Source organism: Perna viridis, chromosome 8 (genome assembly GCF_037379345.1).
Source record: "Perna viridis isolate PV_CMFRI_1.1 ecotype Kerala chromosome 8, ASM3737934v1, whole genome shotgun sequence".
Classification (NCBI taxonomy): domain Eukaryota; kingdom Metazoa; phylum Mollusca; class Bivalvia; order Mytilida; family Mytilidae; genus Perna; species Perna viridis.
The window spans coordinates 225,078-513,435 of NC_142452.1; the positions used below are offsets into that span (position 1 = coordinate 225,078).

Below are 288,358 nucleotides of genomic sequence, written 5' to 3' on the forward strand. Positions count from 1 at the left end.
TATCCGTGTTTCCCACTAAAGCAAAGAGAGTCTCTTGACAATTTGTTCCGCGCATACACCCCTTTAAATACGTGTCTGGTGACCGGGTGATTTTTCAGTATGGCGTCAATGTCTGTCGTGTTCATTATGCACTGTAGTCAAACATCACTTGTCTGTTTCTATCTATTTTGATGACGTTGGCAAATTCGGCATACAATGCGACGTTGCTGGTGGAGTGGAGGGCTTCCGAAAAATGAATCTAGTCTCAGGTTGCCTTGTTTTATCAGCTGAAATGCTCCCACTTACGACATGTCCGGTGTCGAATCAAAGGCGAATAATATGTATCCTTTGGCGTAGTCTTTTCTCGTGATTGCGGTTCCTTCGTCCTGGTACATTTTGTGAGTGACAGCAGAACGACGACTCCAGTCACGTTCACGATATCAAAATGAAAATCATAGTTTCTGCATAATGAGCTTACACAGGATCTTAGACTGCGGTCCATTTGACTTGTAGTATAAATATGCACCGTGACTTCAATTGTTTTTCTTTGTATAGTCGCTTTCTAGTGTTTTGATTGGTCACTTTTTTGCGTTGCGCTTCGACGAGTCCTCTTTGTTTAAAAGAATCGAACTCCTTATCTTGGAGATTGGTTTGGTACAAGTTCAGTATTCTATCCGCGTGTTAGGGGTAATGTTCACTGCCTATTTTTGCGAGGCAGAAAAAAACACTATCACTTGTTCCCGGTTGATTATACCATCGTTAAAAAAGTAGACATTATCGTTTCGTACGTGTTGACGTCCATTTTTTAGTGTTTTTATTATGTGCTCATTTTTATACCCTGTTCATCACTTGATGTTTAGATTGATTTTCTGTTGATCTATTTTTATCGTGTACATTTATAATTTAATTATCTCATTAACCTATACTCTATTGCCATACCTCAAATTGTTTTAAGTGTTTGTGTAGCTTGTTTTTTTTATAAGTGTGTCTCTTTGTTTATTATTTGGTCTATCTTCTTTGTTTTTATCGCCATTTTTTACGCCTGTATCACTGTTTAAGTGCTAGTGCGTCTCTTTGTTCTCATTTGGTCTATTTCCATTAGAATATCCATTATTTTTACAACTGGCTTGCTTATTTAGTATTATATTTATTGTTCTAAGTGTTACCCTTTTTTAAGAGGGTCCAACTGTTCATTTGTATTTTTCTCCATTGTTTTTTAAGTGTTTGTGTAGTGGGTCAGATTCTATTTTTATGTTTCTCTTTGTTTTCATTAGGTCTATCTCCATTGTAATAAGTGTTTAGCGTGTCTTACTCTATAATTGCGTCTCTTGTTTTCATTTGGTGTATTTCCATTATAATATTCATTAGAATATCCTCCTTTTTTTGGCTTGTTTTGGTATTTACCTCAATTGTGTTTTTTTAGTGGGTCTATTTTTTACAACTCTTTGGTTTCAATAGGTCCATCTCCATCGTTCACAAAAAAAAGAACAAAGTCAAATACAATTTTATTCATATTTATATACAAAACAAGTCATATGCGAACGATTATCAAGTACATATATTTCATTGTGGTACATGTATAGAATAAATTTATATAACATATTCAATAAAATCGTAAGATATTTGGAACATTGATCAATTCCACCATCACTTAGTATTAACAAACTGTTTAAAATCACACTCAAAAATATAGAGCTAGTATAAAATTAACTACCAATTTACAGAAGAAAAACCACCGAGGACAATTTAATATTATCGAGCAACCGGGTCATTTAAATTAGAGACAATTGGAGTCAAAATCATTAAAAAAAAATACAGAAATAACAAGTAAAAATCATTAAATATACAACTTTTCAAACTATTATAAAATTTTAACTCACGTCACCCGTAAAACCACCGAGGAGAGGTAATAAATACGTAAAAAAGATAAATGTTTGAGGAAGTAAACCGAAAAATGACAAATACAAAGAGTAAAATATACAAACTAATATAATGAAGACCGACGCCACCCATTGAACCACCGAAGTATTATCAAACCACTGGGATATTTAAATCATTGAATCTATGACGAAAATTTGAGTAAAAATCATTCAAAAATGTACATCGATTAAGACGATAAATGACGACAAGAAAATAATTAAATATTCTAACTATTATCAAATATTAAGGCCACCGAGGATCATTTTGTATAAGTAATGCGTATGTAAAAAGGACAAACTATTGAGGAAGTAAGCCAGAAAAATGACAAGTAAAATAGTACTATTCAAACTATTATTATGAAGACCTACGCTACCCATTTAACCACCGAGGACAACTTTCTATAAGTATAAAAAAAATGACAAAAATTTTGAGGAAGACAGGCAATGAGTAAACAAATAAGACCACTTTAAAATTATTGATATTTCCAAATAACTGACATTCAATAAGTATTGAGAAAATAGTTCAAATAAACCATTTATAAACATCCACTAAAAATAGAGGTTCCGTGGACAAAACTTTTCGTTTAGGGTAAAAATAGGAAAACCCGGCCCTTTCTTGTAAATATGTATACATTTTGTTGTAATGGTAAATCTAAATTAATTGCCTTTTTAGACATTTCTATTTCAAAGGTATTATCATTCAGTTGATTACATTTGAGAGGCATTGGTACACCCTGGAAGTTTTACAAACTATGACTTCCGTGTGATTTTCTTTATTTGTCACTGTTTTGTCGTAGGATGAATTTCCGTCAAGTTTATTCGTGTCCGCAATGATTATTTTGCTGGGATCCGCGTTCTCCTCTCGTCTAGCTTTGCTTATTGCATCTCCAGAGGAACAAAGACATTTAGACGGTGTGTATTCCAGGACTTAATGTGTTTTGGTAACCACTAGTCCTTGAACTATGTATCACCTTAACAACTGAGTAATTATCATGAATTTTTCGCTAAACATGCTACCGATCAACGATTTTCTCGGATGTGCTATGACGTCTCGGTCGACAGCATATTGACGCATGTGGTTGCCGATGACGTTCCTTGAAATGTCTGTATTTTGAAAAAATGGATGGCGTCTCTGCACATTTCTGCTTTAAATAGTCCGGCACTTTAATATCCACTTCCAGGGCTCTAAATGATTTGTCATTCTATATATGAACTGTTCTTATAAAGTCAGGTTTCAAATTTGGCAGTTAATATTATGCAAGGGACCTCTTTTCAAGTAGTCATATTTCGTACCTTAAACTTTTACGCACAATTAACGACTTAGTTTTCAAAATATTGGTTAGGTTACCATCAAGTTTCTAGATGTGTATCGTTCCCCCAAAATCAGGATCCCCCAACAAATTAATTTTCTCATTCTAGTTACGAATACACTGTTTATACAAATGCTTTCTCGAGGAGGAGTGAAATCCATCAGAGGTGGGTCATAATTTGTGTTTAAGAAAAGGTGATTTAATTCATTTTTGTGTCTATATGGAAGGGGAATTTGTTTTTAGCATTATTCCGTCTTTGTGTAACTGAATTGAGTTGTATAATTAAACTTGACAGTGTTATCGATGTCAGATTGTCAGATCCAGAAACACAATATTGTCAAAACTTTTATCACGAAATTATCCATTGCTGTATATATAATATGAAATACAATGACATTGTCCGTTGTGGATTTGTGATGTTTTATGGTTTTTAGATATTGGAGTTTTCCCGCACTTTAATTTTGTGCGCTGCCTTATTATTCGCCAGCTTGATCCTTTTATTGTTTGCTGGCTTATTGCTCGCTAGCTTGAGCTTGGTCAATATATATTAAGTACACCATTATTCTGTTTCATAGACCCGCAATATAAATGGTGCATTTAGTGTTAATTGTGGCTGTCACCATCGCAAAATTTATTTATGTTTCTTGACATTTTAATGCATTGATTCATATAAAAAAGTCAACCACGTCTTCCCGAAATTTTACGAAAGTGCAATATATATGACGCAAATTATTCACACAGCAAACTTTGTTTGCTTTTCTAGAAATAAAAATATACAACACCAATGAATAAAGATATGCACAGTTGCGATCACTTCTAACCTCTTTTCGATTCTGTCAGGGGTTGCTGTCATAGAACAGTTCTAAACTGTCAGAAACTTAAGTGTTCACATTCATACATTTTACATGAATATGATATTTCTGAAGAATTTTGACTGAAATATATGTGTCGCACTCCCTCATTTGATAGTTATATTGAAAAATGTAGTATTTTAGTAAATACTTTTAGACCCTTATGGAAAATAAAAGTGCTCGCACTCATACATCTTGCTAGAATATGAAATTTTTAAGTAATTTTGACTCATATTTATATGTTGCGGCCACCCACATGATAGTTATATTGAAAAATTTAGCATTTTAGTAAATGAATTCAGACCCTTATGGAAATCAAGCGTTTGCACTCATAAATGTTGCGAACATATGCCAATTTTAAGAATTTTGATTGAAATTATCTGTCACAGTTACCAGTATAACACTTGAACTTACAATTTTTACATTTCATACAGTAAGTTTAGACTGTTTAAATTTTAATTTTAAAGAATTTTGAGCAAAATATAAAGGTAGCAGTTTACCATTTAATGCCGAAATTATCAATTTTAACATTTCATAGAATGATGTGAGACCCTCATGCTTTTTAAATGTACTTTCACTGAAAAATTACTTTTTCAATCTTGAAGTTTGTGGGAATTACCTTACATCTGAAAATTATCGGCTACCGTTTTTTAAACTTAGAACAGAATCACAGACGTTTGATTATTTTTTTATGAATAAATTAAAGTTGATTACAGGTCTATAACTGAATGTAAAAAATAAACGATGATATTTTTGACCGATGATCGGTGAGTGACTGGGTCTTGAACGACGAAAATGAACCACCGAGTGATTGTGCTTTCTTTGTCGCGATCCAGGGAAGTTTTTATCAGGATCTGCCAGGAACTAGGAAAAAATGTGTTCTGACCCAAAACAGCCTCTGTCAGACCCTGTTAGGATTTCTGTTCTATCTGCTGCCGTAGAACAGTTTTCCTTACAGATTCTGACAGAATTGAAGAGAAGTTAGAAATGATCACAACCGTAAATGGAATGGAATACGAGGTCGTTCCAGAATGTGCAGCCCCTTTTGTTTTTGGAAAACACCACTTTATTGTACTGGAAAATGCTTTCTCTAGTCTGCATTTATTTAAAATAACGACACATACTTGACTGGAATTACAGGCAAGGGGTTACAGAAACGGAATGCCTAAATAATGTTGCTCAATAAAGGTTAATCCGGGAAAAAGAATCGTGTGTCAGACAGAGTGGACAAATGATGGCATTAAAGTACGGCGACAGAAAATCTGTGACTTTCCTTTTAACAATTCAACCACCAAAGTAAGTTGGTCTTGTATACATGTATACATGTAATTGTAGGAATTTATCAGAGAATAAATATAGTGTAGAAAAGCTTACATCAGAGAGCAGTGGTAATGACAAGTATCCCGCGCATTTGTAAAAAGTTGCATTTTATTATTGTTATCGGAATAATGACGGGCTTAGGTAATAAACAATTTTCAATTTAAAAGTTATCTGTAAGTTTTTTTCTGCAAATAGAAAAGAGTAATTAAGGGAACCAAGATTCTAGCAGAAATCAAAAGAATGTAATGCAGAGACAAAGACCAGGAATGGAAAACAGAAACGCACATCAAAGAACATAAAGTAACCAAAATAATACATACAAAGTGACAAAAGTAAATGAGCAACTAAATGCTGGGAGCCTGGATCATGTAGGGTAAGCGTCGAAATGCTATTATATTTACCTTCATACTTATCAGATTAAAGATGGTGTTCTCCTCTGCACAGTTTTAACAGCTCCTTTTGTGTTTGGAAAGTTAACAACTTTATAGAACCCATCTTTAATAAGGCGAAGTTGTTTGTCTGTTAATAGAAGTTTTATGTTATTGATTCTTTCACAAATGGATGTTTAATAACTCACTGAGATTTCTGTATAAACATCCATAGAGTTTACTCCAGTTTTCCTAAAAATCCTTATCATTTATACACAGAAAACTACCTATTACCAGTAACCACTGCTTTGAGGAACTATTCTCAATAATTCGACATTTTTAGCACCTCGGCAGATGTTACCAGAAACAGCAAACTGGGTTTCACTATTTGTGCATCTAGCCCAGGTTTCCTGTCTTATTGGAGTCCGTGTCGTTCTTTTTCGCGTGTTCATTTTGGTTCTTTTGATCGTTTTATATATTCAGTGTGTCTATTCCCTTTGACTATCATTTATCCCTAGATTGTGCGTGTTTTTTTATTACTGTTTGTATCCTGAAGGAACATTTGATTACCATTCGCAACATTTTCCATAGGTCCTCGGAAGTCTGAGTAACCATAGCCCGGGTGTCAAAAGAATAGGCCTGCAGTAGCGCTATGCTTGTCGTAAAAGGCGACTAAATAGTGCTCAGAACCCTAGCCGGGGGCTACGGCGCTCTATCCACAGAGCAACTGGAATGTGTGCCCCGGGTGGTGGAATGAGGTACCTGCTGGGGTTGTCAGGCTAAACTACGGAAAACCTGACCGCAGACCATAGTGGTGCACCGTGTTGGGAAAGATGCCACGTTCCTCGCACGTTAAAAAACCCTACTATGGTATTCTCCCGGCGTATGAACCATAGGGCTCCACCACAGGAGGCTAAATTGCCTGACCCTACCCACCTCTCCCTGTTTCCAGTGGCAATCAAAATTTGTCGGCCCTATTGTCCTTGTGTCCCATTCCATTTTTTATTTCATCATCATTTCATGTTCATTTTATCATCCATTTCATGTTCATCGCCTGAATATAGCTGAAATATTGCTGCTCAGACTTTAAACTTTAACAAACCAAGAAAAAAAACGGACGTAATTTTATGCATAAATTCTTTTGAAAAATATACTAAAGCTAATTCCCCCTCCCCCTCTTCCCCCTGTCGGCATATGTTATGCTAGTGGTCTTTTAATTCGTTTGAAATATACTCGTTTTTAAACATTTTGTTCATGTAAGTATTTTTTTGTTGGGAGAGAAACATGATGGAAGAACTGTATGTGACACCAATTTTAATGCTGTATAGTGAATTTAATTTTTGACGTGTTGCAAAGTGGCGACATGAACTAAATATTGTAACTTCCGTTTCTATTTCTTAGCAGATGCTCATCCGGGTTTAAGAAATAATTTGTCCATTGCGATACTTTTGCAATTGCAAGTCTCTCGTCGTCCTAATGCTACAATGATAGCAAACACATAATTTGTACCTATAACATGTAGTACATGGACAGCACAATCATAACGAGAATAAGTATGGTGAATATATTAAAGAGTCAACAACCCCACCGAGATAGAAATGGCAGCCCATGGCCAATCATTGGTCTTCAATTAACGACGAGGAAACCCTGACACCACATGGCAGGCTGCAGCTTTCCAATAACACAGGTGCAGCATAATAGTTGGATTTAAAGTGTTCAATGAAAACTTTAGATATATAGGTAATGTCTGTAATGGTCAATCGAAGTAATCTATATCCTTTGCTCGTTTGGTTATGATAGTTTTTGTCGTACGATTTTTGAAGAAATACCTTTTATGAAACCCAAAACAATCTTACGGATTCAGTCATACGTGCTGGCCTGTTTTTGTTTGTTTGTTTTTGTTTGTTTTTTTTTTTGTGGAGGTTTATATTGTAAGTACATCATGTCTTGTTTTGGTTTTTCTTATTTTCATTTTTTTCTTACATTTTTATTATATATTCTATTTTGTGTATGTATATTATCCTTCCAGTTTTGATATTCCTATATGTTTTTCCCGATTTTTGTTCAGTAGACCCACGGGACCATGTGAGCTATTGAGATAAATATTTCTCAGATATCATGCACAAAATGACCTGGTTGTTGAGGCGTAAAAAAATATGGTTGCCAATAATGAATAAAAAACACACGTAACAAGGATGTGCAATGTTTTTGTGTCGGGATTTTAACTGAGTATGGGGAATAGAAGTATAATGAGTTGAAAAATTGTAGGTTTTAATGTTATTTTATTTTGAAAATAATCTTTTTCTCCGAAAACAAAATTGACTGGAGGTTGGCATGATTTTTCCTTAGAGCTTTCTGCGCAGAATCGCTATTGATATTTTTGACTTGTAAATAAACATGGCCGCCTTAGGTAAAGAATATACCATTAGTTCAAATTACAGAATTTTGCCAATATCTAAAAAAAAACGGTTTGGTTTAGTTGACATCTGAGATATTTTTGGAAAAATCGGTTGACGGATGTTTGAGTTATGGTTCTTGAAATGGATCTTGTCCCCAATTGTACATTTCCACATTTGGAAATCTTCTCCATTGAATTCTTCATTGATTGTCATAAAACTTAGTGTAGCTGTTTCTTACAATGTCTTTGATAATCTGTATGTGGGGACTTTAGATTGGGCGAAAAACATGGCAGATGTTGCTAAAGATATACCATAGGGGTCAAATTACAGAATTTTGTAAATTTCTCAAAAACACATCTAGGTTTGGATTAAATCTGACTGGGAGTAAAATTTGTTCAGCATGATGAGATGGGCCTATGCCGTAACCTTTCAGAAAGATCCATTTACATTTCCCAATTAAAACTCTTCTTCTCTGGATCTGCTGGAAGGATTGTGATCTGCATTTGTTTGGATTTTTGATCTGACAAAAACCATAGACATTGTTACTAAAAATGAACTACAGGAGTCAAATTGAAGATTTTCGAAAATTGGTGAAGCTAAATTCTGTCAAAGTAAAATTAATCAGCATTGACATATGCCAAAATTTTCATAAGGATCTGTTTACCATGTCGGAGTTATTGCCCTTGATGAGCTAAACAATCACTATATATAGTTAGATGTATTTTAAAATTTGATAATCGATTTGAAAACTAAGATGATGGCTATTAACCAGATAATTCTTGTAACAAGGTAGAGGAAGTCCAATTTTGAGTTACTGCTTTGGAAGGCTGAAAAGACTGTTATGACCAGGGGAGCGATTCAGATTTTTTAGAACTTCAAGTTTACACTGCAATGGTAATAATATTTCTTTTACTGTGCGATTATAGTTTCACCTCATCTATTATTTTTTTAATTTTTTTTCATTTTGTATTTTTTTATTGAGTTGCCGGAAGAGGCTGTCTTTGAGAAAACCATGCAAAAACTTTTTTTTTCCAAAAGTCGTTTTTGCATTGACTGAAAATTTATTTGACGTTTGAAGGTAGTAAGTTAAGATTCCCAAAAATAATTATCATTTTTGTCAAATGTTGATTGTTCTATTCATAGTAACAGTCATTTTTAAGTATTTACATATTTTTTTGTTTTGTTTTTGTTTTTTTTTTTTGTTGTTTTTTTTTTATTTTACGCCATTTTTCTTCATTAAATTTGGACTATTATCTTTGTTCAAAAATGGAAGTGTTAAAATGTTTAATACAAAGTAATCTTTAAAACAGTGTAAGAACAAAACTCCGTTAAGTTTAAGAAAGTCATTTTGTTTTAAAGTTTATTTTGAAATTTTGCACGCTGCACAGTAAATGATTATTGGTGAGGTTTTTCTTCTGTTTTGATATGGGTAATCGGAAGCATGTCATAGCCGAAGTAACGCTTAAAATTAACTATAGTGACTCTCAAAGTATCAGTGTTACTTTCAATTACCTATCTGTAAAATGTCGACCTGGGATTTTTACATTTTCATAACTTACTTATGTACTTGAAAAAGAGGTATTTTTCGTAAAAATTCGAAATTTGTTGAGCATTTTTTCATTTATTAAATATGCCATACGCCAATCTCAATACAACTATACATTGAAGGGAGTCATTTAAAAGATTGAAATAAGAATAGCTGTAAAAAGCAATTAAATACAAGTTGGAAAATAATATTTTATATAAAAGCAATATTTGGGACAAAATTACTATGGTCCGATTTGGCCAATTGGAAAATTAAATGTTCAAATCCCCTCCATTCTGTTCCTTCTATGTGTGTTTTGGAAAATGTTCAAATTGTTCGTTTTAATAAAACTTTCACAGCTTAAGAAAGAAAGAATGTCGTTTGGCTAGATCCTTTAATCTCAGTTTCCGCTATAAAGATGACATATTTTCTTTATACAATCCTAATTTCGGTGATTTGATACATTGCATCTACCCCAAAGAACTAGAGATAAAGGATACTACAAACACTCTGAAGTCAGCTTCATATCTTGACCTACACTTTAAAATCGATGGTAAAGGAGAACTATTGACCAAATTTTACGACAAACGTGATGACTTTTCATTCAAAATAATCAACTTTCCTTTCATCTATAGCAACATCCCTTCAGCACCTGCGTATGGAGTGTTCATACGTTCTGCCAGAGCTTGCCTAAACTACGCAGACTTTTTGTATCGCGCTAGAACTGTAACAAATAGGCTTCTGGAACAGGGTTATGTTGCTACAAGATTGAAGTCATCACTACGGAAGTTTTATGGTCGTCATCATGAACTAGATCGTTATGGTGTATCCATCTTTCACCATGAAAACTGATTTATTCAACGGGTCATACTTTTCTTGTCCTGGTTTGTCTACCCCGGACTTAATTTTTTATGAACAATTGGGCCGGTGTTTCTAGAAAAGCAGAGGACTCTTACACTACCGGTGCACCTGGGCCATGCTCCCAGTTTTTAATGGATTCCGAGTTGCTCATTTGCTTTTATTACTTTGTATGTATGATTTTAGTTACTTTATGTTCTTTGTTGTGTATGTCTGTTTTCCATGCCTGGTCTTTGTCCCTGGATTGCATTCTTTTGATTACCGCTATAAACGTTGACAAACGGTAGTGGAAGAAGTGATCGTTTTTCTTCATCTCGAGGTTCTGCAATAGCCTTTTATAATTGAAAAGTTTGGATGCAATGGGTGAAGTATAGGAATATGAAATAATTGGATTTGTCTTTGAAATATGGCGGAGTTTGTTGGTGACGTTTTTGTGATGGAGGATGTTAGCCAAATTAATTGCATATTTACCTTTGTTGACAAAAGGTAGTGGAAGAAGTGATCGTTTTTCTTCATCTTGACTTTTCACACAAACTGGTTTAAAGAGTCTTTGGAAACCAATATTCAAAATGATGGGAACAAGTCTGTATAATGATGAGGTAGGGTCAGAAACAGGAGTGTTAAGACTTGTTTTGTAAAGGGAGTGTAGTAGAGTGAGAGGTATAGAATAAAGTTTGGTTCTAATGTGATGAAGTCCAAGAGGTTTTTGTATGAAAGGAAGGAGACCATCTATGGAGACATCATGTAACTTAGATAACGTATAGTGGCGATGGCCATGACTCCTTTGCCGTCTTGGAGTTTTGTCATTTAAATTCATCACATTTATGCTACTTTTATATTGGCTTGAAAGGTTTCCTATACTTTTGATGTTGTAATTGCATCCTTAAGGTATTGCAGTACCTAGTCTGCGTATCCAGTACTCCTCTTTACCCATACGATAGTTTTTACTTAGAACGGGACTGTTCGTAGGATGGTAATTTTTTTCTAAAACACGAACTTTCATGGGGAGGATTGAATGATCTTGTTGATTAAAGTGTTCCCGATAAACTTTTGGGAATTTGGTGGTGTTAATTCCCGGACGATGACCGCACATTCTTTTGTTTAATCGTTCTTGCGTTTCTTTGACATATACTAAACCATATAAGTTGCATTCTAATCCATATATTAAGTTTGTTGATTTGCAACTTAAGTCATCCTGACTTCTTGTATGGAAGGCTTTGTTTGTAAGGGAACTGGAGAAGTAAGGATCGGTTATAAGAATGTTGCATGTTTTGCAATTTTTAATACCATATTTTTGATATGGCACAATGTGATTCGTCATCGTTGTAGTCAAATATATCATTTAAAGTGATGGAACATGATTTGATAATTTTGAAATAGTCAGATTGTTTGTACTGGAATAGATGGTCTGCAGACTGAACGTGTGATTGGGTACATTTAGTTGAATTGGTCGGGGAAATTTCCATACCAGATGTGAGTGTGCTAAAATTCCCATCTGGGGTTACCACATACTTATAAGACAACAGAGTGTCCGATCTGCTGTCAGGTTCGGACTTTTTTATACTGGGCGACGTCCGAGCCAGTTTTTCTTTCATTCCTCTTGTTAAAACCATTAATTAAAAAAAATTGTATTACTGGGTTGACGATACCCTCGGGGACAAAATCCACCAGCAGAGGTATCGACCCAGTGGTGTGAAAGAGTAATCAAGGGAACCAAGGTTATAGCGGTAATCAAAAGAATGTAATTCATGGACAAAGATCCGACATGGAATACAGACATACACAACAAAGAACATACAGTAACTAAAATCATACATACAAAGTAACAAAAGCAAATGAGCAACTCGTGCTCCACTAAAAACTGGGAGCATGGACCAGGTGCATCTTTAGGGTAAGCGTCCTCTGCTTTTCTAGAAAAACCCGCCGAGTTGCTCATAAAAAGTCAAGTCCGGGGTAGACAAACTTGAGATGTAGCACTTCTAAAAAACAAATATCTACCCATCACCACATGGACATGCAACGAAGTGCGAGCCAAGATTTATTTACAGATAAAGTCTAGACTTTAAATCACCGATGTGTATATATAAATTACAATAATTAGTATTATTATATATCAGAGGAAACAATATCTATTCTTCAAATTTTGAATGTTATGAATAAATCTGTGTAAGGAAATTTTCAATAATATATGGCTTTGTATAAAATAAATAAACGTAAATGACACCCTTATAAAATAAAATGGAACGATTTTAATGACGTTTTGGCATAATTTGAATTGATCCTTTAAAGATAATTCGCGTGTAAAGACCATTATAAATTGTTTAAATATAGCTTACCTCCAAAGTTTATTCCAATAATTTCTCATGGTACAATCTACATTGTAACTTAATCTTTATACTTCAAAAATTGCTTATTGAATATTAATAGTTCTCGCGTGACATTAATAAAATAACCCAAAACCGGAAGACTCTTGGCTTGTAGGCGAACCTTTGGAAACATTTGTAGTAGGTTTGAAATTTGGCTGGATAAGGAATTGTTTGATTATGCATTTAAATTAATTTACAAAAAATGAACATACTTTAAAATTTGTATTTATATGCGCGTACGTTACAATGACGTGTATGGAATCGTTTCGTGAACAAAATCATTCATGCAAATTTAACTTTAATGAAAATATAGATACAATGAGGCAATTAAACTTACAATAATGTTCGAGTCGTTTACACACAAACTATTTTTGTGTCATAAAAAACTAAAATTAATACTTTGTCTTATAAGTGGTATTTCTTTCTTATATTTTTCAATTAGTACATTTGACAAAATAATCAATGTTGTCTTACAAAAACGTACGATGATGATTTACAGAGGCAATGAAAGCATTTACATACACAGAAACTCCCAAACAGCAAAAGAATTTGTACTAAATTTTGGTAAAAAAAACAATTCGATATAATACATTTGAATGGCTGACACCTTCAACGTTTAATGTTGTTTATGCAAGTGAAGCAACAATATTGTTTCCAAGTGGACTTGTGTTCAATGGGTCACATACCTTTCATTTTGGAAAATGGTACTGGACTAACGTGAAAAAGACGAATCAAATAAAACAGATTTATCATGACGATTTTGTTTTTACATTCATTCAAATATGGAACAACTTTTTTCAGCATATATTTTTCGATACTTTACCAAAAACACGTCTTGTTTGTAAATGGCTACAGATAAATAAAAGGATAAACATATTAGTGTACAACACACTGCAAAGGGAACTTATTCAAGTTGTGTGCAGCCTCCCTAATAGAAGGTTTAAGAATCTAAACTCAAATGCACAGTTTAGGGGCATTTATTTGTCTTTTTTCGGTGATTCTGTTTACAAAATGGGAATAGTACCACCTGGTTGTTTACAATCTCTCGGCTCACATAATAAAGCAGGGTATGATGTATTATACCTACCTCGAACAAAAGGAAAACCAAGATCAGTGAGAAATGAACATAACGGATTAGTTTTATTAAGGAAGTTTTGGCCTAATCTTAAAATTGTCAATTTAACAAACAACTGGAAACAAGACCGGAAACATTTTTCGTCAGCACGTATTATTATTGGCCCACATGGAGGAGGTATGTCTAATATGATATTTGCTCCCATCAATACAACAGTTGTTGAATTTTTACCTATTGAACGATTGAAACGAAATGAGAGTTTCCTTAAAACAGCTTGAATTTGTTGTAAAACGCATTCAATGAAAAGAAGAGGTTTAAAATTGCGATTTATACCAAAAAGGTATCATTGTGATTCTGACAATCTCTCATTTAACCCTTTTATAAGATAAACTATTTTTGAAAATCCATCCAATGGGTTGGTTATTACGAAATATATCTGAATGTATAATTATATGCAGAATCGCAAATTATTAAGACAATAAACTTTATTATATTACAAAATGTTTACACTGTAATCGCCTTTGCCTGTATGTTTAACCCCAATTACCTTTACAAATAGAACTCTACGTCAAATATGACGACTTGTTTCCCCCAATATTAACTATTCACAGGCTAAGGAATTTTCATCTCATAGTTCACACCTTTTGAAAGAAATTATTGTCCAAATGCCACTTTTCCTCTCACAAAAAAGAACGGAATCAATTGTTACATCGTAACTTTGGCTTGGTTAATCGTTATAGATTATCTATTTACAGAATTACTGACGGACTACATTTGTCAATCTCCAATCCAAGGCTTCATGAGGCAGCAGGGCGGTTGACTTGCAAGAAGCAGGGCATTCTAGATAAGCTGCAAAATTTCAATTACAATCACACTACTACAGTGTCAACATTACACAGAGATAAACTTCATTTACTTTGATATTTTTCAAGTATATATTTGGCGAGATGTTGGTTTTTTCGAATGATTTATTACTATGTTAAATCAAGTTCAAAATTAAATTCCAGCATTTCTGAACATGAAATTGGTTTTACTCTATTTTTATGGTGTTTATTTAATAGTAATTTGATTTATCGACTTCGAATACTATCTTCCATTTTCGCATTACTTACTTTATTTACACCATGAAAGCTTGTTGAATTAATTGATATCACCCAGATGTGAACATATTTTTGACGAGATACATTTGTGATTCTTGTGAGGTGCTGTATTATTGTAGCTAGACTTTTGCCGAATTATAATCATTTGCATCATGACGGGTGTGGCTAGCAGATTTGGATAAGCTCACCCTGATGCACATGATGTAAATCTCCGTATTTTATGGAATTCATATTGAAAAAAAAATCAGTTTCTTCTAAAATAATGAGTAATGATTGCTTTTTGTAAATTGTTATTTGTGCTGATGTGACCGCAAATTTACCAATTATGACGCCAAAGCATGCATATGCTATTTAATCACCACTAGTATATTCACGCCGTAAAGAAAGACGGTGTTTAGCGCTGTAAAACCTATATTTAACCCACCATTTTGTTTGAAATGCCTGTTCAGGACCATTGCAGTACCAGCTGCTACGGTGGTGTAATATATATTTAACAAGATCTGTTTTAGAGTAATCAAAGGAACCAAAGTTATAGCGGTAATCAATATAATATAATCCAGGGACAAAGACCAGACATGGAAAACAGACAAAAAAGAACATAAATCAACCACAATCATACACACAGAGTAACAAAAGCAAAGAAGCAAATCGGACTTCACTAAAAACTGGGAGCATGGACCAGGTGCACCTGTAGGGTAAGCGTCCTCTGCTTTTCTAGAAACACCCGCCGAGTTGCTCATAAAAAGTCAAGTCCGGGGTAGACAAACGAGGAAAGGAATACCATGACCCGTTGAACAAATAAGCCCCCACGGTGCAGACGGACACACAACCTCCGTAGCGATGACTCCAATCCTGCAGCAACATAACCCTGTGAAGTATAGGAATATGAAATAATTGGTATGATTTGTCTATGAAATATGAGGGAATTTTGTTAGCCAAATTAATCGCATATATACCTTTGTTGACAAATGGTATCGGTAGAAACGATCGTTTTTCTTCATCTTGACTTTTCACACAAACTGGTTTGAAGAGTCGGTCGAAACCAATATCTAAAATGATGGCAACAAGTCTGCATAATGATGAGGTAGGGTCAGGAACAGGAGTTTCAAGACTTGTTTTGTAAAGGGAATGTAGTAGATTGAGAGATATAGAATAGAGTTTGGTTCTAATGTGATGAAGTCCAAGAGATTTTTGTATGAGAGGAAGGAGAGTATCTATTGAAAAATCATGTAACTAAGGTGACGTATAGTGGCGATGGCCGTGACTCCTTCCCCGTCTTGGAGCTTTGTCAAATAAATTCATCACATTTATGCTAATGTTATACTGACTTGAAAGGTTTCCTATACTTTTGATGTTGTCATTGCATCCTTAAGGTATTGCAGTACCTAATCTGCGTATCCAGTGCTCCTATCTTTCCCCACAATAGTTTTAACTTAGAACGGGACTGTTCGTAGGATGGTAATTTTTGTTCTAAAATACGAACTTTCATAGAGATGATTGAATGATCTTGTTGATTAAAATGTTGATAAACTGCAGGGAATTTGATGGTATTTATTCCCGAATGATGACCGCACATTCTTTTGTTTAATTGTTCTTGTGTTCCACGACATATATAAGACCGCATAAGTTGCATTCTAATCCATATATTAAGTTTGTTAATTTACAACTTAATTTACAAATTTTCATCGTTATAGTCAAATATATCATTTAAAGTGATGGAACATGGTTTGATTATTTTAGTTGGAATTGTCGGGGCACTATCCACACTAGATGTGAGAGTGCTAAGGTTCCCATCTGGAGACCAAAGGTAGACCAGAAAACAACCGGACACAATTCTATTAACACCTATCACGATCTTGGACAGGACAGGACAGGAGATGACAGTACATGTTCGGTGAAGAGAAGTTACTGTGAACTCTTGTCAACACCTGTCTTAATTCATGATAGCATTTCATCGTTTTTCCACAGTCATTTATCAGAAACTTACAGTAGACAACAAGTCTACAATCACTGTCCCTTTGACAGACAGTATTTTTGCTTCATGTTAAAACCATACTGAAATAAATAGCATTAAAGAACTAATGGATTCAACCATTAAAATGAATTGATATGACAAAAAAAACCTTGAAGAGGATATGAGATTTTATAATAATATATACCAAAGATAGACCAGAAATCAAAAGACTGCCAAACAAATATTCAGTTTTATGTCAATGAACCTGCGAGAATGGGCCTCAAACTCACATACATACATGGATTGCATTCCAAAGGACGATAAAGTGAAGGGAGACAAGATGAACATTTTAGGCTTGACATGGACAATAACTGATGATTATTTAACAGTGAGTAAAATTAACAGAGAAAACAAGATGGTTCCAATTACTACAAGAGAGTTACCTCAGAGATTATCTTCCATCTTCCATTTTTGATCCACTTGGATTTTTCACACCTGTGAGTTTGAAGGCTAAGTTATTCATCAAGATGTTATGGAATAAAATATTGGTCTAGGATGATCAACTGGAGAATGGTGATGCTTTGAGATTGAAAGAGTTATCTGGTGATTTAATCATGGTGTCAGGTTGTCGTATTCCTAAATTTATTATGATTGGTGGCAACATAAAGTACATATTGTGCTTCCTCTGAACGAAAACTTTCAGGCAGTGCTCAAACTTCAATCAGTTCAATGCCATGATTTCAAGCTGGGAGGGAAAAATGTTCTTGTGTTGCTTGTAGCGACTGTTAATCCATAAGTGTAGCAGCGACCCCGAAACCATATGTTAGTTGATATTATTTTGTTTTGTTGACTGTCTGTTTTGCTTTTCGTTCCATTGCTTGATTTGCTCTTTTAAAAATTGCTATCTATGTGGTTACGCTGTATGTGTCTGTCTTATTATAAGTGTTTGTCTTATTGCTTTGTGAATGTATATTACATGTAGGCATGAACTGTATAGCTATTTATGCACCTTATGTCGGTTATAAAAGTTCTCTAGAGCTTATTTTGTATTCTTGTAATGAACTTGTCCACTTAAAATAAAGCTTATTTGATTTGTAACAATTTAGGGCAGGCTAAGACAACCGAATACAATTTTATTAACATTTATCACGACCTTGGACAGGAAATGACAGTATTTTTGGTTCATATTAAACCATACTGAATAAAATATCATTAAAGAAGTAATGGATTCAACCATAAAAATGAATTGAAATGACAAAAAAACCTTGAAGAGGATATGAGATTTATATAATAATATATACCAAAGATAGACCACAATTAGCAAATGATATCGAAATAATACAAAATAATAATGAATAACAAGCAAGCCACAAAAGGTAACTACCCTATCGGTGTACCTGGTCCATGCTCCCAGTTGTTAGTGGAGTCCGAGTTGCCCATTTGCATTTGATACTTTGTATGTATTATTTTAGTTACTTATTGTTCTTTGGTGTGTATGTCTGTTTCCCATGTTTGGTCTTTTCCCTGGATTACTTTCTTTTGATTTCCGCTTGAACCTTGGTTTCATGTTTACTCTTTCATATTCATGGCAAGAAATGAAAACACGAAAACCCACCTTAAAAAAATTACAAATAAATAAAATTAAAAAAATAAATGTATAACATTGTGTGTTGCAGATAATAAATATGTTCTCATATTTCCAAATAACGATGACAACGATAATGCACAGTGCTAATGCAAAACATAACCTGCATGAGCAAGCAATTAACACCTTTTGTAAATCATCTACTTTCATTATCTTATATGAACTCCTTTTGTTTGATTTAGTATCATTATAATTTCGGATGGATGTTTGTCGTACTTTTTGTTGCTTCTCCTTTTTTTTTTTTTTTTGATATTTAGTTTGTTTCGTTATTGATACATGTTAGCAGCTAAAGTAACCCTTTCTATTCTTTTTAAATAAGTGTTTATATTCATTCATAAATGCCCTTGTGTGATTTCATCTCTTCATTTCTTTGTGAATCCAATATATTCTATACAATTTCAACTCGCTGCCGAAATGCTTTACAGACCTGTCCAACATTTGCTCAGTTTAATGTTGCATTTATGTTGATTATTATATCAATAACATTCTGTAATTAAGTATCATTTTCTTTTTTTCTTAATTTTAAATTTTTAAATAGTATACAATTCTTGAACCTTGCATTTCCGAATCTACAATCGGTAGTTTATGTCGTAACAATCTATGAAACACCCCTTAGTATTACTATTATCCGATTTTGCCTTTTGGATAATTTTGATATCATGTTTAAGATAAGAAGGGGGCATTTATTTGAGTCTTCTTTTATTCCTTGGAAAAATATATATATTTACAACGTCTCAGAATGTGACAGCGGTACGAGTTTGAGTCCCGCGGAGGGAACGACCAAAAATGTACTTTGCAAATTTGACAGTTCTAACATCGTTGGGAATTTTTCAGACCCTTCTATAAGTTAACGTTATCTTCCCTGTATCATTTAATTATAGATACACACATACACTTTTGTATCTTAAGGTATCGACAATTACCACATCCCGATCTATACATATCTTCCCTGTATCAATTTGATCTGATGGAGCAGTGTAGCAAATAGAGTTGTCACATTTTGAGACGTTGTATAATATTGATTTTTTGTGACATGCATCATTAATTTGATCTTCTATCGTACATAATGACATCTACATGAACTGTCCCGTATGTACTACCATACATCGAGTACTAAGTAACACCTCTAGATTAATCTTACGGGGAGGAATGATCCGGCCAGCGAAAGCTATATTTTTATATAGCCGAGCTGGCCAAGTGGCCTAGAGCGCTGGAATTAGTACATGCCTTTAGCACCTGATTTATAAGTGTTTTTGTTTTTTGTTTGTATTTTTTGTTTGTTTTTTTGTTTGTTTTTTTGTTTTTTTGTTTGTTTTGTTTTTGTTTTTGTTTTGTTTGTTTGTTTGTTTTGCAATGATTACAATTTCTCTTCTTTCTAAATGAGGTTTACTGATATTTACTGTATTTCTTTTTTTTTTGTGTGTGTATAGTTCATTGAACTCAATATATATTTGCGTAACTTCATCTTGTTACCAACTATACTTAAAAGGCATTCAATTATTCCTGTGTATGACATGGTTAATTTTATCAATACCAGTTAGTTTTATGGATTATGTAAAGTATATATTATTATAGTCTGTGTATGAAATGTGCTTTCAGTGAATCATTTCGTCAATACCATTTGATAGCGTAATCAAGAGAACCAAGGTTATAGCGGTAATCAAAAGAATGTGATCTAGGGACAAAGACCAGACATGGACAACAGACATACAAAACAAAGAACTCAGAGTAACTAAAATCATACATACAAAATAACAAAAGCAAATGAGCAACTCGGATTTCACTTAAAACTGGGAGCATGAACCAGGTGGACCGGTATGATAAGCGTCCTCCTCTTTTCTAGAAACACCGGCCGAGTTGCTTATAAAAAGCCGGGGTAGACAAACGAGGAAAGGAAAACTATGACCCTTTGAACAAATCAGTTGTCATGGTGCTTATGGATATACCATAACGATCCACGAGTTCATGGTGATGACCATAAAACTTCTGTAGTGATGACTTCAATCTTGTAACAACATAACCCTGTTCCAGAAGCCTATTGTATTAGACAGTTCTAGTGCGATACAAAAAAAATGCGTAGTTTCGGCAAGCTCTGGCAAAACGTATGAGTTGTGATATGAACACTCCATACGCTGGTGCCGAAGGGACGTTGCCACAAATGAAAGGAAGGAAAGTTGACAATTGGGAATGAAAAGTCATCACGTTTGTCGTAAAGTTTGGTCAATTGTTTTCCTTTACCATCGATTTCTAAGTGTATGTCAATATTAAAATTACTTCAACGAGAACAGTTGTATACATCTACAAACTTTACAGACTTATATTCAAGCAATTAGAGTAATTTTGCAATCAAATATCAAGTAATGTCGAAAACTCGAATCAATGTATATAACTACTAAAGTAGTTTTTCACCGCAAAAATAACTTTAATTTACGCTTCATTGATTTGGTTTATGGAAAGTAAAATCAAAAGAGTTAGAGAAAAAAGTATTGATATTTGATTTTTATCTTCATCAAAATGAGAAGAAACATGAATTTATTTATTTTTTTTTTTTTTTTTTGAAATTCTAAAACAAATAAATAAAAATGTTAAGTAGAGAAAAAAAAATGAAATTAAAAACTTACTCTTTCTTTTAAATTTGATGAGTTCAATTTACCTTACCTAATTCTCGTCGCTAAGTCTTGCAAATATACGATATATTTTTAAAATTCATCATGCGTTAGATTTCGTCATAAAATGATTTGGCTTATATTATTTTTCAAGTTCCAGTTCGAGCACTTTTTTTTTAATTTTTGTGAAAATTTCAGAAATTTTCGACTTTTCAAAAGCTTATGTTTGTTTTTTTAGCCATAAACAGGAACGCGTCTAAGTCTGATTATATGAAATTACCACACGGGATAAATTGTGCTGTCCCTTGATTTAATCCACAAATTACCTACTGAGCTTTTTTCTCCATGTTACAGTTTCTCTGTATCTACTTTTTAGCTGGTACACTGTAATGTACATGTTTATTGAAATTATTTGATGCGTTCAATCACTGTATAAAAAGTATATGTCTAAAATCAAAATAAGGTGTGGTTTTAAGGGATTTGTTCAGATGGAATTTTTTGTCGCTGTTTTGTTGTTTATTACTTGTTTTCATCTATTGGTTTAATTGAAAATAAAAGGTAAGATTTCTTGTTAGTCTTACTGTTTCCTGACATTTAAACTTTGTAATCCAGCACTTAAAACCAATTAATTTTATCAGACGTGTAATTTGTGGGATATACATGATCGGTACGTTTTTTAAAGTGTTCTATATCATATAGATCAAAATACTAAACGTCGTATTTATCATGATCCAGACGCAATAATAATAGGTTAATTAATTGGAAAAAGTGAATAAACAAAATATGACCTCGATTCCCGGAGAACGCCTATATGTAATGTGGGTGCAGAATTGTTCTTTTCACGAGTCGCCATATTTCGATTATTTACGATTACCAATCGAATATTCTATTTATTATATAGATATATAGAGTTAGTAAATCACTGCTATCTGTATGATAATACTTCAGTGTATTAGCCCCTGTTGTCACGTTCGTTTGTTTGTTTTTTCTTTTGTAGGAGTTCATAGATTTGTATGGTCTGGTTTTGACTTGTATGATTTTAGACTTTGTGTATGATGGGCGGACCTCATCCGTTGCATCGCAAGCTTTTTATGACTTGGTAACATACATTGTAGGAGCACGAAAACATGTAGGTGCGAGTGTACTAAATAACAATATAATACAAAGTCCAGACTGTCTTAGATTATCTCTTGTTTTCGACATCAATCTGCTTTAAAAATACAATTTATTTTGGATCATGAAATAAAGGATAATGTGTTTCTACGGACGTCGTTTGAGACATTTTGAATTGATCAACATGTACTTGTAAATCATTTCATAATTGCCTTTGAGGGTCTATTAGTGTAGTATAAATGTAGATGTTATCTGAAGTGACAAAGTTTGAGAATTAAGACCATTGCATGATTATTTGCAATATCCTACAGATTGTTCGAAGAAATCTTATTGCAAATTATTTCTTAATACATAGAAACAAATGTTTTGATGACCTGATTAATAGCCTAGATTTACCTCGTATAATACAGCCCAAAATGTAAGGGAAAGTACGTGTATATGGAGAAACATTTACGGAGTGTACTCGCCTTTTTATATTAATTTTAACAGAAGCTATATCTTACTAATCTACCGAGACCTGCTACAGAGGAAAGTAAAGCGCTGTATAAAATCCGGAAGCTATTTAATTACATCGAATGCAGAACATTTTTGACCAGTGGATGCTCATTGGAGTAGGGCATTTTAGCCTAAGATATTTCGGGATCGGGAAGCGGTGGTCTGAGGAAGGGAAGTGTGGATTAAATATCCCCCTGTCCAACCCCTCGATACTGAATAAACTTTTTTTCTGCAAAGGCTAGCAATTGAGTGCTAAATTTATATATTATCAGTCGGAACGTCATTCTGTCACACTCTTAGATTTCAACATCCTCAGCTGAAATGCACGGAAAAGTTAGCATGTCTGACTCATCGGGAAGACGTACTGATTTTTTTAGGAAAGATTCCTTTTGATAAAATTGGATATGTAATACGCTGAACTAGATATTTTTGTGGTATTAACGTTGATACATCATTTCTTGATAAATATAATAATTTGTATTGCATAATTGCTCAGAAATGGATGGATTTGACATTATCGAGTTCGATCCACTGCATTCAAGAACTGCTGGATCCTATGTGGAATCTATTCTAATACATAGTAACCAGGTTGTGAATAAAGCTATAGTGCATGATAAGACCAATATAAACAAAACTATAAGTACGAACATTAATGGTACTGTAAGCCAGAAAAGATCATTAGAATCTGATACAGATGCAGATACTCCCACAAAACTCAAACCTAATGACAATAGATCAAATAGCTTTCTGAACTCTGTGATTCAAATACAGAGATGAGTGAGCTCAAAGTGATGGTTCTTGGTCAAACAAATAGTACATGTATAAACAATATGCGTATTTCCTAAACAGAACGTATAAATACATTGGAAAATAACATATCAAAAGTATTAGCAGTAGTGCTCATAGAGCGAAAAGTGAAACATGAAGTCGATCAAATGAAACGGGAGTTTAACTCACAATGAAATGATTTTAAAGACCAAATTCCACGCTGGAAGCAAAAGTCAAAGGTGTTAAATAAACGTACCCGTAAATCAAAACCGTCCAACATTAAAGTTGTAAAGGTGCGATTCAAAATCTGGGCCAGTAAGTGTTAGCATGCAATCTGTCGAGAATAAAAAAGGTTTTGAAAGCAATGTCGAAGCTGATGGGAAATAAGACTTTTGGCTCCACTAACATTGAAAATGTTATTCCTTATGAAATTATATCTCAGCAAAATAATACCTGCACGATACCGAAGAAGCTTGGGAAAAGTGACAAGTATAGGGTAATTGGATCGAGAATTGTTCCTAACCGCCGAGATGGAAACCAGGGAAAATCAAAACCGTCCAACATTAAAGTTGTAAAGGTGCGATTCAAAATCTGGGCCAGTAAGTGTTAGCATGCAATCTGTCGAGAATAAAACAAACGTTTTGAAAGCAACGTCGAAGCTGATATGAAATAAATCTTTCCCAAATAAATGGGAAAGTACGACAACATATTTGTCATGTATTGTAGACAATGTTTTTGCTACAACAGGGTCCTTGAAAACTGATGTAGCATTGGCACTCATTGACCTACTTGAAACTTTCACCAGTTTTAAAATTAAAGATCTCACGGCCTTTAACCACTTTGACAGAATCAATGTCTTCTTCTTCTCGTTTTATCCATTTTCTTGCGTAGTCCTCCACGGCATCCTGAAGATGTAGATATTGCTCTAAGTTGTACCGTTCTCGATACAACTGAAAATCATTTAGGAGATTTATTCTTAGACTTTTTAGTAGACGTAAATTTTTGTGTCTTCAATGGTCGCCGTGGGATCCATGATAATTTCACATGTGTGTCAAAGAAAAGAAACTCAGTCGTTGACTACGTTTTAGTTCCATACGTTTCCATACGAATGTTTGCCAATAGTATTGGAATTTAAAATAAATACAATGTCATATTGGATTGAGAAACATAGGATGTGTGTGCCTGGCAAGCGTCCAGACCATTCTCTACTTGGATAAAAATTATTCTTCCCGATGAAGCGGCTGTCATTGAAAATGATGGACGTGTTTGAGTTGATACTTCAAAATTATCAGCGGAGGTTTTGAATTCTTACATTAAGAGACTTCAATATACTATACATCGCATTGAAAATGCACTCTTAATAAATAAAAGTGTAAATAAAGCGTATGATACATTTGTTAACTTTCTAATGAATGAACAGTGAAAAGTTCAAACACTTCTCATACCATGAACAGTAAAACCAAATTTATGAATAAGCCTTGGAATGACGTGTTACAAGATAAATGGAATGCTGCCAATAGTAAAGAAAAAAACTGTTGTTTAAATGTACTCAGCACACAAACATTAAGCGTAAACTGAAACAAGAATACTGCCTTGCGCGTGATGATTTTGATAAACATTTACGAAAATTTAAACGATAGTATCAAATTAATTTCCAGGATATTTTATTTGATGAACTGGAAAAACCTAATTCTAGAGACTTTTGGAGACATATTGGTAAAATTTGAATTTCTTATGACAGAAAATATACAATACTATTAGAAGTAATAGACGATAACGGTGAAATTATAACAGACCGCGATAGTGCATTAAAACGATTTAAATCAGACTATCATAAATTGTAGAATGAAGTATCCGACGATTCACTGTATGACGACTGTAATTTTGAAATCATCAAGATACAAAGTATACAGGATTCTGCAAATGAGGACACAATATAGGATTTTGCATGTCTGAATGAACCTATTTCACGCTATAAAGTTGAAGAAGCCGTGAAACATTTGACGTTGCGTTAAGCCGCTGGTATTGACAATATTCCGTCAGAAGTCCTGACGAAAATTACCAGTCTTGATATGTTACATAAAATATAAACATTTTGTATTGATAATAGTGTGTCGCCTCTTCAATGGAAACAAGGAATTATTAATCATATTGTTAAACCAATTTGTACTGATATTCGTTTACCGCTTACTTACCGCGGTATAATTTTAATATCAGTGTCATGTAAAACGTATTGTGATCATAGATTTGTGTAATGGATAAAAGATTCGGAGTCATTGGTTGATGAACAATGCGGATTTCGTAGTAAACGAAGCTGTTTGGATCATATCTATAGTTTATACACAATATTAAATGATCGCTACATGTAACTGTCACGTCTTTCTACTTTCGCCTGTTTTATTGATTTAAGAAAGGCGTTCGAAAATGTTACCAATAATTGTTTATGGTTCAAATTACCAAAATATGGTATGAATGGTGGGATAAAATTAAGCAATCAAAATATTATTTGTTTATGTTAAATAATTATCAACCAAAATTTAGAAGGACCTCAACACGATGCCAAGAGAGAAGTTTATAGATCCTTCACTTTGAAAGATTAATGAAGGAAACAAGATTATAGCGGTAATCAAAAGAATGCAATCCAGGGACAAAGACCAGACATAGTAAACAGACACACACTACAAAGAACATAACGTAACTAAAATCATATATACAAAATGAAGTATGCATTTGACTTATATGGAAAATATAACACATATCAATAAATGTGTCCATATTCCCTATGAAAAAGAAGGAATACGGTAAAAAATAATATATAGAATTATGTATAAAAAATACAAAAGTTTGAGAAAATCCCCGTTTATTATTCATATCAAAAATGAAAATAACTAGAGTTTTATGTGCAAGTGTATGTGTTCTAGGTCTTGAGTTTGTAAGAACCTTAAAATTGTTTGAAAATAAAACCTTTTAATTGATTCGAATATAATTACCAATAACTTGATGGTCTCTTTTATTTATCATTTGAAATCAATTAAAAACTGATTGTACTACATTGCGCATGGACAGATGTTTGGCAAAATTAAAGAGGCCTAATACCTTTGACAGATATTTGAGTTATTTACTATGGTCATCACAATTGATTTTTAAAATGGAAGCCTATTGCTATAGCAAACGAGACATCCAAATGATTTCATTTTTTTATTTAAGAAAAGAAAAATATTATACATAGTTCTGAATAAGGTGACTGTAAGAGATGTATGGTTTCATATTTTATTTTTAATCAAATTCACTGAAAAAAATCGAAAAAAAAATGGATTTCCCGGTATAAAATGTGTCATGGAAATTTTATTTTTGTTAAAATTCGTAGGCATAGCAGTTTTCTGATGGGCAAAATATCAGAGATTTTAGAAATATAAAGGACGAGAACATCCATTTGGATTATCATGCTGGGTTTCTAGCTTTTATGCATCTTGTTGGCTGACATTTGTCCCATCACATTTTGCAAATACTTTTTGATAAATTTTGAATATCGGGTCTCGAATCGGTATGATATGGGACAAATGTGCATATCCGGCGATATAACGATATTTTAAATAAATCTATAATTTTTGAAAGGTTTATTAATAAGGATAAAGAATCTATATTTTTCAAGCAGATGTATTTTGTGTTGACATTCCTTAAAAAATAAATATACATAGTTTATTTCGATTTAAATATATAAAGCCTATTCATTTTATTATACGGAAAAAAAAGAAAATTTAATGAAAATAATATAGAAAAAAAGTGGAAATGTAATAATTTAATTGATCATAACAATTATGAGAAATATGTAAAGCGTGATTAAGACTCATTTAAACAGGATAAATTGTACGATTGTTAGAAAACTAATTCATGCAAGAACAAGAAAAAAGTATAATCATATTATTTGACAAATCGACAATAGATCAAGAAGTACCAAGTTATGTGTTTAAAGACATCACAATCAATATGGAATGTACTTTGTCTTCATTCTCGAAGTGACAAGGCGGACAGAATCTCCGATTTAACACGATTGCTGGTGAACCAAATGTGTTCTTGAATAATTTTTTTTTTTATCTTGATTGAATTATTTTTCAGGTCGTTCTTTCTAGCATATTCCCAACTCTTCAATAAGTGTATAATTGTCGTCTTCATATACCTTAAAAGAATTTCAAAATCGGTATTAGACTTGTCAAAAATTGTTGTGTTATTGTCGCAATATAAAGATAACAAAGCTCTCCTAAAAAAGCCATTTTGAAAAGATAAAAAGAAACACTACATGTACATACAAATAAAATATGAATAAAATGTAAACAAGTTAAAGAATTTGTGCCAAATTTGGGCCTTACAGTCTTCGTCATATGTAATGCAGGACATATACCATGACCATCCAATGTATCCCGAAGGCTGGTTCTATCCACAATTGTTAATGTACCTACTTTTATTAGTTACAGACTTACAGCTACCAATATCCCTGTAAGGGTCTGTTGTGTGAGATACCTTAGTCATACATGCATGTACGTGCACGTAAATGTATGATTAACCACTGTATACGTACGATTTTTATTTTTTTTCATTTTCCATCTAGCTATAAAATGTCAAATTATTGTGGATCATCAAATATATTTCCTTCAATAAGACTTATCACACAGCTTTCGCTGGCCGGGTCATTCCTCGCAGGATTAATCTTGGGCTTTAACTTAGTACACGATGTATGGTAGATCGAAACAGTTCATCTAGGTGTTATTAGGTGGGATAGAGGATCAAGTTAATGATGCATGTCACAACAAATCAATATTATACAAACGTCTCAGAATATGACGACTCTATTCGTTGCACTGCTCTATGGAATAAAACGGATCCGATATCAACTTATAGATGGGTCTTAAAAATTCCCAACGATGTTAGAACTGTCAACTTTATACACTCTTTAGTAATTATACAGATAGCAGTGATTTACTGATTCTATATATCTATATAATAAAAAGAATAATCGATTGGTAATCGTAAATAACTGAAGTATGGCGACTAGTGCCAAGAACAATTCTGCACGAACATTACATATAGGTGTTCTCCGGCACTCGTGATCATATTTTGTTTATTCACTCTTTACAATTAATTATCCTATTATTAATGCGTCTGGATCATGATAAATAGAACTTTGAGTATTTTGTCATATATAATATGGAATACTTTAAAATCGTACCGATCATGTATATCCTACAAGTTACACGTCTGACAAAATAATTGGTTTTATGTGCTGGATTACAAAGTTTAAATGATAGGAAACTGTCAAACTAACAATAAATCTTACCTTTTATTTTCAAATAAACCAATAGATGAAAACAATTAATAAACAACAAAATAGCGACATAAATTACATCTAAACAAATCCCTTAAAACCACACCTTATTTTGATTTTAGACATATTCTTTTATACAGTAATTGAACGCATCAACTAATTTCAATAAACATGTACACTACAGTGTACTAGCCGAAACATACATACAGAGAAACTGTAACATGGGTAAAAAAGCTCAATAGGTTACTTGTTGATTAATCACAATTTATCCCGTGAGGTAATTCAATTTAACAAGACTTAGACGCTCCCCTGTTTATAGTTAAAAAAAAAACAAACATAAGCTTCTGAAAAGTCGAAAATTTCTGAATTTTTCACAAAAATTAAAAAAAAGTGCACAAACTGTAACATTGAAAAATAATATTAGCCTAATAATTTTTATTACGACATTTAACGCATGATGAATTTTAAAAACATAATATATTTGCAAGACTTAGTGACGAGAATCAGATAAAGTAAATTGAACTCATGAAATTTAAAGGAAATAGTAAGTTTTTAATTTCAAATTTTTTTCTCTATTTAGCATTTTTATTTGTTTGTTTTAGAATTTCAAAAATCTTCATGTTTCTTTTCATTTTGATGAAGAAAAACATCAAATGTCAATACTTTTTTTCTCTACCTCTTTTGATTTTACTTGCCATAAACCAAATCAATGAGGCGTAAATTAAAAATATTTTTGCGGTTAAAAAGTACTATAATGTTGAAATAATTGTTTTCTTTGATATCACTTTCTTACCCGTGTACAAAATGTTGGGAAAAGTGACAAGTAGTTATCTACATTGATTCGAGTTATGTAGTATTCGATTCTTAAACATTTACTTCATATTTGATTGCAAAATTAGACATTAACTTTTTAACAAGATGTGCTTGTGTTTTCTGAAAGAAAGTTATTGTGCTTGCAGTGATCAACAAATCAGTACAAATTGAGATATAAAATAAGCACATTATGTTATGGATATTTAGTCCTAGTAAGTTTCAGTCTTCTTTAGTATTGTTTAATTCTGGAGTTGATACTCATACATGTACTAACTTATATCAAATGCTATAATGCTGCCATGAAATATATGTGTATTGAATAATGATTTTTAAAAGGCATACGGAGAATTTTTTTTTCCATTTGCTTCGATTACAGAATCAACAGGTTTTTCTTTTTTAATTTTATATTACTTAAAACTAAAACATACACATATGAATCATATGTAGATGTATACAACTATTCTCGTTGAAGTGATTTCATTAACTCGATAAGGCAGTAAGGATAGATATTTTGCCGTCTCAGTAAAATCAATTTAATAAATACTTTAGCTTACCGTAATATCTTCATAGTGTAACAGTATTTGTAATGAATAATATTATTATCTGTCGTTTGTTAAAATAAGCAATACATTAGTGAAGTTAACAATTTATATTCACCTGAAACATAGTATGTTACAAATGTGTTTATGCCACTTTAACACCTGGTACTTACAAAAAAGGTGCCTTAGTAAAATAAATACCAGCTCTAAGAAAAACTCGTGTTCTTACATGCATCTAGTGCCTTCCTTTGTCAACGAGATATTACTTATATAACTTTGATTTCTTGACCATGTTTTCTCCTGTTCTTCAATTATGGTTAAGGATTACACTAAAGAAAAACGTAAGCTTTATATAAGTACATGCTTTGTGTAATTCGACAGGTGTAATTATGTAGCAACGCAAGAACTTCGAAAGGTATTAACATGATATAAAAAAACAAATATAATATAAAGATCTTCCAAGAAAAAAAATATCGGAAAAATATAAAGTTTTATGATCTCATTTAGACCTTTTACTTTCTTATATTTGAAGCATAACCTAGGAGATATATTACAATAAGGAATGAACATATGCTATATATTTTCCTATTGAATAAATTTCACCATGGGAATTTTAAACAGGACTAGGGCCAGACTTCGTCATTACTCTTAGATACATCATTTTTGTCATGATGGTTACCCCGTTTTTTCGGGGGATTGGGGATTTGAGCGTGCTAACAACATCAGGGGTAATGATCTCATCAAGTAAAACCAAACAAAAAGAACAAAAGGGTTCCTTTTGTGATTACTTACCATCCAGCGTTTGGAAAACTCTCGCATCTACTTCATTCGAATTGGAAAGCTATTCAAAAACATCCTAAGCCCTCCATGTAAGACTTGTACCCAGATACTGCACACCAAAACGTGTAAAAGCTACTGCACTGGAAAGGGATTTGCCATCTTTTAAAAACCGAAAACAACATATATCTTCTCAAGTGCCAATTTGGTATGCAGTGGGTAGGCGAAACAGAACAACTATTCAACAGGCGCATGCATGGTCATCGCAATGACTACAAATGTAAACCAGACCTCCCTCTAAGTCGCCATCTTACATCTGCCGGACACACCCAGAAGGATCTCCACAACATTGTTTTTACGACCATAAAACATAATAACAACTGGTCAAAGTGTAATAGAGTGTCTCGAGATAGCTTTTGGAACAGATTACAAACAATTTCTCCGCATGGAATAAACGAGAAAAAAAAATAATTCATTTTTTGGCCTTGGTCTAAAGCTGATACAGTAGTACATGCTATACAACAATACGCCGTACTACTATAATTTGACTTTTCCACTGTGACTGTTTTCAACTGTTAATTCATTTCTATCTTTTGATAAAAACACTTTCGTTATCGTTTTCATTCAGATCCCTTATTTGCTTATGCGTGCCTTTGTTAAGGGTACAATCACCAACAGCGTGATTCAGCTTCAGAATCTATGTTTTGATCTTGAACTATTTTGAGGAAGGATATCGGTATCTATAAAAAAAAAAGTTACCATCATTCGGTGATTTTATATATATGCAAAACATTGTATTCAACACCTTCGTCGCAAAAGACTCCAACTTAAAATTGAATTACATAAAAGGTAAATGAAATGAAAAAAAAACACACCTTTTAATTACTACCATATAGCACGAGATAAATATTTATGTAACAGAAGACACAAAAATAAGTACTGTGAACATCACCAAAAATTGGAACAACTACATGACATCAAAAATCTTAAAATGAAATTAAAATGTACAATGATATGTATATACATCACACAGGCAGATATTATTCACGTGAAATTCATGTCAATCGAGCTTCACATGAAATTCACTTGAACTTCACATGAAAATAACGTGATTCCCAAGTGAAATTCACTGAACATGAATTGCATGCTAACAAATCATGTGAATTTCACGTGAAGGCTTGATTCACACGAATTTCACGTGAACTCTGTCACAAAGTTTATTTGCTCAGCTCAAATAAAAATCATGTGAAATTCGTGTGAAATATTTTTTCCTGTGTAGCCGAAATAATAAAATAATATCGATATAATATACAAACGACGGAAGCAAATTATTAAGAGCAAATATTGAAATGACATCGTAGTTCAATTTGCAGGCTTGTTGTAAGAAGTTTCATATGTGTACAATAAATAGAAATTACATTACCATGAACATATGCACGCACGGAAATCTATGAATTAAAGATAAGATTCATTTTTATGAAAGGAACAACTGGTTAACAAATATATAAACAGATGTTAATTATAAATAAACAACTATTCTACTAAGAAATAGAAAATGACTTGATAAATATCCTCATTGTTAAGCCCGATATAAAATTATCCAAAAAAAAGTATAATTATAATAATAAAAAGTGGCCTTTTATAGAATGTTATATTCAACTGTTACGGCAGCAACTCCAAATGAATTACCGATTATAGATTCTAAAATGCAAGGTTTAAAGAATGCATACCATTTACACATCCAAAACTGGTACATTGGACCTTCACTAAGAATATTGGTAAGAACAGCCAGGTGATTAAACTTTAAAGTTCCTTAATTTAGAAGTCATGCGATAGACTTCTATAATTGAAAATTTTGGATGCAATAATAGAAGTAAAGTAATATAAAATAATTGGTATTGATTTGTCTGTGAAGGATGGGGGAATTCGGTAGTGACGTTTTCTGTATAGTGATTAGGTTGGTTCAGAAACAGAAGTGTCAAGACTTGTTTTGTAAATTGAGAGTAGTAGAGTAAATGGCATAAAAAAAGTTTAGTTCAAATGTATTGAAGTCCAAAATGTTTTTGTATGACACCATGTATCTTAGATGATGTATAATGGCGATGGCCATTACTCCATATCCGTCTTGGATTTTATCAAATAAATTCATCAGATTTATGTTATTGTTATATTGGCTTGAAAGGTTTCCTATACTTTTGATGTTGTCATTGCACCTGTAAGGTATTGCAGTACCTAATCTGCATATCCAGTATTCCTTTCTTTCCCTACAATAATTTTTACTTAGGACTCTTTAGATGGTATACTTCAAGAGTACGATATTTGTAGGGACAACTGAATGCAACTGTTGATCGAAATGTTTAACCACTGCCGAGGATTTGGTGGTATTAAATCCCAAACGATGATTGCATACTTTTATTGTTTAATCGTTCTTGTGTTTCACCGACATATATTAGACTGCATAAGTTGAATACGATTTTGAATCTGTTTATTCGGTTTAGAAATATATTGAGGTTTCCCAGAAGAAAGTCTCAATCATTCTTGTTACCGAGTAAGTTTTCACCCAAAGCAACATTGCTGTGAACCATAAACAAAGGATGAGGTGGGTCCTTCATTTAGGCATAGCCTAAAATCAAAATCAGCACACAGAAATCTACAAACTCCTACAAAAAAAAAACAAAAACAAACAAATAAATAAACGTGATAACATGTGTTCATACACTTAAATATTATTTCATAGATAGCAGTGACTTACTGCATGTTCCCAGTGTAAACATTTTTGTAATTTAAAATATGAAATAAATTAGGTCATTTCACTCTCAGACTTCCTCCCGAAAAATGTCACAAGACGCCATCGCCCGAATATCAATCCGCCGCTCACAAAATTCCAAATTAATGTTGAATATTGCAACGAACAATGGAGATAAGCTATAGAATAAATAGGGTAATCAAATTGTTAACGAAAATAATCAAAATATGGTAAATCATTAGGTGTTCTTCGGCACTATTGATCATATTTTGGTTATTTACTCTTCCCAATTAATTATCCTATTATTATTGCGTCTGGATCATGATAGATACGACGTCCAGTAGTTTACACCGATCATAAATACATGCACCATGTACAACACACAAATTACTCGTGTGACAAATAATTTGGTTTAATGCGCTTTATTACATAGTAAATGATAGGAAACAATACGATTTACATTAAATCTTACCTTTTATTTTTATTAAACCAATGAATAAAAAATGAATAAACGAACAAAACAGCGACGTAAATTACATCTAAACAAATCTTTGATAATAACTTTACAAAAAACTTATATAAATTTTAGACAAATATTCTTAAGAGTGATTGAACGCATCAAACAATTTGAATAAACACGTATATTACAGTGCACCAACTGAAACGTACATATAGAGGCACTGTAACATGGGCAAAAAGCTAAATAAGTTGTTTTTTGGATTAAATCAACGAAAAGGACAATATATCCCGTGTAATTTTCATTTAACTTCATTTAACCACACTTAGACTCTTCCTTGTATATGGATTAAAATAAAACAAACATAAGTATTTGAAAAATTGAAAACATCTGAATTTTTCACAAAAATAAAAAAGTGCACAAACTGGAACATTGAAAAAAATATAGCCAAATTATTTTGATTACGAAATTAAATACACGATGTATTTTGAAAAATAAATATTTTAGTTTTGTAAGACTTAGCGACAAGAAGTAGATAATATAAATTGGACTAATCAAATTTTAAAGGAAAAGTAAGGTTTTAGTTTTTTCAGTATTTTCCCTGTATATAACATTTCATTTCTTTGTTTTGGAATTTCAAAAATCTTCATGTTTCTTCTCATTTTGATGATTAAAAAACAGTAAATGTTAATACTTTTTTCTTCTCAATTTTTTATTTTTGTTGCCATAAACCAAATCAATGAGGCGTAATTTAATATATATTTGCGGTTAACAAATACTGTAATGTTTAAATAATTGCTTCCTCTAATATTACTTTGTTACCCTTGTATAAAATGTTGGGAACAGTGACAAGTAGTTATCTACATTGATTCGAGTTATGTAGTATTCGATATATTTACTTGATATTTGATTGCAAAATTATTCTAATTGCTTGAATGTAAGTCTAGCGACATTTATTTTTATAAACAGTTGTTCTTTGTATTTTCTGAATGGAAGTAATTGTGCTTGCAATGATAAATAAATCAGTACAAATTGAGATATAATGCTAGCCCAATATGTTAATAGATTTTAAGTTCTAGTAGGTTTCAGTCTTTTAAGTATTTTCAATTCTGGAGTTAATAGTCATACATGTACTAATTTATATCAAATGACATAATGCTGCCACGAGATATATTGAATAATGATTTTTTAAGGTATTCAGAGACTTTTTTTTTCATTTCTTTTGATTACAGAATCAACAGGTTGTTCTTTTACATCTCTTAAAACTAAAACATACACATATATATTATTCGAAATTGATTACCTGTGTGCTTTTCAAAATGTTATGGGACAAATTTCAGCCAACAAGATGTATAAAAGCTAAAAATCCAGCGTGATAAGCCCAATGGATGTTTTCGTCCTTTATGCTGCTATGCCCACGAATTTTAACCACAAATAAAATTTCCAGGACACAGTTTCTACCGGGAAATCCATTTTTTCTCGATTTTTTCCGTGAATTGAATTAAAAATAAAATATGAAACCTTACCTCTTATAGGAAAACAGACGTTCACTTTATTCAGAAATATGTATAATATTTGAATTTTCTTAAATAAAAACAAATGAAAACATTTGGATGTCTCGTTTGCTATAGAAATGTCAATAGGCTTCCATTTTAAAATCAATTGTGATGACCATAGTAAATAACTCAAATATCTGTCAAAGGTATTAGGCCTCTTTAGTTTTGCCAAACCTTTGTCCATGCGCAACGTAGTACAATCAGTTTTTAATTGATTTCAAATGTTACATAAAAGAGACCAATAAATTATTGGTAATTCTATTCAAATCAAGTAAAAGGTTTTATTTTCAAACTATTTTAAGGTTCTGTCAAAGTCAAACTCAAGGTCTAGAACACACACTTGCACATAAAACTCTAATTATTTTCATTTTCATTTTTTTACATGAATAATCAACGGGGATTTCTCAAACTTTTGTATTTTAATACATAATTCTATATATTAATTTTTAACGTATTCCTTCTTTTTCATGGAATAGATGGACACATTTATTGATATGTGTTACTTCAACTATAACATTGGTTCCCTTGATTACTCTTTAAAAGTAAAGGATTTATAAACTTCTCTCTTGGCATCGTGTTGAGAACCTTCTAAATTTTGGTTGATAATTATTTTACATAAACAAGTAATATTTTGATTGCTCTGATTTATCCGTGTCGTGGGTATGTACTCTCTCCACAAAAACTCATTTATTATACTTTAAATATTTTGGTTCAATTCTATTAACTGTCCCAAGAACGTTTAATAACATTTTTAATTAAATACTTTTGTACTTGCCATTGTATTTTTTAGGCCAATTCTATAATTACAAAAATATGATGTGCATAATAAATTACAAATTATTTCAGATAAGTACAGAAATACATTTTGAAGTATAAAAATATAAATCTTTCCAGATGTTCCAGATTAAACTTTATTTCTATTTGTGTATGTGGGCGTCCTATATCTTGTTTTTGGAAATCCTTATAAGATTCCACGACGTATTGGATGAGCTATCCTGTACTATCATACATATATCGTATATTAATATGGTAGAGTCTGGTACGAATTAATAATTCCAAGACGAATAAGTACTGAGTGTAACTTTTATTATGATAGTATAAGCGAGGATCTCAGAATATACAACATGTTCAAATATATACTGTTCAATTATATAAGATACATCCTTAAATCAATGTGAGTCTGGACATTCTATGTGTCCAGTTTACTGGCCTTGCGTTTGATGTACTGACCCATTTTATTATTTGAGTACAAGTATTTTTGTCCTCCAGGTATCAATACATTTTGTTTATTACTTGTTTTTCACCGAGATATTTTTTATCCATGTGCATTTACTGACACATCCATTGTTTAGTCTTAGGTATTTTTGCTATTGCATATTCTTAAAGTCATTAACAAATTCTTCTCTTTCTCAAAAATAACAATTTAATCAATAATGTGTTACCACTGTTCTATCACATTAAGTTACAACCCTAGATTTAACCTGCGAAGAGTAAAAACCTGGCCAGCAAAAGCAATATATTCAAATAGCCCAGCTTGCCGAGTGTTCTAGCGCGTTGAACTCAGTACATGAGGTGTTGCCATAGATGTCATAGCGGTACGAGTTCGAACCCCGCGGAGTGATCAACCAAAAAAAATGCTTTGAAAAATAGAAAATTCTAATATCGTTTGAGTTTTTATTTCAGATCCTTAAATGCTTATGTTATCTTCCCTGTATCAGTTAAAATCCGATGGAAGCGTAGTGAATAGAGTAGTCACACTCTAAGACGTACGTATGATATTGATTTGTTGTGACATGTGTCGTTAATTGATCCTCTTCCTTACAGTATGAAACACTATATGAGGTGTCCTGTACTGCCATACTTTGTGTATTAAGTTACAACCCTAGATTTATCCTAAGAGGAGAAATGGCCCGGCCAATGAAAGCTATGCTTTCATATAGCCTAGCTGGCCCAGTGGTCTAGGGCGCTGGAATTTATGCAGGCGGTGTTGCCATAAATATGACATCAGTACGAGTTCGAGTCCTGCGGTCTGAACGGCTAATATTGACAGTTTTGACATTGTTGGAAAATGTGTAGACATATTTATGTATTTATATTTCCATATGTTATTTCATGATGAAGAAGCAACATAAACATAACATAAACGTATTGCTTTAAGATTTATTTTCAAGTTTTCTATACATATTTTGATTTGCATCCACTGAAAATATTGTTAATATTGAGTCGAAAGTCAAGTACATTATAACACATTTAATTATATTTGTATATATTTCAGTACCATAGAAATTTTAGAATCAAGAGAGCTTGGATGCATGAATGGGGAATATTCGTCATTTTAATCAATTAATGGAAATATGATGGAAAACTTTCTTTTTTTTAACTTTTTTGAAGTATGTATATTCTAAAGATTTATAGAAGTGTCCTTTGAAGTTTGTATTGAATATTCGCTTTGTTTTAGAGTATTTTCAATAACACTTGCGTCATCCGTAAGAGATCGTTTTCACTAAATTCTGTCATGAAAGGAAGTGGTCTAGAACTTCAAGTTAAGAAAATAATGTAGTTGGTGCCGTTGTGATTTTCAGATTTGGGTCTTAATGATGTTATATTGTATATTCAACGATTCAATGAATACTTTGTTCACACAAATCACCATTAGCTCGCGGATTTTCTAGTGTAATAAACAGAGATAGGCCAACATACTTTTAATAGCAGGTCAACTAGTTCAATAATGTTTGATTCATTATTAGCTGGTAAACGACAAACGTGATGACTTTTCATTCAGAATTGTCAACTGTCCTTTCATCTGTGGCAACATCCCTTTGGCTACTGCGTATGGAGTGTCCATATCACAACTCATACGTTATGCCAGAACTTGCCGAAACTACGCAGACTTTTTGTATCGCGCTAGAATTCTAAAAATAGGCTTCTGGAACAGGGTCATGTTGCTACCAGATTGAAGTCATCACTACAGAAGTTTTATGGTCGTCTATAGAAAAGCAGAGAACGCTTACCCTACCGGTGCACCTGGTCCATGCTCCCAGTTTTTAGTGGAATCCGAGTTGCTCATTTACTTTTGTTACTATGTATGTATGATTTTAGTTACTTTATGTTCTTTGTTGTGTATGTCTGTTTTCCATGTCTGGTCTTTGTCCCTGGATTACATTCTTTTGATTACCGCTATAACCTTGATTCCCTTGATTACTCTTTGACCATTTTTGCATCTGTTCTTTAGTTATGATTAGGAATTTAGCTTAAAAAAAGGGAAGTATTATATTAGTACATGCTTGGTGTAATTTGACAGAATATAAAGATCTTCAAAGAGAAAAATAATAACGGAAACTATATCGTTTTTATTATCTCATCAGACCTTTTACATTTTTATATTTGTAGCATCACTTAGGAGTTGCAACTTCTTACAAGAGAATATGGTCAAAGGACGAGATACATATCCAAATACATAGAAAAAAGTGTATATTTGGTTTACTTGTGATTTAGTTTCTATAGTGTCATTATCTTTCACGCGTGTGTATTCCGTATAAATCCATTTTAATTTAATTCGGTCAATAGAGGAAGAGAAGTGAAATTTTAGTCTTGAGTACAAAATTCCAAAGTACTTTGGTGGTAAACGTTTTAGTTTATAAATGCGATTATTTATTATGGGATTATGACAAGTGTGATGTATTCTGTTCTTTTAGGAAACAACATAGCAACCGTTCATGTTCATCATTATGTGATTGTAACAAATCTAGAAAGTCAATGACTAAAGGTAAAACACGTTATAAGAATTACTATATCACAAAACATATATAGAAAGATCTGAACAATTCCCAACGATGCAAATTTTTGGTCGTTCCTTCCACGGGACTCGAACTCGTACCGCTGTGACATCTATGGCAACACCGCCTGCACAAAGTCCAGCGCCCTAGACCACTCGGCCAGCTGGGCTATATAAAAATATAGTTTTCACTGACCGGATCTTTCCTCTTCGTAGGATTGATCTAGGGCTGTAACTTAGTATACGATATATGGTAGTAAGGGACAGTTCATTTAGATGTTATTATGTAGGATAGATGATCAAATTAATGATGCATATCACAACAAATCAATATTATACAAACGTCTCAGAATGTGACGATTCTATTCACTACACTGCTCCATCGGATCAAATTGATACAGGGAAGATATGTATAGATCGGGATGTGGTAATTGTCGATGCCTTTAGATACAAATGTGTATGTGTGTATCTATAATTAAATGATATGGCAAAATATTCAAACAAAATACAAATCGGTCGATTTAATATTACATTTGAAAATGTGTTTATAAAGATGCAGTGCAATGCAGATATATCGATACTCTTTGTATTATACTATTCTTAAATGTTGCTACTACTTAATACTGGTCAACAATAATTGCAGACTCTTCCTATTCCAGGCGTAAAATACGGAACAAATAAATCAGCGATGTGGAAAGATATATTTTTGAGTAATATATTTACAGTAATACATTTAACAATAAGCTGGTTCATTTTTGTGTTTTACATCAGGTAGATTGTAATCGTTATGCAGATGAATTCAAATATGCTTTTTTTAATTTTCCAAAGAAATATTATCTTTTCATCATAATAATAGTTTACATGATATTTGCACATAATTGTGGCAGATTAAACTATCTCTTAAAGATCTAATTTGAATATACTCTGCATACACGAACTTTTTTTAAATAAAAAAAATGATGAAAAAGAATTGGAATGTAAGTAAATGGTCAGAGAAATTAAAGTCGTTAACTGTTGATTGATTGGTATGGATACGGCCTCATTGACGTGTATTGGCTTGTGCCGTTATTCCTTTTCAGAAAAAAATTACACAATTGTGTGTATTGAAACCTTGTCGAATATTTCAGGAACATTTAGATATAACCAATTGAAACTTAAGAATAATTGAGCAATTTGGACTGTATTGAATATAAGTGTACCAATAAAATGATCTTTCCTTGTTTTACTAAGAAATCTCCCGATTTGTTCTTATGATGTCAAATCCAAATTTAAAGATTAATCAATTTATGAAATAATGGAAACAATCATGCTAAATTGCAAACAAAAAAATAAGAATTAAGACGAGACGGTTAAACACTCATGCAATACAAGTTTCGAGACAGAAAAATAATAATAATAATAATAATAAAACAACTTTAAAATTCAAAACACAACGGAAGCTGAATGTAAATATATGGAATGGAAACAAGAATTTGTGCATTAAAATTAACAATAACCATTGAAAAGGAGATAAATATATAGTTATTCCATAGGGTAAACTGTCCACTTTTCCCAACGCCCTTTGCCACATTCCGCATTCTAATGCTCCAGACCCGATCCTGCATTGCCCGAAATGATATTCCCAATATCTCATTATCTATCTAAATTCAACATAGACCCATAAATCATAAACAGGAATCATGAATGCTTCGAATTTGTCTGATTTTTTACAATCATTTCACCGGTAATACATTTTTCCATTTTTAATTGACGTAAAAATGTTTTTGTATCAATGCCTTTCTGATAAATATCACGCTCCATGTTCAATGCTCCCTCATTGCCCCAGGTCCCATGCCAAAGACTTCTTTACCCAATACTTTATTAACTGTTTTGAAAGTTTGCCCCATGAATGTACTATAAATTCACATAAAATGGGATAAAATCAAACGAACTTTAACCTGAAATAAAATACAATTACTTGACGAACCACTTAATTATAAGTTACGAATATCTTTTCCAGATTGCTTCAAAAGAATGTGCACCAATCCTTAAAGAGAGAAGAATAAAAAAGAATACTGTTTTGCCTACAAGTAATAAAAGAAATTAGTATAAGTAGAGTAAAAAGGGAAGCTACAGTTAGAACAATAATCATTACAAGGTGCAAAAAGGAAAACTCCAGTATATATAACACATCAAATAATACAAATCGAAAAGACCAAAAAAAGCAAAACGAATAACATACAATCACCGTCAACAACAATAAATGACAATTAATAAATATTCATTAAAAATGTTTCGTTGAAAACAAGAAAGAGAAACCTGGAAAATGAGATTTGAATACACATAATACATAAACCTTTATTACTCAATACTATAGTAGGGCTGAGCAATCGTAAAAAAAGAAAACACGATATGAAGGGCGACGATTTAGATTTGAAAATAATATAAGAACAAATTTTAAATTGTATTTAATATAGAGATCACATGAACGGAAACCTTTAAAAAAATGATTGATTAGATCTGAATAATCACTTATGGCTGAAAATACATGTCCATTTTAAGCAAGCATCAAATATGGAATATACTTTAGTTCGGACAATTAAAACGACCCTTCTATGTTTACGTTCCCAGTATCAATTTGAGCAGTATAGGGTCGTCACACTCCGAGACGAACGTATATATATATATATATATATATATATATATATATGTATGTATATATATATATATATATATACATATATATATATATATATATATATACATATATATATATATATATATATATATATATATATATATATATAAAGAGAAAGGTACAAGAAATACATTCAATAATCTTACAATACCAATACCAAAGAGTATAGGAAAAACATGTTTCTCGACAGGACACAAATGTGAAACAAAATATGAAAATCAAGAAAAAATTTTGATGATAAAAAATGAAATGTTGTATGGTTGCCAATGAGACATTCATCAATCACAAACTACGAAACAGCAATTAAATTTTGACGGGTCACCCTGTGGTCTTCAATAATTGGCAAATACCATATCAAAAAGCAAGCTGTAAAAGCCCAAAACAAATGATGTGAATTTTTCCATAAAAGGCGAAAATCGACATAATCTATATATTTAACACGTAAGAGAGAAATCAAGGGAACCAAGGTTATGCAAACATCTTATCTTATATGGCAAAAGTCACAAGCTGTACAAACCTCGAAAGAGTACTCGTTTTTCTGTAATGTATTTTAAAAAAGATGAAAAAGAACATAAACAGAAAAATTGCAACCACTTGAATACAGGTTCCCGGCATGGGGCAGGCAAGTATGTTACTGGGTTAAACGTCTGTAAGCGCTGAACCCCCCTAACTTGGACACTGGCAAGACAGTACAACAATAAAACAAACAATAAAAACTGAATGCACTTATCTTCTACGACAAAGATCACAAGCTGTACAAACCTCGAAAGAGTACTCGATTTTTCTGTAATGTATTAAAAACAATAGACACACCCAGTTCACTAAAACCATAATACCAAAAAATTAAACGAAAAATAGGACTTATAGATAATCCAGTTACAAAGAACAAACATGGAAAACAGACAAACACAACAAAGACACTACTAAGTTATATTAGTCCAGTAGGGTACATTGTGTTCTAACTTTTGGTAACTCTGTCTTAACTTTTCTGAATATGACTGAAAAATACTTGGATTACCTTGACCGAGTCACACCTTGTCCATACTAGTCTCAACTAGTCTCGACCATGTCTCGACTTGTATTGACACAGTCTTGACCTGTCTCGACCAAGTTTTCACAAGTCTTAACTTGTCTCGACCAGTCTCAAATAGTCTCGACTTACTCTCAACCAGTCTCGAATAAGTTTTAAACTGTCTCAACAATTTAATTCAAAGCTCTGAACAACCTTATTAGTCTCGACATGAGTTTTTCATCCATTATAGCATTAGAATGTTTGGAAATTGTCTTAATTTATTTTAAAGTGGGAAAGTATATTGTATTTTAAGTATAATTTTTCTGAATAAAGGTACTTTTTAATATCTAAATATTAGATATACCTTCCAATTTTGTACCTTTAATTTATATTTTTTAATGTAGTTCATTTTTACCTTTTAAAAGAGGCTATTGTTCACTTATTGTCATAAACATTTTATTCGAGCCACTTCAAACATATGATATTCTTAATTTTCTTACCCGGGATATATCTAAAAAGTTATGGACCCTGAAATATTGCGTTTTACTTGGGCCTGTAATTTATGAATTAATGAAAATAAAAATGTACTTCATTTTTAAAAGTTACTTAAAATTACACAAATATTCCCACTTTTTAACAAATTGCATGCATGTATTTAGATATATATACATATGAATGCCTACGTGTATACCTATCTGTTAATTGCAAGCCCACACCCACACAACAGATTCTCGAACCGCGAAAAGATAAAAGAAGCTGCCCACGCTATCTTTAATTGAGGGAAAATCGCCCCTACAAATGACGTCCGATACATAATGTATTTGCAATTAAGTTATAAGTATATATACCATCGTGGATTTATCCCAGGGAATCCGATTAACTGAAATAAATCGCCGACAACAGGGTTGTGGCACAATGGACATAAACCGTCATTTTTTAAAGAATTAATTTTTAATATAGAAATACTAGTTTCAAGCTCCTAGTCTAATATTACATGTAAACATATTTTTAATTAATGATCTCAAATTTGGTTGCACCGTTGAGGTTGGTTAATCGCTGAAATACATAAAGTTCTATTTTTATATTTATTCCAATGAGGCATCTCTAAAAATTGCATTGTTGTTTTCTCGCTAATTCCGCTTTATTTTTCACTCAATATAAACACAAATTCTGTATACACATGTATACATAGCCCATGTAACTTATCGAAAACAGAGAGTACTTCAATTATAATTGGTATTACTCTGTGCCTGATCTATCTGCTGCATATTTCAAATCCACAGCGCGCAAATTAATTCGGTTGTGCGGTATATTGTATATTGTCTGAATAGCGTAAATACTAGTAGACAATTTTCACTAGTATAATGATGAACGTCACATAAAGATTTTTATTTTTATTTGGTCCTGTGTGTACCGAGGACTCCTGAGTGCACCGAAAAGCGATTCAGATTCTTCAAAAAAAAAAAAACTTCGGGGACGAAAAGGAGTCTTTAAAAAGACGGGCTTCAGAGGTAACCACGAACGAGTTTCAAGCTATAATCTGCACAATCAATTTTGGCCGAAATTTTTACATTTTTCAGTTGTTACTGATTCAATTTCTCAACACAATATCGTTGTTTAAATCTAAGAGTATGTAGAATTTGTTATCTACTGAAAATGTTTGTATGCATGCATTGATTTAAATTAGGCAGAGTAAATTGTATTTAATATATTTTTTTATTTCACAGGCAGCGGTGAAACATCCAATTTTTCAATTAAACTATTTTTATTTGAATTTCTTTTCAAATTCTTCCATCCAAACTTTGATGTTTTCCATATCATAGTATCACTATGAATGTTCTTTCCTATAACCTGAATAATGAAGTAATAGTCTCCATAAAAATTATGCAAAATGCAATTCATGCATAAAAGAGATACAGTGGTTTTATCATTGAAGTCTTAAATTAGGACTGTTTTCAGTCCTAAATTGTTAAATATATGTTATCGAGACAGTTTGCGATTCATTGGAGACTGGTCGAGACTTCTTTAAGACTATTCAAGACTGGTACCACTGTTCATGACTCTTGGAGACATGTTGAGACTGGTGAAAACTTAGTCGATACTGGTCCAGACAAGATAAGACAAGTCGAGACACAGTCAAAAACTTTTTGAGACTTGATTGGACATGGTGAGACTCAGTCGAGACAATCAAAATATTTTGCAGACATACTTAGAGAAGTTAAGACAGAGCTAGCACAAGTTAGAACAAAATGTACATTATTCAAACTTATATAACTTAGTAGAGAGAATAATAGTACATACACAGCAACAAAAGCAAATGAGGAACTTGGACACTTAGAAACTGGGAGCATGAACAAGATGCACAGGTAGGGTAACATGATTTAAGGATCTTGAGAAACGATGTTCTTTCTTGTGAATTCCAAGATAAAATGCATTGTTCAAACTGAATCGTATTGAACAAAGGAAAGATAATATATAGCAACTACTAAATAGCCATTGTAGGTCAGGAATCTTAAATAAATATCAGTATGGTAAAAAAAGTAATAAAAATATATGGTTCAATTAAAACAGAACTTTTAAAAGAAACCACTGGGTGCATATAACTCATTTCGAAAGACTCAGAAAGGGAAGTCGTGGCTGAAAACACGTTATTAAAAAAGAGACTAAGTTTTGGCAATGAAAAATAACTAATATCTCGGATGAATACCCCCGTCTTCAAAACACACCGGAACCTCCCAACCAATTTAAAAGTCTAAAGGATTGTACAACGATACCGACAAATATTTTAATACACCATAATAAAATATATAATGACCAAAATTTTCAGTTAACAAATGACCTTCTTCGGTGCCTTAAATAAACTGAGTGTGTATGAAAGTAAATGGTCTGTGAACACAACTCATCGTCTAATCAGGTGAATACCTGTGACGTATAAACTTTATTGACGGTTAAAAAGATGTTGAACATTGTGTTATAGACACACGTTGTGTTTTAATTGTGATAGGACAGTGCTTAGACATTATTTATTAAATTCTTATTTTGAGAAAAAAAGGAATGTGTTAATGACTTTAAGAATTAGTATTGTTCATGTTAATTGTAAATAGCATTATATGTACTTAAGGGTATAAAATAACCAAGAAGGGGAATTAAAAGAACATATAAAAAAAAACAAGTAACTACACAATAGCAAAAATACATAAGGCTAAACAATGAAAGTGTCAGCAACTGCACATATATACAAAAAATACCTCGGTGAAAAACAAGTAATAAACAAGTCAAAAGAAATGTATTGTTACCTGGAGGACAATAAATACTTGTACACAAATAATAAAATGGGTCAGTACATCATACGCAAGGCGGGTAAACTGGACACATAAAATGTTTATGTCCAGTGTGATGGACATGTTTTTCAACAAACGGTTGGCATTCCAATTGGAACAAATTGTTCTCCTTTACTCGCTGACCTATCACTCTTATGAGGCTGACTTTGTAGCTGATCTGATCCGAAAGAAAGAATATCATTTGGCTAGATCCTTTAATCTCAGTTTCCGCTATATAGATGACGTGTTATCTTTAAACAATCCTAATTTCGGGGATTTGATAAATCGCATCTACCTCAAAGAGATAATGGATACTACAGACGCTGTGAAGTCAGCCTCATATCTTGACCTACAGTTTGAAATCGATGGTACAGGAAAACTGTTACCCAAACTTTACGACAAACGTGATGACTTTTCATTCAAAATTGGCAACTTTCCTTTCACCTGTGGCAACATCCCTTCAGAAATAATTGAATGGTTTTTTTTTAAGTATAATTGGAAACAAGAAGAAGTTACATAAATATATTTAATGAACATAAACACACACACTTATCAATTATTAGCAAAAAGCACGAGAGAAATAATTATTTTGGCCAAGAAATAAGAATTTTCATCTTTTATATTAAACATTGACCCTTAAACACGAAATGAATCAGTTACGGGGACAACTTTTGAACTGGTACATACTTTAGCTAGAACAATCAAAAAGGCATGATGTTTAATAAAAACATCGACCCTATAAAACAATATTATATATCACCACCAATATAAGGATCTGAAAATTCCCAAAGATGTGAGAACTGTCCAATTTGCGAAGCAGTTTAGCGAATAGAGTTGTCACGTTCTAAAACGTTTATATATATATTTTTACTCGTTTATATTCTCTCATAACATCTATAACATCTATTTCGGTATCGTTTTACAATCTTATATATATATAAGATTGTAAAACGATACCGAAATAGATGTTATGAGGGAATATAAACGAGTAAATTTTTCAGTCAACTTTAGACCTTCTTCATTGCCAGGCATAAACTGAGTATTTGTATATGTATTAAAAGAGCAAGATGCAAGAAATAGATTTAATAATTTTAAAGAGTGGCGGCAAATAAATGTAACTCTACAGGACACAAATGTGAAACAAAATGTGAAAATCAAGAAGAAATATTGATAATAAAACATGAAATGTTGTATGATTGCCAGTGTGAAAGTCATCCACCAAAAACCAAGCAACAAGGAATTAAACTTCTACAGTTCACCTTACGGTCTTCTATGATGGGCAAATCCCATATCATAAAGTCAGCTGTAAAAACTCTCAAGAAATGAAGTGATATTATTCATAAAAGACGAACATCAACCATATAATAAACACGTACAACGGATAAGAATGAACATAAAAAAAATAAAAACGACAACCACTTGATCATAAGGTTCCTAACATGGGACAGGCACATACAATATGTGGCGGGGTTAAACGTGCTTCTGAGCGCTCAAACGATCGTAACATATAGGGCAAACAAAAGTCACAAGCTGTACCAACCTCGACAGAGTTCTCATTTTTTTGTGTAAGGTATTTTATAATCCAAAAACAACAGCTAGGAACACTTGATCCTTTAAACAATAATATAAAAAATGAACGTAAAATAGGTCTGATCAAAAATATATATAAAATGACTTAGTAAAACAAGTCTTCGTGGAAATGGCAAGAAAAATTGCATTGTTCTTATTAAAATAAGATCAAAGGAAACAAAATAACCTGAGCAATCGAACAGAAAATAATAACATATATTTCATATAAACTACAGTAACAAGATTTTGAATTTTACTGAACAAACAAAAGAAAACAAAAATAAATAACAACTTTTGAACGAAAACTGTAGGTCAGGGTTCTTAAATGAAAATTAGTATTGTAAAGAAGTAACGAAATATGTATGTTTCAATGAAAACTTTTAAATGAAACCACCTACTTTGCATTCAACTCAATTTGAAAAGCCCTGAAGGAGACGTCATTGTTGAAAACGTTAAAAAAAGAATAGCATAAAAGAAACACAGCTTTAGTCATGAAAAATGACTTAAATATATATATAAACGCATTGTATTCAACACCTTGGTTGCAAAAAACTCCCACTAAAATTGATTACAATGCAAGATTTAAGAAATTAATTTCTTTATCAAAACATCCTTTTTCACAAAATTAAACGGTACAGATCGGGAACACTACTTTACCTCTTTCGAGGTAGATAATGCTTGTTGTCGTTTGTCCTATTTGTTAAAGTGTTTGTATTCTATATCGATATCAAAATTTAAATCTAATTCAAAAGATAGATATAGATGGTTTGATTTTTTTAATGTTCCAACTACGTTACCAGGTTAAGTAGATAGTTGATCGCTACCAAACATGTTTATTCCTTTCACATACTCTATGTGCCTGCCCCCATCCAAGAACTTGTGGTCCAGCCGTTGTCGTTGTTCGTTATGTTTATTGCTTTTCGGTTTACATTTTGTTTCTATAAATGAGGTAGTTTTCGTTTATTATGAATAGTTTCAATGAGTTTTCTTTAGGGCCTTTTACAACTTGTTTTAAGGTATGGGCTTTGCAAATAGTTGAAGACCATGTGTTAACCTGTAGAAGTTAAATTAGTAATTGAATGTTGGTGGATGACAGTCTAATTGAAAACCATACCACGTCTCTTATTAAAAGGAAACCAACATAAACAAGTAATGGAATCAACACCAATACAACATATTAACAATGTTGAATTCATTCAAACACAAAACTAAATTTGAATGAAGCAAATGAATTCTGACCTGTACCTTAAAAGAAAAATAAGAGTCTGTAGTAATATATACGTAAACCATGATAAACAAATGATATCAATGAAATGAACCACAGAAAGTAAATTTCATAAACAGAAATAATGTTTTCGAAACATTTTGGACGAGCATTTTGGAAACATCGTCTTCGGAATATTTGATGGATGATTTGGAATTATTTTGAACTATAAAGAATCTCTAGCAAGAACTACATATTTATTTCTGGGTGTTCTCTCCTTTTGATATTTTATCCAACTTCATCTCGCATCTAAAATCATTTACAAACATCTCCAAGAGTATCCATTTAGTGTTTGCTCTTTTTAATGTTGCCTTTTTGTTGTTTATCACACCAATAACATTCGGTAATTAAATAACATTTTCTTTTTTCAGTTTTTTTTATTTTTTAATTTGTAAATGGTACACATTTCTTGAACCTTGCATTTTTAAATTTATAAGCGGTAGTTTATCTGGAGTTTCTGTCGTAACCTTTGAGTATAACATTTTATTAAAGCCACTTATCTTTATTATTTTCTTTCTTGGTTTTTAGATAATTTTAATATCGTGTTTAAAAGTGAAGATATTTATTGAAGTCGTTTTTTAATGCTAGGTAAAATAATTGTTTGATTACAATTAACCTATTCGTTTGCATTATTGATAACCAGTTCTGCTTTTAATAAAATAAATTTTATCTTTAATTCATAGATGTGTGTTCATATTTACATGGGAATGAATGTATATTTTATCAAAGAATAAAGCGAAATTATGTACCAGTTCAAAAGTTGTCCCCGTAACTGATTCATTTCGTGTTTAAGGGTCAATGTTTAATATAAAAGATGAAAATTCTTATTTCTTGGCCAAAATAATTATTTCTCTCGTGCTTTTTGCTAATAATTGATAAGTGTGTGTGTTTATGTTCATTAAATATATTTATGTAACTTCTTCTTGTTTCCAATTATACTTAAAAAAAACCATTCAATTATTTCTGTTTATGAAATTTACTTTCTGTGGTTCATTTCATTGATATCATTTGTTTATCATGGTTTACGTATATATTACTACAGACTGTTATTTTTCTTTTAAGGTACAGGTCAGAATTCATTTGCTTCATTCAAATTTAGTTTTGTGTTTGAATGAATTCAACATTGTTAATATGTTGTATTGGTGTTGATTCCATTACTTGTTTATGTTGGTTTCCTTTTAATAAGAGACGTGGTATGGTTTTCAATTAGACTGTCATCCACCAACATTCAATTACTAATTTAACTTCTACAGGTTAACACATGGTCTTCAACTATTTGCAAAGCCCATACCTTAAAACAAGTTGTAAAAGGCCCTAAAGAAAACTCATTGAAACTATTCATAATAAACGAAAACTACCTCATTTATAGAAACAAAATGTAAACCGAAAAGCAATAAACATAACGAACAACGACAACGGCTGGACCACAAGTTCTTGGATGGGGGCAGGCACATAGAGTATGTGAAAGGAATAAACATGTTTGGTAGCGATCAACTATCTACTTAACCTGGTAACGTAGTTGGAACATTAAAAAAATCAAACCATCTATATCTATCTTTTGAATTAGATTTAAATTTTGATATCGATATAGAATACAAACACTTTAACAAATAGGACAAACGACAACAAGCATTATCTACCTCGAAAGAGGTAAAGTAGTGTTCCCGATCTGTACCGTTTATTTTGTGAAAAAGGATGTTTTGATAAAGAAATTAATTTCTTAAATCTTGCATTGTAATCAATTTTAGTGGGAGTTTTTTGCAACCAAGGTGTTGAATACAATGCGTTTATATATATATTTAAGTCATTTTTCATGACTAAAGCTGTGTTTCTTTTATGCTATTCTTTTTTTAACGTTTTCAACAATGACGTCTCCTTCAGGGCTTTTCAAATTGAGTTGAATGCAAAGTAGGTGGTTTCATTTAAAAGTTTTCATTGAAACATACATATTTCGTTACTTCTTTACAATACTAATTTTCATTTAAGAACCCTGACCTACAGTTTTCGTTCAAAAGTTGTTATTTATTTTTGTTTTCTTTTGTTTGTTCAGTAAAATTCAAAATCTTGTTACTGTAGTTTATATGAAATATATGTTATTATTTTCTGTTCGATTGCTCAGGTTATTTTGTTTCCTTTGATCTTATTTTAATAAGAACAATGCAATTTTTCTTGCCATTTCCACGAAGACTTGTTTTACTAAGTCATTTTATATATATTTTTGATCAGACCTATTTTACGTTCATTTTTTATATTATTGTTTAAAGGATCAAGTGTTCCTAGCTGTTGTTTTTGGATTATAAAATACCTTACACAAAAAAATGAGAACTCTGTCGAGGTTGGTACAGCTTGTGACTTTTGTTTGCCCTATATGTTACGATCGTTTGAGCGCTCAGAAGCACGTTTAACCCCGCCACATATTGTATGTGCCTGTCCCATGTTAGGAACCTTATGATCAAGTGGTTGTCGTTTTTATTTTTTTTATGTTCATTCTTATCCGTTGTACGTGTTTACTATATGGTTGATGTTCGTCTTTTATGAATAATATCACTTCATTTCTTGAGAGTTTTTACAGCTGACTTTATGATATGGGATTTGCCCATCATAGAAGACCGTAAGGTGAACTGTAGAAGTTTAATTCCTTGTTGCTTGGTTTTTGGTGGATGACTTTCACACTGGCAATCATACAACATTTCATGTTTTATTATCAATATTTCTTCTTGATTTTCACATTTTGTTTCACATTTGTGTCCTGTAGAGTTACATTTATTTGCCGCCACTCTTTAAAATTATTAAATCTATTTCTTGCATCTTGCTCTTTTAATACATATACAAATACTCAGTTTATGCCTGGCAATGAAGAAGGTCTAAAGTTGACTGAAAAATTTACTCGTTTATATTCCCTCATAACATCTATTTCGGTATCGTTTTACAATCTTATATATATATAAGATTGTAAAACGATACCGAAATAGATGTTATAGATGTTATGAGAGAATATAAACGAGTAAATATATATATATAAACGTTTTAGAACGTGACAACTCTATTCGCTAAACTGCTTCGCAAATTGGACAGTTCTCACATCTTTGGGAATTTTCAGATCCTTATATTGGTGGTGATATATAATATTGTTTTATAGGGTCGATGTTTTTATTAAACATCATGCCTTTTTGATTGTTCTAGCTAAAGTATGATTCATGTTTGTTGGTTGCTTGAAATGGGCATGTATTTTCAACCTTAAGTACTTTATTTGATGAGTTTAGTTCTCAACAATAGCATTGAGTATTCAAGGTTTATGTATTATGTGTATTCTAATCCATAAATATTTTTAAGGTTCTCCATAAATGTTTTGAAGGAGACACTTTTTAATGAATATTTATCGATTGCCAGTTGTTGTTGTTGTTGTTATTGATGATTAATTTGTTTTCTTCTTGTTTGTGGTCTTCATGTTACATTCGACTGTTCTTTTTATTTTCGATTTGTATAATTTAATGTGTTGAATTTACTAGAATTTTCTTTTTCTGACTTTGCGATGATTATTGTTCTAACCGTAGCTTCCCTTTTTGCTCTACTTATACTAATTTCTTTTATTATTCAAATAATTTTTTTTTAAATCTTGATCTTTCTTTCTTTCAGGAGGGATGCACATTACGTTAAGTCCACCTGAAAAAGATATTCGTAACGTTTAATTTAGTTATTTATCAGGATATTGCATTTTATTTTATTTTTAAATTTGTTTGGCTATATCTAATTTTTTATGCGAATTTACATTACTTGCATGGCGTAAATTTTCTAGATAGTAAATAAAGTATTGAATGAAAGGATCTATGACATGAGGGCACACGCAGAGCATGGAACATTGAGCATTTTTTTACTTCAACGGGCGGGATAATAAGTATGCGGAATGTGGCAAAGGGCGTTAGGGTGAATTGAAAGTTTACCATTTAGAATACCTGTATATGTATTATATGCAAATTATTTAGTAAAATTGTTTCCATTATTTCATAAATTGATATGCTAACGACGTTGTCATTTCCATTGTTTGTTTAAACATGGATTTAACATCATATGAGTAAATCATCAGTTGTCTTATTAAAGCAGGGAACGATCGCTTTTTGTGCACTTATGCGTATTCAATACAGTCCAAATTGCTCAATTATTCTGAAAATTTAGTAAATTATATCTAGATATTCCAGAAAATATTCGATAAGGTTTCCATACACACAATTGTGTTGCAAGTAACTTATAAATGTTTGATATAACTTACAATATTTAAAATAGGTTATTACTTCTTGGCAATCTTTTTTTTCATAGAAAAGAACAACAACAAAATGTGCCACAAAACAGTGCATGTCAGTGAGAACGTATCCATCTAAATCCATGCCAATCAACAGTTTCCGACTTTCATTTTTCTGAACATTTACTTTCGTTCAAATTCTATATCATCATCTTTTTTTTTCATTTTCTTTTCCCTTTTTTGGATTTGGATGGATACGCTCTCACTAACCATTTTGCCATGTCATAAAATAGCATAATTAAATTGGAAAATCAAAAAATTACAATTAAATTCATTAATACCTTATCAAAGATATTACAAACTACATGTAAGAAGTACAATATACCTGATGTAAAATGCAAAAAGGACCAGCATGTTGTGAAATGTATTACTGTAAATATATTACTTATCTTAAAATATAATTTTGCACGTCACTGGTTATTTGCTTCGAATTTTTGCGTCTGAAAAAGAAAGAGTCTGCAATTATTGGTAACCAGTAGCACATTTCAGCAACATTTGAGAATAATGTGATGCAAAAATTATCAGTATATTTGCATTGCATGACATCTTTATATATTAATTTCCAAATATAAAATTACATTAAATTGGCCGTTGTGCTGTATTTGAAGTCACATAAAAATTTTGCCATGTCATATAATCATACATACACTTTTGTATTATTCTGCCGAAGTTAAATTGATACTTGATACATATAAAAAAAAACAATACTATGATATCGACACAAGATATTGTGTTATCGTATACATAGTGTGCTGATTTTCAGAAAAATTCTGTTAAAATAAAATGGGATAACTATTAAAATAACTGCTGTGACTAAGAATATCTAATATCTAATAATATATTAACCATACCGTTATATAACGTGTTATAGCGTGTTTAACTTTCAGTCATTGACTTTCTGGATTTGTTACAATCACATACAGATGAATATGAACGGTTGTCATGTTGTTTCCTACACGAACAGGATACATCACTCTATTCATAATCCAGGAATAAATTATTGCATTTGTAAACTAGAACGTTTACCACCAAAATATTTGTTTTTGTATTCAAGACTATAATTTCACTTCTCTTCCTTTATAGACCGAATTGAATTAAAATGTACTGGTATAGGATACACACGCGTGGGAAATAATGACACCATAGAGACTAAATCACAACCAGCCAAATATACACTTTTCTCATATATTTTGAATGCAAACATCTCCATTGACCATATTCATTTGTAGTAAATTTATAAGGCAAATATGCTGCATGGATACCTAAAGGTATTTCACATTTCACAAGAATTATTTTCTCCTCCATTTCCTTTCATTGAGTGAATGAAAATAAATGAATACGACAAAACATGCGAAAGAGAACTTAAAAAAACTAAAAATACCAAGTTAAAACAAAACTGTCCGTATAATATATATATTTTTTTTTGGTAAACCTTCCTATGATGAACTTTATTCAAACAAAAAATATGTAACATATATTCCTTCTGGCTTTCATTATTGTGACGGAACTCCTAGGTTATCCTACAAATATTAAAAAGGTAAAAGGACTAACGAGCATGTAAAAACTTTATACATTTATTGTTATTAAAATTTATTTCCTACAAGATTTTTATGTTTTGTTTGTGTTAGGTTTTTTTGTATACTGTTAATACCGTCCGTGATTCTTGCCTTGCCACATAATTCACACACCTGTCAAATTACATAAAGCATTATTGATATAAAGCTTCCTTTTTAGCTTAATCCTTAATTATGATTAAAGAACAGAAGCTACGCATTGTCAAGAAGTTAAAAAAGGTACATCTCGTTGGCAAAGAAGAGCACTAGATGCATCAAGAACACGAGTTTTTTTTTTTTTTTTTTGTTGTTTTTTTTTTTTTTTTTTTTTTTTTGTGCTTATACACTTTTTTCTTCGCTTAATATATGACTTATCTTGGATTGTGTTGCCTTCCACTTCAAGGAATTTTTCATTCCGATCATCATTTGTTAAACTGAAAGAGAAAAATGTATCAGAGTGAAAATTTATAAGGAAAGACTGGTTTGATACTTAAATTGTATTCGAAATCTATAGTTTTAAAGATAATATTTTATCAGAACTTGTGTTCAGAGTTTTTTAGCCCTAGCAATATGAAAGAAACATGATTTGAAATTCTTTGTTTCTGTAATGCATGGCTTTGATGTAAAGCAGTCGCGAGTTGAATACCATTAGCTTAGTCTATCATAAACACTAATAGCATCGTTACAAATATATCATATGTTGATTAATATAAAATGGTGATTTTTAAATTAAATTTTCCGAGTCACAAGGTTTACACTGCTTGAAGTTTTATCATGCAATAATCTTTACCAGCTGATGGTGAATCTACCTTTTTTGACCTGCTATCAAATGTATGGTGGCCTATTTCTTTCCATTACACAAGATACATTACATAATCCCCGAGTAGATGGTGAAATGTGTAATCTAGGTATTTATTGGCTTGTTGCTTTTACACTAAAACATTATTAATGTTCAAAATTGATCGAAAACTAAACCAAGTACATCCTTTTCTTACTATTAAATTCAAGACCAATTCTTTTCTTGATAGAAATAAGTAAAAACTATTTCTTACGGATGACGCAAGTGTTAGAACAAAAAATTAAAAAAAAAAAAATACTCCATACAAACTTCAAAGGACACTTCTGTAAGTCTATGTAAATATAGAACATCTAAACTTCACTTTTAAGTAAGCTTCATATCTTGACCAGCATTTAGTGATCGGTTGTAAAGGAAAACCATTCTTGCATGAACTTCGTCAGATCGTTCATACATGCATGAACGCCAGTCAACTGAAAACCAGTATTGAGTTTGTGAGCTCCGAGATCTGTTTATACAAGCGTGAACGATCGAAAATAGCTGTTTAATCCTGTAACCAAAATTGAAAAGGACCTCTGCACGATGCCAAGAGAGAAATTTATAGAAACTTATAGTTGAAGTATGCATTTGACTTATGTGGAAAATATAACACATATCAATACATGTGTTTATCCCTGGAATACATTCTTTTGATTACCGCTATAACCTTGGTTCCCTTGATTACTCTTTCATCAATTCAATATGAAAAAGAAGGAATATATTAAGAAGTATATATTGTATTGTTTTATGAAATCCCCTTTCATTATTCATTCATATATAAGTTTTATGTGCACGTGTTTGTGTTCTAGATCTTCAGTGTGAAAGAACCTAAAAATAGTATGAAAATGAAGCGTTTTAATAGATCCAAATATTATTATATTTGATGGTCTCTTTGATGTATCTCTCGAAAACATTGTACTGCATTGTATAAAAACAGATTTTCGGTAATACTAAAGAGGCCGTATACAGTTGTCAAATATTTGAATTAGTTACTATAGTCATCACAAATGTCTCGTTGACATTAAAATGAAAGTCTATTGACTTTTCAACAGCAGATATCAAAATGATTTTATTGAGAAATGATAATATGTTAATGTAAGTCTAATAATTTTTACTCATCAATTATTTGAGTAATTTCATTTAGTTTTCAACAAAAATCGTGTTGTTTTACTCTTTTTTCCAGAGTGTTTTAGTAATCGTTATTACAGAATATCTTTGCAATAAAAAACGACTATATCAAAAATCATTTAAAAATAAATTTAAATTTAATTTAATTTAAACTTTCAATAAGACATTTTTAAGTGAACTATTCCTATGGAATTTGTTTTAAAACAACATGTTTTTTTCCAATTACGAAAAATATTTGGTAGTCATTTAAATGAAAAATAGCATAACAATGGTTTTGTGCTTGATGTTAAAACGTGCAATCGTAAAATGTAAGATCTAGTAGGTCCAATCACCGTAAATGGTATGGAAATTGCATTTACAAGATCATATATTTTACTATCGAAGGATTTGAGGATATTCTTCTTTTTTGTTTTTTTTCTTTATTTTTTTTTTCTTTTTTTTTTTTTTTTTTTTTTTTTTTTTTTGTTACTACCATAATTGTTCGTCTTTTAATGTCTTAGATCACGGTTTAAATGTATACTTATTTTTGCTTAGTACTGGTCCTCGTCACAATTAATATTGTTGTCAAGGTTAGATATTCTGACGTCAAATGCTCTTTCAAGTCCACCGTCAGTCAGCCTACCAATACAAAGCACAGAAACCAGGTCCAAAACTGATAGTTATTTCTGCTGATGTCAGGTTGAAAATGTTTATGGTGTGACAATGCTGTATTTTACGGTCTTTAGAAAACAATAAACACTATCTCAGGTTCTAATAGGTTCTTTATTCATTCAAGGAAAGTATGGTTATAAAACCCTGAAATAACAATAAAGATATTTTAACTATCTATTCAACAATTACTATAAAATACCTTATAAATCTAGTAATTATATATGATACAGGAAAAGTACAATATTCCCATAATTACCAAATATGAATATATTAAAACTGTATACGGTAATATCGGATCTGTTCAAAATGAGTATGATGCATTCTGATTGTAATCTATATTTGTTTTACATAGTTAAATGCACATCTTAAAGAATGCATCTGCACATCACAGTAAATAATATATAGATATTCAAGGCCCATGTGGGAAAAATACTGTGGAAGACTTTGTTAGGTCTCAAATTTGGACCGAGTATTTGAAAAGTAAGCCAGGAGAAGGTCATTTTGGATTTCTTTTGCTATGCAGTGGTAGGAATTATTGTTCCTTCATTTGTGTTTAATATAGTGCTTACATACAGACCTTCCACCAAAAAGAGGCCAATGTGAGGAAAGTTATGTTGAAGACTGAGTTCAAATTTGAACCAACTGTATGAAAGATAAGGTCGGACTAGGTCATATTTGGCTTCTTTCGCTATGTAATGCTAGGGATTTGGGATCCTAGACTAGGACCTAATCTCGTCCTCATTCATAGATATTTTCACTTTATAAAGGTTCATGTTGGAAATTTATCTAAACATAAATACGACGTTTTGAATTCAATAGGTTATTTAAAGTTCTTTTTTCAAGACCGCATATATTTACGTAACACAAAAATATTGTTTCCCTTCTTTGTCATCATATATCAAAGCAGTGTCAGAATTGAAGTTGAGGAATATATTCAAAATTGATCGATGTAGAATTTTTGGCATTTTCATGAGTAACTAGGATATAATATGACTAGGATTTATCATCTTTCTATAAAATGTATATGAAGATGACAATATAATATGGTCCAAAACATGATATTTCAGAGTACATACAACTCTTATTGAGTTCTAAAATATGAAATCTGAAAAAAGTTTTTTTTTTCATATGAATTATCATGAATATTATATCGGAGTAATTTGAAGGGGAGACCACGCAAACCCCAGTAAGTGGGTGGCACACGACAAAATTTGTTTTAAAAAAGCATCTATTCAATATCGGTAGGGTAAGCGCCCAGTGCTTTTCTAGAAACACCCTCGAGGTTCTGCAATAGTTTTTTTTTATAATTGAATTTTTTTTATGCAATAGGTGAAGTATAGGAATATGAAATAATCGGAAATATCAAAGAGCAGAAATATCTGGCATCTGTTTGTATTAATTCATTTTCACTTTTAGTTTATGTTAATGTTTCTTGGGTGTATAGTGGAAACTCTTTCGCTGCATCTGTTTATAATGATGTTGTTGGACCAACTACACCTGCCCTGTAGTGTGATGGTTCCCTGGTCGTTCATTGAAGACAAACTTGTAGCCTAGGGCTGACATTTACATCCCAATCTTTCGCAAATTCACCAGAACTATTCTGAGTATTGTAAAAAAACTACAAACATATTCAAAATTAGAGTCTTTTCTTCATTCGATTGAATAACCAGTGTTGAACAGGATATATATATATATATATATATATTGGGACTAGAATGATCCCAAGTCCAGGATCCAAAATCTCTAGTAACACATTGCAAAATAGTCCAAAATTGATTTATATCTGCCTATTTTCAAATATTTGGTCCGATTTTCAGTACCCACTCAGTCTTTCACAGCAATTTCACAACATGAACCATGATAAGGTGAAAAGGTCAATGTATAAGGACAAAATTTGGCCCAAGTCTGGAATATCAACTCCCTAGCCACACATTACGAACGAATACAAATATGACCTACTCCGAGATCTTTCGTATACTTTGTCCAATTTTGAGACACCACTTAGTCTTCCACAGGTTTTTCCTCACACTGGCCTCTGTTTGGTGAAAATGTTTATATATAAACACTAGACAGAACCCAAATTAAGGAACCATAATTCCTACCACTGCATTGCAAAAGAGTTTCCAAGTCACTACAAGTTTACCTTTCAAATACTTGCTCCAAATTTGAGACCTCACTCAGTGTTCCACAGTTTAGTTTTTTTTTCCAACATGGGCCTTGATTTCGTAAAATATGTATATAGAACGACTAGAATGAGTCAAGGTCCAGGGTCTCAAATCTATAGTAACACATTGCGGAAGAGTTCATATTTGACCTATCCCTTCTTATATTTCAAACACATGATTCAGATTAGAGACGCTATTCAGTCTTTCTCATGATTTTCCCAACATGGGCCTTGATATGGTAAAAAAGTTTATATATATGGACTAGAATTAGCGCAAGTCAAGGATCCAAAATCCTAACCTACATGCCGAAGGAGTCCTAAATTACTTCCCTTGCTTATTTTTCATATACCTGGTCTTAATTTGAAACCGACTCAGATTTTCACAGAATTTTATTTTTCACATGGACCTTGATATGGTAAAATATCTATATATAATGATCAAAAGTGAGCCCAGGTTCAGGATCCCAATTGTCAATTCCATGCAATATAATGCAAAAGAGATCTAGATTTCTTACACCAGTTTATTTTTAATTTAACTTTGTCCAAATTTGAGTTCCCACTCAGTCTTTTTTTCGAATGGACCATTATTTGGTGAAAAGATCTTAATAAAAGGACTGAAATAAGCCCATGTCCATGATCCTCAATTCCTTGCTATACATTGCAAGTGTTCCAAAATGTCCTACTCAGCTTATTATTTCAAAAATGTTGGTCCAAATTTAATTTCCCACTCCGCTCAGTCGTTCACAGGATTTTCTCATATGGCCTTAATGTGATGACAATTCTGTATGTAACCATTCGAATAAGCTCCGGTTCAGAATCCCAAATCCCCGGCAACATATTGCAAAAGAGTCCCAGAGTGATCTATCAAAGTGTATTATTCATATACATTATCCAAATTTGAGATCCCATTCAATGTCCACATGATTTTTCCAAAATGAACCTTTATACGATGAAAGGTCTTATATGAAGACTAGAATGAAACCAGATCCAGGATCGAAATTCCAAGCAACACATTGCAAAAAATTGCCAAAGAGACCTATCCTAGCTCATTTTTCATAAATTGGTCCAAATTTGAGACCCCACTTAGTCTTCATTGGGTTTTTCTCCACTTCCGTCTTTTTCATATACGTTTTTTTTCAATTTACATCCTACATGACAGAAAAAGATAACAATGGAAAGAAGAAAAAACTACAATTTATATAGGTTAGTTGTTTTTAAAACACTCAGGCAAACAAACTATTTTTTTACAATACGATATAATTTTTGACATTACCTTGCAAAATTATCACTATTCAGATGTTCTTACATTTGGTGTAGAGATGCTAAACGTGGAGCTATTTGAATGCCTACGAGATAATATACATAACCATATTATATTACTCAAAACATCTGTCAAAGGCATAAGGCATCGTTAGTATTGCCGAAGAAATGTTTATGTACAATGCAGCCCAATCTGTATTTATTAGATTACGAATGATAACTCAAATAAACAAAACTAATTTCAATTGTACTTAACAATTCAAGGAGTCGTATGTTTCAAGTAAAAGTAATCAAGGGAACCAAGTTATACTTACCTTTTCAAAATTCTAGTTTGTTCTTCATTATATTGTTGTCTATTTCTGTCCTATATGATGTTAATCGACCAATTCTCTGCAATTGAAGGAAGAGGGATAGTTTTTTTTTTCGTATTTCAGGACACATTATCTGATACAGGAATTTTCAAATGTTTTACTTCGTTGACATGTCTTACATTTCTTATGACTCATTTTAACTAAATCGAAATCGTGTATTTCCCCCAATATTTTTTTGATCAAGGGTTCATTTGTTGCTATAATTTTCTGTAAATCAACAAATTCTCTGGAAATGAGAGAACGGGTAATGTTTTACACTGCACATGAGACTATCTGTTATAGGAATTTACAAATGTGTTACCTCGTCGATGTGTCTTCAATTTGTATTTATGACTTTTCTGTCGAATTACTTGATGACTCATCTTATCTAAATCGTGTACTTTTGATCGACAATCCTAGATATGCCTAATGTCTTTGACAGATGTTTTGAGTTACAGAATATGAGTATGAATATTATCTCGCAGACATTTAAACAGTTTTATTTTTTAACGTTTAGCATTTCTATAGGACATGTAACAACATCTGAATAGTGATATTTTACCAAGGAAGGGCCCAATTATATATTTCTGGAAAAAAACTGTAAGATTTATTTGCCTGAGTATTGTAAGGGCCTACTTTCCTATTTAAAAGTCTAGTCTTTTCTTCATTCGTCTGTTTTCCTATCTATATGTAAGTCTCTTCCTTCAAATCAGAGAAGAAAATAAAGTTGTATACTTAAGGAGAGAATATTTTTATTTTGATATACATATGTGATACTTTGTCCAAATGTCTTACCATTTGTATAACCTTGGCTCCCTTGATTACTCTTACATTTTTATTCATAATCTTTCTTTTCAGTTACTCGATGACTTATTTTAACTGTAGTGCAGCGGACGACTAAAGCTTTGTCGAAATTCAATAGGCCTAGAGGTTATACGGCTATATTATATGTCAAAGGAAAGATTAATTAATGTAGTTTTTGAGTATCATTCTTTTCTAACTGAAATGTGATAAAGTTTTCTGCAATTTTGCATTAATTAAGGGAGGGGTCAAAGATCAATCGACCCTAATACAGTTTGATAAGCTATTTAAGTAAAATCGTTCACTGCAGGCATAAAAAAACAAGTATTATGTAAAGACCACATGTATAGAATTTTAAAAATGAAAAAAAAGAACTTTTTTCGGACAAACTTAATCACTGAAGAAAAATTCCCATAAAATTGGTCGCAATACAGTGCATTTTAAATTATTAAGAAATAATAAGATACCGTAGAATATTATTGTGTATATTTAAATATTCTGTACTGGATAACAAATAAAATAAACACAACATTCTCAATTCGATCTGCAACACGAGCTTTGTAAAATAAGTTTGAAGTTGCAAATTTTCACATATTTTGACTACTAATTATATCAAAATCGTAAAATACGAAATCGATTGCCGGACAACCTGTTCTGTTTCCGAATTGCTGGTACAACAGAAAAGCATGAGTACTATCCAAAGTAACTTTTTTTTTACATGATCAATATTTTAAGTTCTTTTTAAGCAGATAGATAAAAGTTTGACATATCTTTTTTTCTGTTATTCAATAACTGAGCGCACAACAATGTTCGTTTTTTTTTAGGAAATTAGAACGAAGAGCTACTTATCAACAGTAAAGACAAAGCACCAAACAAAATACAAAAATAGTCATAAAAATAACATATATAAATTTAAAGAATTATTGAGCAGCCCAGGCTCGATAAAACAAACTGGGGGTTCGGACCAGGTTTATTTATAGGATATTAATTTTGACGCCTTTTCTCTGTTTTTCCACAAGTGCCCATAGATCTGTTCGTATATAAATGATGTCATTCCGGATATAATGAAGGAGGGGAAAATCCGGCATTGCTTTAGTCATCTAGTATGCGACTGTGGAAAAAGGATTACAAAGATTTTGTTTTTTTTTGTAAATGGATTATTTCAAGTAAAATCGGCCTTTACTACCATATAGACCGATCAAAGGTTCATAGCTTTTACATCCTCTTCGCTTGGCAAAGGCTACGGTCCTGCCCCTGTCATTGGTAGGGGACAAGACCGTAACCCTTGGGTAGCGAAGCTGCTTTTACAGTTGTGATAAATCTTAATTTCAGTTTAACTTATTCATGCTTTACGTGAAACAGACAGACGTGATTGGCTGCCCGAAAATTAAAACTATGACATTGTAAACGTTCAAATAATCTGTCATTCCTTTTCAAAATATGACAACAGAAGTAACGATATTTTCTTATACCAATCAATTCAATGCACAAACCACTTACTACAACTTCCCTGTACATGTATGTTTACGCCGCAAAAAAGTAAGTTTATAACAACTTATACACAGTAAATAGCAAATGATTTACAAACCTCTTTATCAAAGCCCCTCCCTTTTTCTAAGATTCTTAATCCTCCCCTGCCCTGGAAAATGATGTTTCCTTCGAACTAATATTCTATACATGTAACAACTATGTTACCATTGTAGGTCAATTCGTACGGCTACTTAACTGATGTCTTTTTGAGAGGTAAAAAATGATTATGCGTCTGAAGTCCTTTCTTCTTTTTGAGTTGGAATTTTGAATTGGTTTGTTTTTATCAACTCGTTTAATTCATTCTGAGCAGCGGCAGATCCAGAGGGAATGGAGGGATTGGCACCCCCTTTTTATTGGATAAATATGTCATTTTTATGTGTAAAATTGATAAAAATGGTAAATAATGTCCGCGCACACACACACACACACACACACACATCCTTTTTCTGAGGAACCCTGGACGGCACCACCCTTTCAAAGTGTGGATCCGCCCCTGCAGAGGATATTGCAGTACAAGCATCAGCCTGGCGCACAGTTAAACATAAGAAAATAAATATTGTGATAACATGCATGTACATGTACACGAATGCTTCCATGCAAAGTTCACAGTCCATGTCTTGTCAAATTTATTACGAAATCCAACCTTGTCATCAACCCCCGAGTCGCATTTATTTTGTTTGAGAATCCCTGATTCATGGTTAAATCTTAAACATTTTATTTGAAGTCCAAACAAATAAAGACAAATGAAAAAGAAAGATGTATGATTTTAGTATGTACAAAAATAAATCTCAAAACCTTAAGTCTTTTCGTCAAAACGTAAGGTGGACTGTGTACTTTACTTGTGTCTTTGTTCATAAAACGCCCTGGTAACTAGGCAAATTGTCGGGAAACGATTCCATGTTATACAATTTTAGTACAATTAATAGTTTAAATATGTGAAAATTTGCAACTTCAAACTCATTTTGCATAGCCCATGTAGCAGATCGAATCGAGAACGTTGTGTTTATTTTATTTGTTATTCAATACAGAATATTTAGATATACATTTTAATATTCTACGGTGCCTCATTATCTCTTAATCATTGAAAATTCAACCAATTTTAGAGGTATTTTTGTTCTGTAATAAAATAGTCAACTTTTGTCGGAAAAATCTTATTTTCTATACTTTTGAATTTTATATAAGTGATCTTTTCATGATACCCGTTTCCCAATACCTACAATAAACGATTTCATTTAAATTACTTATCAAAGTGTAGGGGTCGACTGATCTTTGACCCCTTCTCTTACTAATGCAAAATATCAGAAAACTCTACGTTTTTCACTTTGATAAGTACGATATTCAGAGACTACATTAATTTATCTTTTCATTGATTTCTATTATAGCCGTATACCCTCTAGGCCCATTAAAATTCGAAAAATCCTTAGCCGTCCGCAGCATTATTAAGATATATTGCTAAGAAATTGTTTAATGCTGCACTATCAATTATGGTCAATCATAGATTTATCTCCCTTAGTTTTGATATGTATTTTCCCTTTTTAGATAGAGCCGTAGAAGTCAATTGAATAATGAAGATTTTATTATAATTACTTGGTTTTCAGAAGCTTTAAGGGAGAAATGAGTTCATGTACTTGTGCTTGATTTATATTTTCCTTTCTTATTAAAAGATATAGTAGTCCGTGATAAAACTCGCTTAAGATGCGTTCAGGCTAGATCATTCAAAATTGCTGCGAATGTATATATGTGGAGAGAGAGAGAGAGAGAGAGAGAGAGAGAGAGAGAGAGAGAGAGAGAGAGGTCTGAAAAATTCCCAACGATGTTAGAACTGTCAAATTTGCGATGCAACTGATTGGTCCTTCGCTCATCGGGCCTCGAATTCCTACAGCCCTGACATCTATGGCAACACTGCCTGCACCAAGTCCTAGACCACTCGGCCAGCAAGGCTATATAAAAAATATAACTTTAGACTTTTTAGTGTATGACCGGCTCCAAAAAATAAGTGTTTTTCGTCAACTCAGTTTAAGTGGCACATATATTCAAAATATATGTAAAAGAATGGGAAATCATGGTTGTTTTTACAGTTTTCAGACATTTCCCTCCCATAATCCAGAATTTCATACCAATGCAGTGCAAGAGAGTATTCCAAAAGGTTGAGACAATTGACTAACACTGTGTGTGTGCAAAAAACTCAAAATGACACAATAATTAGCTCATTTGCTCAACTTTACCCTGATGCCATAAGCAATTATGAGTTTTACATTGAAAATCCAATAGAAACCCATTTTGGACTAAAATGCAAAAAAAATGAGAAAAGAAATAGGGGTTTTTTACCACATTGCATGTTTATTCCATGAATTCGGAGAAATAAACCCCCAAAACATAAAAATAGCATGTTTTACAAAAATGTGACCTCTCTTATGTTAGATCGGCTTATTTTGAAACTCAAGTAAAGGCTTCATCTGTGAAAAGCCTATTCATTTCTAAGGCCAACTGCAAAGTTTTACAGAGATTTGTTGAAAAATAAATGATTTGTGACAAATTTTATATCAATGGTCTATGTGGCGACTTCAACTTTTTCCATATTGAGTGAAGAAGTGTCCTCTAAATAGCCTCAATTCAAATATTTGACAGATTTTCTCATTTGTTTTTCTTTCTTTCCATTGCATTGCATGTTTCTGAAGTAGAAAATACCAGGTAGTCAGCTTTCCATAAGACAGAAATATGTGTTTTAATACATGACACTGCAGTATTAGAGCATTTTCACATAGTGCAGGGGTACTTATATAATAACTCATTTTTAGAAGCTAAAAAAGAATGAATCAACCCAAACTTACTTCCTAAGTGCTATAGACACATTAAATGTACTATTAAAACAACCAGAGGCAGTGTTTTAGAGTAAACTATCTGATGGGGTAATTAAAATCAAGCCAGGACCAGAGTTGTGAAACTGCAGGTTTTGGTATGACATTTATAGTAATATTTTACCCCTACAGCCACAAAATAGTGAAAAGATATTTTAAAATGCATGTTTTGATGCTTATGTGGTACATATGAACTCATCTGAATGTTTCCTGTTTATATCAAGTCAGGTTTTTTTTCTGATTTTAGGCTTTTTAGTGTATGACTGGCTCAAAAAAAAGTGTTTCTCGTCAACTCAGTAGGGGTTTAATTGGCACATTTATTCAAAATATATGTAAAGGAATGGGAAATCATGGCTGTTTTTACAGTTTTCACACATTTCCCTCCCATAATCCAGAATTTCATACCAATGCAGTGCAAGGGGGTATTCCTAGAGCTTGAGACAATTGACTAACATTATTATTCTGCCAAATGACCTCTGCCGCAGGTTAAAAACTAATTCTTAATGTTAAAATGTTTACCTTTACCCTGTCCACTGCTTATCAATAGTGTTTATTTGCTGTTATTATGACACTGTGTATGTGCAAAAAAACTCAAAATGAGACAATAATTAGCTCATTTGCTCAACTTTACCGTGATGCCATAAGCAATTATGAGTTTTACATTGAAAATCCAATAGACACCATTTTTGGACTAAAATGCAAAAAAAAATGAGAAAAGAAATAGGGTTTTTTACCACATTGCATGTTTATTCCATGAATTCGGAGAAATTTACCACAAAAAATATAAAAATAGCATGTTTTACAAAAATGTGACCTCTCTTATATTAGATCGGCTTATTTTGAAACTCAAGTAAAGGTTCCATCTGTGAAAAGCCTATTCATTTCTAACTCTAACTGCAAAGTTCTACAGAGATGTGTTGAAAAATAAATGATTGATGGCAAATTTTATATCAATGGTATATGTGGCGACTTCAACTTTTTGCAGATTGAGTGAAGAAGTGTCCTGTAAATAGCCTCAATTCAAATATTTGACAGATTTTCTCTTTTTTTTTTTTCTTTATTTCCATGCATTCCATGTTTCTGAAGTAGAAAACACCAGCTAGTCAGCATTCAATCTGATTTAAGACGGAAATATGTGTTTTAATACATGACACTGCAGTATTAGAGCATTTTCACATTGTGCAGGGGTACTTATATAAAAACTCATTTTTAGGAGATAAAAAGAATAAATCAACACAAACTGACTTCCAAAGTGCTATAGACACATTAAATGTACTTTGAAAACAACCAGAGGCAGTGTTTTAGAGTAAACTATCAGATGGGGTAATTAAAATCAAGCCAGGACCAGGGTTGTGAAACTGCGGGTTTTGGTAAATATGCCATTTATACTAAAATTTTACCCCTACAGCCACTAAATAGTGAAAAGATATTTTAAAATGCATGTTATGAATTCATCTGAATGCTTCCTTTTCATATCAAGTCAGGTTTTTTCTGCTTTTAGGCTTTTTAGTGTACGCCCGGCTCCAAAATAAGTGTTTTTCATCAACTCAGTAGGGGTTTCAGTGGCACATTTATTCAAAATATATGTAAAGGAATGGGAAATCATGTCTGTTTGTACAGTTTTCAGACATTTCCCTCCCATAATCCAGAATTTCATACCAATGCAGTGCATGGGAGTATTCCAAGAGCTTGAGACAATTGACTAACACTGTAATTTTGCCAAATGACCTCTGCTGCAGGTTAGAAACAGATTCTAAATGTTAAATTTTTACCTTTACCCTGTCCACTGCTTATCAATAGTGTTTATTTGCTGTTATTATGACACTGTGTGAGCAAAAAACTCAAAATGAGACAATAATTAGCTCATTTGCTCAACTTTATCCTGATGCCATAAGCAATTATGAGTTTTACATTGAAAATCCCATAGAAACCCATTTTTGGACTAAAATGCAATAAAATGAGAAAAGAAATAGGGTTCTTTGCCACATTGCATGTTTATTCCATGAATTCGGAGAAATTATCCCCAAAAACATATAAAAATAGCATGTTTTACAAAAATCATCTGGATGTTTCCTTTTCATATCAAGTTAGGTTTTTTCTGCTTTTAGGCTTTTTAGTGTACGCCCGGCTCCAAAATAAGTGTTTTTCATCAACTCAGTAGGGGTTTCAGTGGCACATTTATTCAAAATATATGTAAAGGAATGGGAAATCATGTCTGTTTGTACAGTTTTCAGACATTTCCCTCCCATAATCCAGAATTTCATACCAATGCAGTGCATGGGAGTATTCCAAGAGCTTGAGACAATTGACTAACACTGTAATTTTGCCAAATGACCTCTGCTGCAGGTTAAAAACAAATTCTAAATGTTAAAATTTTTACCTTTACCCTGTCCACTGCTTATCAATAGTGTTTATTTGCTGTTATTATGACACTGTGTGAGCAAAAAACTCAAAATGAGACAATAATTAGCTCATTTGCTCAACTTTACCCTGATGCCATAAGCAATTATGAGTTTTACATTGAAAATCCCACAGAAACCCATTTTTGGACTAAAATGCAAAAAATGAGAAAAGAAATAGGGTTTTTTACCACATTGCATGTTTATTCCATGAATTCAGAGATATGTACCCCCAAAACGTATGAAAAAAAACATGTTTTACAAAAATGTGACCTCTCTTATATTAGATCGGCTTATTTTGAAACTCAAGTAAAGGCTTCATCTGTGAAAAGCCTATTCATTTCTAAGTCTAACTGCAAGTTATACAGAGATATGTTGAAAAATAAATGATTGATGGCAAATTTTATATCAATGGTATATGTGGCGACTTCAACTTTTGGCAGATTGAATGAAGAAGTGTCCTCTAAATAGCCTCAATTCATATATTTGACAGATTTTCACTTTTTTTTTCTTTATTTCCATTGCATTGCATGTTTCTGAAGTAGAAAACGTCAGACAGTCAGATTTCATTCCTGATTTAAGACGGAAATATGTGTTTTAATACATGACACTGCAGTATTAGAGCATTTTCACATAGTGCAAGGGTACTTATATAAAAACTCATTTTTAGAAGATAAAAAAGAATAAATCAACCCAAACTGACTTCCAGAGTGCTATAGATACATTAAATGTACTTTAAAAACAACCAGAGGCAGTGTTTTAGAGTAAACTATCAGATGGGGTAATTAAAATCAAGCCAGGACCAGGGTTGTAAAACTGCGGGTTTTGGTAAATATGCCATTTATACTAAGATTTTACACCTACAGCCACAAAATAGTGAAAAGATATTTTAAAATGCATGTTTTGATGCTTATGTGGTACATATGAACTCATCTGAATGTTTCCTTTTCATATCAAGTCTGGTTTTTTCTGCTTTTAGGCTTTTTAGTGTATGACAGGCTCCAAAATAAGTGTTTTTCGTCAACTCAGTAGGGGTTTAAGTGGCACATTTATTCAAAATATATGTAAAGGAATGGGAAATCATGTCTGTTTGTACACTTTTCAGACATTTCCCTCCCATAATCCAGAATTTCATACCAATGCAGTGCATGGGAGTATTCCAAGAGCTTGAGACAATTGACTAACACTGTAATTTTGCCAAATGACCTCTGCTGCAGGTTAGAAACAGATTCTAAATGTTAAAATTTTTACCTTTACCCTGTCCACTGCTTATCAATAGTGTTTATTTGCTGTTATTATGACACTGTGTGAGCAAAAAACTCAAAATGAGACAATAATTAGCTCATTTGCTCAACTTTATCCTGATGCCATAAGCAATTATGAGTTTTACATTGAAAATCCCATAGAAACCCATTTTTGGACTAAAATGGAATAAAATGAGAAAAGAAATAGGGTTCCTTGCCACATTGCATGTTTATTCCATGAATTCGGAGAAATAATCCCCAAAAACATATAAAAATAGCATGTTTTACAAAAATCATCTGGATGTTTCCTTTTCATATCAAGTTAGGTTTTTTCTGCTTTTAGGCTTTTTATTGTATGACCGGCTCCAACATAAGTGTTTTTCGTCAACTCAGTAGGGGTTTAAGTGGCACATTTATTCAAAATATATGTAAAGGAATGGGAAATCATGGCTGTTTTTATAGTTTTCACACATTTCCCTCCCATAATCCAGAATTTCATACCAATGCAGTGCAAGGGAGTATTCCAAGAGCTTGAGACAATTGACTAACACTGTAATTTTGCCAAATGACCTCTGCTGCAGGTTAGAAACAGATTCTAAATGTTAAAATTTTTACCTTTACCCTGTCCACTGCTTATCAATAGTGTTTATTTGCTGTTATTATGACACTGTGTGAGCAAAAAACTCAAAATGAGACAATAATTAGCTCATTTGCCCAACTTTACCTTGATGCCATAAGCAATTATGAGTTTTACATTGAAAATCCCATAGAAACCCATTTCTGGACTAAAATGCAAAAAAATGAGAAAAGAAATAGGGTTTTTTGCCACATTTCATGTTCATTCCATGAATTCAGAGAAATTAATCCTCAAAACATATAAAAGTAGAATGTTTACAAAAATGTGACCTCTCTTATATTGGATCGGCTTATTATGAAACTCAAGTAAAGGCTTCATCTATGAAAAGCCTACTCATTTCTAAGTCTAACTGCAAAGTTATACAGAGATTTGTTGAAAAATAAATGATTGATGGCAAATTTTATATCAGTGGTATATTTGGTGACTTCACCTTTTGGCAGATTGAGTGAAGAAGTCTCCTCTAAATAGCCTCAATTCATATATTTGACAGATTTTCTCTTTTTTTTTTCCTTATTTCCATTGCATTGCATGTTTCTGAAGTAGAAAACGTCAGCCAGTCAGATTTCATTCCTGATTAAAGACGGAAATATGTGTTTTAATACATGACACTGCAGTATTAGAGCATTTTCACATAGTGCAAGGGTACTTATATATAAACTCATTTTTAGAAGCTAAAAAAGAATAAATCAACCCAAACTGACTTCCAGAGTGCTGTAGACACATTACATGTGCTTTGAAAACAACCAGAGGCAGTGTTTTAGAATAAACTATCAGATGGGGTAATTAAAATCAAGCCAGGACCAGGGTTGTAAAACTTCGGGTTTTGGTAAATATGCCATTTATACTAAGATTTTACCCCTACAGCCACAAAATAGTGAAAAGATATTTTAAAATGCATGTTTTGATGCTTATGTGGTACATATGAACTCATCTGAATGTTTCCTTTTCATATCAAGTCAGGTTTTTTCTGCTTTTAGGCTTTTTAGTGTATGACAGGCTCCAAAATAAGTGTTTTTCGTCAACTCAGTAGGGGTTTAAGTGGCACATTTATTCAAAATATATGTAAAAGAATGGGAAATCATGGTTGTTTGTACACTTTTCAGACATTTCCCTCCCATAATCCAGAATTTCATACCAATGCAGTGCAAGGGAATATTCCAAGAGCTTGAGACAATTGACTAACACTGTAATTTTGCCAAATGACCTTTGCTGTAGGTTAGAAACAGATAATAAATGTTAAAATTTTTACCTTTACCCTGTCCACTGCTTATCAATAGTGTTTATTTGCTGTTATTATGACACTGTGTGAGCAAAAAACTCAAAATGAGACAATAATTAGCTCATTTGCTCAACTTTACCCTGATGCCATAAGCAATTATGAGTTTTACATTGAAAATCACATAGAAACCCATTTTTGGACTAATATACAAAAAAATGAGAAAAAAAATAGGGTTTTTTGCCACATTTCATGTTTATTCCATGAATTCAGAGAAACAAATCCTCAAAACATATAAAAATAGAACGTTTTACAAAAATGTGACCTCTCTTATATTAGATCGGCTTATTATGAAACTCAAGTAAAGGCTTCATCTATGAAAAGCCTATTCATTTCTAAGTCTAACTGCAAAGTTATACAGAGATTTGTTGAAAAATAAATGATTGATGGCAAATTTTATATCAATGGTATATTTGGCAACTTCAACTTTTGGCAGATTGAGTGAAGAAGTGTCCTCTAAATAGCCTCAATTCATATATTTGACAGATTTTCACTTTTTTTTTTCTTTATTTCCATTGCATTGCATGTTTCTGAAGTAGAAAACGTCAGCCAGTCAGATTTCATTCCTGATTTAAGACGGAAATATGTGTTTTAATACATGACACTGCAGTATTAGAGCATTTTCACATAGTGCAGGGGTACTTATATAAAAACTCATATTTAGAAGCTAAAAAAGAATGAATTTACCCAAACTGACCTCCAAAGTGCTATAGACACATTAAATGTACTTTGAAAACAACCAGAGGCAGTGTTTTAGAGTAAACTATCAGATGGGGTAATTAAAATCAAGCCAGGACCAGGGTTGTAAAACTGCAGATTTTGGTAAATATGCCATTTATACTAAGATTTTACCCCTACAGCCACAAAATAGTGAAAAGATATTTTAAAATGCATGTTTTGATGCTTATGTGGTACATATGAACTCATCTGAATGTTTCCTTTTCATATCAAGTCTGGTTTTTTCTGCTTTTAGGCTTTTTAGTGTATGACTGGCTCCAAAATAAGTGTTTTTCGTCAACTCAGTAGGGGTTTAAGTGGCACATTTATTCAAATATATGTAAAGGAATGGGAAATCCTTGCTGTTTTTACAGTTTTCAGACATTTCCCTCCCATAATCCAGAATTTCATACCAATGCAGTGCATGGGAGTATTCCCAGAGCTTGAGACAATTGACTAACACTGTAATTTTGCCATATGACCTTTGCTGCAGGTTAGAAACAGATTCTTAATGTTAAAATTTTTACCTTTACCCTGTCCACTGCTTATCAACAGTGTTTATTTGCTGTTATTATGACACTGTGTGAGCAAAAAACTCAATATGAGACAATAACTAGCTTATTTGCCCAATTTTACCCTGATGCCATAAAGCAATTATGAGTTTTACATTGAAAATCACATAGAAACCCATTTTTGGACTAAAATACAAAAAAATGAGAAAAGAAATAGGGTTTTTTGCCACATTGCATGTTTATTCCATGAATTCAGAGAAATAAACCCCCAAAACATATAAAAATAGCATGTTTTACAAAAATGTGACCTCTCTTATATTAGATCGGCTTATTTTGAAACTCAAGTAAAGGCTTCATCTGTGAAAAGCCTATTCATTTCTAAGTCTAACTGCAAAGTTATACAGAGATTTGTTGAAAAATAAATGATTGATGGCAAATTTTATATCAATGGTATATGTGGTGACTTCAACTTTTGGCAGATTGAGTGAAGAAGTATCCTCTAAATAGCCTCAATTCAAATATTTGACAGATTTTCTCTTTTTTTTTTTTTCTTTATTTCCATGCATTCCATGTTTCTGAAGTAGAAAACACCAGCTAGTCAGCATTCAATCTGATTTAAGACGGAAATATGTGTTTTAATACATGACACTGCAGTATTAGAGCATTTTTACATAGTGCAGGGGTACTTATATAAAAACTCATTTTTAGAAGATAAAAAAGAATAAATCAACCCAAACTGACTTCCAAAGTGCTATAGACACATTAAATGTACTTTGAAAACAACCAGAGGCAGTGTTTTAGAGTAAACTATCAGATGGGGTAATTAAAATCAAGCCAGGACCAGGGTTGTAAAACTTCGGGTTTTGGTAAATATGCCATTTATACTAAGATTTTACCCCTACAGCCACAAAATAGTGAAAAGATATTTTAAAATGCATGTTTTGATGCTTATGTGGTACATATGAACTCATCTGAATGTTTCCTTTTCATATCAAGTCAGGTTTTTTCTGCTTTTAGGCTTTTTAGTGTACGCCCGGCTCCAAAATAAGTGTTTTTCATCAACTCAGTAGGGGTTTCAGTGGCACATTTATTCAAAATATATGTAAAGGAATGGGAAATCATGTCTGTTTGTACAGTTTTCAGACATTTCCCTCCCATAATCCAGAATTTCATACCAATGCAGTGCATGGGAGTATTCCAAGAGCTTGAGACAATTGACTAACACTGTAATTTTGCCAAATGACCTCTGCTGCAGGTTAAAAACAAATTCTAAATGTTAAAATTTTTACCTTTACCCTGTCCACTGCTTATCAATAGTGTTTATTTGCTGTTATTATGACACTGTGTGAGCAAAAAACTCAAAATGAGACAATAATTAGCTCATTTGCTCAACTTTACCCTGATGCCATAAGCAATTATGAGTTTTACATTGAAAATCCCACAGAAACCCATTTTTGGACTAAAATGCAAAAAATGAGAAAAGAAATAGGGTTTTCTACCACATTGCATGTTTATTCCATGAATTCAGAGATATGTACCCCCAAAACGTATAAAAAAAAACATGTTTTACAAAAATGTGACCTCTCTTATATTAGATCGGCTTATTTTGAAACTCAAGTAAAGGCTTCATCTGTGAAAAGCCTATTCATTTCTAAGTCTAACTGCAAGTTATACAGAGATATGTTGAAAAATAAATGATTGGTGGCAAATTTTATATCAATGGTATATGTGGCGACTTCAACTTTTGGCAGATTGAATGAAGAAGTGTCCTCTAAATAGCCTCAATTCATATATTTGACAGATTTTCACTTTTTTTTTCTTTATTTCCATTGCATTGCATGTTTCTGAAGTAGAAAACGTCAGCCAGTCAGATTTCATTCCTGATTTAAGATGGAAATATGTGTTTTAATACATGACACTGCAGTATTAGAGCATTTTCACATAGTGCATGGGTACTTATATAAAAACTCATTTTTAGAAGATAAAAAAGAATAAATCAACCCAAGCTGACTTCCAAAGTGCTATAGATACATTAAATGTACTTTAAAAACAACCAGAGGCAGTGTTTTAGAGTAAACTATCAGATGGGGTAATTAAAATCAAGCCAGGACCAGGGTTGTAAAACTGCGGGTTTTGGTAAATATGCCATTTATACTAAGATTTTACACCTACAGCCACAAAATAGTGAAAAGATATTTTAAAATGCATGTTTTGATGCTTATGTGGTACATATGAACTCATCTGAATGTTTCCTTTTCATATCAAGTCAGGTTTTTTCTGCTTTTAGGCTTTTTAGTGTATGACAGGCTCCAAAATAAGTGTTTTTCGTCAACTCAGTAGGGGTTTAAGTGGCACATTTATTCAAAATATATGTAAAGGAATGGGAAATCATGTCTGTTTGTACAGTTTTCAGACATTTCCCTCCCATAATCCAGAATTTCATACCAATGCAGTGCAAGGGAATATTCCAAGAGCTTGAGACAATTGACTAACACTGTAATTTTGCCAAATGACCTCTGCTGCAGGTTAGAAACAGATTCTAAATGTTAAAATTTTTACCTTTACCCTGTCCACTGCTTATCAATAGTGTTTATTTGCTGTTATTATGACACTGTGTGAGCAAAAAACTCAAAATGAGACAATAATTAGCTCATTTGCTCAACTTTATCCTGATGCCATAAGCAATTATGAGTTTTACCTTGAAAATCCCATAGAAACCCATTTTTGGACTAAAATGCAATAAAATGAGAAAAGAAATAGGGTTCTTTGCCACATTGCATGTTTATTCCATGAATTCGGAGAAATAATCCCCAAAAACATATAAAAATAGCATGTTTTACAAAAATCATCTGGATGTTTCCTTTTCATATCAAGTTAGGTTTTTTCTGCTTTTAGGCTTTTTATTGTATGACCAGCTCCAACATAAGTGTTTTTCGTCAACTCAGTAGGGGTTTAAGTGGCACATTTATTCAAAATATATGTAAAGGAATGGGAAATCATGGCTGTTTTTATAGTTTTCACACATTTCCCTCCCATAATCCAGAATTTCATACCAATGCAGTGCAAGGGAGTATTCCAAGAGCTTGAGACAATTGACTAACACTGTAATTTTGCCAAATGACCTCTGCTGCAGGTTAAAAACAGATTCTAAATGTTAAATTTTTTACCTTTACCCTGTCCACTGCTTATCAATAGTGTTTATTTCCTGTTATTATGACACTGTGTGAGCAAAAAACTCAAAATGAGACAATAATTAGCTCATTTGCCCAACTTTACCTTGATGCCATAAGCAATTATGAGTTTTACATTGAAAATCCCATAGAAACCCATTTTTGGACTAAAATGCAAAAAAATGAGAAAAGAAATAGGGTTTTTTGCCACATTTCATGTTCATTCCATGAATTCAGAGAAATAAATCCTCAAAACATATAAAAGTAGAATGTTTACAAAAATGTGACCTCTCTTATATTGGATCGGCTTATTATGAAACTCAAGTAAAGGCTTCATCTATGAAAAGCCTACTCATTTCTAAGTCTAACTGCAAAGTTATACAGAGATTTGTTGAAAAATAAATGATTGATGGCAAATTTTATATCAATGGTATATTTGGTGACTTCACCTTTTGGCAGATTGAGTGAAGAAGTGTCCTCTAAATAGCCTCAATTCATATATTTGACAGATTTTCACTTTTTTTTCCTTATTTCCATTGCATTGCATGTTTCTGAAGTAGAAAACGTCAGCCAGTCAGATTTCATTCCTGATTTAAGACGGAAATATGTGTTTTAATACATGACACTGCAGTATTAGAGCATTTTCACATAGTGCAGGGGTACTTATATATAAACTCATTTTTAGAAGCTAAAAAAGAATAAATCAACCCAAACTGACTTCCAGAGTGCTGTAGACACATTACATGTGCTTTGAAAACAACCAGAGGCAGTGTTTTAGAATAAACTATCAGATGGGGTAATTAAAATCAAGCCAGGACCAGGGTTGTAAAACTTCGGGTTTTGGTAAATATGCCATTTATACTAAGATTTTACCCCTACAGCTACAAAATAGTGAAAAGATATTTTAAAATGCATGTTTTGATGCTTATGTGGTACATATGAACTCATCTGAATGTTTCCTTTTCATATCAAGTCAGGTTTTTTCTGCTTTTAGGCTTTTTAGTGTATGACCGGCTCCAAAATAAGTGTTTTTCGTCAACTCAGTAAGGGTTTAAGTGGCACATTTATTCAAAATATATGTAAAAGAATGGGAAATCATGGTTGTTTGTACACTTTTCAGACATTTCCCTCCCATAATCCAGAATTTCATACCAATGCAGTGCAAGGGAATATTCCAAGAGCTTGAGACAATTGACTAACACTGTAATTTTGCCAAATGACCTTTGCTGTAGGTTAGAAACAGATTCTTAATGTTAAAATTTTTACCTTTACCCTGTCCACTGCTTGTCAATAGTGTTTATTTGCTGTTATTATGACACTGTGTGAGCAAAAAACTCAAAATGAGACAATAATTAGCTCATTTGCTCAACTTTACCCTGATGCCATAAGCAATTATGAGTTTTACATTGAAAATCACATAGAAACCCATTTTTGGACTAATATACAAAAAAATGAGAAAAGAAATAGGGTTTTTTGCCACATTTCATGTTTATTCCATGAATTCAGAGAAACAAATCCTCAAAACATATAAAAGTAGAACGTTTTACAAAAATGTGACCTCTCTTATATTAGATCGGCTTATTATGAAACTCAAGTAAAGGCTTCATCTATGAAAAGCCTATTCATTTCTAAGTCTAACTGCAAAGTTATACAGAGATTTGTTGAAAAATAAATGATTGATGGCAAATTTTATATCAATGGTATATTTGGCAACTTCAATTTTTGGCAGATTGAGTGAAGAAGTGTCCTCTAAATAGCCTCAATTCATATATTTGACAGATTTTCACTTTTTTTTTCTTTATTTCCATTGCATTGCATGTTTCTGAAGAAGAAAACGTCAGCCAGTCAGATTTCATTCCTGATTTAAGACGGAAATATGTGTTTTAATACATGACACTGCAGTATTAGAGCATTTTCACATAGTGCAGGGGTACTTATATAAAAACTCATATTTAGAAGCTAAAAAAGAATAAATCAACCCAAACTGACTTCCAAAGTGCTATAGACACATTAAATGTACTTTGAAAACAACCAGAGACAGTGTTTTAGAGTAAACTATCAGATGGGGTAATTAAACTCAAGTCAGGACCAGGGTTGTGAAACTGTCAGTTTTGGTAAATATGCCATTTATACTAAGATTTTACTCCTACAGCAACTAAATAGTGAAAAGATATTTTAAAATGCATGTTATGAATTCATCTGAATGTTTCCTTTTCATATCAAGTCAGGTTTTTTCTGCTTTTAGGCTTTTTAGTGTATGACCGGCTCCAAAATAATTGTTTTTCATCAACTCAGTAAGGGTTTAAGTAGCACATTTATTCAAAATATATGTCAAAGAATGGGAAATCATGGTTGTTTATACAGTTTTCAGACATTTCCCTCCCATAATCCTGTAAACACTGTAATTTTGCCATATGACCTTTGCCGCAGGTCAAAAACAGATTCTCAATGTTAAAATTTTTACCTTTACCCTGTCCACTGCTTATCAATAGTGTTTATTGGCTGTTATTATGACACTGTGTGAGCAAAAAACTCAAAATGAGACAATAATTAGCTCATTTGCCAAACTTTACCCTGATGCCATAAGCAATTATGAGTTTTACATTGAAAATCCCTTAGAAACCCATTTTTGAAATTCTGGATTATGGGAGGGAAATGTCTGAAAACTGTACAAACAACCATGATTTCCCATTCTTTTACATATATTTTGAATAAATGTGCTACTTAAACCCTTACTGAGTTGACGAAAAACACTTTTGTTGGAGCCGGTCATACACTAAAAAGCCTAAAAGCAGAAAAAACCTGACTTGATATGAACAGGAAACATTCAGATGAGTTCATATAAACCACATAAGCATCAAAACATGCATTTTAAAATATCTTTTCACTATTTTGTGGCTGTAGGGGTAAAATCTTAGTATAAATGGCATATTTACCAAAATCCGCAGTTTTACAACCCTGGTCCTGGCTTGATTTTAATTACCCCATCTGATAGTTTACTCTAAAACACTGCCTCTGGTTGTTTTCAAAGTACATTTAATGTGTCTATAGCACTTTGGAAGTCAGTTTGGGTAAATTCATTCTTTTTTAGCTTCTAAAAATGAGTTTTTATATAAGTACCCCTGCACTATGTGAAAATGCTCTAATACTGCAGTGTCATGTATTAAAACACATATTTCCGTCTTAAATCAGGAATGAAATCTGACTGGCTGACGTTTTCTACTTCAGAAACATGCAATGCAATGGAAATAAAGAAAAAAAAGTGAAAATCTGTCAAATATTTGAATTGAGGCTATTTAGAGGACACTTCTTCACTCAAACTGCCAAAAGTTGAAGTTGCCAAATATACCATTGATATAAAATTTGCCATCAATCATTTATTTTTCAACAAATCTCTGTATAACTTTGCAGTTAGACTTAGAAATGAATAGGCTTTTCATAGATGAAGCGTTTACTTGAGTTTCATAATAAGCCGATCTAATATAAGAGAGGTCACATTTTTGTAAAACGTTCTACTTTTATATGTTTTGAGGATTTGTTTCTCTGAATTCATGGAATAAACATGAAATGTGGCAAAAAACCCTATTTCTTTTCTCATTTTTTGTATATTAGTCCAAAAATGGGTTTCTATGTGATTTTCAATGTAAAACTCATAATTGCTTATGGCATCAGGGTAAAGTTGAGCAAATGAGCTAATTATTGTCTCATTTTGAGTATAAATGGCATATTTACCAAAACCCGCAGTTTTACAACTCTGGTCCTAGCTTGATTTTAATTACCCCATCTGATAGTTTACTCTAAAACACTGCCTCTGGTTGTTTTCAAAGTACATTTAATGTGTCTATAGCACTCAGGAAGTAAGTTTGGGTTGATTCATTCTTTTTTAGCTTCTAAAAATGAGTTTTTATATAAGTACCCCTGCACTATGTGAAAATGCTCTAATACTGCAGTGTCATGTATTAAAACACATATTTCCGTCTTAAATCATATGGAAAGCTGACTAGCTGGTGTTTTCTACTTCAAAAACATGCAATGCAATGGAAATAAAGAAAAAAAAGAGAAAATCTGTCAAATATTTGAATTGAGGCTATTTAGAGGACACTTCTTCACTCAATCTGCCAAAAGTTGAAGTCGCCAGAAAAAGATAACAATAGAAAGAAGAAAAAACTACAATTTTAAATAGGTTAGTTGTTTTTAAAACATTCAGGCAAACAAACTATTTTTTTACAATACGATATAATTTTTGACATTACCTTGCAAAATTATCACTATTCAGATGTTCTTACATTTGGTGTAGAGATGCTAAACGTGGAGCTATTTGAATGCCTACGAGATAATATACATAACCATATTATATTACTCAAAACATCTGTCAAAGGCATAAGGCATCTTTAGTATTGCCGAAGAAATGTTTATGTACAATGCAGCCCAATCTGTATTTATTAGATTACGAATGATACCTCAAATAAACAAAACTAATTTCAATTGTACTTAACAATTCAAGGAGTCGTATGTTTCAAGTAAAAGTAATCAAGGGAACCAAGTTATACTTACCTTTTCAAAATTCTAGTTTGTTCTTCATTATATTGTTGTCTATTTCTGTCCTATATGATGTTAATCGACCAATTCTCTGCAACTGAAGGAAGAGGGATAGTTTTTTTTTCGTATTTCAGGACACATTATCTGATACAGGAATTTACAAATGTTTTACTTCGTTGACATGTCTTACATTTCTTATGACTCATTTTAACTAAATCGAAATCATGTATTTCCCCCAATATTTTTTTGATCAAGGATTCATTTGTTGCTATAATTTTCTGTAAATCAACAAATTCTCTGGAAATGAGAGAACGGGTAATGTTTTACACTGCACATGAGACTATCTGTCGAATTATTTGATGACTCATCTTATCTAAATCATGTACTTTTTTCACAATATTTCTTTTCAAAGATCCATTTTAGCAATTTTTCATAAATAACTTTACAATAAAAAATGACCATATCATTCAGTTTTAGTCTGCATAATGATAATATCTAAATCATGTTTTTAAGATACACTTTCTTCATTTAAATAATAGAGATTCTTTTTCTAAACATAAATTATATCATACATTTGTTAAACATTCGTTTTCAGCGATATTCCTGTGAAAAACAATAGGAATAAAATCCTTCAATTTATCTGAATATGATTACCTTGATTGCTTAGAATAAATTAGGGAAATTTTTATAACCTTTTTATGACCTCTTAAACATTATCAGCACAAATAATGTTGGCGTTACCTCCCCTTGACTGTGGGCATCATTAAAATAACCTGCAGTCAATTTTATATAAACTTTCAATTTGACGTCTTGAAATAAATAAGTTCATAATAGTTCTCCTTTAAAACAGACAAAATTATTCTGTATCAAAAATATATTGTTCTCCTTCATTATTATCATATATAAGGACAGTGTAACACCTGAAATTGATCCATTCATTAAGAATTGATCTAAATAGCATTTTGGCATTTTGACAGAACTTTGAGACATGACATACTTAGATATTTACCCAATAAGTTAACTAAACCATTGAATAGGCTCATTCGTAACAGATGTAGTCATGATATTGTCAAATCGTTAGTTGGTAGTATTTAAGTGGTATTAACATTGCTTCGCTAATGGGTGCCTTAAATAGACATTAAAACACTAAATTTAAAAGCAGTGTTTTGGGATGATATAGGTTGTGTCCTCATTGTTTCACTTTTGATTAACTGTGGTTCTTAACCCCGCATGGAAAGAATTGGGATTTATTCAACATACGATGGAGACATAACTTTTTGAAGATTTAAACTGGTCTGGAGCTGACATTTCAATAACTGCTCATTAAAAATAGTTTGTACATTTGTGAAATTTATATTCAGTTTATTTCCGTTGTAGCCAAGGACTCAGATCTTTTAAGACTGATTTTCAGGTGTGTTTAATTGTTTAATATTTTTCACAGTGGCAAAACTTTTAATGGGTAGGGTTGTAATCACGCCAAAATACTTTAACCCCGCTGCATTGTTTGCGTCTGTCCTAAGTCAGGAATGTCTTACCTCAGTATTTCTTGTTTCTTTAATTTAGTTTTTATGTTACTTCAGCATAGAGGGGCAACTCTTTCGCTGTACCTATGTATATATATTGATCTTGTGGGGCCAACTGCAGCCTGCCCTGTGGTGTGCGAGTTTCCTCGTTGGTTATTGAAGACCAATGGGTGGCCTTTGACTGTCATTTTCATCCCGATGGCTTTGTTGTCCACTTTGACATATCACCATACCTATCCTCGTTATATCAGGCTTGATCCTTTCACTATGATATGTAACAAAAGAAGACCAAATTCAAATTCAATAGCCCTAACAATATGAAAAATATTTGAAAAATGACACGTTTGTGTATTCTGATTTTTTAGATTACGAATGTCACCTCATATTGTTCACATGAGGTATCATTCGTAATCTCATAAATACAGATTGTGTTAGATTGTATATAAATATATATTCAGCAATCCTAGATATGCCTTTTGTCTTTGACAGATGTTTTGAGTTATAGAATATAATCATTCAAATTTTACCGCAGACATTCAATCAGTTTCTCGTCTAGCATTTCTACAGCATATGTAACAACATTTGAACAGTGACATTTTTGCAGGAAAAGGTAAATAAAATAAATATTTTTGTAAAAAACTATAATTTGTGTTTGCCTGAGTGTTGTAAAACTACTAACCTATTCAAAATTCCAGTCTGTTCTTCCCTTCTAATGTTATCCTTTTCTGTCCCGTTGGATCTAAGTCGACCAATTCACTGCAGATTAGAAAAGTGGGTTAAGTTGTATACTTAATGTGTCCGACAATACTAAATATGTATCATGCCTTTGATAGATGTTTTGAGTTATAGAATATGATCATGTAAACCATCTCACAGACATTCATATAGTTTCACGTTTAGCATTTTTACAGCACATTTAACAACATTTAAATATTGATAATTTACAATGAAATGTCAAAATATACATATTTTTAAAGACTATAATATTTGTTTCCCTGAGTGTTGAAAAAACTACTTACCTTTTCAAAATTCTAGTTTGTTCTTCATTCTATTGTTGTCTCTTTCTGTCCCCCATGGTGTAAATCGACCAATTCTCTGCAAATGAAGGAAGGGGGGTAGTTTTTTTTATACTTCAGGACACACTATCTGATACAACAATTTACAAATGTTTTACTTCGTTGATATGTCTTACTTTTCTGATGACTTATTTTAACTAAATCGTGTATTTTCCCCCAATATTTGTTTGATCAAGGGTTCATTTGTTGCTATAATTTTCTGTAAATCAACAAATTCTCTGGAAATGAGAGAACGGGTAATGTTTTACACTGCACATGAGACTATCTGTTATAGGAATTTACAAATGTGTTACTTCGTCGATGTGTCTTCAATTTGTATTTATGACTTTTCTGTCGAATTACTTGATGACTCATCTTATCTAAATCGTGTACTTTTGATCGACAATCCTAGATATGCCTAATGTCTTTGACAGATGTTTTGAGTTACAGAATATGAGTATGAATATTATCTCGCAGACATTTAAACAGTTTTATTTTTTAACGTTTAGCATTTCTATAGGACATGTAACAACATCTGAATAGTGATATTTTACCAAGGAAGGGCCCAATTATATATTTCTGGAAAAAAACTGTAAGATTTATTTGCCTGAGTATTGTAAGGGCCTACTTTCCTATTTAAAAGTCTAGTCTTTTCTTCATTCGTCTGTTTTCCTATTTATATGTAAGTCTCTTCCTTCAAATCAGAGAAGAAAATAAAGTTGTATACTTAAGGAGAGAATATTTTTATTTTGATATACATATGTGATACTTTGTCCAAATGTCTTACCATTTGAATAACCTTGGTTCCCTTGATTACTCTTACATTTGTATTCATAATCTTTCTTTTCAGTTACTCGATGACTTATTTTAACTGTAGTGCAGCGGACGACTAAAGCTTTGTCGAAATTCAATAGGCCTAGAGGGTATACGGCTATATTATATGTCAAAGGAAAGATTAATTAATGTAGTTTTTGAATATCATTCTTTTCTAACTGAAATGTGATAAAGTTTTCTGCAATTTTGCATTAATTAAGGGAGGGGTCAAAGATCAATCGACCCTAATACATTTTGATAAGCTATTTGAGTAAAATCGTTCACTGCAGGCATAAAAAACAAGTATTATGTAAAGACCACATGTATAGAATTTTAAAAATGAAAAAAAGAACTTTTTTCGGACAAACTTAATCACTGAAGAAAAATTCCCATAAAATTGGTCGCAATACAGTGCATTTTAAATTATTAAGAAATAATAAGATACCGTAGAATATTATTGTGTATATCTAAATATTCTGTACTGGATAACAAATAAAATAAACACAACATTCTCGATTCGATCTGCAACACGAGCTTTGTAAAATAAGTTTGAAGTTGCAAATTTTCACATATTTTGACTACTAATTATATCAAAATCGTAAAATACGAAATCGATTGCCGGACAACCTGTTCTGTTTCCGAATTGCTGGTACAACAGAAAAGCATGAGTACTATCCAAAGTAACTTTTTTTTTTTACATGATCAATATTTTAAGTTCTTTTTAAGCAGATAGATAAAAGTTTGACATATCTTTTTTTCTGTTATTCAATAACTGAGCGCACAACAATGTTCGTTTTTTTTTAGGAAATTAGAACGAAGAGCTACTTATCAACAGTAAAGACAAAGCACAAAAAAAAATACAAAAATAGTCATAAACATAACATATATAAATTTAAAGAATTATTGAGCAGCCCAGGCTCGATAAAAAAACTGGGAGTTCGGACCAGGTTCATTTATAGGATATTAATTTTGACGCCTTTTCTCTGTTTTTCCACAAGTGCCCATAGATCTGTTCGTATATAAATGATGTCATTCCGGATATAATGAAGGAGGGGAAAATCCGGCATTGCTTTAGTCATCTAGTATGCGACTGTGGAAAAAGGATTACAAAGATTTTTTTTTTTTTTTGTAAATGGATTATTTCAAGTAAAATCGGCCTTTACTATCATATAGACCGATCAAAAGTTCATAGCTTTTACATCCTCTTCGCATGGCAAAGGTTACGGTCCTGCCCCTGTCATTGGTAGGGGACAAGACCGTAACCCTTGGGTAGCGAAGCTGCTTTTACAGTTGTGATAAATCCCAGTTTCAGTTTAACTTATTCATGCTTTACGTGAAACAGACAGACGTGATTGGCTGCCCGAAAATTAAAACTATGACATTGTAAACGTTCAAATAATCTTTCATTTCTTGTCAAAATATGACAACAGAAGTAACGATATTTTCTTATACCAATCAATTCAATGCACAAACCACTTACTACAACTGCCCTGTGCATGTATGTTTACGCCGCAAAAAAGTAAGTTTATAACAACTTATACACAGTAAATAGCAAATGATTTATAAACCTCTTTATCAAATCCCCTCCCTTTTTCTAAGATTCTTGATCCTCCCCTGCCCTGGAAAATGATGTTTCCTTCGAACTAATATTCTATACATGTAACAACTATGTTACCATTGTAGGTCAATTCGTACGGCTACTTAACTGATGTCTTTTTGAGAGGTAAACAATTATTATGCGTCTGAAGTCCTTTCTTCTTTTTGAGTTGGAATGTTGAATTAGTTTGTTTTTATCAACTTGTTTAATTCATTCTGAGCAGCGGCAGATCCAGAGGGAATGGAGGGATTGGCACCCCCTTTTTATTGGATAAATATGTCATTTTTATGTGTAAAATTGATAAAAATGGTAAATAATGTCCGCGCACACACACACACACACACACACACACATCCTTTTTCTGAGGAACCCTGGACGGCACCACCCTTTCAAAGTGTGGATCCGCCCCTGCAGAGGATATTGCAGTACAAGCATCAGCCTGGCGCACAGTTAAACATAAGAAAATAAATATTGTGATAACATGCATGTACATGTACACGAATGCTTCCATGCAAAGTTCACAGTCCATGTCTTGTCAAATTTATTACGAAATCCAACCTTGTCATCAACCCCCGAGTCGCATTTATTTTGTTTGAGAATCCCTGATTCATGGTTAAATCTTAAACATTTTATTTGAAGTCCAAACAAATAAAGACAAATGAAAAAGAAAGATGTATGATTTTAGTATGTACAAAAATAAATCTCAAAACCTTAAGTCTTTTCGTCAAAACGTAAGGTGGACTGTGTACTTTACTTGTGTCTTTGTTCATAAAACGCCCTGGTAACTAGGCAAATTGTCGGGAAACGATTCCATGTTATACAATTTTAGTACAATTAATAGTTTAAATATGTGAAAATTTGCAACTTCAAACTCATTTTGCATAGCCCATGTAGCAGATCGAATCGAGAACGTTGTGTTTATTTTATTTGTTATTCAATACAGAATATTTAGATATACATTTTAATATTCTACGGTGCCTCATTATCTCTTAATCATTGAAAATTCAACCAATTTTAGAGGTATTTTTGTTCTGTAATAAAATAGTCAACTTTTGTCGGAAAAATCTTATTTTCTATACTTTTGAATTTTATATAAGTGATCTTTTCATGATACCCGTTTCCCAATACCTACAATAAACGATTTCATTTAAATTACTTATCAAAGTGTAGGGGTCGACTGATCTTTGACCCCTTCTCTTACTAATGCAAAATATCAGAAAACTCTACGTTTTTCACTTTGATAAGTACGATATTCAGAGACTACATTAATTTATCTTTTCATTGATTTCTATTATAGCCGTATACCCTCTAGGCCCATTAAAATTCGAAAAATCCTTAGCCATCCGCAGCATTAGATACTGCTGTACTACGGAAGTTTTATTATATAAGAACGCACAGTAATAAATGTGATCGTCTCTGTTGTCAAATGTGTACATCATTTGATGCGCATTGTATTCGTTCTTTTTAAAGTCTTGAGTTTGGTTATTTCATATTGTGTCGAGCAATATTATCTATTTTCCTGATAAAATCTGATGCATTTTTAGTATTATATAGTTTTGTTTTTGTGGAATAAAACAAAACAATATACACTTTCTTTTAAATATCTGGAAATAGTTAAGTTAAAAAAAAAGAACTAACCTCAAAGTAAATAAGTTCCAGAATTTCACAATACTTTAAACGTCTTACAACCTTATTTTACAAGTGATTTGGTCTTGTTTGCAAAACGTTTTATCTTACAAAAACATTGTATTAGGTTGAATGTCATTGGTCGCTCTACTCATGTGTATACGCCTTCATAATGAAAAATTTATTGGTAAAAACTCGTTGTAAATGTCATAACTGGCAGGTTTGAGGCAGATTAGACAAACTATTTCATTGCCTAACATATTTAAACTTACAATCAAAAAGCTTCACCTATAAGTAGAATTTAAAAAAAAACAAAGATAAAGTTTAATTAATAAACGTTCTTTTGTTACATTACAATCAACCAGAGTTTTATGTTGTATATTTTCATTTGTTTAAATGGTAAATTGTTACTATTAAAATACTAACAAATTACCACAGTACATTCCAATTTTCGTTACTTCACTCAGCATTTTACTTCCCTTAAAGGTAGACAAGTGGCTTTCCATCTACAAAAATAGTACTGCCTAAATAATTACATAGTGCTATAAACGAGGAGAATATCTGTCATTAATTTACATATATATATATGTATATATGTGGGGAGAGAGAGAGAGAGAGGTCTGAAAAATTCCCAACGATGTTAGAACTGTCAAATTTCCGATGCAACTGATTGGTCCTTCGCTCATCGGGCCTCGAATTCCTACAGCCCTGACATCTATGGCAACACTGCCTGCACCAAGTCCTAGACCACTCGGCCAGCCAGGCTATATAAAAAATATAACTTTAGGCTTTTTAGTGTATGACCGGCTCCAAAAAATAAGTGTTCTTCGTCAACTCAGTTTAAGTGGCAAATATATTCAAAATATATGTAAAAGAATGGGAAATCATGGTTGTTTTTACAGTTTTCAGACATTTCCCTCCCATAATCCAGAATTTCATACCAATGCAGTGCAAGAGAGTATTCCAAAAGGTTGAGACAATTGAATAACACTGTAACTTTGCCGCAGGTTAAAAACAGATTCTAAATGTTAAAATTTTTACCTTTACCCTGTCCACTGCTTATGAATAGCGTTTATTTGCTGTTATTATGACACTGTGTGTGAGCAAAAAACTCAAAATGAGACAATAATTAGCTCATTTGCTCAACTTTACCCTGATGCCATAAGCAATTATGAGTTTTACATTGAAAATCCCATAGAAACCCATTTTTGGACTAAAATACAAAAAAATGAGAAAAGAAATAGGGTTTTTTGCCACATTCCATGAATTCGGAGAAATAAACCCTCAAAACATATAAAAATAGCATGTAAAACAAAATGTGACCTCTCTTATATTAGATCCGCTTATTTTCAAACTCAAGTAAAGGCTTCATCTGTGAAAAGACTATTCATTTCTAAGGCCAACTGCAAAGTTCTACAGAGATTTGTTGAAAAATAAATGATTTGTGACAAATTTTATATCAATGGTATATGTGGCGACTTCAACTTTTTGCAGATTGAGTGAAGAAGTGTCCTCTAAATAGCCTCAATTCAAATATTTGACAGATTTTCTCATTTCTTTTTCTTTATTTCCATTGCATTGCATGTTTCTGAAGTAGAAAATACCAGCTAGTCAGCTTTCCATCTGATTTAAGACAGAAATATGTGTTTTAATACATGACACTGCAGTATTAGAGCATTTTCACATAGTGCATGGGTACTTATATAAAAACTCATTTTTAGAAGCTAAAAAAGAATAAATCAACCCAAACTGACTTCCAAAGTGCTATAGATACATTAAATGTACTTTGAAAACAACCAGAGGCAGTGTTTTAGAGTAAACTATCAGATGGGGTAATTAAAATCAAGCCAGGACCAGGGTTGTAAAACTGCTGGTTTTGGTAAATATGCCATTTATACTAAGATTTTATACCTACAGCCACAAAATAGTGAAAAGATATTTTAAAATGCATGTTTTGATGCTTATGTGGTACATATGAACTCATCTGAATGTTTCATTTTCATATCAAGTCAGGTTTTTTCTGCTTTTAGGCTTTTTAGTATATGACCGGCTCCAAAATAAGTGTTTTTCATCAACTCAGTAAGGGTTTAAGTGGCACATTTATTCAAAATATATGTAAAAGAATGGGATATCATGGTTGTTTGTACAGTTTTCAGACATTTCCCTCCCATAATCCAGAATTTCATACCAATGCAGTGCAAGGGAGTATTCCAAGAGCTTGAGACAATTGACTAACACTGTAACTTTGCCGCAGGTCAAAAACAGATTCTAAATGTTAAAATTTTTACCTTTACCCTGTCCACTGCTTATGAATAGTGTTTATTTGCTGTTATTATGACAGTGTGTGTGTGCAAATAACTCAAAATAAGACAATAATTAGCTTATTTGCCCAACTTTACCCTGATGCAATAAGCAATTATGAGTTTTACATTGAAAATCCCATAGAAACCCATTTTTGGACTAAAATGCAAAAATCTAGAAAAGAAATAGGGTTTTTTGCCACATTTCATGTTTATTCCATGAATTCGGAGAATTAAACCCTCAAAACATATTAAAAAAGCATCTTTTACAAAAATGTGACCTCTCTAATATTAGATCGGCTTATTATAAAACTCAAGTAAAGGCCTCATCTGTGAAAAGCCTATTCATTTCTAAGTCTAACTGCAAAGTTATACAGAGATTTGTTGAAAAATAAATGATTTATGGCAAATTTTATATCAATGGTATATGTGGCGACTTCACCTTTCGGCAGATTGAGTGAAGAAGTGTCCTCTAAATAGCCTCAATTCAAATATTTGACAGATTTTCTCTTTTTTTTTTTCTTTATTTCCATGCATTGCATGTTTCTGAAGTAGAAAATACCAGCTAATCAGCTTTCCATCTGATTTAAGACGGAAATATGTGTTTTGATACATGACACTGCAGTATTAGAGCATTTTCACATAGTGCATGGGTACTTATATAAAAACTCATTTTTAGAAGCTAAAAAAGAATAAATCAACCCAAACTGACTTCCAAAGTGCTATAGACACATTAAATGTACTTTGAAAACAACCAGAGGCAGTGTTTTAGAGTAAACTATCAGATGGGGTAATTAAAATCAAGCCAGGACCAGGGTTGTAAAACTGCTGGTTTTGGTAAATATGCCATTTATACTAAGATTTTACACCTACAGCCACAAAATAGTGAAAAGATATTTTAAAATGCATGTTTTGATGCTTATGTGGTACATATGAACTCATCTGAATGTTTCCTTTTCATATCGAGTCAGGTTTTTTCTGCTTTTAGGCTTTTTAGTATATGACCGGCTCCAAAATAATTGTTTTTCATCAACTCAGTAAGGGTTTAAGTGGCACATTTATTCAAAATATATGTAAAAGAATGGTAAATCACGATTGTTTATACAGTTTTCAGACATTTTCCTCCCATAATCCAGAATTTCATACCAATGCGGAGCAAGGGAGTATTCCAAGAGCTTGAGACAATTGACTAACACTGTAACTTTGCCGCAGGTTAGAAACAGATTCTAAATGTTAAATTGTTTACCTTTACCCTGTCCACTGCTTGTCAGTAGTGTGTATTTGCTGTTATTATGACACTGTGTGAGCAAAAAACTCAAAATGACACAATAATTAGCTCATTTGCACAATTTTACCCTGATGTAATAAGCAATTATGAGTTTTACATTGAAAATCCCATAGAAACCCATTTTTGGACTAAAATACAAAAAAATGAGAAAAGAAATAGGGTTTTTTGCCACATGTCATGTTTATTCCATGAATTTGGAGAAATAAACCCTCAAAACATATAAAAATAGCATGTAAAACAAAATGTGACCTCTCTTATATTAGATCCGCTTATTTTCAAACTCAAGTAAAGGCTTCATCTGTGAAAAGACTATTCATTTCCATGTCTAACTACAAAGTCACACAGAGATTTGTTGAAAAATAAATGATTGATGGCAAATTTCATATAAATGGTATATGTGGTGACTTCAACTTTTGGCAGATTGAGTGAAGCAGTGTCCTCTAAATAGCCTCAATTCAAATATTTGACAGATTTTCTCTTTTTTTTTTCTTTATTTCCATTGCATTGCATGTTTCTGAAGTAGAACACATCAGCTAGTCAGCTTTCCATCTGATTTAAGACGGAAATATGTGTTTTAATACATGACACTGCAGTATTAGAGCATTTTCACATATTGCAGGGGTACTTATATAAAAACTCATTTTTAGAAGCTAAAAAAGAATAAATCAACCCAAACTGACTTCCAAAGTGCTATAGATACATTAAATGTACTTTGAAAACAACCAGAGGCAGTGTTTTAGAGTAAACTATCAGATGGGGTAATTAAAATCAAGCCAGGACCAGGGTTGTAAAACTGCTGGTTTTGGTAAATATGCCATTTATACTAAGATTTTACACCTACAGCCACAAAATAGTGAAAAGATATTTTAAAATGCATGTTTTGATGCTTATGTGGTACATATGAACTCATCTGAATGTTCCTTTTCATATCAAGTCAGGTTTTTTCTGCTTTTAGGCTTTTTAGTATATGACCGGCTCCAAAATAAGTGTTTTTCATCAACTCCGTAAGGGTTTAAGTGGCACATTTATTCAAAATATATGTAAAAGAATGGGAAATCATGGTTGTTTGTACAGTTTCCAGACATTTCCCTCCCATAATCCAGAATTTCATACCAATGCAGTGCAAGGGAGTATTCCAAGAGCTTGAGACAATTGACTAACACTGTAATTTTGCCAAATGACCTTTGCCGCAGGTCAAAAACAGATTCTAAATGTTAAAATTTTTACCTTTACCATGTCCACTGCTTGTCAGTAGTGTGTATTTGCTGTTATTATGACACTGTGAGCAAAAAACTCAAAATGAGACAATAATTAGCTCATTTGCCCAACTTTACCCTGATGCCATAAGCAATTATGAGTTTTACATTGAAAATCCCATAGAAACCCATTTTTGGACTAAAATACAAAAAAAATGAGAAAAGAAATAGGGTTTTTTGCCACATTTCATGTTTATTCCATGAATTCCGAGAAATAAACCCTCAAAACATATAAAAAAAAGCATGTTTTACAAAAATGTGACCTCTCTAATATTAGATTGGCTTATTATGAAACTCAAGTAAAGGCCTCATCTGTGAAAAGCCTATTCATTTCTTAGTCCAACTGCAAAGTTATACAGAGATTTGTTGAAAAATAAATGATTTATGGCAAATTTTATATCAATGGTATATGTGGCGACTTCACCTTTTTGCAGATTGAGTGAAGAAGTGTCCTCTAAATAGCCTCAATTCAAATATTTAACAGATTTTCTCTTTTTTTTTCTTCTTTATTTCCATGCATTGCATGTTTCTGAAGTAGAAAACACCAGCTAGTCAGCTTTCCATCTGATTTAAGACGGAAATATGTGTTTTGATACATGACACTGCAGTATTAGAGCATTTTCACATAGTGCATGGGTACTTATATAAAAACTCATTTTTAGAAGCTAAAAAAGAATAAATCAACCCAAACTGACTTCCAAAGTGCTATAGACACATTAAATGTACTTTGAAAACAACCAGAGGCAGTGTTTTAGAGTATACTATCAGATGGGGTAATTAAAATCAAGCCAGGACCAGGGTTGTAAAACTGCTGGTTTTGGTAAATATGCCATTTATACTAAGATTTTACACCTACAGCCACCAAATAGTGAAAAGATATTTTAAAATGCATGTTTTGATGCTTATGTGGTACATATGAACTCATCTGAATGTTTCCTTTTCATATCAAGTCAGGTTTTTTCTGCTTTTAGGCTTTTTAGTATATGACCGGCTCCAAAATAAGTGTTTTTCGTCAACTCAGTAAGGGTTTAAGTGGCACATTTATTCAAAATATATGTAAAAGAATGGGAAATCATGGTTGTTTGTACAGTTTCCAGACATTTCCCTCCCATAATCCAGAATTTCATACCAATGCAGTGCAAGGGAGTATTCCAAGAGCTTGAGACAATTGACTAACACTGTAATTTTGCCAAATGACCTTTGCCGCAGGTCAAAAACAGATTCTAAATGTTAAAATTTTTACCTTTACCCTGTCCACTTCTTATGAATAGTGTTTATTGGCTGTTATTATGACACTGTGTATGTGCAAATAACTCAAAATGAGACAATGATTAGCTTATTTGCCCAACTTTACCCTGATACCATAAGCAATTATGAGTTTTACATTGAAAATCCCATAGAAACCTATTTTTGGACTAAAATGCAAACAAACTAGAAAAGAAATAGGGTTTTTTGCCACATTGCATGTTTATTCCATCAATTCGGAGAAATAAACCCTCAAAACATATAAAAATAGCATGTAAAACAAAATGTGACCTCTCTTTTATTAGATCCGCTTATTTTCAAACTCAAGTAAAGGCTTCATCTGTGAAAAGACTATTCATTTCTACGTCTAACTACAAAGTCACATAGAGATTTGTTGAAAAATAAATGATTTATGGCAAATTTTATATCAATGGTATATGTGGTGACTTCAACTTTTGGCAGATTGAGTGAAGAAGTGTCCTCTAAATAGCCTCAATTCAAATATTTGACATATTTTCCCTTTTTATATATATATATTTCCATTGCATTGCATGTTTCTGAAGTAGAACACACCAGCTAGTCAGCTTTCCATCTGACTTAAGACAGAAATATGTGTTTTAATACATGACACAGCAGTGTTAGAGCATTTTCACATAGTGCATGGGTACTTATATAAAAACTCATTTTTAGAAGCTAAAAAAGAATAAATCAACCCAAACTGACTTCCAAAGTGCTATAGACACATTAAATGTACTTTGAAAACAACCAGAGGCAGTGTTTTAGAGTAAACTATCAGATGAGGTAATTAAAATCAAGCCAGAACAAGGGTTGTAAAACTGCAGGTTTTTGGTAAATATGCCATTTATACTAAGATTTTACCCCTACAGCCACAAAATAGTAAAAAGATATTTTAAAATGCATGTTTTGATGCTTATGTGGTACATATGAACTCATCTGAATGTTTCATTTTCATGTCAATTCAAATTTTTTCTGCTTTTAGGCTTCTTAGTGTATGACCGGCTCCAAAATAAGTGTTTTTCGTAACTCAGTAAGGGTTAAGAGGCACATTTATTCAAAATGTATGTAAAAGAATGGGAAATCATGCTTGTTTATACAGTTTTCAGACATTTCCCTCCCATAATCCAGAATTTCATACCAATGCAGTGCAAGGGAGTATTCCAAGAGCTTGAGACAATTGACTAACACTGTAATTTTGCCAAATGACCTTTGCCGCAGGTCAAAAACAGATTCTAAATGTTAAAATTTTTACCTTTACCCTGTCCACTTCTTATGAATAGTGTTTATTGGCTGTTATTATGACACTGTGTATGTGCAAATAACTCAAAATGAGACAATGATTAGCTTATTTGCCCAACTTTACCCTGATACCATAAGCAATTATGAGTTTTACATTGAAAATCCCATAGAAACCTATTTTTGGACTAAAATGCAAACAAACTAGAAAAGAAATAGGGTTTTTTGCCACATTGCATGTTTATTCCATCAATTCGGAGAAATAAACCCTCAAAACATATAAAAATAGCATGTAAAACAAAATGTGACCTCTCTTTTATTAGATCCGCTTATTTTCAAACTCAAGTAAAGGCTTCATCTGTGAAAAGACTATTCATTTCTACGTCTAACTACAAAGTCACATAGAGATTTGTTGAAAAATAAATGATTTATGGCAAATTTTATATCAATGGTATATGTGGTGACTTCAACTTTTGGCAGATTGAGTGAAGAAGTGTCCTCTAAATAGCCTCAATTCAAATATTTGACATATTTTCCCTTTTTATATATATATATTTCCATTGCATTGCATGTTTCTGAAGTAGAACACACCAGCTAGTCAGCTTTCCATCTGACTTAAGACAGAAATATGTGTTTTAATACATGACACAGCAGTGTTAGAGCATTTTCACATAGTGCATGGGTACTTATATAAAAACTCATTTTTAGAAGCTAAAAAAGAATAAATCAACCCAAACTGACTTCCAAAGTGCTATAGACACATTAAATGTACTTTGAAAACAACCAGAGGCAGTGTTTTAGAGTAAACTATCAGATGAGGTAATTAAAATCAAGCCAGAACAAGGGTTGTAAAACTGCAGGTTTTTGGTAAATATGCCATTTATACTAAGATTTTACCCCTACAGCCACAAAATAGTAAAAAGATATTTTAAAATGCATGTTTTGATGCTTATGTGGTACATATGAACTCATCTGAATGTTTCATTTTCATGTCAATTCAAATTTTTTCTGCTTTTAGGCTTCTTAGTGTATGACCGGCTCCAAAATAAGTGTTTTTCGTAACTCAGTAAGGGTTAAGAGGCACATTTATTCAAAATGTATGTAAAAGAATGGGAAATCATGGTTGTTTATACAGTTTTCAGACATTTCCCTCCCATAATCCAGAATTTCATACCAATGCAGTGCAAGGGAGTATTCCAAGAGCTTGAGACAATTGACTAACACTGTAATTTTGCCAAATGACCTTTGCCGCAGGTCAAAAACAGATTCTAAATGTTAAAATTTTTACCTTTACCCTGTCCACTTCTTATGAATAGTGTTTATTGGCTGTTATTATGACACTGTGTATGTGCAAATAACTCAAAATGAGACAATGATTAGCTTATTTGCCCAACTTTACCCTGATACCATAAGCAATTATGAGTTTTACATTGAAAATCCCATAGAAACCTATTTTTGGACTAAAATGCAAACAAACTAGAAAAGAAATAGGGTTTTTTGCCACATTGCATGTTTATTCCATCAATTCGGAGAAATAAACCCTCAAATCATATAAAAATAGCATGTAAAACAAAATGTGACCTCTCTTTTATTAGATCCGCTTATTTTCAAACTCAAGTAAAGGCTTCATCTGTGAAAAGACTATTCATTTCTACGTCTAACTACAAAGTCACATAGAGATTTGTTGAAAAATAAATGATTTATGGCAAATTTTATATCAATGGTATATGTGGTGACTTCAACTTTTGGCAGATTGAGTGAAGAAGTGTCCTCTAAATAGCCTCAATTCAAATATTTGACATATTTTCCCTTTTTATATATATATATTTCCATTGCATTGCATGTTTCTGAAGTAGAACACACCAGCTAGTCAGCTTTCCATCTGACTTAAGACAGAAATATGTGTTTTAATACATGACACAGCAGTGTTAGAGCATTTTCACATAGTGCATGGGTACTTATATAAAAACTCATTTTTAGAAGCTAAAAAAGAATAAATCAACCCAAACTGACTTCCAAAGTGCTATAGACACATTAAATGTACTTTGAAAACAACCAGAGGCAGTGTTTTAGAGTAAACTATCAGATGAGGTAATTAAAATCAAGCCAGAACAAGGGTTGTAAAACTGCAGGTTTTTGGTAAATATGCCATTTATACTAAGATTTTACCCCTACAGCCACAAAATAGTAAAAAGATATTTTAAAATGCATGTTTTGATGCTTATGTGGTACATATGAACTCATCTGAATGTTTCATTTTCATGTCAATTCAAATTTTTTCTGCTTTTAGGCTTCTTAGTGTATGACCGGCTCCAAAATAAGTGTTTTTCGTAACTCAGTAAGGGTTAAGAGGCACATTTATTCAAAATGTATGTAAAAGAATGGGAAATCATGCTTGTTTATACAGTTTTCAGACATTTCCCTCCCATAATCCAGAATTTCATACCAATGCAGTGCAAGGGAGTATTCCAAGAGCTTGAGACAATTGACTAACACTGTAATTTTGCCAAATGACCTTTGCCGCAGGTCAAAAACAGATTCTAAATGTTAAAATTTTTACCTTTACCCTGTCCACTTCTTATGAATAGTGTTTATTGGCTGTTATTATGACACTGTGTATGTGCAAATAACTCAAAATGAGACAATGATTAGCTTATTTGCCCAACTTTACCCTGATACCATAAGCAATTATGAGTTTTACATTGAAAATCCAATAGAAACCTATTTTTGGACTAAAATGCAAACAAACTAGAAAAGAAATAGGGTTTTTTGCCACATTGCATGTTTATTCCATCAATTCGGAGAAATAAACCCTCAAAACATATAAAAATAGCATGTAAAACAAAATGTGACCTCTCTTTTATTAGATCCGCTTATTTTCAAACTCAAGTAAAGGCTTCATCTGTGAAAAGACTATTCATTTCTACGTCTAACTACAAAGTCACATAGAGATTTGTTGAAAAATAAATGATTTATGGCAAATTTTATATCAATGGTATATGTGGTGACTTCAACTTTTGGCAGATTGAGTGAAGAAGTGTCCTCTAAATAGCCTCAATTCAAATATTTGACAGATTTTCTTTTTTTTTATATATATATTTCCATTGCATTGCATGTTTCTGAAGTAGAAAACACCAGCTAGTCAGCTTTCCATCTGACTTAAGACGGAAATATGTGTTTTAATACATGACACTGCAGTGTTAGAGCATTTTCACAAAGTGCAGGGGTACTTATATAAAAACTCATTTTTAGAAGCTAAAAAAGAATAAATCAACCCAAACTGACTTCCAAAGTGCTATAGAAACATTAAATGTACTTTGAAAACAACCAGAGGCAGTGTTTTAGAGTAAACTATCAGATGGGGTAATTAAAATCAAGCCAGGACCAGGGTTCTAAAACTGTGGGTTTTTGGTAAATATGCCATTTATACTAAAATTTTACCCCTACAGCCACCAAATAGTGAAAAGATATTTTAAAATGCATGTTTTGATGCTTATGTGGTACATATGAACTCATCTGAATGTTTCCTTTTCATGTCAATTCAAGTTTTTTCTGCTTTTAGGCTTCTTAGTGTATGACCGGCTCCAAAATAAGTGTTTTTCGTAACTCAGTAAGGGTTAAGAGGCACATTTATTCAAAATGTATGTAAAAGAATGGGAAATCATGGTTGTTTATACAGTTTTCAGACATTTCCCTCCCATACTCCTGTAAACACTGTAATTTTGCCAAATAACCTTTGCTGCAGGTTAAAAACAGATTCTAAATGTTAAAATTTTTACCTTTACCCTGTCCACTGCTTATGAATAGTGTTTATTTGCTGTTATTATGACACTGTGTGTGCAAATAACTCAAAATGAGACAATAATTAGCTCATTTGCCCAACTTTACCCTGATACCATAAGCAATTATGAGTTTTACATTGAAAATCCCATAGAAACCCATTTTTGGACTAAAATGCAAAAAAAATCAGAAAAGAAATAGGGTTTTTTGCCACATTGCATGTTTATTCCATGAATTCAGAGAAATAAACCCCCAAAACATATAAAAATAGCATGTTTTACAAAAATGTGACCTCTCTTATATTAGATCGGCTTATTTTGAAACTCAAGTAAAGGCTTCATCTGTGAAAAGCCTATTCATTTCTAAGTCTAACTGCAAAGTTATACAGAGATTTGTTGAAAAATAAATGATTGATGGCAAATTTTATATCAATGGTATATGTGGTGACTTCAACTTTTGGCAGATTGAGTGAAGAAGTGTCCTCTAAATAGCCTCAATTCAAATATTTGACAGATTTTCTCCTTTTTTTATATATATTTCCATTGCATTGCATGTTTCTGAAGTAAAAAACACCAGCTAGTCAGCTTTCCATCTGATTTAAGACGGAAATATGTGTTTTAATACATGACACTGCAGTATTAGAGCATTTTCACATAGTGCAGGGGTACTTATATAAAAACTCATTTTTAGAAGCTAAAAAAGAATAAATCAACCCAAACTGACTTCCTGAGTGCTATAGATACATTAAATGTACTTTAAAAACAACCAGAGGCAGTGTTTTAGAGTAAACTATCAGATGGGGTAATTAAAATCAAGCCAGGACCAGGGTTGTAAAACTGCTGGTTTTGGTAAATATGCCATTTATACTAAGATCTTACCCCTACAGCCACAAAATAGTGAAAAGATATTTTAAAATGCATGTTTTGATGCTTATGTGGTACATATGAACTCATCTGAATGTTTCCTTTTCATATCAATTCAAGTTTTTTCTGCTTTTAGGATTCTTAGTGTATGACCGGCTCCAAAATAAGTGTTTTTCGTCAAATCAGTAAGGGTTTAAGTGGCACATTTATTCACAATATATGTAAAAGAATGATAAATCATGGTTGTTTATACAGTTTTCAGACATTTCCCTCCCATACTTCTGTAAACACTGTAATTTTGCCAAATGACCTTTGCCGCAGGTCAAAAACAGATTCTAAATGTTAAAATTTTTACCTTTACCTTGTCCACTGCTAATAAATAGTTTTTATTTGCTGTTATTATGACACTGTGTGTGTGCAAATAACTCAAAATGAGACAATAATTGGCTTATTTGCCCAATTTTACCCTGATGCCATAAGCAATTATGAGTTTTACATTGAAAATCCCATAGAAACCCATTTTTGGACTAAAATGCAAAAAAAAATGAGAAAAGAAATAGGGTTTTTTGCCACATTGCATGTTAATTCCATCAATTCGGAGAAATAAACCCCCAAAACATATAAAAATAGCATGTTTTACAAAAATGTGACCTCTCTTATATTAGATCGGCTTATTTTGAAACTCAAGTAAAGGCTTCATCTGTGAAAAGCCTATTCATTTCTAAGTCTAACTGCAAAGTTATACAGAGATTTGTTGAAAAATAAATGATTGATGGCAAATTTTATATCAATGGTATATGTGGCGACTTCAACTTTTGGCAGATTGAGTGAAGAAGTGTCCTCTAATTTGCCTCAATTCAAATATTTGACAGATTTTCTCTTTTTTTTTCTTTATTTCCATTGCATTGCATGTTTCTGAAGTAGAAAACACCAGCTAGTCAGCTTTCCATCTGATTAAAGACGGAAATATGTGTTTTAATACATGACACTGCAGTATTAGAGCATTTTCACATAGTGCAGGGGTACTTATATAAAAACTCATTGTTAGAAGCTAAAAAAGAATAAATCAACCCAAACTGACTTCCAAAGTGCTATAGACACATTAAATGTACTTTGAAAACAACCAGAGGCAGTGTTTTAGAGTAAACTATCAGATGGGGTAATTAAAATCAAGCCAGGACCAGGGTTGTGAAACTGTGGGTTTTGGTAAATATGCCATTTATACTAAGATTTTACCCCTACAGCCACTAAATAGTGAAAAGATATGCATGTTATGAACTCATCTGAATGTTTTCTTTTCATATCAAGTCAGGTTTTTTCTGCTTTTAGGCTTTTTAGTGTATGACCGGCTCCAAAATAATTGCTTTTCGTCAACTCAGTAAGGGTTTTAGTGGCACATTTCTTCAAAATAAATATGAAAGAATGGGAAATCATGGTCGTTTTACAGTTTTCAGACATTTCCCTCCCATAATCCAGAATTTTATACCAATGCAGTGCAAGGGAGTATTCCAAGAGCTTGAGACAATTGACTAACACTGTAATTTTGCCAAATGACCTTTGCTGCAGGTTAAAAACAGATTCTAAATGTTAAATTTTTTATCTTTGCCCTGTCCACTGCTTATGAATAGTGTTTATTTGCTGTTATTATGACACTGTGTGAGCAAAAAACTCAAAATGAGACAATAATTAGCTCATTTGCCCAACTTTACCCTGATGCCATAAGCAATTATGAGTTTTACATTGAAAATCCCATAGAAACCCATTTTTGGACTAAAATGCCAAAAAAAAATGAGAAAAGAAATAGGGTTTTTTGCCACATTGCATGTTTATTCCATGAATTCAGAGAAATAAACCCCCAAAACATATAAAAATAGCATGTTTTACAAAAATGTGACCTCTCTTATATTAGATCAACTCATTTTGAAACTCAAGTAAAGGCTTCATCTGTGAAAAGCCTATTCATTTCTAAGTCTAATTGCATCGTTTTACAGAGATTTGTTGAAAAATAAATGATTGATGGCAAATTTTATATCAATGGTATATGTGGCGACTTCACCTTTTCGCAGATTGAGTGAAGAAGTGTCCTCTAAATAGCCTCAATTCAAATATTTGACAGATTTTCTCTTTTTTTTTTCTTTATTTCCATTGCATTGCATGTTTCTGAAGTAGAAAACACCAGCTAGTCAGCTTTTCATCTGATTTAAGACAGAAATATGTGTTTTAATACATGACACTGCAGTATTAGAGCATTTTAACATAGTGCAGGGGTACTTATATAAAAACTCATTGTTAGAAGCTAAAAAAGAATAAATCAACACAAACTGACTTCCAAAGTGCTATAGACACATTAAATGTACTTTAAAAACAACCAGAGGCAGTGTTTTAGAGTAAACTATCAGATGGGGTAATTAAAATCAAGCCAGGACCAGGGTTGTGAAACTGCGGGTTTTGGTAAATATGCCATTTATACTAAAATTTTACCCCTACAGCCACTAAATAGTGAAAAGATATTTTAAAATGCATGTTATGAACTCATCTGAATGTTTCCTTTTCATATCAAGTCTGGTTTTTCTGCTTTTAGGCTTTTTAGTGTATGACCGGCTCCAAAATAATTGCTTTTCGTCAACTCAGTAAGGGTTTAAGTGGCACATTTATTCAAAATATATGTCAAAGAATGGGAAATCATGGTTGTTTCAGACATTTCCCTCCCATAATCCTGTAAACACTGTAATTTTACATTGAAAATCCCATAGAAACCTATTTTTGGACTAAAATGCCAAAAAAAAATGAGAAAAGAAATAGGGTTTTTTGCCACATTGCATGTTTATTCCATGAATTCAGAGAAATAAACCCCCAAAACATATAAAAATAGCATGTTTTACAAAAATGTGACCTCTCTTATATTAGATCAACTCATTTTGAAACTCAAGTAAAGGCTTCATCTGTGAAAAGCCTATTCATTTCTAAGTCTAATTGCAACGTTTTGCAGAGATTTGTTGAAAAATAAATGATTGATGGCAAATTTTATATCAATGGTATATGTGGCGACTTCACCTTTTGGCAGATTGAGTGAAGAAGTGTCCTCTAAATAGCCTCAATTCAAATATTTGACAGGTTTTCTCTTTTTTTTTCTTTATTTCCATTGCATTGCATGTTTCTGAAGTAGAAAACACCAGCTAGTCAGCTTTCCATCTGATTTAAGACAGAAATATGTGTTTTAATACATGACACTGCAGTATTAGAGCATTTTAACATAGTGCAGGGGTACTTATATAAAAACTCATTTTTAGAAGCTAACAAAGAATGAATTAACCCAAACTGACTTCCAAAGTGCTATAGACACATTAAATGTACTTTGAAAACAACCAGAGGCAGTGTTTTAGAGTAAACTATCAGATGGGGTAATTAAAATCAAGCCAGGACCAGGGTTGTGAAACTGTGGGTTTTGGTAAATATGCCATTTATACTAAGATTTTACCCCTACAGCCACTAAATAGTGAAATGATATTTTAAAATGCATGTTATGAATTCATCTGAATGCTTCCTTTTCATATCAAGTCAGGTTTTTTCTGCTTTTAGGCTTTTTAGTGTATGACCGGCTCCAAAATAAGTGTTTCTCGTCAACTCAGTAAGGGTTTAAGTGGCACATTTATTCAAAATATATGTCAAAGAATGGGAAATCATGGTTGTTTATACAGTTTTCAGACATTTCCCTCCCATAATCCTGTAAATACTGTAATTTTGCCAAAGGACCTTTGCCGCAGGTCAAAAACAGATTCTAAATGTTAAAATTTTTACCTTTACCCTGTCCACTGCTTATAAATAGTGTTTATTTGCTGTTATTATGACACTGTGTGAGTAAAAAACTCAAAATGAGACAATAATTAGCTCATTTGCCCAACTTTACCCTGATGCCATAAGCAATTATGAGTTTTACATTGAAAATCACATAGAAACCCATTTTTGGACTAAAATGCAAAAAAAAATAGAAAAGAAATAGGGTTTTTTGCCACATTGCATGTTTATTCCATGAATTCAGAGAAATAAACCCCCAAAACATATAAAAATAGCATGTTTTACAAAAATGTGACCTCTCTTATATTAGATCAACTCATTTTGAAACTCAAGTAAAGGCTTCATCTGTGAAAAGCCTATTCATTTCTAAGTCTAATTGCAACGTTTTACAGAGATTTGTTGAAAAATAAATGATTGATGGCAAATTTTATATCAATGGTATATGTGGCGACTTCACCTTTTGGCAGATTGAGTGAAGAAGTGTCCTCTAAATAGCCTCAATTCAAATATTTGACAGATTTTCTCTTTTTTTTTTCTTTATTTCCATTGCATTGCATGTTTCTGAAGTAGAAAACACCAGCTAGTCAGCTTTCCATCTGATTTAAGACAGAAATATGTGTTTTAATACATGACACTGCAGTACTAGAGCATTTTAACATAGTGCAGGGGTACTTATATAAAAACTCATTTTTAGAAGCTAAAAAAGAATAAATCAACACAAACTGACTTCCAAAGTGCTATAGACACATTAAATGTACTTTGAAAACAACCAGAGGCAGTGTTTTAGAGTAAACTATCAGATGGGGTAATTAAAATCAAGCCAGGACCAGGGTTGTGAAACTGCGGGTTTTGGTAAATATGCCATTTATACTAAAATTTTACCCCTACAGCCACTAAATAGTGAAAAGATATTTTAAAATGCATGTTATGAACTCATCTGAATGTTTCCTTTTCATATCAAGTCTGGTTTTTCTGCTTTTAGGCTTTTTAGTGTATGACCGGCTCCAAAATAATTGTTTTTCGTCATCTCAGTAAGGGTTTAAGTGGCACATTTATTCAAAATATATGTCAAAGAATGGGAAATCATGGTTGTTTCAGACATTTCCCTCCCATAATCCTGTAAACACTGTAATTTTACATTGAAAATCCCATAGAAACCTATTTTTGGACTAAAATGCCAAAAAAAAATGAGAAAAGAAATAGGGTTTTTTGCCACATTGCATGTTTATTCCATGAATTCAGAGAAATAAACCCCCAAAACATATAAAAATAGCATGTTTTACAAAAATGTGACCTCTCTAATATTAGATCAACTCATTTTGAAACTCAAATAAAGGCTTCATCTGTGAAAAGCCTATTCATTTCTAAGTCTAATTGCAACGTTTTGCAGAGATTTGTTGAAAAATAAATGATTGATGGCAAATTTTATATCAATGGTATATGTGGCGACTTCACCTTTTGGCAGATTGAGTGAAGAAGTGTCCTCTAAATAGCCTCAATTCAAATATTTGACAGATTTTCTCTTTTTTTTTTCTTTATTTCCATTGCATTGCATGTTTCTGAAGTAGAAAACACCAGCTAGTCAGCTTTCCATCTGATTTAAGACAGAAATATGTGTTTTAATACATGACACTGCAGTACTAGAGCATTTTAACATAGTGCAGGGGTACTTATATAAAAACTCATTTTTAGAAGCTAAAAAAGAATAAATCAACACAAACTGACTTCCAAAGTGCTATAGACACATTAAATGTACTTTGAAAACAACTAGAGGCAGTGTTTTAGAGTAAACTATCAGATGGGGTAATTAAAATCAAGCCAGGACCAGGGTTGTGAAACTGCCGGTTTTGGTAAATATGCCATTTATACTAAAATTTTACCCCTACAACCACTAAATAGTGAAAAGATATTTTACAATGCATGTTATGAACTCATCTGAATGTTTCCTTTTCATATCAAGTCTGGTTTTTTCTGCTTTTAGACTTTTTAGTGTATGACGGGCTCCAAAATAATTGTTTTTTGTCAACTCAGTAGGGGTTTAAGTGGCACATTTCTTCAAAATAAACGTAAAAGAATGGGAAATCATGGTTGTTTTACAGTTTTCAGACATTTCCCTCCCATAATCCAGAATTTTATACCAATGCAGTGCAAGGGAGTATTCCAAGAGCTTGAGACAATTGACTAACACTGTAATTTTGCCAAATGACCTTTGCCGCAGGTCAAAAACAGATTCTAAATGTTAAAATTTTTACCTTTACCCTGTCCACTGCTTATGAATAGTGTTTATTTGCTGTTATTATGACACTGTGTGAGCAAAAAACTCAAAATGAGACAATAATTAGCTCATTTGCCCAATTTTACCCTGATACCATAAGCAATTATGAGTTTTACATTGAAAATCCCATAGAAACCCATTTTTGGACTAAAATGCAAAAAAAAATGAGAAAAGAAATAGGGTTTTTTGCCACATGAATTCGGAGATATAAACCCCCAAAACATATAAAAATAGCATGTTTTACAAAAATGTGACCTCTCTAATATTAGATCGACTTATTATGAAACTCAAGTAAAGGCTTTATCTGTGAAAAACCTATTCATTTCTAAGTCTAACTGCAAAGTTTTACAGAGATTTGTTGAAAAATAAATGATTGATGGCAAATTTTATATCAATGGTATATGTGACGACTTCACCTTTTTGCAGATTGAGTGAAGAAGTGTCCTCTAAATAGCCTCAATTCAAATATTTGACAGATTTTCTCTTTTTTTGTTTTTCTTTATTTCCATTGCATTGCATGTTTCTGAAGTAGAAAACACCAGCTAGTCAGCTTTCCACCTGATCTAACACTCTGTATTAGAGCATTTTCACATAGTGCAGGGGTACTTATATAAAAACTCATTTTTAGAAGCTAAATAAGAATGAATCAACCCAAATTTACTTCCAAAGTGAAAATTGGTATATAGGTTCTTTAATACATCCCAATTAAGAATCTTTGCTCATTTGATAATTTGAACTGCATATTGAAATAGCCGCCACCGCACTCAAAAATTCAAAATTGTACGATTTTAATGAAAATTGACATATAGGTTCTTTAAGGCACCCCGATTAAGAATCTGCAGCTTATTTATAAGTTGAACTGCGTATGGACGGCCATGGACGGCCGACGGCTATTTTCTAAATGGCTGCCACCGTGATGAAAAATTTAAAGTTGTTTGATTTCGACGAAATGTGATATCCAGGTTCTTTACGCTGCCTCGATTAATAAGAAGCAGTTCATCTGACGATAGGTTTCTTAAACGATATATCAGGAAACGGGAGTCGACTTTTATACGTTTCTTGAAAACGTTAATTTTAATTTATTGTGCTATTTGTTGTTGCTTTTTTCACTTTCATTGTTGTAGATACAAGTAGATACGTTGGACATATGAATGTCACAAAATGTCCATATTATTTTATATTTTTTGTTGAAATGAATTAAATCCATAATGATTTCTAGAGGCTAAAAACCACTAATTCCACTTTCCATAGGCTTCTATGCTAATTTCACAATATTCAATGGCTTCTCTGGACTTTACCTTAACTTTAACCTGCAGAGGACTATATATCAGCATGATTCTACATATGTCAGCTCACAATCCTCAGAATGGCATGTGGGGTTAGCAGACTTGCAGTGCAGTACTGGTCACCGGAAGTGAAGGGTCTATAAATAGCATGGGAAATCCCAGTGTTTTCACAAGATAGGGGTATATTTAAAAATCATTATGGAGATTAGGCTTCACATCATAAGAAGCAAAATGCACCTATAAAATGTACAGAAATGTTTTTCCTTTCAGAAACTGTTTAAATTTTTTAAATAAGATGAGAACTTTTTTCACAGCACTATGAGGAACAGGGGTAATTTCTGCGTAGGACTATTTTTGCGTACGTTCCGAATGCTCATTGGTTGAATTGGTGGTCTGTAACCTAAAGTGTCACTTTTTGTCTTAGAAAAAATAAATAACTATACAGGTATCTTCCAACACACATACTGAATGCATTTGCAAAGTTTCAGTGAAATGTGACAAGCACTTTTTTAAATATTTGATTTTTAAATATAGGGTAACCAAGTTGTGCGAGGAAAAAAGTGACAATATTCTACCATACTTAAATGCATTAAATATTTGCAAAGAACTTTTTCTGACTTTTCAAATAAAAAATATCAATCACAACTTGTTTTTTTAACAATATTAATGAAGAAATAGTTTTAAAAGTAATCATTTTCTGAGAAATTGGTCTATTTTAAAAAAATTATTTCTGACATGCCTCCCCCTTTTTCTTGATCACATGTCAAAAATCCTAAATCTTTAAATTTTCACAAAAGGTGATATATTTGGCTTTAAATTTGTAAATACAGTGTTTTCACATTAAAACATGACCAGTAAAGGGCACCTAAAGCAAAAAAAGGACTCAATAATGGATTTTCCATGTTGCCATAGGGGAATGTTGATATGGCCTTAACTGCAGTAATGAAAGTGAGTTTTTCCTCATTTCTAACCTAATTTTTGCTCAAATCTACACAAAACTTGATTTCAAGTGCTTATTACCACCATATTTAGGTAAATATAGCCCTCAAAGTTTAATATTTGATATTTTTACTAAATTTTCTACACTTTTTACAAGATAGGACATAAAAATCAGCCAAAAAGACCAATTTTCCATAATTTGGACCTATAACTTAAAAAATGCATATTTTGAAGGATTTTTGTAGTGTATTCCTCTCATGGCAAAGTTAACAAGATCTTCAAGTAGTTTAAAGCTATTTCAAGAAACTTTTCATTTTGCCATGGCTTCAACTTAAGGCTAAAAACCACTAATTCCACTTTCCATAGGCTTCTATGCTAATTTCACAATATTCAATGGCTTCTCTGGACTTTACCTTAACTTTAACCTGCAGAGGACTATATATCAGCATGATTCTACATATGTCAGCTCACAATCCTCAGAATGGCATGTGGGGTTAGCAGACTTGCAGTGCAGTACTGGTCACCGGAAGTGAAGGGTCTATAAATAGCATGGGAAATCCCAGTGTTTTCACAAGATAGGGGTATATTTAAAAATCATTATGGAGATTAGGCTTCACATCATAAGAAGCAAAATGCACCTATAAAATGTACAGAAATGTTTTTCCTTTCAGAAACTGTTTAAATTTTTTAAATAAGATGAGAACTTTTTTCACAGCACTATGAGGAACAGGGGTAATTTCTGCGTAGGACTATTTTTGCGTACGTTCCGAATGCTCATTGGTTGAATTGGTGGTCTGTAACCTAGAAAGGCAGAGGACGCTTACCCTACCAGTGCACCCGGTCCATGCTCCCAGTTTTTAGTGGAGTCCGAGTTGCTCATTTGCTTTCGATACTTTGTATGTATAATTTTAGTTACTTAATGTTCTTTGTTGTGTATGTCTGTTTTCCATGTCTGGTCTTTGTTCATATCATTCGCAATGAAATGAGTTTGAATTACAACATGAAGGAATGCAAGAAGGTGAGTGAAGCATTTCAGTTACCCGTCTATCATTCACTTCATCAATAATAAATGTTCATGAGGTTTCCTATTTGTTATACTTGTACATGAACATACATATAATGGTGATTCCTAGTATTCATTGAAATTCTGAGTAATACAATATATTTGTTAAAGAGCATTGCTTAAAATAAAAAAAAACATGTCAAGTAATGAGCTTGTCCATTTCTATTGCAGGCAAATGAATCTTCTAGGAGAGTGTGAGGGAGCAGAAGGTGTTGAAACTTACTGTCATGATAAAGTTAGAGCTAGGGTTAGGGTCTGAATTTCAGATAAGGTCTAGTATCAAGAAAGTTGTTAGAGTCAACCGTTAGATAAAGGATCAGAGCTATGGTAAGGGTTTAGTTTAGTATGGTTATGTGTAGATTTAGACCCAGGTTTAAAGTTGGGGTCAGACGTTGCTGTTTGTCAGGGGTTATGGTTAAGTCTAGAGTTAGGTCTATGTCAGGTCAGGAAGTCACACATAGAGTTTGTTAAGGGGATTGGGGTCAGGTCTTGTTACTTGTTTGGATTCGGGGTTATGACGAGTCAGTGTTAGATTTAGATAGCGTGCGGGTCAAATAACTAGGGTTAGAGTTTCTGATAAAGTCCAGTGTCAAGAAAATTGTTAGAGTTAGACGTTAAATATAGATTTGGGTTAGGATTAGCGGTAGGATTGAGTAAAGAGTTAGGCTTAGGGTTATATTTTACGTTCGGGTCAGATGTTGATGTTTGTCTAGGGTTATTGTTAAGTCTAGAGTTAGGTCTATGTCAGGTCTTAGACTTTATGAAAGTCGGACTTACAGTTTGTTATGGGTGTTAGGGTCAGGTCTCGTTACTTGTTTAGGTTCAGGGTTATGACTTGGATCTTGCAAGGAAAACAGTTAGAAAATTAGCGTACGGGTCAAAGAACTAGGGTTAGGGTTTCAGATAAGGTGCAGTGTCAAGAAAGTTAGAGTTAAACGTTAGATCTAGGTTCGGGTTAGAGTTAGGGGTATGATTTAGCAAAGGGTTAGGATTAAGATTATGGTTAAGCGTATGGTTAAGTATAGGGTTATGGTTGAATCTCTTCGGAATTGCGCAGGGTACCAAGTGTCCATAGCAGGTTTTGTATTGCTAAGGCTTGGTGTTAGACCTTTGTGTTATGAATGTTATTGTTAAAGAAATAACCATCTAGTGTTAAACCTCATGTCAAGTTTAAGGTTTAGAGTTAAAGATAGACATAGTAAAAGTTAGGATGAGTGAAGGGGAAAATTGTAGGTGATTAGAATCAGTAGAGTCAAGAGTAGTTAGAGTCGAGGTAGGAGTCAAGAGCCGGAATAAAGAGTCATTAGAGTCAAGAGTCGGAGTCAAGTTGGACTCAAGAGTCGTTAAAGTCGGAGCCAAGAGTCGTTAGAGTCGGACGTAAGAGTCAAGAGTCGGAGTAAAGAGTCAATATTAAGGGTCAAAAGAAAGAAAGGGAAGAGTAAGGAGCCAAACAGAGCCTCAAAAGGGGGGGGTAAATTATGGAAGAAATATCAGCTAGGGGGTCAGGTCTACAAAAACAATGTTTCCTGTCTGTTCGGGCAATAATCTGTAACTTGTGATACTAGAAGTTAAGATAAAGAGTAGAAATTCCTACTTAAATAAGAAGAAAATCATGTCTGTGTTACATAGAGCCCATAACCATTCTAGAAGTTTTTTTAGCCAAATCACAGACCCATGTTTTTGAATTATAATGAATTTCCATGGTGACATGACAAAACTTGAAATGCTGATTGGATAATCAACATGTAGTTGCACATGATAATCTAGACATACCCCCACTTATATAGGACGTTGAAAATGGACAGCATCCAAAATATCTTACAACATATGCCCCATCTATATAAAGCTAAACACCAAATTTGAAATCAATCCATCCATTGAGAGTAGACATTTTTGTGAAGAGAATTTTCTCTCTAATTCCATATAATAAAAAATAGCAAAGTCCCATGAAACAGAAAGTTGATATCAGACAGCTTCCAAAAATCCATTACAATGATGCCCCATCTATTACACACCAAATCCATTGAGAGGGGCATGTATCCAAGGAGATTAATTATTTCAATGATTGTGGCGGCTGAAGTTTGAATAATTTGTCAGACAGTTTCGACCTGTAGGTCGATAAATTGAATTTTGTTTTGAAAATTTAGAAACTGGGAAAAGCCAAAACAGTAGTTTGTTGTTCAATTACCCGGTATGTCGGAGAGTGTTCTGTTCATTCATTTTAGTGTTCCATGTAAACCGGCATCAAACCTGAATATTACGCAAACTGGCGCACTGTTACGATGTATCATAGATTTGGTGTATGATTTTGGTAATGACATTCGTAATCTGAATGGCGAATTTAAGAATTAATCAGAGTTCTATATTAACTATTTACAACAATAAACTTATGTTTAGATACATTTGAATTCGGTCCGTATTTCCATTCATCACGCCCAATGTTTGCAATTTGACTGTTATTTGCGGCGTAAAATTCAAACGAATATATAAATTGATTCAGTACATGAGTACTTTGATTTCAAACTGGGAAAAGCCTTATTCGGTAGTAATTTAAGGTAAACAATACCACTGAGTCCAGTGTAGAATTATTATAATATATATTGTAAAGGTTCTTTAAAGCTTTTAATCAAAAATAAAGTTAAATATGTAAGCTATGAAGTACATAGCATACTGAAACACATTGCAGGATATTGCACCAAATACCCCAGAGCTTCTTGGGCCTTGAACAGACCCCCGGCCGTGAAGGTCGTGCCCCGATTCAACATAAGTGTACAAGTATTTTTGTCCTCTAGGTATATTTGTGTACAAGTATTTCTGTCCTCCAGGTATCAATACATTTCTTTTGACTTGCTTATTACTTGTTACTTGTTGTTTTTTCAAAATATGTTCTTTTACTTGGTTGTTTTATGCTCGTAAGCCTCATTAAACATTCCTCCCTTTCTCAAAACTAACAATTTAATCAATAATGTCTAAGCACTGTCCTATCACACCTTAATACAAAATCTTCAAAAGTAGATTTTAGATTGTAAACAGTGGCAATCACATAGTTACAAACTCTTGATATGTCAATGCAATTAAGCTTCGAAAATCATTTGATACTTATTACAGATCCATTGAAATATTTAATATTAATGGAGTATAAGTTAAACTAGTACGTTTAAACATAATTATTCTTGCTGTGACTAAATTTGCAATGAATGGATGAATCTATCATTTTCGTTTTCTTGAGTTTTGTTCTGTTGTTTTGTTTTTAAATACGGAATAGAAGGCCTATCCGAAACAATGCAATACAATTTCTCTGGTTAACTGTCGCGTTTAATATATTTCCTTAATTCCTCTTTAAATAAATGAAACAAGCGAATAAAATATTACGTGTATGGACCAGGTGTTTAAAGGAGACGTGACACAAAAAATATCATTTTATAAACGTTTATATTTATAAAAAAAAAAACTATCCTATGTTTAGATACGCGTGTAACAAACGTTTTCTCACGTTTTAGAACATGAGAAAGCTTCAGCACGAAATCCTTTGGGGTTGTCAAATAAAATCATCAAAAAACAATAAAAAAAAATAATAAACATGTTCGTACTATCCTCTGTACTTGAAGGAACTTCATCGTCGATTTTGAATCAATTTATCTTCAACCAAACGACGTAAGTGACTACAAAGGGCGTTTTGATTAAATACATAAGATGTTTTAAATCAAATAAACAAAAAATTACAAAAAAAGTTTATGTCACGTCTCCTTCAATTTAAGTAAGTCTTTTTGTCAAATTTGTCTCTTTGCTAAAACTTTGCTAAAATATGCATGCAAATATACTAATACTAATATACTAATATTCTTTATTGGCACAAACACAATTACAATAATTGGCAAAGGCCCATATAATTGATATATAAAAAAGTAACATATATAGTAGCGGTATACATGTAAATAGAGTATTAATCAAATGTTATGAGAAGAGATATTTGTTATGAAATAAATTTTTTTCTGATAGAAAAAATAATATCTAAAAAATTATTGATAATCTTTAGTATAGTATATGAATCACTGAATATACATTGTTTCAGTGTGTAGTAATTAATTGAATCAATATCTTTTTTGAGGATATTTGATAATTTGGACATAAATTGACTTCTAACTTTGGAGTATTTTTCACATTTAAGCAAAAAATGAAATTCATCTTCAACCTCCCCAGAGTTGCAAACTTTACATAATCTCTCGTTTGCAGGAATTGATAGATGACGGCCTTTTCCTATTTCCAAATTATGGCTACTGATTCTAATATTGCAAAGAGATGATCTTTCTGATCTTTTTTGTAAAATATCAACAAAGCTTGCTCGTTTGTATCCAATGTGTATATTTCGATAAAATGTTAGTTTATTTGAATTTTGGATTTGGGAATGTTGCTCTTGCATAAATTGATCAGTTATTCGTTGTTTTATATTTGATAAAATAGGTTTAAAGCTACATTTTTGATAGATTATGTGTGAAAAACCAAGTTTATTGATAATAGAATACATTCTCTTTGTCCAAGTGTTATTGTTTTCTGTAGCTTGAAATATTTTGAAAGCCAAAGTGTTTTCTGAGGAAAGAAGATAATTTAAAAATTTAACACAGGAAAACATAATTTTTGAGTGAAGTGGGAGTCGTCCAAGTTCAGAACGACATGCAGCATTTGTAGCTTTGCAATATACACCAAGAATTTCCTTGATGAATTTTAAAGTATCAAACAGCTTTTCTAATAGATGACATGAATGGTTCATTCCACCTATTCCCACTTTTTATAAAATAGGTAATAAAAAGGTAAATTTTCATGTGGGAATAGGTGGAAAATAGTGTAGATAAAGGATTATACTGTATAAACAATGTTTGATTAGGTGTTAATTGATTTTGTAATTAATGACAGGTAAATGATATATTTTGTCAGTGAATTACCATTTTGTTGCATAAATATAATAAAAAAGAAACAAGTAAATTTTGAATATTATACTTTTTAATTTAAGGAAATATAAATAAACAGTTATATATATGAATACATAATGTATATTAATGAATTAGTAGTTTTTGATATACATAAGTCATAAGACATAAGAAAGTAACAATATCAGTTTAAACACATTCATTCAACCAGTCTCTACGATATTAAGCACTAGATCATATATATTAAACATACACAATAATTTTGTTTTCACATAACAATTTAACAGTTCATCAATTTAGTCAAGGTGCAGAAGGTATGAAGCTGCATCACCAAACTGGACAGTTGTGACTTCCTGGTTACGATGTCTGGTTTTGAGTGCTGCTAACCTGTTGTTGATGTCTACATACTTTCTCTTTTGTACTGCTGTTTTCCCACCAGCTGCGTATTGAATCATAGTCAAGTCATGGATGGCTTCCTCATGTTTCAGTTGTTTTATGAGTCTGAATATGTTTGAGTGTGGATGTTGAACATGTTTCTTAAGTTTACTATGCCATCCTTCTAAGTGATTGGTTGTCCTTGGACCTTCTGTTGTGTAGTGGTTCCATAAGTGTCTGTTCTGCTCTACCCAGTAAGTTGTTACATAGTCAGTGAAGGGAACGTAGTTGGCGTTTGTTTCAACATCATCTGTATCAGTAAGGGCATTAAATCATACGTCTTCGACCTCAGCAGTGGGTATGAGTGGTAACACAGCTGCACGACGTACTAATTGGTGGATGTTGTTGTCTTCTTTGTAAGGCACTTGTAGACCTGTTTCCTGAGCTTTTCGCCATATGCTCTGAGTATAGTGAAAAAAACAGCCCTTTGCGTTGATGCCAGGAAAGATGGAGTATGCTGTGTTGCGTATGGCGACCTCATAGTCCAGAAAGATAGTAGTAGGTTGAAGTTGCAGTTGATGTTGTTGACATAAATCTTTGAGTAGAGTAAGAAATCTGGTATATACAAGTTCGCTCTTGGCTGGTAGTAAGCTGTACACTAGCGGATACATTGCGTTGTCAACCATTGCGTGGAATGTGTACAGTTGGTAGAATTGAGTAGGGCATGTATAAAATGTGCCGTCACCATATATAGTTTCTGCAGCTGCTAAGTGTGTTAGATTCTTGTGTGTACTGAATATCAACATGCGTCCAACTGTGTTGTCATCCACTAAAAGGAAAGGGTCTCCTTTTGTGGTCTGTGTCCAAATACCATCTATGTTGATGTCATCAACGGTCTTTGGTAAAACTGGTAAAGTTTTCTTGCGTTTGTTGTACATGGCTGATTTACAAGATGGGAAAGTAGGAATATTTTCCACTAGTTCTTGTGTGTCGTCATTCCAGTCATCAGTTCTGAGTTTTACTAATTTTTCTTCATAGATAGTGGGAACTGGAGTGAGCTCATCTATGCAACGTTTTTTCATGCTCTGCAGGACTACATCTACCTTCAACTGCACGTTATCAGACTCATGGTTGTGATTTGCTGATACTTTGGTTGGTATATTGTTTAATGTATTAATTGTAGCAGGACAATTTGCAGTAGAACATTTCCAGTAAGTCCTTTCACCCCTTCTTTTTTTTTGCTTGAAACTTAAAGCCATTGTACTAGGTTTTGGTTGCCAAGTCTGTTTGTAACGAACTTCACTTGTAGTATTGCATTAGCCATTGTAACTATTTAATGACAAAAACTGGGAATGGACAACAATATATAGCCAAACATTGGCTTGGAGTTCATGAAGCTTGGGGTTCTCAGCTGAGTACATATCTGTCAAATCAGTACATCAGCTTGCAATGAAACATTTAATATTTCTCAGCTTTGCCAGTTCATAATTATTTAATCAATTAGAAAGCTGTAATTTAATTACATCAAAATGTCTAGATTCTGGTCTAGTTTTTTTTCAGTTTCTGATAATATTTATATTTTGTTAAATATCATATCACATATTATAATAAAATCTTAAATTTATGTTCCATTTGTTTAAATCTCATTCTCTTTCATACTTATGTAAAAAAATAAAATATGCACAAAAATTGCAAAATAAAGGTAAACACAGGTAAACAGAAGGTGTCATTTATGTAGGGCTTAATTACTATAAAAACAAATCAAAACATCAAAGAAACTTGTATGTGGGAATAGGAGGAATAATGTTTTTTTAAAAAGTGGGAATAGGTGGAAGATACCGACATGAATGATCTACCCTAAATATAATAAATATGATAATCAAGTAACACCTGTTTATCAAATATAATCTAATACTACATTGCCTTTGTCGATTTTCCCATCAGCATAACATGAAAAGAATATATTAACATTTTAAAAGGACCATTTAATCTTCGTCGAGACAACATCATCAAAAACCTTTACGAGTTCATTCTCGTCTGGCATACACCTTTTTATTATTCAAATAACAAAATTAAAAATAACATTTGCATATTCTTTCGTGTGACAAACGCTCAACTATTAAGGAAAATAAAATTGTGTTTGATACTAAACTATGCAGTAAATCCTGTTTATTGTTTCTCTGTTTAGAGCTATAAACAGATTGTCAGTGTAGCTATGAATACAACATGTTAAAATTGCTTAAAATTGATGTCTTCAAGGTATATTTTTTCTTGATAAAAAATCAAAAACATAATATACAAACGATATTCATATATGGGGGGAGAGGAATTACATCTGTTTGTTCTACATTTAAAAGATTAATGTCTTAAAATAATTGTGTTAAAATATTCAAAAATAATACGCTCCCAAAGGGAGCGTAAATGGCTGTATTATCACCTGGGTTCTGCATGCTTATGGGCAGAAAAATAAAATCAGCAATATCTGGTTTGTGTATGTAAACTCGGGAGCTTAAAAACAATATAATGACAGCTTCATTTTCGTAGACTTGGTAAATGCGATTGAGGACCACATCAGTCTTTGAAACATAAACTGACTTCAATGTTCGTATACATATCGAATCTCAGCTCTTTCTATGATAGGATAGGTCAAAACATGACACGAAAATTTACGAAAATGACCTAATCAATACTGGATAATTCGAACCAGAGACATTTTGGGCCATGACAACCCAGTTTCTAACCAAAGCTAGACATTTTGACCAACAAATATTTCAGCCCATGACAATAGGGGAATGCATAAGGACAATAAAAACCGTAAAGCATTACACATTTTACCAATTACGAAAATAAAATTATGACAGGACTTATGTGTTTGAATTTATATGTTTCTTACATCCTAAAATCATACATACAAAGCAACAAAAGCAAACGAACAACTCGGACTCCATTAAAAACTAGGAGCATGGACCAGGTGCACCAGGGTAAGCGTCCTCTGCTTTTCTAGAAACACTCGCCGCGCTGCTCATGAGAAAGTCCAGTCTGGGGTAGTTAAAGGAAAACAGTGTTAAATAATCATAAGTCTTAATGCTGTTATATTCTGATAACAATTTTGAATTAGTGGTCTCCAGAAGAACTTTCGAGAACCGTTTAGGATATACATTGAATACCACTACGTGAGTAACAAATGTTGTGGTAGGACTTGAGACCATTTTTGACATCTGTAAGTATAGAGGATAAGTTATGAAAAAGGTTTTTGTGGTACATTTTGCAGATCCAGCTATATAACGATGTTTGTGTTGATTTTTTAAAAACTGTACACTTTCATATTTTGCCAAATATTGCCAATTATCTTTGAACTAATCCAGACAAAAAGTAGTACTGAACAAACACTATATTCCAACTGATACTCGGATGTAGTGTCATTATATCAATACCATAGTAATTAATCAGTCTGAAGTATATTATATATTTTTAAATCTTTGGAATGTTTGACTAAAAAGATAAATTAAAATATAAATTTATTTCAGTCAACCGTCTGCACGTTTGAAGATAATTTATAAGTACCAGAGGACATTAAAGCATGGAGATTTAAAGATGAGCAGAAAAAAATTCACAGTTGGTATTCGCATATTTTAAATGCAGTGTCCCATGTGTATTTCGCTTGTTAAGTGTTCATTTATATCTACAAAAAATGATGAAGCCCGGGCTGAACAAAGAAAACAGGTACATTTGTGTCAAAGAAATAACCCTACCGAGATAAAAAAAAAAATGTCGGCTAAAGGCTATGCATGGGTCACGAATGAACGACGTGGAAATCCTCACACCAAAGTGCAGAATGCAACTGGCCTCAAAATAATATTATACACAAGTACAACAACATATTGTCCGTATAGACTCCAGTAACATAAAGAAAACTTTAAGTGAAAACAAAACAAATATGCAGATGCAAGACATTCCTAAATTGTGACAGGCGCAAAATTGCGGCGGGGTTAAATTACTTTGGCGTTATCACAACCCTCCACTCTCTTTAGCCGAACTTGCAAGTCTCAACAAAGTTAAAGCACTTTTTCATGACTTTCCCGTTTTCAAATTACAGATTATCTTTAACATGTGCAATAACTATTATAATACGTCAATTTTATTATTCTAAACAACCAAGGTTCACCTGCAATGTTTTATTTTGTTGGTCTTCGACTATCAACAACATAATAAGTGACAACTGTCCTATGATGGTGTATAATAACAGAAACAGACAAGGATCATTTTATATTGAGTATTTCACAGACGACGAGCATATCCTATGGAGTGCATTTATTTCACAGACTGTGAACAATTCACGGACTATGAGTAATTTATATTGAGTATCTCACAACTACGAGCAATTCAACTTAAGTAATTCACAGAATATGAGCAAAATATAAAAGATAAAATTATTCTTGATAGCTTAAGCATTCAAACTGTCAATTTCGTTTGAGTACCAGTCCACATAAAATTCAGACACTGCCGATGGTAAATTTACTCATGGTTAAAAAACAATGCTTTTTCAATCTACATATGTTATACTTTGACATAACGATAATCATTTCTGCATTCAGATCTGCACTTTTTAAAAAAATCATACATTCATCTCCCAACACTAAAATCAACCAAATGAAACCAAAACAAGAACGATAACTCTTGCAAAGTGCAAATTTCATATGCAATCTATATAAATTTAATCTCAAAGTGCAATACCGAAATGATAAACTAAGACTGGTAATATGATCAGTAAATGTTTCTGAATAAGAAATCTAAATGATTTCGGAGGGTTTTGACATGCATGAATCACATTCTGTCTGATTTTAAGAAAGACTGCTACTTAATAAAAGTAAATAAATTTGAAGTCGCTACGACACACAACCTTAAATCTGCCTTAAAATCAAAATTTCATATCTCAATTTAAATTCTTTTAATCTTCAAAAGTAGATTTTAGATTGTAAACAGTGGCAATCACATAGTTACAAACTCTTGATATGTCAATGCAATTAAGCTTCGAAAATCATTTGATACTTATTACAGATCCATTGAAATATTTAATATTAATGGAGTATAAGTTAAACTAGTACGTTTAAACATAATTATTCTTGCTGTGACTAAATTTGCAATGAATGGATGAATCTATCATTTTCGTTTTCTTGAGTTTTGTTCTGTTGTTTTGTTTTTAAATACGGAATAGAAGGCCTATCCGAAACAATGCAATACAATTTCTCTGGTTAACTGTCGCGTTTAATATATTTCCTTAATTCCTCTTTAAATAAATGAAACAAACGAATAAAATATTACGTGTATGGACCAGGTGTTTAAAGGAGACGTGACACAAAAAATATCATTTTATAAACGTTTATATTTATAAAAAAAAAAACTATCCTATGTTTAGATACGCGTGTAACAAACGTTTTCTCACGTTTTAGAACATGAGAAAGCTTCAGCACGAAATCCTTTGGGGTTGTCAAATAAAATTATCAAAAAACAATAAAAAAAAATAATAAACATGTTCGTACTATCCTCTGTACTTGAAGGAACTTCATCGTCGATTTTGAATCAATTTATCTTCAACCAAACGACGTAAGTGACTACAAAGGGCGTTTTGATTAAATACATAAGATGTTTTAAATCAAATAAACAAAAAATTACAAAAAAAGTTTATGTCACGTCTCCTTCAATTTAAGTAAGTCTTTTTGTCAAATTTGTCTCTTTGCTAAAACTTTGCTAAAATATGCATGCAAATATACTAATACTAATATACTAATATTCTTTATTGGCACAAACACAATTACAATAATTGGCAAAGGCCCATATAATTGATATATAAAAAAGTAACATATATAGTAGCGGTATACATGTAAATAGAGTATTAATCAAATGTTATGAGAAGAGATATTTGTTATGAAATAAATTTTTTTCTGATAGAAAAAATAATATCTAAAAAATTATTGATAATCTTTAGTATAGTATATGAATCACTGAATATACATTGTTTCAGTGTGTAGTAATTAATTGAATCAATATCTTTTTTGAGGATATTTGATAATTTGGACATAAATTGACTTCTAACTTGGGAGTATTTTTCACATTTAAGCAAAAAATGAAATTCATCTTCAACCTCCCCAGAGTTGCAAACTTTACATAATCTCTCGTTTGCAGGAATTGATAGATGACGGCCTTTTCCTATTTCCAAATTATGGCTACTGATTCTAATATTGCAAAGAGATGATCTTTCTGATCTTTTTTGTAAAATATCAACAAAGCTTGCTCGTTTGTATCCAATGTGTATATTTCGATAAAATGTTAGTTTATTTGAATTTTGGATTTGGGAATGTTGCTCTTGCATAAATTGATCAGTTATTCGTTGTTTTATATTTGATAAAATAGGTTTAAAGCTACATTTTTGATAGATTATGTGTGAAAAACCAAGTTTATTGATAATAGAATACATTCTCTTTGTCCAAGTGTTATTGTTTTCTGTAGCTTGAAATATTTTGAAAGCCAAAGTGTTTTCTGAGGAAAGAAGATAATTTAAAAATTTAACACAGGAAAACATAATTTTTGAGTGAAGTGGGAGTCGTCCAAGTTCAGAACGACATGCAGCATTTGTAGCTTTGCAATATACACCAAGAATTTCCTTGATGAATTTTAAAGTATCAAACAGCTTTTCTAATAGATGACATGAATGGTTCATTCCACCTATTCCCACTTTTTATAAAATAGGTAATAAAAAGGTAAATTTTCATGTGGGAATAGGTGGAAAATAGTGTAGATAAAGGATTATACTGTATAAACAATGTTTGATTAGGTGTTAATTGATTTTGTAATTAATGACAGGTAAATGATATATTTTGTCAGTGAATTACCATTTTGTTGCATAAATATAATAAAAAAGAAACAAGTAAATTTTGAATATTATACTTTTTAATTTAAGGAAATATAAATAAACAGTTATATATATGAATACATAATGTATATTAATGAATTAGTAGTTTTTGATATACATAAGTCATAAGACATAAGAAAGTAACAATATCAGTTTAAACACATTCATTCAACCAGTCTCTACGATATTAAGCACTAGATCATATATATTAAACATACACAATAATTTTGTTTTCACATAACAATTTAACAGTTCATCAATTTAGTCAAGGTGCAGAAGGTATGAAGCTGCATCACCAAACTGGACAGTTGTGACTTCCTGGTTACGATGTCTGGTTTTGAGTGCTGCTAACCTGTTGTTGATGTCTACATACTTTCTCTTTTGTACTGCTGTTTTCCCACCAGCTGCGTATTGAATCATAGTCAAGTCATGGATGGCTTCCTCATGTTTCAGTTGTTTTATGAGTCTGAATATGTTTGAGTGTGGATGTTGAACATGTTTCTTAAGTTTACTATGCCATCCTTCTAAGTGATTGGTTGTCCTTGGACCTTCTGTTGTGTAGTGGTTCCATAAGTGTCTGTTCCGCTCTACCCAGTAAGTTGTTACATAGTCAGTGAAGGGAACGTAGTTGGCGTTTGTTTCAACATCATCTGTATCAGTAAGGGCATTAAATCATACGTCTTCGACCTCAGCAGTGGGTATGAGTGGTAACACAGCTGCACGACGTACTAATTGGTGGATGTTGTTGTCTTCTTTGTAAGGCACTTGTAGACCTGTTTCCTGAGCTTTTCGCCATATGCTCTGAGTATAGTGAAAAAAACAGCCCTTTGCGTTGATGCCAGGAAAGATGGAGTATGCTGTGTTGCGTATGGCGACCTCATAGTCCAGAAAGATAGTAGTAGGTTGAAGTTGCAGTTGATGTTGTTGACATAAATCTTTGAGTAGAGTAAGAAATCTGGTATATACAAGTTCGCTCTTGGCTGGTAGTAAGCTGTACACTAGCGGATACATTGCGTTGTCAACCATTGCGTGGAATGTGTACAGTTGGTAGAATTGAGTAGGGCATGTATAAAATGTGCCGTCACCATATATAGTTTCTGCAGCTGCTAAGTGTGTTAGATTCTTGTGTGTACTGAATATCAACATGCGTCCAACTGTGTTGTCATCCACTAAAAGGAAAGGGTCTCCTTTTGTGGTCTGTGTCCAAATACCATCTATGTTGATGTCATCAACGGTCTTTGGTAAAACTGGTAAAGTTTTCTTGCGTTTGTTGTACATGGCTGATTTACAAGATGGGAAAGTAGGAATATTTTCCACTAGTTCTCGTGTGTCGTCATTCCAGTCATCAGTTCTGAGTTTTACTAATTTTTCTTCATAGATAGTGGGAACTGGAGTGAGCTCATCTATGCAACGTTTTTTCATGCTCTGCAGGACTACATCTACCTTCAACTGCACGTTATCAGACTCATGGTTGTGATTTGCTGATACTTTGGTTGGTATATTGTTTAATGTATTAATTGTAGCAGGACAATTTGCAGTAGAACATTTCCAGTAAGTCCTTTCACCCCTTCTTTTTTTTGCTTGAAACTTAAAGCCATTGTGTACTAGGTTTTGGTTGCCAAGTCTGTTTGTAACGAACTTCACTTGTAGTATTGCATTAGCCATTGTAACTATTTAATGACAAAAACTGGGAATGGACAACAATATATAGCCAAACATTGGCTTGGAGTTCATGAAGCTTGGGGTTCTCAGCTGAGTACATATCTGTCAAATCAGTACATCAGCTTGCAATGAAACATTTAATATTTCTCAGCTTTGCCAGTTCATAATTATTTAATCAATTAGAAAGCTGTAATTTAATTACATCAAAATGTCTAGATTCTGGTCTAGTTTTTTTTCAGTTTCTGATAATATTTATATTTTGTTAAATATCATATCACATATTATAATAAAATCTTAAATTTATGTTCCATTTGTTTAAATCTCATTCTCTTTCATACTTATGTAAAAAAATAAAATATGCACAAAAATTGCAAAATAAAGGTAAACACAGGTAAACAGAAGGTGTCATTTATGTAGGGCTTAATTACTATAAAAACAAATCAAAACATCAAAGAAACTTGTATGTGGGAATAGGAGGAATAATGTTTTTTTAAAAAGTGGGAATAGGTGGAAGACACCGACATGAATGATCTACCCTAAATATAATAAATATGATAATCAAGTAACACCTGTTTATCAAATATAATCTAATACTACATTGCCTTTATCGATTTTCCCATCAGCATAACATGAAAAGAATATATTAACATTTTAAAAGGACCATTTAATCTTCGTCGAGACAACATCATCAAAAACCTTTACGAGTTCATTCTCGTCTGGCATACACTTTTTATTATTCAAATAACAAAATTAAAAATAACATTTGCATATTCTTTCGTGTGACAAACACCTGTTTATCAAATATAATCTAATACTAATAACATTGCCTTTGTCGATTTTCCCATCAGCATAACATGAAAAGAATATATTAACATTTTAAAAGGACCATTTAATCTTCGTCGAGACAACATCCTCAAAAACCTTTACGAGTTCATTCTCGTCTGGCATACACCTTTTTATTATTCAAATAACAAAATTAAAAATAACACTTGCATATTCTTTCGTGTGACAAACGCTCAACTATTAAGGAAAATAAAATTGTGTTTGATACTAAACTATGCAGTAAATCCTGTTTATTGTTTCTCTGTTTAGAGCTATAAACAGATTGTCAGTGTAGCTATGAATACAACATGTTAAAATTGCTTAAAATTGATGTCTTCAAGGTATATTTTTTCTTGATAAAAAATCAAAAACATAATATACAAACGATATTCATATATGGGGGGAGAGGAATTACATCTTTTTGTTCTACATTTAAAAGATTAATGTCTTAAAATAATTGTGTTAAAATATTCAAAAATAATACGCTCCCAAAGGGAGCGTAAATGGCTGTATTATCACCTGGGTTCTGCATGCTTATGGGCAGAAAAATAAAATCAGCAATATCTGGTTTGTGTATGTAAACTCGGGAGCTTAAAAACAATATAATGACAGCTTCATTTTCGTAGACTTGGTAAATGCGATTGAGGACCACATCAGTCTTTGAAACATAAACTGACTTCAATGTTCGTATACATATCGAATCTCAGCTCTTTCTATGATAGGATAGGTCAAAACATGACACGAAAATTTACGAAAATGACCTAATCAATACTGGATAATTCGAACCAGAGACATTTTGGGCCATGACAACCCAGTTTCTAACCAAAGCTAGACATTTTGACCAACAAATATTTCAGCCCATGACAATAGGGGAATGCATAAGGACAATAAAAACCGTAAAGCATTACACATTTTACCAATTACAAAAATAAAATTATGACAGGACTTATGTGTTTGAATTTATATGTTTCTTACATCCTAAAATCATACATACAAAGCAACAAAAGCCAACGAGCAACTCGGACTCCATTAAAAACTAGGAGCATGGACCAGGTGCACCAGGGTAAGCGTCCTCTGCTTTTCTAGAAACACTCGCCGCGCTGCTCATGAGAAAGTCCAGTCTGGGGTAGTTAAAGGAAAACAGTGTTAAATAATCATAAGTCTTAATGCTGTTATATTCTGATAACAATTTTGAATTAGTGGTCTCCAGAAGAACTTTCGAGAACCGTTTAGGATATACATTGAATACCACTACGTGAGTAACAAATGTTGTGGTAGGACTTGAGACCATTTTTGACATCTGTAAGTATAGAGGATAAGTTATGAAAAAGGTTTTTGTGGTACATTTTGCAGATCCAGCTATATAACGATGTTTGTGTTGATTTTTTAAAAACTGTACACTTTCATATTTTGCCAAATATTGCCAATTATCTTTGAACTAATCCAGACAAAAAGTAGTACTGAACAAACACTATATTCCAACTGATACTCGGATGTAGTGTCATTATATCAATACCATAGTAATTAATCAGTCTGAAGTATATTATATATTTTTAAATCTTTGGAATGTTTGACTAAAAAGATAAATTAAAATATAAATTTATTTCAGTCAACCGTCTGCACGTTTGAAGATAATTTATAAGTACCAGAGGACATTAAAGCATGGAGATTTAAAGATGAGCAGAAAAAAATTCACAGTTGGTATTCGCATATTTTAAATGCAGTGTCCCATGTGTATTTCGCTTGTTAAGTGTTCATTTATATCTACAAAAAATGATGAAGCCCGGGCTGAACAAAGAAAACAGGTACATTTGTGTCAAAGAAATAACCCTACCGAGATAAAAAAAAAATGTCGGCTAAAGGCTATGCATGGGTCACGAATGAACGACGTGGAAATCCTCACACCAAAGTGCAGAATGCAACTGGCCTCAAAATAATATTATACACAAGTACAACAACATATTGTCCGTATAGACTCCAGTAACATAAAGAAAACTTTAAGTGAAAACAAAACAAATATGCAGATGCAAGACATTCCTAAATTGTGACAGGCGCAAAATTGCGGCGGGGTTAAATTACTTTGGCGTTATCACAACCCTCCACTCTCTTTAGCCGAACTTGCAAGTCTCAACAAAGTTAAAGCACTTTTTCATGACTTTCCCGTTTTCAAATTACAGATTATCTTTAACATGTGCAATAACTATTATAATACGTCAATTTTATTATTCTAAACAACCAAGGTTCACCTGCAATGTTTTATTTTGTTGGTCTTCGACTATCAACAACATAATGAGTGACAACTGTCCTATGATGGTGTATAATAACAGAAACAGACAAGGATCATTTTATATTGAGTATTTCACAGACGACGATCAATTTCGTTTGAGTACCAGTCCACATAAAATTCAGACACTGCCGATGGTAAATTTACTCATGGTTAACAAACAATGCTTTTTCAATCTACATATGTTATACTTTGACATAACGATAATCATTTCTGCATTCAGATCTGCACTTTTTAAAAAAAATCATACATTCATCTCCCAACACTAAAATCAACCAAATGAAACCAAAACAAGAACGATAACTCTTGCAAAGTGCAAATTTCATATGCAATCTATATAAATTTAATCTCAAAGTGCAATACCGAAATGATAAACTAAGACTGGTAATATGATCAGTAAATGTTTCTGAATAAATCTAAATGATTTCGGTGGGTTTTGACATGCATGAATCACATTCTGTCTGATTTTAAGAAAGACTGCTACTTAATAAAAGTAAATAAATTTGAAGTCGCTACGACACACAACCTTAAATCTGCCTTAAAATCAAAATTTCATATCTCAATTTAAATTCTTTTAATCATGAGCTCTTAGTCACGGCAAGGATCCAAAGAGTGACACAGATGACACAGATGTTTCTGTTAATCTACTTTCTTCTATCAATACCAACTGTAGAATTGTTGGTTATACAATCATTACCCATCATTTCCAGTAGTTATATAAGTTTTTCATTTTTGCGTTTTTTGCATTTGGAAAAATATATTTTCCAACATTCTGAAAATTAATGCCTTTTTATTATTAGTGGACAACTATCACATACCGTTTATACAATGATAGAATAGAGTGATATACCTAACGTTTACATTTGATAAAGTATGTTTGACTTACAGCTGCCAAAACTGCGCAGACTTTTTGTAGTGCACTAGAATTCTAACAAATAGGCTTCTGGAACACGGTCATGTTGCTACAAGATTGAAGTCATCACTACAGAAGTTTTATGGTCGTCATCATGAACTTGTGGATCGCTATGGTGTATCCATCTGCGCCATGAAAACTGATTTGTTCAACATGTCATAGTTTTCCTTTCCTCTTTCGTCTACCCCGCACTTGACTATTATATGAACAACTCAGCGGGTGTTTCTAGAAAAGCAGAGGACGCTTACCCTACCGGTGCACCTGGTCCATGCTCCCAGTTTTTAGTGGAGTTCGAGTTGCTCAGTTGCTTTTGTTACTTCGTATTTTAGTTACTTTATGTTCTTTGTTGAATATGTCTGTTTTCCACGTCTGCTTTTGTCACTGGATTACATTCTTTTGATTACCGCTATAACCTTGGTTCCCTTGATCTTGATTACTCTTTGATATTTGGTGATATTCAACTTTCACACATTATAAAACCTGTAATTACATAAAAGCTATTTACAAAATATGAACACACACTGAAATATATATTTCCCCTTCTGACTTGTTGAGCAGAGGTATAAAATACAATACGAAGACCATGCAAAATATTTTCATTAACTCAAATTACTTATCAGTACATGCTTAATATAGGGTATTCTAGTATTTGGTAAATGTACTCACAGTCCAATGTCATATAATAGGTACAGAGTGATTTTTTTCTTGCCTAAATATATTCATTCTACACTTGTAATGGCGATATGCTACATGTACAGTTGATTTTTACTGAACAATAGTTAAATGAAGTAAGCAGTCCAATATTCAAACCTTAGTGTTCTTTCTTTGGTTGTCTACAAAAGGTAAAAGTAACATTTGTATCCAAGCACTGATCCACGGAAAGGAATGTCAGGTGTTCACCTCCATCCCATAAAAATTGGAAAACATTTTTATTTGCATGAATCCTAATTTTTCAAATTCTATCCCTTTCTTGCCTTGCTTCACTTAGCCTTGCCCTTGATACTATTTACCCCTCCAACCTAAAATCCTGGAACTACCTCTGGTATTTGCTATTATCTAAGAAGAAACAATCACATGGGAAGATTAAATGTTTTGCTGGTCACAGCTCTATACAACTGCAGAGGTCAAACACTGAACAGTTGAGGCAATATAGTAACACCATTCAAGCTTGTTACAGCTCTGACTTTTGAATCCAATAAATATTTGGCTCAGGGTAAGAATTTACAATAATCAAAGTGGTCCCTTATTCATAAATGGTTCCAGTTACAAGCACAAAATCAATCCAAGCCTTCATTCTATGGTATGGTACTTTGTGCTACAATTTCACAGAAAGCCATCCAATTTTACATGTTTTAGTCCAATATCATAAAAATGCTTGTTTCTGACCCCTTATTCCTAAGCAGTTCAAGTTATAACCCCAAAAATCAATGCCAGACTTCCTTTTTCTGTAGTAGTTGTACAATTTAATGGATCCCTTCACTTATAGTGAGCACATAGTGAGCACATAGTGAGCTCAAAAGCAACAAGTTTAATGGGAAAATATCGTTCTTGAGATGATCCCGAGTGGTAGCTATCAGCCTAACCAGAACATGTTGGTAGTCAGTTGAAACAGCCTTAAAGCTGAAGTTCCGCTGCAAGAAAATCATGAAATTTACACTCACCATAATCAATAAACAAAAATTGATGAGCTTCCATTTTTATCATTGAAAATATACATTCATTTCCAATATCACTTTATTATTGTTTTCCTGCTCCATGCAATATTAAGTATTAAATATTAAGTGCAATTATTAGTATTTTTGTTGGTTATGTAACCTCTATCATAAATAATACTCACATTTCTAAGTAAAGTAATATAGTGACTTTGTAAACATGATTAAGTATGTCTTTTGTATCCCAATTGAAAAATTTGACTCAAACTTTGACCTTTCGCTTTAAAAATGTAGTTCTTGACATATGAATATAGTATGTTTTTGGTCAAATACATTACAAGATGTGGACAAGTTTTTTTTCAATTGTCTGGCCTAAACAATTATATTTCATGAATAAAATGTCAACTTGAAACTCGACCTTCTGACCCCAATAACACTGTGTTCGTATAAAAATAGCCTGTAACTTTCATTAAATTTCATAAAGATTTCGTAAAGTTACTGTTCAGAAACCATTTTTCAGATCACAAATTCTGACAGATAAATTAAATGAGACCTGTCGTCTACTCCTCCATCCTTACTGGGTCATATGGTAGGAATCTATTGTTTGTCATAAGACATGGTTTGATAAAGACAACAAAGAATGACATTAAACAAGGTTTATAAAGCCAACAGAGAATGGATATTGGCAAAATCAGAATAAACATCCTCACTGGGTCATTTGGTAGGAAATCTATAGTTTGACATTAGACATGGTTTGACATAGGCAACAAAGAATGATAATAGATATGGTTTATAAAGCCAACAAAGAATGGATATTGGCAAAATCAGAAGTAAACATATAGCAATGAAAGTGAACAAAAATCATGCCTGTTGGCGACCTTGACATGATTTTACTTTTTGTAAAAGGAATACTTGGAGAGAAAAAATAGAAATGAGGGGTCAGATCTACAAAAACAATGTTTCCTGTCTGTTCGAACAATAATCTGTAACTTGTGATACTAGAAGTTAAGATAAAGAGTAGAAATTCCTACTTAAATAGGAAGAAAATCATGTCTGTGTTACATAGAGCCCATAACCATTCTTACAGTTTTTTTAGCCAAATCACAGACCCATGGTTTTGAATTATAATGAATTTCCATGGTGACATGACAAAACTTGAAATGCTGATTGGATAATCAACATGTAGTTGCACATGATAATCTAGACATACCCCCACTTATATAGGAAGTTGAAAATGGACAGCATCCAAAATATCTTACAACATATGCCCCATCTATATAAAGCTAAACACCAAATTTGAAATCAATCCATCCATTGAGAGTAGACATTTTTGTGAGGAGAATTTTCTCTCTCATTCCATATAATAAAAAATAGCAAAGTCCCATGAAACAGAAAGTTGATATCAGACAGTATCCAAAAATTCATTACAATTATGCCCCATCTATTACATACCAAATCCATTGAGAGTTAACATTATTGCAACAAAATCTGGACAGACAAATGAAATAATAGATGGAGGGACAAAATGACAAGATAGAAAAGGTGATTCCAACATACCACCCATTGGTTCTGTGAGGTATACTATAATATATTCTTTCAATTCAAAAGTATTTCTCACTTAAGTTGCAAGAGACAAGCCAAAATATAAGAATCAAACACTTTCATAATTGTAGAATGCATCAATAAATGTTGTTACAAAAGTGTAACACAGCCAATCAGATTGTCCAATACAAATTGTCTGAAAACAAAGAAAAGTATGTCAAATGGAACTGTGATGATGGAGGAGTAGACAACAGAGGTACCTTGGCCTGGGTTTCATCTCAGATATAGGTTTTCCTCAAATCCTTCAGTTTTTCCTCAAATCCTTCGGTTTTCCTCAAATCCTTCAGTTTTTCCTCAAATCTTAAATTTCAAGTGATTTGACTGGTCCAAGTCTGAGTTGAGGAAAATCTCAATTTCATATTCTTTATAAAACCTGGGGCTGGCTAGTACTTCACTAGACAAGTACAGCTCTGGATTTGTCATATTATTTTGTGTCATTAAAAGTAGCAATGTCTCAGTATTACATTATACAAGATACCTTATTGAATACAATCAAGTCACTAAAAGATTTTCATATCAAGTTGAGTTATATTTTAAACACTTTTATAAAAATGGTAAAATACTGATAGACTTTTTACTCTGTATTTAATCATCTAAGGGAAACAAATCTGACATTTATTAGAGGTAGAAGAACATTAAATTCCTACATTGAGAATATTACATATAAAATCAAATTCCAAATATAGTAGGTGATAAATCAAAGTGCATCACAGCACATGAGTGTTCCATCATTATAAGGCTGCTTAAGTTCTGTATTTTTCCTATATTTAAGCCTTTGTTGGGAATAGTTTCATGTTTTTATCATATTCTTACCTCCCACAACATTGATCATATCAGACGTTCCACACACATGATCAGATCACAGAATATAAGTATCATCATTAACCGTGAACATGTAATTAAATAAGTTAAAAAATTACAATTATGCTGGATATTTATAAATTCCTACATACAATGTACATCAAGTATATGTTTAAGGTTAAATTAAGACATAAAAATAACCATAATGTAATTTTCTTACTTGCTTGCTGGTGCTTCATAGGGCAGTAATTTTTACAAAGTTAAGAGCAATTCAATGAACATTTGCAGGCAAGCATACTTAGAGAGGCAGATCAACTGAAAAAAAAATCAGTAAAATACAAATAATTCTGATACACTGAAGCAAATGCTGTAAAATAGTACAAACAATTAAACCAACAATCAAATACAACAAGAAGCTCCCAGGAGCCTGAATCGCTTACCTGGTTGAATTTTGCTTTCAAGGGCAATAAATTTAACAAGAAGTTGTCCAACAATTTTGACTCAAGAAGATTTTGGTAGGACTTATCATACGGATCATTTCAGCAATTAACGACAGACGCCAAGTGATGGTTAAAGCTCGCATGGCTTTATCATAAGGATAGTTTCATCAATTGGAAAGTTTATTCTATCTACTATAGTTTTCAAAGACTTTGGCTAAAAACTGCAAAAATGTCATTTTTCACCTTTCCAGGGTAATAACTCTAACGAGAAGTTGTCCTATAACTTTAACCTTATAAGACTTTTGAAGACCTTATCATAAGAAACATTTTATCAATTAAAGTGTTTTTCCATCTATCATACTTTTAAATATAGTTGCATTAAGATATTGGCTAAAAACTAACAAAAATGTCATTTTTCACAGTGAGGACTTTTCAAGGCCTTATTAAGGATTATTTCATCCATTGAAAGTATTTTCTCCTATGTATTAGTTTCAAGATATTGGCAAAAAAATGTCATTTTTCTCCTTTCAAGGGCAATAACAAGCAGAATTTGGAAATAATCCAATAAATGGTTTTAGAGGAAAACAATTTTAAAGAAAAATTAACAACAGACGACAACCACAGATGACAACAAATACCAAATGATGGCAATAGTTTGTGTGGCCTTAGGCCACATGTGCTCAAAATGAAATAAAGCTCACCTCAATAGAAAAAGTAATCAAGGGTACCAAGGTTACAGCGGTAATCAAAAGAATGTAATCCAGGGACAAAGACCAGACATGGAAAACAGACATACACAACAAAGAAAATAAAGTAACTAAAATCATACATACAAAGTAACAAAAGCAAATGAGCAACTAAGACGCCACTAAAAACTGGGAACATGAACCAGGTGCACCAGTAGGGTAAGCGTACTCTGCTTTTCTAGAATCACCTGCCGAGTTGATCATGAAAAGTCAAGTCCGGGGTAGACGAAAGAGGAGAGGAAAACTATGACATGTTGAACAAATCAAGTTTTCATGGCGCAGATGGATACACCGTAACAATCCACGAGTTCATGATGACGACCATAAAACTTAGTAGTGATGACTTCAATCTTGTAGCACCATAACCCTGCTCCAGAAGCCTATTTGTTAAAATTCTAGTGCGCTACAAATAGTCTGCATAGTTTCAAAAAGAAAGAAACATTTCACCAAAGTTTCACAAAAATTGGTGGCAACACTTTTGAATTATTGTGCATTGAGTGACCAATGGGTGGACAGACAGACAGATGTACACCAGTATACTATAATGTGTCCCATCTAGACAAATGGGCATATAAAAATGTCAATAAAAGGTAAACTAAAGGTAAATCTTAACAATATTATCAAGAATGCACATACCCATCTTTATTGATCCTTGACTACCAGTCTGTTTTAGTTCTGTATTATTTGGTGAACTGCAAGGTTTATGTGTTTCTATCACTTGGGCCTTTGTCCTACTGATCAAATTCTTACCTCTCACAACATTGATCTTATCAGAAGTTCTACATTTGCTGATCAGGTCAAGGACTATCTGTACCACCAACAGCTGTCAATAGATATGTATATAAATAAGGTAGCTTTTATAAACAGGGTAAAAAATTATTAAATGTACTTATAATGATGTATGTACAACATCAATATCACTTCATTGAATGGAGGTGTAATTACATTTAACACTATACAGAATTTCATAGTAAAATAGTGTATTTTTTAAAAATTATTGTGATGTTATTTTAGGATTTTTTCCTAGGTGGTAAATACAATACCATGGATTCATCTATTGTTCTGGGGATCAAGGAAAAAATGAAATTTCCTGGAGTATTGATTTTGACATTTATGGTCTGCAGGTCAATAAAGTAAAACAATTACGAGTGACGTCTCCCAATCAGAACTGCTTAGCCATTTTCACTTAAAAATAACCTCAGATGCAGAAAGGAGAATAACATCTTGAATTATTTGATGGAATTCTAGTGATATGTGAATCAAAGTAGTTCCATCCATAAGGTGGCACTAAAACATTTATATATCTCAAGAATTAAAGAAGAGTAACCCTTCCATGAATTTGGGCTGGACGAAAGGAAGTAAGAAAATAAGTAAAAGTAATATATTTCAACCAGTATAGTTATAATTTTGGAATCTGATCCCAATTCCAGACAGATTCTACTGCATAGTGCATTCAAGGTTTTACTCCTTGTAACCAGAATGGCCAATCATATACTATTTTCGCCTGTTTTTTACATGAATTTAAGTGAAAACCACACTAGTTGGTATTCTATTCATAATAGTTAAATCAGAGCAAGTAAATTAGCAATACAAAATTAACATATAACATTAAAACAGCTTCACAATAAGAAGAAAAATCAATAACCTTATTCTGTCTTACATGACAAAAATATAATTTAAAAAAATCAAAAAAATAGTTCAATAATTACATCCTTTTTTCCTTGAACACCATAGACTGGAATTTGATAGGGTAACAAAATAGCATATCAAGTTACTAAGGCATTGGATAATATAAATGTAATAATATTGGCAGTGTTTGTGTGATCAAGATGGTATAATCATGATAATACTGACAGTTTTAAGGCTATCTTTAATTATCTAAGGGAAACAACTCAGACAATTATTTCATTTAGAATAACAAAAAGTTTTTTTCACTCAACACATCAAATATATTTTAAATTAATATAATAAGTTTAAATATTGTGACTGGTAAACTAAGTTAAATTAAGACAACTTTATCAAGAATCATTCAGCTTTAGTGGTACCACCAGTCTGTTTAAATTATATATTTAATTTTGAACAGTTTTAATAGGGTTTCTATAGCATTTTCATTTGTTGTTTATGCCTGTATACACATATATAGTACAAATGACCTGCCAATCAAGTCAATGAGATAAATGCCATCTTTATATGTTTAGTTATGTTGTTCATTCGTGCTTGAATTGACTTTTAAGTACATGTTAAATTGATCTCTCCAGGTGAATACTTTCATTATTGTCTTCTTTCTGACTTCAAATATTAAATCTATAATGAAGAGTAGTATTTTCATGAACTGATTGACTGTCAATAAATATTCTAGTTCACAACCAGTTTTTGAAATTAGTGTATGCTTCCATAGAAAATGCTTAATCAGGTTATCATGTGAAATACTGCAAAACCAAAATTCCATATTTGTCTTTATATATGCATGGAATTAATAGAATATGTATCAACCATATGTATTTAGAAAAATAGGGCATAAATGGAACATTAAGTGATACCCTGACACATAATGGTGAAAAAGAGGGGATGGCAACATGTTCAGAAAAGCTGAACTTAAAAACTGTATTTTGAATTTTGCTGAAAATTCAACTCAATCTGTATTTAATAGTACTAAACTCTGCAAAGTTTTTAAAAAATCATTTGTTCCGATGTTCTCATCAGGGGACAGACAGACAGATGTATTGACAAGCAACTTTTCAAACAGTATCACATAATGACTTGTCTAATATGTGGTGGGGCATAAAACAAGAAGCTCACAAGGGCCTGAATCACTCACCTCACTTACAGTTCAGTATTGAATGTATTGCCATATTCAACTTCTCATATCATTATGTATTTATAATCAAAATAGTACTGAAATATATACAAATTCAGCAACTCAGGTTTTCTGGGCAACAGGAAAAAACTGGAAAAATTGTCAAGAGAGCATTTTCAGTCCATGAAATATAAACAATTTTTTTCTGAAATTTGCACCAAAGATAGATCTTATTATACTGAAAATTTTTCATTTTTTAAAGGGAAATAACTCTAACAAGGCGTCGTCTTACAACTTTGACCCAAAGGAAGACTCTTGTAGGCCTTATCAGAAGGATCGTTTCATCAGTTAAAAGTTTTCACCTATCTCTTTTATTTTATAAGATATTAGCTGAAGATTGCAAAAAAATGTCATTTTTCACTTTTCAAGGGCAATAACTCTAACAAGTTGTCCAACAACTTTCACTCAATGGAGACTTTGTAGGCCTCATCATAAATTTAAAATCATCAATTGAAAATTTTTTTCCACCTATTATTGTTTTCACAATATTGGCTGAAATCTGCAAATAATGTCATTTTGTACCTATTAAAGCTAATAAATCTAATAAGGAGTCATCCAATTATTTTCCAATATCTCATAGTTTTTTGCCATATATGTAAAAATTAGTAACTTGACGCCTGTGGCCTAAAAATAACAATTGATTTCATGTTCTTGATCTATATAACCAAAACATTTTTTAAAGAAGATACCTAAGTATGTTGGTGACCGTGTTTGGTCTACTGACAAGTTTCAGTGGAAAAAATTTTAAAGGACTGGCAACGATGAAAAAGGACGCAAAGTGATGATGTAAGCTCACATGGCCTTCTAGCCCAGGTGAGCTAAAAAGAAATACAAACAAAAACTTGACCAGTAAATTTAAAATGATTTTATCATTTTCAGTTTTTGTATAAGTTAACAGTAACAATTTCAGCGATTGGTCATTTGACTGCCTAGTCAGGAGTGTGACTCTTGTTAGTATGTTGTATGTTCTTACCTCTATCAGCTATGATTTTACCAGGATTTCTACATCTACTGGCCAAGGATTACATGTACCACCAGTAACTGTCAATAGAAAAATACAAACTGAGTAATTCACCAAATCTTTCCTCCTACTTAGAAGATAACTGCATTGTACTAGAAGACATCAATCATGGATTTGATGATTACATATTGAGTGCAATGTATATTGATGACACATCAGTGTAACCAGTAAACAGATATTCATGACCATCAAATCACCACTGATGATAATAAATACATCATATAAGACAATAGTGAAGGTCTCAAAATGCTAAGAGTTTTGGTGACCAACTGACATTGTTCTATTTTAACAAAGTTTTAACTTTATACTTAGCTATCTAAGGGAAACAACTCAGACATTGATTTGAAAAACTTAAAAGTCAAAAACCTCAAAATACCCACATTCAGTATCTAATTTACAAATATCAACTTTTAATCTAAAATGTTTAAAGGAAAAATTAAAGTACACATGTTCATTTGATAAGTATATGAAGAACAGACAATTTCAGCTTCAGAGGTTCCTCATAACCAGTCTGTGTAAGTCTTGTATATTATTATAAACAGAATTTTCTATATACAATTAATGTAATTCAACTATTGCTAAATTCATCTTCTAGGTTATGGTGATTAATTTAATTGCCACTACATCCCGTTATTTCTTACATGTCATTGTCATTATTCCCTTATATGTCAATCAATAAATATACAACTCTTCCCAAACTTTTGACACACAATTTTTCTGCCATTTTTAAAACACCCAACTCCAAACTGCAAATAGTAAGTACTATTTTTTGTCAACAACACAATTACAGTTTATAACTTTAAACATAAATTTCTGATAATATGCACACCCAAATACAGTAATTTAACACCCCATCAAGTTCATAACAATCCTTGTTTAGGAGGAGTTGAGGACAACACATGAGACAAAGTTATGCTGAAAATTGCCTAAACCCAACAGCCCTAGTTTCATAAAAATCCTTAAGTGCAAACAGCCATAACTCCTACAAGTTTTTACCAAACTTTAATTTCTAAAATATGCACATCCACATATGGTAATCTATTGCCCATTAAGTTTCATAACAAACCTGCAAGTCGTTGAGGGAAGTCGTGAACAATGCATCAAACCAAGTTTTGCAGAAGAGCACCTAAGTTCAACGGCTGTCATTTTTACAATTTTCGTCCAAACATAAATGCCTGACAAAATGTTCATCTCAATAAGGTAATATTTCATCCCACTGAGGTGCATATCAATGCTGTAACCTGCTACAGAAATAGTTAGGACAGACAAGGTGAAAAATATATCCCCAAAACTTCGTTTTCGGTTGATATAATTATCATTTAAAGGGAAATTACCCAATGTTTTAATGTCTAAAAGTGGTATATTCATTTTTATGACTAATTAGATGCCTTTCTTAGTGCAGAGTCAAAGAAAGGACCAATATTGTTGTGAAAGAGTGATCAAGGAAACCAAGGTTATAGCGTAATGAAAAGAATGTAATCCAGGGACAAAGACCAGACAAGGAAAACAGACATACACAACAAAGAACATAAAGTAACTAAAATCATACATACAAAGTAACAAAAGCAGATGAGCAACTCGGACTCCACTAAAAACTGGGAGCATGGACCAGGTGCACCGGTAGGGTAAGCATCCTCTGCTTTTCTAGAAACACCCGCCGAGTTGCTCGGGGTAGACAAACAAGGAAAGGTAAACTATGACCCGTTGAATAAATCAGTTTTCATGGCGCTGATAGATACATCATAACGATCCACGAGTTCATGATGACAACCATAAAACTTCTGTAGTGATGACTTCAATCTTGTAGCAACATAACCCTGTTCCAGAAGCCTATTTGTTAGAGTTCTAGCGCGATACAAAAACATTTTTCTTAAGAAAACTGAAGGATTTCTCCATCAATACTTTTACACATTTTTGAATAATTTTTAAAAATATTTATGGAATTAAGAGAAAAAGTTTACGTGAATAGAATGGAAAACGGTTTTGTTTTTTTTGTTTTTTTTTTTTTTTTTTTTTTAGTTTCTATGTAATTGATGGAAAAATGCTATTTACATGTATGGAATTATAAAGCAGACCCACTTTACTCAGAATTAATGACTCTCTCATTGATTTTTTTATTGTTATGTTCGTTATATGTAACACCACTTGACATGTAATGAGAGGCTGAGATCTTATAATCTTCTGTATTTTTATCCAACTTGTGCCTTGGTTGTCTCCCCTGTTGACTTACATTAGTTGGTTTTTTACAGCATGCACTTTGTTTTCTATTAACTTAGACCTTAATATAAGTCATACTCCTTGTTTAAGTCTGTGATGATAACTATTTCTATATGATTGTTTCAATGGTTCTCTTTCCACATACATTTTATCATTTAATCTGTCAATAGATAAAAATAAAAAAGTAAATACTGCCATTAGTACTTAAGATTTACGGTCATCATTATGAACTCATGGATCATTATAGTGAATCCATCTGCTCCCAGGTTTTAGTGGAATCCAGGTTGCTTATTTATTTTTGTTTCTTTGTACATATTATTTTGCATATTTCATGTTTGTTGCGTGTGTCTATGTTCCATGTCTAGTCTATACCCTTGGAATATATTCTTTGGTTAACAGCTGAATCTTGATTGCCTTGATTACTCTTTTAAATTGGATGATAAATTCATCACATCTGTGCTCATACTTTGGAGATCAATTGTCATTGAGTTACTGGTTAGTGAAGTTAACAAGCAACAATTCCTCAAATCACCATTAATGATAATGAAAGAACAGCGTTCCAGTGTCCCCAGCATAAAAAGATACATTTCAACCAACAACTTCCCTTCTTTATTAGTGTCAATGTAATGTTACAATACATACAAAGGCATTACAAAACAAGAGTCTCCCAGGAGCCTGAACTGCTCACCTGGTCGAATTTTGCCTCTCAAAAGCAATAAAATTAAGAATTTGTCAAACAATTTTGACCAAAGAATCATTTCAACGATAGAAAGTTTTCATTCTATTCATTAAAGTTTTCAAGATATTGGCTGAAAACTGTAAAAATTCATATTTCAAGGGCAACAACTCTTACAAGGAGTCTCTTGACAAATCTGATCCCTGAAGACTTTTGAAGGCCTTATAATAAGGGTCATTTCAGCAATAGAAATAATTCTGCTGAACCAAACGGTTTAGGAGATATATGCGAAAAAATTACTGTCTGACCCCTAAGTTCTATTTTTAGTAATGGCAAACATGGTTTATGACAGATCAAAAATCCCTACAAAAGTTCTATGCATGATACCCAAAGGAACATTCATACCAAGTTTGGTTTCAATAGATCAAGTAATGTCAGAGGAGCAGAGTGTTGAAAAATTGTTAACGACGACAACAACTGACGATGGCGACAACAGACGACGACGGACGCCAAGAGATGGCAAAACTTTAAATTCACTGAAATTTTCTAAGTCTAAAGGGTGTAACTTCTGTAAAAATTATTCCACTATTACAAAAGTTGAACTTTAATCTGTAACTCTTCATAATAAGGCTATTTGGTAGGAGCATTACAAAAAAAAGAGTGGAAAACTCGGACGGACGCCCAGCATTTCCATTTTTACAATACATCATCTAAAATCAAGGGTGAAGGTAAACAAAACTTCTACAACTTACATTATAAAAGTTATGGTTACTTACAAAACACTGTTCAAATAAGGTAGTGACAAAAGGTTAGCTTCACCAGACAATATATGACAAAAGACAGCATGCATGTGATGGTCCTTTGGTCAGAGCAAGCTAAACATGATGGATTAAAGTTACATGTACTACTGCTTTCTAGTATTCCTATTATCTGACCTTTGCTTAAAGTTCATTGCCATACCAAACACTGCTACAATTCATATAATCAGTTCCTGGAAAATATAAAATTAACATAAATCAACCAAATAAACCCCTAAGTTCTGGGATTTTTTAAGTTTCTACAATTTCAATAAACATGTAAAAAGCATTATGGAACTGAAGGTGCTTATCAAGTATATCAATCATTCATAAAAGCTGAGAGCCTATCTATATGGATCCTTGCACATTAAGTCATGTTAAAATTATGGTAAAAATAGCAAAATTTAGCAAGACAAGAAATGTATACAATATATAAATGTATAATTTTTTTCACCAAGATGGTCATAAAATATGTCAAATATTCATTACTTTGACTCATTTGAAAGCTTTCATGTATTTCATTATACAAAAGAAAGATTCGATTACTTTACAATACCCCGCCATGACAGCAACCAGTGAGTATTAAGAAACCTGAAATGAGCAGATACAGCGGAGTTACCTTCATCTCAAGATTGTATTGTTTACAGAGTTTGTATAACGAATTCAATTTCATAGCAATAAAGATTATGTTTTAATTATTTTTAGAAAATTTATAAATGAGAATTAGTGTTTCTTGGTTTTATTGTGTAGAATAACGAAATGAAATAAAACAATGAAACCAATTTTTTTTGTTTTTTTTCAGATTTTTAGTGTAGTTGATTTTTTTCAAAACTGTCATGAAAAATCAACGTTTTAAGAAATTTCTTATAATTTGTGACAATAAAAATCATAGCAAGTCATCAATAGAACTACTGTATAAGTGTTTCTTTCTGTGGTTGAAAAGTTGGTGCTTTTGTTGTGAAAATGAGTGCTTATATTTTCGTGCAATATAATTTTAATTATACATAAATATAACATATATAAACAAAAGGAAGAATAACATTAGTGCTTGTACGGTAATGATGCAAAAAGAGTAAATATTAAATTGTCGAAAAATATAATACTACAATAACTTAACAACATTTAATTCAAAGTTAGAGTCAAGAGCAGTTCAAAGTTTGATAGTCCTTGTATCTTTATATGCAAAAATATTTCATTAGAAATATACTAACCCACTAAGAAATTTCAAAAGGATCCTTGCTTAACAACCTTACAACTAGACACTGATCAAAGGAATGGATGAATATCTTGTGATAATTTTTTATCTGATTAGATTAAAGTTTTATTTATAAGAATATATACATGTACTATTGAGTAATGTACTTTAGACAGCTACATGTGTTACTCTACCACTGTACTAAAATTCAAGTTCCTGGCGACCTAGGTCTCCGAGAAATCACAAGGTTTGTATCCTTAACTATTTTTCAAGAAACATAACGTTAATACAAATAGAATTAGAAATATGAATAGAAACATGGTTTTAGGTATGCTGATAATGCCAAACCATATGTAATATTTTGTGATGTATTTAGTGTATACAATTACATGTCTGTGATGAGGTCTGCAATGGATGACCTGTCTGTACACCTCATCCTACAGAAGTCTCCACTGTATTTATGTAACCTCCGATCTGAAATGAGAAGATCTATTTGTGATATTATCCAAGAAATTTTTCACAGAGCAGGTTTATGCTGTTTGTTTTACTGTTTGCACTTTAAAATTTTGTCATATTGAGTGACTAGTTCTCTGTCTGTTGTCAATTTGGTGTTCCCAGCATTGTTTTTACCACAGATTTCCCATCACTGGTACTTTCAGTATAGATCATAGTATATTGTCCTATTGGTGTTCTCAATAGCATTGTTATATTCAACAGATTGATATGACTCCAGAGGTCAAACCAAGAACAGTTAATGCTTTAAATTTGGATTGTGATTATATGTTAAACACAGCATAAGTTTTTGAATATAATGAAAGTGGTCTAAAGAATTTCAAAATCTGACCTATAAACATGATGAAGTAAGCAATTCATAAAAATTGAAGAAAAGGCTTACTGTCAACTTCATCCTTTGGAAGAAATGTTGCTCTGAACGAAAGAAGACCATTTTGAAGAGCTCAGGCTTTTAAGAGAAAAATTCATCTCTTGGAGCAAGATCCACTCTTTCTGGAGAGTAAAATGTATATCCTGAGGAGAGTACTTTACAAAATGTATATCCTGAGGATTCCTTTCTGGAGAGTACTTTACAAAATGTATATCCTGAGGAGAGTACTTTACAAAATGTATATCCTGAGGATTCCTTTCTGGAGAGTACTTTACAAAATGTATATCCTGAGGATTCCTGTGTATCACATGCTTTTAGAAGAAGTAGTTCATTCTTCATATATGTAAGCTTCAAGTTTATTCTTTAGTAATTTAATTTTCTTTAATCTTTTTTTTTGTCTCCTTCTTTAAATAATTACAGTCAACATAAATTTGAATTTCTCCACTACTTTGTATGTATTATTTTAGTTGTTCTTTGTTGTGTATGTCTGTTTTCCATGTCTGGTCTTCGTCCCTAGATTCCCATTCTTTTGATTTCCTCTAGAATCTTGGTTCCCTTGATTACTCTTTCCACAGTGGAGATATTATGAGCGGAGTCACTGTTGAGTCACCATTTCAAAAATTGTCTGTAGTTTACTACTCCTGTCTTTGTACCAAATGGTATATCTAATGGTTCTAGCAGTTTAATAACGTATTTCAGTTATGGACAGTAAAGAAATAGAAAAGAAACGAAATGGAGCAATCTTATCCTAGTTTTTACATAGGTGGACATAAGTGACTCCACAGTGAAGAAATTAAAATTTTGGTGGACGATAATGTATATATATTTATCTTCCCCTTAAAAGTATGTAATTCTTTTGACTGATTGTAAACCTGCCAAGGATTTAAACATGTTTTCACTATTTTTACTATTTGTCCCACTAACACAATTTTTTCAGGTCAAATTTGTCCTAAAACCCTAGAAAAGTCAGAATTCAAACCCTAAATTTTGTGTTTCATGTCATTTCTTTGATTAAAAGAGCCATAATCTGACAAAAGGTGTTAATGCTGTTTGAACAGGTAAGGGTATGTTTAATGACAGGTAAATAATCAGCTGAACTTGGTTATCAGTGATGATTGACAATTAGAAAATGAATCCTGTTTGAATCTACTACTTTTTAATGAAAAGCCAATCATTTCCTAAATATCAATTTTTACTGCACAATTAATTTGACGAATACTGTCTACTTACATGATTTAACAAGTCAAACATTTGTAGAACCACATATGTAATCAAATTATAAAATTACCATTAGTTATACAAAAATGAGTTTATTTTGTATCTCCCCTACAATTTTCAATTCTTTATTTACACTGTCTGCAATTTCAACATTGCACTATATTTCCCCTAAGTTTAGTTTGCAATAGTTAAAAAAAGATTATTTATTCTAAATGGTGATGATTTTTCAAATTTGGTCGCAACATTATTGAATATTTGTTACATTTCCTCAAATACTGCAACTCATTTAATGAAAAGAAAGAGATGCACAAGTTTTATTAATACATTTGTACCTATTATCATATCACTGTCACTGAGACCTATAATAAGTTGATTAGAAATGATTGATATCTGTATGAATTCAAATCTTAAAAACTATCATTCCTCAAATACATTGTAGACTCAAATAGAATGAAGGGAAGACAGTGCAGAATGTGTAGTGAACGATGTAATACCTGTGAATAACATTTATATTTTAGATTTTCAATTATTTGGAGGAATCCACCACAAAAAGGGGCTCACAAATGTCAATTGATTACACTGCATTCACATGTCTCAACTGAAAAAGGCCTATTAATACTCGAGTGGTTGTTGTCCCATCCATATATATTCCAACAGTAAAACCCATACAGTTTGCAAAATACATTTATGTGGCGAAAATGTCCTTTCACATGTCCTGCCTAAAAAGAACTATGGAGATTTTCAGAAGTTAGCAGGTATGTGATTGGCAAGCTTTGTTTGGCACTTTTCATTTTGGCTGGTGCCAGAGTGAGTGTCAGTTTCATATACATCAGTATTCATAAGCAAGCAAAATTTAGCTCGCTCTTAAATGTATAGAAATTCGTTTAAAAATTCATCATACAGACATTTGAGAAACTTTCGTCCAGGCAAAACACAACATCAGGGACATTGAACTTTCAGAAATAAGAGGCCCCCGAAAAGCCTGAATCCCTCCCCTGACAAACCATACCAGTAAAGGTATCATGATTTGCTACCATGTTTGACAAAAAATTGCGGAAAAAGAGCATATATTGACGAATGCTGTAAGTTCAAAAAAGTACCTAAGGCACTGTGAAATGTTGACAATGCCTTCTAAGTGTTTTTAGAACCTCTGGAAAAAATTCGGGCAGGGGTCTCCCTATGCTCTGTTATTCCACCAAGTCTAAGGGGGCATTAGCCCAGTATACATGTACATTTGCTGAAAAAGAACATAAACGATGTTAAACCATGGCTATCCAAAATTTTCATCATCACCATTCATATCAGTAGACCTTGTTTACTATATAAATCAATTATCGTTGAAATCAAAGCAAGTATAAAAATAAGCAGGAAAATGGCCACCCAGAACAATCTTTTATCATCACCATTTAACTTAAAAGACATAGTTTCCTAAAGATGGAATCTGAGCAACTGGTGAAAATGGTCATAACATGGCAGCCATTTTGAAAATGGCCACCTAAAAAATAATTTCATTAGACTGCCAGTCAACTCAGAATATCATGTTTATAATATCTTATGGGTAACTTTCATTTTCATTATTCTTCCATACATGTACATTGTAGTTGAGGAAAAAATAGCAAAAAATGTATTTTGACCCCCCTATGTTCCATTTTCAGTAACAACAGCCATGTTTTTTGACTGATGAAAATTTTAAATGATCAGTAAGTGGAGGAAACCCTTAAAAAACAAAACTTTTATTAAATTTTGTTGCAACTGGTTTCAGAGAGTTGGACAGACTAAAACAACAACAAAAATCTGTCTTCATCTGGTGAACAATATTACTCTCCATCAGAATTTTGCTAATTCAACGTTTTTTGAGTTATTTGCAAAAAACTGTATTTTGACCTCTTTGTTCTATTTTTAGTAACAGAGGCCATGTTTTTTCATCACTCAAAAATCCAAATGGTCATTTTGTGCAGGATACCCTAAACAAAAGGCTCCCAGGAGCCTGAATCGCTCACCTGCTTAAATTTTGTCTTTTAAAAGCAATAAATTTAACAAGGAATTGTCCAACAATTTCGACTCAAGAAGACTTTGGTAGGACTTATCATATGATCATTTCAGTAATGGAAAGTTTCTTTCTATCTATTATACATATATTTTTCAAGATATTGACTGAAAAAATGTCAATTTTTCATCTTTCAAGGGCAAAAACTCTTACAAGAATTGCCTGACAACTTTGACCCCTTTAGACTTTTGAAAGCATTATAATAAGGGTCATTTCAACAATTGAAAGAATTTGGCTAAACCTAACGGTTTTGGAGATACATCCAATAAACTACTGTTTGACTCCTATGTTCTATTTTTACTAATAGAGACCATGTTTTTCAACCAATCAAAAATCCCCATATCAGTTCTATGCAGGATACCCCAAGGAATATTAATACCAAGTTTGGTTCAAATTGGTCGAGTAGTGTCAGAGGAGAAGATTTTTGAAGGAATTAACATTAAAAATAGCAATAACTCCAACATGGCTTAACAGATAAAATAAGATAAAAATATGTCCACAGATAGATCTCATAATGCTGAACACTTTTACTTTTGTATCAGAATTTGGCTAAACCTAACAGTTTTAAAGATATATGGGAAAAACTACTTGCTGACCCTTATGTCCTATTTTTAGTAATGGAGGTCATGTTTTTCAACCAACCAAAAATCCCCACATCAGCATGATACCCCAATGAACATTCAGACTAAATTTGGTTCCAATTTACCGAGTTGTGTCAGAGGGGAAGATTTATGAAAGAGATAACATTAAAAATAAAAAATCCAAATGATCATTTTGTTCAGGATACCCTAAAAAAGAGTAATACCAACTTTCATTGAATTCTGTATAGTAGATCTGAAGAGAAGATTTTTGAAAGTAAAAATTTCAAAAACAGAAAAAAACGTCCAAAAAGGGCAATAACTCCAACATGGGTCAACAGATTTTCACAAAAATAATACAACATACAGATCTCATCATGGTGAACACTTTTACAGTTCAATATTTAAAGTATTGCCATATTCAACACCATATATCATTATGTATTTATAATCAAAATAGTACTGAAGTATATACAAATTCAACAATTCAGGTTTTCTGGGTAACAGGAAAAAACTTGAAAAATCATCAAGAGAGCATTTTCACTCCATGAAATATAAACAAATTATCCTGAAAATTTGCACCAAAGATGGATCTCATTATACTAAATATTTTTCAATTTTTTAAAAGGAAATAACTCTAACAAGTAGTTGTCTTAGGAAGACTTCTGTAGGCCTTATCACGAGGATCAATTCATCAGTTGAACATTATTACCTATCTCTTATATTTCTTAAGATATTGGCTGAAAATTACAAAAAATGTCTTTTTTCACCTTTCAAGGGCAATAACTCTAACAAGGAGTTGTCTAACAACTTTCGGTGCACCTGGACCATGCTCCCATTTTTGGTGGAGTCCTAGTAATCAGGGGTCGTCGTGCTGGGCTTCACCAGTGTCGCAATTTGCGATTTTTTATTTTATCTGGCAACAAAAATAACCAGTTATTTTCTTGGCACCTAAGTTTTGTATATTAAAACTGACTGGAAGTTTATCAGCAACGGATATTCTCTCTAATTAAACAATTGTGTTGACACCTGGTCAGAGTTAATTGACCATGACCAATTTACGACTGAAGGCAATTAAAGGTAATTACACCAGGCAACAGCGACTGACAATATCCTCATGGGAGGTGTCAATCAAATGTAAATATATTATTGAGCCAATCAAAACTATCATCATCTGGTCTAAGGTAAACCCAATTATGGCCATATGCACGTGCCTACATACAAGCTTCACAGCCCTATGATACATTTCAGAAACAGACTTACATAATAACATAATAAATTAAATCCAAATAACAATGATTATCCCATCTACACACTTCGAAATGATCTTATTTTTTCTTACTTGATATATGTTCATTTCTAATATCAACAGCTGAAATTACTTGCAATCAGACATCTAAAAGATAACATGAACAGACAAACAGACACACAGATAAAGTGCTTTCTATATAAGTTTGTGGCAGCACTTTTGATTTATTGTGCAAAGTATGAAGAACAGATGGACGGACACCAGTATGCCATAATATGTCCCGTCTCAAAAAGCAGGAGTACAAAAATTCTGGAGAACAGTGTATACCTGATATGATAAGCTATCAAGTTTGCATATACTGAATTAGTCATTCACCATAGAGGCAAGCAGGTGGCTGGTCCCTGAAATGGTGAAAAACAATTCTGCACGATAATAGATATGGTACCTATCAATTTAGTTGAATTAATTTTCATTGCAAGAATCCTTAAAGCAGTTATCTTGTAATGCACATAAGTAACATTCAATGTTAAGTCAAACATGCTGGGGGTAAGTTTAATCAAAATTAATTAAGAGATTGTGGAGAAAGCTGTCGTCGAACTTTCAAAAAATGTAACAAGTTTAGTGTAGTCTGAGTTGCTCATTTGCTTTTGTTACTTTGTGTGTATGATTTTAGTTACTTTAAGTTCTTTGTTGTGTATGTCTGTTTTCCATGTCTGGTCTTTGTCCCTGAATTACATTCCTTTGATTGCTGCTATTACTTTGGTTCCTTTGATTACCTTTGAAACACAAGGTATGTTAGTGGTGCAAAGAGAAGAGCTTAAAAAATAATGGTCCAGTTCAACTATAATTTTAGAACAGGACTTGACAAACTCTATTTGCAATTGAATATTCACACAATAAAGATATTTGTTTTTGGCTTAATCATATAACAAAAGCATCTGTATATAAAAAGAGATATCTCCTGATAGCAAGTAATAGTGATTTTTTCCAGAACTTAACATCTAGCTAGAGCTTGTTTATCTTTCCTCAGACATAGTTGGTTTAATATTTAATTTTGCAAGTTCTTCAAACGTCATTCACCTTTTACGAGTCATTACTAAGAATCCTTTCATGCATCCTCTAATCTCTCTTGAGCAACATAGAGCACCTTCAAAACAAAATTATACTTATTATGCATTATTCCAAAATTAGATAGCTTTCAGATTCTGTATGTAGACAGTAAAATGGAGTTATAAACATGTAACTGAAACAGGGGCTGCACTGGCTTCCAAAATTCTGTCACCATTTTTTTTTAATCAATGTTCAGAAATAAGAGCAAAAAGTGGTGCCAAAAAAATATATTCCAATTTTTTAAAATATGACAGTACTAAGTCCATGAGAAGAAAAAATGAAATCAGTACAACTTATATGCCATATATATACAATTTCCAAATCGTAACACAATTTCTCTTCAAACACAAGAAATCTTATACCCCAATTCCCACTAATGAAAACTTGCATCCAATCTTCAGTGTGTGATGGACAGGTTGAAAAACTAAACTAGTATTTTTATAATTAAAATGCTAAAATCAAAACTACATTTGGGTCTAGAAGCACTGAATCTATTATGGTTTCAAATGATCATATCTATATTGTTAATTTCAAATTTAAAGCCTTTCTGAATTGTTAATACAGAAGATTAACAACATAAACAAGTTACATTTGTACCCATAACTATCCATATCTACATTTTAACAAAAAAAACCATTTGTACTGTATCTTATGTGAGGCAGTACCTACCTCTATCTAGTTTGTCTTACTGCGTGCACAGATGAACTTATGGAACATATACAAAATGCATTATTCCAGCATTCAAAAATGGTCATTGCTTATACTGTTTTAGTCACATTTTTCACTCGATATTTATTCCATCACTTGTAGAAGAATTACCATTGCAGTACATAAATAAAAATCATTGCTTAAAATATGCAAACTATAAAGTTTGACTCTGCCACATTTGCCCAAAAAAAATGGTAAACTATCGAAAAAAAATTCCAACAAAAAAGGGGGGTCTAATCCAGACCATACCCTTTGAAAAGCCATTATGTTTACATGGTTTTAGTAAACATTATCTGGAAGTGAGACCTGCTGTTGTTGTCCAGTACATGCAGCCCCACTTGTAGCAGTAAAATGGTTATGACTGAGTGATCCTTCAACTCGCGTTTATTTCCGATTAGTAAACGACAATATCGAATACTCGGGAATGAATGATACTAACCTGTTTCTATTTCGGAAAGAACGAGTTTAAAATATTAATTGCATCCAAGATTTTGAAAGCAGTGAAAGTTCTTATTCTCGCGTGCTTATTCTCATGCGAAGAGTTTCTCAGTGAGTTTGGAAATACAGGGGAAAGAAACGAATTATGGTGTAATGTGACAAGTTATGATTTGACCACGGACCAAAAGGTAACAACTCATGGAAACGTTCTATCGTGCACCACATTTCACACTACTAGTATTTTAATCGTAAGTACATTTTTTTATCAGGCTTTCTAAAAATCAGACAGCACGTCAAAAACCAACCCAGTTTAATTTTATTTCTTGTTTAGAAACAGTTACTGATCACATAACCAGTCTTAATCTTTTATTTGTTTGTTGCGCTATATAGAGAAAAAGTATGTACAAAAATGTAGATTGTACATGAAATTTGCACAGAAGCATCGTTTGTTTGGTAGGTTTTTCTTCACCGTGAATTACTTTTTATCCAACATGAATCACTTTTCCATTACCAGTGTCTGAATTTTATGTTGACTGGTACTTAACATTTGATCTAAACGGAACCTTTCAGGGCTCTCCTAAGTGTTATTTGTACAAATTTGTTGTTGAATTTGTACCAAGTCTACAAAAATATTTAACAAAACGGACTTATTACAAAAAATGCCTTACTAGATGTAAACTAAGATAATCATCACATTCCTTGTTAGTTGAAACTGGGGGTTACTATGGTATAGAGATGTCAAATAGATAGTGTGCTTTGTGCACAATGAAAAGTGTCGAGGATGAATTTCATTTTGTATCGAGTTATGACGCCAGTATGTCTAGCCTTATTATTTTAGAAGCCCCTCCTCTTTCAAAATGTTCATGCATATATTTCAAAATCACTGGAAATTTCAAGGTGATGCGTAATTTATGTAGGTTCCTTTTCCATGTATTTACAGTCTGAACTAAATTACTTTAATTATGATTGTGTATTTGCATTTGTAACGTATATTATCTTCTGTTCAGTTGTTAGAATACTGGGATATGTACTGATGTTTGTTGTAACATTGTACTGGTGAGCATGATTGCCTTACTTAGCTTATACAGATATTGATTTGAATTGATCTTTACAATGAATTTAAAAAATCAAAATCTGCAGTCAAAATGTATACGTAAAACTCAAATTTTCGTTTATTACGAGAAAATGACTACAGGTATTAACAGCCCGATATTCCGTTTTACTGTTAATTAAGTACAATATACAGGAAGTGGTCGGTTTAGCTGGGGGCACTTATAATCTAGGTAATAAATACATCCCGTAATATGGCTTCGTACGTGTTTTGTGTGGCAGATCAAGATATTTACAAAATAGGAGCTGACATAGGACCCTAAATTTACCCAAGAAAATTATGAAAATGATACATTCTGTTCACTTTTATCGAAAATATGTGAAGCAACTGTTTGTTTGATTATTTCTTATGCACAAATGTCACATTAAAAAATCACTTTATAAGGGGACCAAGGACAGCCGCCATAAAACCTGGTTTAATCCTCAATGTCCAAAGGAAATGCCTGTACCGAGTGACGATGACCATTGCAATGGTTGCAAACTTTCCGGTTGTACTTTGATAATACCATTTAAATTTTATGCCGACTTTTCATTTTGACTCTTATATAGAGTTTATCACTTCGATAACTTTATTAATAATCATTCATTTGTTATGGACAAATATTCATTTTTGTCTCTCACCCTTTGTTTTACGGTAATATTCTACACATAGCACGGAAACCTCGATACTCGTCCAATAAGTAAACTAAACCGTTGAATAGGCTTATTCGTAAGGGATATAATGTTATGATATTCTTGTCAGATCTTTAAGGATGACATTTTTATTGGTATTTCATTGATTCGCTCATGGAGTCTTTAAATAGAAATTGGACCACTATAGGAGAGTTCGCCAATCTCATTAGTGATGTCATATTCACTAATTTTCATATCATTAAGTGTCAAATTGGTTGGCAAATAAACAACGAAATAAACAATTAGCAAATTCATGATTAGAATCCCAATTTTCAAAACTTTATAACTGTTATTTTATATCCAATTTTGGTTCTGTAAAATGTTTCATTTAGATAAAATAATTCATATTTTGTGTGTAAATTTTTTTTACTTAAAAAATAAATTAGAAATGATATTTATATGTAAACCTCTATTATCATTAAAAATTATTTTAAAATTTTTATGCTCACATAGTCTAATTACTGAATATTTATTTTAAAATTCCGTGGATAAAAAGAGTATTATTGGCAGTGTAGAGAACCAAAAGAATTTTTCAATTATCTTAAAAAACGAAAACGTTATGATGATATAAAGTTGATGCCCCATGCCACTCAAGGGATTTTTTGCCAACCAAATCCAAATCACAGGTAAGTGATGACATCACGAAGAACTCTCCTATATTTTAAAACAGTTTTTGGCATGACATGGGTTGTGTCCTTATTGTATGACGTGTGAAGCACCGTGGCTCAACCGCGCATGGGAAGAATTGAAATTGATTTTACATATGATGGGGACATCCAGACTTGGGACCGGCAAGTTATCCGGGCGGAGTTAATGTCCATTTAAAAGATTTTTCAATACTAGATCCAATACAAGGTAAATCTATTTAAGTGTAGATTACATCTTTTTGGCATTTTTTGGATATATATATTCGTAACTTCTATTTTATTTTCATATTTTTATGAAATATTTGATATCACTACCTTTTACAGGTAGACTGACACAATTAGTGCCAGACTTTTTAAGCGCAATTCAACCACGGGGAAATATGTTGGGACAATTAAACTAGTTTTTCATCCAATTGGCGCAACAGTTGAATCGAAAAAACGCGCAATGTACACTTTCATTAAACTTCAACGTGTAGACACTTGGTAACCAATATGAACTGTACAAAATAGTATGTTCAGTGTACACCAGGTATAGATTGTACATATAGATTCCACCGTATAGTGTTTCGAAAAGTAGAATGGGTGAATCTTGTTACACGTATGTACAATACAGTTTAATGCATATCATATAAATTGTGGCTATAACCAGAGGTATGACAAACTTTAGAGATTCAGTTTCCCTACATGTATGTAGGCGATTTTGAAATTATACAATTAAGGATTTTTACTGTAATGTTGGAATATACTAGTATACCTTTGTCATCATCTCATCTGTAAAAGCTTCTTGTATATAACAGGAACGCACTTTTGTACACTATATACACACGGATGATCAGAACTGTAAGGGAACGAACATCTTCTACTGCAATATTGGACAGGAAAATCCTGTCTCCTGTTGAGTCACCTGTTCTGTCTGAGCCATAAAACAATTATTTTTTTTTTTTTAAATTACCTCAGGGCGATTCTATTCGTCACCTGGCCTATGTAGTGTCGTACGTGAACTTAACCGAGATTTTGAAAGTGGGTTCTAAAAGGGGTGTGTCATAGTATAATATTTCCTCATTTTCACCAAAATTTTGCAAGAAAATATCCACATTAATCCAATTATATCATTTTTAATACTTCTTTTTTAAATATAACAACCAAAGGATTTTGATAGGCTATTATAAAAGTCCTTGTATATAATTATATTTACTGAAAGGATCTGATTACTAGTGAATGAGTTTTTTTCTTTTAATTTATATAAGGTTTTTATAATTTTACTAGCGAATTAAAACCGTACATGTAGCAGAGAGTTATAATTAATTACAGGTCTATGCGTGTAACTGTCACCAATGATTTTACAGTCCATGCTTTAATTTACATTACAAAACCAAATTACTGCAGCCCGTGAAAGAGGTTCGCTTGCATGGAAGTTATTTTCTGATATGGCACTATCCTATGGACGAACGGAAATGCCAGCATCTTACGTTAGATCTGGGTATTAAAATGTACACGTACTATGTTTAATCAAGACTAAGTCCGGAGAAAGTGCAGTTTCATTCGTTAGCCCAAGGATTTATATTATATATAGCATTTACCTAAATTTAACTCCTTCGCTAGCTATGAAATAACTTTTTGTACAACTATTTACTACGTTACTGGAATGCTCATCTTATGCGTTCCTGCATCGATAAAACAACAAGTGTTATACGAAAGGATAATTACAGAGGAAACCTCGGATATATATTGTCAATCAGTGGCAAAACGGGGTGCCGGAATCACGCATGACACAAGACGCTTTTATATACGGTTCATTCCCCGCTATGACCTCGTCACAGCAGCGAGATAAGTGTTGATGCTGCAGTCGTTCAGAAACTAACGAATTCAATACAGCAATGAATGCATACGTCAAGTTCCGACTACAGTAAGTTAGGAGTTGTACTGCTCCAGAAAATCTGCATGATTTGCTCTGACTACTCTGCTCCTGAAGGGAGGGGGATGAAAATTTTTGCTTCGCAAGTTCAATATTTTTATTTATATTTAACCAGCTTGCAAAATCAATATTTCTATTTGAAAGAAGAATTAAAGTATTTGTAATCAATTCAACCTCATTTGAACTTTAATTACAAGAACAAGTCACAAGTTTTCAGTCAGTAGAATAGACTTCCAATTTGTTTACTTATAGTACAAAACAGGCACTACCTGACAACCATGCAAAAAGTTTTAACTGGATTTGTTGCTTAGTATGTGTTCCTAATACATGTTAGTTCTTAAAAGTTCTTAAATAGAACTTAAAATAAGATATGCTGTGTGCAAAGATTGAAATATGTTAATTGGCATTTGTTTTTTTGGGTTTTTTTGGAGGGGGGAGGGTTCAATACCAACAGAAGTTTTTCAACAGAACCATATTTAACTCAATCTTTACACATGTGGCTGGCATTTTAATACTTGTACAACTAAATTTGTCTAGCTGTGTTTTCATTTTTTCAGAACTTTAAGTGAAAACTTGTATTTAAAAGAGAGAAACTTACACATTTCTTAGAGAAGAATATTGACCAATTAAAAAGGGCGATTATCATTTGACACATTTACTGTAGCAGTAAGTACTTATACATGCAATACTCAGTGATTATTTAATAATTAAACAATTTTTTTTCATCCACAGGTATGCATTTTTTAACATAATCTTGATGACATTGTCAATAGGCTGAAACAGTTTTGCTCTGAATACACAGGAAGCTTTCATGACACACATTTTAATAGAAAGCACACTTAAACTCACAAAATAGTAGTGGAGATGTTTGATTTTGTTTTTCGTTTCACAGACTATCAGAAACTTTCACGCATACTGTTTGAATGATTAAAAAGTCATCTAATTTTTTATATTATTAAAATTGGAAAGTTAGGCTTTATGTAAAGATATAATATATGCACTAGACTCATAAAGGGAGATAATTAAACTGATTGGTTTTTAATGTGAAAACCTTGTTAGCACAGCTCCCCCAAAACCACTCAAGGTATTTTAAAAAAAAAATATGTGAAGAAATGCATCAGTAGAGATTCAATGCAGTACTTTTAGCTTTGTATACTGTAGAGGCAACCTGATAATACCAGATGACTATTAATACATTGACCAACCTGATGGATTGGGTTTTGGATCCTGTAGTGAGAGCAACATGTGATAACTTGTAATTACAGGTATTCCTATATATGCATGGTAAAGCATTACTTGTACATGATTTTGATGTTTTCTTTTAGGTAATCAGTTTACTTCAAATTGTTATTAATGTTGTGCACTCTGTTAGTTAATTGAGCACAAGAAGCATATTACTTGTAGTTAGTTTTTCAACTTAGCACATTAAGTTCTGTCTTTATACATGAATGAGTTCCATATAAATCAGAATACATTAATAAGTTAGAAATATTTGTAAGAAACCTTCAAGAGTTGAAGACCTACAGATTATGCTTTGCATGGCTTTGAAAAGTGAGGGGGTGGTTGTTGCCTGCTGAAACTGACCAATCACCCTCATAGTAATTAGTCAGCCAGTAACACAAATCTTGTTTACATTAGGTTGTTACTTTATTATCTTTCAAGGTAGGTTTTTGATAATTGGCATGTTGTTAAGCATTTTTAAGATGTATAGCCTTCTACATGCTCTAGGGTTAATTACCATTGACCTTGACATCACATTTTTGTGCTTTGTTTGCATTTTTTAAAATTAAAAATCTACCCAATACTATGACATTTTTAGTTCTTAACTATTTTTTTAGGTATTATTATTGGTTGGGATTCTATGGTCAGAATAGCTACTGGTATACAGCAAGAAACTCCTGCAAAATTTTAGGAGGATTTTCACATTATATTTAAGAGCAACACTATCATGATCAGATCATCACTACAAAGTGTGCAGTACATAACATGAGCTTTTACTATTACTACCATCAAATGAGAAATTGAGAATCTTCTTTTGGTGATACTGGAGTACAGTTGTAAAGAAATCATCATTGCTACCTAAATATGATATATGTACATATATGTACTTGTGACTGCTAATATTATTCCCACTGAAGCTTAAGTGTTGACATTCAAGAAATAGTTTAGATGTATCAGCCTCATTCACAGAAGGGTAAAATTGGAGGAAACTGTAGGGGTTTAGACATAAGCAACAAACATGTAAATTTTGAAATAGGAATGTAGTTACACATTTATTCATCAGAAGAAATCAATTCATTTTATTCAAAACGCTGTTTACATTCATGACAATATTAGGTGTTTTTATTATGTCTATGTTAGCCAGATTGGAATAGTTTATATGATCTGTGGTTCTTGCCCATGATACAAGGTTCAAAATGATAAGTTAGACTTTGATTCAGACATTTAATTCCTGTCAAATTGCATGGGCATCTATTTCATATCCTTGGAAATTATGAAAGAAGGTTTAGGCGTTAATTTGCTCATTTTTGCCAAAATTTTGCACAAAATCAACCAAATTTTTACACAAAAGGGGGAGGTGTATTAAATAAAGTTGATTTTGCATTTTAACACTTTTTGTTTAAGAATGGACATAAAATGCCAAAAAATACAGATACTTTTGTGTTGAATGTGGATATGGTTATGAAATGTGTAGATAGACTAACCTTTTTGTAGTTTATCAACAATATCAGTACTTTTGCAATGCAAAAAAAATGAACTATATTTTGTTATAAAGCATGTTCAAGAAATAACACTTATCAAGATAATTTAGCTTCAATTCTTTTTTAAGTTGAATAATTTAATACATAAAAACATGCATATTCCTTATAAAATTTAATAAAGTAATAAATATACTTACTAAATGTGAGAATGCATTGGTTATTACTTGCTTATAAATAATAGAGATGTAAAATTATTTAAATTCTATAGCTTTATTCAATCTACACACACATTTGTACTTTCTGGTATCTTATCATAATACCTCTTCATACATATGTACCCATTTTTATATGTTTCTAACTGTATTGATTTACAAATAAAAAATCCTATGGGACAAAAATAATCCCATGGGAGAAAAAAAATCCCATGGGAGAAAAAAATCCCATGGGACACAAAAAATCCCATGGGATTTCATGAAATGATAATGAAGAATCCCATGGGATAAAAAAAATCCCATGATTTTTAAATTGAAACGATAAGTTTATTTTATCAAAAATTGTAAAATAAAATGCATTTCATTAAATCCCATGCAAATCTGCATCCAATGGTTACTCACATGACATGGTAGGTTGAAGAAAAAGCGGCGCAAGATTTGCAATTCAGTGTTTTGCAAATTTAAATTGTCTTGTGTTAAATATCCGTGTGGTTTGGCGGTGGCATACTCGTGCGATTTCATAAAGTGGCAAATTTCTTTTTGGGAAACATTTGTTGGGCCATTGTCATTCTTTGGATGATAAATAATTCACTTTACACTGCATCGATACTGGCGTCCTTATTTGTACACTGCCACCAATTGTATTTTAACATTTCGGTATTATTTTTCTTCGAATTCGAGTACCATTGAGGGTCATATTTAAGAATTCACATCGTTTCAACACTGTTTTAAAAAAATGCTCGTGATAATTATATATAATAAGGAACAACATAAAGATTAGCCATTTAGGTTACAGACCACCAATTCAACCAATGAGCATTTGGAACGTAGGCAAAAATAGTCCTACGCAGAAATTACCCCTGTTCCTCATAGTGCTGTGAAAAAAGTTCTCATCTTATTTAAAAAATTTAAACAGTTTCTGAAAGGAAAAACATTTTTGTACATTTTATAGGTGCATTTTGCTTCTTGTGATGTGAAGCCTAATCTCCATAATGATTTTTAAATATACCCCTATCTTGTGAAAACACTGGGATTTCCCATGCTATTTATAGACCCTTCACTTCCGATGACCAGTACTGCACTGCAAGTCTGCTAACCCCACATGCCATTCTGAGGATTGTGAGCTGACATATGTAGAATCATGCTGATATATAGTCCTCTGCAGGTTAAAGTTAAGGTAAAGTCCACAGAAGCCATTGAATATTGTGAAATTAGCATAGAAGCCTATGGAAAGTGGAATTAGTGGTTTTTAGCCTTTAAAAATTACACAACTGATTTTTTTTCGTATGGAGATTCAGCCATGTTCAGAGAAATGTATAATTTATCAGAGCCTTTTTTCGATGGTTTTCTTCAATATCATACTAAAAAGCTATTTTGTTGTCACATAGGAATATTAGTAGTACACATTTTTTAAAAACTCGACGGGTGTTTCTAGAAAAGCAGAGGACGCTTACCCTATCGGTGCACTTTGTCCCATGCTCCCAGTTTCATAACCTTGGTTCCCTTGATTACTCTTTAAACAATATGCCACGTATTCATCAGAATTATGTGAACGATCCCTTTTGTGAATCTTTTTTCATTAAGATTTCCTATTTGATTTAGTTAAGTAAAAGTCCATGTAAGAGTCGTGCAAAAATCCGGAAAAAGTGAGTCTTGCATAAAAAGGTTACAATAATGTTTTTCTTGTTAATTTGTTTATTTTGGTAAAAAAAAAACTTATTCTGCAGTAATAAAAGCACCATTGATCACGATAATTGGAGTAAAAATTTTGACTGGTTATAAAGGAGAAAAGTATGGAAAAGTCTTCCCGCCAAAAATTTCTCTACATAACCAGTCAAAAAATATCTCCAATGAACGGGGGCCACCGAAGTTTTTAAACAATGAAAGATTTGTTATTAGACCAAATTGAACAGACAACGAAGATACATATATAGGCTACATGTACTTTTATCTTGTATGTATCACTCTGTTCTGTTTGCCATTATCATGTTAATATATTCGTTGTCTGCCTCTTGTAACAAAGTTAACTGTCAGAGAAAATAAAGTTATAAATCGACCTTTGCATGATTCTTAGCTTGACCGCTACTTATTTTTTTTATATATTAAGGTTCAGTGATAAGTCGACCAACAGTTCTTATAATTTTAATTATTTCTATCGCATTTCACTCAGTGTAATGAAAGAATAAACAAGGGAAATGTGTGCATAAATAGGAGTCACTTCAAACTTTGGAAATTTTACCAGCATCTGTTTTATTTTCAAATCAAACGAATCGTTTGAAGTTAGTACTTTACTGTAATATAGCTCATGGGTATGATTTTCTTTTATATTTCTATACATTATAGCATCCATCAATTGCTGGCACGGGAACAACTGCTAGATACGTGGCCTAATACAATCTTTACAATTTCTTATTTAAAACGTCATTAATTTTCAGTATATAGTTAAAACTTTTAATTCTAACCACTGAATAAATAAAAAAAAATACCATTGAATTCGGGTAGATGAAAATGAAAAAAAAACAAAACAAAACAAACACGAAAAGCCGCGAATAAGAAATATCGGAAATATCTATGAACTTTCATGATGTGGAATGGATAATACCTGGTTACTCTAAAAATTGGTCAATTTTCAATCTAAACGTTTTGTAATTTCTAATATGTGGGGAACACCGGGGAACAGTAGATACGGATTAACTAATCCCGTTCAATTTATACTTGATAATTGTGAATTAACTGTAATGAATCGAGTTTGACACTGATGGGTGCTACATGTGGGTACATTTCAGTAGATACATCCGCTGAGAAGCAGTTGATTGATGATGATTGGAGATTTTTAATGATCTTGAATACCAATACAGGTCTCTCACGGTCGATGTCAGTGGTTAGTAGAACCAACTGGTGTTGGTAGCGGAGCCCAGCCTTCTGGATAACTGACCGAAGAACTCGATCAGAGTATGTTCTACTAACGGCTGGGCTGTTGACTGAAAAAATATGTACCACATTAAAGCTGCATTACCTGTCATCTTCTTAAATGTTTGCTTCTGTTGAAATGTACATTTAATTTTGAATTATTTCTACTAAATTGTATATTTCCTGTATAACTTCATTTGATATCTACAAATAAAATACATTAAATACATGAAACTGGTGTCTATATATTTATTGTCTTGCAAGACAAAAAATCGACCTAGATAAATTCGTATGCACGTGACTTCTTGTGACCTTAATCCGCGCATGTGCTGTAAGGGTCGCTTCTTTAATAGTGCGTGGGCTGAGATCCCCCACCCACCGTGCACCCCCCATCAACCAAAATATGATTTTCAGGTACCCTTATACGTCCCATTTACGAATCTTTTCGTCGCCAAAAAGTAAACTGAAGAATTTTGTATCTTTTGGCTACTTTTTATACCTCGTTGAGGCAAAAATCTATTTTGAAGTTTTTTTTTTATTATACGAACTTCTTTTTTCAAGAACGTAGTAAACTGACATATGCATGTATTGTGGTATAGCTGTATTTTTATCAATTTGTATTTGTGAACAATGTATTATTGTTAGTAGTCATGTATCCCTGTATGTGATTTATTTGTGTGATTTGTATTCAATTAAAGTTAGTTTTATCAATTTCATTGCTTGAAATTGTAATTTTATATGTTACTCCTTTACAGTACATTTGTAGTCTGCTATATCCTTATTACTCAGATATTCCTACTCCTTCCTTGTTTCTTATTGGTTGGTTTATCTTTTGGCGGGAACTTGTGATTGTGGGGAGTTGACTCTAGGTTTTGAAGGAGTGAAGAAGCCATTTTTTGTCTAGTGGAAAATCTTATATTTACCTGGATTGTCTATCTGTGATAAAGCCGATCTTAATTTGAGGTTTGTTTCTTATTAATAATTTAGTACTTATAACATTCAATTCTTTAAATCCTGAGAATAAATGATCTTTATGCAGTAAATTGGTGATTGAGTTTGAATGCTTTGTATGATTGATTAGAGTGTTTTGAAAATCTTAAATAAACTTTAGATTTAAACAGTTTCAACTAAATAACTTTATTGTAACAGTAAGATTTGCATAAAACTGATTAAAAACATTTAAATAACTTAAATGCATAATTTCATATGGATTTAGCATAATTTTGATAAAATGTATGAGTGAGTGATAAATCATTTCAATCTGAATAAATTTAATACTGCTCAGTTCTGGTAAAAATGTGAATGGAAGGGAGATAACTATTTTTACTATATTGATTCAGTAGTTCATATGACCTGAATATTTATGGGTATAAATATTGGTACTTCAGGTGTATATTATAGTGATGTCCTGAAACTGAAGGCCATAGGAAACACAGCCTTTACACAAACATGTGAGGTATGTTATGCTTATGCGTTGTTTAACATGTTGTCTGCTCTATTTGTTACTGCAGAAAAAACGTATGTCTGTCTGTATTTACATATTACTATTTTCAATTATTTGGTTAATTCACAGATTAATATCTGTGAGATTGATTTATATGTGTAGTTAACAAATGCATATAATACATGATATTATTTACATGATCTATACATTTTGAATGAGAATTTAAAATGGGATATTTATGTACGAAAGACATATTCGTAATTAGTTTTAGATTATAAGGAAAATATTGTTATTTTTCCTATTTTTGATTACCTTGAACATTTTATAATTCGCATATTGATCATACCATGTATTTACGATGGTTATTTATTATTACAGGGTATTTTTCATTGTTTCCTATGTTACGATGATTAATAAACAATACTAGAACTTGCAACCTGGGATTTGTGTTTTAATGCCAACCAAAACACGATTACAGAATGGCGCCCAACGTGGGGCTGTTTTCATCGTAACGAAGTTCGATAGTTTGTGTATTGATTGACTAGTCTACCTGTCTACATTTACCTGTGGGAATTCCCTATTCAATGTTTGATTTCTATTTCGTAAGTGACGTCACACAGACTGAATCGTCAAAGATAGTGATACGTATCTGAACAGAAAACATTTCTACGTCATATCGAACAATGATTTTGTCAACTTCCGGAAGTGTCAATATCGGGGACGACGGAAAAGCAGCAATTTTCTAGAATATCAACGGGATAAAAGTGTGCATTGGTAACTATCATAAGTTATTCATTCTATGTTTATATGTTGCATGTACTGTTTTGTCATACTGTACTTTGTCAATGTGTATGAGTTAAAAAAAATTCATTGAAAACTTGTTAGAATAACTTAGATTTTTTTTTTTTGCAATTTGTTTTGTTTTTCTTTTGGTTAACATCAAGTGATCAAAGTGGTGTCACACTTTTCAGTTACGTGAACCCGTTGCTCACTTTTAATAGAGTGATGAGTATAAAGCACATTATTTTGTTGAGTGCTAGCTTGTATGTTGTATCGAATGTTGAACTTTGCATACATGTAGTTTGATCTGACCCACTCACTCCAACCCCCCCCCCCCAAACCACATACAACTGAAGTCAAGGTCAACCGGAAGTAGGTGGATAGGCACTTCCTGTTAATTTTATTTTATTTTTTTTCTTTTTCATTTTTAGATAAGTTGAAGTTTTTCTTGCATACACACATACACTAGGACTTAGTCAATATTCATTTTTTTTTCGTAGCATTTAACGGTCATATGTGACAAATGTGACACTTATGTACATGTAAGTTTATGCCATATTGTAATACACATTGAGGTTTACTGAAAGCTACTGAAGCGCAGTAACATCAGTGTGTATACTTACTCATATTCCGTGTGACCCACACATAAAGGATATTGATTGACACATGTTTGTGTTTACATTTTGTACAAAGTTCAGTATTTGTGTTTAACCTACACTTATACATGTGGTGTTTGTGTTAGAACTTAGTGATTATTTTGTGTGTACATGTATATATTTGTCTTACTTTGTCTAGGATATGTTTGTGTTGTGTTGATTTACTTGAACGTTATGTGTTGAACTGTTCATAAACCAGTACTTAAGTGTGTTTAATACATTTAAGATTTTGACTTTATCATAAAAATAATAGTCAAATTAAACTTTTGATAAACTTAGAATTGAAATAGGTACTTAACAGGGTGCAATAGTGATTGAGAGTACAATTCCTTGTAACACTTGTCAATAACATTTACTAATAATCCTGACCTTACCAACCTTATACCTTAACCCTTGTGCACTTAGTTTGACTTACATCTTTACTATCAAGTAGGTCTTTGTTTTTTTTTTGTTTGGTCTAGGGGAAGTAACTCTAGTTATTTGAATCGAGGTCAGTTACTATCAGTTGTTGCTGGTGTTGTTCGTCAGTAGCTCCTTTCCTATTACTAGTACGATTATACGCCAATTTCATTAAGTATTTCAGTACCTATATTATTTGTATATTCTATTGAGATGGATTTGTGAACGTAAAAGTTTTACAATTCATATCCAAGTTTAGGTTGTGTATCCTAAAGGTAAGTTGTTGTGCATATACTTGAACTTGACCTTATTGTACTGCAAATATCATTTATTGTAGACCTCTAGGTTTTATTTTTTTTTCTTTTGATAATTTATTTTGTAGTTCTACTCTATTTAAAGGTTTAAGGTTACTTTTTGAAGCATTTTTCACTTTATATGCCATCATGACGGATGAAGACATTTCAGCAGAGGATCGTGCATTCCTTAAGTTATTGAAGGAAGAGGTTAAGTCAACACCAAAGGGAAATGTCCAAGGAGTAAAGGATTGGATGCGCAATTATCTAGCGTCAACTGGTGAACTTGAACCAAAGCCAGAACACTCAGATGAGCCTTCTAAAACCAGCAAGGACAATATACTCAGGATGAGGGATCCACTCAGAATAACCAACTTCTCTGGAAACAACAACAAAGGAGAAACCTCATATGAGCTGTGGCGCTATGAAGTTTGTGGACTACAGCAAGACAAATTATATGACCCAGAAAACATCAATTATGCTGTGAGGAGATCGTTAAAGGGTGATGCTAGAATGATAGCTATGCATCTTGGACCAAAAGCATCTTTACCAGAGATTATTCACAAGCTTGACAGTGTTTATGGAGCCGTAGAAAGTAAAGAAGATCTACTGGCCACTTTCTACCGAGCAAGACAAGAAGAAGATGAATCCGTCACCAAATGGAGTTGTAGATTGGAATACATCATTGGAAAAGCTGTAGACAAACAGATAGTTCAGAAGAGAGATACCAACAGCATGTTACACTCCATGTTATGGGCAGGACTTAAACCTGAACTGAAAGATTTATCGGGACACAAGTACGATTCCATTAAAGATTTTGATGAATTGCGCATAGCACTGCGACAGATAGAAAGAGATCATGAGGACAGGAAAACTACAAAGAAGCCCCAGCCTGCCCGAGCAATAACAACATCTGCAGAAAATACATCCCAACCTAATGAGAATGGTGAATTAAAAGGAATGATACAGCAACTGACCACACGATTTGATAGATTGGAACGGACATACCATAATAACAAACAAGATGGATATTATAGAGGAAGCTATAACCAACAACCACAACGTCAGGAAAGACAATGGAGACCTAGATCTCAACGCCAATTAACATCAACTTCAAGAACTGAAACAGAGAAAGCAAATAAGATAGTATGTTATCGATGCGGCCAAGAAGGACATAAGAAAATAGGATGTGCTAACCCACCCAACAGTCACAAGGATTTAAACCGCCAGAAGCCTATGGAGCAGGGCCGCCACTAGGCTTGAACAACTCAACGACAGGTCCTACACAAGAAAGGGAAAAGACCGTACCACTTGGATTATTTGGACAACCGACAGAGACTGAAGTAAAGCTTAATGGACAACTTGTTAAGACACTACTAGATACTGGATCTACTGTATCAACCATCAGTAATAGTTATTACAACACCCATATGAAGGCAACTAAACTTCAGAACATCAGCAGTTTGTTAGATATAGAATGTGCCGGAGGACAACAGCTACCGTATAGTGGATTTATAGAGGCAGAATTACAGCTTTTGAATCAGAACACCAACTACCCATGTGTACTACTTGTGGTACCTGACAGCCATTACAATGCACATGTACCTCTTCTACTTGGCACCAACATACTGCAGGTAATCCATGACAACATCAAAGAACATCATGGACAACGATTTCTACAGTCCTGCGATATAACAACACCATGGTATCTGATCTTCCGATCAATTACACTTAGAGAAAGAGAATTGACACGCAACAACAACACCTTAGCAGTAGTGAAGAACGCTTCAATAACTCCTATTACCATCAAACCAAATACCAGTACACAGTTTCCTGCGTTCATTGATAAACAGATACCATATGGTCCAACTCCAGCCATGCTACATTCATCTGAACGTCAACCTAATTGGAAAGACTTAGAAGTGGAACCAGGTCTTATTGATTATCAATATGGCAGCACAAGAACCATCTTCATACAGATTGCCAATGTGACAACTAGAACTATCACGATTCCACCGAAAGCAATTTTATGTGAATTACACCCAGTGTCTATCGAATACCAGAAAGATGTTTCAGCAGCTTCATCAATACCTGTTCTTGACCAAGTGAAGATAACCGAAAGCGACTTAACAGAAGATCAACTTCATGCAGGAGTTAACCTCATCAAGAAGTATGAAGACATATTTGCCAAAGATGATAGAGATATTGGACATACTTCAGTGAAACACCGTATTGATCTTCATGATGACAAACCCTTTAAACAGAGGTATCGACGAATACCAGCCACCATGTACGACGAGGTTAAGGAACATCTACGTCAACTTCTGAAAGCGGGAACTATTAGAACATCACACAGCCCGTGGGCATCTAATGTGGTACTTGTAAGGAAGAAAAGTGGAAAGCTTCGTCTTTGTGTAGACTACCGGCAACTGAACTTGACTACCAGGAAAGACAGCTATAGTTTACCAAGAATTGAAGAACTACTTGATTGCCTTGCTGGAAGTACTTTCTTCAGTACCATAGATTTGAAAAGTGGATACCACCAGATAGAAATCCTAGAAGAACACAAGGAACGTACTGCCTTTACTGTTGGGCCGTTAGGATTCTATGAGTATAATAGAATGCCCTTTGGACTCACCAACTCCCCAGCAACATTCCAGAGAATGATGGAAGAGTGCTTGTCAGATATGAACCTTCGAATCTGTTGCATCTTTATCGATGATATAATCATCTTTGGACGATCTTACGAAGAGCAACTAGAAAACCTTCAACGTGTGTTCCAACGTCTCAGAGAAGCCAACCTGAAGCTTGCTCCTGACAAGTGTTCCTTTTTCAAACGCAAGGTCACTTATGTTGGACATGTAGTATCAGCTGAAGGGATAGAAATAGACCACGAGAAGACATCCAAGGTTCACGACTGGCCGAAACTAACCAATCCTGAAGACATCAGACGATTTCTTGGCTTTGTTGGATATTACCGCCGATTTATCAAAGGATTTTCCAAGATCAGCCAACCTTTGAGTGAGTTGATGCCGACACCAGGAACCAAGAAGTCCAAGGCAAAACAGCAGAAACCATGGAATTGGGGTACTGAGCAAGAAAAAGCGTTTGAGAAGCTCACCTGTTGACTGCACCAATACTTGGATATGCCATCAGCGACAGCCCATACAGTATCATCATGTAGCCCAATGTCTCAGCTTTACAATAGTACCAAGAAAGTTGCGGTAACACTTAGGGTTTTGCGGTAAAATTTTGATGAATTTTTGCGATTTTCATAATCAGAATTCATCAAAAATGCGAAAAATGGGATTTTCGACTTTTCGGTCAAAAGTCATATAAAGTCGACTCTACAAGTTATTGCTCAACTAAAACGTCTAAAATTTTATATCATTCGATAGATAATTTAATTTTCTACATAAATAAACCACGAAAAACTAATAAAACAGAATTTCTTCTATCACCCTTACTTCCATTTTTCAGAATACCGTAGTTCGATCAAGCTTTTGTGTGATACAGTTCATTAATATAATGTCTTAGCTTCAAAATAAGGTCAAGTAATAAATATTTAACTTTTCTAAGTCATGTTAGGTGAAAAATTGCCACCTCTACCCTTGATAAAAATGCCTCAACATGAACTAAAATGTTAATAATTAATATATAAACGGTGTAAAATAGGCATGTTGGGTACTATTGTTTTAATTGTCTATGTATTCAACATATCCTCTTATTTCAGGGGCGCATTTTTTTTCAGTTTTAATGTGATAATAATGAGTTTTCATAAAAAGGGGAGTTTTCAGAATTTCATATTTTCTTCAATTTCAACTATAATTGGCAATTTCTTCCAAATACCGTTTTAAAATCGCCAAAATTCATCAGAAGAACCCCAGAAGTATAAATTGAGATAAAACTAAACAGAAAATACCAAGTAAGCCATTTTTTACTGAAGCATTAATACTCTAGGGCTTTTGATGTTGAAAAATATGTCAATTTAAGCGATTTGTCGGCGGGGTAGGGGTACATTTTTCGCATTTTACCGCAAAACCCTAAGTATTACCGCAACTGTCTTGGTACTGTTGTAAACCTGAGACATTGGGCTATACGATGATATCTGTATTTGTTTAGTTCATTCACACATGCTATCCCAGGAAGGCTAAGACTCTCAAACAATTGAGTCACAAAAATCTTGGCTTTTTAACCCAGAAGGGTACAAATATATGCTTATACTGAAAAAGAATCCGAGAATATTCTTTGGCGACAAATTGATTCTGTCATAAGAGGTATGAAAGTACCTAAAAATCATCATAAAGTTGATGAGTAGGGGAGTGTACGGTGGACCTCCCAACCCATGGACTATAATAACAAATCTGATTGCAAAACGAAAGTGGCCATTCAACGGTAAGGAATAAGGAAGACCGACGGACTCAATCCGTAAAAGAAGAAAGTTCGAATATAATGCAAGGATCCTTTTGAAATTTACCTATTGTAACATAATGTGGCTCAAATATGGTAGTTATTAATTTGAAAACTAATCAAGAAGTAGATGAAATGAAATGAAAACAATACACGTGCTTACCTGTGTATCCCTGATTGTTATTTTTTTTTACAAAGGTTAAAGTATTTTTAATACAAGTGAATGTCCTGTCGCCAGTATTCGGAAGTAATGGCGAAAAATAATTAGATCAGAGCTACCGATCTTCTCTGATTTAAAAATACACGTTGTTTTCACAATATTCTGTAGGTATTATTGACATTTATTGCTTCAAATGCATTACTACTAACTTATTTAATTGAATCAGCAAAATTCAGTAGAATCAGAATTCAGAAAAATTTAGCAGCTAATGCAGCTTTAAGGAATTGAAGAAGTGACATGGAAGAGATTTATAATAGGGTGATTTGGTGCAAATAAAACAAAAATAATTTCAGTGTATATGATTTTGTATGTTTCATTCAAACTACTATTATTTCTATACTTTTCTGATATGCTTTGCGAATAATTCCATTAAATCTTAAAGATAGCACATACAGCCATATAATCAAGATCGCACAGTAACCCTGGTAGCTATTTGCAAGAATTCTGCACAATTAACGGTTTTGATGGCGAAGGTTTATGATTAAGGAATATATACGAACACTCTGTCTAGAACGAAGAGGGTTAGATTGTCGTGCAAATAGGCGAATAAGTCGAAAGAATTTTAGATATTTGTTTGTTTGTTTGTTGTGGTTTAACGTCCGAGCAGCAATATTTCAGCTATATTGCCACTGGAAATTGGGAGAGATGGTTAGGGTCGGGCAATTTAGCCTCCTGTGGCGGAGCCCTATGGTTCCTACTCCGGGGGAATACCACAGTTGGGTTCTTTAACGTGCGAGGAACGTGGCATCCTTCCCAACACGGTGCACCACTATGGTTTGCGGTCAGGTTTTCCGTATTATAGCCTGACAACCCCAGCATGTAACACACCAGAGGTACCCCATTCCACCACCTGGGGCACACAACCCAGTTGCTTTGTGGGCAGAGCGCCCTAGCGCCCGGCTAAGGTTCTGAGCACTATTTAGTCGCCTTTTACGACAAGCTTAGCGCTGCTGCAGGCCTATTCTTTTGACACCCGGACCTGCACGGGGCGAAGTTTAGATATAATACTGACTTATTTCATTCGTAAAGTATGCCAAATGTTCAATTAAAGAATTCATGACATTGCATGGCTTGAATTCATATGGCAAAATGCAACTCCACTGAAAAATTATTACCGCCCGTAAAACACTTGTCACCGGACCACAAGTATTCATAAAACTCCTAAGGTTATCGTTAACAATTTGTTAATCATCCCTAAAAGTTTGGACCAAATTGTAACAATCCGCTTTGTTATCACAATTATTCTTAACAATATCGTATGAATTCATTAATTGCTCGCATCGTATTTAATCGCAACGAATCGTGAACTGTTATCGTGAACGCATCGCATTCATTCTTAGTCAATCATAAAGTGATCCTTCATACTCGTAACCAATCGAGAAGCACTTGCAAATCACTCTTAAAAGTGACTTAATTCTCAATGATTCGTGTTAGATTTACGATTCTTGTAAGTTTTGGAGAGTCGTAAACATTGTAAGAAAGATTCGTGAAAGTATGTGAAGGAGGTATTACTGAGGGTAATATTACTCGCGAAATGTAATGATTACTTCTTAAATTTGTTTGCATTGTCTAGAAAATTCCTCCATTTATTGATATCAATAATTGAATTATGCGTATGTTGATAAATATCCATTAACATATGTTACAAAACATGTAATTACCGCAAAACTTCATGAGTGATGAATAACATGGAAGAGTCATTAAGGGAACCAAGGTTATAGCGGTAATCAAAAGAATGTAATACAGGGACAAAGACCAGACATGGCAAACAGACATACACAACAAAGAACATAAAGTAACTAAAATTATACATACAAAGTAACAAAAGCAAATGAGCAACTCGGACTCCACTAAAAAAACGATTTAACCTCATCCGAGTAGTCTTTTAGGCAATATCGTGTAGGAAAGTGTGATAGCAACAATTTTAAACAAAAGGTGTGTGTTTTTATCCTGGATATATACTTGAGAATGGGTAAATAAAAGTCGTCAATGCATTTCTCTACTTTTGATGTTGGAATAATTATTAAGAAAGAGTAATCAAGGGAACCAAGGTTATAGCGATAATCAAAAGAATATAATCCAGGGACAAAGACCAGACATGGAAAACAGACACATACAACAAAGAACATAAAGTAACTAAAATCATACATACAAAGTAACAAAAGTAAATGAGCAACTCGGACTCCACTAAAAACTGGAAGCATGGACCAGGTGCACCGGTAGGGTAAGCGTCCTCTGCTTTTCTAGAAACACCCGCTCATAAAAAGTCAAGTCCTGGGTAGACAAACGAGGAAAGGAAAACTATGACCCGTTGAATACATCAGTCTTCATAGTGCTGATGGATACATCATAACGATCCACGACTTCATGATGACGACCATAAAACTTCTGTAGTGACGACTTCAATCTTTTAGCAACATAACTCTGTTCCAGAAGCCTATTTGTTAGAGTTCTAACGCGATACAAAAAGTCTGCGTAGTTTCGGCAAGCTCTGGCATAACGTATGAGTTGTGATATGAACACTCCATACGCAGGAGCCGAAGGGATGTTGCCACAGATGAAAGGAAAGTTGACAATTCTGAATGAAAAGTCATGACGTTTGTCGTAAAGTTTGGTCAATAGTTTTCCTTTACCATAAGAAAAATCCTTTAAGAAAAATCGTAACAATTGTGAAATAAGCAACCTTCTTAAGAATATTTAAATATTAAAAAGTCTCTTCAATGGAAAATTGTAATCGCCAGCATGAAATGAAAAATGGGATAGACGTAAGGGTAATAGGGTCAACGAATTTTGATTGCTACTGAAAATAGTGCGAGGGGGTATGACCGGGGAATTAAGTTTCCTGTGGCGGATCGCAAACATTCATACTCCTATCGAATACCACAGTTGGGTTTTTTAACGTGCGAGGAGCGTGTCATCATTCAAAACACGTGGCATTACTATGGTTTGCGGTCAGGTTGTCTGTATTATGGCCCGACAACCCCAACATATCGCATGCCAGGGTTACCCCATTCCACCACCTAGGGCACACAAACCAGTTGCTCTGTGCGCAGAGCGCTCTAGCCCCTGTCCTAGGGTCTGATCACTGTTAAGTTGCCTTTTATTAGAAGCTTAGCGCTGCTACGGGCCTATTTTTTACACCCGGGCCCGCACGAGACACATTGTATATGACATTGAAGCATTTTATGCCTTAGATATGAAATTGTAGCTTGAAGTGACGTAACTATTCTGCGTAAAACTGCTCCATATATATTTTTTTTTTGGGGGGGGGGTTAAGTTTGGATAATTTTTGGCTATACTTTGCAAAACAGAGAATGTAGAGGTTCACAGAATGACAACAATCCAGTTTTCTCTGCTAGGTTAAAGAACTTGTCTACTAAGTTTAGAAATGAAATGTAAATAAAAAAGTCAACGTATTAATGAAATCATCACCTGTAAGAGTGGGTCATGAAGTGTTTTTCTTATTGGCACAAACATAGAGTTTAAGGAATATTTTGTGAAACTCTTTTTCAGTCTTTCAAAAAGTGTTTATCTCCAAACAAAAGCAATTGGTATTTGTTGCTTTTGAATCCAGCATTAAACGTTACTACAAAAATGTTCGACTCTTCAAATACCGTTTTTTAGACATTCAAATATAATTCATTCTGATCACTGAAACCTCCTGACATGCATAATTAATAAACGACTTGATATTTTTTAAAGTCAAACCTTAGATTAACGAATTCACAATCTGCTTGCATCCGCTTAGTTTTTTCATTTATGTTGAATTCAAAAAGATTCCCATCAAACCTTCTAAAGCCCGAATCTTTCAACATTTTGTAAGTTTGGAGGTACCGCACTATGTTTTCCTTAGGGGTATCCGGGAATATATGAAATTCCAATCCAAGTTGTTTGATTCTGCTTGAAAGTTTATCCCGTAATATTGAGTCAATGGCATCCCACTCATAATATTCGATGTCCATTTTTAGATAATCAAGGTGTCTCTGAAAAAAGCGGTTGTGTTTATGAAATGATTCAGTAAAGTTCCTTTTCATTTGATTTTTGAATAAAGAACATTTCAAATACAAATTATTTGTCTCTGTTATACTATATTGCACAAGTTCCTAACTCCTGATGTAATAAGTCACATTAGTTTTGTTAATATAGATTATAGATAAATTATAGATAAAAGACTAGGTAAATTTAATTTGGGAAACTTGAAATATCATGACAATAATGTCTATGTCATGATCATAATAAGTCTCTCCTAATATTCACGGGTTGTCCGTAAAACAGTAATAAGTCCCTCCTGATATACACGGGTTGTACGTACAATAGCAATAAGTCTAAGTTTTTTCTAATATACACGGGTTGTCCGCACAACAGTAATAAATCCCTCCTGATATACACGGGTTGTCCGCACAACAGTAATAAGTCCCTCCTGATATACACGGGTTGTCCGTAAAACAGTAATAAGTCCCTCCTGATATACACGGGTTGTCCGTACAACAGTAATAAGTTCTTCCTAATATACACGGGCTGTCCATACAACAGTAATAAGTCCCTCCTGATATACACGGGTTGTCCGTACAATAGTAATAAGGGTCTCCTAATATACACGGGTTGTACGTACAACAGTAATAAGTATCTCCTAATATACACGGGTTGTACGTTACAATAGACTGATCAGCAGAAGTTTAGATAAAATACTATTTTGCTGCCTTTCGACAAGATAAAAAAAAACTTAGGACACAACAAAAAGGTACTCATTGCTGCACAATATGTCTTTACTGTTCTTCAATGAAATGCTGTTCAATATTCGCTATTGGATTAACTTAACAATTTTTAAGGTGTTTAATTTTGGGAATAAAAGTAATCATATACATAAATAGTAAGAAATTTCCAAGATAGTTCCAATCCTTATAAAACTTGAAATGTTTTTACCGCTAACTAAATGGCACGAAGAAATTTTGACACAGAGATTTTTAATTGAAAAATACATCTCTGGATTCTTATTTGAACGACAGTGGTAAAATTTAGAGAAAAAAGTTATATTTATATATAAGATAGTCTAATCATGTCTGTATTTTTTCCACATTTTATGTTATAAGCTATTGAAATTTCAAAATCGTGTATTTGAAGTAATTTTGTATCGATTCTTATTGGACAAAAGAAAAAAAACTATTTGTGCTTTGTTTAAAGCTTCAATTTCTTGACCTACTTACAAAAAAGCAGTAAAACTATTAAAATTGAAGAAAAATCGGATTGATTATGGAATGTTCTTTTTGTTTGCATTTTCATATAAGGGTGACTAGTGCACATGCTGCTTAAGCATTATACTCACGTTTTCATGACCCAAGGAAATAATTATATCCTGAAGAGTTTTAATAGTCCATTTTTGAGATGGTTTCTTTTTCGTGAACATGTCAATTCTTGGCGAAAAATTCCGTTTTGACACTCCGGCAAGTCCAATGGGATAGAAATGAACACCGCTTTTTCGTATATGTTCCTTAGTTTCTCCCATACTAAAATTGATCAACACAAGACATTTAAAGTAAGAAAAGGGAATCAATGATTATAGCGCAAAGCATTAAGCGTAATTTAGTGATTTATTGTTATGTTTAAGAGAGTGGGTTCACCGATCAATTGAACTTGTTTAACTTGAACCCATTTACCCATGTAATTGTAATTTGAGGGTTGTGATGGAAATACACTAATTTTTCAATGTACTTCCCTGAAAATTAACAACTGTCAAGATCCAAGTATGACATTATTTTATGATGCTTAAACAATGTTGAAATAAATAAACTATAAAAATCGTATTTTGTAGATATTGGTTTTTTTTTTCAATTTGTCTCAAATTTAAATAATAAAATACATACTTATTTCTTACCTCGGATCAAAGGAGAAAACATCACATCCAAGCGAAGCAAATGCATCATCCGGATCAAATTCATAGTTGATACTAAAACAAAATGTAAATATTTGGTTTCACTTTTAGTAATTTCTACATGTTAAAATAATAAATGCTTCAATTACAAATTACAAGTAAGAGAAAGAAGCTTGTAACAACTCCTGAAAACTCAAATGACGATGTTTATTGTCACTGGAACTAGATATCGATAACAAAATTGTTGATGAGTAAAATTATGGTATTTTGTCACAAGCTAGCTATATTCAATATTCTTATCTGAGAAAGTGTTTTATTTTTTTCTACAAATTTTGTTTCAAGCAGACTTTGCACTATTAAAAACGACATTCAGAACAAAATGTTTATTAAAATTCATGCTATACCTCAACTTTGTATGTTTAGATAAGAAGACGATGCGAAACTATGATTTTCTTTATATCGATAGTAAGGGAAAAGAAAAACTATTTGTTTTAGAGTTTAATTACAAACCATAACACATGTCGAGACCGTCCTTTCAACTTTAATATCAAAAGTTGTAGCAAAAATTGAATCAGTAATCTGTTTTTTTTAATTGTTTTGCCATTTCTTATGTCTAAACTGTTTTTTCTCTGTTTAGTCAAAAGGAATAGAAACTCCAAAAGAGGTTTACTCTAATTTGATATTTCTTCAATTCCAAAGCTTACCTAAATAGACTTAATTAACTGAGTAACATTAAAACACTATTTTTGTCTGATGACCTGATGTGCTGTCTCAAATGATAATGTTTAAGAACAATTTTCAATTCTCAATTTTACTTTTTTTACACTTAATGTTGATTAAAAAAAAAATTCAAGTTTTTTAATTATATATATTCTACTTCACACTAATTTTGTTTCCTTTGTGACCACATGTTAAGATAAAGATTTACATGATAATACTAGGGAAGGATTAGTGCTAAAAATAATAAATAAATGCCCTTTTTGTTCCGTTATTATCTGGTGTAAAATAAATTTTCACGACCACTTTCATCATTTTTATTTGTGACAAACTGTACATTCTTCACAGTTTTAGAGCTATTTACTTTAAATACTACATCAGATAAATGGCCTAATTAACATCATAAGTGCTGCCATCTGGTATTTTTTGCAGTAGGGGAGTTAATCTTATAGCAAATATGGCTGCCCCCTGTAACCATAAATTTAGAGCAATTGTCCTCTACAGTTAAATAATTAAGCACAATATAGGAAAATGAACTTCAGATTATTCTTGTATTATGGAAAGACTATCAGTATACCCACCATGTTGAAGAGTTCCTATTCCCTTTAATGACTTGCACGTTAACATAATTACCCGAATGAATATACCAAGCAAGGTTTCTTTACAACAAATGGAAACGTATTACAATCAATCCAATTCCCGCGCCAAGTTTGGTTAGTGCATTTGAATTCCATCTTTTTAGCTTTTAAATCCCTGTAAAATTTATGTAAATAACATACAAAACACTTTTAGAATGTTCAGTTATATATGACATAAACACGAAATAATAAAACAAAACAATCGAACAAAAACAACAACGTATGCAAGAGTAATCAAGGGAACCAAGAGTCTAGCGGAAATAACAAAAAATGTAATCCAAGAACATATAAAACAGACACACACACAACAAAGAACAAAAAATAACCAAAATAACACTTACCAAGTAACAAAAGTAAATAAAGCAACTCTGACTTCACTAAAAACTAGGATCATGGACTAGGTGTATGGATAGCGTAGGCGTTCTCTGCTTTTCTAGAAACAACCGCCGAGTTGCTTACTAAAGTCAAGTCCAGGGTAAACGAAAGAGGAAAAAGGAAAACTATAAACGTTGAACAAACAAATTTACACGGTGCAGATGGATACACCGTAACCACCCCGAGTTCATGATGACAACTAAATACTTCTGTAGTGATGACTTCAATCGTGTAGCAACATAACCCTGTTCCAGAGGCCTAACTGTAAGAAGTCTAGGGAGATTGAAAAATGCTGTTTAGTAACGGTAAGCTCTGGTATAACGTAAGAGTTGTGATATGGAAACTGCTGGAGGGATGTTGCCACAGATGAAAGGAAAAATGACAACACGTAATGAAAAGTTTGTCGTATAGTTTGGTCAATAGATTTCCTTTACCATCAAAGTCCTCAAGTTCCTTTGGGTAGAAACTAGGATTGTTAAATGACAACTCGCCATTTTTATAGCAGAAACTGAGGTTATAGGATCTTCCTAAACGATATTCCTCAGATTGATTAGATCAGCTTTAAAGTCAGCCATTTAAGAGTGAAGGAATGGGTCAGCACGTAAAGGAACACAATTTGTTCCCATTGGAATGCCGACCGTTTGTTGAAAATTGCGTCCACTACACTGGACAAATATGTTGTCGAACAAAAATTCCAGCATTTTGAAAAAATCTTCTTCTGTATATTTGGAGGATGGTTTTGAATTGGTTTTTACATAGAATGAGGAATCTCTTCCATGAGCTACATATTTGTATCTAGGTGTACCGTCTTTGTGTGAATAACAAAGTTGTTTTTTGAGCCGGGATTTCGACTTAATATGGGGAATAGAAGTATAAATAAACAGTCTAGTCGTAATTTTCCTATTTTTGGCACAGATTAAAAATCTTGTAGTATTTGAGCTTGTTTTTAATATATTCCTTCACATGTAACGCTATTAGTTTTGTAAAATTGCTAGGCTAAATAAATTGTAAAATTTACTTTGCAATTTCCTTTACAGCCTGCTTCCAGTGTGGTTTATGGTTCTTTCTGAAAATGTCCCCGACATTTCTTGATAAGGAAAGATTGAAATTGAATAGGTCGTTTTGTGATGAACTGTGGGTCCTTATTCGTTTTCCGATGATAACCAATTCCTGTAAATTTAAACAAAATTAATGGTGCATTCCTGTCTTTGTTTGTAATTCCCTAGGTAATATAATTGTAATGAAAACAATGATCAAGGTAAAACACCGTGCAAATGCATGGTTTTTGTTAAAAGTTTAATTATCATTACTTAGGTTTTTTGTACTGTTATTTTTTTTCTCCTGTTTGAAAAATAACATTAACAATAAAGTGTAATATAAAACAAATTCATTTTAACTACTGGGACTTTCCGAAAGATATTTGTAAATGTATGTAAGTAAATGAAGGAAAAATGGGAGAGAAAAATCATGTTGCATGAATTTCAATGTGTCATTATTTTGTCTGGTTCAGTAATACTGTAGCTATTAGAAGCCACTCAGTTTAAATACCAGAGAAACCGAATGCTAATTAAATGAAACTAATTCCAGTTCAGTCTAGCACAATTTTACCCATGCTCTAGCCACATTGAAACAAAGGATATTTAAGTTCTAATATATACAATCATGACCACCATAGCGTTAGGGTTGCAGAAACCTCCAAATAGGCATTTCATATTTCGAATTGAAATTAACATTTGAAAGGGAAATCTGAGTTAAAATGACTGAAATTACATTGAAATTTGATAATTTTTTCTATTTTTTTCAGGACCCTGAATGAATATACTTTAAAATTTTAATGTAAAACAACTTAATTTTCTTAGATATTTTGAGTTTTAATGAAGCCAATATTTAACTATATTTTAGATGGATTCTGTAGGGAACTTTCAATATTTCGCAAACTTCTGAAAAACTGGTAAATCAAATTTCTTATAACTTTATATAAAGAACACTGAACTGACATTTATCATATTTCAAAACGAAAATTGGTGGTCACCGAACTCTTTCTCTTGTAATATTAAAAAAATAAAAATAAAATATAGAACCTTTTCACGCCAACCATCTCCCCTTTGCAAGAATTGTCACGCCAATTATCTCCCATTGAAAAAAAGCGTTTTAAGAATGATTAAAACACCATTCTATTTTGTATGTCAAAACTCACTTGAAATAATTAAGATACATTATTATATCATTTCAAAAGGTATTAGTTGATAGAAAATATATTTGTCTGTATGTTTTTGCAATATGACAGGAAATAATGGTCCGTGTAATAAGTATGATCCACCTTAAGGAACTAAATAGTAATGCATATGCCCATTTTCGAGATAATGAAGTTTCGATGAAAATGATGAATTTTATGTTCATCTTTTGAGGTTAAATATTCCCTTTTTATAAAAGCAAAACTGTTTACAAGTAGATTGCAGATATAAACTATACAAATTTTAAAACAAAAACCAAAATGATGGAAATGCCAGACAATGCGAATTTACTGTACTGAAAAATCACCTTAAGCTTGAAATATACCCATCTTGACCAAATGTGTTACATATCATGGGCAGCATAATATGTCAGATAGTCAATAAGGATAAAAAAAAATCAACCAGAGTATGAATCTATGCTTAAAATCGATAGAAATAAAACAAAACAAGAAATTTGAAATGCTCATTATCAGTTTTTAATAACTTAAATTTTTAAAACTTTTCCTGTTAATATTTGGGGAGTAATGCTATATATTTGAATCTAGACATTTTTTATCACTGCCCAAAACATTGATGGAAGTCGGCAACTTGTCAGCCCATCACTGTTGCGCCACTACTGCTATCAGTGTGATAGGCATCGACCATCATACGTCTGTTGTTTTGTGATTTGTTATTTATTTTTCCTCTCCATTGTGGATTTTTAAATTTGTTGTTTTGAATTAGTCAAAACGAAAATGTGTTAAAAAGATAGAATAATCTCATTACTGAGTTCAACGTAATAATAATATTATACAAACTTACCAACGTTAGTTATATAATATATAGAAACATAAACATAAATTTTGAACGCTTGGCAACGCTTGGCAACGCCACCTGCACAAAGTCCTGCGCCCTAGACTACTCGGCCAGCTAGGCTATATCAAAATATAGCTTTCACTGACCGCGTCATTCATCCTCGTAGAATAAATCTTGTAACTTAGTACACGATGTATGGTAGTATGGAACAACTCATCTAAGTGTTGTTATGTAGGACAAAGCATCAAATTAATTATACATGTACCAAAAATTCAATTTCATACATACGTCTCAGAATTTGACGACTTTATTGGCTACACTTCTCCATCAGATCGAGTTGGCACTGGGAAGACAACGTATGCATAGAAGGGCGTGATAAAATACATCGAAAGCTATATTTTAATGTAGCCTAGCTGTCCGAGGGGTCTAAGGCGCTTGACTTTTTTCAGGGGGTGTACAGTTTTATCAATTTTGTAAAATGTCAACATATCCAAGCAATGCTGAAGTGAACAAAATTGATATATGATATAACACTTTCTCAAAAGAAAACAAGCAGATAACCAATCTAAAAGTTGTATAACTCATGGCTATATAATCTGTCGATAATCAAAGACAAGACTTATTTATTGTCTGGCTGATTATATAATTGTCTGGCTGATTATATAATTGTCTGGCTGATTATATAATTGTCTGGCTGATTACATAATTGTCTGGCTGATTACATAATTGTCTGGCTGATTATATAATTGTCTGGCTGATTATATAATTGTCTGGCTGATTATATAATTGTCTGGCTGATTATATAATTGTCTAGCTGATTATATAATTGTCTGGCTGATTATATAATTGTCTGGCTGATTATATAATTGTCTGGCTGATTATATAATTGTCTGGCTGATTATATAATTATCTGGCTGATTATATAATTGTCTGGCTGATTATATAATTGTCTGGCTGATTATATAATTTGTGTATTTGCAGGTTTTGTAAATCCACTTAGTTACAGTACAAAATAACAAGACAATTATCAATTGAATCACATTGTAAACGAATTTTCGGAAAAACGCATCTTTCATATTGTGGAAAACCATAAATCTGTGCTATCCTCTTTTGGTCTCTTTACCAAGGACGATAATAATTGTGATTTACTGTCTATGGACTGAATTCCTAAATTCCACAAGAATCCATATAAGCAACGTTACATAGGTGGATCTGCAAAATGTACCACCAAAAATCTTTCAAACTTTTTACTTCTATACTCACAGCTGTCACAACACTTATTACTCCCGTAGTGGTATTAATTCAATGTGGATCCTGAAAAATTCGAAAGATCTTTTGGAGACAATCAGTTCAGGACTATTACCAGACTATAATATCATTAAAATTCATGAATTTTTCAACACTTTATACTTCTATTCACCATACTTAGTTGAAATCCCGACTTAACTAAATGCTGGAATTTTTAATTGACAACATATTTGTCCAGTGTGGTGGCCGCGTTTTTCAACAAACGGCATTCCAATGGGAACAAATTGTGATTCTCTACTTGCTGGACCTATTCCTTCACTCTTATGAGGCTGACTTTATAGCTGGTCTGACCCGAAAGAAAGACTATCGTTTAGCTAGATCATTTAATCTCAGTTTCCGCTATGTAGATGACGTATTATCTTTAAACAATCCTAATTTTTGGGATTTGATACATCGCATCTACCCCCTAAGAACTTGAGATAAAGGATACTATAGACACTATGAAGTCAGTCCCATATCTTGACCTACACTTAGAAATCGACGGTAAAGAAAAACTATTGACCAAACTTTACGAAAAACGTGATGACTTTTCATTCAGAATTGTCGATTTTCCGTTCATCTGTTAGTTTTCCTAATAGTTTTCCTTTACCATCGATTTCTAAGTGTAGGTCAAGATATGAGGATGACTAACTTACGTTGAACCATTTCGTCAAATGGACACTCGTTTGCCAGTTTTATCATCGTCAGCAAACTGTCAATAACTCATGTTACATTTACAGCTACTCTCAAATTTCATCCAAGTAGAATCATTCATAATTCGTACAATATAAATATAAATAAACTTAAAACCAATTTTTTTTTTGGAAAAAATATATAAATAAACTGCTCTAATGCATTTAGTTTTACATCTTGCGTTTTTGACATCGACAAAAATGATTCTTATTATTCTGTTACGTTTCGGAAGGGGATTAAATATTTTCTGTCATCAAGGTACATTTGTCCTGCACCTACACACATTTTTAGTTTCAACTGTTGCTTTTAAAAACAGCTTACTACATGAGAACGCTTACAGATATTTAATAACGAGCGTTTAAAATTTAAAATTCAAAAGAGAAAAAGAGTTTCCTTCCAACAAAGTTTTGAAATGAGAACTATCAAAACAATTGAAAATGAATGGTATGATCATTGATCAAGCAATTGAACGGCTTCATATAACGTCATGAAGAAAGATATTGTTTTACTTACCTTCCTCTTTAACATCGCCGTTTTCCATTGTAAAATTAAAGGACAATTCGATATGATGATATACAATATGAGATAAACCACTGGGAACAAAAACAGATAATGCCTTGAGGTAACCATCCTTCAAGTGGTGCAAGCTGGGTGTAAAATCCTGTTGTAAACAAATACTCTATGGCTATTTTATTCAATTTACTTTTGAAGTATAAGTATAAATATATGAAATACCAGTCATCACATAAATTGACGTTCTTCTAAGTATTTTTATAATTTATAAAAGCTTTATTAAAGATTATCTTAAGTTGTGTATTTGTTACGTAAACATGTGTTTTATGTTGTATTGTTTTCCAATTCATTGCGTAAATGTAAGAGTAATCAAGGGAACCAAGGTTATAGCGGTAATCAAAGAGTAATCAAGGGAACCAAGGTTATAGCGGTAATCAAAGAGTAATCAAGGGAACAAAGGTTATAGCGGTAATCAAAGAGTAATCAAGGGAACAAAGGTTATAGCGGTAATCAAAGAGTAATCAAGGGAACCAAGGGTTATAGCGGTAATCAAAACAATGTAATCCAAGGACAAAGACCAGACATGGAAAACAGACATACACAACAAAGAACATAAAGTAACTAAAATCATATATACAAAATAACAAAAGCAAATGAGCAACTCGGACTCCACTTAAAACTGGGAACATGGTGCACCAGTAGGGTAAATGTCCTCTGCTTTCCTAGAACGCCCGCCGAGTTGCTCATAAAAAGTCAAGTCCGGGGTAGACAAACAAGGAAATGAAAATTATGCCCCGTTGATTAAAACAGTTTTCATGATGCAGATGGATACAGCATATCGATCCACGAGTTCATGATGATGAAATCATTCGATTTATCTTTATCTTTGTATCATTTTTACACGACTTTTTATGCAAATGCATTCTGCATCTATAGCGCTTATTTGTATATTGTAGATGTTTAGTGTTTGGTGCTCTTACAAACATGTTTCATGAAGTTTTGTGTTATTATCAATACAAATAGACACTCACAAAACATCAAAGATTTTCAATTCAATCTAAAGAGTAAATTATTAAGTTAAATCTGTCATAGAAGATATTTAATATTTAAAAAAATACATAACCTTTAGATATCTTTAACGACTTTTGTTCATCGAATAGCCCTTAAATATGAGTCATTCTTCAGGCTATGTTTAACATTTGTTTAAAAAGTTAATGACCCTGAAAATGATCACAGCGTATATTACGATAGAATGGGCGGTTGACTATCGCATCGTTCAGAACAGATTTTATTTCAGTGTTCGGAATATTAGCTGTTGAAGATCACTTTACTTAACTAATTTACCTTCAGACTTTTGAACTTCGAGCTAAGTTATCGGCGTCCGGGTCTTGTGCTTGTCCACAATAGAAATGTATTGTGGACACTATAATTAGAGTAATTAAATATACTGTATGTTGAATCATCAAATTTACATCACTATTCGTTTATGATCACAAGCTTAAATTATGTTTATCGTCAACCGTACTGAGACTAACAAAGTGGGGTTGTCACTTTTTCATCAATAAACAATTAGCTATAGCATTTTACAAATAATTTCTTTTTTAAATTATTTCATTGGTGATTGATATTTGTATTATCATTATATACGATGAATTCACTTATCGATACATGTTATACGTTCTGCAACCTACATCTAGGTACATGTATGACGCCCTCCTTTGAAAATAGATCAGATTCCGAGAGAGTTAAAAATAGTGGTACATGTATGTATTAGCCAATGAAACCACTCGTTCACAAATATTGGTACATGTATTTATTGACCAAATGAAAACACATGTTCAAAATCTTCGTACATGTATTTATCTACCAATCAGAATACTCATAACAACATCAGTAAAGATTAAAGTATCGAGCTGTTGCCAGTAAGTACGAATAAAGGGATGTCAAGGTGAAAATTCATTTTAAAAACAACTTCGAGATGTCAACACTTAATTCTAGCTGATACACCACAGTGTGTTTAGTATAAAAAGTAGAAGTCATGAGCATAAACTTTAGTCTTGAACAGCATTGCAAGCTGTCAACATCATCATTACGTTCTCTACTTAATCTAAATGTATAAATTAATTATAGAGTGCATATACTTTAACATTGATTCTATCGAATACATGTAAGAAACAATATTTTCTTTATATTTCAGAAAATTCATACTTGTAGGAAGTAAAGCCAGAACTTTGCCAGAAAAAGTCAGCTATTGGAACACTTCAGACTGTTCAAGAACTAGAACATTATGAGTTGTAACATCTGCAAAAAAACAATGAGTAGAAACCTCATCAGAGACCATAACATCATCGAGATGAAACTGAATTTCATTGTATCATTTGTCGTATTGTCTTCAATAGGATAGATAACCTTAGACATCACAAGTATCATCAGCATCAAATTGGTGGATTAGGAGAACTGCAGTCAAACCGACCAGCCAAAATCGAGGACATGTATTATATTAGCGTGAAAGGATAACGGCACATTGGCAGATTCAACATGACCGCTACGGAATACAAAGTGCAAATCAAAGGAGTAGAAGAAGGGAATATACAATCACTACTGAAACATTAAAGAAAACTGTTCGACTCGATTTTACGGACAGTTATAGAGAGTGCCAACCAAAAAAAAACCTGATTCAGAAGACCTTTAACCATCCATCATTGAATTTTCATACAACACTACCGTTTGTGAATGGATATGCAGTTGGAACGATTTACGAATTACAAAGATGCTTCTGGCATGGGTTTTCCCTGCATGTTTCGCTAGAGATGCATTGAATCCCGACAACGATATGACTATAACAGATTTACACCAACATACAATTAAAAAACAAAGATACATAGAAGAGCAGGAATACAAATACGTAAGTAATGGAAAGGCGACTTTGACCAGGAAGTAAAATAGGACCCCTTAGTAAAACAATACGTAGAATCAATATAATATATAAACCCCCTCGAACGAAGAGGCGAACTTGCTGAAGGACGTACAGAAGAATTTGTGCTATATCAAAAAGTGTCAGAAGAAGATCGGATCGAATTGTATGACGTCACCTCCTTATACCCCATCATGAACAAGACTGGAAAAGTAAACCCATGTCATCCCGAAATAATAACGGAAAATTTTAAAGGAATCACTAACTACGAAGGATTGATCAAATGTTAAATCATATCTTCCAGGGGACTTTACCTACCATTTCTTCCTGTCAAAATAAACAACAAACTGATGATAGGGTATGTAAGTCTCGTCACGTGACTCCTCAGTTTCATGAGAATGGGTCCCCGTCTACCATTCAAATGCATTGAGATTCATCATTAACATAGCACTGAGTTTCAACATAAAAAAGCAAAATATCTTTCTGTGTAAAAATACTGATTAAAAATGACATATATCTAGTTATACAGGATAAAAATGTTAAGAAAGGTATAAAAATGGAAGATTTTGCATTGTGATGCAGCTCTCCGATTTCCCGGAAGTAAACAATAAAATGCAGATCGGTCTTCGGATTTCAATACGTTCAACATCGAAAAATCCGGAAGGGAAACTGAAACTAGAACAAGACTTACAAACCCTTTTCCGCTATACAGGATGTGTGCTGGATGTGCAAAATGTACCACCAAACCGCTTTCAAAACTTTTAACTTCTATACTCACAGCTGTCAATGAGGGTCTCCAGTCTTACCACAACACTTGTTACTCCCGTAGTGGTATTAATTCAATGTGGATCCAGAAAAATTCGAAAGATCTTTTGGAGACCCTCAATTCAAGATTATAATCAAAATATAATAGCATTAAAACCTATGATTTTTCAAGACTGTATACTTCTATTCTCCATACTAAGTTAAAATCCCGACTCAAAAACATTATGCATCGTTGTTTCTCCCAAACAGATGGTACACATAGATACAAATATATAGTTCTTGGTAGAGATTCTTCATACTTTGTAAAAGATATAATTCCAAATCATCTTCCAAATATACAGAAGATATTTTGAAAAGGTTGAATTTTTTATCGGCAACAAATTTGTCCAGTGTGGTGGACGAGTTTTCCAATAAACGGTCGGCATTCCAATGGGAACAAATTGTGTTCCTCTACTTGCTGACCTATTCCTTCACTCTTATGACGCTGACTTTATGGCTGATCTGATCCGAAAGAAAGAACATTGTTTACCAAGTTCCTTTAATCTCAGTTTCTGCTATATAGATGACGTGTTATCGTTAAACAATCCTAGTTTCGGGAATTGATACATCGCATCTACCCCAAAGAACTTGAGATGAAGGATACTACAGACAGTGTGAAGTCAGCCTCATATCTTGACCTGCACTTAGAGATCGATGGTAAAGGAAAACTATTGACCAAACTTTACGACAAACGTGATGACTTTTCATTTGAAATTGTCATCTTTTTTTCATATGTGGCAGCATCCCTCCAGAACTCGTGGATCGTTATGGAGTATCCATCAGGACCATGAAAACTGATTTATTCAACAATTAGGCTTCTGGAACTTGTTGCTACAAGTCATCACTACAGAAGTTTTATGATCGTCATCACGTTGTTCTTTACGGTGTATTCATCTACACCATAAAAACTTATTTGTGCAACGTGTCACACTTTTCCTTTCCTCTTTCGTCTACCCCGGACTTGCCTTTTGAGTTGAGCAACTCGGTGGGTGTTTCTAGAAAAGCAGAGGACGTTTAGCCTACCATTGTACCTGATCCATGCTCCCAGTTTTTAATGGAGTCCAAGTTGCTCATTTACTTTTGTTTTTCTGTATGTATTAATTTATTTACTTTATTTCCTTTGTTGTGTTTGTCTGTTTTTCATGTCTGGTCTTTGTCCTTGGATTACATTCTTTTGTTTTCCGCTGGAATTACATGAACACTGAAAACTATCAAGCCAAATGTTACCATACTGTCAACGAATGAACATTATCTGGAACATAGGTAACGGACAAAGTAAAGAAGGACATGGGATATGAGATAAAAAAAGATCTATGGAATCTGGCATTTTGAAGAAACAGAGAGATATGACCCCCAAACCAAAAACGGCAGTCTATTTACGGAATAAGTGAACACATTTCAACAACTCATGAAGGAATCGAGTGGCTGACCAGAATGGTGTGAGACAGAAGAAGACAAAGAAAGGTACATGAACGATTACCGATAAATAGAGGGTTTGTGCTCGTGTATAAAAATATAGGGAAAAATCCCGGAATGACAAACTTGGCAATACTTATATTGAACAGCTTCCTGGAAAAATTTGGACATCGATCAAACACGTGCCAACTTAAATACATAACAGAACCGGCTGAGTAATTCGATATGTTAACCAGTGATCAGATCGACGTAACTGGATTCAACTTTGTGACTGATGAATTGGTGGAAATGCGATGATTGAAATTGTACAGCTTCATTGAACATCTTGGACCCCGTGCTTCTTGCTGTAAAACCGACTCCATAATTTTCAAAAGTAATGTCGGAAAATGGAAACGGACCCTTGGGGATTATTTAAGAGATCTTACGGACAAAGTACCTGGAAACATGATAAAAAATCAGTGACAGGCGGCCCGAAAAACAATGCCTTCAAATTAGCCAAACCGCAGGATGACGGAACAACGCCCTATTGTAAAGTGCGAGGAATCACGTTTAATTTCAAAGACGCACTTCAAATTAACCTCAAATTACTAAAAAAATTATTGTGATCGAATCTGAAGGCACCAGAGTAGAAGATGACAGAATGTAAGAAGGAGGAAACAATGATTTACAGTACGACAGCGGAAAGATCACTGATCGTTTTCGTCAAACGCGCTATAAAGAAGGGCTCGCACCAAAGCAATCCGTATGGATATTGAATTTAAAGACATTGTAGCATCTCCGACCCATAATGTTCGCACGACGGAGAAACACAATAATATGAATATTAAAAAGTGTTATTGAAAGAGAGGTAACTCGACTTCGACCCCCCTCCCTCGAGCGAATGAACGCAAACGAAAATAAGTTATAACCTGGCAAATACTCACAACTAGACGACAGTGTAAATCAGTAAGACATAAATACACGAGCAAACGAGACATGTCCCCTATCAAAAAAGTCGTTCATCAATTAAGGTCAACTAAATAGTTTCTTAAATATGAATATTACACAACGGGATTACACCAATAATGACACATACCAGCAATACCATTGTTTTATCATTCATAAATTACAAACGTAAAGACGTGCTAGACAATACTTACAAAAGTTAACGATAGGAAAATCAGAACCAAGTTTCAAACTTGTTACTGCTCATTCAATCTTCAAATAAACTAATTAAATCTACATGGACGTAGTTGCACCACACTATGAACATAAACACTCAGATACAATTTGATGTATCACTTTTTACAAAATATATCCTCTTAATCATGTACGAACTACCTTGATGTCTTAATTAGATTATTGAAAAACATGTTAGCGATCACCTTCCTTTGCTTTTGGGTGGTTTGAGAAAAGTTACATGATAGTTCATATAATCAAAGTGATAATAGAAATTGTAGGATTTTAAAGAAAAAACCTGTTTATGAAGTATCTATACTTATCTGCATCAAACATATGCAATGTCCGTCAACCTTTCATTACCACCGTTGAACTAGCCTTCAATCTCAAGCGTACATCCGGGTCAGTTTTGCGAGACAAACCCTTGAACTAAAACCATAAGACCACAGTGGAGGGGGTACAGGGATATTCAGATAAGTTTCGATACTTCATAAACAGAGGTTTTATATCACTATCTTATATCAAGTTTATATCACTATCTACACTTACCTGCATCAACTACTATTATATGCATTAACAAATAGGATTTGTAGAAAATTTGCTGTGGTCATGTCTTAAATAATTACATATATCCTCTCACCTATTTTCTATTTCTTGTAACTCCTCATAGGGTCCAGTATAGCCTTCTTAGCCTTTCTAGCCTCTTCTGTTGGGGCATCTTTCATGAAGAACGAAGTGAATGTATTTTCACAAGCCAAATAAGCAAAAATTTCAAATAACAGAGGAAATTTAACCAAGACTGATGTGAAGCAGATGGAGATACCAGCAGAAGAGTACACATTTCTTTCCTAACTTTCATTATAACTTTGGGAATCAGAATTGGAGTATGAAATGCATAAGCACACATTCCCGTCAAATTCATTGATAGCGCATCGCATGCATGAGCCAGTGGGTCTTTAACTGGGCTGCAAAAGACTTGAATTTTGTGATTGTGTCTTGTTCCAAAAAAATATGTTTCGGGTCCCCAGAATATGAAAAATAACCTGAACCAGTGAAGGATGCAAAATCTATTCTGTGATTCTCATATGATAGCAATCTTGTAATAGACTGTCTACCAGACAGTTCTGTTTCCAGGGAATATGGGCTGCCTAAACACCATTGAACCATGTCCAAAAGTATAATGCACAGACAGGGTGATTTCGTCTGTCTTTGTCTGTCTATTACGTTTTGACCAAATGTGTAACTTTATCAAAGCATTCCAAAAATCAGGAGATATAACTGCAACGGGTGCATTTGCAAACGAAGCAAGAAGCCCCAAAAGGCGTAAAATCGGTCTGGATGGAACAAACGATTCTATCAGCCAAACAAGCTTCCTGAATGTAATTGAAACGTTCCTAGTTCTCGAATAGAGCCCCCAAGTTGTGTTTTAGATGGCATTATTGTAGGCTTTTTAAATTTAATATTAACCCCAAATACACTAAAAATGAACTATCTTACGTAACTGTTGAATAAGATGCTATTACTTTTGTGAACACTCTTGGAACAATAGCTATATGCATGACAGTGAATCCCTTTTATACAAAATTTAAGAAACTTCCTGTGGAGGTGGTATACTGAGATTCGGAGATATGCATCTTTCAAATCCAGAGTTACTGTCCAACCACCTTTTTTGTAGATCCTGAATTATTGATCTCAGATTTTCCATGTTGAATTGAGTATTTTGAAGGTATTGATTAATTGACTTCAAATTCAGAATTGGACGTAATCCCCCGTCCTTTTTGGGTACCACAAAAACATGCTGCAATAATCCTGGCATATCTGGTTGCAAATTCTACAGCATCTTTTTCTAATAAGCTTTGAATATTTAATATATGTAAATGATTGCCCAATCTCGTTGTTTCTCTTATCCCTTACCTCGGGGGTGGGGAAGAAAAATTGATTCGAAGTCCTTCCTGGACAGTACTCAAAACCCAAAGATCTACCTTCATCTGACGCAAAATTTTATAAACTTTTGGACATGACACCCTACCTTGGCTTCCCCTGAAAATTATGTACATACACCGTCATTTCCTTTACTAACGTTGGGGACGAAAATCCAACTGACACCCCCTCCCTTTTTTAAAAAGCGTCTTTTCTAAACGGCTTATCCTTCGAACCAGACTTCGCATTACTTTTCTTGTGTGACTTTAAGTCATTTGAATAATTCATTTTCTTATCACTGGGTTCTACAGTAGGATTGAGATCATTAGTATCAGAATATCTCTTTTCTTTTTTCCTTGGTTTGTCAGGTTTTGTATCCTTTCTTTAAAACTGAGTCTCTTTCGCAATACGAATGTTCTCTGCACTATCATGCAGAATATGAAAGAACTAGCCACCGAATAACTTCGATCTTAAAGTAGACAAAGCTAATACTTTGTTTTCAGAATTTTTAGTTTTGAAAGCCATTTAAGAAACAAGAGTCCCTGTCTCGACTTCACTGTATTAAGTATCAACCTAGAAATAACATCTGTCATGGAGAAGAAAATCCATAAGAGCTCTAATAGCATCTGTTTTGTCCTCTGGACTCTCAATATTTTCTAAATTAGACATAAAAGAGTTACATAAGACAATTATCTTAATAAAAGTCTAGCCTCGGTACCAACTTTCTTAATCTGGGCAACTCGATTTAACAAATCTCGATTCTGGAATCGAAAATGAGACTTCCAATGTTTTGAGGACTTTGTAAAAGAAGAATTGGAGGATGCTAAACACTCCAAAACACTGTTATCCAACTGAACTGTTGAACAGTAAGTCTAAAACTTCTCATGTCGAACTGTAAAGTTCGTGTCGTCACTAGCCTTGTTTGTTCTTATTGAACCCTTAGATTGATACTCTTTTTCTACCTCCTCCAACGTCTTTGAAATAGAGAAGGTCTGAATTCCGAAACATATTTCTTATATTTTTCTTTCTTATTACTGTCCAGAACAAAAGATGCATGGGCATTATGTTCATTGTCCTCAATCTCAATATCTAACGCACAAGCCACTTTACACAAAAACCCTGAGCAATCACTGTCATATTGATGAGCATCCTTTTCATGAATTTCACACTATTTTTCTCTGGGTTCATGGTTAGAAAAGTTTCATGGAATGGTAACAGAAATGTTTCTTCTTCATGTATATCTAAAAATATAAGATTCCTCTTCCAAGGAAATTCTTTATTCTCATTTGATGAACTAAATCTGTTAAATCTCTTTCTTGTATAAGACCTAGATTCTTTTTCATGTTTGACATCATCTTTGACATTGTTTTTCGAGTCACCATTAGAGGTATAAATATAGTAAATAGTCATGAAAAGAAGACCAGTGGCCATGGGATTGAATAATATTTTTCCAATTTGATATAATTGAAAAGATATTTTATTTTTGCACTTCAGAATGTGCCAGTTCTTTATTTTGCTGTTCAAATTTTTTTTCCACATCACTTTAAACAGTGGTGGGGCTAGAGTGAAAATTTAGTATATATTCACATTGTATGTAAACAAACCATAAAAATGGCCAGAAAATGCCGCATGACCATAAGTTTTAAAAGTTGCAAAAGATTACTTGGTTAATAAACCTTAAAAAGTGATACATAAAACTGCTTGATTTCTAAAGGTTTATTCACAAGGGACATTATTCAGATATGGATTTGCATTGGAAGCAAAGTTTTTTTTACTGAATGTATTCATATATGAACTTTCCGGCTCTTTAGGCCACACCAAAAATATTTCTTATTCTTCGGGTTTTTAAGACAAAAATAGTGGGGCGGCGAGCGAAATTTTTTTTGTTTTTGAAAATTTGATGGAGCGAAAATGTTTTTTCCCATCGCATTACTGTTTTTTAACTTCTAAAAAGGTGTATTCATTTAAAATGACGTGGTTGTCCAGTATCATGAGTATATGATGTATTTTCCTGACTATTCTATAGGTCAAATAAACTGATGTGGCAACCTCTAGATGTCTTATTTTCAGCCAGTTACTACAGAGATCGGATGTTGTCACCTTGACATTTACTATATATTCGCATCAATAATCAAGATTTGAAGATTTTATATCGGACACAGAACATCCAATTTCGATGTTTAGAAGGGTGTCGTCATTGCCAATACTTTTTTCGAATACGTCGCCAAAAGTCGTCGACTTCTTTACATTAAACAACGTATTTGGACGAATATTCTTGCCTTTCTCCCAGACAGAAGTGATAAAGTTGACAGAATCATCCATGTCTCACTTTTAAACGTTGTTTTGGTGAAGTTTCCAACTGCAAAGTCCAAACAAAACGAACCGGAAATGATCGCCGATAACTAAAACGCGAGAAAATGTCGGACCGGATTTCTTTCCGGAAGGATTTTGAAAAAAAAAAGGAAATCGGAAAAAGGGAGCGGCGATTCCGTCGAACAAGACATTAATTTGGTGTGGCCTTATCACCTTGTAAATTATGAGAAGTAGCTTGAGCCGTTGGGTTACGAGAAGCGTCTTTTCTCAATAAATCAATGAACAAAGGCCTCATATTTCATAAAGGTGTTAAACATTTGCATATAATACCGTATAGCCACAATTCCCCTTAAGCACTTATTGCATTTGGTGCTGTAGGCATGGTAGATAAAACATTCTCCACAAAGGGATTACCTACATTTTCTTGAGATATGTAATACATGTTATTTGCAAGGGACTCATACCATATGCACTTGGGGTCACTTGCATTCCCACAAAGAGACTAACTGACTCTCGGACCGATGTAATGCTACTCATCCTGTCGTAGCAACTGGAGTTGACAAATAGCAAACATTCCATCCAAAGACGCCGACGTCGACGCAACGGCTTTCAGTTTGGCTTATACTATCATTACTACTACGGCCTTCCGTTTTTCTAGCTTCCATTCCTTACAGACATTGCAAGGAAATATGATATTACACACACGCGGCCAAAAACACTCATAGTGACCACAGTTGCACGTGTGTAACATTTCCAACATCTTTAAAAAAAATGGACTTGGCAATAACAAAACTTACCCGGATGTACACTTGAAATGGGAGGCTCTAGAGGAAAGTTTTAAGTTTAGCGGTGGTAATTAACGGTTACCGGACATTGCTAATACGCATTCCACACACTAGTAAGGTATTTTCAATATATTCCTAGATAGAAAATAAAGCTTCGCATGGCGCAGCAAAATGAAACTGCAATGGTCAAAACCTGAACAGTTTGGGCAAGTTTAGACACAATTTTAGTTTAAACATAGGGACTTATAATTCATGGACACAACAACTGGCTTGGACACTTTGTTGCACAAAATATTTAAATAAAAATTTTCAAAATCAGACCAAAAAATTTAAAAAAAGTCGATTTGGGGTGGGGGGGGGGTGTTGTCCCTTTGACCCCTTTTAACTCGAAAACAATAAGAGATATCTAAAATCCGATTGAAAATTGCAGGCAGGAATTTTCATACGGAATCCAATTTAAAATATGTAATTGGACCAAAAATAATAATAGTCGATCTTTTTGAGGTGTGGCCCCTTCAAACTCGAAAACTGAAATCTGATTGAAAATTGCAGGCCGGGATTTTCATAAGGAATCCAATAAAAAAATGAAATCGGACCAAAAATACAAAATATGATTTTTTTTTTAGTGTGGCCTCTTTGACCCCTTATAACATGAAAACAGTCCAAAACTGAAACATTAGTTTACCAGAATTATAAAAGAAGCACATTAAAAAATGAATTATCAAAATCGTAAAAAAAAACAAACATCTACAAAACACCAATTACTCCTTATTCTAAAATGGTATGGGGCCACAAACTTAAAAATTTAAATTAGAAAATAAGAATCTGCCTTTAGTGGTTACTAAAATAATATCAAATTTTCATAACATTTGGTCAACCACAACTGAAGTTATCTCACAAAAACCAAGTGTCTACGGATGACAATCACGACAGCGCTAAGCAAATACATACGACCACAAATGCAAAGATACGAAAAACAGTTCGAAGTCTAACCAGTTCAGCTTGATACGACAACCAACAGGGCAATGGAGGACCAATCTACCTGGGCAGAAGGCAATAGAGGATCAATTTACCAAGAAAGATAACAGAGGACAATTCTGCCCAAACAGAAGTTGATAAGAGGACCAATTACCCAAAACAGAAGGCGATGAAAGATCAATCAACCCAGACAGGAGATGTAGGACAAATCCACCCAGACAGGTGATTGAATACCAAAACAGTTGGGCAATGGAAGACCAATCTGCCCAAACAGGAGGTAATAGGGGACAAAACAACCCAGACAGAGGGTGAAAGAGGACGAATCTGAAGGACATGGAGAATCAATCTACCCAGACAGAAGGTGATAGAGGACCAACCTACCCAGACAGAAAGCGATGTAGGATCAATCTACCCAGACAGACGACGATGGAGGATATCAAGACAGGTGAAACAGGACGAATCTACTAAGACAGAAGACGATTGAGGATCAATGTATCCAGACAGTTGATAGAGGACAAATGTGCCAAAACAAAGAGTGGTGGAGGTCTTATCTGCCCCGACAGAAGGTGATGAAGGAAGAATCTACCCTGAGAGAAGGTGATAGAGGACCAACATATCAATCAGAAGATGGTGTGCCCAGACACAAGGTGAAGGGGAACCAACGTGTTCAATGTTCTCATGCGGTGCATTTTAGTTCATTTACAGGAATTACAATGACAAGGACATAAAAAATGCTCAGCAGAATAAGTTTTAGTTTTATCACAAGTTAGATGATGTAGTTATTTTGATATTTTATTTAGATATCAACATTTGCATAAGAAGAAAAATAGTTTGTAGCATAAAAATATATGTTAACAATATATATGGAGCTTAAACAAATAAATAATCAAGATCAGTAACATGCCATTTAACAATGAATGGTTATAAGGAGTGTAAATTTGATAAGTTTTTACTACAAATTGTACAACTCTCCTTTTCTACTGGTCCTAGTTGTAAATTGAACACCAATATACAAGTCATTCTATTAGTAAAGGTTGTTGCTTAAATTGAAAACAACCAAATGAAATTAATACTATTTATTTATCAATGTCGTGAAAATTCAGAAGATTTTATTTAAGATTAAAACCTGCTCCGGAATATACTTTGTAACAAATCAGTTATAAAAGAGCAATCAAGGGAACCAAGGTTATAGCGGTAATCAAAAGAATGCAATCCAGGGACAAAGACCAGACATGGAAAACAGACACACACAACAAAGAACACAAAGCAACTAAAATCATACATACAAAGTAACAAAAGTAAATGAGCAACTCGGACTCCACAAAAAACTGGAAGCATGGACCAGGTGCACCGGTAGGGTAAGCGTCCTCTGCTTTTATAGAAACACCCGCCGAGTTGCTCATAAAAAGTCAAGTCCGGGGTAGACAAACGAGGGAAGGAAAACTATGACCCGTTGAATAAATCAGTTTTCATGGTGCTGATGGATACACCATAACGATCTACGAGTTCATGATAACGACCGTAAAACTTCTGTAATGATGACTTCAATCTTGTAGCAACATAACCCTGTTCCAGAAGCCTATTTGTTAGAGTTCTAGCGCGATACAAAAAGTCTGCGTAGTTTCGGCAAGCACTGGCATAACGTATGAGTTGTGATATGAACACTCCACACGAGGAGCCGAAGGGGTGTTGCCACAGATGAAAGGAAAGTTGACAATTCTGAATGAAAACTCATCACGTTTGTCGTAAAGTTTGGTCAATAATTTTCCTTTACCATCGATTTCTAAGTGTAGGTCAAGATATGATACTGACTGCACAGTGTCTGTGGTGTCCTTTATCTCAAGTTCTTTTGGGTAGATGCGAAAAAGATAATTATAAAGATATTATCAACAAAGAACTTCCTTTTCAATCTATACTAAGAAAAAAATCTGTGAAATAATTTTAAGGTAAAATTTCACCAATAAATAACTGATACAAGGAAAATGATTATTATAGTATTTAAAAGAAACTGTTATCTCTATTGAATTAAGCCATGTATAGGAGAAGTATGCAGATAAAAAGCAGCTAAAAATATACAATAAGATAATTTTTAAAACTTCAATTCTACAATCAATAAACCTTACAAATGGTAAACAGAAAAGAAAATATGATAGAAAATAATAAAATAACTACAGATAAATTTTAATTTAAATAATGACTTTCACAATGAATCAATACAAATGTTTCAGAAGGTGAAATACCATCAACAAGCTCACAAAGAGAATATACCCTGCTTCAAGAGGACTTATAGATCCAGTTAGAATTGAAGATGATAGCCTCCTCTTGAAATGACTAGACCTGGAAATCAAAATCCTCATTTTCGAAGGTATAGATTAAAATTTGATTACATAAATACTTTGTGGAAAATATCAATTTGACATTATTTTAAAGCTGTAAAAAAATATTAGAAATAAACAATAAAAGCAAAACACAGGTCAACAAATACATTTCATCAAAATATAAGTTCTTTTTTTTTTTTTTTTTTTTAAACAAAACAAATAACAGTTAACTTTACCAAGCAAGAACAGCCATTTAATTTGGAAGGGTGCACACATCCCCTATACACAATAAAAAAGTGATCCACCTCTGACAGATTTCTGTAAAAATGAATTCTATCCAAGATTTTATCTGCCAGTAACCATTCACAGAAGTTTGAAGGAAATAAGTTAAGAAATATTGATTTTTACCCAATTTCCCCTTCCAAAAAGAGTGGTGTCTGGTTTCTGTGAAAATCAATCCCATCCTAAATTTTAGAGCTATTAACAATTCATAAAAGTTGGAAGGAAATCAGTAAAAAAAAGTAGACACTATCCAGGTAATAATACTTAATTATTGATTTTTCTAAAAAAAAAAGTAGTCCTCCCCTGATTTCCATCCCACCCAAGATTTTATTGCTACTAACCATTTACCTGAAGTTGGAAGAAAAAGTTGAAGGTGACAAAAAGTCGTGACGGATGAGCTGACAAACAGGCAGCTCAAAAATATTATACTCTACCACTTTATTGTGTGGGAAATGAAAAATTGTGTTATCGTAATTGCATACAACAATATTGATGCGACAGAAACAAGTACATCGTATGTTTTTTTTTCAGTTTAAGACATAATATGCAGCAACATTTTGAAAAAAAACTTTTTGCCATTGATATATTACAAACAAACAAAAATAACTTTATTTCTTGATAACAGTAAAATATAAGCTTTGCGGGCTGAGCTGTGATAAAGCAACTATAAAAACAAGAAAAACAAAACAAAATTCAATTTATAACATCTGTCTTATACTTACTCAAATATAAATCAGATTAGCATATTACACATAAACTGGCATAGACTGGTTAATTGTAAAACATTTAACATTTCAATTGGCAACAAGACAATGCCCCTCACGGGATTAATCCCCCTACAGCTTGTTGAACTCAGGGCCAATGTGGACATACAGTTCATATTGGATATAATTTTCTGGAGGATAGACTAAGCACTTTTAACACACAATTTGCTGCCATTCCTAAAACATCCAACTCCATAAAGCAATCAGTACTATTTTTTGTGAAGATCAAGCTTTGCTGAAAAACACATTGTAAATCAAAAAGCGGTCATTTTACATTTTTTGTTCAAACATAAATTCCTGACAATATGCACATCTCCATAGGTTAATCTAACACTCAACTGAGTTTCAAAACATCCTGCAAATTGTTAAGGAGGAGCTGCGTTTAACACATCAGATCAAGTTTTGCCCTAAGTTCTACAAAGTTTGTCAAAACATAAAATCCTGAAAGTATGCATATCTATTTTTATCTTGCATTCCACAAAGTTTCATAACAATGCAGCAAGCTGCTTAGAAAATAGATTGGATAGATGGACAGACTGACAGAGTGAAACTTATATACCCACTCAAACTTCGTTTGCAGGGGGTATAATTATCAAAATATTAACAACAGCAAAGCTGTTTGTTTGTTTGTTTAAATTATCTTTAAACATTTAAAATAAAAGAACAATCTACAGTAAAATAAAGATTATAAAATATAAATGATACACCAATGGGTACACACATGTTTATGTATGTAATGCTATATTTATATACAAAAGTACCTAAAACAAAACTGCTATTCATAGCACTACAAAGAATTAACTTTAAAAAATCATTTCGTGACACATATATTTAGGGAAAAAGTGAGTACACCACAGAAGACACTGTGTGTCAACACATCATCATGGACACAGGACAACAAACATGGCAAGATCCTGTAGCACCATAGTAATCTTTAAAACAATTACACTACTTGTTTAACTCTGTATTTCAAAATTTCAATATGATAATTTGAAAATAGTGTTTGCATCCTCTACTATAATTTAAAGAGAAAAACACATTTTAAGAACTGGTTTATTTGTTAACCACAGTCCATGTAATTCAAGCATTTTTTTATTTTTTAAAAGATTACAGAATTTAGGAGTCTTCAGTTACAATCAATTTTACATTGTTTTCTGTTTATTCTAATTCAATTTTTTCAGATACCTCTTATAAATACTTAATAACTTGAAAAATAAAAAGGTTTTTCATACTGTACCCATTCTATTTGGGCAGTCAAAATGCATTGACCATACATATTTTCAAGTAATATACGGTCACTGACTAGATACAAGTTCTGCTGTGATGTCACAAATGTTACATTGTTTTGAGGTTGTCTGGAAGTGGTCCACTATAAATAAAAAAAATGTTTTAAAAGTCTTTTTTCTTTTATGTTATTGCAGTATTAAGGCAATAGCAGTGCACTGACTTGACAGAAACTTTGATATACAAATTCATCATGAACCAGTAAATATGTTCGGCACTGCCTTGCATCTACTTTATATCTACATCCTTCTTTGGAGTAAACTACAATATCAATAATAAAGAGACAGAATTCATTTGTTACAGAAAAGCTTGACTACACGTAACAAAGTATCCATTATTAAGGTTGGAATTTATAAAATGATATCATAAAGAAATTCACCTCAAATATTGACAAATCAAAGGGCTAGAAACCAAACACTGACCAATCAAATAGCTGAGAATCAATTTTGCAGGGTAAAAATGTAAGATTTTTTATGTCACCTTGCAAGGTGGTAGATGTATACAAGAAAATTATTTCATTTCTGTGAACTGATGACTAGAAATTTATACTGATACAAAACTAACAGTTTTTTTTTAATATTAAAAGTTCAATTTTAGCAAATTCTTGGAAGACATGAGGTACCATAAAAACAATATAGACAAAAATAAAATCATTAACTAGTTCAATAGCTTTTATTTCACAGTAGATAATTCAGTGTTGGGGACTGAAATATTTGGCAAACACCAATCCAAAAATATCATAGGTTTGTTCATATTGGATGTATCTATTTTTAGGTCACATTTATTGCAAACATAACAAACAACTGTGACATTAATACAGATTACATTATACCCAAAAATAGTAATAAACTACAAACACCATAACAGTATAAAATATATGACAAAATGAACACTTCTGTACAATTTTTACCATAACAATTTTAATATGATTCTGCATAACAATAAATAATTCAGGTTCAAAAGGTTGTCCATCATATATTGCATAGCAAATTACTACTTTGACATTGAAAAATGAAAATTGCAGACATGTCCTTTAAAAAATGAAATGTAATACAGATTTATAATATCAATTAGATAGTTAATGACAACAAAACTGAAATTTGTGAAAAAATTAACTGTTTTATTGGATTTATTTATTATTACATCAACAGTTTATTACATTTCATACAAAAATATTGGCCAAAATGTTTAATACAGACAATGTGTAACAAACACTGAATACACTCATCACAAACCCAGTTGAACTGGTACACACCTCAAAGTAGTGATTGTTTTTGATTTAGTTTTATTTGAACAATAACACCAATATGTTGACAAATGATAGAACAATAACCTACAAGTGATTACTGGAATTCATACCTTTTTCTAGCATATCTGGTGCTTGTAGTTGATTTCCACATACTGTTGTATGCCAGATACAATCAATATTGTGTCTTAAAATAATATATTTATAATAGAATTCTGTACTATTTATGGAAGCACCTGAAGTGAGCATTGCTGGTTAATAACAAATATTCAGTTAGAAATAGTTCTGTTTTAATGAACTTGTATTGTTTCCATCAATATTAAGTTATTAAAAAGTCATATCAGCAAAACCAGAAACTACAAGGCTAAATTTAATATTGTTATAGTTGAAGGATTATATATAAAACACCATATTTAAATATGATTCTTTGGTGTTTAGTTCCTGAAATCTATGAAACAGTGATGATTGTTTTTATTGTTTATTAAACCAAGACCATGTTTTGTCAACTTGAGATAAATCTGGTGTGTGTTTTTGCCCATGCACCAATTAGTTGAAGGAAGCCTGAATAAAAAAATACTTTCAACTGTTTTCTTCTTTCCAAATGAAGGTCAATGTATTTTGAGTATTTTCACAATTCCTTTTTAATTACAATTTTTCATGAATAAATTTATGGGAAAACGTCTTCACCAGTTTATTTTTCCTTAGCATTTTAACAAATTTTCTTTGAATCGAGCCTTGTTCTACTTTCATTTAATGGGGATGTGTTGTTGCACAAAAATAAAGGCCCTGCAGACATCGATTCTTAAACTGTAATATCAAAAATGTACTTAACATGCTTAATATAACATACAAAGGAAAATTAACTAAAAGTTAAAAGGGCATCTGGTAGACAAAAAATACATTATAACTTGGGCAATAAAAGCTTCTGGTTAAGGTTAAAGAAAATAAATGACTTCTAAAGTATCAACGAGGCGAAATCTGTGAACTGAAAACAGCTATGAAAACCAAACAGACAACTAACATGCAGCAAGTTACATATACCACAAATTTATCCAACAACTTTTTGAACAATTGTTAAAGGTTCTTTATGAAAGAAACAAGAAATTTTCAATAAATCCAATTATCATGATTCCTAAGTGGGTATATACTTAATATGATGGCATCAGAAACATAAAAGCTAACCACATAGAGTGTAACAAATAATGTGACTAGCATCAGCATGTAAATGTTGCCTTTGTCACATTCCTGTAGATGGTATATGTTGATATTCTTCCATGTGAAGCTTTGAAAATCAGGAAATATGTAACATATACAAAACAGGGTTGCTGAAGGTCGTCTGTGATGACTTACACATACCAGAAGTGTAAAATCAAAGAATCAATGGATGAAGACCAGGTCTATTCAATCTCCAATCATATTCATTATATTTAACATCTACAGTACCATAACTCTGTAACTTAGCTAATAATGTCCATCCTCTTTCTTGGATACTTACATCAAGATAGGGTATAGTCCATCTGAAAATACAGTCAATTATTACATGTGGCCTCTTGTACAAGAGAAAATACAAAAATGTTTAAATTAACGAGAACTTTATTTGAATGGTTTGATCAAATGTTTCTAGTTCACAAAGTTTGAATTTATTCTGAAATCTCACTGGTGATTAACATACAATAATAATTCTGTCTGTACTAGTGATCTATCTATCCTACTGATCATTTTCCCTCCAAACTTGTCAATATTCCTTATTATATTTTTCTATGACAATTAAAATCTACAAAAACAAAAATACCTGCTGCTAAGTTTATAGACCAGGAAATAACACTGTGTAAACAAAATAAACACCAGGATCATATAATGAGTTATTGATTGTTGAAAAATAACAACACATGAAAATGATGCAATAAATATATATTTACAAATAAAAAAGTTTTGTTTCCTGTTACGAGCAAAAAAACAGATAGGTAGGAATGGAAATTATTTTATTTTTCAAAAAGGTTAATGGGAAAACAATCTAGACTTTAATGTGGCATGAACCGAAATGGCCATAAAATGTTTAGGGTAGGCAAAAAAAATAGGATAGGTAGGGTAGCAGGGAACAGACTTACTACTTTTTGGGGCCTAACATACAAAATGATGAAACACATAGCATTATCTAGAAGTTTCCATATACCCTCCTACTAGTAATCACATTGTAATACTCAAAATTCATTACACCAATAATAATATTATTATAAGTCTAAATTGTAAATTTTATATTTTATATCAGGGAATTATTTTCATTTGAATCAGTAAAATAAAACCAAGCACAGGAAAAAGGATACTAGACACATTTTACCACTGATAAGTTAAATGATTTATTAACTAATTCTAGTATTTACTTCAAAGAAATATGACAAAATGTACATGGGTTAATGAATTACCTAGTGAAACTGAGGACAAAATGTACATGGGTTAATGAATTAGCTAGTGACAAAATGTGAACAAAAGGAAAATGTATTTTAAGGAGGAATCCAAGACATTCACACCAAATATGTCTAGTGTTTTGGAGAGAAAATGGGTGCCATAACTCAAACTGTCAGAGCCTTAAGTTTCACTCACAACAGTTACATAGAATAGAACTACTATATACTATTTCTAGCAAGTCCTGTTTAATCTTCTCTAGCATGTACATGTAAGAGTACACTCTGAAACAATTTTTCATATTTTTTCTTAATGGCTCCAAAAGCAGAATACTTGTATTAAAAAACATGCATTTTTCCCTCAAACATGACAATTTACACAATGAATACAATTTAAGCCCGAATTTTAGTTTCTGAAAAGTTCTGTTTCAATTCAGTTGATTATTTATAACACTTGTCTAGATGACTTGCCACTTCTCTAAATAAAATATTTTTTTTCAGACAGAGCACTTTTCTTCAAAATTTAAAACTGAATATGGAAAACTTTAATCTTCGATCATCTGATTAAAATGACAATGACAAATATCGACTCTCCTTCAGTCTCGAGGGGATTACATGTGTACAAGACTTCTCTACTACAGGTAGTTAAGAAATCTTATAATCCCTGAGAGCATTGGATAAGAATCTGTTTCACCCAAGTAAAAAGTAAAAAAGTAGAGAGAGAATGTAGTTGGTCAATAACAAGAGGTTCCCAGGAGCCTGAAGCGCTCACCAAGTTCATTTTTTGCCTTTCAAAGGCAGTAACTAACAAGTTGTCTGACAATTTTGACTCAAAAAAGACTAAGGTAGGCCTTATCATAAGGACCATTCCAGCAATTGAAAGTTTCTTTCTTTCTATCAACAACAGTTTCAAGATATTGGCTAAAAATTGCTAAAAACATTATTTTCCACTTTTTCAGGGAAACAAATCTAACAATCTTTGAATCAATGCAGACTTTTGTAGGCCTTATCATAAGGATCATTTCAGCAATTGAAAGTTTCATTCTATCTATGACAGTTTTAAAGATGTTGGCTGAAAACTACTAAAAATATAATTTTTTACCTTTCAAGGGCAATAATTCTAACAAGGAGTTGTCTGACTTCTTTGATCAAATGCAGACATTTGTACGCCTTATCATAAGGATCACTTCAGCAAATTAAAAGAATTTGGCTAAACCTAATGATTTTGGAAATATATGAGAAAAACTTTTGTCTAACCCCTATGTTCTATTTTAAGTAATGGCAGCCATGTTCTTTAGACAGATTAAAAATCCCCACATCAGTTCTATGCAAGATACCCTAAGAAACATTCATACCAAGTTTCATTCTAAATGGCCATGTAGTGTCTGAGAGCAAGATTTTTTAAAGAAATAACTTTAAAAATAGCAAAAAAACATAAAAAACTCCAACATGGCTAAACAAAATGAAAATTTGACCACAGATAGATCTCATCATGCAGAACAATTTCGCTAATCCCAACAGTTCTGGAGAAAAATGCAAAAAACTTGTGGATGCCCCATACGTTATATTTTCAGTAAAGAATGTCATGCTTTGAGATGGAACAAAAATCCTCACACCAGCTCTATGTAGAATAACTCAAAGAACATTTATGCCAAGTTTGGTTCCTACCAGTCTAGTAGTTTCAGAGAAGAGTTTAGAAAAATTGTTTACAACAACGACTGACGCCAAGTGATGGCAATAGCTCACATGGGCTATGACCAGGTGGGCTAAAAAGCAGACATAAAATGTAAAACAGAAGAAATGGGAACTAACATTGTAGAACTAGCATGAACAACAGAGGGGATGACAGTTTACCTAGATTGTTAGAGTTTGTTCGATGGATTTTGTCATTCCCATTTTGTTAAGTTTCCAATTATAATCATGAAATTTCACTTTTAAACCCCCTTCTGCTAGCATTTTCTGTATAATTTCTTGTGTACTTGAAACCAAATTGGGAATAATCCACCTGAAAGGTAAATGCTGACATACTAATTATGATTGAACACTATTTTCCTGCATCAGTAGATTTCAATGTCTATATATAAAGTACATGTACACTGACATGTATAAATAACTTTTGTTTTTACCTTAAGTTTCACTGAGAGTTTTGTAAAAATATTGAATGATTTTTGAGAATTCAACAGAAGTTGAGTTTGGATTAAAGCATTTAAAGGATATTGAAATACAGACAGACAGGCAGGATAATGATTTGATCACTTGGTGAGTCGGAAAGCAATATCCCATACTAAGGCATGTAAAACTCCTATAATAAATGTGTTACACACATTGCAACCTAGAATTATGTTTCACATTATACACAAGGGCAAGTTTAATTAAGCCTGTTTTATGGGAGAACACTTACTTTATAACATCCAAGTCTGTTTTACCAAAATCCTCCATATACCACTGGAATATCTTGGATAACCATATCTCATTGGTTTCTGTGAACATGGATACCTCTTGTTTACAGAAAGACTTTGTAGCATCATCTAAGGCTTTATCTATATTACTGGATGTGTAAACATTGATGGCTGGACATGACTGTAGAACATAAGTCAATAGGTTTATATATCATGTATCAATGAATGCATGCAAATAGAGATTTTTTTCTGGAAGTATCGTGAAAGAGGTGCAGTACTATCTTAAGATAGATCATACATGGTATATTTTGTCAATAGATTTTTTTATTTTTTAAATATTTCTAATATTTCTCTCAAGAACTACTTGCTTGTTAAAGATACACACATGTCTATTTAACTTGCAAAGATGGCCCAAAAGATGTTCCAGGAAGTAGTTAGAATCTACCTCAAATTTCTACCATATAATATCCTATGAAACTTTTGTAGAATTTTTAAAGAGGCCAAAAATTCAATTTAATTTGAAAAAGATTTTCATTTGAACTTTAACAGTTTTGTTCAGGGTTTCATACATCCATAAAAGTGACATAACTATGTAACAAAGTATCAAATACAGAAAACTTTTATCTGTGTTATAAAATCACTTAAAATGTCCTTACAATGTATTCTCAAGTCTGGTTACATAACTATACTACCATTTTCCCAAGATTGTAAAATAATCTTTACCATACTTTTCAAGTTCTTGTTCATCTGAATTGGTTCAATTGTATTTAAGTTTAATGATATAAGAGAAAACATGATGAATAGTCATCAGGAGTAATAAAATGTTTCACAGAGACATCAAGATATGACAGCAGAGAACCCTGAACAAAGTATGAACATAACATTCAAACTTGATACAGCTCTGAATTTCAATTGTGCTTAATTATATAAGGAGATTCAGACCAGAATGAAAGTGGTCAAAGAACTTTTTAGTTTGCTGTTTGACATAAGAAATACACTTTGTACACAGTCAAGGCCAATGTCTATTTCTTAACCTTTTTTAGCACTTAAGGTAAGGGTCATAATCTCTTAAATACATGATAACATATCCCTTTTGTGGTTCTAGTTGTACACTTTCATGCAGGACCATACTTTACTTAAGGTAAGGGTCATAATCTCTTAAATACATGATAACATATCCGTTTTGTGGTTCTAGTTGTACACTTTCATGCAGGACCATACTTTACTTAAGGTAAGGGTCATAATCTCTTAAATACATGATAACATATCCATTTTGTGGATCTAGTTGTACACTTTCATGCAGGACCATACTTTACTTAAGTTATTCTATAGAAGCCAGTTAAGTGCTCAACCCCTCATTTCTCCATGGAACTAGTAATCCCCCACAAATCATCAAGTTCTGACTTGAGTGGTAAGAAACCATGTGAAACAACTGCATAGAGACCCATACACATAACTGGTATAAATACATGTTTTAAAGTTGTATGCTTGCTTTTGGACCATTTGACCCCATCCCCTTAACAGTACAGGATATAAACCAAATATCAATCAAAACCTCTTTTTAGGAAATTTAATTTATTAAATTAGAGTTTGTACTTGTCAAAGGATCTAATCTATCTATTTTGATAATGGTGACCTTTTGTTTTTACATAAGTAAGGTCATTAAAAGGACTAGCCAATGAAATCTAAGGAAATTAATGAGTATCAGTTTCAGTCAAGTATGCCAGAGTTCAACAAGTTAATTAAGTTACTGTTTTTATCGAAATCGATACTTCGTTATTATACTTTTTTATCAAACATTGTGCTTAATATATCCAACTTCAAGTGAAATTGTCTTGAACTATTGTGACAGTGTTTTACTTAATGCATATTGCCGCTGGATTTTATTATAATTAACTTTTGTCAGTGGACTCGTGAAATGACCTACTTTCCACTTTAGCTTGTCAGGATTGTCCACAAGCCTATAGTAAATATGTTTTGTTGTTCAATGATAATAGTAGGACTATACATGTAATTTTCATACATGGTGTTGTATGAGTAGCCCCCAAGAAGCCAAATTAAGTTTGATACAGCAAGGTATTTAGCAAGTTATGTAATGTACAGTAATTATTTGGTATATGTTATGAATCAGTTTATTATGTACAATGTATGTTGTAAGTTGGAGTGTTGATTATATAATGTTAGAATTTTTAGGTAATATTGAATGTCTTATTGTATGTGTCTTAAATATTACTATGAAAGAAATACTCAACATGTTTAAGAGAACTGGGGAAGTTTCCATGAAACAATAATAGATACACACATTAGAACAAGAAGTCCTGTTGAGGCCCATTGTACATGTACTAGATGCTAAGTAAGCCCTGATGCTTTGGGTCAGGTTAATTTCTGGCTCTTTTCACGTAAAGCAAAAGCATGGGATATTTATACCTCACTCTTGATGTGACTAGGTATAAAAATGGCTTTAAACCTTTTGATACAATGCCACAGAAATTGTTATTTGTGCTACATGTATTAAGCTTGTTTTTGAACAAATAAAACCTTTAGATTAAACACTAAGTCAAACTATACTTCTATGGTTCAGAATCTTGTTAAGATATTTAATACATGACAACCAGGTGCATGTGAGGGCTAATAAGGAAAACAGATTCAAGTTGATACATGACAACCAGGTGCATGTGAGGGTTAACAAGGACACAGATTCAAGTTGGTACATGACAACCAGGTGCATGTGACGGCTAATAAGGACACAGATTGAAGTAGATACATGACAACCAGGTGTATGTGGAGGCTAACAAGGACACAGTTTCAAGTAGATACATGACAACCAGGTGTATGTGGGGGCTCACAAGGACACAAATTCAAGTTGACACATGACAACTAAGTGTCTATGGTTGCTAACACACAGATCATAACACAGATGAACAAAGCACCATACAATTATACAACTAGTAGTGTGATAAAAATGTTATGTAATATAAAAAGATTGCTACACATAACCATATGCCCACTCCACTGACAAGATCCAAATTTGCATTGATGTTTGAAATTTTAATTTATCAGAAAATTGCAACACATAACCATAAGCCCACTCCACTGATGAGATCAAAATTTGACTTAATGATTGAAAACGTAATTAATAATTAGACTGCTACACATAACCATTTACCTCCTATGCTGATGACATTTGATTTTGACTAAATCCTAAAACTCATATAATATACAAACACTATAAAATCACCTCTGGTATGGACAAGGGAGGTTTGGCACACTGTAAAACCTATATTTAACCCACCATTACATTTGAAATGCCTGCACTAAGTCAGGACCATTGTGGTACAAGCTAATCTGGTGATGTAATATCTATATTGTTAGATTTATTTTGGACTTGACTTGATTATGGATCAGATTAATGTTCATTAATTTTGTTTTTACCCTTATTTGCAAAGTCTAAAACTTCTGAGAAATTTTGAAAAAAAAGTTATAGCCCATCACTTTTACAAAACTTGTTGAATGGCAGTGTTGTAAGAACACCTTCACTTCATAACAATACATACAAACATTTAATATGAAAGGGATTTGCAGAAAAAGGGTTTAAACAAAAAGTACATTCACTTTTGAAAAAAGTCAAAGCAACAAGAGCAAGTCCCTTAACTCCTACAAAACTTAGTAACAATAATCCTTTTAAGTTATGGAAGGAATCTGATAAGATACATCCTCAAAGTCATTATAGTCAAAGTTCCATAAGTCAAACAAAATTTGGCAGTAAAAGAAGGCACATCTACAATTCATAATAAAAAGTTTTGTGGAGCACAGCATATGACCCCAGTGGGTGAACCTTGTGTAGCCATAATGTTAGTTTTTGACACACTTAAGCAGAGGGACTTACAATTTCCAAAACAAAATTGAAAAGGAACCAAAAAAAATTAAATGTCTATTTTTTGGGGTGTGGCCCCTCTCACCTACTGATACATGTAACTTAAAAACTGTAAGAGATATCTAATTTTTTTAAAAGGACCAAAAGTAAAAAATTTAAATTTTGAACCCCTTGAAAACATTTGAAATTGAAAATGCATCAAATATGTAATTAAACAAGAGGCTTCCAGGAGCCTGATTCCCTCACTTGGTTAAAGTTTGTATTTCAAGGGCAATGAATTTAACATGTGGTTGTCCAACAATTTTGACTCAAGAAGTCTTTGGTAGGACTATCATAAGGATCATTTCAGCAATAGAAAGTTTCTTTCTATCTATTATAGTTTTCAAGACATTGGCTGAAAACTGTAAAAAAAAAAAAACATCATTTTTCATCTTTCAATGGCAAAAACTCTTACAAGGAGTCACCTGACAACTTTGAACCCTGAAAACTTTTGAAGGCCTTATAATAAGGGTCATTTCAGCTAAATACCTTCAGCACGATACCCACCAAAGGAACATTCATACCAAGTTTGGTTCCAATAGGACAAGAAGTGTCAGAGGAGAAGATTTTTGAAAGAGATAACATTAAAACAACAAAAAAACCATCGAAAAAGGCTGTTGATCCAACATGGCTCAACAGATTAAAATGAAAATTTTACTACAGATAGATCTCATCATGCTGAACACTTTTAACCCCAGTCAGAATTTGGCTAAACCGAATGGTTTTGGAGATATGTGTGAAAAACTACTGTCTGACCCCTATGTTCTATTTTTAGTAACAGTGGCCATGTTTTTCAACGGATCAAAAATCGCCATTTCAATTTTATGCAAAATACCCAAAGAAACATTTACACCAACTTTGATTCCAATTGGTCATGTAGTGTCAGAGGAGAAGTTTTTTGAAAGAAATAACAATAAAAATAGCAAAAAAAGTTGATAAAGGGCAATTACTCCAACATGACTTAGATCTCACTAACCACTTCCGGGTCAAATGGCCACCCCCTATGTAGTACCAAAAACACACTGAACCTAGACCTATGCTTTGTAAGTGCATTATTTGTGTGTATTCTAATTAAAAGTAGTAAAAAGTAAAGTTGAGAATGTGTAATTTAAAATCATATAAGTAACTTACTACAAAAGTGTATGAATATTGTTTACATGTGTGCCTCCATGCTGTCAGTTAGCAGAAAAGGTAAAAATGTTGATTTTCAGTATTTGTTATTCAAGAAAATTTTGTGAACAATTTCTACGGACATCGTACCATTACAGTATTGATTTTGAAAGCCTTATCTTCCAAGCCTTGCAATGGTATGCAACATTATGGTGTCATTTGCCCTGGGAATTCACAGTGAAACTTTGAAAATGACTTGTTTAACATGGTAAGTAATGGTTAGTGAGACCTTAACAGATTATAATGAACCACAGATAGATCTCATCATGCTCAACAACACTGTCAGAATTAGGCTAAACCTAACGGTTTAGAAGATATATGCAAAAAACTACTGTCTGACCCCTATGTTCTATTTTTAGTAACGGCAGCCATGTTTTACAACAAATCAAAAATCCCCAAAATCAGTTCTATGCAGGATACCCCAAGAAACATTCATACCCAGTTTGGTTCCAATTGGTCAAGTAGTGTCAGAGGAGAAAAGCTTTGAAAAATAGTTAACAACAGACGCCAAGTGATGGCAACAGCTCATATGGCCTTCAGCCAGGTGAGCTAATAAGAAACACAATAAAAAATGAATAATCAAAATTGGAAGAAAAACAAACATTCTACATAGGTTTTTTAAAACACATATTTTTACCCTTTTTGGTCCCTTATTCTAAAACAGTAGGGCCACAAACTCCAAATAAAAAAGGAACCCTTCTTAAGTGGTTAGTAACATCATATATAAAAATTTCATAACAACTTGTCAACCACAACCACACAGAGATGAAGTGTCCCAGAAGACGACACTGCAACTGTGCAGTAACATTATATGACCACATATAAAAATTGATCAAACCAATCATTGAAAGGCAACCAAAGGCTGTTTAAGAGGAGATGCATCTACAAGACCTTACAAACAAACAGACAGACAGACAAACAAGCTACCATTTCCATGTCACAGCAGGGGAATAAAACATGATAATGTATCATTTAATTCCCTACCTAATTTATGAAAAGTACTAAGCACATATCAGACTATTATTTCTTCATAGTTAAATAGAAACTTAAAAATTAGAAGGATCTACAGATAATCAAGTAACAATAAGAAGAACTAGTGCAATATACAGTTCTTGACATACTATTACACTTCTACATATACCTAGATAACAAATGTACAATTCAGTGTTACAGAGTGACTACAGAAGTATGAAAAAACATTTATACATACCACAGCACCACAAACTAAGGCAAAATGAATCCTAGGGTCCAAAGTACAGACAAACTTCAATCTGGGGTCATTGGACTGTAACTGAGGGGTCATTGATGATGGGTGTGGTTTGTTACCTGTAGATATTAAAGACAACAATATTAGAAGTCATTCCACAAAAAAATCATTTTGTGTTACTTTACAACACAAAATTTAAATCATTTTGTAGTACCAGAATAGATATAATTGGATAAAGGATGAGAAAACCACAGACTTGCACATTTTCAATATAAAATATTTTTTAAAAATAAAATACTAACTAGAAATACTGTAAGCAAGCTCACCAATATAAAATCCCTGGTTCAAAATGGAGTTAAAAGTAAAACCCTTAAGTTTGATTATCTCCATTTGGAGTTTAACAGCAATTATATTCTTTCTTGCACATCTACACACCAATAAAATTTCATCAAAATCCCTTGAGCTTACAAGAAATGTGGACAAATATGAGTAGGAAAAAATATAAGCAAGTTTATGTGATAATGAGAAAAGCCAAGCAATTTCAGTGGAAGATATTGCATAATATTATATGCACTGAAGAAATGCTACAAAAAAAATTAATAGGTCAAACAGGGAGTGTCACTTTTGTAAAGAAAACGAAAGCTTACAATGCTCATTTGTGCATTGTAAACTAGTCGAAGAAATTTGGGATGATAATTTAAATTACAAAAATAGTGAAAATATGCAATTCCAAGTATGATGTCAAAGATTCATATGAAGTTTAACTCAAATCAATTGAAAAGTTTAGCAAAGGTGGGACATACAAAAATTACAGACAGATGAAGTGTTAGCAGTGATTGTATAACCACAACATATCACATCAATGTCACTAGTATTAAACAAATCTAAGATAAAACAAAATCAATGCAGCATTACAACACTATATCCATCATTCCTGACCATAGCTACAGGCTTACTACTGGTAGATGACACAGTATTGGGATACAAGCCAAGTATATATGTATCATGGTAAATAATAAAGGTTTATTGTCAGATATAATACATGAAAAAAACCTGTTACACACAATCAATAGTATCAACATTCACCTACATGTAACACAGTTTGACATATTTCATAAGTTTTATACTTAAAAAATCAATTAATTAGATTGACTGGTACATGTAAGTGCTATTCCAAACCATGTTTCTCCCCAAAAAATGAAGGAACCTGTATACTGTCAACACAGCCCCCTCCCCACCCCACTAAAAAAAAATGAAAACTTGTAACCCCAACCATGCAACCCAAAAAATGTGAAGGAATTGTACATAAAACCCACCCCCCCCCCCCCCCCCCCCCAAAAAAAAAAAAAAAAAAAAAATGAAATATTTTTATCCCAACAATGCAACAATCCCTAAAATAATACATGTATTAGACTGTAAAAAGTAAAGACAATGGAGGAAATGTCACTGAGTAATGCTGGTTCACCATCAACTGTCACCGCACAACCAGTGAAAAACATGGCAAGCAAATTTAATATAATCTTTATTTGTAATTTATAGAAGTATCTTTATACAAAAAGGTTAATAAAACACATTTTAAATTCTATTGATCATTTGATGAAAACAAACATTAATTGTGTTTATAGACTGTAGGTCACATGAGAGTGGAAAATAAATATTTCAGTGAATGTTCCACCTAACTAGACTGGAGTATTTAATAACATTGTCACTGATAAAACAAACATAAATAGAACATTAGAATATTAACAACCAGGAGTCACTTATTTATAAACATTATCATTTTACATTATATAATGAATAGAGTCCTTATATTTCAGACAGAAAAAAGGTAAACGTGGAAAAGTGTCTATGTATATGGGCTCTGATCCATATAAATGAGTAAACAATGTATGTTTATTTTTAAATATAAGCATCAAGTTAAAATGATATTCTATACATATTTGGTAAAGTTAGAACAAAAAGAAAATTAAGATTGTGCTCCTTCATGTAGAGTGGGTTTTCTGAATTCTTACCAATAATATGGCATCAGTGATTTTATACCCACTGTTGTACTACCAATCTTAAAGACAGAAAGGAGCTTCCTGTACCGTTACAACCTTGGTTCCCTTGATTACTCTTTCAGGTCTTAGGAGAGCACACAAACCACACATAAAGTTGACAAGTTGCTTGTTATGGCTTAAACTATAGAATAAAAAGCTTCACAACAGAGTGTAGCATGATACAACCACAATGGTTGACCCTAAACAGTTGGGACAAATACGTACACAATATTAGTTTCTGACACACTTTAGCATAAGGACTTACAATTCATTATGGACACAACAACTGGTTTGGACACAATATAGCACAAAGCTTGAAATTCAATTTTTTTTTAAATCAGACCAAAAATAAAAAGTTGATTCTTCTGGGTTTTGGCACCTTTGACTTCTTATAACTCAAAAACTTTATATCTAAAATTTCCTTGAAAAATGTGATTTGGGATTTTCATAAGGAATTCAATAAAAAAAAAAATTGAAAATCTGACCAAAAATAAAACAAGAGGCTCCCAGGAGCCTGAATAGTTAAATTTGCCTTTAAGGGCAATAATTCTAACAAGGAGTTGTCAAACAATTTTGACTCCATTTGATTCACATGGACACATTTGTAAGCCTTATAATAAAGATCATTTCAGCAATTGAAAGCTATTGGCTAAACCTAACAGATTTGGAGAAGTATGCAAAAATCTGCTGTCGACCCCATTGTTCTATTTTTAGAAACGGCAGCCATGTTTTTTTCAGCGATAAAAAAACTGTCATTTTGTTAAGGATACCCCATAAAACAAATATGTCAATTTTCATTGAATTCTGTAGAGCAGTTTCTGAGGAGAAGATTTTTTTAAAGTAATAACGTCATAAACAGAAAAAAAACGTCCAAAAAGAGCAATAACTCCCACATGGCTTAACATATCAAAATGAAAATAATTTGCCCACTGATAGATCTCAACATGCTGAACACTTTAACCCCAGTCAGAATTGGCTAAACCTAACGGTTTAGGAGATATATGCAAAAAATTACTGTCTGACCCCTATGTTCTATTTTAAGTAACGGCAGACATGTTTTTTGACAAATCAAAAATCCCCAAAATCAGTTCTATGCAGGATACCCCAAGAAACATTCATACCAAGTTTGGTTTAAATTGGTCCAGTAGTTTCAGAGGAGAAAAGTTTTGAAAAATTGTTAACGACGATGACGACGAAGGACGACGACAGACGCCAAGTGACGGCAATAGCTCATATGGCCTTTGACCAGATGAGCTAAAAAGTTGATCTTTTTTGGAGTGTGGTCCCTTTGACTCCTTATAACTCAAAACCATTAGAGGTATCTGAAATCTGATTGAAAAACCCAGGCATAGATTTTCATATGGTATTCAGTCAAAAAATTCTTTGAAATAGGACCAAAAATAAATAATAGTCGAGTTATTGTACATAAGGAAAATGCATGTTTTTGGGTCCCCTTTTGGAACCTAATTTCTAAAGTTTGAGTCTTTACCCCCAAAATCAATCGAAGTCTGACCATTGTGGTATATAATATTGTGGAACAATATCAAAGACAATCCTAAGCTTTTACTTGAATTACATAATAGTTGAATTCTATGAAATTCTTGTTTTATGACCCTTTTTGGCCGACAATTTCAACCTTCCTTTTGTGGTTTGTAACCTTGTTTTAAAATTTTATGAAGATCAACCAACTAATACTCAATTTATGGCACGACAATCAAGCGTCTACAATGACGATAGCGACAACTACCACAATGCAATACCAATATACAACTGCAAATTTGTTTGGGGTCATATAAAAATGTATACGATAAAACGTATCAAATGCACCATCAATTAACCTTTATAGTGAATACTTACAGAGATCACCAAAACATCTTTGTCAACAGCATTTTTTAGTAAGGCCCCCCTCCCAATAAAGCCGAGATGTTTTTTTCTTTAAAATTGTCTACTGAAAACTATCTTTCGTTTAGTTTTCAGACTAAATTTGAGAGCTTACATAAGAATGTTTGTATAATATTTATATATCCTGCCACCAATGGTAATGTTTATGTATCCTGCCACCAACAGTAATGTTTTGTTGTCTCCTTTGAAACATCTTTTTTTCAATGTGTACATATAAAATTCAAGAAAATCATCAACATCAATTAAGTCCTGGTATCAGGGGAAAATCATCAACAATGACTTAGTCCTAGTATCAGGAGAAAACCATCAACAATAACTTAAAACAGACCTGGCATCAGGGGAAATCATCAACAATGACTTAGTCCTAGTATCAGGAGAAAACCATCAACAATAACTTAAAACAGCCCTGGCATCAGGGGAAAATCATCAACAATGACTTAGTCCTAGTATCAGGAGAAAACCATCAACAATAACTTAAAACAGCCCTGGCATCAGGGGAAAATCATCAACAATGACTTAGTCCTAGTATCAGGAGAAAACCATCAACAATAACTGAAAACAGCCCTGGCATCAGGGGAAAATCATCAACAATGACTTAGTCCTAGTATCAGGAGAAAATCATCAACAATAACTTAAAACAGCCCTGGCATCAGGGGAAAATCATCAACAATGACTTAGCCCTGGCATCAGGGGAAAATCATCAACAACAACTTAGCCCTAGCATCATGGGAAAATCATCAACAATAACTTAGCTCTAGCATCAGGAGAAAATCATCAACAATAATTAAGCCCTAGTATCAGGAGACAATCATCAACAATGACTTAGTCCTAGTATCAGGAGAAAATCATCAACAATAACTTAAAAAGCCCTGGCATCAGGGGAAAATCATCAACAATGACTTAGTCCTAGTATCAAGAGAAAACCATCAACAATAACTTAAAACAGCCCTGGCATCAGAGGAAAATCATCAACAATAACTCAGTCCAAGTATCAGAGGAAAATCATCAACAATAACTGAGCACTAGTATCAGGGGAAAAATTGTCAACATTTAATTAGTCCTAGTATCAGGAGAAAATTACCAACATTTATTTAGTCCTAGTATCAGGGAAAAATCATCAACAATAACTTACTCCTAGTATCATGAGAAAACCATCAATGTTTGTTTAGTCCAACCATCTGGACAAAAATCTTAACAGTTATTTAGTCCTTGTACCAGAAGAATATCATCATCATTAATTTAGACCAAGTATTAGGGAAAAATCATCAACAATAATTTAGTCCTGGTATCAGGAGAAAATCATCAACAATAACTTAAAATAGCCCTGGCATCAGAGGAAAATCATCAACAATGACTTAGTCCTAGTATCAGAGGAAAATCATCAACAACAACTGAGCCCTAGTATCAGGAGAATGTCATCAACAATAATTAGTCCTGGTATCAGGAGAATGTCATCAACAATAATTAGTCCTGGTATCAGGAGAATGTCATCAACAATAACTTAGTCCTAGTATCAGGAGAAAATCATCAACAATAGTCCTAGTATCGTTGAAAATTTTCAACAATATCAACAATAATTTAGTCCACGTTCAGCAAGTATCAGGAGAAAATTATCAACAACAACTTAGCCCTAGCATCAGGAGAAAACCATCAACAATAACTGAGTCCTAGTATCATGAGAAAATCATCAACAATAATTAGTCCTAGTATCAGGAGAATGTCATCAACAATAATTAGTCCTGGTATCAGGAGAATTTCATCAACAATAATTAGTCCTAGTATCAGGAGAAAATCATCAACAATAACTTAGTCCTAGTATCAGGAGAAAATCATCAACAACAACTTAGCCCTAGTATCAGGACAAAATCATCAACAATAGTCCTAGTATCGTTGAAAATTTTAAACAATATCAACAATAATTTAGTCCACGTTCAGCAAGTATCAGGAGAAAATTATCAACAACAACTTAGCCCTAGCATCAGGAGAAAACCATCAACAATAACTGAGTCCTAGTATCATGAGAAAATCATCAACAATAATTAAGCCTAAGTATCAGGAGAAAACCATTAACAATAATTAAGTCCTAGTATCAGGAAAAAACTATCAACAATAATTAGTAAGCCCTAGTATCAGGAGAAAACCATCAACAATAATTAAGCCCTAGTATCAGGAGAAAACCATCAACAATAATTAGTCCTAGTATCAGGAGAAAATCATCAACAATAATTAAGCCCTAGTATCAGGAGAAAATCATCAACAACAACTTAGTCCTAGTATCAGGAGAAAACCATCAACAATAATTAAGCCCCAGTATCAGGAGAAAACCATCAACTATAACTGAGTCCTAGTATCAGAAGAAAACCATCAACAATAATTAGTCCTAGTATCAGGAGAAAACCATCAACAATAATTAAGCCCAAGTATCAGGAGAAAACCATCAACAGTAATTAAGCCCTAATATCAGGAGAAAACCATCAACAATAATTAGTCCTAGTATCAGGAGAAAATCTATGTCCAGGTACCAAAAGAAAATCATCAACAATAATTACCCCTAGTATCAGGAGAAAACCATCAACAATAATTAGTCCTAGTATCAGGAGAAACCATCAACAATAATTAAGCTCTAGTATCAGGAGAAAATCATCAACAACAATTTAGCCCTAGTATCAGGAGAAAATCTATATCCAGGTACCAAAGGAAAATCATCAACAATAATTTAGTCGTGGTATCAGGATGCCAATTGCTACTTTATAAGTTAAAATGTTGTGAACAACAGGTTGATAGTATCAAATCTAAGATTATTGGTGTGCATATACCAATATACATGTACATGTAGCTGCAAAAGTTGTGTTGCAATGAACTGCAATGGTGACATGTCTTCTATAAAACCAATCTTTTCTATAACTTTAAACTGCCAAGTTCCTAAAATCCGAGTAAGTACATATATAAGTGTGACTAGACAAAAAAAATATTTGTTCATAATTACAAGATTATACAAACTTATTCAGGTATTGAACATATTTAAATTAAAAGGTCATTAACAAGGCCAAAACAATTTATGTAAAGTATTTCCAAATATAGAGGCATTAGGTATTTAAACTGGATGGATAACATTTATTATTCATTCACAGGTTAACAATCCCATATTAGATGTTTCATCATTGTCAATGTGGATTATGCAAGCATTTTTTTCAAATCCCTGTTATTTTGGAACAATCATACCTAGAAACTCAGATCTGGAGATTTTGATACTTAGGTCAGGAGTTTAGACCTCTATAACAGAAGTTATTAAATTCACAAATAAAGTTATGGCATTAATGTTCTGATAATCATATAGTCACCCTAATCATCATTGGAATGTGGTGTTGCCCCATCATGTGTCAAAAGGTCGTAGAAAAACATTACACTGTTAATTACCTTAAAGGTAATCTAATTTAACATCAAATACGAATACTGGATATCGAATGATTTACTTTCATTCATATTTTTTTCATTACCAGGTATATACATGTATACATCTTTAAAATGAGAATTTGATCTCCAACCAAGAGGAGACAACTTTGGAAACTGGAGATATGACTTTCCTGATGGAAGGTTCACATGTATGACCAACTTTTAATAACCTCTTCGCAAGGATTTGTAGATTTTGTCTGACAAAAAAAAATCAGCAAATAAAACACAAGTGGGGTACAATGTATACAATATACATGTAATACCTATAACTTTACACTACTGGAATGAACAGATGTGTAATTAGTGACTAATGCCTTGATAAATGTTATGTATTTGGCTGGTTCTACATGTACATTACATACATGTTATTCTAAATTTATTCACTCAAAGCAGAAGTTATATTGTATTTATCTACATGTATGATCCAACTTTCATTTAAGATTCTAAAAGAAAACGAAATATTTTTTATACAAATGTACATGTACATTTACATGCAGACAAAGTGTATGTTCATGTACTATAATTTCTGAAATCAAGGTACATTGACCATTCACCCGACATAAATAAAGTCCAAATTTTTCAGCTGGCTTCATGTGGATTTTGAACTTTATGACATCTACAAATATCTGAAGGTTACAAAGTGTAAATTCATTTTAACTTTCAGTGTACATAGAATCTGTTATCATACCATGTACAATGTACACAGAATCATACCATGTATAATAACAAATACAATAATCTATACTTTACCTCTTAATATCCCATGTTCAATATCATCAAGGCTAAAGACAAGACCTCCAATATTGTAGCTGGTTTTCTTCCAAAATTGTTGTACATTCAATACTGAATCAGGTAGTTCTTTTAGCTTGGCAAGACCATGGATTGTAAGGGCATTATATAAATCTAGGTTTCATTAAGGATTTCTTTGTACATGTATTTAACGATGTACAATTGAGAAATACTAGCAGAAAAAATAATTGTGGAGGTGTATATTTTCATGATAATTAGTTGCATGTCTAGATAAGCATATTTTGATTTAGTCATTGTACCGTTAGTCTTATATCCAAAACTTTATCTTTATTATGATTTTAAACGGTTTTCTATAGGAAAGGTGATGAAGTATAGTATCATGTTACCCATGTAGGATGTTGTTTTGAGTAGCTGTCAAAGTTTTTGATTTATTGGAAATTGGTGCTAAGTTGGTGTTGAATTGGTGCTTTCTTTAGGTCAGTTATGTAAGTTATGATAATTAAAGTAGTTGGTGCATAGTTGGTGTAAAATTGGTGTTAGAAAGTATATAAAGGCTTTGATTTTCAGTTTTAAAAAAGATTGGAGATTGAAATTTAGTAGTGGATTAAAATGGGATAGGTGGCCAAAAAGGAGAGAAGAAGGAGAGAGAGAGACGAGGAGGATTGCAGATTTTATGTTTAAGAATATACGGTTGCAGACTGAATGTAAGATTGGAATTTATTTTTATGTGGTTAAGGGATGTGTTTTTCTAGACAAGTGATGCCAGAGGAATATTATTTTTGAGAGTTGTAACTTGCCATAACTGGAAGTTAACTCGTTGTTGTTGATGTTTGTAGCAGGAAGTATTTGTATTCCAGACAATATGTTCCGAGGTTCCGGACAATGGTCCAAGGTTATTGTGAATTATTGACATTAATATAACTTGCCTTAACAGGAAGTATCGTGTTCCGGACAATGGTCCGAGGTACCAGACGGTGGTCTGAGGTCGTAGATTGTATGTGTTGACGATAGTGTAACTTGCCTTAACAGGAAGTTATCACTATAAGGAGAATTCCTCAATTGTTGATGTCTGTTGTGTTGCTCCCCTGTACCATATGGATCCCATCCATATTAAGGAATTTGAGAACTTTTAGATGACAACTTGATTGAGCGCACCGTATATGTGAGTTTTCGTAATTTTCAGATGTCAAAATAACTTTTCATCCTGTAACATGTATTTCATGTATAATCGTAATAAACTGTTGATTAGTGACAATTCACTTTATTTTGAACCCGCCTGGAATTGTGAGCAACTTGGCATCAGTGGTTAAAACATACCAGCCAAGAGCTTTGCACATACTTGGCCGCCATGGCATAATGACTACGAAAAAGATACGCTTTATTATATTAAAATAGTGTTTTTAATTTGCAAAACAAAGTACATTAAACACTGTATATACATTTGTACATGTAAATGATTTTATAGTTCATTTCAACGTACTGTTGGACTCCATTTAAACTTTCACTGGGGGCAATTTTATCACTACTTTTCTTTAACTTCAATATTATTACATTCAGTTCATAGATACATTGTATTGTCTTATTAGAAATATTCAGTGATCAAGGAAATATAAAATACTGAGGTCATACCAGTAGGGATATGTAGATACATGTACATTAGATAAAGATACATGTACATCTTGAAGTCTAAATGATCAAATCATAAGTCCAGATATACATGTAGATTTACATACTAATACTGTTACTTTTTTGTAAACAATATAAAAGGATACTGATAAAGAAGGCTTTTTTCTCTTTATCTGACAGACTAGAGATATCAGATTGTGATAACTGTAATGTTAACTCTTCATACTCTTTAAATTGTTGGCTCTTTATTAATTTCTCATAATCTACCCCTTGACCATTGCTACCCATATAATCACCTTTCATCCTAAAAACATAAAACAACATCAATGCCTAAGGAATTGAAAAGTCAATTTAAAACATAAATTTGAATTTATTGAATTGAGTTGTTTACAAGTACATGTATGCATCTATGAAATGATACAAGGTACACTGTACATGTGAACATTACCCCATATTGATGATTGTCATAAGGCCAAGTAAACTTAAATGGTAGATTATCATCCAACACAAAAAATATGGAGCATTGTTTTAGTCATAAGGAAATGAAAGATTTGTGTATTATAGTATCTCAATACTACATGTAGAAACTGACACAAAAAAAAATCCTGATTTTGAAATTCCTGCCCTAATTTTTTTTGGTCAATTTTTTAGGGGTGGGAGGGAATGAGGATCTACATGTACTTATTAAATTTATTTGGCCCCATGTCATAATACATGTACATGTATAATTGTATGTATGTGCATTATGCAGTATAATTACACAAGTGTATACACAAATGTACATGAATACATAATTATAAGCCCAGTGCATTACATTTGCGAACTTTTTTATTACGTTATTTACATTACGCACAAGACCTACATATGTATATGTAGATACAATGTACATCCTTTTTTAATGAGAAAAGTAGGTAAAAGTAAATATGTTTTTTCTTTTTTGCTACACTGGTATTTGAGGACAAAAAAGTAATTCAATTTTACACTACTCCACATGTACATGTATAACAATGAATTTTGCTTCTGTCAGGTTATTAACAGATATATACTTTGCACATTCATGTACAGTGTACATACAGTGGACATGCATGTACAAATACATGTAAATAGAGAAGTAGAAACCACAATAACCAAGGTAACATTTCATTGAACATGTACAGAGATCTCCTTAGACATAAATAAGCTACACACATTGATTTAATGGAAAGCATTGTTTTTTTATTTATTTTGACTGACAGACACACACACAGAGGCGTAAGATAACTAATACTACAATTAAAAATGTACAATCTATGTTCAAATATATCAAGCACAAATATTGCACAAAAAAGGTAATATACATGTACACGTATAACATAAAATAACAACCAAAAAATCTTAAAAATTGACAGTTATTATATTCATTAGATTTAAATTTTGCACCATCTTGCACAGCTTTCGAAGTACAAATGTAACAGAACTTCAGGTTAAACGTGGGAACCAGTATTAACTGGTATTTACATGTACCAACGCCCCATGCCTTAACTGTATCAATATGGTCAATATTTGAATCAGATCAGAGTCATACCTTTTTTACTGTGAAATTGAAATTTCTTTTCTGATAAAACAATCATACCGTAGCATAGAAGTTTGAAGATTCTTAGAGAGCTCCAGAGCTGTGATCTTCTCCGGGCCTGGTTTCTGTGGCATCGGTTGGTTTAGAATGACTACGTCAGTGCTCTCAGCCATCACTTTATACTATGGTATTTCGTAATTGACTATTACAATCCTTTTTTGTAGTAAGATTCCATATAGAAAACTTGAAATTTTAATATTGCAAAATTCCACCCACACTGAAAATCGCCTGTTTACGGAAATGTTCTAATTAGTACACAACACAACTTCGGATCAACTATGTCTCGAATTCGTACGTACACATTATTATATAGTGATAAATATGGCGGGGAAATTCAAAGTGGACAAGTACACATGACACATAGACTATCATATCCGATCTTTTTCAAACAACTGTGGAAACACCAAATCAGAAGAAGGAATACTTGGAAAACTGCGAGTAATGCTCACTTGCTGATAACCCCGCTCCAAGCGAAAATCAAAAGAATGTAATCGATACAATACAATACAATACAAAAGCTGCATTTAACATCGATATTTTTAAACAATACAACATAAGCTCCTGGGAGCTTTTAAAATCGACACACATGCACAACAATAAATAACGTTTACAAGTACAATACAGGGCAACTATCTAGTCCTTTTCATACAAACATACATAAATCATTAGTCAATATGTAAGGCAAATAGTAGCAAATTATGTAAAATAGGATTAAAATGAAAGAGCAGCACTATAAAATGTCAACAGTGTAAAAGCATAAAGCAGAGCTGTTATGAATAGTAAGCAGAACAATGACATGACCTGCCGTTCCAAGAGTTTAGAAGATTCTTAAATTGAGTAAAAGATGATTCTCTACGAAAGTGGTCTGACAGGTCATTCCAGGTTTTTGCAGCAAAATATTTAAAGGACTGTAACTCATACCTTGATGTTCTGACGTTGGGTAGTTTTGCTTTGTTCTGATATCTGAAATTATATTTATTTTCCTTTCTTTCAATTAGGTCATGTTGGGCTCTGTCCATTTATTATCTTGAAAGTTCCAACTGCAATATTTCTAATTCTTCTTACTTTCAGGGATGGCATTATTGATTTTAACAAAAGCTCTTCATACATGTACGTGCTAGTATAGTCGTTATAGATAAATTCTAGGGCCCTTTCTTGATTTTTTTTCCATTTTATTAGTATTAGTCTCACTACAGAAGTGCCAAGTGACAGGACAATAGTTAAAATTTGACAAAATAAAAGAGTGCTAAATTGTTAACCTTCCCAGTTTATTTAAGTGCTTCCCTATCCTTTTTAAAACATTTGACTGTTTTGAGGCCTTTATGCAAATGTTGGCTATATGAGTATCAAATTTCAACTGGTAAACTGGTAATCTATTGTTACTCCTTTAAGTTTTACTTCATCCTCACATTTTATAGTATTATCGCCAAGATCAAAAGAAATGTTTTTATCATAAGTTTTTTCGGCCAATGGCAAGTGCCTGAAATTTATCAGGGTTTGCTTTCATCTGATTCACGGCAAACCAATCTGTCAATTTTAAGCTACATGTATCTGTCTCCAATTTTGTTTTGACTTCATCAGGATTGTATCCAGCATAAGAAAGAGTATTGTCACCAGCGTAGTTATAGAGAGAAGAATCCTGAATGAAATGAAATATATCATTTAGAAAAATATTGAATAATACCGGTCCAAGAACTGACCCTTGTGGCACCCCTTTATAAATTTTCTCCCAAGTACTAAATGAGGATCCTAGTTTGCCACACTGCTTTCTGTTTGACAAATAATCTCGGAGAAGATTAAGAGCCTTATCTGAAACACCATATGATTTTATTTTATCTAGCAGAAGGTTATGTGGAAGGCAATCAAATGCTTTGCTTAAATCCATCAAAATAGCAACTACAAATTTATTACCATCCAATGCTTTTTTCGAGTCTTCCACTATTTTCAATAATGCAGTTTGACAACCATAGCCAGCCATGAAAGCTGAAAGATATGGATGGAAAATATGATTAAAAAATTCAATCAACTGTACATCTATGGCCTTTTAAAAAAATGGAAACATAAGGAAGAAAACTTACAATTCTATAATTAGACTTATCTAGGGCATTATTTTTCTTATAGCATGGCACAACTTGGGCCTCTTTTAGTTTTTCTGGAAATTTAGAAGTTGTTAAACTTTTATTTATCAAGTTTGTGATAGGTTGAGTAATGGCTGGTTTAGCAAGTTTTAGCAATTTGGGGATATACAATCTAAGCCTGTTGCTTTCTTAACATTAACTCGATTTATTTGTTTTTCAACAAAATTACACTCAATTTTTTCTAAATTTTAACAGTTCAATATCTTTTTTTATTTTCGTTTATTTTTGCTTTGCTATCCATTGAAAAAGACCAGACATGGAAAACAGACATACACAACAAAGAACATAAAATAACCAAAATAATACATTTCAAAGTAACAAAATTAAATGGGTAACTCAGCTTTCACTGAAACTGAGAGTATGGACTATATACAAAATACAAATATACAAATATTACATGTGGTATAGGAATTTAATAATGCATTCAGACTACATAAAAGGTGCAAAGTGGCAAATCGTAATAAAGAATCAGTGAAAGTGTTATAACATTCCATGCAGCGGTTGATTAGAAAATAATCTAATCTTGGCGACACATGACAAAGTTCATATTTTGCTTCAGAATTTAGATGCAAAAAATAGGAGGTCACAATGGCAACCTTTGAAAGTTACATCAAATTCCACGAGCGGTTTAATAACCACTGGATCGATGCCATTCCTTGTAGACCAAGGATCCCCGAGGGTATTCACCAACCCAATGTTCAGACTTGTTTGACCATGAAATATATTTCACTTATTTACCATATTTATCAAAATTTGCACTACTACAAATTTCAAAATACCTTAAACGCTGAGGCTTTACAGGGGCGGATATCGATCCAGACACTTTGAAAAGGAGGGGTGCCATTTTTGTTTATTTTACACAGGCAAGCCAACCCCTGCACCCCCTTTATACGCCCCTGTTTCATGCCTTGTATTGCACATGATTGCTATAGAATCTCTCGGTGATGGATTTGGCTTCCTATTTCGATAGTTTTGGTTTGAGTACTTCTTGAAGACATTTTTTTTATTTAGATCTTCTTATATTATTTAATATAATGCTGCTGATGAGAGGTCACTCCATGAAACATGTGTACAGCATATAGAAATTTTTGTTATTATTAATTCATATAGCAGTTGTTGTGTACACAAAATTGAATTTTATCACAAAAAGATAAAGTCTCATTCGACGTCTCGTATATTGAACATTTGTCATAGAAAAAATAGTACCATCCAACGCGTGCCAGGGGTCGCCACTTTATATAAGTGGTACAGTGGTGTCGGTAGCGTTTTAAAAACACCTCATTCATATAGTTCATAATTTAAAAAAAAAACATACCCAATAGCCATGCAATAATATATTTTTTCAAGTAAAATCTTTACGCAAACAGATTCATATTTTGCATGAATGTAGAACTCATACTATGAGTTCTAGGCTTATTACTTTTCAAGAGGTGCAAGAAGGTGCGCCCCAATGCGCATGACGTCGCATCCGGTGGTCAAGGACAGGAAGTGGACCTTGGGTGTAACCGGAAGTGACCACTTACCATTCTGGCCATTCTGACCATTGACCATTCTGACCCTTTTTGACCCCTGACCCTTTTGACCACTGACCCTTTCTACCCTTACCACCCCACGCTGTAGTGTATTAGTCCGACGCAGACGAGTTCAAAACGGGACCCGCCTTCTCATTAGCGTCGTCCTATGGATTCGAATCGTTAATTACATAAAACCACTCCTTCATTAGCATCGTCCTATAGATTTAAATGTGTTAATTGCGACCAATGAAATTCAAATGAGTTAATTGCGACCAATGAAATTCAATCGTGTGAGATTCAATCGCGTGCGGTCGCGGGGAGGATAAACACTCCGGACATTTCCGAAATCGTTATTCTCTTGCGGACTTCCAGAAGAGAACCAACCTTTCAAAGGTGTCTTAACTATAAAAAAGGTAAGTGCTTTGTTTATTAATCGTTAACGTCTGCCCAATTTTTTTTCAACGTTCATTTTTCAGAAAGTAAGTTCTATTTTGTTTTCCATTCTAAACCGTTTCATTTTTTAGCTATCTATGATATGGAATCGTTTGGTTTTTTTTAATCGTTAACGTCTATCCAATGTTTTCGACGTTCATTTATCAGATAGTAGGTCTGTCAGTCTAAACCGCTTCATTTTCTTTTTCAGCTATCACAAAGTTGAATCGGATCGTATTATTCCAAAGAAGGTAAGCTCTATTTTTCAAAAGAGAGTATTTTACAACGTTCATAAACATCTGTTTTACGATTTTTGATTTTCGAATGAGTCACAACCCCAACAACTGTTTTCCGTCATTTTAAAATCGCTGCATTTTTTGTAAGAGTTCTATTTTGTTATCACAATTTTAAACAGAGTTACAAAGGGAGAACGTTCGCTACTGTTCATGTTGACAAAATTGTCTTTGTTCTACGCAGAGTTTTCCTATTGATTTTTAATGAGTCATTATGGGAAAAACACCTGCTTCTATTATCATTTTTCCAATTAATCGGCTTTGTTCTCCGCCACTCTTACTTTATTTTTCAGACCACCAAAAGATACCAAATATATATATATATATATACACACTCAGTTTATTTAAGGCACTGAAGAAGGTCATTTGTTGACTGAAAATTTTGCCCATTATATACTTTATTATAGTGTGTTAACATCTTTATCGGTATCGTTGTACAATCCTTTAGACTTATATAATTATTTTTGTTTGTGCTGCATCGTCATGACTGGACGATCCGATACCCATTAAGTTGGCTGGTTGGCAGATTCCTTTAGATTTTATATATATATATACAAAAGATAAGTTTATATATGTTCATTATTCTGTAATTGTCGAAATCATTTCGAAAAACATTCTGTACATTACGTAAACTACTTTATTACATAAAACCATTTATAATAAGAAGGAACATTTATGTTATTAATGTCAGTAGATAATGGTTTCTTTTTTATTACAGCCCCACTCGGTGATTTAACAGCGCTTGCTTAACAGACAACTCCGGGGCCTTTACATTATACGGTAAGCCATTATTATAATCCATCGATTTTTTACATTTGACACCTATTCTATTGTTGCGTCTCAATTACGTTTAGTATTATCGATCGACGATGACGCGTGCCAAGTACAGTCGTGTTTGTAAATAAAAAAGGAGATCACTCCAATTTTCTTTTTCAGAGATGCCTTTCATCTTCGAAGTGTGTGGGAAGAATTTTGGTGAAAAGAGAAGTCTGACCCGACACAACAAAATCCACGGGAGAGGACAAACATATTCCTGCAATCTGTGTGGAATAGAATTTAATCGTCCCGAAAACAGAAAATGCCACCAAGAAACCCAAGGAGACCGTCCCTCCTACGAATGTCGGCTCTGTGGGCATACTTTTAATCGAAAGGACAACTACCAGCAACATATGGCCAACCACCAGCGACGTATGAGAGAACTAACTGCTAGAGATAGATCCAGAAGTCCCATTCGTCGCCCGTCGGAAACCAGCAGTCGTCTCGTCTAAAATCAAACAGCCGCTCGCCAAATTCCAACCGTCGCACCAACACAGCAACCGTGCCGTCCTCCCCCTCCTTACCCGAAACAGGAGCCACACTGCCCGATATTTCACCGGAAGATCCAGAGACCCGTACATTATAACTGAGGCACTGGGACTCTATCAAGACCCACCACCATACAGAAAACCGGATACAAGATACATATAATTACGTCCTGGACAATATGAACGTTGAACAGTTTGGAGAAATGACCCAACGTATATTCAACGAACAGACCACCGTGTTCAGAATAAACGTCTCCTTCGGTTTCATCTTGAGGAACATCGAGACGGGGGAGATGCGGTATTATCATTCAAGCCACAACAACGCACGTTTTCTTGAAATACCGCATTGGGTCAGGAACCAGGATGATTTAAACATGTTTATTGATAAAATTGAAGAACATGGAATAGACGTCCCGGAATAAATAAAATATTTTCCATTTAGAACCAGCTATGACATCAAGGCCATGCTACAACCCACCGATAGAGCTAGATCCAGCAAACTTGAATGGACCAGCACCTACGTACCTTTAAGCGTGTCCGTATGCTCCAACGTTCCGTGATTCACCGAGCCCGTATGTTTTGTCAGAGACTCGAGAGAAATGGTTACAAAAACCGATAACCTGAAATTTTTAGACATCATCAATTATCTGACGCCCGGATTTAGTTACCATAAATTATTAAAAGCGTACGGATGTAGCGAAGGAAAAGGACACTTTCTGTACGAATGGGTCGACTCCACCGCATTACCACCACACGAAGCCTATTATAGCTCGTTGAAAAATACAAATATATCTGCCGAGGACTACTTATACTGTCAACGCAATACCGATTGTTGCCACCTTTGACGTAGGGTGTCAGGTAATTTCTCATCCCATTCTACTGGGCCAGACTTTGTGAACATCATTTCGCGAAGAAGCAATTTTCCGCAAATGGTTATAGGAGCGACAAATCCGATAGGGTCAAATATGCTGTTAATGACCGATAACGCACCTCGTCGTGTAAACGGTTTTGATTCTTTGGAAACTTTGAACACAAATGTATCACTTGATATGTCCCAATTCCGAGACTGCGTTGCACCGGTGGTATCTCTGATCCGAGGTCCAAGTCCTTGAGATCAGTACATAAGTCACTCGACGGAAAACTCTGTAAAATAACTTCGCTGTTTGAGATAATCTTGTGAGGACGGAGATTTCCACCTTTAGCAAGAGCACTTTGAGATCGTTTGAGCAGGTCAACAGCATAATTACTGTTTGAGCACGATTTTAAACCATCATCAACATAGAAATTTCGACAAATGAAGTTCTGAACATCCTTGTCGGCTTCTCTCACTGATTTTTGAAGACAATATGTGGCAACTGCTGGTGAAGGAGAGTTTCCAAAGACATGAACAGTTATTCTGTAATCGATAATCGGACTGTTACGGTCATTATTGTCATGCCAAACAAAGCGCAGAAAATCCCTATCTGATTCATTGGCCTTAAAATTATAGAACATCTGTTCCACGTCTGCCATGCAGCCCACCTCTTCCTGACGAAATTTGAGCAGCACACCAAGCAGAGAATTAGTCAAGTCAGGACCCTTTAACAATGTGTCATTCAACGAAGTGTCTGCGTATTGTGCTGAAGTATCAAAGACAATGCGAATCTTGTCTGGCTTTTTAGAGTTGCAAACACCAAAGAACGGTAAGTACCATCGTTCATTTACAAAGGAGTTACTGGTGCCTTTTCGGCATGACCGCGTTCTAACATATTGCCCATAAAGTCTAAAACGTGGTCTTTCTTCGTCGGATTCCTAGCTAAGCTACGATCTAAAATTTCAAGTCGCTTGAGTGCTTGGCAGTTCATCTTTCAGGATGAACTTATTCCCGCATGGTACCAGGTGAGTTGCACGGCCACTAGACAACAAGCAGGTCTTGTGCACTGATATGATGTCGTTTCTATGAGTTTGACCTAATCAAGACTCTCCTACAACGACCCACCCTAGGGGAAGTTTCTGGGCGTACGGTTCTCTGTCGTTGCCTAAAAGCTGATCCAAAACACGATGAGCAACTACTATATCTCTACCAATCAACAACTCAATGTTAATGTTAGTGTCAATAGCACACATTTGTCCTGATAGGTCTCTTAGATGTGGAAAATTATCGGCCACATTCGGTGGTGGAATCTCATCAAGATTATATGGAATGTCCTAGCATTCAATTATCGAGGGAATGACGATCTGAGTATCACGAGTCACAGTCTCAACACAGTAGTTTCTAGCTTTTCTACCGACTGTTGAGACTTTCCCTGAACATGTAGATAGGGAATATGTTACAGTTTCACATTCAGACGCAAATGAGTTTAGTAGTGTGGGTGTGGCCAAGGTGTGACTACTTTGATCGTCGATTAAGACGTATATTTTTCTAGCTGCATTTCGTTGATTTAGTGGATAGATATAAACCGGAAGTATATTTGCACAAGATTTACTGGTTATTTCAGAGTTTCCACACACTTTTGTACAAGCTGATTTCAGCGTCTTCGACTCCCTTCCATGGGGACTTTCAGTTTTCTGAGGTTCAGATTCTGTCACATTTGCACTTTATTAACATGTAGAGCTGTGAGATGCTCCTTTGACTTGCACATCCCACACTGAAAGGTTTCGGTGCTTTTTTCGACTGGTGTGGTTGTGAGCCACAACATCTGAAGCAGAGTTTTATCGTTTTTAATAATTCTTTCCTTTCACTGATGGGCTTCTCACGGAATGCTCTACAGTTTTTCAGTTCATGGTTTGTTTGATGTATCGGACACACATGTTTCTTAACAGTCTCATCTATATTTGCCTTGTGTGCAGATAATCTAGTGAAAGTTGATGCTGAGGTGTTTTCTGAGACTTTTGTAATGGTTTTCCCAAATTGGAAACTTGGATCGGCGTAGAAATTAGCCATTTCATGTACAAATTCTACAAAGAAGTCAAATGGAGGGAACAGCATACCATAATCATTCTTGTTCCTGCTAGCCTTCAACGACCACCGATCTTGAAGATTTGGAGGTAAACGTAAAGTAATGGGATTCACACCAGAGGAAGAGTCGAGGTAGGCTAACACCCGGCTATACTGAGGATTGTTTTTGGTGTATTAAAACTCACATAAGATAACCAAGTTTCTTTCTGAGGCAATCCTCGATAACTTCTGGTCTTCCATAGTGACTGTCAAGACGCGACAAAATCTGTTTAAGACCGTTAGGATAGTCGAATGCACACGCAACACTAACACTTTCGGCCTAACGTGATGACTCAGGACCAACCCAACGAATGAGTAAATCGACTTCTTCGGCAGGCGTGACACCCAATTTTCGTGTAACTGCTAAGAAACTCTGCTTCCAAGTTAAGAAACGCACAGGGCTATCATTGAATTTGACAAGTCTTGATAAAACGACATCCTTACGTGCTATCATTTTAGTAATAATGTCACATAATTGCACATGAGACAAATTAGGAGGGATTGGTTGTGGTATCGCCGGCGGTTGCACTGGCAAACTCGTGTGTTTCGGAGGTGATTGTTTATCTACACTAGTATGCACATGAGCCGACCAATTCGTCCGTGTCGGAAGTGGTTGTTGCGAAATACTGAGATATGGAAGCTCAGTGGGCATGCTTGTCTGTGATGGGGGCAACTGAAAACGCACAGCTGATTGAGGTAGGGTTGACCGAAAGTTCACTGTTCTAGTAGGCTCTGTTGACTGATCATGAATCTGAATTGGATCTCCTTGTGATGGAAATTATGATTGTAATGGTGAATCACTAGTCATGTTAGCATTCGCAATGTTCGATTTAGATTCACTAGTAGTATTGTCAATTTGAATATCAGGTATTTCAGAGGATTTTGGAGTTGAGTGCTTATGCACACTTGAAAGTTCTGAATCCAAATCATCCGGGAGAGTTTCACTCTCCATCACACGGATTTCAGCTTCCAAAGCTTCCGCCTCTTTCTTAATTTCCATAAGATCTAGTTCTGCCTCCAACGCTAGTTTTTGCCTCATTAGTTCCGTTTGCTGTTTGGCATACTTAGCCTTCGTTTTTGTTGCATCTAACCGAGCCTTTTTCTTTAGAATCTTGTAGATGAGGTACTAGATCTATGGCTTCCTGATTGCGATGGTGCATCCTGTGAAACTCTAGGATCCGGTTTCGGTGCTAAAGCGGAAGTCACAGTAGTCCTTAGTGATTCGAAGGCCATCATATGCGAGTGTCCTAACTGTTCACTTTCAAATGTTTGTGACTTGACAGGAAAATCGGCATATTCATTGGTCAGCCTTTCATAGTTGACAAAGTTCCTGCGGATATACTCAGATATCGTTTCAACGTCTGGATCCAAAGCACAGCTTAGAGCAGAGATAAGTCCATTAATATCATTTCGTATTCGTGAAAAAGATTGTTCATACTGTGTCATATGCGGGCTGGGTCAATGTTTAAATTCTAGACAGTTCCCTGGATTCCATGACTTTGGAGCTTTTTCACTGTAGCAGGGCAAGAAATACTTACACATCTATTAGATCCAACTCTTTACTTGACTGCTAAACAAACCTCCAGAGAGGGTGAAATACTGAAAAAAACAAAATTAACAGTTCTTAGTAAACTTATCCAGACATACGAGTTATATTACATGAGATTGCAAACACACACAATAGAAAACTCGATAAATCTATTAGTACACTAAAAAATACGAATTTCCTATTCGCGCTATGCATACACTGAATGATTGGCAATGCGAAAAATATGAGCTAATATGTAATTTATAGTTGCTATATAAACCAAAATACAAAGTATGTGTGTATGAGAAAACTTACGCTATGGCGTCATGCCGTGATGAAGGGGTTTATAACTGACAAAATACAACGTGACAAAAATGCAGTTTCAACGGAAGCCCAACGCAGTGATGAAAATATCAGATGACGGAGAGGGAGAGAACAAATACGGAATCAGTACAGTGGTACAAAAACAAAGACGCTCAACGGATGTTGGAGGCCGTGGACAAGATGTTTTCTTATTATAATGCACAACGCCTAGACAAAGTTTAAAGATGCCATCAACGTTCCCCGCCTGACTTTAAAATATATGTTCAAAGACCTGCCCGTATATGTCACCGTTCCCGGTAAATTCAATAAAGAAGTACACCGGTTACTGAAAGACAATATTGTCGAAGGACCCAGCACCGATACTACGAAAAAGATGTTACCACCATACGCCCTGCAGAATACAACCGTGTAAAAGAGTCATCGGATTTGATGCCAATGCCTTATATTTATGATCCATTATGCAGGGGATGCCTACCGGACATTTTGTTCTACGAAAGGCAGAAAATCAATTCAAAAGAGATATAACAAGCGAATAAAGGAACGTAATGGACATATACCAAATGAAAACAAGGAGACGCACTTCTAGAGTAAAGCATGTTAAAAAAAACACAATGGAGATGGACCTAATGAGACACATCAAAAATAGAGCCACTACACAAACACTTAAAAAAACAAATACAAATCAGGAGTTGGACCCTTTAAACGAACAATGAATGGAAATACCAAATAAGCGAATAAACGTAATGGACATAGACAAAATGAAAACAACTACACGCACAGAGGCGTAAAGAGTAATCTAGCGAAAAAAAAACATCCACGGACAAACATGGAAACCAGACATACACAACCAAGAACGTGAAGTAACTAAAATAAAACATACAAAGTAACAGAAGTAAATGACTCGGACTCCACTAAACAATGGCGATAAAACGGACCAAATGAAAAACAAAGAGACACATAAAAATAAAGACACGCTACACAAAACAATGGCGTTTCAGTTATGGTAATTCAGGATAGACTAATGAGATAATGAAATTATACATGTACACAATAAAAATAGAACGAACATAAAATCTAAACACTATGTGATTAATAGGGTATAAAAATGGGTACACTACAAAAAACACTCAAACACGGACGTCAACACGTACGAAATAATCATGTCTACTCTTTTTAACGACTGTATAATCAACCGCGGACGAGTGATAGTGTTTTTTTCTGCCTCGCTAAAATAGCCAGCGAATATTACCCCGAACATGCGGATAGAGTATGGAACTTGTACCAAACCACTCTTCGAGACGAGGGGTTCGATTCCTTCAGACATAGAGGACTCGTTGAAGCGCCACGCCAAAAACTGACCAATCAAAACACCAGAAAGCGACTATAAAAAGAAAGACTATTGAAGTTGTGGTCCATCTTTATACCACAAGCCAAATGAACCACAGTCTAAGATCGAGTGTAAGCTCGTTATACAGAAACTATGATTTTCATTTAGATATCGTGAAAATGACTGGAGTCGTCGTTCTGCTGTCATTCGTGACCGCAACATTAGCCATCGTGAGTCATATCCTCGCCAGTAATTCTACCACGGACTGTATGGAACTTGAAACGTCAAAGCCTGCACTGAATGATAGTTTATGTTCTTATGCTAAGAAGTTCCGAAAGACTACTTTGTTACGGTATGCACATATCTAGGCAAAGTGAGAATCGATGTGAGAAGATTCATACGAGATCGACCTAGGGATACTTTTTAGATGCGGCACAGTGGAATCACGTGAAAAGACTCGTTCCTCGCATTGACGTCGCCATTGCCGAAGCCTCGACATAAACCAAAGGACAGAATGATCGACCAATCACAGGCGAATAGAGAGGACTACTATATAGACTACGTCTGAAGCCTCAATACCATAGACGAATGCAACATGTCAAAACGTCAACTTCAATAAGAAGACTCTCAGCGTACAAAGAAGGAAGTGGAGGTACCCAGTCAGACGATGGAACAAAAACTGCGATTTTCGATACATCTTGGCCGATGTCGATAGGTGGAATTGACAAAACGGAAAGGAGCCAAAAGAATAGATATTAGGCATTAGATAGAAAACACCAAACCAACAAACGAAGGTGTCAGTTTACCGTTAGACAATGGAAAGCCCTTTGTAACCTGACTGGAGTATTGGACGACGTGCTGATTCAAGCTATGAGCAACGAATTTGTAGACTTTAATTATCATCTTGAAGAAAATATTTTCGGCAGAGTCAGAGCGCCACAGTACAGTGTTCGGTTGTGCAAGTTTTGGTCTTCGGAACGAGAATTGACTTTAGACCGTGACGAATGGAAAGAGCTGAAGAAGGCAATGCCTGTCATAGAACAGAAAATACCAGAAAACAGGCAATTAGTTCCTCTGTATAGAACCGATTTATAAATAAAATGTAGAATTGACCTCGTGTTGAGTATAAATACGCCTTCATTACTCCATACATCCCCAGTCTTAAAGCGATCGCCGACGAGACAACATGAAACATACCTGTACCGTGTGTAAAAAAAACTTACGTTTGGCCTTCCGATTTAAAACGACACGTGAAAACTAAACACGACAAAAACGACCCCAGCGATCAACACTTAGCGTTCGAGCAGAAGATAGAAGCAGCAGGAAAACTGACCCCGAATGCGTCCAGCAGCAGCTGGAATACCCCCTAACGCGAGCAGCAGCGGATAGAAGCAGCATGAAAACTGACCCCGAATTCGTCCAACAGCAACTGGAATACCATCTTACGTGAGCAGCTGCAGATAGAAGCAGCAGGAAAACTGACCCCGAATGCAGCCAGCAGTTGGGATACCCCAACAAGCAAGCAGCAGATAGAACCACATTTCATACATCCAACAGACGACCCCCTTGCTTTTGACGTACCCAAAGGATACTTGGACGACCTTTTCATGCCGTGGGCCCATCCTTTTACCAGCGTCATAGCAGGACCCACCGGAAGTTGAAAAACGATGTCTGTACGCCGATTCGTTCAAAACGTGAAGCACATGATGATGTCTAGACCCGGTAACGTTATGCTACGACGTGTACCAGACCAATTATGGAACCATGGAGGATGTCGACTTTGTACAAGGACTACCCGACCTTGACACCTTGGATCCCAGAAAGAAACACTTGCTCATTCTAGACGATATGATGAATTCGGTCACCGAATCTATCACGCATCTCTTCACGAAATATTCTCACCATAAAAATACAATTGTCATGTTACTGGTTCAGAATCTGTTCAACAAAGACAAGTATCACAGAACCATCAGTCTGAATGCCCATTACCTGGTTGGCCCAACAAATGTTTCCTAAAAAAACAAACTACTTTATGAAATCGTACGAGTATGCCACCGCCAAACCACACAGATATTTACTAGTCGACATAAAACAGGCTACTCCCGACATATTGAGATTGAGAAGCAACATTTTCCCGGCTGAGAATCAGGACGTATTCACTATTATATAAGGCGACTTAACCGCGACCGGACTGCATTCTCCGACCGGATACGAAGGAGTAACATGGTGTCACCCCGCCTGCGAAAACACGCGACAGATATCGCCTATTTACAGAAAGCGAAACCCTGCATCAGAAAGGCACAGGAGTTTGGTAGAGTGTTTTGCGAAATAGCGAAAAACATACTCAGAGGAAACGTCCAGCTAACACCCCAACAAAAAGCCAGACTGAAGAAAAGGAAGAGTGGAGTGCTGACAAAGAAAACGATCCCTCTGAAACAGAAGAAAGCCGTCTTACAAAAAGGAGGATTTCTGGGTTTTCTACTAGCACCTATGGCCTTGGTGGTGGTTCCCATCCTGTCAAAGTTGATGCAGTGACAATGGTATTGACCAATCAATATCTCCGACCCCAACTCAGACCTAGACCACCCGTCGACCAAAGAGTGAAAGCCATGGATACTGTCGATCAAAACATAAGAACCTACTCGAACGTGAAGACTACCAGCAGAAGAACGCATGAAACGATACGACCAGTTTCTCGCCAGATACATGAATGTCTACGACGACTTTAGACCACGGACCGTCAAAACGGTAGTCCCCAACCCCGTGACGACCGAGCAAACTGACTCTATCGAAGAAGAAATTTGGCGAAGCGTACCCAAAACGATGAAAAACAGAGTCGAACTCTTGATTAGAAAAATGAAAAACAACCCCAACCTCGGATGGACGGACAGGGTAGAATTCAGATATAGAGGAGAAACGATAGAAGAAACGAACATGGTCGACTTGGTCAATGACGTACTCAGAAAAAGAAAAACTTTTAATCCAGGATGGCCCAATTTTGTCGAAGCTCGGGAAGCTAATGTTCCACAAGATTTGATTGGACACGAGGAACGATGGAAATACATGACGCAAAACAGACAGCGAGTCTCCCGTAAGATTCGAAACACCCATGAAAACCCCGAGGTCGAACCCCATGACGAAACCTAGACCTCCAAAATGGACCCAGTATAAAGAAAAAGTAACGACCAAAAAATAATAAGTTTACAACATGGAATCGAGCTATCACCATCTATCGGAGCCTGGCAGTTACGGTGGAATCAATAAGTTTAAACCCAAAGGATATGCCAAAAAGGAAGTGAAGCGATGGCTACAGACGCAAGATGCGTATACGTCACACAAACCGACCTGACGGAGATTTCACAGGAGAAAAGTCATAGTCTACGGTATAGACCATCAATGGCAAGCGGACTTGGCAAAATTGAGTTCATACAACAAAGGGTTCAAGTATCTGTTGACCTGTAAAGACGTGTTATCCAGATATGCATGGGTTGTTCCGATAAAAGATAAGACTGGAAAAACACTGAAAGAAGCTTCAACACCATCTTTGAAGAAGGAAGTGTTCTCATACGACTACGGACAAACAGAGGAACCGAATTTACGAATAGAGTGTTTCAAAAAATTTTTAAAGAGAAGGACGTTCACTTTTCCGCTACGTATAACGACGAAACCAAGGCCAGTATCGTAGAGGGTTTCAACAGAACGTTAAATACTTACATAAGATGTGGAAATATTTTACATATAGAGAAACTATTGATACATCACATCTACCCAAAAGAACGAGATAAAGGATACTATAGACACTGTGAAGTCAGCCTCATATCTTGACCTACACTTAGAAATCGATGGTAAAGGAAAACTATTGACCAAACTTTACGGCAAACGTGATGACTTTTCATACAGACTTGTCAATTTTCCTTTCATCTGTGGCGACATCCCTTCCGCATCTACGTATGGAGTGTTCTTATCACAACTCATACGTTATGCCAGAGCTTGCCGAAACTACGCAGACTTTTTGTATCGCGCTAGAACTCTAACAAATAGGTTTCTGGGACAGGGTTATGTTGCTACAAGATTGAAGTCATCACTGCAGAAGCTTTATGGTCGTCATCATGAACTTGTGGATCGTTATGGTGTATCCATCAGCACCATGAAAACTGATTTATTCAACGGGTTATAAGTTTTCCTTTCCTCGTTTGTCTACCCTGGACTTGACTTTTAATGAGCAACTCGGCGGGTGTTTCTAGAAAAGCAGAAGACGCTTACCCTACTGGTGCATCTGGTCCATGCTCCCAGTTTTTACTTGAGTCCGAGTTCATTTGCTTTTGTTACTTTGTTTATATGATTTTAGTTACTTTATGTTCTTTGTTGTGTATGTCTGTTTTCCATGTCATTCTTTTGATTACGCTATAACCTTGGTTCCCTTGAATACTCTTGCCTCGACGTGCTTCAAGACATGGTACACTCTTACAACAGAACGATTCACAGATCCATCGGTATGCCACCGGAAGCTGTCAACTGGGCCAATCAGACCGTCGTAGCTAAACGGCTGTACGGCAGAGGAAAACCCAAGAAGTGTAAATTTATTACAGGAGATAGAGTCAGGCTCGCAAAGTGAGCGAACATTTAAAAAGGGAAACTTCCCAAGCTGGACCCGAGAACTGTTCACGGTAGTGAAGTGTATCGAGACGAAGCCACCCGGTATTGAAAAACAGGAAGAAGGGACGGCGAGTACAGTACTTGGTCAAATCGTTGGGTTACCCAGACACAATTGGATCTTTAAAGACGACCTTATAAAACGGGACGTTAAACCCTGAACCGCTCTGAAGAAAAGATTGTCTCGTCACCATCAGCAGCGAGTTACAAAACGCCTTGGGATTCAAGTTATTGGCATTCAACGATGGAGTGCAACACGCAGAGTACGTGGCAGATTTATCGCGAGGACTGACGCCACTGTACGTGTATTGTCCATTTGTAAAATACAGAATTGTTGGAGATGCACATGTGTCCTTACTGAAAACGGTCCGTGTGGAAGGGCGTAACAGCAAAAACATCACGAGAGTCTTTGATCCTGTACACTACGTTCCCTTGCTACAACGACAATTTCAGAATATCGACATAGATATAAGGGACGACACGGTCGGATCAGTGCCATTCGAGCGAGGACGAGCGGTGGTGACACTACATTTTAGAAAGAGAAAAGATACACTGTTGTAGATGAGAACGAAGCATAGGGCAGACGCTAGAGTCTACCACGAAAATTATTTGAATCAAGCCGGAAAAGGACCACATGTATACGGAGGGAGGAGATTTCAAAGAGGACACGGACTCCGGAGCATAATTGGAAGTTTGTTTAAATCGGCCGTTCCACTGTTAAAACGAGGAGCAAAATCTATAGGAAAAGAAGCTCTAAAGACTGGACTCAACCTCGCATCCGACGTGATTGAAGGACAGAACGTGAAAAAAAGCTTTCCAAACCAGAATAAAATCGGTCGGTCGGAATATGGTACAGAAAGTACTAAACAGCGTTGGACCACCCGGCGAGAGACCAGTAAAAGCTCAGACCAGAAGAAAGAAGCCCAGACGACGTCAGACCGGCAAACGGAACGGACCTCGTGATATCTTCACATAAACCATGGCTCTCGTACACCCAGGATCATGCAAATGCGCCAAATCGGATTTGTTTGCTGTTCCAACTACGTAAACCAGTGTGGAAGATGGATATTGGGAAGAAAAAGGCATCACTTCGGCCTTGACGGATCAAGGACCTTACGAATTCGTAATCAGCGGAGCCGGAGACAAATACATCGATCTGGCAAACACCTATCTCTCCGTAGAAGCACAGATATTCAACAAGGATGAAACAGACTTAGACGCAGACAAAGACGTGGGACGCGTCAATTTGTGGATGCATTCCCTGTTTAGCGATATTAGGGTCAGTTTGAACGCAAAACTGGTGTCGCCACCGATCAGTACTTATCCTTACGGAGCATACATAGAAACGCTATGGACCCGCGGCAAAAGAATCTCAGTTGACGAGTGCCATGTGGTACACGGATACGGCAGGATTTATGGCCTACAGAACGGCAAATAACAATTCACCAAAAGGAAGACACTGACGGCAGAGAGTAAATCGAGACAAATGATGGGAAAATTTCACTAGGATCTGATTTGTCAAGACAAATATCTCCTCAACCACATATTTGAAGGGGTGTGTACGAGGAACAGATTGCCCAGAGATATAAACGTTCCCTTTGCTTTAGTGGGAAACACGGATCCGTATAATCTCCCTGGCACACACTGGGTAGCCGTATACGTAGACGCCAATTCGAGAGGAGAATACTACGACCCGACGAGAAGACCACCCTTTCTACACGCCTACCTGAATTTTATGAATAAACATTGCAGTAGTTGGACGTACAATGCAGTACGAGTACAAGAAGCAGATTCCATCGTTTGTGGACAACATTGTATATTTTATCTCATACACAGATGTGTAGGACGACCTATGACGCACGTGACCAGGACCCTGGACGACCCCAGAAGAAGCTACAGATATAGTTGTCGTTTTTTTCAATAAAGTATCGAAAATGTATCGTGGCGTTGTTATTCATAAAACCCGAGACGAAAATAATACATTTATTCATAACATTACAACAATCCATCCGGATTATATTCAAAACAACAAACAGCATCTTCTACGTTTTGATGCATCATATAATACGGAAGTATCTCCTTTAAACCCGGAACTAGATCCGAAATGACTGTCATCACGTTCAACAATGTATCATATTGTTCGAATGTCAAACTGATTCCATGCTCACTGGGGTGTCTCAGGTTGTCGTTGGGTAATATCCAGTAAGGTCTGATATCAACACACCAACTATCGTTTCTGGTCGTGACGTAGACGTTTGCCACTAAATGTTCGCTCATGTAACCAAATCGATTGTTCTTTATACATTCCACTACACTGGAAATTTCATCTACGTTATTTTCCAATACCTTCCTTCGACCGAGGGGAAAGTTCATTGTCACCGTCCACTTCGAGGTAAATGTCTCCACCTAAATTGAATTTTGAATACGGCGGATAACATATTTCCATCTCTTCTTCTTCGGGGTGGGCGAAGACGCTCACCAGATCGTCCCTTTTCAGTTCCATTAAGGCTTGGCAAAATACGTCAAAAGCCTTATGTCGTCTTCTGGACAGGAGTTCCAGTAAAGCTCTCGCCCTGGCCGCTCTGGTCGGTTGATTCACGATGTATTCGCTCATTTCTTCGGATAAGATACTACTTTCTACGAGATACGGTATCACTTTTTCGGTAGGTGTTTCTTTTACTAGTTTCACGTAGTTTTTAGTCAGGCTGAGTCTGTTCTGGAATTCATTCTACAACAGAAAACAAAAAAACGATTCAACTTTGTGATAGCTGAAAAAGAAAATGAAACGGTTTAGAATGACAGACCTACTATCTGATAAATGAACGTCGAAAACATTGGATAGACGTTAACAATTAAAAAAAACAACCGATTCAATACTATAGATAGCTAAAAATTAATCGGTTTAGAATGGAAAACAAAATAGAACTTACTTTCTGAAAAATTAACGTTAAAAAAAAACAAAGCACTTACCTTTTTTATAGTTAAGACTTATCTTTGAAAGGGTGGTTCTCTTCTGGAAGTCCGCAAGAGAATGACGATTTCGGAAATGTCCGGAGCGTTTATCCTCCCCGCGACCGCACGCGATTGGGTCTCACACGTTTGAATTTCATTGGTCGCAATTAACACATTTAAATCTATAGGACGATGCTAATGAAGGAGTGGTTTTATGTAATTAACGATTCGAATCCATAGGTGGACGCTAATGAGAAGGCGGGTCCCGTTTTGAACTCGTCCGCGTAGGAATAATACGCTATAGCGGGTCAGGGGTCAAAAAGGGTCAGAATGGTCAGTGGTCAGAATGGCCAGTGGTCACTTCCGGTTACACTCAACGCTCATTTCCTGTCCTTAACCACCAGATGTGACGTCATGCGCATGCGCATTGGGGTGCACCTCCTTGTACCTCCTGAAAAATAATAAGCCTAGAATTCATAGTATACTACTCATGTATACCTTAGTTCGAACCAGGTTAGGTGCTATTGTGTTTCATCACATCCTAAATGATGATCAAGGTAACTTAATGGGAAAAACACGAAAAGACAATAGAAAACCAGGATATCGTTTGGCTACTAAGCAAGATAGTTTTCAGTTTCATTTATTTTGTTTTTATCCAGCAGATATTTCTATGGACACTTTAAAACTTTGAAGACGAGCGGTAAAAGCTGATCAACTGTTCGGAGGACAAGTGTTTAATAAGTATTATGCTGTGGGGAAAAACACTGCAGTGAAAAATATGAAATAAATAGGCGTGCGTGGACAAGTGCCTCCCAACTTATCCTGAAAGAATAATTGAGACAGTGTTGTGAAATATGGCCTTTTATTTTAATCTACGATAAATGCGAATTTTATGTTTCAGCAAACATACAGATGTTAAAAATCCACTTTCGGATTTTGAGTATAGTTCAGTAAAGTTTAGTGGTGTTTAAAAGAACTGATGTGTAGGAGTTTGAATACCGTATTTAACTAGCGTCTGTCCTCGTACCAGCAGAGTATGGGTACTCTGAAAGTGGAAGTGAAAATAGAGTCTCATAAACAGATTCTTGTGTGCTTTTAGTTTATCCTCAATGAATATTTTGATAATATTATGGTGGTCTATGTCAAATATTTGATTTTAATGTGTTTTGTTTAATAATGAAAAGGATTGGACAGCAGACTTAGCCTATTCAAGCACTCTCAGAAGAAAAATATACAACAGAATGTCTAAATACATGTAAATATATATAATATATATAATACAAGTCATTTTATACATTATAATAAAGGAGGAGTTGCGCACGGTTTTACCATTTAAAAGCCTTAGTCTGGATTATCTTCTTTTGAAGTCCTTCAAAAGTAATTACATGTATATTCCTTCGTCCACATTTACATATGATACTTAAACTTCCGATAAAATTACACCAACATCGTTTGAGCGGCTTCAGAGGAGTTGCGCTTACGAGGTTTCAACATTTAAAACCTTAAATTTGTTTTAACTCCTTTAGCAGTCGTCCGACAGTAATTATATTCCTCCATGCACATCTATATAGGATACCTAAATTTCCTATAAGATTGTATCACAATCTCTTAAGCTGTTTAGGAGGAGTTGCACGTACAAAGTTTTAACATGTAAAACCCTTAATTTGGATTATCTCCCTTTCGAGTCCTCCAAAAGTAAAATTCCTTCATCCACATCCACATATGATATTCAACCTTACATGAAATTTCATCGAAATCCCAAGAGCGGTTTAGAAGTAGTTGCGCTTACAAGAAATGTTGACAGACGACGGACAGACAGACAGGCGGGGTGATTCCTATATACCCATTCAAACTTTATTTGCAGGGGTATAATAAAGAGGTAGTATATCTTATAAAGTAAGAATAACATTTTTATCTTCGGGAAACAGATATATAAATGACATATATATACGTCGCGTAGGTTGTTGGTACCATGCCTTCACACTTACGGACACGAATGCGTACGCGTCCATCAATTTTTCATGTTACCATAGAACATGACGCGAATCATATTAAGAAGTGAATTCCATATATATTTTAATAGAAATTTTTGCCGAAATAACAATAATTTCTCACTGAGTTAACGAAAAAGATGTTACAGAGTAATCAAGGGAACCAAGATTCTAGCGGAAATCAAAAGAATGTAATCCAGAGACAAAGACCAGACATGGAAAACAGATACACACAACAAAGAACATATACAACCAAAACAATACATACAAAGTAACAAAAGTAAATAAGCAACTCGGACTAAAAACTGGAAGCATGGACCAGGTGCACCGGTTGGGTAAGCGTCCTCTGCTTTTCTTGAAACACCCGCCGAGTTAGCTCATAAAACGTCAAGTTCAGGGTAGACAAAAGAGGAAAGGAAAACTATGACACGTTGAATAAATCAGTTTTCATGGTGCAGTTGGATACATCGTAACGATCCACGGTTTCATGATAACGACCATAAAACTTCTGTAGTGATGACTTCAATCTTACCGCAATATAACCCTGTTCCAGAAGCCTATTTGTTAGAATTTCAAAAATACGAATAGTTACAAAAAGTTTTCGTAGTTTCGGCAAGCTCTGGCATAACATACGAGATGTGATGTGAACACTCCATACGCAGGTGCTGAATGGAATTGAGATTGACCACGAGAAGACGAAGGCTTTAACATCACGGCCAACACTGGAAACACCAGAGGATGTTCGTCGCTTTTTTGGGGATTTATTGGATATTATCGCCGATTTATATACCAGTTCAGCAAGATCGCGAAGCCACTAACATAATTGATGACAACACCAGTAAAGAAAAAAACAGAAAGACAAGACAAAGACAAAGAAATCATGGCTATGGGGAGAAAAACAGAACACAGCATTTGAAGAAGTCGAGAAGCACTTAGTATCAGCACCCATACTTGGCTATGCAGATAGTTCACAGCCACACGATATTCATACAGACGCTTCCGGTGATGCTCTTGGAGCTGTACTTTATCAGAAGCAGAATGGTGAACCAAGAGTTATTTGTTATGCCAGTAGAAGTTTGTCAAAGTCTGAAATAAACTACCCACTCATAAGAGGGAATTTCTAGCACTCAAGTGGGCCGTAGCAGACAAATTTAAAGACTACCTATTTGGCTCCAGATTTACCATCATGACAGGCAACAATCCACTAACATATGTCTTAACAACAGCAAAACTAGATGTACCGGGACATCGATGGTTAGCGGCATTATAAGCATTCCAGTTTGACATTCGCTACAGACCAGGAAATGCCAACACGGACGATCGTCTTCCTGCAGATGAAGTATCCGACAACGAATGTAACATACCCATCGAGTATGAGAAAAAACAAATGTAACAGAGCAACATCAACAGCTTATGTAGAAAGTTTGGCAGTTTCGCCGGATGTTATCGTTGACGATGAAGATGAAAGAGGGACAATGATAGGTAACATCGTAGACTGGAAGAAAGCTCGAGATGGATCCAGCACTTAGACCCTGGATAGAGTTTGTACAACAGAACAGAAAGCCAGATTGATGAGATTGGTCCTAGTGCATTTATGCGAGTTTTTCGACGCCTGAGATTGATCAACAGAGTTCTATACAGAGAAACAACTATTTATGGAGAACTACGCAAACAATTGATTTTACCAGTTAGCCATGCAACCTCTGTTTTGGAAGCAGTATATAATGACATGGGCCATCCAGGCAAAGGTCGGACATTGTCACTGTTAAGAGACCGATTCTTTTGACCCGGGATGCATTAAGATACAGTGGAATGGATAGAGAAATGGAAACATCATTGAAGAGCTATATAAATTAACCGGTCTGCAGAAATCAAGAATAACTTGTTACTACCCGATTGGCTATGAAATGACTTCGAGATTTAAGAGAACGCTGGTAGGAATGTTAAGATCACTTGAGAATCATCAGAAAGCCAACTGGGAGCAGTATTTGTCATCATTAGTACATGCTTATAACTGTCTCCTTACCTTCTCATGTTCAGACGCACTCCAAGATTGCCAATAGATGTTGCTTTTCAACCCAGTACGAAGTCAGAGATCGCCTCACAAGAGCATATCAGCTTGCAGAGGAAGCAGCAAAAAAGCCAGATAGACAGAAACAGACTTATGACACCAAAGGTGGAGGAGCTATCGTCACGGTTGGAGACAGTTTTAATGAGGATATTGGTATTTGAGGACAGACATAAATTAGCTGACAAATGGGAAGATGATTGTATACTGTTTTGGCACAACCGAATCCAGATATACCAATTTATATTGTACAGAAAGAGGATGGAACTGGCAAGAAAAACTTTGCCTTGATTACTCTTTGCACAGAAATTTGCTGCTACCAGTATCATACAAACATGACAGAGAGAAACCTAAAACTACTACTGTGAAAGCAACTGACAGATTTTCACCAATTCACAAGAAACAGGAGGAACCAGGTGGAGAAGAATCAGAGTCAGAATATTCTGACAATGATTACGATCCAGGTTACTACAAAGTCATCAACACAGAAGACAGATCCGTCGTTGAAGAACCACATGGTCCAGGTGATGACGAAAAACAGCAAAATAGTAATAGTGAAGCTGTGAATTGTACAACTAGAGGGCATTGGGACGCCCATACTGCTACAGAAGCTCAGAAGAATGATACAGTTGCAGATGAGAGCGCTCAACAGAATTATGAAAGGGAGGGTCAACAGAAAGTTATACCTGAGGCAGAGAACTCACTGACAGAATCATTTGCAGAATCAAATGAAATTGAAGAACTTCCTGTCAGACGCTCAACTAGGGAACGGAGACCTCCGGCGTGGTGAAACAGCGAGAGCAATTTTGGATATTTTGAAGACTCTCAGTAATACAGATAAATTACGAGACGTCATTTTCCCGGAAGAGGGCAGTATGTGATAGTGTCACACTTCAATTATTTTAATATTTTATGTTTTGAACAGATTTGATTTTGCATGTTATCAATTATGTTTAATAAAAAAAATCAAATGCATGGATTGAATTTGTTGTTTCAATTCAAACCCATTGTCAACAATTATCATTAATGTATAGATATTGGATTATAGTTTCATGGTTCAGTGAAGACTGAACACTGTCCTTTCAATGTACATGTACTAGCATTTGACATTGGATTAGTACTTTAGTTATGTTTTCTATTGGATAATCTTGTTCATGTGTTTCAGTTTGGTAGCAAATTCATATTTTTTTTGTATTTGTTCTTATTTGAAATGGTGGAAATTAATTCTTTTTCTTGAGCATGTTGAGGTTTGTTTCCATTCCTACAAGTGTGGACACAGACTGGTATTGTCCGAGGGGGAAGTGTGGACGCAGTCTGGTATTGTCCGAGGGGGAAGTGTGGACGCAGTCTGGTATTGCCCGAGGGGGAAGTGTGGACGCAGTCTGGTATTGCCCGAAGAGCAAATTTGAACATTCATACGTTTTATCTTGAATGTGTTTGCATTGTCTAGAAAACTACTCAATTTATATTCAGTTTTCAGTTACGATCCGCTATATGGATGACATATTATCTTTAAACAATCCTAATTTTGGGGATTTGATACATCGCATCTCCCCAGAAGAACTTGAGATAAAGGATACTACAGACACTGTGAGGTCAGCCTCATATCTTGACCTACACTTAGAAATCGATGGTAAGGGAAAACTATTGACCAACTTTACGACAAACGTGATGAATTTTCATTCCAAATTGTCAACTTTGCTTTCATCTGTGGTAACATCCCTTCAGCACCTGGGTATGGAGTGTTCATATCACAACTCATACGTTATGCCACTGCTTGCCGAGACTACGCAGAATTTTTTGTATCGCGCTAGAATTCTAACAAATAGGCTTCTGGGGCAGGGTTATGTTGCTACTAGATTGAAGTCATCACTACGAAAGTTTTATGGTCATCATGGACTCATGGATTGTATCCATCTGCGCCATGAAAACTGATTTGTTCAACGTGTCATAGTTTTCCTTTATTCGTTTGTCTACCCCGGACTTGACTTTTTATGAGCAACTCGACGGGTGTTTCTAGAAAAGGAGAGGACGCTTACCCTACTGGTGCACCTGGTTCATGCTCCCAGTTTTTAGTTGAGTCCGAGTTGCTCATTTGCTTTTTTTATTATGTATGTATTATTTTAGTTACAAATGTACTTTATTTTCTTTGTTGTGTGTATCTTTTTTCCATGTCTGGTCTTTATCCCTGGATTTCATTCTTTTGATTACCGCTAGAACCTTGGTTCCTTTGAGTACTCTTTTTAATATCTTTGGGGCTAGCTTTCAGTAACTACCAGTGTCCTTTAATTGGATATCTCATTTTGTCTATATGTTGTATGTTGAGGCATTCCATGAAGAGAATTGTATGGCAAGCAAGGTGGACAAAAATCAATGTTTTGTAATATTAGAAAATGAATTTTTAATATTACAAAATCATTTTTTTAATATTAGAAAAGATTTTTAATATGTGAAATTCATTCTGTAATATTAAAAATTCATTTTCTAATATTACAAATTCCTGATTTAGTAATATTATAAAACATCACACATTTTGTAATGTTACAAATTTAATTTGTAATATTGAGAAATCATTTTTAAATATTAGACAACACTTATTTTGTAATATAAGAAAACATTTTTTTAATATTACCAAATCATTTTTTAATGCCAGAAAATATTTTTTAATATTAGAAATTCATTTTCTAATATTACAAATTCCTGATTTAGTAATATTACAAAACATCACACATTTTGTACTATTACGAATTGGATTTGTAATATTAGAAAATCCATTTGCAATATAATTGCAAAATCAGTCACATTTTTAATATCACAAAGTGATTTTCAAATATCAAAAAATCGTAATTGAATACAATAATTCCATTGTCTAATATTAGAAAATCAATTTCTAATATTAAAAAATCGTTTTTTAATATCAAAAATTCAATTGAATTTTCAATATTCAAAAAAATATTTTTTATGTTAAAAAAGTGTTTTGTGATATAAGAAATCTAATTTGTAATATTAAAAAATATTAGCAAATACTCATTTCTGTCCACTTTGGCTTGCCATAGAATTTAATGTATTGCTGGGTTTATTTTATGGTGTGTTTGTTTGATGTTTTTAGATCATTTTGACCTTATACTAAAGAGGGGAGTGGTTAAGGCCTTATAAAGCTGGTTCAACCCCATCGCAGACATGCACCTTTCCAGTTAGGAGATGTGTCCAGTCATTAATGTGTCTTCGAGACACTATTCATTTTTTTTTAGTTTATTAAGAAGTGTCGTCGTTCTGTTATTGTGGATTTTATTGCTTTAGTTGTCAGGGAGTTGTTAAAGAACTTTTGGTGATCTTTGCATTAGGTATTTAATATATTTTTATAAAGGGAATACAACGATGCATTTGTTGCATTTCCCCATATATGTTCCCTTTTCTATTGTATCATTGTAATATCAGGAAACATTGCGTGTCATTTTTCAAGGCAGGGGTGCCACGAAAAATTGTGAGAGTGAAATGTGAATGTAATTCAAATCAGGTATGTTGCTAAACATAAATTATGTCACGAAAAACAAAACCTCCGCAATTCTTTGAAAATTTGAGTGGGAGATCTCCCCTTCAGAATTTTCGATGGTTAACACCTATACTTTGTTCAAAATAAGTTGAAACAGAATAAAGTGACACATATAGTCTGGAAGTCAGAGGCAAAAACAAATGCCCAAAATGAGAGTTTCGATATTGGATTATGAAAACAAAGTCTAGGCGAAAATCTTAAATCTTTCGTTAATACATTTAGATAGTAACAATTCATATCTTTCAAGACAATCAAATAAAATTGTTTATTTAGGACAACAATATAAAGATATATATCACAGTTCGATTTAAAGAGTTAAAGTATCACTAAAATATGCAACAAAACATACAATCATAACTGTCTGAATGCTTTTAAATTTGAAATTCTTAGTTTTTAATGTTTGAGATTAAAATATCACACACAGAGTATATAAAATAAAATATATTATCATGGCTCTTGACAGAAAGTTACTAGCATAGGTCTGTTCAAAAGATCATTCCAAGATTTATCTGTATCAGCAATCATCAAAAAGTACACAATACTTGGTCAACTAGGATATATCATATACAGAAAATAGGTAATTTTAAGTTTCACACTGGACTTGTAGAGGTGCTGAACATGTAATAATGTCATCTTTCTGGAAACTTGCAAGGACATTTTCTGTTTCACGTGGAACATTGTCATCTTTAGTATAGTGTAGGTTATCTTTGTTGGTCTTTAGATGAGATTCAGTTGTGTTAAGATGAGATTCAGTGGTGTTTAGACGAGATTCAGTGGTGTCGGATTCACCAAAAATTCTGTCTGACTCTTCATTGTAAACCTCCTTCTCTGTCCTTCTTTGAAGTTGGTCCAGACAAATGTAGGACAGCTTGTGGGGGTCATAGACAGTATTAGTGTAGGTTTCGTAAGACGGTCCATGGTAGCGCTTGGTATCGCCTATGAGAGTTAATATAGTAAATGTGATATCTGCATACAAATATGACTTTGTCAGATCAAAATTCAAAATGTTTATTATGTATTAATTTATCATTAATTTCAATTCATATCATCCATGGTCATTTCAGCTTTATTTTTTTATTTATTTATTTATTTTGTTTTTTTTTTAATGGAGACATCTGTAATGCATATGTATTTTATTCATCTGAACTCAATACAGTGTGCCTGTTATAGTGTATGTAATTTACTGGTATTTTAAACCACCTTCAAACTTTATACAATGTGCTTTTGTGTACATCACTTTAAATCATAAGCTTACCAATGTTAAAGACTTGTCTTCCAGCCACATCAGGATCACACGATTTGTTAGGAGCATATTCAGCCATATCGCAAAGAAGAATATCTGATATATTTTCTAGATGGTTTGCATCAGAGTCGAGTGCCTCTTCTTGTGTCTGTGGAAGGTAAATATAGACTTTATTAGTAGACATAACAATAGCCAAATTTTTATAGGCAGATTTTTGTAAAAAATATCATTGCCTATTACTGACCAATGAAGATTATCTAATCAACTTTATAGCTATTTTTAAAACATTAAAAGGGGGAAAATTACGACGTAAAAATGTACTTGCCTTATGATCAGCATCTAGTACATCTCGGATTATACTTTTCAGTTCTGTATTCTTCAGTTGAAGTCTATGTATATATCCTTGTTGATGCATCACCAGTAGTTTCAACTCTGAAATCTGAGGAAATTTTTAAGACTTTCATTATTTAAATTATTAGAAAAAATTGTAAAAAGACGTCTGGTGTGGTAGAGACTTGTTGGTGGGTTGAACTTCATGTATCTTCTTTATGCAGTGTTGTACACTGACTTTTTATTTGTACCTCAATGGAGACAGTAAGCAATTATGGGTTACATGTAAGATTGAACAGTGACCGACATCTAATTATTTTTCTTGGAACTGAGTATATACCTTTTATTCATTTCAATGTCTTTGTTTAGGCCAGCTGTTGCCAATTGCAATTTGTATCCCTGGAAATGAACTCAGTGCAAACAGTATCTTGATATGTATTAGGATACTTTATTGAAAAGCAACTAGACTATTACAATGAGTACCGCCACAAAACAGCAGAAATATGCTGCATGTTTGTTCAATTCTTTTGAAAACGACAATTATAAAGTATATTGTCTTCATTAAAATATCATTTGTCTTTGAAAAAGAGGTAGTGCATTAGGACACTTGATTGAACCCATTTGCATCTAAGGTTAAAGGAGTAAAGCAACTCAACTAGGAAGCAAGAGAAAACAAAATAATCATACTTGTAACCATAAACAAAAAGATATGACAATTCAATAGGATTGTATATGAAAAAAAGTTGTACATGCTCATGGGGTTACTAAACTAATGATATATGTTACACTAACCAGACAGAACAAATTATGACACAATACAGGGAGATTGAATGGATTGAGTTGTTTTAAGTTTTGGTGGAATATACATCAATAGGGAAACATTGTGTATTTTGGCTACCTTCCGTGCAAGACCTGATAATTAGTCAAGGAAGTTAACCACCCTACCTTTAGCCTTTTAGCTATTACAATCTCATTCTATACTTGTATGTTACAACTGTGTTAAGTATTACTGAGTAAGATGTTAACAATCTACTTTTCGTACCAGAGCAAATGCTGACTATTATAAATATTAATTTGTTATTTTCTCCAGTGTTTATTGGAATAATTCTGTCAATAGATGGAATGGATAGTACAGCTTTAAAGGTGTTTAAAGCAAATTACTTAAATTAATATTCCAATTAAAATACGTGTATTGCTATTTATGTGTTGTAATTTATTTTAATTTCTATGATTTTGTAATTGATTGTGCACATTGTAAGCAAGTTTATTTACTTTATCATATTTAAATAAGATATTGTACATCTATTTGTGTAGTGCCTTGAAGAAGCATACCAACCAGTATTCTTTAACACCGATGTCCTGTTACCAATAACGCAGTGTCATGTTCTTTTCCGAGTTTTAAAGTTTATTCAATATTGAAAAAAAACTCATAAGTGTAATTTTAAATTATTTCAAGTTGAAAACATTTATTTTCAACACTTCCTTTGTCCAAAATACTAATATAGTTGTACAGGTATATATAGTTTACCTGTGTTTTCAAAAATATGTAACTCAAAAACTATCCATTATCCAAATTCACACGGAGAATAGATAAAATATAGAAACCTTTGACTGCCTAGAGAAATCAAGAGTCATTGCTTGTTCTTCTTGGCATCTTCTCTTCATCAAAACACTGTTTACTATATCTACTGTTTTATGTATATCATTATGTCGTCTTGGTGTGTCAGGAACTTCTAGCAAAACAAAAACGTACAATAACTAAAGGTTCATTGAACAGATGTGAAGTGGGTAGATGTAATAATAGTTAATGTTGCATAACATAACAATTATCAGGACCCAATTTCATAAAAAATTCTCAAAATTAAAATTTTCCTTAGATCCTTCATCAACTCAAGCTTTGACCATTCAAATCACTTCAAACTGACAGGTTTGAGGATCCGATTTCAAGAACAGTTTTACAGAACCCAAAGCAGGATATATAACAGTACATACAACAGTAACATTCAGTCCATGCTTTATATTTTACAGTAACATTCAGTCTATTTGCAATATATAACAACATTCAGTCTATTTGCAATATATAACAGTAACATTGTCTATTTATTATATAATATATAACAGTAACACTCAGTCTATTTATTATATAATATATAACAGTAACACTCAGTCTATTTGTTCTATATTATATAACAGTTAAATTCAGTCCACGTTTTATATTTTACAGTAAGTCAGTCAGTCTATTTGCAATATATAACAGCAACATTCAGTCTATGTTTCATATACAACAGTAACAGTCAGTCTGTTATAAATAATAGAAATATTCAATCTTTTAATTATGTATAACATTAACATTCAGTTTATGTCTTATATGTAACAGTTACATCAAGTCTATGTGATACATATTAAAGTATTCTGTCTTAGTTTTATATATAACAGTAATATTAAAACATATTACAGTAACATTCAGTCCATGTGTTATATATATATACATATATATATAACTGTAACATTCAGCCTATGTGATACATATATGTTCTTTTGATTATTGCTAGAATATTGGTCCCCTTGATTACTCTTACATATAACAGTAACATTCAGTCTTTTTGTTACATATAACAGTATTATTCTGTCATGTGTAATGTGTAACAGTTAAAGTACCATTCTGATATGTTATATGTAACAGTAACATTCAGTCTCTGTGTCACATATAACAGTAACATTCCATCTATGTGTTATATGTAACAGTACCATTCAGTCATGTGTAATATGTAACAGTACCATTCAGTAATGTGTGATATGTAACAGTATTGTTCACTCTATGTGTTATATGTATCAGTACCATTCAGTCAATGTGTTATATGTAAGAGTACCATTCTGTCATGTTTTTTTTTATTCAGTACCATTCAGTGTATGTGTTTTACATAACAGTATCATTCAGTCTATTTTTTTGTATGTAACAGTACCATTTTGTCACATGTAATATGTAACATTCAGTCAATGTGTGATATGTAACAGTACCATTCAGTTTATGTGCGATATGTAACAGTACCATTCTGTCTATGTGTGATATGTAACAGTAACATTCAATCTATGTGTGATATGTAACAGTACTATTAAGTCTATGTTTGATATGTAATAGTACCATTCATGGCATATAACAGTTACATTTAGTCTATGTGTTATATGTTAGAGTACCATACAGTCTACGTGTTATATATAAGAGTACCATACAGTCTGCATGTTGTATGTAAGAGTACCATACAGTCAATGTGTTATGTGTTAGAATACCATAATAATACAGTATGTATGTTATATATTACAGTAGTGTTACACAGAACAGTACCATGTAGTATGATATGTTTAAGTTATAAGATATTTTTCTACTAACCATTCTGAATATGCAGTTTTTGCAAGATGCTTGTTATTTGCAGGCCTTGTTGAACTATTTCTGCTTGATACTGGTCACGTGAATCTGACCATTGTGCTTCCTTCTCTTCCAAATAACTCTGTTCCAAAATAAAAGTACAATGAGTTATGACTGTTTTCAAAAGAAACAAAAGAAATACAAAAATTAGTGAGAGGTCTAACATGTCTGATATTGCCTATTAAAACATTTTGCAAACCTTAATCAATGGCTAAGTTAAACAGGTAAAATTATTCATTTTGTACACATCAAAATAACACTTATGAAGTTAAAGAAAATGAACATCTTCTTAATGTAAATAGACACTGCAAAGTGTGAATAATGATTCAATACTTATTGAGTTACCGATTACACTAACTATGCATTGTCTTAGTAGACAACATATGGTTAAGAATATCCTGCTAAAATGTAGAGATAATAAGGTCAAAATTCTCCATAATAGGAGGTGCATTTCTTCCGTGTGTATGTATATCAACACTATGCAAATTTGAACTAGAAATCATTGAGAAGGGGTCCATCTCTGTGGGCTCCGCCGTGGCAGTTAAGCCATATATATTAATTTGATTTAGGTGATCAACCCACATGCTAAATATCAAAAGCCCACGTCAAGGGACAAAAAAGTTACAGCCTGGACAAGAGTGTGTCAACAAAAAAACAGAAAATTTGACCTTGAGGTCAAAGTTCAAGGTCATAGACCCAAATCCACGGTATGTGACACATCAACTTTAAGTGCTCTACCCACATACCAAATATCAAAAAAAGCCAACATCAAAAAACAAAAATAATTACAGCCAGGACACGAGTTTGTCGGTAAAAAACAGTAAGGTCATAGGCCAATATCCGACGCGACTTTAGGTGATCTACCCACGTGCAAAATATCAAATGCCTACCCCTCATAATGATTGATGTTGTAATACATTTCGTGTTTAAAACAGGATACAAAAATTAAAGTATATCTCATTTTGTGACTACCAGCAAGACCGACGGAGTAAGCAGTTACTAGACAACTTACCTTTTCCGTTGTTGACACAAGTAAATAAGCATGTAATTTCAAGTTTTCATTAAGAGGTGTAAGTCAAATAAAACAAAGCCCCAACTCCATGAGAACATACAGACAAGATAATGGTAGAATGTGATTACCTTAAGAATATTAAAAACAACTTTTAATTTGTCACAAGAGCTAACAGACCAACACATGAAGACTGGTATGTTACCTTCATTTTTTGATGATCAGAGTAAATTTTCTGATAAGTTTTCTGTACTTCAGCTCCCCACTGGTCAACTCGCTGTGCGTGGCGAACTGATAAAGCTCCAAGATGTATCATTTCTAAGGAGGAAACAAATATTGGTTCAAAATTAATGTATGATGCCAGATGGTATACAGTAATATATGTTCTATGGAAAACGATATATTCTAAAAAAAAAAAAAAAAAGAAAAAAAGAATGGATATAGTTTTAATTAGTTTTAAATACAAGCAAACTATTATCCATGTATCAATTTACAAACAGATTTCTTTCGTTTTAAGGTTACAGACCACCAATTCAACCAATGAGCATTTGGAACGTACGCAAAAATAGTCCTACGCAGAAATTACCCCTGTTCCTCATAGTGCTGTGAAAAAAGTTCTCATCTTATTTTAAAAATTTAAACAGTTTCTGAAAGGAAAAACATTTCTGTACATTTTATAGGTGCATTTTGCTTCTTGTGATGTGAAGCCTAATCTCCATAATGATTTTTAAATATACCCCTATCTTGTGAAAACACTAGGATTTCCCATGCTATTTATAGACCCTTCACTTCCGGTGACCAGTACTGCACTGCAAGTCTGCTAACCCCACATGCCATTCTGAGGGTTGTGAGCTGACATATGTAGAATCATGCTGATATATAGTCCTCTGCAGGTTAAAGTTAAGGTAAAGTCCAGAGAAGCCATTGAATATTGTGAAATTAGCATAGAAGCCTATGGAAAGTGGAATTAGTGGTTTTTAGCCTTAAGTTGAAGCCATGGCAAAATGAAAAGTTTCTTGAAATAGCTTTAAACTACTTGAAGATCTTGTTAACTTTGCCATGAGAGGAATACACTACAAAAATCCTTCAAAATATGCATTTTTTTAAGTTATAGGTCCAAATTATGGAAAATTGGTCTTTTTGGCTGATTTTTATGTCCTATCTTGTAAAAAGTGTAGAAAATTTAGTAAAAATATCAAATATTAAACTTTGAGGGCTATATTTACCTAAATATGGTGGTAATAAGCACTTGAAATCAAGTTTTGTGTAGATTTGAGCAAAAATTAGGTTAGAAATGAGGAAAAACTCACTTTCATTACTGCGGTTAAGGCCATATCAGCATTCCCCTATGGCAACATGGAAAATCCATTATTGAGTACTTTTTTTTGCTTTAGGTGCCCTTTACTGGTCATGTTTTAATGTGAAAACACTGTATTTACAAATTTAAAGCCAAATATATCACCTTTTGTGAAAATTTAAAGATTTAGGATTTTTGACATGTGATCAAGAAAAAGGGGGAGGCATGTCAGAAATATATTTTTAAAAATAGACCAATTTCTCAGAAAATGATTACTTTTAAAACTATTTCTTCATTAAATATTGTTAAAAAACAAGTTGTGATTGATATTTTTTATTTGAAAAGTCAGAAAAAGTTCTTTGCAAATATTTAATGCATTTAAGTATGGTAGAATATTGTCACTTTTTTCCTCGCACAACTTGGTTACCCTATATTTAAAAATCAAATATTTAAAAAAGTGCTTGTCACATTTCACTGAAACTTTGCAAATGCATTTAGTATGTGTGTAGGAAGATACCTGTATAGTTATTTATTTTTTCTAAGACAAAAAGTGACACTTTAGGTTACAGACCACCAATTCAACCAATGAGCATTTGGAACGTACGCAAAAATAGTCCTACGCAGAAATTACCCCTGTTCCTCATAGTGCTGTGAAAAAAGTTCTCATCTTATTTTAAAAATTTAAATAGTTTCTGAAAGGAAAAACATTTCTGTACATTTTATAGGTGCATTTTGCTTCTTGTGATGTGAAGCCTAATCTCCATAATGATTTTTAAATATACCCCTATCTTGTGAAAACACTAGGATTTCCCATGCTATTTATAGACCCTTCACTTCCGGTGACCAGTACTGCACTGCAAGTCTGCTAACCCCACATGCCATTCTGAGGGTTGTGAGCTGACATATGTAGAATCATGCTGATATATAGTCCTCTGCAGGTTAAAGTTAAGGTAAAGTCCAGAGAAGCCATTGAATATTGTGAAATTAGCATAGAAGCCTATGGAAAGTGGAATTAGTGGTTTTTAGCCTTAATGTACAGGGGCCGTATGCATGTTTGTTAAGTACAGCTCTGCCTAAAAACCAGGCAGAGGCTTTTAATAGGTGATTCGTGCATTTCTTAATCCCAAATATTTTATATTGCAAATCCTTCTGTAGGCCTCATTGAAACTGTATTAGGAAATATAAGTGCAAATAAAAGTAGTCCACTGGAGAACTTAAAATTTGATTATGTTCTACTACAGAAAAAGTACGGGAAAATTCTCCCTTTTTTACGCTATAACCAGTCAAAAAATATTTCATAGAAGATCCCAAATATTTTTTGATTGGAAATTCCTCAGTAGGCCTCATAGAAACTGTATTCAAAAATAAAAATGCAAATGAAAGTTGCTTACTGGAGATATTAGCACTTAGATTTAGATGATCTACTACAGAAAAAAGTACAGGAAAACTTCCAGCCGGAAGTTTTACACTATGTCCAGTCAAATAATATTTCAGGATAAGTAGCAGATTCAAGGACATGAACATAGGAGGAGTTGTTTTAAGAACCTTACAAATGTATTTATGCAATATCATTGATTTTCTGAGGATATGATGAACCATCCCCTGCCTGGTTTTTAGGCAGAACCATACTTAAAAAAAGAATGTCGCCGTATACAGCCAGTGAGTGTATACGAGTAGATTGCTGGTATTGCCAATACTTAACATACCACTAACTTCAGCAATAAACCTTTCAAATCTGTTACGTAACAAGCAAAGGGCGTCTGCTATCACAGTAGCTTTGTGATGTATGTTACTTCGAGAGATAGGAGGAAGAGTTGCTTTATCATTGGAGTCATCACGTTTAATATATTCAGTGCGTTTTGGGTCTGTAGTAACTCCATGTGATAATTTCATCTTAGTTCCATGAGAAGTGGACGAATGTTCATTTGCTTCTTTGTCATTTGCGAATTCCTCTGCATGAGTGTCCGTTTCTTCTTTGCCTTGATCGGGTTCCTCTACATGTGTATCCGTCTCTTCTTTGTCTTTATCGGGTTCCCCTACATGCGTGTCCGTCTCCTCTTTGTCCTGAGTAGATTCTTCTACCTTAGTATTCGCTGTGTTCATATGTTTGCCAACACATAAAGCACTTTGTATTCCTGGTATTTCTATCAAATCCAAAACATGTTGTTTCAGTACTTCAAATGATTCATCAACAGCCATATCACAATATTCTAGCATGTCCACTTTAATCTCATATTCACGAAAAAAGTCAAATCTTTCCTCATCATTTTCAAACTCACCATCATCCTCAGATGAAGCAGACTCAAATCCTGCACTATCGTCAAAATGGTATTGAACATTCTTGTTCATTTCCGGGCTAGTCTTTTCACTGAATGACGTTGGCAAGACAATTCCGTCGGGAATTTCTTTTTTCTTGTGTTCGTGTCGTTTGAAGGCTATGCTGTCATCGCTTATTGCTTTCCTCATAGAATTTTGCTCAAAGTATTCAATCTCTGATCCCGATTTATTACAACTTGCGTCTGAACCCTCATATCTGTTAAGGTTCACGTTGACTTCGTGACAAGAAGAAATGTCACATTCTTTAAAACACTCACTTGTGACAGGTTTCCAGAACTCATCTCCATCTTCCGGAATGCTGTCATTTTTTTCCAAAATATCACTCTCAATAACATAACCTATTAGATCTTCACTTTTCTTAGAATGAATTACGTCAACACCAGGTTCCCCCTCATTGATATCCGCCATTTTGACGCAACGTTTAGTATTACGTCATATATTTTCAGTTACGTCATAGTGGATATATCTTGCCTTCGTCACAATCACGGACACCTGCTTATTAAATATTATGGAACGCCTAAACTGTCTGATGAGATACACGTATTTACGTGTTGTCAATTTTATATTACTTGCTGTGGTTTTATAATTACATGTGGTCATTTTGTATTTACGTCATGTAGGAACATTTTTACATTATGTCGTTTTGTCTTTACGTTCCGTCATTTCGTCTTTACGTTCTGTAATTTTGTCTTTACGTTCTGTCGTTTTATGATTACGTTATGTCAACATATATTTACGTTATGTGGATTTATCTTTACGTGCAGTGGTTTTCTTATACCGTGAGGTCATTTCATCTTTACGTTATGTCGATCTCTAAATACTTTATGTGCATTTTCTTTTCTTTACGTGCAGTGATTTCTTCTTTACGTGATGTGGACAAAAATTTCATGATGACGTGTGACCCCGGAACTTTTCGATCCGGTGTAAACTTCAAATCAGTCCGTAAAAGGCAAAATAGACTTCACAACGCCGATTAGAAAAATAATGAACGAAATACACTTGAGTAGTCTATCCAGTCACCCTAGAGTGTTTATTCTATAGTAAAGAATAGCTTATTTGTTATTTACGTTCAATATTATCACAATTGATACACCTGGGACTCTGTTATGGCTATTTCCGTAGTCAGAATATATATTTTTTTAATTCCAAAAACATGGGAATTTCGACTCCCGCGAAAATTTGCATAAATTCGACTCTTACAAGTTACTGCGTGACTAAATTTAATTTTCAACATGAATAAACCACCAAAGCTAATTTTCAAGAAAGAATTTTCAAAAAATGTTAAAAATATTAACCCTACCCCTAGAAAACTGGTCCAAGTATCAAACATAATTTTTTTTCACAGCATACCGACACTGTGAAACTCATATTTTAGGCATTCATACTTAAGATAATGATTTACTCAACATATCTGATCAATTCAAAACAATACTTTTTTTGTATTTTTGGCTACTTTTTATACCTCGTTGAGGCAAAAATCATTTTTAGCTCACCTGTCCCTAGACCATGTGAACTATTGCAATCATTTGGCGTCCGTCGCCGTTAACAATTATACAAAACTCTTCTCCTCTGAAACTACTGAACCAATTAGAACCAAACTTGATATAATGTTTCTTGTGGTATCCTCCATAGAACTGAAATAGGGATTTTTGTTTCGTCGAAAAGCATGGCCGCCCTTACTAATAATAGTACATAGGGGTCAGACAATAGTTTTTTGCATATATCTCCAAAACCGTCAGGTTTTGCCAAACTCTTTTCATTGCTGAAATGATCCTTATTATAAGGCTTACTAACGTCTCCAAGAAGAAAAAAGTTGTCAGACGTTTCCTTGTTGGAGTTATTGCACTTGAAAGGTGCAAAATGATTAGCCAATATCTTGAAAACTATGAAAGATAGAATAAAACTTTAAATTGTTGAAATGATCCTTATGACATTACCTACAAATGTTTATGGGGATCAAACTTGTTGGATGACTCCTTGTTCATTTTTTTGCCCTTGAAAGACAAAAAAAAATTTTTAACAGTTTTTAGCCAGTATTTTGAAAACTGTAATATATAGAATGAAACTTTCAATTGATAAAATGATCCTTCTGATAAGTCCTACCAAAGTGGTCATTGAGTCAAAATTGTTGGACAGCTCCTTAAAGTTAGAGTTGTTGTCCTTGAAAAAAATAATAACTAGGTGAGCTATTTAGGGTCCTTGGAGCATCTTGTTTACGTTTTTTATACTTCTAACTTCTTTTTTTCTGCAAAACGAAGTAAATTTACATGTGTATGTATCAATATGCTGCCAAATGTCTCAGCTTTACAATGATACCAAGAAAGTTGCGGTAACACTTGGGTTTTGTATCAAAATGAATACAATGGAACTCTGCCTCATAGAAATCGCTTAAATTGACATAGATTCCAATGTCAAAACCCCTAGAGTATTTATTCTTCAGTAAAAAATGGCTTACTAGTGTTTGTTATTTATGTTTTGAATATTCTGTTGGTGACTTGTGGCGATTTTCGCAGTCAGAATTTATAAAACCAAAACAAAAAAATAATAATAATAATAAAAAATGCAAAAATGGGAATTTCAATATTCCCGTAAAAAGTCGCATAACTTCGACTCTACAAGATATTACTCGACTAAAAAGTCTCAAATTTTGAATCATTCGATAGAAATTAAATTTCTTCTATATCACCCGTTATTATCTTTTTTCAGAATACCGTAGTTTAAACAAGCTTTTGTTGATACAGTAGATTTGTATAGTGTCTAAGCATTCAAATCGGCCAGGTAATTAATATTTAAACTTTTCCAAGTAAAGTTGGTGCAAAAATACCACCCCTACCCATAAATAAAAAACCTCAATATGAACCCAAATGTTAATTTTTAACATATTAACGGCGTACACTGGGCATGTTGCGGGCGATTGCTTTCATTATCGATGCATCCAACATATTTGCTAAGTTCAAGAGCGTAGGCGACAACAATGTGTTTTTTTTTTTTTTTTTGTTTTGTTTTTTTTTCATAAAAAGGGAAAATTCATAAAAGAAATTCAAACGCCTGAATTGATCAGATATGTTGAGTAAATCATTATCTTAATTATGAATGCCTAAAATATGAGTTTCACAGTGTCGGTATGCTGTGAATGAAAATTATGTTTGATACTGGGACCAGTTTTCTAGGAGTAGGGGTTATATTTTTAATTTTTTTTTTTTTTTGGAAAATTCTTTCTAGGAAAATTAGTTTTGGTGGTTTATTAATTTAGAAAATCAATTTAGTCACGCAATAACTTGTAGATTCGAATTTATGCAAATTTTCGCGGGAGTCGAAATTCCCATGTTTTTGGAATTAAAAAAAAATATTCTCACTACGAAAATCGCCACAAGTCATCAACAGAGTCCCAGGTGTATCAATTGTGATAATATTGAACGTAAATAACAAATAAGCTATTCTTTACTATAGAATAAACACTCTAGGGTGACTGGATAGACTACTCAAGTGTATTTCGTTCATTATTTTTCTAATCGGCGTTGTGAAGTCTATTTTGCCTTTTACGGACTGATTTGAAGTCTACACCGGATCGAAAAGTTCCGGGGTCACACGTCATCATGAAATTATTTGTCCACATCACGTAAAGAAGAAATCACTGCACGTAAAGAAAACAAAATGCACATAAAGTATTTAGAGATCGACATAACGTAAAGATGAAACGACCTCACGGTATAAGAAAACCACTGCACGTAAAGATAAATCCACATAACGTAAATATATGTTGACATAACGTAAGACAAAATTACAGAACGCAAAGACGAAATGACAGAACGTAAAGACGAAATGGCAGAACGTAAAGACAAAACGACATAATGTAAAGATGTTCCTACATAACGTAAATACAAAATGACCACATGTAATTATAAAACCACAGCAAGTAATATAAAATTGACAACATGTAAACGAATGTGTATCTCACCAGACATTTTAGGCGTTCCATAAAATATCGTGATCCTCACTAGTAATCCCTTCAAGAATTTTTTTGCCCCCCCCCCCCCTTATCTAAAACTCTGGATCCGCCACTGTTACCAAAAGGTCTTCAATACGTGTTAGCAACGCTTCGAATCAAAGCTAGATCTGCGAAATGTACAACCAAGCCTCTTTCGAAACTATTAATTTCGATAATTTCAATTGAGGTCTGAAAATCGTGTGTTTAATACGAGACCGAGTGCGGGTGTTCGCGGGTTTGATCTCCGACCGAGTCGCACCGAAGACTTTAAAATTGGTAGTCAGTGCTTCTCCACCAAGCATGCGGTATTCGAAGTGATAGAGTGGCATCTGGTTTGCTCGGAGTCGGAATACTATAGTGTGTTCGAGTGAGGTGGCATGCCTACCTGCGGGACTAGTACAAAACAGGGTCTGGTCGATTAGTGGTCATCAGTCAATCGTAGGACGTTAAACCATAATTAATCAATTAATTCAATATGAAACAGCATGTCACGTACTCGCAGTACGTAGAATGTCCTGAATGACATAAAAACAACGGGAGCCTGTTGGTGATGACAACAGCAGTTATACCATTTTTCAGCTTCTGCGACGCTCATTAGCAACAGGGAGTAAATATTGTAATAAAAAATACGATGGCAGAGGCCATGCAATAATGTTGTCATATCGTGTTCTCAAGGTAGTAATATCGTTCTTTCAAGATAATATGTCGTTACGTCAAGAAACTATGCAAAAAATAATAATGCGGTGGCAGAATGCCGCATTTTGAAATATACTTTTTATATCGTTCCCTCTAGATAATATGTTGTTCCCAAACGGAAGTAATATCGTTCCTCAATATTATGATACATCGTTCCATCAAGGTAGTTATATCGTTCCCTCAAGATAATATGTCGTTCCCATATCATATTATGTCGTTCCCACAAGGTAGTTAGATCGTTTCCTCAAGATAATATGTTGTCCCCACAAGGAAGCTATATCGTTCCTCTAAAGATAATATGTCGTTTCCTCCAAAAACTATGTAAAAATAATAATGCGGTAGCAGAATACCGCCATGATGAATATATGTTTATGTCGTTCCCTCAACATAATATGTCGTTCCCACAAGGAAGTGATATTGTTCCCTCAAGGTGTTATGTCGTTCCCACAATGTAGTTAAAAAATCGTTTCCTGAAGATAATGTGTTGTCCACTCAAGAAACTATGTAAAAATAATAATACGATGACAAAATGCCGTCGTGCAAGAATATCTTATGTCGTTACCTCAACATAATATGTTGTTCCTACAATATGAGATGTCGTTCCCACAAGGTAGGTATATCGTTCCCTGAAGATAATATTTTGTTCCTACAAGGACACAAGGAAGTTATATTGTTCCAACAATTTGATATGGAGTTCCCACAAGGAAGTCCTATCGTTCCAACAAGAAAGTTATTTTGTTCCTTCAATATATTATGTTAACTCATGATACTACTATGATACTGTGTTGTACCCTAAATATATAAATATGTCGCTCTTTTAATGTCTAATGTCGTTCCCATACTTTTTTTGTCGTTCCCTCATGATAATATGCATCGTTACCTTAAAATATCATGTGACCTTGTGGGTACGACATATTATCTTGAAGGAACAACAAAAAGTATGTTTTGCATAGTCGCATTCTGCCACCGTCTGCAACTCCTGCTCAGTTTGGGATCCTCATACCAAAGACTCTATTTCCTAGATAGAAATGGTTCAGAGGAAGGCTGCTATGTCACGGAGTATAACCATGTCGATTTTCGGAAGAAATAGGTCAGCAAATAGAGGAGCACAATTTGTTCCCATTGGAATGCCGACCGTTTGTTAAAAAACGCATCCAATACAATGGACAAATATGTTGTCGATCAAAAATGCCAGCTTTTTGAAAACATTTTCTTCGGTATATTTGGAAGATGATTTGGAATCTTTTTTTTTTTTACAAAGTATGAGGAATATCTACCAATTACTATATATCTATATCTAGGTGTACCGTCTTTTTTTTTTTTAATTACAACGATGTATAATGTTAAGTCGGGTTTTTAACTGAGTATGGGGAGTAAAAATATAAAGAGTTGAAAAATCATAAGTTTAATGCTACTATTTTCTGATAATAATCTTGAATTGAGCGTTTCCAGGAGAGCTTTCATTTTTTTTTAGGATCGGCATTGAATTAATACCCCTACGGGAGTAACAAGTGTCGTGGTAGGACTGGAGACCATCTTTTACAGTTGTGAGTATAGAAGTAAAACGTTTTGGAAGAGGTTTGGTGGTACATTTTGCAGATCTCTGTATGGGTTCTTGTGGAGTTAAGAAATTCCGTACATAGACGGTAGATCACAATCGTCGTTGGTAAAGAGTATGGGGCGCCGAACGGGACTTGATCTTTTTGTGATCAAAATCAATTTTGTGTACACAAAATTGAATTCGTCATAACAAAATCATTTTTGTCGTACAAAATTATACTATACAAATTATGCAAATTAGTTTATAGAATCCTTTGGATATGGAAATGAATTCTCTCTCATTACGATTTTTGTAAGACGGCCTCTCATTGGATGTAGTAACCGCGGTTCTCGCATTTTTCCGATTACTTCAAGCAAAGGAATATCATATTGTTGATGCGCTATTCTGCAAAAGCAATACTTTATTAGGTATTACTACTTTTCGCAGAATAGCTCATCATATGATATGTCCTTGCCCAAAGTAATCGGAAATCAGCGTCTGCGAGACCAGTGGTTATACTATATCTAATGAGAAACCTTTTTACAAAATCGTAATGAGAGAATTTATTTGCACATCAAAAGGATTCTGTAAACTAATTTGCATACAAAATTGACTTTTGTGACACAAAATTGAAGCCGTCCGTGCGAGACTCGTAAGGGTAGTCAAGGACGTTAAAACCCCCTTTATTAGTAGTACAAAATTGAATTTTGTGACACAAAATTGACTTTGTGTTATAACAATTGCACGCGAAAGGGATTTTGTTATGATAGAATTCAATTTTGTAAACACAAAGCTGAATTTTTTGACAAAATTTAATTTTGTCGTAATATTTCTCAGTTTTTTTATGCAAATTAGTTCACGGAATCCAAACTAAACTAATTCCATACAAAACTGACTTTTGTGAACCAATATTCAAATTAGGTAACAAAAGTGAGTGTGATACAGTAATGAATTTTGTATGACAAAATTAAAATTTGTAGTATGTTTAAAATTTTGTTAATCTGAACTCATTTTTGTTGAACAAAATTCACTTTTGTCTGTTCAATATTGAATTTTGAGTACAAAACCACGAAAGTCCCAATCGGCGACCCGTAGAGAGACCAAATGATGATGGTACAGATTTATGGTTTTCCACTATCTCTTCTTTGGAGAGTGTGGTAGTATAAGTCTTATTACTGCCACTATTTTCCACGTCTACCTCTAATAATAAACATTGAATATAATGTGTTTTGCACACAAAAAGAATGTTTGTTTTGGGCTTTGTCTGCCGATACGACAACATATTGTCATATATAGTAGACAATACTTTTGCTAAATCGAGGTTTTGAAAACTGACGTAGCATTGACACTCATTGACCTACTCAAAACTATCATACGTATCAAAATTAATGACCTCGCAGCCTTTACCCACTCTGACAGTGAATCGATGTCTTCTTCTTCTCGTTTTATCTGTTTACTTGCATAGTTCTCCACGGCGTCCAAAAGAATTTTAAAGGTATAATTCCAATTTATGGAGCGTGGTTCACGGTACTTTGGGCCTTTAGAAAGGACCTTACGGAGAGATTCATTTTCTATGATGTTTGGCGTGACCGGAAGTAACATATTTGAATGGAGAGTATTTGCAAGAACAGTCTTGTGGTTTAACCTTGAAGTCTTCAATCTCGAGGTTCTGCAATAGCCTTATATAACTGAAAATTTTTGATGCAATTGGTGAAGTATAGGAATATGAAATAATCGGTATTAGTATATCTTTGAAATACGAAGGAATTTTGTTCGTGATATTTTTGTAATGGAAGATGTTAGCCAATTAATAATAAATTCGCGAGGCACGATATTGTAATATACGGAAGTACGGAAGCCCGTTAGTACCATGTGAAGCTCTTTTTTTTATCTTGTTAAAACAACTAACTTGGTATATCAACTTAGCTAACTTGTTATATCAACTTAGCTAAGGTATATAGGGTCAAAGATTTGTTTAAATTTAGTAGAACAGCTTGATTATTTAAAATGTCTTTGATTGATATGCAAACTGAGGAACAGTGTTAATTGTATTTTAATTCATGTTGAACTGCTTTAAATTTTGATTTAGTAGAACTGCCTTTGATAAGAAACATGAGGTAGACAGTAAATTTCAAGTTGGTAAAACTGAATTTGTTGGAAAAAATATGGAGAGGCAAAGTCAATTGTGATTAAGTTGAAAGTAGTGGAAATTTAAATAAAGATTGCTTTAGATTTTAATTTAGTTTAACTGCAGCTGTTTAGAAATCAGGGATACATTATTCATGGTAACTTTGTCTTCAATGAGAAAATTAATTGTAGAATTGTTTTCAGTGAGGTATGCACTTCATTGTAAAGCTGCCTTTCGAAGGGTTTTTTGTAATCATGTAAACTTGCTTTGAAGAACAACGTTCATTTCAACAAAGTTTTAAGTATTTTATATCCTGATTAAAAAAATGACGTCATATATTTTTACCAGGGACCTTCTAAACTCCCACAGCATACCATACGTATTGTGTGAAATCTGAAATCTAATGAGATTGAGGGACCTGACGCCGGACAATTGTCATTGGCTATGTGGTTGTATGGGGCATTTAGTGGAAGAGTAATCAAGGGAACCAAGGTTATAGCGATAATTAAAAAAGAATGTAATCCAGGGACAAAGACCAGACATGGAAAACAGACATACACAACAAAGAACATAAAGTAACTAAAATCATACATACAAAGTAACAAAAGTAAATGAGCAACTCGGACTCCACTAAAAACTGGAAGCATGGACCAGGTGCACCGATAGGGTAAGCGTCCTCTGCTTTTCTAGAAACACCCGCCGAGTTGCAAAAAATTAACAGTGACAAACATAGGTGGGTGAAGTTACGGCTATGTGGTTGTATTGGACATTTAGTGCAAAAAATTAACAGCCCAACAAACATAGGTGGGTGAAGTTTCCTGATTGTAGCATCAAGAAGGTATATCAGGTGAGCTCTCTTATAATGTGGCATTCATTGTCATCTGTGGTTGTCAGCGACTTTCATTTGTTAACAATTTTCCAAAAATATTCTCCTCTGAAACTAGCAAGCAGAAATGAATGAATCTTGGTATGATTGATCCGTAGGGTGTCCTGCACACAAGTTGTGTTTTATTAATTTTTTATCTGTCAATAATCATGGTCACCATGGTTAAAAAAAGAACAGGGGGTTCAGACTACAGTTTTTTGCTTATATTTCAAAAATTATAAGAGAAATAGAGGAAATCTGAAGCAACCAACCTTCTTGGCTGGAAGTTGTATGATTACCCTTTATTGGCGTTATTGCCCCTTAATTCTCAAATTTGACAATTTTTGCTGTTTTTGCCTTAAATCTTGAAAACCATATGAGCTAGAGAAAAAGTCAGCATTACAAAAGCAATTAGCTCATCAAAATCTGCTGTAATGATTTCAGGCTAAATTGTCTGATGAAGCGTTTAAGAGGTATTTCCCTTTAATTGATTTTTCAGTTGATTTTTGCTGAATTTCTAAAAAAAAATTCTCAGAAACTGCCGAACAGAATTAAATGAAACTTTGTATGATTGGTCCTCTGAATATTCACTACAAAAGTTGTGTTTCAATATTTGATGCAGCAAAAAAACATGGCTTTTGCTGTTCCTAAAAATAGAATAGGGGATCACACTGCAGTTTTATGCTTATATTTCAAAAAGTATAGCAGATAATTAAAATCTTTCCAACCTATCATCTTCAGCTTGAAGAGCACTACAAGAACCTTGTGTTGTTGTTGTCAGAAGACCCCTTATAGGGGTTTTGCCCCTTTTAAGGCCAAAAATAGCATTTTTTCATGTTTTTGTCCTATAGAATGAAAACCATTGCAGATAGAGAGAAGCTGTTGCTTGCTTAAATGTTCAGTTCAATGAGCTCTACAAAAATGTCCTAAGGTCAAAGTCGTGAGATGTCCCCTTTTAGGGGTTATGGCCCTCTAAAGGTCAAATTGGTGTTTTTGCCATATAGAATGACAACTATTGCAGATGGAGAGAAGCAGTTGCTTGCTTGAATGTTCAGATCAATTGGCTCTACAAAAATGTCCATTGGATCAAAAGTACCAGATTAACCCTTTAAGGGGTTATAGCCCTTTAAAGGCGAAAAATCATATTTTTGCCAACTAGAATGAAAACTATTGCAGATAGAGAGAAGCTGTTGCTTGCTGAAATGGTCAATTCAATAAGCTCTACAAAGGTGCCATTGAGTCGAGGTCATCAGAGATAAGAGTTATGGCCCTTACAAGGTAAAAAAATTGTTTGATGACACCTTGTAGGTGCTAAGGACCTTTAAAAGTAATTTATGCATTTTTTTCATGTTTTTGCCCCCCCCCCCCAAAAAAAAAAGTTTGCAGATACAGCAAAGCTTTTGCTTGCTTAAAGGTACAAAACATTGAACTCAACTATATTTTTCAATATTATTATGAGCCTCTAATATCCTATGAGCCTCTAGTCTAAAATGCGTTTGATAGATCTTCGCGAGCTTTTAAGGCTGCGTCTTTCTCGTGTCAGTGAGATATGGAATAACTGTACGTGACATAATTTTCACAAACCAGCAACAATTTGAAATCCTCCACGGAAGACAGCAAGCAGCCCTCAACGTAGACATTAGGTGCTGTCTGCCATCTTGCTGTTGGCCCCAGGACAAACAAAATACATATTCACAGAAGTCAGATGGTGTTGCGAACTCTGTTCATAATATAAATTAAAATGGGCAATTGTAGAAATTTGTTGTACTTTTGTTTACTTTCATCACTTTGCCTGGAAACTGTTGCTAAAAGCCAGAAGTTTGATTTTAACTACTATTGTTGAAAGTGAAAGTAGCTGTACCAGATTCTGAAAGTACTCGGCCACTCTTTTATTATAATACATTAATTCTTATGTTATGTGTTTCGATTTTTGCCTTTTAACTTTGTGGCGTACTGTACTTTTATTATATCACTATACCAAAGCCAGGCGCTGGCAAGTCCTAATTCCGTATTTGGAAAAAACGGAAAGCTGTGATTGGGTTCCGGCCAGTCTTTTCCTTCGTTTGTCATCATAAAGCTATGGAAAGCTTTATATTTTGGCACACTAAAAAATACAGTCCTTACCAAATATCTTTTCTAATACTAGTATAAGAATTACTCTGTGTTAAAAAATGCTCTGCGGTATACGTTGAAATGCTAGGTTCAAAATCGTCATTGTGTCTGTACTAACGAATAGGTGCTCGACATAATGTACACACATTGACAAGTCTAGCAAAATTAAAAACATCCGCAAAATTTCTCCAAAATTAAAAGCAATGTGCAATGATACATCATGTACTTTCTGTTTTTTTTTTTTTTTTTTTTTTTTTTTTTTTTTTTTTTTTTTTTTTGTGCTCATGAAACAAGTCAACATCTGCAGTTTTTCTGTTGACTAACATAAGTAACATAAGGCGACGACTTGCATGCGATAGAAACATGCCAAACTGTAAAAAAAATCAGTAGCTTTATCATGACAAACAAAGGCAAAAACTAACTAAAGCGAAGCAGCCATCAATAGCGATGTGCATAAAACTATATAAATGCTATAGTTAGATACATATTTTTGCATAGGCGATACATACAAATCGACTTTGGCGACAAAAAATACACAAAAGTCATGTAGAAAATCTCATTTTTGGTGGATTCGCAGATCAGGATGTTGGAAAGTTTCAAAATGTTCGAAACTTTTCTTATTTTCATATTTTTGTACTTTTTTTACCTTTTAAAGGTGTAACATGCAATAAACATATCTTATCTTCTGTTTATATCTTAAAAAGAAAAAAATATGTAAACACAGATAATAAACAATGTAGTCTTTTTTTTATTTCTTGCGGGGAATTTGTAGTTGATTTGTGTTTCGTATTTTTTTCTTTTTTTTCCCCATTTTTTTCTACACTCGATAACAAAGCTGTACACCAGGCCTTTCAATCATTGTTTTTAATATCGTGTCAACTATAAATCAATATACAGTTGATGTCGTATATCCATATACAGTTCAATTGTATCATCTGTAGTTTGAGGGAATCCTTTATTTAATTCTTCCACGTATATCATAAAAAGTTCATAAAAATCTTCTTCACATGGTAATTATCCCCGAAATGTGTATTCTTCTCTACAGGCTTCGATGTAAACAGGCTGGACGTGATTCAAATAGCTTCTGGTACCATACAAGTGAGGAAGTCCATACATGACACTTAATTATAAATAGATTACAGAAACCAACAGGACCTTAGGACCAAATTAGCAGTCAGTGTGTGTGACTTGCTAAGAATTTACATATATAAGGTCTTTTCTTTACATTAGTTCTAGTTAAACAGTTCTCTATCAAAAGAGAAGAAAACTGCAAAACTGTAAGGTTTTCCCACTTACAATCACGTACTGAACAGAAAACATTCGACATTCTTATGAATCAAAATTACAATAATACAATACCGGTATATGAAGGACTATAAAGCTAAATCTGTCGATACTGGCTCTCAGTTAACTCTTCAAAATCAATATTTCAACTAAATCTTGTATCAAACAATTTTATTGTAACGGGAGTCTTCTGTATGTGCAAGTTTCTCAGTGAAAATGGCCAGTTAACACTTTGAAATCTGACTAAGAAAACAGCAATACCAATCTAACCATATAAGTAGCGTGTTATTCTTTTAATAAATGATGAAAAATGTTCGAACATTCACTAATGTATTCGCTTTTTTAGATTTTACGTGTCTATTTCAACTACTTATATTCAGACTAAATAACTTTATTAAGACACCCTGTTGTGTGGTACGTTCGTGCACTGGGCTCTGTAACACTGTCTAAATGAAAACTCCATTAGAAACACAGTTTATTTGACCAAGTACAAAGCCTTTCCTACAAAACAATGGTGCATATCGCTTATAAATGCATAACGCTTAATAACTTTAAAATTAACCGGTATGGCAATGCAACTGGAAGTGACTGACACCCTAAACGTTTGTTCACTGCGCCATAATCGTAGTTCGACAGAAAACCAGAAATATAATTTCATGATAAATTAGCGTATAAAGAAGCCGAAAGGTCGGAATCAATCTAAACCAAAGTATTCTCTCGGAATGTTCCATTCCTATGAGAAAACGGCATAACCGTAGATAAGTTAAGAGGAAAGAACGTGCAGACTGTAACAGTCTTACAGCGTAGAGACGGTGTGGTACTCGCCTGAATGGTTATCTATAGAAGAAGCGATAAACAGTGCCGATGAACTCGCTTAGATACTAAATGCCTACTGAATTGACCAATCATTGCGACGATTGTTACTCGTGTGTTATTATCTCAATCTCGTTTTCAAACACATTAAGCATATGTAAATTACAGAGACTCAACAGTTAACGGTAAAACACCGAGCTAAGCTCACTACTATTTATATCCATAACGAAATCATACGATAATCACGTGATAATAGCAAACCCATATGTACATGTAAACAGTTTAAAGTCACTTCCATTATATTATCAACTTCTAAATAGCCTGAAAAATGTTTCCTATATTATAGTACTTGATTTGCAGCTGTATAAAATAATTCCAGAGGCACTGTCAGTATTATTTGGTTTGAGAACCAACATAACGTGTATGTACATTCATTACTTCACAACACTGTCATTAATTGGACTGCCCAACTCAACAGATTCCTCAGTGCCATGTGTTTTGCAACAAAGTAGCTTTCCAGACCACCTCTAGCACTATAGACCGTTCTATTAGACCTAAAAATATGTTATGTTTCCGGTCACCCCACCGACCCTCCTTCAAAGCCCCTACCCAAAAGTGTTTATTTGTTATTTTGAAAAAAAATATATAAAGTTTGCCGATTTTCTTTCAGAAAAAAAAGGAGAAAATAAAGCCATAGATGTTTTTTTTATCCTAGATGGAAAAACAAAGAGAAATATTGGTTGTTTATATTTAGAATCGATTATAAACACACATGACGTGAGTGTGCTCTTGGTCGTGGATTATCTCTTTTGGGATTCGGTACTTGAATTGAATATTTTTGTTCTGACCACTACCGCCAAAACAAAAATATCTCAAGCGCCGAATCCCCAAAGGGATTAGGCCGTGGACTAAATCTACTAGTTTTGCATATTTGTTTCATTGTATTCTAAGTTTGGTGTTACTATGACTTATTCCATTTAAAAAATTGAATAAAAATAAATCCCTACCTACCGACCCGACAAAATTTGAGAATGGTGATCGGAAACATAACATTATTTTTTTTTTTTTTGGCCTAGGAGATTTCTCATCAATTGACTGGCGTGCACCATAGACATAGACATAGACAAGCTTTATTTTAAGTCGGCAACACATAAAACAATAAACAAAAGCTCTTTTGAGCTTTTGGTCCGACAAACATATTTACAGTCATACATAACCATGCAGGTAAGTAAAACAAGACATACATATACACACAGAAGACATTTAGACAGACATAAAAACGCATAATTATATCAGTCAGTACTATGATACGAGAATATAAGCAGTTGAAGCATACACACACTAAAAAATACTACTACTACTAGCTAAACATAAAATAATAAGCATATAAGGAATAAAGCTATCGTGCAACTAAAGCAAAGTAACTAAAAATAGTAATAAAACTGAACCAAAATTAAAAAAAAGTATGTGTGGTTGCTATGCTGCATCAGAAAAAAAAATTAGTCTGAATTTTTGTATACAAGACAAGTGCATTCTTTACCATTCCAGAAAAATAATTGACTTTTGAAAATTGCCTGAGAGATTCTGGAAATGAATTCCAAAGAGCAGGTGCAGGATACCTGAAAGATTTCTTACCATAGCTAGTAGTTTTCACACTTGGAATCTGCAATAAATTTGTGTATCTAAAATTATACTTGTGGTCTTTCTTTTCAACAAGATTTGATAAGACAGGAGGTGCTAAATTATTAAGTATTATAAATATTTCTATTGCCATTGTTCTTGTTCTTTTTATATACATTGTTGGCCTTTTTTGCCTTGATTGAAAGATCTTCATATGTTGAAATATAGTCTTCATAAACAAATCTTAGAGCCTTTTCCTGTATTTTTTTTTCATTTTTTTTAGTATCACCTTCTGAACAAAAATGCCATGATAGTGGGCAAAAGTTAAAATTTGACTGTATAAATGTGTGAAATATCGTAAGTCGATTTAATTTGCTCAAGTTTTTTACCTATTCTTTTTAAAATATTTAACTTGCACTGCCTTTTTACACAAATTCTGTAATGGAAATTAAAATTTAGTTTAAAGTCTATGTCTATTCCTAATAATTTTACAGTTTCATCACAGCTTATTTTTGCAGATCCAAGATCAAAAGTGGGTGTTTCATCAAAAGTCATTTTGCCAACAGCTGTGGCCTGAAACTTTTCAGGATTTGCCTGCATACAATTAAAGTGAAACCCGTTTATCAAAATGGTACTTTCTGATTGTATTACATCTATTACTTCATTAAAATTTGGCGAATGGAAAGATAATGTGTTGTCATCAGCATAGTTTTATAAATCTCCTTTTTGAATAAAATAGAAAATGACATTTATAATCACGTTAAACAGCAAAGGACCCAAAATTAATCCTTGCGGAGTCCCCTTTTGAATTTCTGCCCAGCTACTGACACAAGAACCAATCTTTATTTGTCGCTTACGCCCTGACAAATATGATAATAACATGTCAGTAGACTTTTTGTTGAAACCATATGCTGATGACTTACAAATTAAAATATCATGTGGCGGACAGTCAAATTCCTTTAACCATTATTGGCCTACCTTTCTGCCATACATGCACTTGGATTTGTTAATTTTATCGCAAAAAGTACTTTGCTGGGTCAAAGATTCAGCAAATGCTGTAGGCTGTACAATAATTGGCGTACATCACTAGATCACGGACCGATATTAAATCACGTGACAATGCATGAATGAACGTGGTCACATGACAACTAATTTCCCCGAATACACCAAGACCCACCTTCACGGGTAAACGCTTCAATGCTTTACACCGTCCGTGAGATGCCCCAAATGATAGCCATGGGCGTTAAGAAACCCCTCTGCCCGTCAGGTATTGCAAATACCACATATGAGTGCAAACCGGGTCTAACAGTATTGCGTAAATATTGTAGCAGGTGCAATTACTGCTTAAGATTCGGCAGACTCAGATTACAATTCATACCAGCTTTAGATTGACCATAAGAGGGACGACGAATGCAAAGCTTTGTAGCGCAATGTGGGTCGAATGTAAAGGAATCAATACAATTAGCAATACATTTTATTTCCCAAGTACAAAATCCTTTATTGCATACAGAAGTCATTAAAATGGAGCAATCTCATTTCAAGTAGGGTAGGTATGTGGCAGTTGCACTAACCTTGTTGGAACAGCTAGGCTATTCGCAATGTTGGACTAGAAATATGTCCTCAGACAATTATGAAAAGTTGGCAAAGTTATCTTATTCAAATCTATAAATATTCATTGATAAGGTTTGTTTGTTTGTTTGTTGGGGTTTAATGTCCGAGCAGCAATGTTTCAGCTATATTCAGACGATGAACATGAAACTGATGATAAAATGAACATGAAATGATGATGAAATGAAAAAAGGGATGGGACACAAGGACAATGGGGTCGACAAATTTTGATTGCCACTGGAAATAGGGAGAGGTGGGTAGGGTCGGGCAATTTGGCCTCCTGTGGCGGAGCCCTATGGTTCCTACTCCGGGAGAATACCACAGTAGGGTTCTTTAAAGTGCGAGGAACGTGGCATCTTTCCCAAAACGGTGCACCACTATGGTTTGCGGTCAGGTTTTCCGTATTACAGCCTGACAACCCCAACATGTAACACGCCAGGGGTACCCCATTCCACCACCTGGGGCACACATCCCAGTTGCTCTGTGGGCAGAGCGTCCTAGCCCCCGGCTAGGGTGAATAATAAATCATAATACTTCAATGTCTGAGAAAATCTGTTATGAAATATATCAATCTGGATAAAGTTTATTTTCATTTTCAGTATCTTTAGATTATCTAAATAAATTATCAATGACTTAAATCTCAAAACACAACAAAATTAATTTAACTGAAATAAGTTAATCAAGGGACATAAATCAAGCAGTTCTGCCACAATATGTTAACACGAAAATGAAAATTAAACCAAGAATAGGAACAGTCAGCTGATTGATGGTCGGCGTCCCTTATATCGTGCGAATGATTGTCTTACACTGTATTACGAAAGATTTTTTGGGGATTTTAGTGGTCTATTTCCATAAAGACAGTCGAATTATCTACTCAAGGTAATGATACCCTAGCTTTAAAATGCACGAAATGAAGGGTGTAACGGATATACGGAAAGTGCTATCATTTTCAACTTTATTGTTATAGTGTTATTTAAATATGTTTCTCCTTTTTCATATTTTTTTTATTGCATTGATATTGATTGTACCGGTACTTGTTTATGTATGTATGTATATGTTTCTTTGTTAATTGATGATAGATCAATGTTTGGTCTTTATTTCAATAAAACTTACTTACTTACTTAGTAGTGTCGTCCTACACTTGAGTTTCGCAGTGCATTGACAAAAGGACATAGGTTTCCAGAAACATCATCCGGTTTTTCCTGCTCGGCAGCGAAACGTTTATTTAGACTATTACAAGATGTCACTTTGATAGGTATATTATGTTGCTCGTTTTTTTTTTTTGTTTTTTTTTTTAGTATTGAAATGTGTTTTTTTGTTTTTTTTATATATATACCTAATAAATCCGCTTGCTCACAAAAAATATATGGTACAAGTGCCAGTCGACAAACATAAGTTTGTGTTTTTCTATAGTTTAAATATAATTAGGGAACAACCATTTGATTTTTAATGAGATGGCTAGGATCAAATTTTTCATCCTGGATATTTGTGTGTGTGTTTGTTAAGACTATCCTGACTTTTTATTTTTGATTCCAGCCTATCCTTGATTTTTTTTCATGATATATACAAATATGACAAATTAAAGTGTTTACAAAAAAAAATCCTGATTTTTTTTTTTTCAACGGATGCATCCTGCCTTTTTTTACCCGAATGCTCATCCTGGATTTGTTTACCATATGCTCCATCCTGTCTTTTTTTCAAATTTAATCATACCCCCCCCCATAAAAATCAAATGGTTGCTCCCTAAGTGGAGAGAAGACTTGTATCTATACCCTTGTTGACAAACCATGCGGTAGTGGATGAAATAATTGTTTTCTTCGTCTTGACCGTTAACACAAATTGGTTTAACGAGTCTGTGGAAACCAATATCCCAGATGAGGTGGGTTCAGAAACAGGAGTGTGAAGACTTTTTTGCAAAGGGAGTGTAGTGAGTGAGAAGGACATAATGGAATTTAGTTCGAATGTGATGAAGTCCAAGTGGTTTTTTTATGGAAAGAAGAAGATCATCTATCCCAATGGGCGGCGACATTTTAGGTGATGTATAGAGGCGAAGGTCATGTCTCCCTTTTGTCAAAAATATTCATCACATTTACGTTATTGTTATTTGGCTAGAAAGGTTTCCTATACTATTGCACCTGTAAGATATTGCAGTACCTAGTCTGTATATCCAGTATTCCTCTCTTTCCTTTTAAATTAATAAAATTCATAAAATCATAAAATTCACAAAATTCTTCTCTCCAACCAGGGTGTGTATATAAAGTCCCTGCTCCATCTGATGTGTTTTAATTGACTAGAGGAGATCTTACTTTATCGTTTGCATGTAAATTTAGTGCTTATCTATTGCATGGAGTTAGTTTATTAAATTAAACTTTGAAAGTAGTTTCCGGGAAATAGTTTGTTAAGTCCGAAACTGGGGCATAATTATCTTACCATTTTCAACTTCCGTATTAAATTCAATTTGGTTTTTCACAGCTTTTGGCCCACTCTCTTCCCAAAACGCATTTTCCTATACCATAAAGGTTGATTGAATGCCCAGACAGAAGCATGTATCTAAAAGTAAACAGTACATCTCGTCACAAACGGGTAATAATTGGAGATATTTCCTAATATGTGATATTGTGAAATACTTTTCATGTAAATATACAGTTAATCCGATTAAAGAAAACAAGTCCATATACAGAGTAAGGGTGAATATCTTGTGCATTTAAATTGGTATATTCTTAAAGTCTTTCCAGAAGTTTGGAGGTAATTTTATTTGTGTACTTCTAAAACATAAAAGGTATCAACTTGTACTGATGTTCTAAAAACTAGCTTTATTCCGAACACAATCAGTGATTGGAACAGCCAGGACCCATCAATACTAGAAACAACCTCCATCTCTAAAGACGCAACCAGTACTTTTTCAGAACTTATTCGATCTCAACGTTTAGACTAAAAAACATTTGACTTGTGGGCAGTGCAAAAATGTCGTTGGATGTAGCACCTGATTTAATGAAGATGGATATGAAGAAGATGACTTGATAATCAAGTTGTTTCACCCTGGTTATTTGTTCATCCTGGGTCAATTCAAACACTTTGTTGTTTCCTATTGATTAAACCAAGAAGGATTCTACATTATTTTGCAATGTTAAATAGTCTTTTTTTACATATTTTGATGTGTTAATTGGTTATTATTTTTTTTTTTACCAAAATCAAATTGATAATTTTTACATACAGTACAATGTACATGTATTATTTTTATTTTTATGAAACAAAAATAACGAAAATGGATATGTTGAAAATGTCAAAGAGACAACACCACCAGGACGAAAAATGTCAGTTTGAGGCCACCCATGGGTCTTCAATGAACAGCAGGGAAATGATTTAATTCACCAATATGTGTACATGTGTTTGTATGCTTCAAAGTAATCAAAAAGATGGTTTTATTTTAATAACAGTCACAAACAAGAATTAAGGACACAGAACTTTGTATAAGCTATTTAGCTTGTTTCTGAATCCTTTCAGTTTAGGATGTTAAATGTGTTGATTGCATGGGTCTTGTGCCTTGTACAGCAGGTACGGCTAGCACCATACCAATAGTTCTTGTTGGTACTGCATGCCATACCTGAAAAAAGCCACACAAATAATGCATGAATATTTGGTTTGAAAGAGACGCATGATATCATACTATCAACTAGGAGGTGTCTCTAGAAAATCCTTTCCCTACTGATGCACCTGGTCCATTAGTCCGAGATTTCTCTGATGTCAAACAGCTGATTTGCCAGACAAGCTGGGGCCGTGGGATGTCAGAGCTCAACCCATGTCAAAAATATGGGATTTAGTGCACCAACTTTGATGCACACATTCATACTAAAATTTACAACTTTCTCGGCTTTTTAGACATTGTGTGTATGTAATAAAAGTTTTAACTAATAAGATTATTATGTATATGCTTTCAGCAGTAGTTTGTTTTTCGAGAATAGAAATTTAAAATAATAAACAAAATATTATGATCTTGATCTGATGTGCATGCAACAATAAATACTTGTCTTTTCTTGAATTAACAGAATTTTGACTTTCTTGCCAAATCTCGTGTTTTTGACATGGGACATGCTCTGACATCCCATGGCCACAGCTTGTCTGGCAAATCAGTCGTAGGACGTCAGAGCAACTCGGACTACTGGTCCATTCTCCCAGTTTTTTAGTGGAATCATCTTGCTCATTTACTTTTGTTTCATTGTACATACTATTTTGGTTATTTCATGTTCTTTGTTGTTTATTTCTGTATTCCCTGTCTAGTCTTTATCCTTGGAATAAAGTGAGAAGTTGAAAAAGACCAAAGACTTTTAAGATATCAGTATGCAGGAAAAAGACTTGATAGTTAGGGAAAGATGAGTTTATAAACTGTGAAACTTTCTGGAAAAAAAAGTATTGTTATTATAGCGAGGCTTCTGTTGTTGACAGTAATCAAAATAAGATGTTCCATAGTTCAGTATTAAATTTTGTGATCAAAATTCTGTCAAAAATTTGGACGAACTACAAAAATGTAGGTTGATGCTAATATTTTTTTTTGCAATAAAGTTAATGGGGAACTGTAACAACACAATAATTTGTACATGTATAATTCATATCAAAGGCAGATCTAAGCAAAGCACCCTCCCATTTTATTTTATTTTTTATTAATTTGTTTGTATTGAAAGAAAATCACTAAACACTTTAAAATTATCCTGAATGATACATTAATGTATATGAATATGTACCAATGTATATATTGTAGATATTACACTACAACAGTTTGCTGATGCTGAGAGTCAGAAGCTGAAAGTTTCGAAAGGAGCTTTAAATGCCCTGGAAACTGAAGGTAAGTGACTGAATAATTGTTTGTAAAAATATGTTTAAAATACATCTCAGAACATGAGTCAGCTTGAATGTTATGACATCAAGATCTCATTCCATACTTCTTAGAAATGATCATTCAAATTTCTTTTTCCTTATATCCTTGCAATTTCTCTGATCTCAATTGACCCTAGTTGTCATCAGTGTAAATGAAAAATGTTCATACCATCACAAAAAATCTGCAGTGGTAATAAGATGCAGGTTTAATCTGGTAAGAGAACGAAGCTAGGTATAGGAGAGTTCTTCATGATATAATCACACACCAGTGATTTGGTTTTGGTTGGCAAAAAATCTGAGTGGCATGGGTCATCAACTTAAAATTATCATAACTTTTTTCATTTTTTAAGATAATTGAAAAATTCTTTTGGTTCTTTATACACTGCCAATAAAACTCTGTTTACCCATGGAATTTTTGAATAAATTTTCAGTAATAAGACCATATGAGCATAAAATTTTAAAAATAATTTTATGTTCATTCATTCATTCATGTCTTTATTTCCTCTAATAGAGATGACAACATGTGTAAGTATATACAAGAATATCCAGTAATATGTACATGAACACAAAAGATAAACAATTATAACATATACTATATCAAAATGAGAAAAATAAGTGTAAAAACAAAATATGTAATATTATCATTAATATTACACATCAGGTACATTTTAGCACCATATATTGCTGACAATTATGCCTGTAGCAGTGGAACAGAAGATCGACTTTATATAGAGCTTAACATACAGTTATAGTCTGCAGCAGATCCAACCACATGCGTGAAACACAATGTACGAGTTATAAATTCACATATAAAATATGAATTATTTTATCTAAACGAAACATTTTACAGAACCAGAACTGGATATGAAATAACAAAGTTATAAAGTTTTGAAAATTGCGATTTTAATCATGAAATTGTCAGTTGATTATTTGCCAACAAATTTGACACTTGATGATATGCAAATTAGTGAATATGTCATCACTAATGAGATTGGCCAACTCTCCTATATTTTGATATATTTAAGAATAATCATGCCTCCTACAGTTTTACATTCACTAGGATTTATTTTTCTCCATAACTTTATAAAAGTTTAAAATATTTGTTGAAGATGCAGATCAAGTGCTTCCAAGGTCAATGGTTAAATTCATATTTATTTTTGGGGTTAAGACATGAATCGTTTAGGAATTTTAAAAGGACTAAAAAGGAAGCAGAAGCAAGAATTTTTTTGATTTCACTACAATGACTTGACTATATGTAAATGAGTTTCTTTGAAATTGTACTGCAAGAATCCATGTCAACTAAGGAAGACTGGTATTAATTTTTGAGGTTATGACTTGATAGTAATTAAGGGCCTTAAAGGGTACAGATACAAACATTCTTATTACATCTGGATATTTGCCTTTAAGTAAATGAATCCCATTAAAATTGAACCTCAAAGTGCCATACCACAAAAAGGAAGTCTGTGATTTACATGTATCTTGGGGGTTGTGTCTTGATAGGAATAAAGGGCGTCAAAGGGTACAGAAACAACCATTTTTATTATGTCTATATATTTGCCTTTAAGTTACTGAATTTCTTTAAAATAGAACCTCAAAGTGCCATACCACAAAAAGAAGACTGGGATTTATTTTGAGGGTTGTGACTTACACAAAGTGGCCAGAAGCAAGCATGTTTTCAGATTTCTGGATGATAACTTGAGTGAAAGGGAGTAGATTTCTTTGTCTCTTAGAAATTGTACTACAAGATGCCATTAATTTAATGTAAGGTTCAGATTGGTTTTGGGGGTTTAGACTGGAACAATTTAGGAATAAGAGATCAGTCATCACTCTGAATCTGGTAAAATTTTTAGCTTATGCAGTCATATCTAGCTGTACCCTGCAAATCATTTTATTCTGAACTTGAAGTGAAAGTGCAATTTGTCTCTTGTGCCTTGGTTCATGGTGTCATTTTTTTTTACAGTAAGAAGTTTAAAGATGTCTGCTGTAGATAAAACAAAGATACAGACAGAAGATCTGAGCTGGTTTGATAAAGACATAGATGACATAGAGATTGGTGATATTGAATCTGAGGAAGAGATTGAAGACAAAATTAACCGCAACCAAGGTCTTTTTTTTCTTTAAATTTGTAACACGTTTTAGTTTTAAGTTATCTACGGTTACATTACAGGTGATGACATTTTAAAATTTGAATAGATGTATATATCTCCTGATGAGTTGACTTTTAAAGGAAATCCCATCAAAGGTGAAAGATTTAATCAATGAAATTGATTTTCACCTCTTCCTGCAGTCTAATATCTTGCTAGAAGCAGGAACAGCTCATCCTCTTGAAGCACCTGGTTGTTGTGTGGTCCATGCTGTTTTTTGTTTGCCTCTTGAAGCACCTGGTTGTTATGGAGTCCATGCTGTTTTTTGTTTGCCTCTTGAAGCACCTGGTTGTTATGGAGTCCATGCTGTGTTTTGTTTGCCTCTTGGAAGCAACTGGTTGTTGTGGGGTCCAGGCTGGTTTTTGTTTGTTCTTATGTGTTGTATAGTTAGTTCTCTTTGTAGTGTAATTTTTAAAAGGTATGATAGAATTAAACAAATATTTATGATACAAGTTGATTGAAAGACTACTGACCTCCCCATACACAAAAATAGGAGAGATGCATGACACATACATGTACAAAATGTATGTAATATGGAAATTTGTTTATTTAGTCATACATGCCTTTAATTAAGAGGGGATAGAGGTTCAAAATTGATGCTTAAGCTGAAAATATTTGGAAAAAACAAATTTTCACATGTACCAGGTAAGCAAATCTAAGGGCTCTATTTTTGTCACATTTGTCAAACTTTTACTAAGAGACTTGCTTGTTAAACTGAGCCATTTTTTCTTTGGCAAATTTGTTGTGGATGGTACATACATGTGTAACCAGTAAGTCCAACTTGCATGCTTCCTAGACACAGGTCTAGAGATGTATTGGTAGTGATTAAACCATTGAATTATTAAGACCAGTAATGTCATGAGTCATAATTTTGCAATGATTGGCGATTGATTGAGCAATTAGAGCTAAGCCATGAAATGTGAATTATGAGTGATTGAGTCATAAGTCTGATGAGAACTAAAATGGTGAAGTTGGAGATACAGGTAGAGTAGTCATAACATATAGTCGGTAATATTTGCTGGGTATTAATTTTGGCATAATTTTAGCGGCCAGTCTAAAACCAAAAAAAGTAAATACACTAAATATTTACTCTGTGCTACAGTATTTAGTGCACCATGTAGCAAAATTAAAAACGCCAACATATTTTGTATACCTTTTTGCCTAAAAATCCACAAATTTTACACTTGTAAAAAAGACCACTGAATAGTACCAGCTAAATAAATTTCTTTATGCGTTGTAATAGTTAAACAGAATCAATAACATCTCATCATTTTAAATGTTTTGTTACAGTGCCAAGATTGCCCAGGAGGAGATGTTTCTCTGGTGGAATGAGGTATCCTGTAGATTTCTGGATGGCTCTGTCTAGACATATTCTACCAGAACAGATATCAACATTTGCTAGGATTTGCCAGGCTTCTAACGCAGTTGTACATACAGTGCAGTTCTGGAAATATGTTTATAAAAGGTTTGTTTTGAGTTAAATGTTAGAAGAATCACAACCCATATCTTAACAGTTACTTTATGAATTATTTACCCAATCACGTGTTATTTTTAGCTCACCTGGCCAAAGGCCATGTGAGCAATTGCCATCACTTGGTGTATGTCATCGTTAACAATTGTTCAAAACTCTTGTCCTCTGACACTACTCGACCAATTGGAACCAAACTTGGTTTGAATGTTTCTTGGGGCATCCTGCATAGAATCGTTGTTGGGATTTTTGATCCATTGAAAAACATGGCTGCCGTTACTAAAAATAGAACATAGGGGTCAGACAGTAGTTTTTTGCATATATCTCCAAAATCATTAGGTTTAGCTGAATTCTGTCAGGAGTAAAGGTGTTTAGCATAATGATATCTATCTTTGGTCAAATTTTTGTTCTGATCCATTAAGCCATGTTGGAGTTATTGCCCTTTTTGACGTTTTTTTTTCCTATTTTTAATGTTTTCTTTCAAAAATCTTCTCCTCTGACACTACTTGACCAATTGGAACCAAACTTGATATGAATGTTTCTTGGGGTATCCTGGACAGAACTGATATGGGGATTTTTGATCCATCAAAAAATATGGCCGCCATTACTGAAAATAGAACATAGAGGTCAGACAGTAGTTTTTTGCAGATATATCCAAAACCGTTAGGTTTAGCTAAATTCTGACGTAGGTGTTACTGTTCTATCTGTAGTCAAATTTTCATTTTAATCTGTTGAGCCATGTTGGAGTTATTGCCCTTTTTCAACATTTTTTTGTTTTTTTTAAGTTATTTCTTTCAAAAATCTTCTCCTTTGACACTACTCAACCCATTAAAACCAAACTTGGTATGAATGTTCCTTGGGGTATCCTGGATAGATTATAGATTATAGGGATCAGACAATAGTTTTTTGCATATATCTCCAAAACCGTTAGGTTTAGCCAAATTCTTTCAGTAGCTGAAATGATCCTTATTTTAAGGACTACAAAAGTCTTTAGGGTTAAAAGTTGTCAGACGACTCCTTGTAAGAGTTATTGGTCTTGAAAGGAGAAAAATTACTTTTTTTTTTTTTTTTTAATTTTTTTTACAGTTGTCACCCTATATCTTGAAAACTATGACAGATAGAAAGGAACTTTCAATTGCTGAAATGATCCTTATGATAAGTCCTACCAAAGTCTTCTTGAGTCAAAATAGTTGGAAAACTTCTTGTTAAATTTATTGCCCTAGAAAGGCAAAATGCAACCAGGTGAGCGATTCAGGCTCTTGGGAGCCTCTTGTTTAAGGTAATTTCATTTTTATACAACTGCAAAAAGTTTGCATTTTATACCGTATTGCAATGTCTGTGTCATCATCATCTGTCGTCTTTGTGGTCATCATCCATAGACACTTGGTTTTCATGTGATAAATTGAATATTAGTTGGTTTACCTGAAAAAATTTGCCATGAGGTTCCAAAAAGCAAAAGTTATGTTGGTATTAATTTCTGGGGTTATGGCCTGAAATGTTTTGGAAATAAAGGCCAAAACAATTTTTTTTGAAGAATTGAACCATTTGACTCCAGTAAAAGCATTTTGATGTCTATGATATTGTTCCATAATATTTTATACCACTATGATCATACTGGGATTGATTTTGAGGAATAAGATTTGAACCAATTAGGATGAGGGACTCAAAAGAAGCCAGAAACAAGTGTTTTCCTGATGTTTGGACAGGACTGTGAGTAAATAGATCTCTCTTTAAATTGTGCTAAATGTACATGGTGCCATACAACAAAAGGAAATTTAGGATTGATTTTTAGATGACCTCAAAAATTGTGCTTTTATTATGTTATGATGTCATCATCATTAGCAGATAGTTAAATTTCTTGTTTCCGTGTGATAAGTTGTAGTGGACCAAATGTTTGAAATTCTGATTTATTGTTACTTGCTACTTAAGGAAGCATGCTATTTTTAATGGAATCATTGACCCCCTAACCTTCTCCAAAAAATGAGACTGAAGGGTTAAAATAGGTTTTAATTTTAAATTGATGTAAAAGGTTTACTTCTCATTCAATTCTTTATTTAATTTGCTTTTTTTATTTAATTCTGTTTAAAAAATATTTAACAGAGTTTAAATAGCATTTAGCAATGTTAGTTTTTGGGAGGGCCAAAATTGGGCCATAATCTAAAAACTAAACCTTTTAGCTCACCTGGCCATAGGCCAGGTGAGTTATTGCCATCACTTGGCGTCTGTTGTCATCGTTGTCATCGTTAACAATTTTTCCTCTGAAACTGCTGAATAGATTTGCATGAAACTTATAATGATTGTTCCTTAGAGTATCCTGCACAAAATGATCGTTTGGATTTTTGATCAGTTAAAAAACATGGCCACTATTACTAAAAATAGAACATAGGGATCAGAAAAGATTTCTGCATTTATCTCCAAAACCATCAGGTTTAGCTAAATTCTGACAGGGTAAAAGTATTCAGCATGATGAGATCTATCTGGGGACAAATTTTGGTGAAGACCTGTTGAGTTATTACCCTTTTTGGACGTTTTTTGCTGTTTTTGATGTTATTACTTTCAAAAATCTTCTCCTCAGAAACTACTGTAAGAATTCAATGAAAAATTGTATTTTTGTTTTTTAGGATAACCTTAACAAAATGGTGTTTGGATTTTAATCGGTTAAAAAACATTGCCACCTTTACTAAAAATAGAACATAGTGGTCGTTCATTAGTTTTTTTGCGTATATTTCCGAAACCGTAAGGTTTGGCCAATAACTTTCAGTTGCTGAAATGATTCTTATTATAAGGCCTACAAAAGTCTAAAGAGATCAAAGTTGTCAGATGACTCCATTTAAGAGTTATAGCCCTTGAAAGGTAAAAAAATTACGTTTTTTGCAGTTTTCAGTCAATATCTTTAAAACGTTAACAGATAGAATGAAATTTTCAATTGATGAAATGATCCTCATGATAAGTCCTGCCGAAGTCTTTATGGAGTTAAAATTGTCGGACAACTTCTTTTTAGAGTTATTGCCCTTGAAAGGCAAAAATTTAACCAGTTTATTTCTGGTCTGATTTTGAATTTTTTTTTCAGTTAGATTCTTCATTCCTGTCTGTATTTTCCAGATATCTCCAACGATTTTCAAGTTATAAGGGGCCAAAGGGGACCATAGATTTTTAAATTTTTTGTGATTTTAAATTTTTTTCATATTAGATTCTTCATGAAAATCACGTTTTCTCCAATCAGATTTCAGATATCTCGTACAGATTTTGAAATTTTGTATGTATTATGTTTCTCAGGAAAATCCCTACCTACATTTTTTTCAGTCAGATTTTAGATATCTCTTATAGTTTTTGAGAATTTAGGGCCGAAGAAGACTCTGCCCTAAAAAATCAACTTTTTTGGTGCTATTTTGAAAATTCTACTTCAAAATCCCTGCCTTTGCATCAGTTTTAAGAAGTATGATTAGCAAATTTACTTTATCATCTACATTGGTGCATTTATATGTATACATGGTATTTGTATGAGTTTAGTGAAAGTTTTGATAGTTTTTTATCATTACTTGTCACATGTTGGTCATAAAGTCGTTTTTTCTGAAATTTTAGGTTCTGCTTTAATCAAGAGGAACTACCAGACCACCTAAAGATCGAAACATTGGAACGAATCAATGGACTAAGACAAAGAGTCATTAGAGCTTTATATTGTGTTTATCCCCCATTCATAGCTAAAATACAAAGAACATTACCTTTTGAAGATGAACCCCACATTTTGACTGGACATAGATGTATGCTAATGTGGTATGAAAAAGTGAAAAATGTCTACAACTTCAACTTTAAATTTAAAAAGGAGAGAATTTATGAAATTAACAAACTTCAACACCTCCGTGAGATTTCTGATTTACGTAATGGCTATAGAGACTTGTTTTTTAACCATGAAAATGACTATTATGTATTAGAAGTCACATGTCAGAGTTTTTTGTCTATACAGCCTGTAATGGGATTGATTTTAAGTCATGTTTATCTTAAGCTTAGTAGTGGAATGAGATATCACTGTCTAAAACTTGTATTTGATACTAATCTGAAAGGAGTACCAAATGGTACCAGAAAACATGTTGAGGATACAGTCATAGTATTAGATCCTGTCCTTAATATTAAGATTTATCCTTGGTGGCACCCTAAATATCCCTTTCTTAATAATTAGGTATCAAATCTTTCAATTATCACAGAGGTAAAAATTAGATAGACCTGCAACCTGCAATGTATCTTATTTTGGAAGCTTTGAATAATTGAATTCCTGGGCTCTCAGGCATTTATACTGATCCATGTAAAAGACCTCAATGTAGATTCCCTATCACATCTTAGGTCTCCAGATAATAAATGGAAAACCAGTGAACCATATCTGGTCAAACTTTGAACATGAAGTTGTGGACCATTCAATATAGATCAAGTTTAATTATAGAGTATAGTCACCTGATCCACTTCTCTAGTTTTCATTGTCACCTGATCAACTTCTCTAGTTTTCTTAGTTACCTGATCAACTTCTCAAGTTTTCATTGTCTTAAATTGTTCTTTATTCTTGGAAGCTTAATTTGAATTCACATGTATAAAAAGTTGTTTAATGCATATCTGTACTGATTTTTTAGTCAAGTATATGTATGTAACATCACAGGGCTTGCAAGGAGAGAGTGTAGCTCCATGTAAACTGTTTTAATTTATTCATACACCTGCCCCAAGTGAGAAACGTGTTCTATGGTTGTCCTTTGTTAGTTTTAATTTATTCATACACCTGCCCCAAGTCAGAAACTTGCTCTATGGTTGTCCTTTGTTAGTGTATTTTATGTTCTTATTGTCAGACTTTTCAAGGTTTGCTATGTAACAGAGAATGTGCAAATGTACTGATGTCAGTAATCCATCAATGTAGTA

The 288,358-nt window shown here is 33.4% G+C and overlaps 6 protein-coding genes, 8 long non-coding RNA genes and 2 pseudogenes across 48 annotated transcripts in view; 8 read left to right on the forward strand and 8 right to left on the reverse strand.

Annotated features, from left to right (window-relative positions):
* The first annotated feature begins 3,076 nt into the window (after positions 1-3,076).
* LOC148608712 (uncharacterized) lies at positions 3,077-20,881 on the forward strand. Of its 4 annotated transcripts, none has more exons than XR_015914530.1 (3): positions 3,077-3,374; positions 5,200-5,355; positions 16,811-18,062. XR_015914530.1 is itself a non-coding variant. In XM_088541061.1 (2 exons), the coding sequence occupies exons 1-2, from the start codon at positions 13,907-13,909 to the stop codon at positions 16,879-16,881; spliced, it is 312 nt and encodes a 103-aa protein (XP_088397187.1). In that variant the 5' UTR covers positions 9,338-13,906; the 3' UTR covers positions 16,882-18,062. The 4 variants fall into 4 exon arrangements, 2 of the variants coding, with proteins under 2 accessions (XP_088397187.1, XP_088397188.1); XR_015914531.1 differs by lacking the exon at positions 3,077-3,374 and adding an exon at positions 20,513-20,881 and having other exon boundaries at positions 3,527-5,355; positions 16,811-20,476; XM_088541061.1 differs by lacking the exons at positions 3,077-3,374; positions 5,200-5,355 and adding an exon at positions 9,338-14,147.
* On the reverse strand, positions 18,558-21,365 carry LOC148608713 (uncharacterized). Its single transcript, XR_015914540.1, has 2 exons — positions 21,291-21,365; positions 18,558-18,639 (listed from the first exon to the last, which is right to left on the reverse strand). It is a non-coding gene; the product is annotated as an uncharacterized LOC148608713 (long non-coding RNA).
* A 325-nt stretch (positions 21,366-21,690) lies between these two features.
* On the forward strand, positions 21,691-26,151 carry LOC148608714 (uncharacterized). Its single transcript, XR_015914539.1, has 2 exons — positions 21,691-21,833; positions 22,273-26,151. It is a non-coding gene; the product is annotated as an uncharacterized LOC148608714 (long non-coding RNA).
* Positions 26,152-27,253: 1,102 nt separating this feature from the next.
* Positions 27,254-29,122, reverse strand: LOC148608715 (uncharacterized). Its single transcript, XR_015914532.1, has 2 exons — positions 28,984-29,122; positions 27,254-28,642 (listed from the first exon to the last, which is right to left on the reverse strand). It is a non-coding gene; the product is annotated as an uncharacterized LOC148608715 (long non-coding RNA).
* Positions 29,123-29,412: 290 nt separating this feature from the next.
* On the forward strand, positions 29,413-31,723 carry LOC148608716 (uncharacterized). 2 transcript variants are annotated; one of them, XR_015914538.1, is made up of 2 exons: positions 29,413-29,515; positions 30,856-31,723. It is a non-coding gene; the product is annotated as an uncharacterized LOC148608716 (long non-coding RNA). The 2 variants fall into 2 exon arrangements; XR_015914537.1 differs by having other exon boundaries at positions 29,441-29,515; positions 30,705-31,723.
* A 3,355-nt stretch (positions 31,724-35,078) lies between these two features.
* On the forward strand, positions 35,079-40,900 carry LOC148608717 (uncharacterized). 4 transcript variants are annotated; one of them, XR_015914536.1, is made up of 4 exons: positions 35,079-35,240; positions 37,334-37,625; positions 38,135-38,249; positions 39,250-40,898. It is a non-coding gene; the product is annotated as an uncharacterized LOC148608717 (long non-coding RNA). The 4 variants fall into 4 exon arrangements; XR_015914535.1 differs by having other exon boundaries at positions 35,086-35,240; positions 37,543-37,625; positions 39,250-40,895; XR_015914534.1 differs by lacking the exon at positions 35,079-35,240 and having other exon boundaries at positions 35,515-37,625; positions 38,135-38,942; positions 39,250-40,900.
* Positions 40,901-52,274: 11,374 nt separating this feature from the next.
* LOC148608718 (uncharacterized) lies at positions 52,275-149,924 on the reverse strand. Of its 23 annotated transcripts, none has more exons than XR_015924653.1 (17): positions 149,483-149,620; positions 148,306-148,372; positions 147,553-147,626; positions 142,146-142,255; positions 141,640-141,724; positions 140,602-140,646; positions 140,035-140,249; positions 136,318-136,385; positions 133,124-133,310; positions 131,522-131,616; positions 83,940-84,015; positions 83,600-83,676; positions 82,933-83,185; positions 81,413-81,494; positions 61,679-61,754; positions 54,625-58,084; positions 52,275-54,213 (listed from the first exon to the last, which is right to left on the reverse strand). It is a non-coding gene; the product is annotated as an uncharacterized LOC148608718 (long non-coding RNA). The 23 variants fall into 23 exon arrangements; XR_015924650.1 differs by lacking the exon at positions 52,275-54,213 and adding an exon at positions 138,661-138,742 and having other exon boundaries at positions 57,686-58,084; positions 149,483-149,924; XR_015924658.1 differs by lacking the exons at positions 142,146-142,255; positions 147,553-147,626 and adding an exon at positions 138,596-138,742.
* Positions 113,032-118,865, reverse strand: LOC148608719 (uncharacterized; annotated as a pseudogene).
* LOC148608720 (uncharacterized) lies at positions 121,656-127,566 on the reverse strand (annotated as a pseudogene). The gene has a single exon (XR_015924649.1). The product of XR_015924649.1 is annotated as an uncharacterized LOC148608720 (transcript).
* Positions 149,925-150,430: 506 nt separating the features above from the next.
* On the forward strand, positions 150,431-184,822 carry LOC148608721 (uncharacterized). The gene is made up of 7 exons (XR_015924673.1): positions 150,431-150,537; positions 154,383-154,491; positions 154,987-155,090; positions 155,664-160,612; positions 161,038-161,105; positions 161,472-161,867; positions 183,170-184,822. It is a non-coding gene; the product is annotated as an uncharacterized LOC148608721 (long non-coding RNA).
* LOC148608722 (uncharacterized) lies at positions 163,372-164,482 on the forward strand. Its single transcript, XM_088595526.1, has one exon. The coding sequence runs from the start codon at positions 163,372-163,374 to the stop codon at positions 164,476-164,478; it is 1,107 nt and encodes a 368-aa protein (XP_088451652.1). The 3' UTR covers positions 164,479-164,482.
* On the reverse strand, positions 171,268-191,556 carry LOC148608723 (uncharacterized). Of its 3 annotated transcripts, none has more exons than XM_088595530.1 (7): positions 187,905-191,556; positions 180,973-181,120; positions 176,469-176,620; positions 175,071-175,190; positions 173,724-173,795; positions 173,175-173,355; positions 171,268-171,834 (listed from the first exon to the last, which is right to left on the reverse strand). In XM_088595530.1, the coding sequence occupies exons 2-7, from the start codon at positions 181,087-181,089 to the stop codon at positions 171,526-171,528; spliced, it is 951 nt and encodes a 316-aa protein (XP_088451656.1). In that variant the 5' UTR covers positions 181,090-181,120; positions 187,905-191,556; the 3' UTR covers positions 171,268-171,525. The 3 variants fall into 3 exon arrangements, with proteins under 3 accessions (XP_088451656.1, XP_088451654.1, XP_088451653.1); XM_088595528.1 differs by lacking the exon at positions 187,905-191,556 and adding an exon at positions 184,205-184,308; XM_088595527.1 differs by lacking the exon at positions 187,905-191,556 and having other exon boundaries at positions 180,973-181,584.
* A 4,207-nt stretch (positions 191,557-195,763) lies between these two features.
* LOC148608724 (uncharacterized) lies at positions 195,764-221,953 on the reverse strand. 2 transcript variants are annotated; one of them, XM_088595828.1, is made up of 7 exons: positions 221,628-221,953; positions 220,162-220,319; positions 218,390-218,542; positions 210,249-210,364; positions 203,958-204,136; positions 203,411-203,561; positions 198,566-200,671 (listed from the first exon to the last, which is right to left on the reverse strand). In XM_088595828.1, the coding sequence occupies exons 1-6, from the start codon at positions 221,738-221,740 to the stop codon at positions 203,411-203,413; spliced, it is 870 nt and encodes a 289-aa protein (XP_088451954.1). In that variant the 5' UTR covers positions 221,741-221,953; the 3' UTR covers positions 198,566-200,671. The 2 variants fall into 2 exon arrangements, with proteins under 2 accessions (XP_088451955.1, XP_088451954.1); XM_088595829.1 differs by lacking the exon at positions 203,411-203,561 and having other exon boundaries at positions 195,764-200,671.
* Positions 221,954-225,620: 3,667 nt separating this feature from the next.
* Positions 225,621-229,007, forward strand: LOC148608725 (uncharacterized). The gene is made up of 4 exons (XR_015914598.1): positions 225,621-225,692; positions 225,923-225,962; positions 226,723-226,784; positions 226,941-229,007. It is a non-coding gene; the product is annotated as an uncharacterized LOC148608725 (long non-coding RNA).
* Positions 229,008-249,071: 20,064 nt separating this feature from the next.
* Positions 249,072-258,766, reverse strand: LOC148608726 (uncharacterized). Its single transcript, XM_088540914.1, has 7 exons — positions 257,691-258,766; positions 254,893-255,005; positions 253,643-253,760; positions 251,860-251,987; positions 250,250-250,363; positions 249,937-250,072; positions 249,072-249,617 (listed from the first exon to the last, which is right to left on the reverse strand). Exons 1-7 carry the CDS (start codon positions 258,727-258,729, stop codon positions 249,265-249,267), a joined length of 2,001 nt encoding a protein of 666 aa, XP_088397040.1. The 5' UTR covers positions 258,730-258,766; the 3' UTR covers positions 249,072-249,264.
* An 18,634-nt stretch (positions 258,767-277,400) lies between these two features.
* Positions 277,401-288,358, forward strand: part of LOC148608727 (transmembrane protein 183-like) — an 11,344-nt gene continuing 386 nt past the window's right edge. Inside the window, exons 1-5 of one of the 2 annotated variants that reach the window (XM_088596254.1) lie at positions 277,401-277,558; positions 279,732-279,815; positions 281,808-281,951; positions 283,282-283,456; positions 287,042-288,358. The exon at positions 287,042-288,358 is cut by the window's right edge and continues 386 nt beyond it. In XM_088596254.1, coding sequence (XP_088452380.1) covers positions 277,504-277,558; positions 279,732-279,815; positions 281,808-281,951; positions 283,282-283,456; positions 287,042-287,636 — 1,053 coding nt within the window. In that variant the 5' untranslated portion in view covers positions 277,401-277,503 and the 3' untranslated portion in view covers positions 287,637-288,358. Of the gene's footprint in view, positions 277,559-277,601; positions 277,721-279,731; positions 279,816-281,807; positions 281,952-283,281; positions 283,457-287,041 lie in introns of those variants that run through there. The other variant, XM_088596255.1, reaches the window with a different exon arrangement.

What these genes read in the sequence shown, in the direction of transcription:
- LOC148608712 (XM_088541061.1), top strand. Translation starts at nt 13,907, where the DNA reads ATGGGAATAGTACCACCTGGTTGTTTACAATCTCTCGGCTCACATAAT. An exon ending in TATTGGCCCACATGGAGGAG is followed by an intron (nt 14,148 to 16,810) that starts GTATGTCTAATA and finishes TGATTATTTTAG; the next exon opens with TTGGAATTGTCGGGGCACTA.
- LOC148608722 (XM_088595526.1), top strand. Translation starts at nt 163,372, where the DNA reads ATGACGGATGAAGACATTTCAGCAGAGGATCGTGCATTCCTTAAGTTA.
- LOC148608723 (XM_088595530.1), bottom strand. Translation starts at nt 181,089, where the DNA reads ATGGTTACCTCAAGGCATTATCTGTTTTTGTTCCCAGTGGTTTATCTC. An exon ending in CGGCGATGTTAAAGAGGAAG is followed by an intron (nt 176,621 to 180,972) that starts GTAAGTAAAACA and finishes TTAAATTTACAG; the next exon opens with GAATTGGTTATCATCGGAAA. An exon ending in TGCTTGGTATATTCATTCGG is followed by an intron (nt 173,796 to 175,070) that starts GTAATTATGTTA and finishes ATTTTGTTTTAG; the next exon opens with TATCAACTATGAATTTGATC.
- LOC148608724 (XM_088595828.1), bottom strand. Translation starts at nt 221,740, where the DNA reads ATGGCTGAGAGCACTGACGTAGTCATTCTAAACCAACCGATGCCACAG. An exon ending in TGAACATGGGATATTAAGAG is followed by an intron (nt 210,365 to 218,389) that starts GTAAAGTATAGA and finishes TAATATCTACAG; the next exon opens with GTAACAAACCACACCCATCA. An exon ending in CCTTAGTTTGTGGTGCTGTG is followed by an intron (nt 204,137 to 210,248) that starts GTATGTATAAAT and finishes TATGTTCTACAG; the next exon opens with TCATGTCCAGCCATCAATGT.
- LOC148608726 (XM_088540914.1), bottom strand. Translation starts at nt 258,729, where the DNA reads ATGGCGGATATCAATGAGGGGGAACCTGGTGTTGACGTAATTCATTCT. An exon ending in TACTAGATGCTGATCATAAG is followed by an intron (nt 250,073 to 250,249) that starts GCAAGTACATTT and finishes TACCTTCCACAG; the next exon opens with ACACAAGAAGAGGCACTCGA. An exon ending in AAGACAAGTCTTTAACATTG is followed by an intron (nt 249,618 to 249,936) that starts GTAAGCTTATGA and finishes TAACTCTCATAG; the next exon opens with GCGATACCAAGCGCTACCAT.